Genomic DNA, 243314 nt, shown 5'->3' with positions numbered 1-243314 from the left:
TTGCTCTCTGATTTCCTCAGTCCCTGACCTCTAGACCCAGATTTAAGGGGCTTGTGTGATGAGGTCAGGGCTGCTCAGACAATCGCCCCTTGACTAACCCCAAATCAACTCCTAGTAATATTAATTATACCCTTGAAAGTCCTTTTGCCATATAGCATAGTTCTGGGAGTGATATTTCATGATATTCACTAGTTTCACTCAAAACCCATTCACAAAATGGGTGGAGGGTTTTAATAATATAATACAATATAATATATAATTATATATTATAATATTATATTAATATTATTTATTAATGCATATTATATTTTGTTAAGATTTTATATATATATGCAACAGGTTAAGTTGGTTAATAGTTTTCAAGTCTTTTATTTTCTTCTTGATTTTCTGTCTAGTTTTTCTATCAGTGATTGAGGATAAAATATTAAAAGTCTATATAGCTGAATTCTCCTTTCAATTCTATCAGTTTTTGCTTCCTCTATTTGGGAAGCTCTGCTATTAAGTACACATTTATTTAAACTTATTTCTTCCTGCTCTGTTGACATTTTTATCATTATAAAATATCCCTCTTTCTCTCTAACAATGTCTCATATTAGGTATATTTTATTTCATATGAATATAGCCACTCTAGCACCCTTATGGTTATGGTTTGTGTCCTTTTTTTTTTAAGATTTTATTTATTTTTTTATTTGACAGAGAGATAGAGAGAGAGCACAAGTAAGCAGAGTGGCAGGCAGAGGGAGAGGGAGAAGCAGGCTCTCCGCTGAGCAGGGAGCCGGACGTGGGGCTCGATCCCAGGACCCCAGGATCATGACTTGAGCCAAAGGCAGCCGCTTAACCGACAGCCACCCAGGTGCCCCTGTGTCTTTTTTTTTATTAACATATAATGTATTATTTGTTTCAGGGGTACAGGTCTGTGATTCATCAATCTTACACAATTCACAGTGCTCACCATAGCACATACCCTCCTCAATGTCCATCACACAGCCACCCTATCCCTCCCCGCCCCCCCACTCCATCAACCCTCAGTTTGTTTCCTGAGGTTAAGAGTCTCTTATGGTTTGTCTCCCTCTCTGGTTTCATCTTGTTTCATTTTTTCCCTCCCTCCCCCTATGATCTTCTGGCTTGTTTCTCAAATTCCTCATATCAGTGAGATCATATGATAATTGTCTTCCTCTGATTGACTTATTTCGCTTAGCATAATACCCTCTAGTTCCATCCACATCATTGCAAATGGCAAGATTTCATTTTTTGATGGCTGCATAATATTCCATTGTGTATATATACCACATCTTCTTTATCCATTCATCTGTTGATGGACATCTAGGCTCTTTCCATAGTTTGGCTATTGTGGACATTGCTGCTATAAACATTGGGGTGCACATACCCCTTCAGATCACTACATTTGTATCTTTGGGGTAAATACCCAGTAGTGCAATTGCTGGGTTGTAGGGTAGCTCTATTTTCAACTTTTTGAGGAATCTCCATACTGTTTTCCAGAGTGGCTGCACCAGCTTGCATTCCCACCAACAGTGTAGGAGGTTTCCCCTTTCTCCGCATCCCTGCCAACATCTGTTGTTTCCTGACTTGTTAATTTTAGCCATTCTGACCGGTGTGAGGTGGTATCTCATTGAGGTTTTGATTTGGATTTCCCTGATGCCGAGTGATGTTGAGCAATTTTTCACGTGTCTGTTGGCCATTTGGATGTCTTCTTTGCAGAAATGTCTGTTCACATCTTCTGCCCGTTTCTTGATTGGATTATTTGTTCTTTGGGTGTTGAATTTGATAAGTTCTTTATAGATTTTGGTTACCAGCCCTTTATCTGGTATGTCATTTGTCGATGCAAATAATAAAAATTTCTGAACGGTGCATTGTCCCCCTTCACTGATGACATGTGCAGACAAGTTTGCGGGTATGATTTCATGCTGTCAAATTAGCTGCCTGCAGGGAAATTCTCAGGGATACTGAATTATTACTCTGGCTGGTCTTTTCTATTTATTTGGGGGGAAAGTGTTTCTCTTAATCACCACTGGATGTCAGTAGAGTTGCGTGTGGCAGAAGCTCTGAACCGGGCCATTACTTAAAAAAATAAGATAAATAAAATAAAATCTTCCTTTGTAGCAAAGGGAAGAGAAAATAAATGACTATGGTCTAAGATTCTCTATTTAAAGCACTATACAGACTCTTTTGAAAAAATGAAGGATTTTATGAGATTAATCAGTTTCCAAATCCCAGAGGTAGATTGAGATTAAAATTGATTAGAGGATCAAGTTGGTGTAGGGGAGTTGGAGGGGAGATGAAAGAAAATAAAACTCAAGTTAACTGAGCATCTTCTATGTGCTAGATATAATGGTAAGCACTTCACACATGTGTTTTCAATACATCTTCGTATCTCAAGGTAGAGAGCAGTCTCATTGCACTCATGCTAGAGGCGCATTGCTACTTAGCGGTTATGTTGAACGTCTGATGCAAACTGACTTTGAGTGTTGCCTAAAGAGCTGCCCGCCTTTTCTGAGAAAGGAGTCAAAGCTAGGAGAGGCCCAGGAGGAGCTCCAGCACTAGACGTTTTACTGGTTAATCATGATGGAAGTGGTGGACACGGTGGAGTCAACCAACTGTGTGGAAGGAGAGTGGCCCCATGTAGTTGACAGCGCCACTGGGAGAGTTTCCACTGGGGTGTTCTCCAAGGAAGGAATCATTCTCTCTCTTTCTCTCTCTCTCTCTCTCTCACACACACACACACACACACACGTATCCCCTACATTCTTTTAGGCAGAGAAGGGTGTTTTTTATTCTGTGCTCAAATAGCACTTAGTGCCCTGTATGATGCTTCTGTACCTTTTTTTGTCATCGGTTTTCCCCAATCGGTTCCGAATTCCCTGAAGCCAAGGAGTGTATCTTATTCACCTTTGTAACCCTGGCATCCAGCATAGTGTCTGGTACCCCCAAATTCCCATAAATGTTGAATATCCATAATAAGCAAATAAATAAGAGAAATGGTGTACATGCGTGTGTGTAGGGAGGAAGGGCAGAAGAAAGGGAGAAGACAATGAGGAGAGAGTTTGAAGAAAGAGCTGAAAGCAAAAGGCAACATTCTACTCTCAGAATGAAAAAATAGAATGGGGAAACTGAGCATCAGATCTGACACAGTGGGTATGACCCCTGACATAGTGGGTCAGGGCAGGGAAAACATGAGAAAATCTTTCAAAGAAATGGAGCTTATATGAAATTAGGAGAAGTCTTGAAAGACCAGCGTGTGTGTGTGTGTGTGTGTGTGTGTGTGTTGAGGCTTAACATTTACACTGGAACAATTGTTCTTTCTTATTTTGAAATCAGAAAAAAATATGAACTGGCTATCTCTTAATAAATATTTTAGTTAGCCTTTGTTTGCTTGTTTTCTTTGAATAGTTGATGAGGGAGAAGGGAGTTCAAATTTAGGTTTATATCTATCATTGTTGACTTACTCTGTATTTAAAAGGAAAAGTAAAAAATGAGTTTCCAAAAATATGTAATGATGATTTTGTGATATTTATAATAAGAAATATATATTTAGTCTTCCTTCCAGTTCCTGGCACAAATCTGGAATTTCCTAAGTGATAGAGCAGTAAAGATGTATTTTTTTATGTTAATGAGTTGACTTTGGGAAAGCCCTCAGGGAACCTAAGGATAGGTAGGGGAACCTCCCCAAGCAGAGGAACCAACCTTATGATTAGAGGATTGGAACTTTCAGGCCACCCGCCCCCTGACATCTGGAAAGGAGGGGCTAAAAATTGAGTTTAATCACCAAAGGCTGATGATTTAATCAATTGTGCATATGTAACAGAGCTCCATAAACCGCCAAAAGGATAGGATTGGGATAGCTTCTTGGTAAACCAGGGAGATTCAGGGACTGTGGTGTTCCACACCCCTTCCCATTCCTTGACCTCTGTTTCTCTTCCATATGGCTATTCTGGAGTTGTATCCTTTTATAATAAACTGGTAATCTAGTAAATGAACTGTTTCTCTGAGTTCTGTGAGCCACTCTAGCAAATTAATTGAACCAAGGAGGGGGTCTTGAGAACTCCATCTGTAGCCACTGAGCCCTCTGATGCTATCCCCAGGTAGATAGATAGTGTCAGCATTGAGTTAACTGCTTGGTGCTGTCGAAAAACACACACGTCATAGTAATCCAATAAAGATTTTATTTTGGGGGCGCCTGGGTGGCTCAGTCGTTAAGCGTCTGCCTTCGGCTCAGGTCATGATCCCAGGGTCCTGGGATCGAGCCCCACATCGGGCTCCCCGCTCCGCGGGAGGCCTGCTTCTCCCTCTCCCACTCACCCTGCTTGTGTTCCCTCTCTCGCTGTGTCTCTCTCTGTCAAATAAATAAATAAAATCTTAAAAAAAAAAAAAGATTTTATTTTGAAGCCACTTACTTACACAGCTCCTGAGCCTTAACTGTGGGGGGCTTGTCTGCATGCTGTAATGAGGATAACCATGTGATGCAACATCAGTGTCTACCATAGAAGAGTCTGAACACCACCATTACTCAGTTAACTTCTGTTGACAATTAAGGAGGACAAGAAAGAGTTGTCTCTTTTACTTCACCATGACCCCTGAATACACAATTCTGTCTAGTTTCTTGGGAAATGTCTATTTGGCAGTCTAGGCAATGGTAATTTACACATTTACACTTTTCCTAATGGCAAATCAAGAGACCCCCATTGAACACATATATTCAATAACAAGAAAACAAAGATATATAATTTTTCCTACATCTTGTTTATTGAATAATTTAGATAGCACAAGCTGAATATTGCTACAATTTGTGTCAAAGAAAAACAGAATTTTATGAAATTTAATGAAACATGTTATGTTTTTGTGGTCTTTTAAATTACAGCATCCTTTTAAAGATATATATTTTCAATGTTCATTATAAAAAAGCCTACATTTCAGAGAATTCAAACTTTGCTTTCTTGAGTTTCTTTGGTTGGTTTTTATATATCATCAAAAAACCAAATTTCTGATGAATAATTTCCCCTAGGAAGTCAATAGTTCTTCATATCCAGGGTCAGAAAATGCTTTTGCGGGTATGCTGGATTTATGCTTGTAACTCTGAGGCAGGAAAAGCACACTCTAAAAGAAACAAAATATGTTAGTTTCTTCAGATGCTTGTTCTTCATATGTTAGTTCTTCAGACTTTACTCAGGTACAGGCTTGATGCCATTTCCTCCATCTTTGTGTATATATATACATTGTATACAAGATGAGCATAGTATGTCATTAAGTTCTTTAAATAAATGCTGCTCATCAGCTCAATATTCATTCTGCTTTCTGTAATACAATTTTGGATAAATCAAGGCTTTAATTCAGTGAAATGAAGCTATGAGTCTGTGGTGGTGTTAGAGTGCTGTCCCATGGAATTTGAAACAACTATTTTTTAAAAGTATCTTTTAGGTGAAAAAAGAATTTTAAGATCACAGGAAGGCAACACCAGAGCATTAAGGACATTTATCGAATCCAGTCATGTGTGCAAATGCCCTTGACCAAGTCAAGGCTGTTAGAGAGGCTGGGCTGTGGTAGAAAGTGTTCCTGTCTGGAAAAGACACAAACCAAGTTCTGGGGACCTGACTGAGCACAAACTCATACACAATGTTGGGTAAGCCATTAACTTCCAGGTTTCTGCATTTACAAAATAGAAAGATTGAACCAGTCGATTTCCAGGTTCAACCATCCCATTTGGTTAACCCTCAGCCGGTCAGCTACTCAATTGCCATCCGCTTTCCTCATCAGTCTTCCACCCCCATCAAGCTGTCTCCCATGTATATCTCGTGACCGACAACTGCCGACCTTTCTGCCACTCTTGCTGACATCGCTCAACACAGCCCAGAACTGGAGATACACCTGGCAGGATTCAGGGAGGCCGGACAGCACACTCACCCCAGTGAAGTCGGAGTAAGCCTGTTTCCACCAAACCACAGCAGCGAGCACGGCCACGCAGAACTCCAGCACCGTGCAAATCAGCATCACAGACAGAGTTCCCTGAAATTCAGGAAATGCTTACAAGGTTGGCGGTGCTTGAGTCAACCGACGCCTTCATGCCTTGTTCAGTGTTGACGGTAGAGGTGAAGACCGCCTCAACCATCAGAGGATGAAGGAAGAACATCCTCAGCAAGAGAACAATGCTCCTTCCTAGCCTAGCAATTGGCTTCATTTAATCCCTTTGCTTATTTATTCCCTTGAGAGGGGGGATGAGCAGAACTACATCAGCTACACATAACCCACTTTGTACATTGTTTCCTATCCCGCTGAGACATAGCGACATCTGATTACATTGTTCACTCAGTGAGTGACACAGTAATGCCCAGGACTGAGATGGGACAGCCTCCATTCTGGCCTCACCTCTGCCACTTAGTAGTTGTGTGAGCCTGAAGTCTCCACATTCATCAAATGTACAGTGAGATTTCCTTCTCAGAGATACCTGAGAATCAATGAGGTTTTGACCTCACTGGTGCAAGCCCTTTGTAAAAGGCTTTCTTAGCCTTTCTTGATGTCGGTAAGAGAAAGAAAATCAAAGCAATAAACATAGCATAAACAAAGCTGCCTCCATTACTAACAACCCACACCAACTCAAAAAAGATATTATGCCAAGAGACTAGGTTCTACCATTTCTGTCCCGAGTCATCCTTCATGCAGACCCAGCAACCTGATAGACCAGGAGAGACAATGTGATTGCACAAACCTCTAGTCTATTTATGTACAGTTCAAGAGGAAATACAACTTGTTTACATTAATTAGAAACTGTCCTAGCAAGCATGTGCAGTATAATCCCTTTGTTTATAAAGCAAAATTACCCCTCAGGAATTCATACTTTATCCGTTCCACAAATCCTTCCCAAACTTCTCTCCAGAATTTTTCCCAAGGTGGGGCTGCCTCCCCCATGTGTTGGTTTATGCCAATTACTATCAACCTCATTTGCATGTACCTTTTCTCATTATAATATCATGAAGCTGGAGAGAAGCGCCCGGGGCCAGGTCCACAAGGCGTGGCGTGCAAGTGCATGCTTGACCAGCTCTGTTAGCATCTGACCATTCTCCACCTGTGGCCTTGATGTAACTCACTTTTGTGGTTGTGGGACAACAGATACTCCGCAGCCTCTTTATTCTTATGTGCCCGTGTCTTTCCCAGTGTTTTCTAACCATACACATACCCTTTAATTCTCCAACTGAAGACATTATTTCTATTAGCCAAACTTCATTGCTTTCTTTTTTCCAATAATGACAATCATAATCAGTTCCCATTCTCCATCTTCCTACATCTCTTATTTCCCAATTTGATAAGTCCCACTGCTGGAAGTTTTCACAAACAACAATGATGCTGCCTTCTCCCCTGATCAATCCTGTTCATCACTGTGGTCCCCAGAAGTAGAAGAAGCCCTCACCTCCGAGGTCATATTTCCTACTTTCTGCTTCTCAGTGCTGGGCCCAGTGCCCACTCAGACTGAGTTAACACCGCATCACACATACTTTCCATGTTTATTGACCACTTGGGTCTTCCTGCTGTCTTTGTCTTTCTTAAGTTACCATTCCATGTGCCAAGATTTTTGGTTGGACAAACTCCTATTTTATACCTCTAACAACAGAATTACTTTGATTATTAAGAAACTCTATCAACAGTAAGTTTTCGTTTTTCATCATCAACTTGATTTGACATTTACTCTTCCATTCCATCTCACTGGTACGTAACTCCAGAACCTAGGCCCTTCATCTCAGTCAAGCAGTCCCCTGCTGTTCGCATAGCCCTGGCCTTCCCCCAGATGCCCAAACCAGAAAGAATTAGACAGATCTTCAAAATAAGGGATAACAAAAGTCAAGGATTTCAGAAACCTCATAAGATTGGAAAACCTGTCTAAAAATACTTACAGCCAGAGTGGTTTTGGCCATGAAACAGTCATCCTTAGCATATGGGTGCATATAATGGAAAAGTGAATACCCTTCAGGTACTTTGTCCTCTCTGTTCAAGTCACACTTCCAAAAGGCAAGATCCAAAGCAGCCAGGTTGACAGAGAGGAGAATAAAACCCACAAGAGCATATAGAGAGCTCAGAATATTTGCAGCCACACTGCTCTGAACCTGAAAGACAAAGGCTGAGTAAAAATCACTGTCAATGAGCAACACATACCTCTTATCCCTCTTTGCCAATGCACTGCAAAAAACTTATTTTCTTATCTGTGTCCCTCAGGGGATCTAGCATTGGTAGACTTAAACCAGGATGTCTCCCCAGTACTTAGCAACATCTCTGAACCTAGAAAGTAAATCTTGGCTAAGTGAATGAATATATGAAATGTTTCTCCCTAGGCAGGACTTCAGTAGGTGGCAGAGAATATTGCTCTTCTAAATTCTTTTTTTTTTTTTTAAGATTTTATTTATTTATTTGACAGAGAGAGACAGCGAGAGCAGGAACACAAGCAGGGGGAGCAGGAGAGGGAGAAGCGGGCTTCCCGCCGAGCAGGGAGCCCGATGTGGGACTCGATCCCAGGACCCTGGGATCATGACCTGAGCCGAAGGCAGACGCTTAACGACTGAGCCACCCAGGCGCCCCTTCTAAATTCTTTATTCGGGACTGAGAGCAGGGCTCCATGAGGCCGTGCCTGCAGAATCTCCAGAAGAGTACGACCAAAGGCAGTTATGGTTTCTCTCTCCCCCGACTCATTCAGAAACCCCTTGAGGAAGCCATCGGCCACACAGAAGGAGGCAGATGAAACAAGCTATTCCTCCTTGCACACGACCCTCTTAAATGCACACACACTCCCAAGATGAGTGTGGGAACATAGTCCTCAGGCTTAGGTGAGCACTGGAGTGGACAGGCTCTGGTGGGCACAGGCGGGGCTCCATATGAATGAATGTAGCCAGAGCTCTAGCCCCAGGCCCAGGGATGGTATAATATGCTAGCAGCAGCGTGAGGTAAAAGGTCAGACTGGATGTCAGGAAATTGAGGTCCCAGTGGTAGCTTTGCCTGAGACCCTCTCCATTTTCTGGAGTGCTCAGTTCTCTAATTTCACTTCCCTCTCTGGGTTTCATTTCTACATTTATAGGGTGAGTGAGGGGAATAAATAAAATAATCTCAGAAATGTGTTCCCTTCTACCCCAATTCACAGAAGGGGGAATTGATCTAGGATTATCCTGAAACTCTATTTATGGGTAAGTGTAGTTCAGGGCACACCCAATAGCCATAAATTAGAATATTACATAATCCCACCCAGGTTGCTCCTCCTTTAGGGGTTCAGCAGTTGGAGCTTTGGGGGCACGGTAGAGAATAGGCAGGGTGTTTTTCTCCTCCTAACCCCAGTTTCCTAAAATAATGACTAAAGTGTATGCTCCTGGGCCTCCTGATAGCCAGCAACAGTCATGATTTCCAGAGGATATATTTCTTAGAATGATTTAGTTTTGTTCTGGGACAGCATCTTCCCCAGCCCAAAAGGGCTGGTATAATGTGTGACCACAGTAGAATTCACTAAAGGGTAGATGACTCTGGTGAGCCTGAGCATATCCCAAACCCACACCCCATATATCCTTGAGTTTGCTGCCCTATTCACTCTGGTATTGTTCTTCTCTGGGGTAAGAACAACATAAGCTTCCCCCGCAAAATCTAGAAATATTATTCTTGTATTGTGCTACCCAATGTGGTTGTCACTAGCCCCATGGGCTACTCATATTTAATGCAAACTCAAGTAAAATTTAAAATTCAGTTTCTCAATTTCATTAGCCAAATTTCAAGTTATCAGTTGCAACATGTGACCACCAGCCCGGGCAGCATGACTAACTGATTCTCTATCGTCACAGGAAGTTCTACTCGACAGCACTGATCTAGAAGTTTAGAGGCTAGTTGAGGGTTCCAAATGATCAATCTCTAAATTCTGATAAAAAAAGAGATAGATTGACATTATCCTTGAGCACTCTCTCTAATTTCCTGCCGTCTTCAGGAAATATTTGTAAGCAGAACTTCCAAATTGCATTTCTGTGCTACTGTATTATATGGCATTCTCACCCATGACCCTCAACATCAAACTACTTGAGGGACCTAGGATTGAGTGAAGACTTAGTGAATATTTACAGATTAGAAATCTCCCTATAATGCAGCTTTCCTCTCCCTGCCACTCCCAATTCTGGTTTTCCTAGAAGAGTTAAATGCAGGTAAAGTTGTTTTCTTAACCAATACCAATGACTAATGACAACTTTTAGGACCTGAGAGTTCATATTCAAATCCAAGAAAAGTATTAATTTTTAGATCAGATAGATAAAAGAATGAGGGATAAGTGTGCACATAAATAACATTTGACTGGGTTTTCTCAAGCGTTTGGACAGATGGGCTTACACAGTGAATCCACAACAAATAGATCTCTTTATAACATTGTCACCTTCTTTGTTGTTGAAGATCTAAAATTGAAGGCCAGTTACCATTAAAAGGACATTATAAGGAGGCAGACGTTTTCTAGAATAGATTCCTGGGCACTGATCTAGGGCATAGTACAACACCCTGATGAAGAGTATGATTTAGGGTACATGGTTGGAGGAATGTGCACTGGGCAGGAATATCGATGAGCCAGGCTCAGTTCCTGACTCTGCCAAATATCTGCTCTGAAACTTAGTTTCCAACTCTGCAAGGTAGAGAGATTGACCTTGAAGAGTTATTCAGTTTCATTTCGATCCATGAGTTGGGGGTTTTGGTCCTCATACTCACCAAAGGTTTAGTTGACTTTTTCTCCATGATGATTGATAGAATTCCAGAAATGACAAACTACTCAGAAAGGAGAGACAATGGTGAGGTCAGTTTCTATGTATAGGTGAAGCTACAATGTTATTATCATGGTGTTTATGGAAAACTCCTATGGAAACAGTCCTGGGAAACCTTTGATCAACAATGTAAGACCCAATTAATTACATAGATATGACTCTTTTACCCACAGAGTATTCAGAAAAGCATGAACAAAGGCAGATATAAGTAGGAATCTATCCCAGTAAACAAAATGAGGGCCTTAAGAGCCAGGAAAGAAGGTGTTTTTTAAATGACAGAAGAAAGTTTTGGAGTTAGACATTATGTAGAGAAAAATATGAAAGCAATGGTATGGAACAAGAAAAGAGTGGGGGCAGTTAACAGATACGGGAGGACAGAGACATATATTTTAAGTTGGTGGTTCCCCGGCTTAGGGTGGAGTGGCGGCTGAGATCAGACAGAAGACAAGGCTGGATGCAGTGAATCATTAATGCTGTGTTCCGAAAGTCAAAGATACTACTTCACAATATTCATAACCTAATAGATTTGGGACAGTGAAGTAATAGAAAATCCTTTAACAATGGGGAAAAAAACTGGGACAAAACAGAGAGAAGAGAAAAGTTGTAGATCCTACAGCCCCAACATTAAATACTTCAGGTCTGCCTAAATAAAGCCTGGGTCTTCAAAATTGGACAAGGTGCCTCTACCAATGTGGGCTGTGCTTCATGACTTGCTCTCAAAGAGCAGAGTATGGAAAGAGGAAGAAAGAGGAACCTGCCGACTCTACCTCAGCCTCAGGGTCAAGGTTAACGTCATCAGTGACAAATCACATTGATAGCATATGCCCTTGTAGGACACCTCACCTCTCCCCCTTCCACATGAAAATCCATCACAATTAGTCTGAACATGAGAAAAAAATATCAGGTGAACCCAAATTTAGGAACATGTTAGAATTCAAAAACTCCTGGCCAGTGCTACTCAACATCCTCAAGGACAAGTCTGAGAAAGTATAGAGGAGCCGAAGGAGACACAATGATTAATGTAATGTAGTATCTTTGATGGGATCTTGGAATAGATAACAGGACAAACTTGTGAAATCCTCAAGGATTTCTTCCCACCTCTCCTCCCCAAATCTCCCCCGGACCCCCCGTCCTCCTAAGGATCTCTACTCACACACAAGGCTCCTATGAATGGGTAAGCAGCCTTCAACAGGGTGGAAAGCATCAGGGTAAATTGTGGAGAGGAAGGAACAGATACCAAAATAATTCCCAAACTCAACACCATCAGCCCACACAGGATCTGGATGGTCTGTTGGAAGAAGAAGGGAGATGGAGGATTAAAATCAGCATTTGGAAAGGCAAGGCATCTTTATCTCTCCCAGAGTGCTCGCACACTATCACTCTCTGCAGGACCCCAGCAAGGATGCAGACATTGAAAAGCTCTAGAGTGAGAACCCTGCAAAGATGTTTGGAGGAGATGCTGCTGTGCCAAACACAACTACCGTCTCAGGACACCTGGCAAGTGCTCAGCAAGTCTTCAGGCATCTCTGCCTCTCCGCCCTTGTCTGGCTCCCTGCTCCCTGAGAGACTGTTTCCCCCGGCTCTCTGATTCCATTGCTACTAACTCTCCTTCTACCTCTTATAGAACAGGGGACATCTGAAAGCCCTCACACTGCCTTAGCCCTGGTTGTGTGGACGTGCCTCCTTACATCCCACAGACACTGCTGGACACCACAGAGAGCCTGGCCCTCTGGCCAGCTCCTTGACCCCTCCAGTCCATGTCCCTATAGCTGAGGATCTTGGTTTCCAAGTGGCCAAGTTTTCCTCCTTGACAACCACCTCAGATATTTATGGCTCTGTTAACATTTACCAAGCCAAAGTTTTCCAAACATTATGTCCACGAGCCTCGTAGTAATCCACAGGATCGTATAATCCACAAGGCAATCACTCCCACTGGATTCTGCAAACTTAGATCATATAAGTGCAGAAACAATTCCAGGAGGCAGAGCTCTGTAGTTCCCTCCCAGTCCTAGATATATCCTTCCCTCCCTCCCCACTTCGCTCCACAGAGCTTCTTTAATAAATCATGCACAAGAGGAGAGAAGCCGGCAAAAGGCAAATATCTCTGTTCTCAAAAGGGAAGGAGAAAAAAGGGGAAGGAGGTTTATTTTTCTTATAATTTGTGGTGAGGGAAAAATTCCCTTCAAAAAAAAACATCAGTCCGATTATTAAGCATGCAGTTGGTGAACACAGAAAAAAAAGTACCTAAAATATGTAATTATTTGCCATTACTTTTGTAAAAAAAAAATAGATGTACAGCTTTTTGTACATCAATTATTCCTCAATAAGGTGGTTTTTTTAAAAAAAAAATGTTGAGAAGCGTGCTGTTGCAAAAATACAGAAACATCAACAAAAAGTCAATTCTCAGATTCAGAATAGGAGAAATACACTTTTCATATCATCTTATGTCTGGGGAAGGTTCATATGGCCCTCTAGGGGACTTCTATTGGTCTGCGCATCAACCTGGAGTTCCTCTGGCAAAACTTAAGAGCCTCCATACTCATGATGTAGTCCCAAGACTTCAGTTCCTTTCCTGCGCCCCCTCCCCATCCCAGTCCAGCAAGTTCTGAATTGGACTTACCCCAAGAACTTTGACATCTGCCTTTAGATGTTTCTCTAGGCTGTCTTGCCTCTGGTTGGTGGGTTTGGGTTCCTCTGTTTGGGGGAAGTTGATGCCATTTGGTGTCAGAACTATGATGGTCTGCTTGGCCATGGTTGTGATTTGATGGTGCCGCCAACCCTGGAAGAGAAAATAAACTCAGCTCTTAAAAAGTATAGAGCTCTTGAGTCTCCCCAAACTGGGAGCCAGTATTCTCCCATTAGTTCTGACTTAACCTATCCTTTCAGGAAGGAAACTGATAGCATGGAGCTGTGAAAACCACAAAAATTTGGTATCATGAATATTTTTTTGCACAGCATTTGGCACAGTTCATTCATTATAGATAAGAGACACATCACAGGGAAGCAGCAACACCAATCGTGAGAGGTCTCAATGTCCAGAGGCAAATGGTGACAAAAACTTGCAATATGTAGAAATCTCTTTCCTCTAGTTCTACCCACAACAATTGAATTGCCAAATAGTCAGTGAATTACACCCTCAAACTTCCCAGCCAGTCATGAGATGCAGTAAGGGTTCTCTTTGTCAAAGTTTTCCTCTTCAGGTTCTGCACATCTCACACTAACTCTGTTCATTTTTTAGTCCAATAATAATACTTACCAGGACTAACCTTAGGTATTTTTTATCGTATTTTACTGGACATTATCCTGTAATGCCTTTTTTTCTTTTTTTTAAAGTAAGCTCTACACCCAATATGGGACTTGAATTCACAACCCTGAGATCAAGAGTCACATGTTCTACTGACTGAGCCTGCCAGGCGACCCCATCCTATGGCGCATTTAATCTTACAACAACCATGTATGTTAGTTAGTTCTTTAGTTAGCAAAACCATGTCATATTTAGGGAAACTCAGAATTAAAAAGTTTATTATGAATGGAAATAATACTCACTTTGCATATACACATGGCAAAGAGTTAATGCTGAAGAAATACTTGCAGTTATAATGATTACTCAGGCATGTTCACACAAGTGGGGAGCTGTAGGACCGGGGCTGGACCCCAGCTCTCTCTGAGTCTGGAGCCTTTGCACAAGTCATCAGAGCATGCAACCTCTTCGTCTGCACCCCCCCCCCCCACCCCCAGCAGCAGCAGCCTGTGCCTGTGTTGATTCGGTTTGGAGAAGCAGCAGCGTGCAGAAGTATTAGGAACAGGACCTGGAGTCATGAAACCCAGGTTCAAGGCCTGGCCCTCTGCTTGCCTCAAGGACCAATACCTGCGATGTTAGTGGTATTAGCTTATTAGCTGTATTAGCTGTATTAGCGGCGAGCTCAGCTTGGATCTCTGTTCGGGGCACCATTCTCAGCCCAGGGACTGTCCAGTTTGCACAGGGCCCAAGAACATCTAAAGAAGTAAGAACTGTGCTCCCATTAATCACATGACCTCAGGTAAAGGACTCATCAAGAAGACACAGAAAACAGCAGAAGGAGTGAAACCAGATACTCCTTCTCTCTGCTCACTCTATTTCCAAAATACTCTGGTGCCTCTTAACTTCTTTCCATGAGCTTCCAACCAAATATCCCCTCTCAGGGAGGCACAGCAGGGGAGTGGGAAGGTGAAAACAATCTCTCAGCACTGCCTACCTGTGCCTGTGGATCAGCCTGTTGGTTCCAGCTGAGTGCTCACAAACTCCCAGGAGACTGTAACTCTGGGTTCTCACACAGTCCTGTAGAATTTTCTACTTGTCTTCATCTTTTGAAAGTCACCAGCCCTTCCTTAGTCCAGAGTTTACAGCCACACAGGATGTGATACTTACAGATTGTAGATTTGTGAAATGAGCTTGCACTTCCTTTTTGTCCAAACTCCTAGCATCTTCAGAAAAGTCACAAGTAGAACCACCTAATGGCTGGGAGAACGTGGGATTCTTGGATGTGCATTGCCACCCCAATACTTACTAGCTCTGTTATTAAACAAGTCTATGTTCTTCTTTTCAAATCTCTTCAGCAGGGAAACAATATCAACACTGGAGATTTGTTATAAAGTTTAGAGAAAATGTTTATAGAAGGCCTTTACTGCTTCTAAGGAGCATTCGATAATATGTAACTAATAATAGTAACATTGACTGTAATAGTGATATTGATAAATAATAATATCCAATAATATATAGCTAACCATAGTCTGACTATACTTCTTTCAAGGAGCATTCAATAATATGTAGCTAATAATAGTAATAATAGAATATAGAAAGAAATTTTTTTTGTTAATTATGTATATATTTTTTTCCAGTTCCCTGGGCTCTGGACAGGCTGAACCAGCCTCTCAGCACCCACTACCTAGATGCTGCTTGCTACAGAATTATCTTTCATCTCTGACCTCTCTCTAGCAATAGATCCCTGTTCCCTGGACAGGTTGGACACCTCTAGGAAGTGGTGAAACCAGATGGGGGTGTAGTTGGGGAAGGACCTGCACAAACTTCACAAACTCACACTTGGGACAGTTTTGTGAAAAAGATGGGTCCTGTGCACGCTCAAGCCCTCAGGTGGTTGTTTTTTGGAAGCCGACTTTGATACACCAGACAAGGGTACCAGCCCAGAGCCAGTCACAGAAGCTGAACAGCCCCATCCCACAAGCTTCTTCCTTCCCTTGGGAGAGTGCCAGAAAGAACCTGGGAACACAGCTGGACAATCACTGTCACCTCAGGGGGCCATGGGTTCTGCACTTAACTCCATACTTCAAAGAAAAGAATTAAGAAACATCATTAAGTTTGGCATAGTTCCCGGGACAGATGGCACAGATTACTAAATGCAATTTTTTTTTCTTAAATTCTAGAGATGAGTCTGAGAGAGGGAACAGACTCGCTCAGAAGCTGTGGGAGAGCTACAGAAGAATCTCTACCCTCTCGCTCCTGGGCTTCTGGTACCCCTTATCCTTTCCTAAGGTGCCTGCTGGCATTTTTCCATCATGCCCTGTGCCCTTTTCACCATCCCAGCAGCCAGTAAAATAGTGGGGTACAGCTCTCTCCTGGGCTTTGACAAAGAAGGAGCCCAACCCCATAAGGGACAACCACAACCTCTTTCCCTTCAGTGGAATGTGCTAATAACCAAATAAATCTAACTACCAAGCAAAGATTCCCTCTACAGTCTGTCTTCCTCTCCATACTATTATAACTTTAAATGATCTCAGAGGAGTCATAAGGATTGCCTGAGACAACGCTGGTAGGGTGCTTGGTACAGAACCATACAGACTAGTGGCCCCAAAGGGGTCTATCAACGGTCTTTCCTCAACACTCACCCCACCCAAACTCCCAATTCCAATCTCCCTCCTTGCTTCTCTTTCCCACTCTGCATCCTCCTCCTTCTTTTTCTTTTCTTTTGGGCTCCAGTAATATCTGAACAAGAGGCTCCTCTCTCTGTTCTCTCAACTTAGACCCAGCCCACCTTGACCATCTGTTGTTTCCAAAGTCTGAACTCTGCCAACCCAACCTGGAGGGAAAGGGAAAGGAATGACAGAGCAGTTAACACTTGTGGTTAATAATTTAAGACAGTGCTTGTCTGAAGAAGCACTAATGACATTTTGATTTGGATAATTTTTTGTTGCAGGGCAGGGGGTTCCTGTCCTGTGCACTGCAAGATATTTAACAGGATCTCTGGCCCCTACTCACTAGATGCCAGAAACACTGTCCACCCCAGATCTAATGTCACCAGATATTGCCAAATATCCCCTGATGGAGAGGGGACAAAATCTCATTGAGAACCATTGATCTAGAAGCAAAAAGTTTTTCTGTGACTTCCGTGTAAAGGCAAGCATGCAAGAAACAAATCATTATTGTTCTTTAACTCGTTAATTTCTTAGTTTTTATTTTTAATTGTAATAAAAAAACCACATAAAATTTATCACCTTAGCCATTTTTAAGTATACAGTTCAGTAGTGTTAAGTATGTTCACATTACTGTGCAACAGGTCTCTAGAACTTTTTCAGTTTTTTGTAAAGCTGAAGCTCTATACCCATTGAATGACAATTCCCCATTTCCTCCACCCTCAGCCCCTGGCAACCATCATTCTGGCTCTGTTTCTAGGAATGTGACTACTTTAGATGCCTCACAAACATAGAATCATATCTTGTTTGTCTTTTTCTGACTGGCATATTTCACATAGCATAATGTTCTCAAGTTTCATCCACAGTGTAGCTTGTGGTAGGATCTCCTTGTTGTTGAAGGTTGAATAATATTCCATTGTATGCATATACCACTTTTGGCTTATTCATTCATCTGCCAATGGGTATTTCGGTTGTTTCCTTGGCTGTTGTGAATAATGCTGCCATAAATGTGAGTGTGGAATCTTTTCGAGATAAGCTAATTCATAGCTCTCCTTTTCCTTAGGGTCAGTTTCTAAAGATTTATTTTGGTTTGGTTGGGCCATGCGTTCCTGTTTCTCTCTATGTCTTGGGATCTTTTGTTGAGATTTGGGCATTTGAATAAAAAAAAAAAGCCACCTCCTTCAGTCTTTCAAACTGGTTTCATAAAGGGGGAAGACCTTTGCCAATCAACATGGCTAGAGATTCTGGGGACCTTTCCAACCTTTTCTGGGGATGCGTCTGCTCTGGGCATGTGTGTGTAAACCTTCCAGTTAAAGAGGTCTGCCTGCTTCTTCTCTGAAGCCCACACTCTATCTTCCCCTGCATTCTTCTGAGGTACCACAGTCACTCTGGAGCTGTGACAAGCCACAGTGCTTGCTTTGTTCTTAGTGACTCCCAATCTCACATCCAAACTGTGCCAGTTTCCCTCAGCACTCCAAATCTGTGAGACAGAAACCGATCCCTCCAGTAGCCCCTCGAAAATCCAGAATGCTGGACACATGTTCTGTGCCTCCACTCTTCTTTCCCTCCTGAGGAAAAAGCTGGAGTTGGGAGTTTTCTCCCAATCATATCACACTGTGTCAGGGTGGGTAATGCACTTAGATGCATCTCTTCTTGGCTTTGTGCTTGCCTAGGATGCTGTGACTTCTTAACTGGTTTCCAGAGGGCTCACAAGGCAATTTGGTCCATATATTGTTAATATGGTGTCTCCATGGGAGAATGGGGGCTTGGGGCTTCCTATTCTGCCATCTTGCTGATGTCACTCAAGTTAATTTCTTGTTATAAGATCTTATTCTGTCTGCTGAGAGGTGGAAAGTCTTCCTTCTACCTGTGGCAGAACCTACAAAGCAGGTGTTTATATAGTGATGGAGAGTTGGATTGGGGAGTAATTTTGGTGTTCATTTATCAAAGCAGGTCATTGTTCCAAGGATCCACTTGGAAAGTAAGAAGGCCCAAACTCTTTGGACCCCAAACAACCATCTGGGTCTTCATTGTTTTAGCCAGGTCTCTCTGCATCTCAGCTTTTGTCACTGACCCCCTGCTCTCTCTCTTCTCAGGACCACAGGAATCTTCTTCAAGTCACCAAAGACATCTGTTATTCTCTTAATTACTTTGATTACTCCTTCCCTTCCATATCCCCTCTTGTTCCTAAACAGTAGGAGCTCTTCTCTTTCTGAAACATTTATCATAACTTCTTTAGTGGGATCTTATTCTTTGGACTTTTGGAAAACAAAGCTATAAACTAGTAGGCAAAATCTCCTTTTCCTTCGTCCATTTATATATTCCTGTACTTCCCCTACCATTTCCTCACCAACCGCCCCCCCCCCAATTAATAGGTTATCTTAAGGAAAAAGCTAAAAAAGTCCTAAAATGCTTGGACTGAGAAAAAAAAAACAAATATTATCTTGCAAGAATTTTAGTCTTGCTCACAGTCTGTGGATAAATTGCTGTTGGGCAACAGGAAGTCTGCAGCTGAACACATAGCCTGACCACCTCCTCCACCCTTCAAGAGCTTTGGAGAAGGAAGGACCAGAGCCCAGCACAAGCTAGTTCATGGCAGAGACTGAGATGCTTCTACATAAGTGAGGAGTTTCTTCCTATAATGGAGAAGAAGCCTGCAGTGGGCAGGAAGAAAGGGGAAAACTATCTTCCAACTGAGAATTAAGTGGACTGAAGTGTGTAGGATCTTTTTGATTTGAATAGACAGGCCCCTGACTCTGATCTCTGTGGGCATTAGGTTGTTTCTAAAGGGATAAAACCTTGTTTGTTATGGCTGAGGAACAGCCTCAGGTCAATTGCTTTCTATTTGTGTCCCATATATACAGACATCTATTGCATTTCTGTATACTAATAATGAAGTAGCAGAAAGAGAAATTAAGAAAACAGTCCCATTGTTTACAATTGCACCAAAAAATAATAAAACACCTAGGAATAAACTTAACTAAGGAGGTGAAAAACCTGTACTCTGAAAACTATAAAACACTAGTGAAAGAATTGAAAATGACACAGACTAATGGAAAGATATTCCATGCTCATGGGTTGAGAGAACAAATATTGTTAAAATGTCCATATGACCCAAAGCAATATACAGATTTAATGCAGTCCCTATCAAAATACCAACAACATGTTTCACAGAACTAGAACAAATAATTCTAAAATGTGTATGGAACCACAAAAGACCCTGAACAGCCAAAGCCATCTTGAAGAAGAAGAACAAAGCTGGAAATCACAATTCCAGATTTCAATATATATTATAAAGTATTAATCAAAATAGTATGGTATGGGCACAAAAACGGACACATTGATCAACAGAACAGGATACATAGCCCAGAGATAAATCTGTGCTTATATGGTCAATTAATCTTCAACAGAGGCAAGAATATGCAATGGGAAAAAGCTTCTTCAACAAATGGTGTTGAGAAAACTGGATAGCAACATGCAGAAGAATGAAACTGGACCACTTTCTTACACCATACACAAAACTAAACTCAAAATGGATTAAAGGCCTAATTGTGAGGCCTAAAGCCATAAAAATCCTAGAAGAGAGCATAAGCAGTAATTTCTCTGACATCAACTATAACAATATTTTTCTAGATAGGTCTCAAGAGGCAAGGGAAGCAAAAGCAAAAATAAACTATTGGAACCACATCAAAATAAAAACTCCTGCAAAGCAAAGGAAATCATCAACAAAACAAAAAGACAATCTACTGAATGGGAGAAGATATTTGCAAATGATATATCCAATAAAGGGTTAGTATCCAACATATATAAAGAACTTCTACAACTCAACAACAACAACAAAAATCCCAAATAATCCAATTAAAAACTGGGCAGAAGACATGAATATACATTTCTCTAAAGAAGAAATACAGATGCCCAAAAGAAGCATGAAAAGATGCTCAACATCACTAATCATCAGGGAAATGTAATTCAAAACCACAATGATCTATCACCTCACACCTACCAGAATGGCTAAAGTAAAAAACACAAGAAACAAGTGTTGGTGAATATGTGGAGAAAAGGGAACCCTCATGCACAGTTGGTGGGAATGCAAACTGGTGCAGTCACTGTGGAAAACAGGATAGAAGTTCCTCAAAATATTAAAAATAGAACTACCATATGACCCAGTAATTCCACTACTGGGTATTCACCAAAGAAAACAAAAACACTAATTTGAAAAGATACATGCACCCAAATGTTTTTTGCGGCATTATTCACAATAGCCAAAATATGGAAGCAGCCCAAGTGTCCATTGAAAGATGAATGGATAAAGAAGGTATGGTATAGGGGCGCCTGGGTGGCTCAGTTGGTTAAGCATCTGCCTTCAGCTCAGGTCATGATCCCAGGACCTTGGGATCGAGCCCCGCATCGGGCTCCCTGCTCTGCAGGAGGCCTGCTTCTCCCTCTCGCACTCCCCCTGCTTGTGTTCCCTCTCTCGCTGTGTCTCTCTCTGTCAAATAAATAAATAAAATCTTTTAAAAAAGAAGATATATATATATATATATATATATATAAGAATATTACTCAGCCATAAAAAAGGATGAGATATTTGTGTCCCACATTTATTATTGATATTTTGTTTTATGGCTTATATCTGAAAATGTCTAGAAATATCTCTCTTCAAATTATTAATGTGAGCCAAATGATAAAGAAATAATAGTTTTATGGTCATGCCAAGGTTTATGGCTCTCTGAATAAGTCAATATCTGCATTAACTTCCCAGTGTGGGGGAAACATTGCTTTACCTGAAATATACAGATGGTTTAAGCTGTGCTATGTCAAACTAATATAAGATCTAGGATAATTTTCTCATGAAATAATAAACATTGAAACATAATTAGGATCAATTTATTTAAGAGAGCTTGCTACAGTTATGTCTTCCCAAGAAAGATACAACATTTATAGCTTGATCTCAGAGTTTCTGTGGAACTACATACTGGATTATTATATTAACAAATTTGGGGATATAATTATGCTAGTAAGTTATATAGGAGAATGTTATTCTTAGGAGATAGGCCCCGGGTATTTGGGTACCAAGTATCATGATGTCAAGCAATTGTTTTCAAAAGATTCAGTACTATATCCATGTATGTGTGCATCTGTAAAGTGGTTCTGACCCCATTCCAACATGTGTGTGTGTGGGGGGTGGGGGGTTCCCACACCACCAAGCAATTATTGCACACCAGCAGGTGTCCTTCAATTCAATTCAATTCTGACACTATCTACTTGGATACAGCATCAGATTCCACAGGTTAAGGGCTCAGTCCCACAAAACCAATCCCCCCCACAACATATAACTTCAGATGCCAGTCACAATTCCAGATTGTTACTTGTGCTTCTGACCCACTACCTATAGATTTGGAAATTCGATCAACCCCCTTGGATTTGATTAATTAAACTCAGAAGCATTTTACAAGGTGACTCTTGATAATGTGGGAGTTGGGGCACTGACTCCTGCACAGCTGAAAATTGATGTATGTCTTTTGCCTCTGCAAAAACTTAACTAATAATTGCCTACTGTTGACCAGAAGCCTTACCAATAATGAAAATGGTGGATTAACACATACTTTGTATGTGTATTACATACCGTATTCTTACAATAAATAAATAGAGAAAAGAAAATGTTATTAAGAAAACCATAAGGAAGAGAAAATACATTTACAGTATGTATTGTAAAAAAAAATCCATGTATGGGGCACCTGGGTGGCTCAGTTTGTTGAGCATCCAACTCTTGGTTTTGGCTTAGGTCATGATCTCAGGATTGTGGGATTGAGCCCCACATGGGGCTCCATGCTCAGCATAGAGTCTGCTTGTCCCTCTCTCTCTCTGCCCCTGCCCCCTGCTTGCACTCTCTCTCTCTCTCAAATAAATAAATAAATAAAAGTTTAAACTCCATGTATAAGTGGACCCACACAGTTCAAGACTGCATTGCTCAAGGGGCAACTGTTCTTACTAGATTACTGATTTATGACAAAAGGACATGACTCAGGAACAGGCAGATGGAAAAAATGCATAGGGCAAGGTGAAGGGAAAGGGCACGGGGCTTCCATGCCCTCTCTGAGCATGCCACTTTTCCCAAACCTCCACATATTCACCAACCAGGAAGCTATCCTAACCCTTTCCTTTTTTAAAATTTTTATGGAGTCTTTATTACTCAGACATGATTGATTGGCCATTAGCGACTGATTCAACCTCCAGCCCCTCTCCTCTTCCTGGAGGTCAGGGGGGCAGACTAAAAGTTCCAACCTTCTAATCATGTGGTTGTTTCCTCTGGTGATCAGCTCCCTTCCTTAGGTAATTTCCAAGTCACCTCATTAATATAAACCCAGTCAGTGGAAAGTGGCTTGTTATAAATCACAAGACACCCATTTCACCTTTACTTCTATGAAGGGATTTTAGGAACTGAGGACAAGACAACAAACATTATAACAAAAGATGCTCCCATTGATCTTATCACTCAGGAAGTTCCAAGGGTTTTGGGAAATGCGAATCAGGAACTGTGAATGAAGACTGAATATATATGAGAAATATATTTTGGTTATCTGAGTGACCAAATACATATTTCTATAAATTACAGTCAGTGTGTTCCTGCATAGTCAATAATAAAAAATATTATCTATAGATGTAGACAAACAATGCCCATCTAATAACAGTGCCAGGGACAAATATGTTGTCCAACAGAGTGGGTTTATTGACTCGTTGCCACAAGTGATAACACCCACCATAAGAACTAGGAGACACCTAATCATAGGAAGAAATGGGATTATTTTAGGATTTGGGGAAAGGTGGAATTTAGGTAAACTTTAGATGTGGTGTTTTGATTGGCTTAAAGCAAAGCAGAGCTGTGTATAAAGGGGTTACCACCAAACCTGGGCTAGAAGTAGATTCAGAGTCCCATTTCCTTGGAAACCAAAAGTTAAGAAAAAAGTGTGTAGTGTTGAATCCCCAAAGCCCTTATGAAGCTCTGCACTGGTGATTTTTGGATTTCTTTGTTTTTTCCCTTTCCTTTTAAACTAGGAATGAAAAAAAATTTTTTTTATTTTTTAAATTAACATAGAATGTATTATTCCTTTCAGGGGTACAAGTCTGTGATTCATCAGTCTTACACAATTCACAGCCCTCACCATAGTACTTACCCTCCCCAATGTCCATCACCCAGACACCCTATCCCTCCCAACCCCCTCCACTCCAGCAACCCTCAGTTTGTTTCTTGAGATTAACAGTCTCTTATGGTTTGTCTCCCTCTCTGGTTTCATCTTGTTTCATTTTTCCCTCCCTTCCCCTATGATCCTCTGGCTTGTTACTCAAATTCCTCATATGATACTTGTCTTTCTCTGATTGACTTATTTCACTTAGCATAATACCCTCTAGTTCCATCCACATCATTGCAAATGGCAAGATTTCATTTTTTGATGGCTGCATAATATTCCATTGTATATATATACCACCTCTTCTTTATCCATTCATCTGTTGACGCACATCTAGTCTCTTTCCATAGTTTGGCTATTGTGGACGTTGCTGCTGTAAACATTGGGGTGCACATACCCCTTTGGGTCACTACATTTGTATCTTTGGGGTAAATACCCAGTAGTGCAATTGCTGGGTCATAGGGTAGCTCTGTTTTCAACCTTTTGAGGAACCTCGATACTGTTTTCCAGAGTGGCCGCCCCAGCTTGCATTCCCACCAACAGTGTAGGAGGGTTCCCCTTTCTCCACATCCTTACCAACATCTGTCATTCCCTGACTTGTTAATTTTAGCCATTCTGACTGGTGTGAGGTGATACCTCATTGAGGTTTTGATTTGTATGCCGAGTGATGTTGAGCACTTTTTCATGTGTCTGTTGGCCATCTGGATGTCTTCTTTGGAGAAATGTCTGTTCATGTCTGTTCAACTCGAGAAGAATGTGTATTCTGTTGCTTTGGGATGGAATGTTCTGAAGATATCCGTGAAGTCCATCTGGTCCAGTGGGTCATTTAAAGCCCTTATTTCCCTGTTGATATTTTGCTTAGATGATCTGTCCATTTCAGTGAGGGGGGTGTTAAAGTCCCCCACTATTATTGAATTATTGTTGATGTGTTTCTTTGATTTTGTATATAATTGGCGGCTCCCATGTTAGGGGCATAGATATTTACAATTGTTAGATCTTTTTGATGGATAGACCCTTTAAGTAGGATATGGTGTCCTTCCTCATCTCTTATTACAGTCTTTGGTTTAAAATCTAATTTGTCTGATATAAGGATTGCCAACCCAGCTTTCTTTTGATGTCCATTAGCATGGTAAATAGTTTGCCACCCTCTCACTTTAAACCTGGAGGTGTCTTTGGGTCTAAAATGAGTCTCTTGCAGACAGCATATCAATGGGCCTTGTTTTTTTATCCAATCTTATACCCTGTGTCTTTTGATTGGGGCATTTAACCCATTTACATTCAGGGTAACTATTGCAAGGTATGAATTTAGTGCCATTGTATTGCCTGTAATGTGACTGTTACTGTATATTGTCTCTGTTCCTTTCTGGTCTATGTTACTTTTAGGCTCTCTCTTTGCTTAGAGGACCCCTTTCAATATTTCTAGTAGGGCTGGTTTGGTGTTTGCAAATTCTTCTAGTTTTTGCGTGTCCTGGAAGCTTTTTATATCTCCTTCTATTTTCAATGACAGCCTAGCTGGATATAGTATTCTTGGCTGCATATCTTTCTCATTTTGTGCTCTGAATATATCCTGTCAGTCCTTTTTGGCCTGCCAGGTCTCTGTGGATAGGTCTGCTGCCAATCTAATGTTTTTACTGTTGTAGGTTACAGACCTCTTGTCCTGAGATGCTTTCAGGATTTTCTCTTTGTCTCTGAGATTTGTGAGGTTTACTATTAGATGTCAGGGTGTTGACCTATTTTTACTGATTTTGAGGGGGGTTCCCTGTGCCTCCTGGATTTTGATGCCTATTTCCTTCCCCAAATTAGGGAAGTTCTCTGCTATAATTTGCTCCAATATACCTTCTGCCCCCCTCTCTCTTTCTTCTTCTTCTGGGATCCCAATTATTCTAATGTTGTTTTGCTTTATGGTAACACTTATCTCTTAAATTCTGCCCTCATGATCCAGTAGTTGTTTATCTCTCTTTTTCTCAGCTTCTTTATTCTCCATCATTTGGTCTTCTATATCATTAATTCTCTCTTCTGCCTCATTTATCCTAGCAGTTAGAGCCTCCATTTTTTATTGCACCTCATTAATAGCCTTTTTGATTTTAACTTGGTTAGATTTTAGTTCTTTTATTTCTCCAGAAAGGGATTCTCTAGTATCTCCTATGCTTTTTTCAAGCCCAGCTAGTGTCTTTATAATCATCATTCTGAACTCTAGTTCTGACATCTTACTAATGTCTGTATTGATTAGGTCCCTGGCAATCGGTACTGCCCCTTGTGTTTTTTTTTTTGAGGTGAGTTTTTCTGTCTTTTCATTTTGTCCAGAGGAGAATAGATGAATGAGAGAACAAAATGCTAACAGGGTAACAACGACCCCAGAAAGATATACACTAAACAAATCAGAAGAGACCCAAAACTGGGGGGAAAAGAAAGGAAAAAAAAAAAGAATATGATCAGGCTGGTGAATAGAACAGAGCCACACTAGATTTTGGGTGTATTTTGGTCTGTTAGAAGAAATTTCCTCCCAAAATTTTAAAGAAAGAAAAACATATATATATACAAAAATAAGGGTAAATACAATGAAGGGATGGAATATAACTGTAAAGATGAAAATGTAAAAAGATTTAAAAAAAGGAATTGATAAAAAGTTGGTTGAAAAAAGAATGAAAAAATTTTTTAAAAAAGAATGTGATCAGGTGGGAGACTATGACAATGTCATACACTAGATTTAGGATACATTTTGGTCTGTTAGAAGAAACTGTATCCCAAAATTTTAAAGAAAGAAAAACTTACATATATATAAAAAATAAGGTTAAATACAATGAAGAGATAGCACATGACTGTAAAAATGAAAAATTAAAAAGGATTTTAAAAAAGGAATTGATACGATGTTGGTTGAAAAAGGAAAGAAGAAAAATTCAACAAAAAAAATAGAAAAAGAAAAAAATAAAATTTTTAAAAATTAACTTTGAAAGACTAAAGCATCATGGAAAAAACACCATGGATTCTATGTGCAGTATTCCCCTAGCGCTGGAGTTCTGCCGTTCTCATTGATAGGTAAACTTGGCCTTGGCTGGCTGTTCTCACTGATCTCCTGGGGAGGGGCCTGTTGCCGTGGTTCCCAAATGTCTTTGCCGGAGGCGCAATTGCCCCACCCTTGCCCGGTCAGGGCTAAGTAATCTGCTCGGGTTTGCTCTCGGGAGCTTTTGTTCCCTGCAAGCTTTCTGTACAGCTTTGGAGGACGGGAGTGAAAATGGCGGCCTCCCAATCTCCACCTCGGAGGATCCGAGAACTCGGGCCCCGCTCCTCAGCGAGCCCCCAGAGAAAAGCAGTCAGTCACTCCCGTCTCCCCGGTCTCTGGCCGCACCCGTGCTCACCCGGCCTGTGACCGAGCGTTTCTAACTCTGGCACCCGACCCCGTGTGGAGTCTCCAAACCCAGCAGATCCCTGCGGTGCGCTCCCGCGCCGCTCCTCCCAGGGGAGGAAGGGGAGTCTCCCCGGAGCTGCCGCTTGTTGGGTCCCTGCTGGAGGAGCAGTGGTCCGACTGTGCCGTGGATCACGGTTTATGGCAACCCCAAGCTGAGAGCCCGCGCCTCGGTTCCGTCTCTGCAGCTGGCTTCCCCGCTCCGATATCTGGGAGCTCTGCCGCACTCAGGCACCCCCGGTCTTTCTGTGACCCCGAGGGTCCTGAGACCACACTGTCCCGCGAGGGTTCCAGCCCCCGCTCAGCCACTGGAGCGACGTCCCTCAGCGGAGCTGACTTCTAAAAGTTCCGATTTTGTGCTCCGCGGTTCTATCACTTGCCAGTAGCAGCTGACGGAGGCCCCCTCCCCTGCCGTCTATCCTCCTGAATATCACCTCGGATTCACTTCTTCGCACATCCTACCTTCCAGAAAGTGGTCGCTTTTCTGTTCAGAGAGTTGCTGCTATTCTTTTCTTCGATCTCCTGTTGAGTTCGTAGGTGTTCAGAATGGTCTGATCCCTATCCAGCTGAATTCCTGGGACCAGATGAAATTTAGGTCTCCTACTCCTCCACCATCTTGTTCCTTCCCCCAGGAATGAAAATTTAAATGCTGGTGTAATTTTTTGTTCCTGCATAGACAGCCTGGAGAAAATGATTAATGCATAGACCAATTTATGTGTATGTTACATATAGGTAAACCTCTTCATATGTAATCTATCTGCATGAGGATGAGGAACACCTATTTTGGAAAATTAACTTTCAATAACCCAAGTTTCCAGAAAACAGAGCTGGAGACAGGGATTTAATGTTGATATTTTAGTTGGAGGAACATCAAAAGTGTGTAAGTCTTAATATAAAGCTTAATGGGAAACACAAAGGGAACACAGCTTGTTACTCCTCCTAGATCAAAAGTTAGAAAAGTGCCAGCACCCAGAGGCACACAGCCCTTGAGCTCCCTTCCAGCCATTTCCCCCCAAGGGTAACCACCCTATTGACTTCTAATACCAGTGATTCATTTGTCCTGGTTTTGGTGTCTCAATAAATAGAACCATACAGCATGTACTCTTTTGTGTTTGCGCTGTTAAAGAAGAAAACCACAGGGGCACGTGGGTGGCTCACTCGGTTAAGCATCTACCTTGGGCTCAGGTAATGATCTCAGGGTCCTGGGATTGAGCCCCATTTGGAGCCACACATCGGGCTCCATGCTTGGCAGGGAGTTTGCTTGTCCCTTTGCCCCTCCTCCCACTCATACTCTCTCTCCCTCTCAAATAAATAAATAAAATCTTAAAAAAAAAAAAAAAAAGGAAACCACAGGCCCCTAATGGAGTCACTTATGTTAAGGCCCCATGTCAGCAAACCAATACTTAACACCTAACTGCAGTTTCAACCCCCCTCCCCGCCCAGGAAAGGAACCTCTAACCAGTCAACATGGAATTTCCTGGTCAGCACTAGGAAATTTACTGATAGACCCCTTCCATCCCCCTTAGAAGGATGACCTTGTCTAAAACAATGCATTCTTTGCTAATAATTTCCTTTTTCTGCCCCCTCTTTGTCTTCAAAAGCCTTTCCTTTCCTGCAGCTTGATGGAGCTCCTTTCTATTTGCTGGAATGTGTGCTGTCCAACTCATGACTTGTTCAATAAAGCCAATTTGATCTTTTAAATTACTCAGTTGTGTTTTGCTGTTTAACAGCCTTCTCTTCTTATTATTGTGTCATATTGCTGCTGGGTAACACATAACCCCAAAACAGGAATTAAACTAAATGTGTATTATCTCTCTTGAGTTTGTGTGTTGGAGGGCTTTTAGTATGGTAAAGGGAAGCAAATTATAAGGGGAAAATGAAGTTTAGAGACGACGCCAGGTTTCTATTGTCACTTTTAACTGAAAATTCTGCACTGAATACGTTAGAACTGCCTTTTGAAGAGTAACTCTGGAAATAACTAGAATGTCAGCTTTGTGAGGTCACAGACAGCCTGGTTCGTTCATTGTTACATGCTTGGCAGATAGCAGATACTCAATAAATATTTGTTGAATAAATATATTGTAGAGATGGAGTTAATTTGCAACTGTACTGGAAAAGCTCTATCTTTATCCCTGGGGATGTCTGAATATCTGGATTTTGACTCCTGGTTGAGACAAGAACATTGGAATTTATGAGTGCTGTTTAGGATCCCAAATTGCCTTGGTGACCCTCTATATCAGTTTCTTTACTAATAGTTTGCAACTAACCTCACTGGCTTCATAAGCCTGACTTGACTACTTAATGAGACATTGAGAGATTTTTGCACAAATCTGGGCAGTTCAAGCCAAGGCTAGCATGGGTCATTCATTTGGTTGGGTCAATGAGGAGCCTGTACTGTGGAATGTCTCCAGTGCTTGCCTGTACTTTCTCTTGCTGCATCATACCTTTTGTCTTTAGAGAAAAGCCTTATGTGAGAATACTCTATGGAGTCTGATGAGTCCTTTCAAATATCCAAACTGGTTAAACAAGACTGATTTAGGCAATCTAATTAAGAATGAAGAAGAAATAATATTTGCAGACAAGAAATAATATTTGCAGACAATATTTGAATCGATTTTCTTTTTGGACCAGATGTCTTCCAGACAGAGAAATAAAAAATACTTGAAATATGAAACCTGCATTCACTAGGTCAACTACAACAATTCTTTTTCAGTTTTTAAATTTATTTAAGTGATTGCTACACCCTACGTGGGGCTTGAACTCACAATTCCAAGATCAAGAGTTGCATGCTCTTCCAACTGAGGCAGCCAGGTGCCCCTAAAACAAATTTCATATAAAACTTCTATAGTATCCAAGTGAAAGGTGAATATTTGGATTGTATACACATGATGGGTTTATATGCAAATTTGTATCATTTGTATCACAAGCTCATCCCTAGTTACAAAATAAATTTGATTAGAATGATATTGAGATAATTTAACCAAGTACTAAATAACTAAGTTTTGTAGTCCAGATATAATTTTCATTTGGTAAAGACAGTCTTTATCAACAAAAAAATAAGGACTCTGATCTTACACCCAGACCTTGCCAGGGCTTCCAAACTTAAGAAAAAAAATACACACACACACACACACACACACACACACACACACACACACACTGTATCCTTAAAATTTATGTATATGTATATATTACATATATATTATACACATACATATGTATGTATGTATATATGTAATATGCAACTTAAGTCATTTGGGGACCTTGGTATGGACACAGATTCTGTGGCTTCAGAGCTAGAGATAAAGTGGAAAAATTTTCATTGCTCTCTGTCATCTTTAATCAAATTTGGGAGGGAAGGAATACTGAGTAGAAAAAACAACTGAAGGAAAAAATCAGTTTCCAAAGGTAATCAGTATGGGCCAAGGCACTCTGGTGTGGTAACCAGGCAAACGAAAACAGCCTGGATGACAGCTGGGCTGCAAAGCACCATGAGGTGCCTGACCAAATACAAGATTGTGGCTAGTACAAGAAGAGACAACTATGTTTCTATTGCATGGTAAAATACTAACATGTAATGTCAGTGTTTTATAATATTCAACAATACTAATAAAAATAAATGCTAGAGACAAGTCTATAAAGCAAGAAAAGAAAATACTAATGAATATATTGTAAAGTTGAAATGAGAAATGTAAAATGTGAGAATTTATACTGAATGGAGCACTGGGTGTTATACGCAAACAATGAATCATGGAACACTACATCAAAAACTAATGATGTAATGTATGGTGATTAACATAACCTAATAAAAAGAATGTGAGAATTTATAAATAAAATGATTTTTAAAAACTCTACATTAAATTCAAAAATAACTTTAGGGCAAGAGACAAAAAGATGTGTAAGAAAAAAATAGCTAACTCACAAAACATAATTGCATCATAGAATAAATACAGATGATGGATTAGTATCACTAATATCAAAATACATATTCATAATAAATAAAAAGGAAATAGGCAAAGAACATGAACAAATAACTCATAGAAGAAGAATGACAAAAACCCAAGTTACAATTAACAAGGAACTCAACCGAAATGGCTTAAACCATAGAAATTATTTATTAAAAATCATAGTTAAAACAAACTTTAGGATACAGCTTCTCAATTATGGAATCAAAGACCCATCTTATTTCCATGTCTTGCTATTTTTCTTTATTGAATTTTATCTGAAATCAGAAGATACAGTGCCTCCAGCTTTGTTCTTCTTGCTCAGTATTGCTTTGACTATTTGGGATCTTTTCTGGTTCCAATTTTTATGTCTTTTCTATATCCATGAAAAATGCCATTGAAATTTTGATGGGATTTCACTGATTCTGTAGATCATTTTGAGCAGTATAGATATTTTGACAATATTAATTCTTTTTTTCTTTAAGATTTTTATTTATTTATTTGACAGAGAGAGAGACAGCGAGGGAGGGAACACAAGCAGGGGGCTGGGAGAGGGAGAAGCAGGCTTCCCCCTGAGTAGGGAGCCCAATGCGGGGCTCGATCCCAGGACCCTGGGATCATGACCTGAGCCAAAGGCAGACACTTAACAACTGAGCCACCCAGACGCCCTGACAATATTAATTCTTCCAATCCACAAACACAGGGTATCTTTCCATTTATTTGTGTCTTCTTCAATTTCTTTCATCAATATCTTATAGTTTTCAGTCTACAAATTTTTTTTTGAGAGAGAGTGTGTGTGTGTGTGTGTGTGTGTGTGTGTGAATAGTGAAGGGGAGGGACAGAGGGAGAGGGGGAGAGAGAGAATGCAACACAAGCCTCGATCTCTTGACCCTGAGATCATGACCTGAGCTGAAATCAAGAGATGGACGCTTAACCAACTGAACCACCCAGGCATATATCTTCAGTGTATAAATCTTTCAACACCTTGGTTAAATTTATTCCTAAGTATATTATTCTTTTCGATGCTATTGTAAATGTGATTGCTTTCTTAATTTCTTTTGCATTGTTATTGTTAGTATATAGAAATACAGCTGATTTTTGTATGTTGGCTTTTTATTCTGTAACTTCTATAAATTTGTTTATTAGTTCTAGAAATTTTTTGGTGAAGTATTTAGAGTTTTCTGTATATAAGATCATAGCATCTAAAAACAGACCATTTACTTCTTCTTTTCCATTTTATATGTCTTTTATTTCTATTTCTTGCCTAATTGCTCTGGCTAGGATTTCCAGTACTATGTTGAATAGAAAAGGCAAGAGTAGCATGCTTGTCTTGTTTCTGATCTGAAAAGGAAAATTTTGTGCTTTTCACTATTAGCTGTGGGCTTGTCATATATGGCCTTTATTATGCTGAGGTACATTTTTTCTAAACCTAATTTGTTTTTTTTTTAAGTTTACTTGTTTATTTCTTATTTATTTAAGTAATCTCTGTAACCAACGTGGGGCTCAAACTCACAACCCCCAGATCAAGAGTCACATGGTCTACTGACTGAGCCAGCCAGATGCCCCTCTTCTAAACCTAATTTGTTGACAAATCTTATCATGAAATAAATTTGAATTTTATCAAATTCTTTTTCTGCACCTGAACTAAAAAGCTTCTACACAGCAAAGGAAATAACAAAATGATAAGACAACCTATGAAATGGGAGAAATATCTGCAAACAATACATTTGATATATACATTGGATAATTAATTTCCAAAACATATAAGGAACTCAAACAACTCAATAGCAAAAATACCCCCAAACAGAAAACAAAACAAAACAACAACAACCCAAACCCAAATAACCTGATTAGAAAAGGGGCAAAGGACTTGAATAGACATTTTTCCAAAGAAGACATGCAAATGGCCAACAGGAATGAGAAAAATGCTCAATATCACTAATCATCAGAGATATGCACATCAAAACCACAATGCAATATCACTTACACGTGTTAGAATGGCTACTATCAAAAAGACAAAACAAATGTTGATGAGGATGTGAAGAAAAGGGAACCTCATGCACTGTTTTTGGGAATGTAAATAGGTACGCCACTATGGAAGAGTATGTTAGTTCCTCAAAAAATTAAAAATTAACTACTGTATGATCTAACAATCATGCTTTTGGGTATATATAGTAAAGAAAATGAAATCACAATCTCAAAGAGGTATCTATACTTCCATGTCCACTGCAACATTATTCACAATAACCAAGATATGGAAACAGGCTAAGTGTCTACCAGTGGATGAATAGATTAAGAAGTGTGTGTGTGTGTGTGTGTGTGTGTGTAATTTCAGACTTAGAAGGAAATCCAGCCATTCATGACAACAGGTTGAACCTGGAGGATGTTATGCTAAGTGAAGTAAGCCAGACACAGAAAGACAAAGGTTGTATGTCTCACTTATATGTAGAATTTAAAAAATTCAAACCCAGGGACACCTGGGTGGCTCAGATGGTTAAGCGTCTGCCTTCGGCTCGGGTCATGATCCCAGGGTCCTGGGATCAAGCCCCACGTCCGGCTCCTGGCTCAGTGGGGAGCCTGCTTCTCCCTCTGCCTCTCCCCTGCTCGTGCTCTCTCTCTCTCTCTTTCTGTATCTCTGTGTCTCGAATGAATAAATAAAATCTTTAAAAAAAAAATTCAAACCCATAAAAGCAGAGAGTAAAATGAGAGTTGTCAGAAGCTGGGGAGTGGGGGAAATGGGGAGATATTGGTCACAGGGTACAAAGTTTCAGTTAAGCAGGATGAGTTAAGTCCTGGCGATCTAATGTACAGCATTAGATACAATAAAATGTATACTTGAAATTTGCTAAGAGAGTTGATCTGAAGTGCTCTAGTCACAAAAAAAAGAAAAGATAACTTTGTGAGGTACTGGGTATGTGATAATCATTTCACAATATATATGTTTATCAAAACATCACATTTTACACCTTAAATATATATAATTATTATTTGTCCATTATACCTCAATAAAGCTGGAAAAAGTTTAAAAATTAAAAGTTAAAGGAGAAAGAAAATGTCCGTGAACATAAGGAATAGCACAGAGGGACCACGGGGTAAGGGAGGGAAAACTGAATGGGAAGAAATAAGAGAGGGAGACAAACCATGAGAGACTCTGGACTCCAGGAACCAAACTGAGGGTTACAGAGGGAAGGGGGGGTAAGGAGATGGGGTAACCAGGTGATGGGTATTAAGGAAGGCATGTGTGGTGATGAGCACTGGGTGATACACGCAACTAATGAATCGTTGAACGCTACATCAAAAACTTATGATTACTATATGTTGGCTAATTGAACATAATTTTTAAAAATGCAATGATAGTATTTCTATCATGAAAGTGTTACTTCCTCAGAAAGAACTTTCCTGGTTACTTTTTCTAATGTCCACCCACTCCCCAGCCATTGTTAGCCTGCTAACTTGCTTATCATCATAGCTTCTAACAACACATGAAAATATTTTGATTGATTATTTACATGTTCAACTATGTCCTGCCCTGTAAGTTTAACCTACATGAGAGGAAGCACATCACTCTCTGGATGCCTGCCCATCACAGGCACTTTATAAATATGTGTTTAATAAAACGACAATGAATGGATACATACACAAATACATATACATGCACATATGTATTCATGTATGTGTGTATTAAAACTTTCATGGCTCAGTCTGTGCCAGCCAGAGTAGTAGTTGCTCTACCTATATTATCACAAGTCTACAAGCCATGTGATATTATTACTATTTTACTGAAGAGAAATAGGAAGCACAGAGACATTTTGTGGTATGTCCATGGCAACTGGGAGAGATGGAATTTTCGAGATGAAAACCCAGGGTTGTCTGATTTACAAGCCCCCATTGTTTTACCACCACACTGTATTTCCTGATATCATCACTTAGTCTCTTTCCATCATATCACATCTGACTAGGAAGTAGGCAGTTCATGAACTTATTGTTTCTAATTTAATTTAATTTATTTTTCTCTGTAATAAAGCAAATGTATTTAATGAGCATTCAGGAAATACTATGTATTGCACCATCACATATATGGCACTGGATACATATTTGATTAAGATATAATCCTGCCCTATAGGAGAGAGAGAATGGATGGGGGAAGAGAGGGAGAAAAAAAGGGACAGAGAGAAGGTAGAGAAGAAGGGAGGAAGAGAAAGGTGAAGAGAGATAGAAAATATAAATTAAATCTGATCCATGAAGTGATTTTTACTGTATGTGTACTTACGTTCAAATAATGGTTTATGTGCATACAAGGACTGAATGTGCTTTTAGAAGGTATTTTTCTATGGGAGAAGAAAAACAGGGAAAGGAAGGAGAGGGGAAAGTTTTGCATCTCAATGTTCTGAAGGTAAAAACATCTTGCATTCCCAAAGGCAGGAGAAGAAAATCAAACAAGTAGGAGGAGTATTGGCCAGGGAAGAAGAAAAATGTAGTCTTTAAGGAGCCCTCATTTCAGCAATGTCTTTTTGACCTTCTTCTGCTGAATCTAATTTACCAACTTAATGTCCTTATACAAAGTTCTGAAGATGGATAAAAACTTTTTTTTCTTTTTTTTCTTTCTTTTTTTTTTTTTAAGATTTTATTTATTTATTTGACAGAGAGAGACACAGCGAGAGAGGGAACACAAGCAAGGGGAGTGGGAGAGGGAGCAGCAAGCTTCCCACGGAGCAGGGAGACTGATGCAGGGCTCAATCCCAGGACCCTGGGACCATGTCCTGGGCTGAAGGCAGATGCCCAACGACTGAGCCACCCAGGTGCCCCCCCCTTTTTTTAGAGAGAAAGAACACAAGCAGGGAGGGGCAGAGAGAGAAGGAAAGAGAGAATATCAAGCAGTCTCCATGTTTAGCATGGAGCCCCACATGGGACCCAATCTCATGGCATTGAGATCATGACCTGAACTGAAATCAAGAGTTGGACACTTAACCGACTAAACCACCCAGGCACCCCAATGGATAAAAACTTTCAAGAACCATTGGCTCATTAAATGCACGATTTATTTATTTAATTTCTGCTATTGTTGATAAAGAGCCAGTAAAATGAGTTGTCGAGTTCTTGGGGGAAAATGAGAACGTGATTTTGCAATAGATAGATAGATAGATAGATAGATAGATAGATAGATAGATAGAGATATAGAGATATATAGATAGATACAGATATAGATATAGATGATATAGATATAGATATATATCAGAGTTGGATTCTGGTACTTTCCCAAATGGGGTTCTTGCACAACTGTCAGGATGGATTTTCTGGAACATTTTGTTGTTGGTCTGTCGGTGGCACCAAACCTCCTGCAAATGGTGCAGAAGATGCAGTTTCTGCCATGTGAGGATTTGATGGCATAACCAAAACAACCTGTGAAGTCAATCAGAATGCCATAGGTGAGTCAACCAAAAAACCACAGGGCTTGCCCTTCCTGTCCACACAATGACATCACTATCAGAGTCTACTCTTTCTTCTCTGAATTCGATCTCCAGATCAACTTGGTGGGGTTTCTCCAGCATTCTGGAGCTCAGACTGGACCTTGGAAAAACATGCAGCGATAGCTGTTGGCTGTTGCTGTGACCCTGTAAGTGGACTGATCTTACATATGGATGATGGTGCAAAGCAAGCTGGAAACCAAGGTGTTATGGAAAATTGAGAGCTCTTCTTCCAAATCTGGTTCTTTATGCTGATGGCAACAACATACCCAAATCAGGATTTGCTGACCATGACTCAATCATTTCAAAAACCACAGCGATTCAGAAAGGCAGGAACCATCAGCAAACTAAGGAAAATGCTGGTCTTTCTTCCACAAACTCAGTGTGAATGGAGTGTGTATGTGTGTGTGTGTGTGTGGTGGGGAGGGGAAGATAGAAACAGGAAGAGATGAAACTTCAGCATTAATGCCTCAAAGATTTTGCTCTTCTGGATTCACACCAAGAGCAGCTTTTCCCAGCTCTGTAACTCCAGGAGCAGAAGGGAACACATGCTTAGACATTATGATAGGAAGGTTACTAAAGAATTTGCTCCCTTGTGCAGATGCTTTGGTCAATGAAAATAACATTCTTCACTTAATGAAATTACAAAGTCATTAGGAATTGTTGAAAACTCTAACTTCTAGGGTCTTACAACACAGAAGTCCACAAATAGGGTTAGTCCACTTCTCTTCTGTGGGGCAGGATATGTTGTGTAGCATGGAAGCCCCAAAAGAAAGGAAAGAGGCACAAAATGGTGGAGAAGAACAAGAGAAAAAATAATTTCATCAAACTTTTACTATTTTATGATTTGCCTTTGGAGAATAAAACTATGAGCAACTCTTGGTGTTTTAATTCAATTCTTGGAAGATATCCTTGTCATATTCTTCCTAGTGCCTCTTGGTCTCTTCTCTCTTCCCATTTACCAATCCTCTCTCTATATATGATGTTCTTTCAGGGGCCAGGAGGATCTGCTGCAGGTCTCAAGGTAAGAGATGGACAAGTATGCACACCTTGGTTAAAGAAGTTTGAAACACTGACTTTCTTCAGTAGCCCAGGGAAGGTGGCTATGACAGGATAATGGAGCAAAATCTGGCACTCTGTGGGGATCTCTCCATTTTGAAGTATTCTCTGATCTGGACTAAGAGAGGAGGGCCTTGGAGGGAGTAAGGATGGAGAAAATTAGTTTGTCTTTTTAATTGTAGTAGGCAAGATGCTAGGATGACACCCAGTGACCCATGCCCCTGTGTGATTCCCCCTGCTTGAGTATGGGTGGGACCTGTGTATATGATGGGATATCACTCCTGTGAGTAGGTTACTGAGCAGTTGACTTTCAGTTTATCAAAAAGGACATTACTCTGTAAACATTTTTCCAAAGAAGACATACAGATGGCCAATAGGGAAAGGTGCTTAACATCACTAATCATCAGGGAAATGCAAATCAAAACCACAGTGAGGTATCACCTCACAAACCTGTCAGAATGGCTAGTATCAAAAAGACAGGACGTAAGTGTTAGCGAGGATGTGGGGCCTGCTGCACAATTGGTGGGAATGTAGATTGGTGCAGTCACTACAGAAACAGTATGGAGGTTCCTCAAAAAATTAAAAAGAGAAATACCATATGATCCAGTAATTCCACTACTGAGTATTTACCCAAAGAAAATGAAAACACTAATTTGAAAAGATATATGTGCCCCTATGTTTATTGCAGCATTATTTGCAATAGCCAAGATATGGAAGTAACTGTAGTATCCATCGATAAACGAATGGATGATCAAGATGGATATATACTACTCAGCCATAAAAAAGAATGAGACCTGTCATTTGTGACAATATGGATGGACTTAGAGGGTATTATGCTAAGTGAAGTAAGGCAGAGACAGACAAATACCATATGATTTCCCTTACATGTGGAATCTAAAAAACAAAACAAACAAAACAGATTTTTAAATGCAGAGAACTAACTGGTGGTTGCCAGAGGGGAGGTGGGTGGGGGGATGGGCAAAATAGATGGAGGGGCTTAAGTGGTACAAACTTCCAGTTATAAAATAAACCAGTCGTGAAGATGAAAAGCACAGCATGGGGAATATATCCATTATACTGTAACAACTTTACATGGTGACAGGTGACATTTATTGTGGTGAGCACTGGGTACTGAATAGAACTGTCAAATAACTAAGATGTATACCTCAATTTAAAAAAGGATATTATTCTGGGTAGACTTGACCTAATCATATGAGATGTTTAAAAGAAAAATTAGAGCATCAGAGGTTTTCACTCTCTTGCTGGCCTCAAAAGTAGAAGTCAGTTGTCGTGAGTTGCACAGCTGAAAGGAAGTCAATTCTGCAACATGAGCATGGAAGAGGATCAGAGGCCTCAGCTGAGACTGAAGCCCCAGCCAGCTTCTTGATAACAACCTTGTCAGACCCTGAGCAGAGGAACCAGCTGAGGTGTGCCCAGACTCTTCACCCATGGAAACTGAGAAGTGATAAATGTGTGTTATTTAAACCTCTAAGTTTCTGGAATGTATTACACAGCCATAGAAAACTAATATGATGTCTTCGAGGCAAGCCCAATACTCACCCCCTCAGGATGGCAACAGGTTACTCTGCATCCAAAGGCAGAGAGGGACACAGCAATGCAGAACTCTAGCACACTTAACAGGATCACCATAACATCTATACCCTAGGAACAAATTTATAACCAGGAAATGTGAGAAATAGAGATGACAAAATGAAAACACTGACCATCTGATTACAAGGCTAAAAGAGAAGCACTGGCCTGCTGTCAATAAAACTGGCTCCTCATTGCAGCCATATACCCTTGGCCAGTCTTGGCCTGTTGAATGCCACTTATCCTCTCATTTTTTTCATTAATAAAATAATCACTTTTCCCCACCCTCTACCTTCCAGTGCTATTGTAGATACAGAATGTGAAAACTCTTTAAAGGGGGGTAAGGGATCGTAAAGATAACTTAGGTTTTTCAAACACCAAAAATTCCATATAGTTGACAAAATAGTATGATCTCCTCTCTTGGTAGTTGTAGGCAGAGTAATAATTGTGGGCAGAATATTAACAGACCAAAGAGGTCCACATCTTAACCTCTGGAACCTACAGATATGTCAAGTTACATAGCAAAGGAGAATTAAATTTGCAGATTAAATTAAGGCTGTTTATTAACTGACATTGAGATGAAAGGATTATTCTGGATTATCTGGGTGGGCCCAAAATAATTACAGAATCCTTCTAAGTGGAAGCGGGAGGCAGAAGAGTCAAAGTCCAAAAGAGATTTGAAGATGTTGCACTGCTTGCTTTGAAGGCAGAGGATGGGGCCACAAGCTCAGGACTGTGGGCAGCCTCCAGAAGCCGGCAAAGGCAAGGAAACGGATTCTGCCTTACAGCCTCCAGAAAGGAATGTAGCTCTGCCAACACTTTGATTTTAACCCGATGAGAACCATTTCAAACTTGTGAGATAATAAATTTATGTTGTCTCGAGTCACTAAGTTGGCAATAATTTTGTTATAGCAGCAATAAGAAACTAACATAACAATAAAAACCAAGTTAATCAGTCTTTAATCCATCTCCCCAGAGAACTGGCTTTAGGTTTTTTGTTTTTTTTTGTTTTTGGCTTTAGGTTTAATCTTTAACCAAAATATATGGTCAGATTTGAGAAACACTGGGCAGTACTCTTACTCCTAAAAACCTGAATTGGATGCCTGGGATTCTTTGGTCTAAATATTCTCTCTTTCTCTCTCCATGGATAGGGATAGGTACTATATAGGTACTATATATACTATAGTACCTATCCCTATCCTTGTGGAAGAGCTGATAGATTAAGAGCCCGGGACACGAGTGACACGGACTCAACTGGGCCTTGAGAACATTAGCATTCATCATTTTTTTAAATCTATTTACTCATCTCTTCAACATATTGTAGCCTCTATGTTTCAGGAACTGTTGTAGGCATAGAAGACAGAGCAGCAAATAGAACAATTTCCCAACCCTAAAGGATGTTACCATCTGGTGGGGTAGACCAGGAATTGACAAACTTCCTGTAAGAGGCCAGCTAGCACATATTTTAAGTTTTACAGGCCATAAGGACTCTGTCACAAATACTCAATTCTGCTATTAGAGCACCAAAGCAGCCATAGACAATATGTAAACAAATGGGTGTGGCTATGTTCCAATAAAACTTTATTTACAAAAAACAGTGGTCAGGCTAGATTTCCAACAAAAAGTAGCAAATATATATATAATATATGAGTTTGAGCCATATAAACCACTGTCTTTCTAGATCAAGCAGAGGTGATCACTGGCAGTCTCATACTGCTCTGCCTCCTGATTCCAGGTAGTATGTGCTGTCTTCTTTCCTGCAAAGAGCTCACCTTTTCTAACCTCTTCTTATAATCATATTCAAAAGTAAGCTCTTAGGCCTTCATCAGCCTCTAGCTGTTTTCCAATATTTCTATACTTTCCTCCAAGGAGCTCCTAAAGGTAGGGGCCTGGTCTCCTTCTTATGTCACCTAGAGTGCCAACGCTAGGACCAGGAGTAAAGTACAGGCTCACAGACCTGCGGACTGACCATGCAGTGCCCAGGCAGGAAGAGATCTGATATTTCAGATCCCAAGAAGCCCTTATGGATTTGCTCTGCTATAAGGACAGGCAGAAAAAATGTTCACACAATAGGAATTTGTGACGGCCTCTGGGAGAAGGTGATTGAGATCAAGATGGAACCGGCTACCTTATTTCGAAAGCCTCTTGTTAAAAAATCATTAGGAACTTCAAGATGGCAACAGCAGAGGTGTAGGGTTCTTCTAACTGGTAAGCCCCATGTGCCTGCAGAGGTCCCATGCCCAGGCAGCCAGCCCCATGAAACCGGTCCATTCCAGGTTTGGTCCTTAGCACTGTAACCTGACAGACTACAAATGGGCAGAACCGCAGAAACTGAAGGTAGGCTTCTTCAGGATAACAACATAGAACAATATTAAATATAAATATGAATGGGGCATTAGAGGCAGGAAAGCACAGAATCTCATCTTGCTTCTGCCAATTCCTAACTGCATGATCTTGGGGGAAAAATCTAAGTTCTCTGAAGAAACTCTCTTATTTTGGGTAAGTGGCAAGAAATAAACTTGCCTACTAAAAGCCCTGTTAGAAACCTCAAGGGGAGTATGAATTAGTTTAGCAGAGACAGTCAAGGGGTTATTTTGGCATGACTATACAGCACTCAGGACTTATCGAGGATTAGCCTGGAATGAAGAAGAGGCTTAATGAGTATGGAAGAATGCTCAATTTCCACATTTGGGTGAAGACAAGAGACAGTGAGACAGAGAACTAACTAAGCACGGAGAAAGGCCAGAAGGGAGCTCGCACAGAAGGGAAACAACAGAAAACTCAGCGGTGCTGAAAATGGCTAATAGACTTTTTTTTTTTTTTAGACTTTTTAGTAATAAAGATTCAGTTGCATTTTGGCCAGGGCTGCGCCTCAAGAGTGCTCCTCCCTGCACTTACCCAGAGGCCCACAGCTTCACAACCTACAATAGCTTGTGTAAGTGGCAATTTGGAGAATTAAAGCCATCAGGATAACATCTAAATGAGGGCAAGCGGTACAGAGAAGTAGTGAAATACAGAATGGAAATTGAGAATTTGCCAGGAGCTGGATGTTGAGGCCCAAAGTGCTTAATCTTGCAAGAACATCCAGAGATGTGGGGAGGGGTAATGGTGATTTTCCACTTGTTGGATAATGTTCAAGACAATTTTATTTTATTATTAGAGAACCAGGAAACTCCATCAGGGAGCCCTGGGGACACAGAGGGATTGACATCTGGGCTCCCTTTTTAGAGTGGATAACAGAATTGGTGTTTTGAAATTAAACAGAAAAAAAATATGCAATATGCTTAGTGCACTAACTAGGGAGAGTAGGTACTCTATAACCATGAGCTTCCTTTCCACTTTCCCTCATCACGTATGGAGGAACAAAGAGAAAGATGAGACGTGGGCCTGGCTCCTAAATAAAAGATTTCCCTCTTCTTCAATCATTTTGATTCATCCATCAGCTAGGGACTACTGAGTGTTACTTTTGCGAAAGCCAGAGCTCCTGTGACTTGCTTCCATCACAGTATCCCAGGAAAAGAGGAAGCACTCACCATTAAAATAGACTGGGACATCAAGCAGTTCTCTGTCTTCTCAAAAGTGCCGCAGTGAAAGAGATTGAATCGAAAACTATTCAAGTGGCCTGCAGTGAACAAAATCCCTAATGCAGCCAAGACAGAAATGGAGATGTTTAATCCTAGGCTACTTCTGATCTAGGAAGGAAAGTCAACTCAGCAATCCAGTGGTATCCTCAGGGGTGTCACCAACAAGCACTCCACACCCCTCGCTTCTTGTCCCCACAGTCCAGCTGCTCTGTCTTCGCTACCGTGCTGTCTCCTCACTTGTCTCTCCCCTCACAGCGCTTCCAGCTCATCTCCTGCCCAAACACAAACATGATCCTGTTGTTTCCAAGCTTGAATCCTTCAGACAACCCTCATGCACAGGAGATAAACTCTTTTTTTCCATGTTAGCTAGACAGTTCTGTCCGTGCCCATCACCTGCTGTGCTCTGCCTCGGGTGCCTGGCTGTGCATTATTTTCTAAATGTGGCTTCCATGCTTTTTGTGTATGACCTCCCTCTGCTCTGTATTCCTTTCCTGCATTTTCTTCCCTTGGAGGCTTATTATAAGAACTAAAATTCTCCAAGAAAGCATGAGAGGTTTAGTGTGGCTGTAGCATGAGGGGGATTTTAATGGTTATAGCTGGACCAGATGCTAGGGAGACACACTGAGGTCAGATTTGGAAAAGCCATAGAGATCACACTCCATAGTCTGATCTTTATCCTTTGAGCAAAGAAAACTCAAGTACGGTCTTTAGCGAGCAAAAACATATGTTGAGATCTGGGCTTTTGCCTTTTATTGGCTTTGTGAAAGATATCAGCATGAGAGTTGTGTTTTAAATTTGCTTTACCTTATTTAATAGCCTTATTGTGAATTTCTTCCATTGCAAGCCAAATGAAAATCCTTTCCATAAACAGAATACACATTTTAATCAATAAGTCAACAAATATTATGCCACACCAACACTTGGTGCCACTGTTATGGACTGGATCTCAAGCTGCAAGGTCTGTTTGGCCAGTCCCATTTGACATTCCTTTTCAGGAATTCTCTGTATTTTCATAAAGATTCTCTCAACAACTGCCTTCCCAAACTATTCATTGTCATATCAGTAATTTTATGATCAGCCAATTTTTTATTATAATTTCTGAAAGACCAATGCAACTATGTAAAACAATCTCTCTTGATTTTTAAAAAACAAACAAAACCCATCTTGTTCTCTGGCAGAATAAATACTTGGTTAGTCTTTCTTCTTTTGGGACAAAAATAAGCATACAGATTAAAAATAAAAAGGAAACATTACTCACCAGACCTTTTGTAGTTTTAGCCCCTGCTACAATTGACAAGGACCCTGAAACAATAAACTAGTAACAAGAGTGAAAAAATGCAGGTAAAAAAAACTTTAAACAAATATTTGAAGTCAAAACTTACTAAAACTTACCCCTAACGGTGATAAATTTGTTAAACCACCCAGTTATATTGGGAGAAACACAAAAGATTGTAAATAATTCTCCTCTTTTCCCAGAAACAACAGAGAAATTCTGCCAGATGGATTCACAGGAAAATTTTTCAAGCCTTTCAAAAAAATGTCTAACTGCAATGGTATTTAAACATTTGAGGGCCTTGAAATATAAAGAAAGCTTCTAAATTCCTGATATGAAGGAACCCTAATATGGTACCAAAATTTAATAAGATTTTAGAAAAGAAAAGAAACTAACAATTGTTTTTATTTAAAATGACTATTAAAAGTTATAAACAAAATAGTAGCAAAGAAAGTTTTTAAATTCCATATTAGATGCTGATTATTTAAAAAATTTTTTTAATAATATACTATTCCATTTGGCTCCATCATTGGGTAATTATTTTCCATTTAGCTAAAACAGCTGATATCAAGTTGATTGGACCCCCCTGCCTTAAACTGTTTGACTGTTTGAATGTCTGGGTTTGCTTTCCAATTTGAAATGTTCTACCAATTAAGCAAAGACTCATCTAGTGGGATTCCTACGATGGTTTGAGTGATAGCTCAATTGACAAACATAGCTCCCGCAGGTCCTGGAAATCTACGGAACATGTGTAGAGGACATAAATTATGAGAACTTGTCTCCAAAGCGGTCTTGAAAGGGAAATTAAAGGGGAAGCAGAAAATGCGGGCGGCCGATGTCTGCAAGACTGAAATCAGAACGACCCTGTTTGAGCCCTGATTCCTGTACCAAATAATAGCATGATCTTGGGCAAATCACTTAATTTCTCCAAGTCCCAGTTTCTTCATCCACAAAATGAGGGCCATGGTAAATCCTTTCTCAGAAGTCTGTGATGGTTGCCCAGATGGAACTGAACATACAAAGCATGTAGAAGAGTGCCCAGATTATGGTAAGTGTTAAGTGAAAGCCATTATTGACATCAGTGTCATCAGACGTGTAAAGCATGGTACAAATGCCCAGGAGTAACAGAGCACAGCTGCTCTTTAAATCTTCTGTAAACAGGCGAGGGGGAACAAAAAGCCAAATTCTGACTTGCCAATGCATGGCAAGGACACATAAAAATGTTTTTCTAAGACTCAAAACACAAACATAATTCTCCTCAATATAGTAATGCCAGTCAGGTTATGTGGAAGTATGTTTAAAGCACTGGAACACTTTATCTACTCATTTGAATCCATATGCAGATGTTGCATGGCTCACATCCATAAATTTTGAGGGAAGTGAAACTCAAACTTTGCAAAGGCACAATCAATTCTGGTACCATTCATGCTTCACTGAGGCTCCATCAAAGTCTCAAGTTTGGAAATGTGTGCTCTTTCATTAGTAGCACAAGATCAAAGAATGTTCTAGTAACACCCATTTTTTATGTACCGGGAAAGAATTCATTTTCTCAGGAAAGGATTATTAACCTATATTTATACTCAGTAGGCTAAGGGACCTACATTACTAGTTATCTAGCAAAAGAAAAACTGGCCAAAATAAGAAAAAAATGAATCCATCTCAGAGATAGATAGGGGAAAACAATCCATATTAAAAATAAAGATGAATCATTTAAAACATTAATTTAACTTTAGTAACAAATATATTCAAAGTTCTGGAAAGCAGTAAAAGGAAAAGTACAAAAGAGTAAATCATAAAATAAGTAAAGCAAAAACTTTCAAAATAAGATGACAGAAAAATATAACTAGTAATTCATAAGGAATACATAATGAAGGATGAAGGAGAATGAAACAGTTAAGATCAGGAAGTAAATAAGAGCATATAACCAAAAGTCAATGTTCCTTCTTCTGTCCTAGAATATTTCCAAAAGCAATACAGAGAAAGAAAATTAGAATGTCATTTTGAAACTGGGACACAACTAAAATTACCATAATTCAGATGAAGTAATTGTCAAAAACAATGAAGATTGCATGAGGATGAATTTTGGGGACATGCAGAAAAAGTATCAAAGAAGCAAGACACTATGCCACAGATTTCAGAGTACACTTATCAAAGGAAAGAGGCTCGCTGAGGTATAAAACACATGCTCTTGTTTATAATCCAGAGAATTAACACACCAGTTGACAGCTGCAGCTTCCCTGGACAAGTGTAGTTCTGAGATGTAAAAGGTGGGAATAACAGAGAAAACATATCAAAAAGCTGCTTTTGTAGGAAGCCATCTGTCTCTGAATAATTCTTACACTGGAGTCTGCAAAGAAGGAAGCAAGTATTCTTGCCATAAATCTCCAAGAAATCCTACAGATTAGAATCATCTGAGTATATCATCATAATCAAAGATCACCAAATGCACAAAACCCAAGAGATTTAGTTAGAGAAACACCAAGTGCTTCAGATATTATGATAATCAAATACAGAATATGTAATAAATATGGATGAAGTGTTCAAATAAAAACAGAATCACAAAAATGAGAAAGCACAGGTAAAGTGCTAAAGTGACAGGACAAATTTCAAATGTTAAGAAAACAATGTCAACATTAAAAAAATACTTGGTTAATGTGTTATACAGCAATGAACACTGAAAAGAGAATCTGTGAACTGGAAGATAAATCTGGAAAAATGACCTAGAAGCCACACTGACAAGGAAATGGACATAGGAGAAGAGATGTGAAAAGATTAGAAGTACAGAATTAAAAGTTTGAGATGTGTATAGAGTACTATAAAAAGAGAAGACAACAAATGGAGGATAGGTGAAATTGTTGCCTTTTTCATTCTTGATTTTAGTAATTCCTTCTTACAATTCTTCTTGTTCAGTCTAGCTAATGGTTTTCCAGTTTTGTTGATCTTTTCAAAGAATACCCCATTCCAAGTATTCATTATTGTTATGGCTATTTGTCATTGCTGCGTTGTTGTTGTTGTTGTTGTGAAGTGACTGCCATATCTCTTCTGTGAAAGTCTATATTCTTTGTAATCTGTGCACATTAGAATTTCTGTTTGATTAGTTTAATGGTCAGCTAATGATTTAACAGATATCTTTAAGGGCCCCCTCCCCCCCGATAAATCTCCTACCCTTTGTTTTAGGTCATGTATGTGTGCATGCTTTGGGCAACTTTAATACGCTGGTAGTTTATAACTTTGTGTTTCCTTTCTCTATAGCCTTTCCTTCTTGCTTGCACAAAGCCCCAGGATAAGCCATAGTTGAGGAATTAGGGACTCCTCAGGTCTTTCTTGGGCACACATACAACCTACACATGTATGGCTTTCTAGATTCCCAGGGATATATTAAGAATTTTTCAAGATCCTTGCAAAAATCTCATTCCTGTTTTTTTAACTATTTTTTAATCCAGCTTTTTCTTTACTCCAACTGTATCACTGCCTCAGGAAGCTGTGAATTAAACAATTTCTGATAATTGCTTTTGACAAACACCTTGGGGTTTGGGCTTCTGTCACTGAATGAGCCTTGAGTCATATCAAGTAAAGACCAGATCTATGAGTAGAGCTTTTCCAGATGTTTTCCAAACAGGTCAAACAGTGACAATTCTCTGGGGATGGGGCTTTTTAAGGATTTCCAATTTCATTCTAACCCCTTCACAGGCTGTTAGGAGGCCGGTTTCTGTAGCTGCCACGGTTCTAAGGCTTCTAGTTTTCAGGGCTACCACAGAGTTGGGAGAGGGTAATAGGAATAGGACAAGGTAAAACAACAATAGGGAGAATTGATGGAACCAAGAGTTTGTTCTTTGAAAAGATCAACAAAATTGACCAACTTTTAGCTAGATTATTTGTGATATGTTTTGGGCTGTTGACAACTACAGTGTCTTTTTGTCATTGTTGCTCCTGCGACAGATGAGAAACCTAGAAAACACCCCACTTTTCTTCTACTGATGCCAAATCTCCTTGTGGGTGAGCACCACCACCCATCTCTTGTTTCCTAATATTTTATCACCATTTCCCTACTGGGTCCCAACTGACAACAAGGGAGCATGACAAGGGTGGTCTGAGGGGCTGCGTCTCCTTCTTTGTCAAACTTATAAAATAGAAGAGAGGCCCAAAAGGAGGCAATAGAATAGAGGCCCAAAGGGAGGCCTGAACTTGGATGGTTGGTAGGGGATGATGAGAAAGTAGAAATCAGGACCCGGGCAGGGAAAAGGTCTGGACTAGGAATTGAGACATCTGGTTTCTAGTCCTGGTTCTCTTACTAACTAGTGTGACTCTGGGTAAGTTATTTCCCTTCTCTGGGTTTCACTGACCTCATCCGAGGAAAGGTGCATCAGGCACAGTTGCCTCAAGCTTTCTGATCTCAAAGATGCCAAGAATCTACAAAATCTCTTTCCTCAGTGGACTTCCTCACAGGTATCTTCAGTCTATGGCTTGGTGTCTCATGAATGCTGCCCCAAAACGGTTGGAGAACTAGGTCAGACCACAGTGTACCCCAGGGCCTGTGTAAGACTGAGGACCCCACCTTCACCTGACAGTATCTCCACCAAATTCTGCACGTGGCAGGCCTTTTCTGACTGCTGAATTATAAAAATGATGTCAGAGACAGAGAATAAAGACCACAGAAGAAGGAGCCTCAAGAGTACATGAAATACCTAGTGAAAAGCATAAAATATTGCTTTTGGTTTCCTAAGAGCCTAGGGATGTAGGGATCAAAAGTAACTGAAACCACCTCATCCAGCATCAGCCTCTAGGAGCCTGTCCTTACCCCCATCCTCTGCAGCAAAGAATGTTCTCCAACCCACCCCCCCAAACATACACTTAAAGGTGCACTAGACTCACCCCAACCCAGAATACCAGTTCGTGCTGTGAGAAGTAACCTGATCCTCTCATTCCACTCCCAGGAGTGGAACCAGTGGATGAGAAAACCATCAGCCCCAGAGCCTAGGAAGGCATGTCCCTACCTTTCTTCAGGCCTGCAATGTCTGCAGTGTGTCTCTGGGGACACTGCAATGTCTCCGGAGACTCTGGGCAAGTGCCTTCAGTCCAGATACACTTGCCCCCACTCCACACCTCACTCAGGTCAAATCTGCATGCCTCTCCTGCAGTTTTTCTGAACCCCAAAGGCAGTGCTGAGTATTTCTTAGATGCACAGCTGGTTCCTTTTTTATGTCGGAAGTCCTAACTGATTTAGTGTCCCTAATATGGGTGTGGGTGTCTGTTCTGAAAGTTGCTGAACAAGCAGTGACTGCCTCATACAGTCTTTTATAGGAAAATAATAGCATGTATATTACCGTATATATAGTATATAGTGTGTCATTACTGTGTATATCAGTGGAAATCAGTGGTTGAGTATTTACTGTGGGTCAGACTCTGCTCAAAGTTCTTTATATACACAAACTAATTTAATGGCATTTAAACCTCATTTAAAAGCTCCTCTTCACAACTTCACACATTTTCACCTGCTCTCCTCACCTCCCTAGAGAACTGCATATTACCATTCTATACAAAATTTAAATATATTATTTACATGAAAATCCAACATTAGAGATGAATGCCTGTAAAGTGGCAACAAGTCGATTGCATGGCAATAATTAATAAGATATTTTCTAGTTCATAGAGTCATCTGGTATCATAGAAAGAGCCTGTTACTTGACAAAGACAAAGCCAATTCCAACCATTTATTCATGGCCTTATTATTTCTCTGAACATAAGATTCCTCATTTGTAGTATGAAATCAATACTTTATATGGAGGAGAATGCAAGTGGTGTTCAGTTCTCATTTTGTAAACATTTTCTTAAAGAAAAATTACTTTGAGATCCCATAACGAAAGACCCCATCAAAAAGGAGAATTACAAACCAATATGCCTGATGAACATGGATGCAAAAATTCTCGCCAAAATACTAGCCAATAGAATCCACAGTACATTAAAAGGATTATTCACCACGACCAAGTGGGATTTTTTCCTGGGCTGCAAGGTTAGTTCAACATCTGCATATCAATCAATGTGATACAATACATTAATAAAAGAAAGAACAAGAACCATATGATACTCTTAATAGATGCAGAAAAGGCATTTGACAAAGTACAGCATTTTTTCTTGATTAAAACTCTTTACAGTGGAGGGATAGAGGGTACATACCTCAGTATCATAAAAGCTACCTATGAAAAACCCACAGTGAATATCATTCCCAATGGGGAAAAATTGAGAGCTTTCCCACTAGGTCAGGAACATGGCAGGGATGTCCACTATCACCACTGCTATTCAACATAGTACTAAAGTCCTAGCCTTGGCAATCAGACAACAAAAAGAAATCAAAGGCATCTGAATCGGCAAATAAGAAGTCAAACTCTAACTCTTTGCAGATGATATGATGCTTTATGTGGAAAACCCAAAAGACTCCACCCCAAAACTGCTAGAACTCATACAGGAATTCAGTAAGGTGACAGGATATAAAATCAATGCACAGAAATCAGTCGCATTTCTATACACCAACAACAAGACAGAAGAAAGAGAAATTAAGGAGTCGATCCCATTTACAATTGCACCCAAAACCATAAGATACCTAGGAATAAATCTAACCAAAGAGGGAAAGGATCTGTACTCAGAAAACTACAGAATACTCATGAAAGAAATTGAGGAAGACACAAAGAAATGGAAAAAATTTCCATGCTCATGGATTGGAAGAACAAATATTGTGAAAATGTCTGTGCTACCTAGAGCAATCTACACATTTAATGCAATCCCCATCAAAATACTATCAACTTTTTTCAAGGAAATGGAACAAATAATCCTAAAATTTGTATGGAACCAGAAAAGACCCCGCATAGCCAGAGGAATGTTGAAAAAGAAAAGCAAAGCTGGTGGCATCACGATTCCAGACTTCAAGCTCTATTACAAAGCTGTCATCATCAAGACAGTATGGTACTGGCACAAAAACAGACACATCAATTAATGGAACAGAATAGAGAGCCCAGAAATGGACCCTCAACTCTATTGTCAACTAATCTTCGACATAGCAAGAAAGAATGTCCAATGGAAAAAAGACAGTCTCTTCAAAAAATGGTGTTGGGAAAATTGGAGAGCCACACCAGAACAATGAAACTGGACCATTTCCTTACACCACACACGAAAATAGACTCAAAATGGATGAAAAACCTAAATGTGAGACAGGAATCCATCAAAATCCTTGAGGAGAACACAGGCAGCAACCTCGACCTCAGCCGTAACAACTTCTTCCTAGAAACATCATCAAAGGCAAGGGAAGCAAGGGCAAAATGAACTATTGGGACTTCATCAAGATAAAAAGCTTTTGCACAGCAAAGGGAACAGTCAACAAAACCAAAAGACAACCAACAGAATGGGAGAAGATATTTGCAAATGACATACCAGATAAAGGGCTGGTATCCAAAATCTATAAAGAACTTATCAAACTCAACACCCAAAGAACAAATAATCCAATCAAGAAATGGGCAGAAGATATGAACAGACATTTCTCCAAAGAAGACATACAAATGGCCAACAGACACATGAAAAAGTGCTCAACATCACTCGGCATCAGGGAAATCCAAATCAAAACCTCAGTGAGATACTACCTCACACCAGTCAGAATGGCTAAAATTAACAAGTCAGGAAATGACAGATGTTAGCAAGGATGCGGAGAAAGGGGAACACTCTTGCACTCTTGGTGGGAACGCAGACTGGTGCAGCCACTCTGGAAAACAGTATGGAGGTTCCTCAAAAAGTTGAAAATAGAGCTACCCTATGACCCAGCAATTGCACTACTGGGTATTTACCCCAAAGATACAAATGTAGTGATCCGAAGGGGCATGTGCACCCCAATGTTTATAGCAGCAATGTCCACAATAGCCAAACTATGGAAAGACCCTAGATGTCCATCGACAGATGAATGGATAAAGAAGATGTGGTATATATATACAATGGAATATTGTGCAGCCATCAAAAAATGCAATCTTGCCATCTGCAACGACATGGATGGAACTAGAGGGTATTATGCTAAGTGAAATAAGTCAACCAGAGAAAGACAATTATCATATGATCTCACTGATATGAGGAATTTGAGGAACAAGCCAGAGTATCATAGAGGAAAGGAGGGAAAAATGAACAAGATGAAACCAGAAAGGGAGACAAAAAATAAGAGACTCTTAATCTTAGGAAACAAACTGAGGGTTGCTGGAGTGGAGGGGGTTGGGAGGGATGGGGTGTCTGGGTGATGGACATTGGGGAGGGTATGTGCTATGGTGAGTGCTGTGAATTGTGTAAGACTGATGATTCACAGACCTGTACTCCTGAAACAAATAATACATTATATGTTAATAAAAAAAAAAAAAAGAAGATAGTAGGAAGGGAAAAATTAAGGGGGGGGGGAAATCGGAGGGGGAGACGAACCATGAGAACTATGTACTCCGAGAAACAAACTGAGGGTTTTAGAGGGGAGGGGGATGGGGGGATGGGTTAGCCTGGTGAGGGGTACTAAGGAGGGCACGTATTGCATGGAGCACTAGGTGTTATATGCAAGTGATGAATCATGGAACACTACATCAAAAACTAATGATGTACTGTATGGTGACTAACATAACATAATAAAATAAAATAAAAAAGAAAGAAAGAAAAATAAATAAAATAAAATATAAGAATTGTTTATTAAAATAAAGAGGAGGATTTTTGAAGGGAATTTATAGGACCACAGAAATTTTTGGCATTTCCCACATTAGTCCTCGCAAAAAGACAAGTGCATGGTCAGCAAGGGAACTCTTTTTTTTTTTTTTTAATTTTATTATGTTATGTTAATCACCATATATTACATCATTAGTTTTTGATGTTGTGTTCCATGATTCATTGTTTGCGTATAACACCCAGTGCTCCATGCAGTACGTGCCCTCCTTAATACCCATCGCCAGACTAACCCATCCCCCCACCACCCTCCCCTCTAGAACCTTCAGTTTGTTTCTCAGAGTCCATAGTCTCTCATGGTTCGTCTCCCCCTCTGATTCCCACCCCCTTCATTTTTCCCTTCCTACTATCTTTTTTTTTTTTTTTAACATATAATGTATTATTTGTTTCAGAGGTATAGGTCTGTGATTCCACAGTCTTACACAATTCACAGCACTCACCATAGCACATACCCTCCCCAATGTCTATCACCTAGCCACCCCATCCCTCCTACCCTCCACCACTCCAGCAACCCTCAGTTTGTTTCCTGAGATTAAGAATTCCTCATATCAGTGAGATCATATGATACATGTCTTTCTCTAATTGACTTATTTCACTTAGCATAATATCCTCTAGTTCCAGCCATGTCACTGCAAATGGCAAGATTTCATTCTTTTTGATGGCTGCATAATATTCCATTGTATATATATATATATATATATATATATATATATATATATATATACCACATCTTCTTTATCCATTCATCTGTCGATGGACATCTTGGCTCTTTCCATAGTTTGGCTATTGTGGACATTGCCAGCAAGGGAACTCTTTGGAGGTTTTTGGGGAAGGGGTTTTCAGAAGGCAAGTCTGGAATTTTACTTGTTGAGCTTCAGAAAACCATAAGCCAGCCCCAAGCTGCCACCAGAGCAGAGCATAAGCAAGGTCATACGTTAACTGGCACATGACACTTTGAGTTTGCAATGGCTTAGAGATTCTTGCCTAACTTGGCCCCAAAGAAGTCTGAAGATAGGACACTGACAAAGTGTTGCCTATGGCAGAGGAAACTAAAGAGTAGGGCAAGCTGCATTTGGATGCATGGAATTCATATGGACCAAGAGGATGCTATAGGAGGTAGCTGCATTAGCATTATTTAAAAAATAATAATTGAAATAACTTCACATGACAATTTTTTTCTGATTTTTTTTATTATGTTCAAGTTAGCCAACATACAGTACGTGGCAATTTTGAGGATCAAATTATCTTTAAAGGAAGAGAAAGGGCCACAGTACTAGTAATCTTGAGTTTAGACTCCAGACTCAGACAGAGCTAGGTTTGAGTCCCATTCCTTGTGTGAGCTGGGACCAATAAGCTCTCCGAGCTTCAGTTTATTCACCTGCAAAATGTAGATAATATGTCATATGATTATTGAGAGGATTATCTTAAATAATATACATAAACTGTTTAACACTGTTAATATAGAAATATTTCAACAGGAAGAAATATTCCCATTAATACTAAAGAATTCAGAGGAGAAAGACAATAACAACAAAATGTTCATTGGATTTAGCCTGAAGGAGGTCATTAGTCTTCCCTAACCCTGGTCTCAACTAATTTCCTTTCTCTAGAAGCAAGCAGTTAAATTTTTAGTTGTTTCATTTTGTGTTTACTTCCATATTTCTAAGTCAATGTATTTATTTATTTTTAAAAGATTTTATTTATTTGAGAGAGAGAGCAAGAGAGAGCACAGGCGGGATGGGGTAGGCAGAGGGAGAGAGAGAAGCAGACTCCCCGCTGAGCATGGAGCCCAACAGGAGGCTGGATCCCAGGACCCTGAGATCATGACCTGAGCCAAAGTCAGATGCTTAACAGACTGAGCCACCCAGGTGCCCCTAAGACAATGTATTTAATACTATTTTTAATTTTGGGCTTTTATAACTAACTCCCCATTATTGAAGACAACAGACTAACACCTACATCCTCCTCCCTTACTCTGGATACCCCTCCCCACACTAACACTTTCTTTTCCCTCATTCTCCCAAAAGAGTTTTATCATAATTTTTAGTTGGATCAATATATGGTGTTTTAGACATTAATAGCTAAATTACTATGCCTGTTATAATTGTATCTTCTTTCAACCATTTCTTTTCCTGGAGTCATATACCTAAAAGCAATTAATTCCCAAATACCCCACCATGAATGCAAATCTCTCAATGTCTGCAGACTCATAGGACAATACATCAGTTTCATTTATTTTTTTCTGGAGATATTCCTTCTGGAACCCTGTATTCTGTTGTTCCAGTTAGAAATGATTACCCTCTAGGCCTTCTGAGATCTTAATTCACTCTTCTTAGTGAATTTACTTAATTTACTAATTCACTAACCTCTTAGTTAGAAGCAGTGCTTCACCATGTCCACTGATACATCCAACTGGAGGCACTTCCAATTCTTGAGACTTACTGCCTTCTACCAATGAGGATCAGCCTTTTCCCAGTCTTCTAGCTCTATCAGTAAGATTTATACTTTCTGTGGGCTGCTAAGTTTTTTACTACTTATCCGTTTGCTTACTAACATTTGAAAAAATGTGACACCATTTTCTCTCATATTTTTTGGATTTGTAGATTTATAACTTTCTTCCTACCTCTTACTGTCATTTTTGTTAGGTTTCATGAGGCAACAGAATTAGATGTGTTTAATCCGCCAAGATTAGCCATCAGTTAAAAATTATATGTTTTCTTACCAGTCTATTATACCTCTGAAGATGGGAATGTATCTTATTTATTTTTCTGATTTCACTTAATGGTATCTGATACCACAGGGAGACATTTCTATTGAATGCTATTGGGTCAAAGGAGGGAGTGGCTGTAGGTGATGCATTAGGAGGGAGTTGAGATATATCATCAGAGGAAATTAAATTTCAACCTCAGCAAGAGACAAAGGAAAAGCCTCAGACATCTGGTATTAAAGATTAGAGCAGAGGAAAAATGTGAGGACAAATATATTAGAAACTGAGGGTCATGTAAAGTTGAGGTGATACATTTATGAACTGCTCTTCATTATGTTGAATCTAGGAAGGATATTGCTTTGCTTTCTCTTAATAAAAGATTTTTTTCTAGTGTTTGTATAATTCCAAATTAAAAGCACAAATGTAGCATATTTTTCTGTGTAGGCTTCCTCTATGATTATGAACAAAATGGTTCTGCAGATAGCAAATATGCAGGAAAGGAAAGTATTATTCTTAAGAAATCACTCTGAAAATGCCTAATATATAACCTCAGACACTTATTCCTATACATGACTAACACATAACTGTTAGAGACCCATATGGACAGAGTCTGTTTAGTGAGAGTAGCCCAACTAACCCACGCCGCATCAAAGCAATGCACACACATTACAGTCTTCTCTTCTCTTCTTCACTACTGTCAGCTCACTCAACTCTGCTCATTTACTGCTCTGCAATCATTTTGTAAATTAGGTTTTTACCTGAACTTCTTAGAGAATGTCTTTCAGACCAATCAAACCACTAAAATTGAATATAGGGGTGTGTGTGTGTGTGTGTGTGTGTGTGTGTGTGTGTGTTTTAAAAGGAAACAATAGCACTGCTTCTTATTTTTTCCAAAAGGTGAATTCTAAAGGCCTACAATTTCAGGGAAATCTAATCTCACTTTTTTTGAACAACGAGTTTCACAGCAAATAATAAACACCAACAATCTATGGCCAGTAATTCCCCCCAACACTTCCATTTTATCAAGAGTTATAAAGACCTATTTTTGGCATGCTGGATTTTATCTTGTGACCTTGGAGCAGGAAAAAATAAATTCCACAAAAAGCTAAATAAAAGATCTTAGCATTTCTCCAAATCCAACTTCAGTGGCTTGATAACAAGATTTCTCACGGTGTCATTTCCTCTAAATTCTGAACCCGGAATGATCAGTTATCTCAAGTTTCGTCTAGTATATTCATTAATCCAAACAAATGCTATTCTCCAGCAGCCATTCATTGTAACTCATTTTAATAAATAAAATAGTAGATGACTTAAAACTATATATAAACTTTTTTCTTCTTTAAGTCAAGGGGCCTGGGGCTGTGGGCTGAATGTGCCATCGCAGTAACAGAGAAGCTGACTCTGGGGGTATCAAGGGTCTATTCTGAGCAGGGTGCTGGACCAGATGCTTTCTACATATCTCCTTTAAGTCTCACAACAACTCTACAAGGAAGGTGTCATTAGCACCACGTCATAGCTGAGGCTCAGAGAAGTTGGGACACAAAGCTAGGATCACAAAGCACATAAGGGCTAAGTCCAGATTTGAAACTAGAGATATGGGTCTTTGAAGAGCCCCCACTCTTCATTGGTAAGGACCTCTGCCTCCATGCCAAGCTCACAGGGGGAGCCCCAAGAGTTCTTCAGAGCCCCAGAGAAGGAATCTATCTGCCCTCCTGGGCTCTGGTGTCTGTGATAAAGAGAGACAAAGGGTGTGAAAGTGTTTTGAAAACTGTTAAGCGCTACGCAAATGCAAGCTGACTGCAACTTGTTCCCCTGCCCGCCCCCCGCCAAGCACAAAAGCTCTCCCAGTGAATTATGAGGTTGGATTTCTGCGTTTAATACTTCTTTTTTTGAGACATAGCTGACATATCACATTCTATCGGTTTTCAGGTGTACATTCAGCAGAATGATTTGACATTTGTACATATTGCAAAATGATCACCACAATGTCTGGTTAACGTCTGTCACCACACATAGTTACAAACATTTTTTTTTCTTATGATGGGAACTTTTAAGATCCACTCTATATAGAAACATTTTGATAGGCCAATGAAACCTGATTCAATGAGATCTGAGCTCTTGCTATGAGTTTTAGGGAAAGGGTATGAAAACCGTATGAGCAGGAGCTAATAGGGAGCAGAGATGGTCAGTGGTAGCAAGGGAAAACCAGAACACAGAGCACCTGCTGGACTCTCTCCCAGAGCTTGTTGCTGTGAAGACTGAGGAGCAAAGGGGCCAAAGATGAGCAGCTACAGGACTTCCCAGTGAGATGGTCCAAATTTTCATTTCTCCTCAGCTGCCAAACTCAAAGTGACGCCAGTGAGGTTTTGTTTCTTCATCCTCCAAGACAGGAACCAAAAGAGACATTCTAATGACCAGCCGACCTGAGCCCCAGTGATTCCACATCTGGTTAGCTGCCACCATAGCCCTCGCTCTTCCTATCTGACTGTCTCCTTGTCAGTATGGACTGGCTAATCTGAACACCTCCTCCCCTGCCAGCAATGCCACCTTCCACGTGTATCTTGTGCCTGCTATTTCTGCAAACTGAGCACCTTGATCCATAAAGCCCAGGCCTTGACACACACTGCGGCCCACAGAACAGGCTCTTTGCTCTTCATCTGAGCTGTGTGCAGCACAGCAGCACACACAGGCAGGACTCCACGCTGCCAGGTCAGCGTCTTACCAGTCGCAGTGTGTCCTGTAACAAAGAGCGGATGGTGCCTGAGATAAGGAAGGTAAGGAAGCACAAGGGCATTTTTCTCTGGTCTTTACCCTGAGAACCTGGTGGGACTCCTAGAGGTAAAGGTCACAAAAGTGCACCCCCTTCCCCACTCGAGGTGAGCTGCAGCCTTTATCCTCTATTAGAAGGTGACTCTAGATATAAAAGCTACATAAAACATCAGGGAGAGCAATGGAGACACCAGCAGACCCAGAAAGCTGCTCAATCCAAAACTGGGGTTTATACTCACTGTCACCTCTTTTTTTCTCTCTGGAGGAGAGTGAAGGGAGTGAGCAGATACTGTGTCTTCTCACCCACCTGTACTTCTAGTTTCCACATTTATTATCCCTGTGAGCCAAAGCCAAGTTACATTTCATCGTTTCTCCCAGGATGGGGGCCCGCGTGGCACAGTGGAAAGATCCCAGGGCAGCAGACGTGAGCTCTAGACGTAATCTGGCCACTTATCAACTGTGCTTCTGGGAAAATCTCCTCCCGGCTCTTCTGCTGATCCACTCTATGGCATCGAGCATCTGTTCTCATCTGTCGGCTTCAGTGGAAATGACCAGGTTGGCTCAATCCCCTCCAAAGACATTCCCAGCCCCAGAGATCATGAGTTATTCCTAGGTCTCTCCTTGACATATTTCCATGATATGTGTTCCAGATGCCCAAGTCCTGGTATGCAGGAGCCTCGGGGTCAGGGTCAGGCTGTTTTCTGCATCAGAGGCCAGTGGCCTCCACTGAGATGGAAGGAAGCCAGGCGCTGGTGGTTCCACCTGCCAGTCATCCTGGAACCTTCCCCAACCCTCACCTCCTACGGCAAGGTCCAATTTCCACAAAATGGAAAATAGGACATGGCAATGTCTCTGGTGCCCCACCCACCACACAAATCATACAGAATAGGAGATCAGGTGAGATTTTCATCTCAGTCTCTCCCTCTACCTTAATCCATGCTCTCCTTCCCCTGGCAGGTGCTCAGACTTTCCAGAATATGAAGATGGAGAAAAGAGACTGGAGTACATAACAATTAGACCAAGTCCGAATGATTGCTTTCACCTTACCCACAGTATAGGGATGAGATGGGATGGAGGGCACAAAAAGCGCTCTTTGAAATGAAAGCATTATCGCTATACCTGTCAGCATCACTAACACCCATCTTGAGATTCAACTTTGTGCTAAGCTTTTTATCTGCAATCTCAATTAACCTTACAAATATCTTTCTATAGAATAGTATCTCCTTTGAGCAGATGAGAAAACAGAGGCTCAGATGAATTAATTTATCCACTAAGCCCTCAGGTAATATGGGATAGAAATAGGATCCAACCAGATCTAGTACACGCACCACAGCTGTAGGTCTGCCTTCCCAGAGAGCCTCCCAGAGCCTCCCCAAGACACTTGGGAATGCCGAGCACATTTCCTTGCTCACTGTCTCCCTCTTGTGGCTTCATTAAGTATGTCAACTCAATGTTAAGGAAAAGAGGCAGGTTACTGAGGAGAGTTGGGGAAACTGGTTGTAAATCCATTACCTTCATGATACAAGTCACTTTCTTTCTCGGGGTCACAGTTTTCTCCTATTTCAGTGTAGGGAGCTCTCCAAGTCCCTTCTAGCTCTGATTTCTGTATTTCTAAGCTGCATATTGGTTTCCCAGGTAGAGCCCACTCTAGCACCTTCACATTATAAGAAATGTGTGTGTGTGTGTGTGTGTGTGTGTGTGTGTGTTTTATTTAAGCGACTCCTCAGCGAGGGTCTCCATGACATTAGCACTGTTCTAGCACAAAAAAAGGAGCTGGTGTGTGCAGGGCTCTGAATTCACCCAGTTTATCACGCGTTCACAAGGGGGCAACCCAGGGCCATTCAGGGCACTGCCCAACCTCAGGGAACTTGGTCAAAACGGCTGGTAAGTGCAAGATCCAGCATTGGAACCTAGGTTTTCTGGCTCCAAGCTCAAGTTTACTCCTTCCACACATACCTGTACCAGACTGAATAAACTTAGTAATGAAGAGGCCGCAGACAGGAAGACGGCACAAAGGAACTACAAAGGTGTGGTGAAACAGCTCGCCAGCAGCGTGAAGGCAGGTTAACCATAGTTTAAAACAGGAGCATTTACGTGAATCCTGTCTTGGTGTCACCCAATGCGTTAAACATTCCCTGGAGGTGAGTCATGTACACTGTTCTGTCACATATGCAAAGTTGACTTAACAATCACTAAATTGCAGAATTGTTTAAGGGTTGATGCATGGCATAAGAAGGTGCTTGGCAAGTGGCGATAAAGACGAGTGTTTTTCTAAGCTTAGAGAAAAGCTACCCAAAGGAAACTGACTAGGAAGTCCCATGTGTAGGAAGAAAAAAAAAAAAAAAACAGAATTCAGGAGAAGAGAACTGGGTGTAGCGGCCCTCGGGTATAGTAATAGGCTAAGCCAATAGCAGAAGTTTTGTGAGGGGATATTCGGGGACAGAGGGTGATGAGGAGAGGCAGGAAGATGACAACAATCACCACCACAAGGCAGGTACTAGCAGAACTGTGTGTCTTTGTATTTCTGGACACCTTAAGATGGTGTGCTGTTTTCCACACGTGTTTGTAGTCAATAGGGAGCAGCTATGCCTGAGAGGCCGGTGTTTGAGGTTTCTCTTGCTCCTCCATCCTAATTCACCCCCCAAACCATGACACCCTTTTCCTTTTGATGGATAAAGAGTGAAACGTGCATCCTGGCTTACGCTCCTGAAACAACCAGCCCCAGGAAGGTCTATAATTTTAAGCCTGGATACTGTCCTCTACCAGATAAACTCTATAGGGCTTTCTTTATAAAAGGGCAGCTGGGCTGGATTCTGAGAACTGGACCAGTTTTCTTGAGGCCTAGCTGTATTTTTTTCCCCATGGTTTGAAAGTAATTTATTGAGTACATTCAATAGACATTTACTAACATTTTTCATATACTATTTTCATATAGAGAGACAGGGCTGCTGTCTGGGATTTCTACTCTGTCTTATCATTCAGTTTATTTCAGCACCAGCAACACACAATTTGTATCTTTTAATATATATTGTACTTTAATTTCTGATAATATGATCCTTCCTGCAGCATTTCTCTTTTTAAAATGCTTCTGGCTGGATAAACTCATTCCATATGAACTTCAAATCATTATCAAGTTCTACAAGAAACTTTTTTTCGGAAGTATATTACATTTGAAATAAATTTTGGAATAACTGACATCCAGAAATATGTTAATGTAGTCAAGGCTTGTTTTATGTTCCGTAATCAAAAATGTGTATCTTTCCTCATATAAGTCCTTCATGCTTCAGTGAATTCCTGATTATTTTACACTTTTACACTTTTGTTGCAGTATGGACAAAATATATTCACTTTTACTTTTAAATCTGGTTATTGAAGGTTTGAGAAGCTATAAATTTTCATTGGGCTTGAAATTTTTATAGGGGTAACAAATGTTTGTGTTATCTATTTCCCCCTTTATTGCAATGTGATTAGTGAATGTGACCTGGATTTTTTTTTAATTTAATGAGGTTTTCTTTGGGATGAGTTTATGGTGGATTGTCATCAATGTAACCAAGTGAGCTTAAAAAACATGTTTCTTTTATACTGGTTTATTCAAGCGTTTTATAACTCAAATAATGTTTTTTGCTTATATTTCTCAAAACCTGCATGTTAAAAACTCTCATGACTTGTGTTTTTGTTAGTTTCTCATATCTCTAGGCAAATCTTTTAAGTTATTTTTTATTTTTTTTTTATTATGTGATTTGGTCATAAGGACTTTTTGTTGCCTAATATTAACATGGCATCCTTTGACCTTTTATTTTGCACTTTCTGACCTATCTTTGCCTCTCCTTACCCTTGCAAACACTACTGTACTAGGAACCTCTGGAAACACTGTCGCCACACTGCTTAAATCTTCCTGTGGCTGCTTATTACCTTTAGGGCAGAGCTCCGTGCTTCCAGGAGGCATTCAAGGACCTTGCCTCCCTCCCAGTCGGGTCTCTCACTTCTCACCCTGTGATAGAATCATAACACGTTGCTTCTTGGTCCTGACCCTTGCCTACACCGATCTGCCCACCTGGAATCCATATGGCCACGAGCACCTGGCTCTTCTTTGAAAGCACCATCTACATGTCACCTGGAAAAGCCTGTTCTTCCCCTTGTTAAACTGGCTTCTCTCACCTGTGTGCTCCCACAGTGCTCTCCACACAGTGCTTAAGCGCCAGGACAATGTCTTATTCATCACGTGTTGCTGGCCCAGCAGAGCTGGCACGTGGCTGGCACCTCATAAATACTGGCTGGATAAGGTAATGACCCATAAAAGGCAGCTCCTATAGAACAGTAACCTAGGGTAGTTGTAGCGTGGTAGGGCAAACATGTAGGATCCTGCTCACTCAGATGGCCACTGGCACTGAGGACTCCCTCAACTAATACTTGCTGGATGAATGTTGAATGGATGGACAATGGCGTGACCACCTGTCAAATGCCAAATATGTAGCTTGTGTGAAGCAGGGAAGAGGAGCTTCAACAAACCTGTTTCCAGGCACGTCTTCACTCATGGAACAAAATGCCACCATATTAAGAGAATAGTGAAGGGACAGCGAAGATGATCTGAATTTGGAGCAAGAACAAAATAAGACAAGGTAGCAACCAGAGGCGGTGTACTTACTTGATATCAGTACTAGGCATGCTCTTAACATATTTCTTCTGCACAGTCAAGGGCAAATTAATAAATAACAAGTAAATGTCACAGCCTTTAATGGATTCCTCAGCTTAATATCAGTTTTTTACAGCCTAGAAAACCTTACCAGCTGAAGTCCCTGGAGGGGAAGCCAAAACTCCTGGTGGGAGGGGCGCCGGTTTTTTCCTTGGTTGTATTGGAGAAGAAAACCTTGACTGTTTCTCTCCAGCTCCTCTTCCCATGTCTTTCCTCAAGAACAGCTTGGTTTCCTCTCCTCATTTTCTATCCTTCATTTCTAGGGTCTGGAATAAAGGATTTAGATAATTTATCTACCTGAACTAAAATCTGAATTGGAGAGACGGTGGTTTTTGTGACAGTAAACAAATCATTTTTGTGTTTCTAAAAGCAAAGCAGAGGGACTACACTAGTTATCATATAAAAAAAGCTTCATAAACACCCTATAAGGCAGAATATTTAATTAAACTATTCTAGATCCAATGGAATACGGGTATCTCCCATGTTTCAAAAGTTTGCATTACGACACTTTGCTTTTATGAAAGACCTCCATTAGTACCTGTTTTCACTAACTAAAAGAAATTCAAAGAGGGTTTTTGCCTTTGCGGAGGGCTCTGTGGCTCTTAGCCTTGTGAGGTTTTTGTTTTAGTGGCTATAGGAGGACCTCTCAGCCCGTTTCCCTTGTGCCACACACACAAACGAGTGAAGGAAGCAAAAAATGATAGTCTGTATTCCTGACTGATCACACTCTAGACATTCGGATTTTATACCAAGGGTTCTTATTTTTAAACATTTGTTTTGGCCTGAAGCTTCAAAACAAGACTACTGAGAATCATTCGGATTGGACCATGCTGGGTCCCATGCCCATGCTGAACCCACCACTGCGGTGGGAGAGACCAAAGGCGCTGACTGACAGCCCGGAACCAGAGCACTCTGGAGAGAGCGGTGGTCAGTGCCCCAAACCGCAGGGGTCTCCAAGCACAAGTCATCGGCTCTTGGGAAGCCCAAAGTGGAAAATGGATCTGAGGAGACAGTATGCAGCCCCGTTTTCATTCTGCCGCATTTTCTGATCTCACCAGCTCTCACCCAGAGATGCTTCCCTCAGAGTCTGTATGGCGTTGGAGATCTTTTAGCAGCATTCCAACTTTCCTCAGCTCCACATTCACAAAACTGAGAAAACAAGCGCGAAGCCAGCCTTTTGAACAGCTATCCCATGAAGAGAACCCCATAGTTAACCTAGAGCTACGACGCTGTTCCCAGCACCAAAGTAATAGCTCAGAAGTACCGGAAGGAAGGAGGGTGGACGGACGGAAAGAAACCTCGACTTTCACCCTCAAGGATGCCACTCAATTCCAGTTTTTCAGAAATGATGATGGCTGAATTTAAAATAACTTAAAATCGAATTTGGGCACCTTTAAATGCTGTGTGCAGTGGGGTGGGGGGCGCCCTGCTTTCTCTTCCAGAGGGTGGACTTTGAGACACTGGTGCCCTATTAGAGTTCTCTAGAGAAACAGACCCAATAGGAGGGGGAAGAAGAGGAGGAGGACGGAAAGGGGGAGGGCAGGGAGAGGGGAGAGGGGGAGGACAGAGAGAGAAGAGAAGATGTATCACAGCAATTGGCTCACCTGGCTATGGAGGCAAGGAAGTCCCTCAGTCCTGCCTGCAAGCTGGAGAACAGGAAACCTGGTAGTGTAATTCCGTCTGAATCCAAAGGCCTGAGAATATTAATCAAGCAACAGATTTCGTCTCAAAAACCTGAAAATAGTTGAAAGACAAGTCTCATAAAAACATACCAAGTTTCCATTTCCCAGCAGGTACACACAACTGTGCTTTCCTTTCCTTCCTCACCCCACGCTCAGGCACCATTGAATGTTTTTGCAAACTCAGGAGGCCAAGACCCAAGTCCCAGACTCAAGCAGTGACTAGGAGGTGACATTCTACCATGACCTCCAGGGTGAGTGCTAATGGCAGAGTCGCAGCTGCCTTGGAAGATTTATTTTTATTTCCAAAGGCAGAAGCAAAGGAAACCCCCTTCCTCATGCCCTGGCAGAAAAGAGAAACTGCCCATCTGCATTTGTTTCTGCGGGAGCCACAGCAGGGAGGCTGCTGGGGGGGCAAGTCCTCTCCTGGAGCTGAGGGCCACTGACCCGGGCACTGCCATGAGTCCCTTTGCTAAGGGTCTGCGTGCAGAGCTCACTCAGGGTCAGGATGGCCTCAGAGAGGACACAGCACACACACCTAACCCTCCAGATCAGACGCCTGAGAACCTTCCCTCTAGAAGCCTCTCCACTTACTTCCTCAAAAAATATGATCTTGAGTGAGTTCCTTCACTCCTCAGTGTCCTCCTGTCTCTGTGCAATAGGAAGACTGAAACACAGGATACTAGGCCTCTGTACTCCCAGGGTGAGAAATAATGAGCCAATACTTAGAACAGTGCCGGACATCATCCCTTCCTCAGTACTCATGGGTTTCCTTCTCCTCCTCTTCCTTTCTTTCCCTGCTTTGCCTTGCTAGACAATAAAGCTAGTCCACCCGTCCACAGCCTGACTCCTTCACTTTCTCCAGAGAGCCCAACCTCCTCCTTCCCCACTTCCCACCACACGCTTATCCAGAGGCCCACCCAAGTGACTTTCTGATACAATTCCTGTTAGCCCAAACAAAAAAGAAAAGCAATGTGTGGTGGAAAATTTGCATTGAATTCTTTATATATTAGATAGGGCTAAATGTTCCACCTGCTTTCTGAAGTTGCATGTACACACATGCACAGTACCACCACATATGAGTGTGCAGGTGGAACACAAATCTAAGAGGCTCTTCACTTTTGCAACCATCATGGATTTATGTACTTTTTACAGCTTCCGAGTGAATAAGGAAAGGGTTAAGGTACAGACAGGGAGAGATAGGAGGCCCCTGGCTGGACTCTAACACTATTTCTGGCAGGCAGAGGCACTAAGACAGAGTGAACAAAAGATAAGGAAACAGACCACCTGGCCCCGGATGTTAGGGAGTACTTTTCTTTGGTGGCTACAGTGTAATCATAGAAAGTGACCAAACCTCAAAGAATTAAGTCACTAGGGTGCTATCAATAGTCCTTGCTCAAACCAAGATGGCCCAAGAATCTCAAGGCCACAAGCTTCCCAGTCAGTTCTCAGTAAAAGACCGCCACCAAAAGCCCTCAGTGGCAATGCATTCGGGACCCCCTCACTCAAGAGAGCTTTTTCTGTATCCTTGCTTAATAAAACTCTATCACTTTGATCACTCTCCTTTGTCCCCAAGATTCATTCTTCCATTCCGTGAGACAAGAACCCTATGATCCTGTAACCACCAGCACATGGCAGCAAAGTGTCCCGAGGAAGGGCAGAAGGCACTGTGAAGGCTAGAAACTAAGCTGTCCATCTGGATGTTAACAGGACTCACGCAGCCGGAGATTGTGCTCCGTCTTATCTGAGGCCCAAAGACAATAGATAACACAGTGTCCTGCCAAGGGCAGGGCAGTGGGAGAGATCTGCCCCAGGAAGAGGCCACTTTTATATTAGAATTTTTATCAATGAAAGATTTTTTCTCAGAGAGTATTTTATTATCAATATTGTTTAGAATGCTTGCATGTGGATGACAGAAGGCAGTTGGCAATTTTGTAATTATTTTAAAATTTTCTACAGACAATTCTTCCCCCTATTGCCTGCCCTTGGAGGGACTACGCCCCTCACCACCCCCACCCCAATGGAGTTGATAATTGCCCCCAATCTACAGAATGAAATGCCATTCACCCAAGCAGAAATTGCAAAAGAAATAGCCAAAAATAGTTTCTCAACCAGCCTATAAAAGAAATTTAAATACTGAGTTGGAACTCAGAGAATTTCATTAGCCACAGAATATCACTTGAAAACTTTACTGAGAATTTCATTGGAAGAAACTTGTTGAGGTTCTGTGGGGTTTTCCCCCCTCTTCCCACTGTAGGAGAAGGAAGGAGGACTTCTCCCTCATCTCTAGGCTCAGAAACAGATGCTGCAATGGGACCACATGGGGAACTTAATGTGGAAACTCACAACTTGGGGAAGATGGTAGACTTGAGTCTAACACACTCCGAGGAACCAAAAGAGGCTAAGGTTTGGGCTTTTGACTCTGATGGCCGGTGTATTATCTATCACTGCATACCAAATGACCACAACCTTACAGGTTTAGTACAACACACCTTTATTATCTCACAGTTTCTACAGGTCAGGGCTGGGCATGGCTTAACTGGGCTCTTCACTTCAGGGTCTCACAAGGCTGCAGTCAAGGTGTTGGCAGGGCTTTGGTCTCAGATGAGGCTTATCTGGGGAAGGATCCACTTTCAAGCTTCCATAGTGATGACAGAATCCAATTCCTTGCAGCTGTAGGACAAAAGGCTCCACTTTTTTTTTTTTTTTTTGGCTGGGTGTTGCCTGGAAGTCTTTGTAGGTTGTTGGTTAGAGTCTACTCTAAGTTCCTAACGGCTGCCCACAGTCCCTGGCCACGTGGAACTCCACAACATGGCTGCCTGCTTTCTCAAAGCTAGCAAGAAAGAGAAGGAGACACCGGTAAGACATTCTACAATCTCCTGCCATGTGATCATGCAATCACGTGCACATAGTCACGTACCTTCTGTCACCTTGCTATATTCTATTTATTCAAAGCAAGTCATAGGTCTCACTTCTACTCAAGGGGAAGCAATCACAAAGGGCATGAACACCAGGAGGCAGGAAGTATTAGAGCACCCTAGAGTCTGTCTGTCACAGCGAAGCAGGAGAGGGTTGTATTGGGATGGCCTGTCCTTCCACAAGTCAGCCATGTGAAAGAAAGCCAACCTGTGGTCTTAGACCTTGCTCCAAAAGGATACCAGGAGAAGCAAGGAGACCTTGAAGAGAATGAGGCTGGAGATTTTCGATGGACACCCAGGGGTGGGACGCAGGAGGAATCATGAGCCACTGGCTGAGTAAGTGCATTAGAGTACTGAGAGGGCCAAGCCAAGGAATCCCAGTGATGGAGCCCTGGTGCACTCAGCCCCTAGCAGGCTGACATCAAGGTGGGAAAGTACCAATTGATGTTCTCTGCCTCTCAGCACTCCTCATTCCTGCCCCTGACTGCAAGGAACAGAAATCCCTGTCAGCAAGCCAGGGAGGACTGTCAGAGAGAAAAAGAGAGTACTCTTTCCTCCTTCCCACAATAGACATCCTGTCTAGAGCAGACTGAAACTGAGAGAGAAGCTTTCACAATAAATGACAGAAATTTGATTCTTATGTAAAACAGTACATTTTAAATATTCAAGTGGCTAGAATTCTCTACTCCCTGAAAGGAACTTACTTGAGATTTTAAATAAGAAGCTGGGGACATCTAGTCCTACTGAGGATGTCTGTCTGGATAGGATAGTTGTGAGGAAAGAATGAGGTTGTTTTCTTTGAATTCTATGAGTCCTGCTTATTCAAGTACAAGTAACAAAGATTTTGAAAATCCAAAAAGAGAAAGTGCTATATTATTACTATTATTATTTTTTAAAGATTTTCTTTAGTTATGAGAGAGAGAGAGAGAGTGCGTGAGAGAGCACAAGCAGGGGGAGCTGCAGAGGGAGAGGGAGAAGCAGGCTCCCCGCTGAGCAGGGAGCTGGTTGTGGGGCTCAATCCCACGGCCCGGGATCATGACCTGAGCCAAAGGCAGACGCTTAATCAACTGAGTCACCCAGGTTCCCCAGTGCTATATTATTTTTGTGCTCTCCATGTTGCATACACTCATGCTTGAGAAGTTGAGCCATTAAATTCCTTAACACCATGGGATGCTTAGAGAAGAATTGGGATTTTTTTAAGTGCCCATCTTAGAAAAGTGTTCTATCCCCAAATTCTAATTAAAGAACCATGACTGTAAACTAGTTTTTATTTAGCTATTTTAACTAACTCCCTTTTTCTACTTAAATAAATGCATTAAAAAAATAAATGTCATCACTGTACATTTTTGTGCAGAATTATTTGTTACAATAAAAATAACCACAAGTAAATGTAATTTTATATGAAAGTCATTGCATATTAAATAAATAAGAAATATCTGTAGCAATAAATCTAGTTGACTATTTAATGGCAAGAATTAGTATGATTATAACTGGTTAAGTGGTGAAGGGATTTTGTCCGAGTACCACTTAACTTAAAATGAAGGCAACATTTCATATCAATAAGGTAGCTTTTTCAAAATTTAACCAATATTAAGAATCTCAAGTCACAAAAGGTTCATAAGATTTTATCTGATAAGATTTGACATGTGTCAGAGTAAAAAAAAAATCATCAGAGCTACCAAACATAGGGAAGGAAGGAAGGAAGGAAGGAAGGAAGGAAGGAAGGAAGGAAGGTAGGAAGGAAGGAGGAAGGAGGAAAGGAGGGAAGGGAGGAAGAGAGGGAGGGAGGGAGGAAAGCTGAGTTTATCTGTTTATACATGTGCCTGGTAAGGAAGCACCCGAAAGAGGAAATTCATTAAGAAATCACTGAGTGGAGAAAGTAAGGATTTTTCCACCTAGTAATAAGGACATTTCATGGTGGTTATGTAAACTGAAGACTGAAACCTAGCACTCTGGATGGGGAAAACGAGTTGCTTAGAACAAGTCCCGCTGTTCAAAGTTTATCATCGTTTATCAGCTTCAGTTGGTTGAATCAGTTGTTATGAGACACAATATTCAGTTTAATTTCCTTCCTAGAAATATTTGCCTTTCACACTTAAAATTATTTGCTAGCCAAAATTATAGGAAAAAACTGATGAAGAAATTTTGGTCTTCAAAATGCCATTAAAATTTGATATAATGGAGAGGTGTGTGTGTGCTAAGAGTTTAAAAATGAAATATAAAATTCTTCCAAATGCATTTTAATAATATCTGCAAATCAATGGTAAAATGGTTTCATATCCTTACGCTGCTACTATCTGGTTTAAGAAAATAGGAAGAAATCTTCTCAAGCCTTAAATGTGTCATTTCATAATTTTTCAAATATTTTCAGCTATATCTTCAAATGAGTTCATAACCAGCTTATGTGAACTATGCAAAGAAATCCAGCTCACCAAGATGAATACACACACCTCAACAGAAATTATCTTGCAAATTCAACACTAATTGTAGCAAGATAATTTGCTTCTTCATTATAGGGTCTCCCTATCTTTCTTACAAAATCATGATGACTTTATTCAGGAATGGTGTAGTGCATAACTGAAAAAAATGATATTTTCTAGCTTTTCTTATGGATGGAAATGGCAATGTGACATGGTTCTGGCCAATGAGACTTAAGAAGAATTTTGCTGGAGATTCTTGGGAATGTGTCAATTTCTACCTTCCTCTTTGTTGTCTTTCTTCTGCCTCCTGATGGCGGAGCCCCAACTTGCTACTACCATACAGCTCCTGTGAGGATGAAAGCCTAGGTAGTTATGGATAGCTGAGCAGAAAGATGGAAAGGAGGAGCTCAAATGTCAAAGAGGACAATGAACCATGCTCTGGGGAACCTCTCCTGGGTAGTCTGCATCCCCTGTTTCTGGAGAAAAGAAATCTCAGTCATCTCTGTTCCAGATCATAGATCTGAGATGCACTTCCATGTTTACTAACTTCAGGGTCAGCCTGGGCTGGGGAGGGTGAGAAATTGGGAAATTCCTGGACTTCACCCTTGAAGCAAGCTTAGTACCAAGAGTCATTTGCCGTCTAGAGCACTAGGACTCTGAAAAGGGCTGAGGATATTCCAGTCAATACACAGGAGCATGGATTTAGAATACATGTAGAAAAACTACACATAGAGCCCAGAGATCAATCTAGACATGAAATATATTTTTCTATAAAGGGGGTGGGAGAAGATGTTGGGCAAAGAACACAGATTTTTATGAATTCTAATATATGTGAGACTTTATGCTGGGCACATTATATAGACTTATATACATGACTTAATATATGACTAAATCCTCAGAGAAATTCTGAAAACCTCTTTATTATCATTTTATATATGAGAAGCTGGTTATTTTAACTGATTTTCCCACAAATTCCTTCTCAGACTCAGAAGAGGTATGAGAGAAGTCCACCAACATCCTTCTTTGACAATTTGTTCAAAGCAGGTCACAGACCCAGAGGAAGGCCTGGACCATGAGGGTTTTCCTCAGTGATGATGACGTTGGCCGTGGGGATGGAGATGATGACAAAGTGACGGGCAGTGGCCCTGATGCACACCTGACCCAGATGCCAAGAGACTTGGATTCTAGTCCTACTTCTTCTGCTGCCATGACGAGTGATCTGTGGTAGGCTCCTTCAGTAGTATCACCTCATCTGGAGAATAAAAGGACTGAACTAAAATTCTCTCCAAGTATTTTATGAGTTTCTTAAATACCCCTGGCTTAGATTTGCTCCTCTCTCAGGGGACAGCCTTGCGACCTTCAGGAAACTGAGAAAGCATGGAGCACATCATGCAGCCAGCTGTTGCTGCAGGCCACACTTCCCAGAGCCATCTGAATCCCTGCCCTTCTGAGCAGAGGCTGTTCTCTAAGCAGTCTTAAAAGGAATGCTAAAGGGGCAACAATGTCCCCTCAATACCCAGCACTTCCCAGCATGTGAGCTTGTACGCAGCCTTGATGGCTCTGCTTCTGCTTGTATCCTTCCCAAGGTGTGCCTGGACTTGCCTGAGCATGAAGTTATTTAGGAAGATATGAAGCCAGAGGCAGAGAAGAAAGAGGCACCCAAAGAAGTGACAGTTGGGCAGCAAGTCCCCATAGGTTGTTTTCAGTTTGCCAAGAGCCTGGGAAATGGGAAAATAAATAAATTCTCCCAAATCCAAAATGTACATCACTGTTATCACTAGTTACTGAGTACCTACTTTTTGTAAGCTCTTTGCATCCTTTCTCTTTAGTCCTCCCAACAGCTAATGGTGGAATCATTATTATCCATCCCTACTTAGTAGACAGAAAACTCAGGCTAAGATAAACTAGTTGACTTAACTACAGGAATGCGGGAAATGAATTCTAACCGGGATCATGCAAGTCACTAGTCTTCACAAGCTATTTATTCTTACGTGTTACTTGTGTTTTGTGTCAGTTTCCAATCCTTGAAATTTAGAAAAAGGAAGCAGAGGTACTTTTTATGGCATTGGCTGTAAGTACAGCAAAGCTCATATCTTGTGTAATCATAACTACTCCTCTGAGAAAGGGGCAGGAAGTCTTAGAGGCTGGAGAGCAGAGGAGGAAGGGCCAGTAGGAGGTTCTGCCTGAGGGCTCCCCGGCAGAGAGCTGGCCCACCAGCCACCACTTACAGGACTGGGCTACAAGAACAGGTGGGCACCTTGGTTTGAATCCTGAATTTGGGGGGGAGGGGGAGATGGCTGTCCTTGGAATAGCCAGCCAGGAATCAGATTTTTATTCTTTCTTCTGAGTAACTGCATGACTGGTGAGTTAATTCCCTGTTCTGATCATTAGTTTACCCACTTTCCAAACAAAAGAATTCGGTGAAACAATCCTTAGGTTTCCTTCAAGACTTGAGGTGATGATTTTCTACAATTCTCTGCATTTCTTCATATGTCACTCAGTCTTAAACAGAATATGCTCTCAGAAAATACTGTGTAATTAGACTGAATCCTGCATTAGGACCCTAAGGTTCCATTCTATTTCTGTCATAGAGAAAATTGCTGCATGCAGAGCAGTTGTCTTCTAAGCTATGATTTGTCTCCAAAGTGGGGGTTTTAGAACTGTCTGGAAAAGTTGTGGGCTACCCCAAGTTTGCCTCCACTTGATGAATGTGGAGGGACCAAGCAGTCCCTCTCACCTCAGACTGTGGAGTCTGGGGATGATGGCATCAGTCTGGAGACTTCCTGAGAACCATAAAGAATGCTGGCTCTATAGAATTCCCCCTAAAAAGTAGCCAATACATGTATCATAGCCTTAAACTTCATAAATCCACTTCTAAATGTTACTCTAAGGAAATAATTGAATAGGTGAGGCACCACAGAAGTGCAAAAATGTTCACTATAGCATTATTCATAATGGTAAAGAGAGAGAGAGAGAGAGAAACAACCTAAATAACCTTCACTGGTTAAGTGAACCTTGAAACATCTATTCATTTGGATACACTGGTTTTTTTATTGTGGTAATATATATATATATAACACAAGATTTAGCATTTTAACCATTTTTAAGTGTATTGTTCAGTGGTATTTAGTACATCCTTATTCTTGTGCACCATCCCCACAACTGAACTCCAGAACTTTTTCATCTTCCCAGACTGAAACTCCATGCCATTAAGCACTAACTCCACATTTCCCTCTCCTCCCACCCATGGTATCCATCATTCTACTTTCTGTCCTGATGAACTTGAGTACTCCGGCTGCCTCCCAGAAGTGCCATCGTACAATATCTGTCCTTCTGTGACTGGCTTATTTCACTCAGCATATTGTCTTCAAGTTTCATCCACATGATATCATGTGTCAGAATGTACCATTTGGCTTTTAAATTTAGGATTTTTATTGCTTACATTCATTAGTGTCAGAGATGTTCACAGAATAATGTTGAGTGCAAAAAGATTTCTAACTGGCGTGGATAGAATGATTCAGTTTATGTAGAACGATGAATGCATGTAAACACATATAAAGAAAGAGGAGGGAGAAAATGCGAGAATGAAAAGGATATGTATGAGGGGCGCCTGGGTGGCTCAGTTGGTTAAGTGACTGCCTTCGGCTCAGGTCATGATCCCAGGGTCCTGGGATCGAGTCCCACATCGGGCTCCCAGCTCAGCGGGGAGCCTGCTTCTCCCTCTGACCCTCTCCCCTCTCATGCTGTTTCTCTCTCGCTCGCTCTCTAATAAATAAATAAATAAAATCTTAAAAAAAAAAAAGAAAAGGATATGTATGAAACACCAGTTATTGTGTAGAAGTTGAGATTTAAGGAACTTCATTTTCTTCTTCAAAATGTATTTCCTGTTTCATTGTATTTGGATGTTATACACTCTTTTAAACAAAACAATTAAAAAATAATAAAAGAAAATAAATGTACATGGTATCCAGAGTATGGTAAGTATACCAACAAGGCTTCCAGGTCCTAGCCTCAGGACTAGAATCAAGTATATCTTGTAGTCCTTAGGTATGAGGACTGAAAAATATAGGAGGGAGTCCTATAGAAATCCTATAGGAAAGGATCCAGAACTAGAGACTTTTGTTTTTAAATCCTTTAGTTGGGATTTTATTTTTTTAGTTTTTTATTGTGGTAAGAACACTTAACATGAGATCTACTCTCTAACAGACTTTTAAATGTAAAATACCGTAGGTCTACCTATAAACCCAACGCTGTGGAGCAGATCTCTAGAACTTATCTTGCACAACTGAAATTTTATACACATTGTACAGCAACTCCCCATTTCTTCCTCCCTGAGAGCCTAGCAACCACCATTCTAGTCTTTGCCTCAGTGAGTCTATTTTAGATAGCTTATGTAAGTTCAGTCACTCAGTATCTGTCCTTCTGTGACCAGCTTGTTCACTTAGCACAGTGTCCTCATGGTCAGCCTTACAAAGGAAGAAATCCTGCAATTTGTGACAATGTGAATGAACCCCAAGAGACTGGGGATTAAGACTAGAAAGAGGAAGGGGTCTACTTAGCACATTTGGGCTAGTAAACCACAGGAATGCAGCAGAAACCAATTTACCAGAATATGGGAACAAATGTCCAAGGTCAGAAATGCAAAGCAGGAGGCATCACAATTCCGGACTTCAAGTTATATTACAAAGCTATAATGATCAAGACAGTATGATACTGGGCACAAAAAGAGACACACAGATCAATAGAACAGAATAGAAAACCCAGAAATGAACCCACAACTATATGGTCGACTAATCTTTGACAAAGCAGGGAAGAATATCCAATGGAAAAAAGACAGCTTCAACAAATGGTGTTGGGAAAACCGGACAGCCACATGCAGAAGAACGAAACTGGACCCCTTTCTTACATCATACACAAAAATAAATTCAAAATGGATGACAGACCTAAATATGAGACAGGAAACCGTTAAAATCCTAGAGGAGAACACAGGCAGTAACCTCTTTGACATTGGCCGCAACAACTTCTTACTAGATACGTCACCTGAGGCAAGGGAAACAAAAGCAAAAATAAACTATTGGGACTTCATCAAAATAAAAGGCTTCTGCACAGTAAAGGAAACCATCAACTAAACTAAAAGGAAACCTATGGAATGGGAGAAGATATTTGCAAATGACATATCAGATAAAGGGTTGGTATCCAAAATATGTAAAGAACTTATAAAACGCAACACCCAAAAAACAAACAATCCAGTTAAAAATGGGCAGAAGACATGAACAGATATTTTTCCAAAAAATACATACAGATGGCCAAGAGACACATGAAAAAATGCTCAACATCACTCATGATCAGGGAAATACAAATCAAAACTATGATGAGATATCGCCTCGCTCCAATCAGAATGGCTGGAGAGTGGTAGCCAATGGACTTCGGCTATGAGGGAGGGAGGATAGAGGGGCTGAGGATTATGTGTGGAGGATGGGCAGGCCCATACCTACGGGGATATAGAAGAGCCTAGGCATTACATTGCCTGTGTTCAAATCCTGCTCCGTTATATGCTAGATATACAATCTTATGAACACCATTTACCCTCTCTGAGCCTCATTTTCTTTTCTTTTTTTTTTTAATTTAAATTCTTTTTTTTTTTTAAGATTTTATTTATTTGACAGAGAGAGACACATCGAGAGAGGGAACACAAGCAGGGGGAGTGGGAGAGGGAGAAGCAGGCTTCCTGCCAAGCAGAGAGCCCGATGCAGGGCTCGATCCCAGGACCCTGGGACCATGATCTGAGCCGAAGGCAGATGCTTAAAGACTGAGCCACCCAGGCGCCCCTAATTTAAATTCTTCTTAATTAACATACTGTGTAATATTAGTTTCAGGGTACAATTTAGTGATTCAGCACTTCCATACAATACTGGGAGCTCATCACAAATGCCCTCCTTAATCCCCATCACCTATTAAACCCACCTCCCCCACCTCCCTTCTGGTAACCATCAGTTTGTTCTCTATAGTCAGGAGTCTGTTTCTTGATTTTGCTCTTTTCCCCCCGCCCATGTTCATTTGTTTTGTTTCTTCAATTCCACAGATGAGTGAAATCATATGGTATTTGTCTTTCTCTTACTGATTTATTTCGCTTGGCATAATACTCTCTAGCTCCATCCACATTGTTGTAAATGGCAAGATTTCATTCTTTTTGATGGCTGAGTAATATTCCATTGCATGCATGTATTTGTGTGTGTGTGTATGTGTATACACACCTTCTTTATCCATTTATCACTTGATGGACATTTGGGCTCTTTCCATAATTTGGCTATTGTAGATAATACTGCCATAAACATTGGGGTGCATGTATCCTTTTGAATTAGTATTTTTGTATCCTTTGGTTATATACTTAATGGTGCAATTGCTGCATCATAGGGTAGCCCTATTTTTTTAACTTTTTGAGGAACCTCCACACTGTTTTCCAGAGTGGCTGTGCCAGTTTGCATTCCCACTAACAATGTAAGAGGGTTCTTTCTCTGCATCCTCACCAACATCTGTTGTTTCCTGTTGTTAATTTAGCCATGCTTTTCTTTTTCAAGATTGCTTTGGCTATTTAGGGTCTTTTGTGGTTCCATATAAATTTTAAGATTGTTCTAGCTCTGTGAAAAATGCTGTTGGTATTTAGATAGGGATTGCATTCAATGTGTAAATTGCTTTGGGTAATATAGACATTTTAACATTTGTTCATCCAATCCATGAGCATGGGATGTGTTTCCATTTTTTTGTGTCATCTTCAATTTCTTTCATCAGTGTTTTATAGTTTTCAGAGTACAGATCTTTTACCTCTTTCGTTAGGTTTATTCCTATGTATCTTACAGTTTTTGGTGCAATTAAAAATGGGATCGATTCTTTGATTTCTCTTTCTGCTGCCTCATTATTGGTATATAGAAATGCAACAAATTTCTGTACATTGATTTTTTATCCTCAACTTTACTGAATTCATGTATCAATCCTAGCAATTTTTTGATGGAGTCTTTCAGGTTTTCTAAATAGAGTATCAGTCATATGCAAATAGTGAAAGTTAGATTTCTTCCTGGCTGATTTGGATTTGGATACCTTTTATTTCTTTTTGTTGTCTGACTGCTGTGGCAGGGACTTCTGTACTACGTTAAATAATAGTGGTGAGAGTGGACATCCCTGTCTTGTTCCTGACCACAGTGGAAAATATAAGCCTCATTTTCTTATCTGTAGAATTCAAGTAACAATAGCACCTATCTCTGAGAGTCGTTGTGTAGACTAAATGAGACTTTACACAAAGCTCTTATCAGAGTGCTAGACTCACAGTGGGTGCCGAGTAAATGTTAGCAATTATTATCATTTTATCAGGAACTACTGTTTGATTTTGAAACCCAGAATCTTTCCAAACCTGATACTTTTTCTACCACTCTGGTTTTAAAGATGTGCTAGAATGCTCACCCATGGCCTCTTTGCCCCAGTTCTACTGCAAAGGATTCAGTGTCAACCCTATTCCCCTCCTTATTCATGTTACCTCGACCATACTTCTGTTCAGGTTCCAAAATCCCCAAAAAAGAAAATTAACTCCTCAAACAAGGAGAACTGTATTTTTAATAACTTTTCAAAGGTATCTGATGCCCAGAGAGCATAAGAAATGACCAGGGCATGGATCTATGAGTGGAAATGGGGTGGAGTCACCAATCTTTTATTGAGTAATATGGAGCACCTGATAAAGATCACAGGGACACAACAAAGGGCACTCATCTAAATCACCTCATTCAAATCCTCACAAGAGTGCTTCCTGATAGCATTATTATTCCTATTTTATACATAATGAAACATGATAAATGAGGGGAAATAACCTGCCTGTGGCCAACTAATAAATATCTGAGCTGGAATTCCAATCAGTTTAGATATAACTAATATGTATTGAGAGTATATCATGTGCCCCTGTTCTATGTTGAACCCATTACATGCATCATCTCCGCTCCCTCACCATGAACCTATGAAGTGGCTAAAACAACGTGCTTATGGTGAGTTTAGTAATAACTGTTGTGTATGGAATATAAGCATAGGACTGGACTCTAAGACATATGCTCAAATGTGCAAATTGACGCTAAGGCATTGTACTTCCAGCTCAATGTCCTTTCCCATCTCCCTCACTAGTAATGAGATTGTAGATGCCAGTTCCAGTCTTTATATGTTATGCATTCCCTCCAAGAGAACCTGGACATTGAGGAGAAGGACTGGGGAACAGAACTGTGGCACCATCAGATTATCACAAGACTTTATCCAAACTACGGCCTTCAAGGGGGAGAATGTTGTGCTGAGAACAGATCTAGGGAGCATCCCAGTGGCTGGACTCTGCTGCTCATACCACAGAGGCTCAGCAACACTGCTGATTTGGGCTCTTGAGTCTACATTGGAACTGTCAATGTTAGGAAAGAAGGGAAGATGAGGAGAATTAATGTGGTATTGAGAAAACTATCACAAGCTTCTGAGCCAGATCGATTTGGTTCAGACCGTGACACAAATACAAGATAATAATAATTATATTTGCTACCATGTATTAAATACTCTCACTGTGCCAGGCTAAGTACTTTGTGTATTTCATATAATGAAAATCACTTGAACTTATCAGTCCTGAGTTTCTAATGCATAAAGTGGAGTTAATAACACCTATGTTGTTACAGAGATTAGAGCTACTATGGCCTAGTGCCTGGAATTTAGCAGGAGTTAAATAAATGTTCATATTAACAATCATAGACAAGGGGGTCATTCCATGTGGGACAGGACCTACACAAGAAAGAGATGTGGACTAGGATTAATCAACATCTGAGGGAAAGAAAACAAGACTATGATGGAAGACTGAGCAGTATAGGTGCAGCATAAAAGTACAGTATTGGGACATGTGGCGTGGGAATGTGGGTGAAGCAGAGGTACACGGGTACGAGAGGGAGGCTGGAAGCAGGGCTTGTTGGAAGGACAGTAAGGTGGATAACCTCAAGGCTGCAAGCCAAGTTCTATCTGAATTGTTTACCTCTCAAATGTGGGACTCCTCGAAATGTTTCATTTTCTCCCAGTGATATGCTTTCTGTCCATAATGGATGGACTGTACCAAGCATGCTGGTCTTCCAATGCTTCTGCTGCTCCCCACATTCAGTTTTGTTCCTAAAGGACAGGTCACCCCTTGGACAATGGAGAAAAATCTTAAATGGTTTCACATCTTCAGGTTGAACCTCAGGTCCTAACTGAGTTCACTGCCTCTTCCAGCATCATCAGCATCATGCTATCACAGCCCAAGACCAAGGGAGCCTTTGACTCCTTTACTCCAAATGGCATTATCATCCTCAAAAGAGAAAAACCTAAACACAGCTACCAAAAAGAAGATAACCTGCAGAACAGTCTGCAGGAAGAAGCTACAGTCCTTGGAGTAAGTAGATGTCATTGTAAGGGGAACACTGGGGAAAATGTGGTGAATGTCTTCAGACTACAGATCTACAGTGGATCTGGGAGAGTCTTTCATTTTTTTTCTGTCTGACTCCAGGCTAATTGGGACATGAAATGGGGCTTTATGGGAAGACTCTATCCAACTCAGGCCTCTCTGTAAACTAAAACCACTAGGTGTCTACTTGAAAGCTGTACAAGAAAGTCTCTTGCAATTTGTCTTTAACATAATAGATTCTGGATTTAACCACATGATTTTACTCAATAGGATTAAATTAGTCTGTTTTGAGCTCATTTCTTAACCATCTTGAGATGAGACAGTCTGGACTAACCTCACTGTACATTTTTTCCCTGTTCGCCTAACTATAACCATGTGTCCCCGGTCATCAACCTTCATATCCAGGACTTTAATTCCCACCTGACTCTGAATAACCTCTTTTAAGACCTGACTCCTATTCATTTCCAACTTTGGAAACCTGCCTAGTTGGGGTCTCTGGAATTCAGGATCAGTTAACTGCATAATCCTCTTCATTCCCCAATTTGTTTCTCAAAGGCCTCCTCATCTATTGTACAAACAGAAACCTAGCTCCCAAGGGCACTGTTTCCACTGCGACCCTCACTTCTGGGCCTGGAAGTGAAGGCAGTCTCTTTGCTTCTCAAGAACACTTCAAGATCAATCTTCTCCTCTCAATCTCTAAAAGCTCCTACTTCAGAATCTCATGTCATCCAAATAACTAATTCACTCCCACTTTTTTTTAAAAGATTTTATTTATTTATTTGACAGAGAGAGAGAGAGCGTGAGCAGGGAGGAGGAGGACAGGGAGAAGCAGGCTCCCCCCTGAGCAGGCAGCCCCAATGTGGGGTTCAATCCCAGGACTCTGGGATCATGACCTGAACTGAAGGCAGACACGTAACCAACTGAATCACCCAGGCGCCCCTCACTCCCACTTTAAAAAAGAAAAACAAACCATAATAACCCTTTTTATGTAAAATCCTAATTAAGTCTTCTACCCCTAAAAAAGATATTTTTAAAAAGTTATCTATATTTTGAGCAAGGGAAAGAATAATTATCTCCAGCAATTTAAACAGTCATGAACTTCAAAACTTTCTATTAGGTAATTCTAGTATTAGGAATAATGGAGAATTGATAGGAGAATTAAAATTTCAGAAGACTGAGTTTAGTTTAAAAACGTAAAAATAATCAGTGTTTTAGAAAATAACATTAAATGATGTACTGGCAAATTTGAAAAGTGATCATCCTTAGAAAAATCGTTTGATGAACATGTTGCTTGAAAATAAAACCAATTAATGCTTGTCTTCCTGCTATCATTTACGAGTACTCACTCCTCAATTTACTTCTTCCAAACAACAGTTTCCTTGCAGGCTTACCCTGTTCCCTACAATCTAGCCTACATGTGGCCTAGAATCACAAACACGTTTTACTGTGTTTATTCATTCACACATTCAGCTGCCATTTTTGAGCACCTTCAATGGCCCCGCCAGTATTTTACACACTTAGGATAATAGGTGAAATATACAGTTAAAAGAAAAAAGAAACAGAGCCCCATTCTCAAAGTCCTCTTGCTATACAGGAGGACTCCAGGTCATTGCCACTTTTTTTACTCTCCTGGGTAATTTGCCTTTTCTTTTCGAGATATTGTCCTCAATCACTGTCACTCCTTCCAGGAGAGGTCCTATCATAAGCCTTGACTGTTTCAATCTTCATGTTTATGATCCCTCCAGTATCACGTCCTCTCTGTTCCTTGACCTCTTCTCCACAGGTATCTTGCCCATCCTTCCTTAGACAAACATTCTGTGAGTCATATCCTGGGCCTTATCAATACTAAAAGCAATAAAGCCACCATTACTTACATTTCAAGCATCCCATACTCCACCAACTCTGATCTTTCCAGGTCACTCCCTCTGACTCTATGTTGACTCTCTTTAACCTCACTGAGACTTATTGATAATATTCCTATTTCACAGAGCCTTTCTCACCTAGCCAAGATCCCATAGTTCACTCTCTCTTGTTAACACCCTCAACAGCCTTGTGCTCCTCAACTTAAGGCATAATCTTCAGGAAAAACTGCAACATTGGTTTAATTCTAGCTTTGCCCATTTGCTTATTCTACACCTGAACCCATGCAACTAACCTTGGCTGAAAACACACACAAGGACTCCACTTTTGATTATGACCATAACCTCAAAAGGACTGTAAAAGCTGTCTAAAAAGAACATGATCTTTCCTTCATCCATTCACTTTCCTACTACCCCAGAAAACTATTTCATACATTCTATCCCCTGAAACCTCTGAGGTTTCTTCCTTCTCCACTGATTACCTTGCTTCCTAAAATACTATAAAAATTGAGGCAATCTGGGGAGAATGTCCACAAGCTGCTACACATCTGAAATTATTCATATCTGTGCCATATATTCTCTCTCCTCTCCCCATTACCAATAGGACGTCCATCTTCTAACTGATGATAACCCTCCCTTTGTACAGTAGATCCCATCCCTTATCACTTGTTCCAGTAATTCTTCCTATTCTCTCTGCAAATCTTTTTATCATTTCCATGAGCACAGAATCTTACTGTAATTTCTCCCATCTTGAGAACAAAAAAGCAGAAACAAATAATTATAACTTCACACCCCCTTCAGCTACTGCCCGCTGGTCACTTGCCTTCCCAGCAACACTCCTCTAAGGGGTAGAAAGTCAGTGTTTCCAGTTCCTCTGGAATGATATTCTCTCTTGAATCACACCCAATGTCATTTGTCCCCATTGCTCCACATTAGTAACCTAATTTCTAAGTCTTAGTTATTAATGTTCTTGAACTAGTAGAAGTGTTTAATGCAGCTGACTACTCTCTCCTACTTGAAACATTTTAATCACTTGGCTTCTTGGACACCACATTCTTCTGGTTTTCCTCTTTCCCTCTTTGCTGCTCCTTTTATACTCCTTTACTGTTTCTATTTATTTCTCAGATCCTACATTTGGAGTATTTGATAGCTTAGTCCTTGATTCCATTTTGTTTCTGTATCTGTTGCAATGGTGATCCCATCCAGTAATATAGTTTTAAATATTATCTTCACTTAGGACTTGGGGGAAAAAGACTATATCCCTTACCTGGCTCTCTCCTCTAAGCTTAAGACTCATATGTCTAACAACCTATATACATTTCCACTTGGGTATCTACTAGACATCTCTCCCCTAACCTGTCCCAGACTGAAATCCTCATCTTTGTCCCCAAACCCACCCCTCATACAACATTCCCCAGCTCAGATCAATGTCAATTCCATCATTTCAGATGCTCAAGCCAAAACCCTTGGAGGCAACCTTCATTCCTATGTTTTATAATCCACAAACTCTCAGCAAATCCTACAGGTTTAATCTTCATCATGCATCTAGAATCCAACTACATCTTACTATCTCCACTGTTAACATCTTCTTTCAAGTCAACATCATCTCACATGTGAATTACTGCAACGCCCTCCTTATTGATCTCCCTGCTCTGTTTCCTTATAATCTATTCTCAACACAGCAGGTAGAATGATCCTTTAAAAATATAAATTGGATCATGTAATCTCTTCGTTCAAAATTATCCACTTCACTTCCCTTTTTACTCAGAATGAAAGGCAATGAAAGGTAAAATAGCCAACAAAGCCCTACATGGTTTGCACCCTGCCCCCAGTACTTCTCAGACCTCATTTCCTACTACTTTGCTCTTAACCCATTCTATACTTTCCAAGGAACATATCTGTAAAGCACATAATACATGGCCAGTGGCAGTGATTTTCATGTTTCATTTCCCTGGTGCTGGCCCACAATAGATATTTAATACATATTAATTATATGAATGGTTGAATTCTCTTGACTTCAGGTTATTTCTCCTATGTTTGTATCATCTTTCAATTGCATGTGCATTAAACAGTGGGTTAGAGTGTGGGTTCTAGATCAAAGTAATGGGTAAATCCTAGTTCTTTTACTCGGCCATTTGTGTGGCCTTATACAAACTATTTTTATTCTGGTGCCTCATTTTTCTCATCCATAAAAAAGATGAGATGAATAATCAGAGTATAGAAAGTGTTCAACAAATACAGATTATTATTATTATCACTGGTGTCATGAAAATAGTAATTATTATTAAAATCCAATGATGAATAAGATGGATTATGCACTAGAGACTTTCTGCTCTATTTTATTTCAAACGAAATTGAGTCCTTTATTCACTCTTCTTTGATAAGTTTTCTTTCTACACCCATCTAACCGAACTAGTGTCCAGAAAAATTTTCTCCATTTGCTTTTCCTAGAACAACAACAACAAATTATCAACTATCTTTTTCAAAATAAAGTTAAAATGTACATAGGATCACTTCCTGACTTGCTAGTTTAATAATCCTATCAGAAGAGAAGAGGTTAGTTATACATGACTTTCTTTCTCTTAGAGAATGCCTACTGGCTCCTTGTAACACCTTTTTTTCCTTTTTATTAAATTGTGTGTGTGTGAGAGAGAGATTGAGCACACATGAGCGGAGCAGGGGGAACAGAAAGAAAGGGAGAGAGAGAATCTTAAGCAGGCTTAACTGACTGAGCCACCCAGGTGCCCCCTTTTCTCCTTTTTAACATGGCCAATTATAGCATATTTTATACTCTTTATAAACACAACTTAGATTCAAACAATCACTTTCATCTGTTCAAAGTGTGTTCCTAGAATTTTCCTTCTTGTCTCTTGTAGATTATCCAGATCCTGTGTTGCCTGTTGATTTCAAGTTTGGGTGCCATTTTGGTTTCTGCTCCCCACTCTTCCCACTTCAAGCCAACAATTTCCACCATTTTGATGTCTGGGTACCCATTTGTAGGAGCTCTATGTGTGAGTAGAGTGGGGTCTCCAAGAGAGGATATGCTTTCTAAATGCTAAGTAGGTGCTAAGTCACTCCATGACTCCCAAGAGGTAGGGATAGAGGAGAAGGCAGCCAAGGCCTCTGACTTTCCCTCTGTCATTGTCCCATGTCACGTTTCTCTAATTCAGGAAGAGCAGCAGAGGGGCTTAATCCCTCCTCCTGTGTCAGCATCCCAGGGAGTGGCTGGTTGGGGCAGGAGGCAAGAGGCTAATACAGTGGGCATACCAGTACATTATTTCTTACCTGGCCTCACAGCCTATCTCTGGAAAAATGTAAAATTTTTCACATTCTTCTTTGGGCCTTTGATGAGGTCATTGGATTTCCTCCAGTTTAAGAATCATCCACCTGCCAGGTAGAGAGTGAAAAGATCATTTTTAAAACAGAATGAGCACCACTGGTAGATGCCACGGGTTGCAGAGAATTAAACTGGTAATAAAATTCATGGGAGGCAAGGACACCTGTTATGTGTTCAGAAGTAATCCTGAGAATTTGGAAAACGTTTTTGCTGGCTTCCATCTAATTACTCATGGAGAAAGGCCCAGTCAATCCTTTTCTTTGGAGATAGCCAGGGCCTAGTCATGCCTCCCACAAAGGGCCACTTATTTTCCACGTAGTATCTTGTACAAAGGGAAAAAAAAAAAAAGCACACATTCTGGGCAGATGAATTCTATGAAGGCACCACCACTGTATGGATATAGCCTTTGTGTAAACACAAACTATGCAGCCCTTCTCTTGCCCCCAGAGCATAATTTGCCCATATATCTCTATCTGATCAGTAGTTGTGGCTCCCACATTCCCTTATGAAAGGTATAAATAGGTCATGCTGGACCCTCTTTGTCTGTGACTACCAATTCCTAAGAGCCACAAGCTTAACCAATGTTTCAGCTTTTCAGAATATTCTCCTCCACCAGCTGGATCCTTACCACCACTGGGCTCAAATACTGACTTCTGGGGCTTCAGTCTGAAAGACTCTTCACATCTATCCTTGTACTTCCCACCTTCCTCAGCTCCCAGTCTAACTCAGGCCCCCTACACCAATACTTGAAGCCCACATGCTTCTGTACCTTGTGCCATCAGAGCCCCTTTCCTGAGTGTTTCTGTTGGTTGCTCCCACCTTCCTATACCTTCAGGTCATTGGTCTTTCTCAACCTCCTCTCTTCCCACCTTGTAATTCAGCACTACTCTCCTCCCTCTGTGTACACCTTCTCTCCAGGCCACCTCAGCTCACAGTGATTTTTGCTAACATAAACCCAGATCCTATGTGCATCTGCCTATTTTTCAAAGTCAATGTAAGCATCCTGAGAGTGGAAATCAGGACTTTATCAATATGGACCCACACCATTCCTACAGTGTTATGTCCCTAAAAGTTTTACATTACTTATTGATTAATAGTAACATGGTGGCCTCATTTCCACAAGACAACTAAACTGATTATTTCTCTCTTTTCTGAGCAGTTTGCCATTACTGGATCCCTCTCAATTATTTCTGGGAAAAAGTCAACTAAGCCCTTTGTAAGTATGAGAACTATCAAATCTCAGCTCATTGGAATAAAGGGAACTTGAGGATTAATTACTCTAGTTTAAAGTTTCCATTCACAACTTACGAAAATAGGACTCTGAGCAGGGAGAGAACCCAAGTTCTCACTGCTGGTCCACTGGTGAACTGGGTGTAAACACCAAATTCCCTGCCTTCTAGACCAGTGCTCTTCCCCTACATAATGTAGGCCCAGATCATATTCTAAGCTTGGAGATTTACCTCAGTTGCTTAAACAGTAGAAATTTTTAAATATACCATGAGTCTATAGTTTATTATCTTGGCCCTGAATAGGGTAGATGACCATCCCAGCTAGACCCTAGAGATCCTTTTTCTGGAAAAACCGGTCTCATAATGAGTCAATTTCCCTAAATGGCAAGGTCAGAGGCACAGGTGTGTGGGCTTAGATCCTGTGGTTAGCTCCTCCACCCCCTCAGAAACAAGGAATTATCAGACTGTAGCCACTTTCCTGACAAAAGTCAGGAATGTGTGGGTGGGGTCTTTGATGTTCTCCATAGCAACCTTTCCCTTTTTTCCCCTGCCTCACACTCACAAAGATAACTTAGGGAAAAGCCACATCCTCACTCAGGAAGATCCAGGGTGTAGTTAGCTATGGATGAAGGCACCTAAGATGGTGTATGAGGCTGGTATATGTTCCTGATACTTAAAGCTAGAATCTAAACCCCAGAATGAGTGGACAGAATTTTGAAATGTTCACCCCATTGGATGGAGTCAGAGTTCTGGACTTGGAACCAGGAAACCTATACTCTTGTCCCAGCTCTGTCACTGACCCATCTGTGTGCTCAAAAAAGTTCCTTCCTTCTCTGGGCTTCAGTTTTCTCATTTATAAAATGTGGAAGATGAATATGTGAATCTCACAGGTGGCTTCCCAAGTGTCCTGAACACCCTAAAAGGGAAAACAATACTTGGGATGACCCGGTATGATATGGGCTCCGCATATAGGACGCAAGACAATATGTGGGCTCCATTGCCCATGTGGCAGCTCTGGGCAAACACACTGCCCATTCCGTGTGCTCTTCCTTTGGTAACTCAGCACTTGAAGCCACATAGCTACCAGGTTCAGGGAGTAGGGGGCAGAGCAACCATCCTCCCAACCCACAGTATCCTACAATGATGTTCAAATAGAAAAGAGCATATGCTGGGAACCTGGCACAGAATCTAGCACATCAGTGTCTTTGCAGAGGAACCAGATTCTGTGAGAACCCTTTACCCTGAAATGTAGAATATGACCCAGGAGAGAGTGTGGTGCATGTGGTTCTCAGGCTTCATCCACCTATAGGTAGGTATTCCAGCTTCTCCAGTTTTCTCTTTTATGGAAAGAAAAGCCATAGATTGGTCTAGGAGGGACCAAAGGACATATTCTAGAAGATCTTAAAGCAACAGAATGATTCTAAGGCTGTTGAGGAAGTCAAGGAATATACTGGTAGTGGTTTGAGCAGTGTCACCTCTGTCTGCAGAGAGCCAAGGGGCCAGAACCCCTATCCTGAAGGAGGAATTATTCATGCATTCTTGCACTCAACAAACATTTGCTAACTATACCAGGTGATAAACAGACAGTGAAGAGGGATACACAGAACACAGTCTGTGCCTCCAGGAGTACGCAGCTTAGAGGGGAAACAGATTCAGGGAAGCATCACTGTAGTGCAGTGGATGGAGAGGTAACTGTATCACATGCTGCTTCTGCCGTGAGATCCCAGTGCAGAATTTCTTTTTCAGGCCATGAGCAGCCTGACCTCAAGTGCAATGAGTTCTCTCGCTGCTGGAGCAGGCCTCTTCCTCCTTGCTGACGGCCTGGCATCCCTGGAGACTGCCTCTTGACGGTGTGACTCAGAAAGGGAATATCTATCCACACTGCCTTATTTGATGTACTATTATTCGATATATGAATTCAAGGACTGTCTCCTGGCTAGTGTCAGTCTAACAGTAAGTAGCCTCAGACTCAATATCCTATCATGTGAAATCTCAGCTTCTCTCCTTTGCATAATTTCTGCTTTTTCAGCAGTCTGTATCTTGTTGATCTGAACGCCTGGAAGTAGACAGAAAAAAAAATGTGGTTGAAAGAGTCCTGTCAGCAGACTGCAAAATATAAGGGGTGCATTGTGCCAAGTCAAAATAGGAAATCAAGAAGGGCTGTGGGTTCAAGATATGTCTCTTCTGGCCAGAGAAATAAGCAAAAATAAACTACTAAGACTACACCCAAAATAAAAAAGCTTCTGCACAGCAAAGGAAAACATTAACAAAAAGAAAAGGCAACCTACTAAATGGGAGAAGATATTTGCAAATGACATATCCTATAAGGGGTTAATATCCAAAATATATAAAAACTTACACAACTTGCCCCACATCGGGCTCCCTGCTCAGCGGGAAGCCTGCTTCTCCCTCTCCCACTCCCCCTGATTGTGTTCCCTCTCTCGCTGTGTCTCTATCAAATAAATAAATAAAATCTTTAAAAAAAAAAAAAAAAAAAAAACTTACACAACTCAACACTGGAAAAACAAATAATCCAATTTAAAAAATGGGCAGAAGACATGAATAGATATTTTCCCAAAGAAGAAATACAGATGGCCGACAGACACATGAAAAGATGTTCAACATCACTAATCACCAGGGAAATGCAATTCAAAACCACAATGAGATACCAACTCATACGTGTCAGAATGGCTAGTATCAAAAAGACAAGAAACAAGTGTTGGTCAGGATGTGGAGAAAAGGGAACAACATGAACTGTTGGTGGAAATGTGGATTGGTGCAGCCACTCTGAAAAACAGTATGAAGGTTCCTCAAAAAATTAAAAATAGAAATACCATACAATCCAGTAATTCCACTACTGGGTATTGACTCAAAGAAAACAAAAATGCTAGTTTGAAAAGATATATGGACCCTTGTGTTTACTGCAGCATTATTTACAATAGCCAAGATATGGAAGCAACCTAAGAGTCCATCCATAGACGAATGGATAAAGAAGAGGTGGTCAGCAGTCTTTCCTACATAAAAAAATATTCCATTCTCAATAGGTTTAGCTCTCAGGGTGCCCCCTTTGTTGAGCAGGCATTTTTTTCCCCTTGACGCAGGCAGAAATATCCCTCTTTATTTGAATTTTATTTGATTTGGGATTAATGTAGCCACATTAAATTAGCTATAGAACTTGGACTTTAAGCCCAAAGACATAATTATTATACTTTGGCCCAGCAGGGCTGGCACAGGGAGAAGGGGATGGGAGATGGCCCACCAATGGATTCCACTCCTTGCAGAAATGCCAACATCTCTGGGCAGCATTTTCTTGCCAAAATTCTTCCCAAGCTGGATGGTCATCACCTGTTGATGGTAAAAATCCTGGCTTAGTCAATCCTCTATATATAGGCTCATAGTTTTAAAACCATAAACTTCGGCCTTTTAAGGAGAAAAATTTCTTCCTTTGTGACTCCTCTAGCAGGAGCCAGGGAGACGAATGTAGTATCTCTTATTCCCTTGGATCTGTCTCACGAATCCCAGAAAATGTGTGCAAGTTTCTGCCCATGGGGCCCAGAGGTTGTCAAATGTAACCCCTTTGATCCTGGAGCTTGAGGAAGTGGAAAGGCACACAAATGCATCTGGTTAGAAATCAGTGCAAGGAAGTCCAGGAGACAGCATAACCCTGGTGCAGGGCAGACATCAGGCAAAGCCATGAGGGTGAGGGAGACATCCTCCCTGCCCAGACTTTGAGGGTTTAACTCAATGAAAACTACTCTCAATATATCAAACTGTCTCCTACTCTCAGACAACCAGAGAACTTCCTGCAAAATCAGAGAAGTTGCACCAAGACTGACCCCAAACACCCACTCTTTATTAACACAAACATAACCTGAGCAAAGTAATGCATCAAAACATTTGAAATGTATATCCGAGGTTGGAAGAAGAAAGGAAGGGAGGGTGGAAAGAAGGAAAAAAATCAAGGAAGAAAAGTATCTTATATCCCAGGAGCTAGGAAGGATCCTGCAGCCAGGTAACCAAACAAGAGCTGGGACCAGAAAACAGGTCTGGATGGGAACACAGGTGTTATAAGCTGGGATAATGGTATTTTAATGCCCATGACAAATCTGAAGTTCTTCAGGCCCACACTGAATGACCTGCCAAAACGTTAGAAGCAGAGACTGAATATTTACCCTATTTAGAAAATAGGACAAGGAAAACTCTGCCCAACATCCCACGAAGCTTTAAAAACTCTGCCATAAAGTTTTCTAGGATGAATTCATCTCACCAAGCCATGGGCAGGAATGGACAGTATCCAAATCCAAGATTACATATAAAATAAAGGAACCTCAAATACAGGATTAACTTAAAAACTTTCTGGGTCGTGGAACTCCTGAGGTTCCAGCAAAATCAAACCTATAACTTCCACTAGGGAGGCATCCATAAACCCAACCGATGGGTCTCCTATATATTAAAAAATTCCCCCCATCCACCTATATACTGACATCATCTAAGAGTAAAATGTTCTTAAAAACATAAGAAAAAACGGGGAACGCCCGAAATGTAACAAATATGAAAGTTAGTTGCTCAAGAATTAGAGGTTATATACTAATTTGGAAGACTATAATGGAAATATATTTTAAATGATTAAAGGCATAAAAAAGGAATTAAAACCAAAATGAAAGAACATGACAGTAAGAAAAAAGAACAAGTAGATTTGAAAAAAAACTAAACAGTATGATTAGAAATGCAAATTATACTATTTGAAATTAAAAATTTAGCATATCAGTTAAACAGTAGATTCAACATATCCAAAGAAATAAATAGTGAGGGGAGAGGGAAAAGATGGCAGAGGAGTAGGGGACCCTATTCCAACTGGTCCCCAGAATTGAGCTGGATATCTACCAGACCACTCTGAACACCCCTGAAATCAGCCTGAGATGTAAGAAGACAGATCTGGATCTCTACAAATAGAATATTGCAGGCGATTGTTTTCGAGGTTCGAAGCGGGGAGACGTGATTCCATGGGCAGATATCCGAGGATAAACGACAGTGGGAGGGAGCCTGGCCATGGGGATCCTGCACCGCCAGTGAGCGATAGCCTCCCGCGCTGGGGACCGGGCACAGACTCGAAGACTGGTAGCAGCGGGGAAAGGACATTAGGGCAGCCCCCCGATGGAAACCGGAGCAGCAGGGCCCTGCATGTGAACTGGGGGCGACTGGTGGTTTTAAAAGCACAAAGGGCAGAGACATGCCCCGACCTGGAGGGGAGGACTGGGAGCCCTCCTGAGGGGCGCACAACCCAGGACGCTGCAGTTTATAGAAGCACAGACAGAAATGGAGGTAGTGTGGCCTGGAGAGCTCACTGAAGAACAGACTGCGGTCTCTCTGCTCTGAGGCAGAAGGTTGGAAACAGTCTCTTCTGCTCTGACTCTCAGAAGAGACGCGGAAAGCCACCAGGGAAAGCCGCCGGAGAACAAAAGCCCCCCAAAACCAGTTTTCACTGAGCCCATTCCCCGCCACAGGGGGCAGGGCAACTCTGCCCAAACAGGTTGCCTGAGTAACAGCACAGCAGGCCTCTCCCCCAGAAGACAGGCTGGGGAAACAAGAGGCCAGCAACCTTAAGGTCCTTAGAAAACAGGTGCGTCTTGCTTTGGTTGTGGAAGATAATTTGGACTCTATACATTCCCTCAACCACCCCTTAGGGCACGACATTACAATTTAAAAATCCTTGCCTTTCCTCTAAAAGCCATAATTTAAAAAAAAAAAAAATTATTTAAAGGGACAGACTAATGATTCAATTATGGTCTTATTAGTAAATGGTAACATGATTAGCAGATCAAAGAATGAAATTTGTTTGAAACTAATATTGATGCAATCATATATTTTGGTAAAGTTGGAAAGTCTACTACTGTACAACATGTGGGGGAATGCATTCTAAATATGGGTCAAAGAAAGCCTCCAAAATCAGACTTTAATATCTACTAATACACTTTCTCTTTTCTAGAGTGAATTTCCTTGCCAAGGTCATATCCAACATGCCAAAAAGCTCTTCAAGGTCATGGATAGAAGTAACGCCTCAGAAGAAAAAGGAGAAATGCAGTGCTCCTGGCAACATGTGATTAGACTTTCCTGAAATTTCAGCTACTTTACACATTGAAAGAAACTTTCAGAAAACAGCCTTTGTTTTGCACTTGCTCAATGTTAGTAATTTCATTGCTCTTGAAAATAATGTCTCAAAAGCCCAGGTGGGTAAACTGAACAGAAAGCAATTCATCTACCCATGAATAAGAAAAGAAAATGTGCACTCTTGTGCTAGTGTGAAGTGGCTAAGTCTCGTGGCTATGCAGGTCCCGCTCCTGTAGTATTTTCACACTTATATTGCTTAAACATTGGGTATTAGGGATTGCAAAAACTTTTAAATTAAAAGTACTTTAAACATACATGGCTCCATTTCTGCCAATTGAATGAAGTGAATTTCTGTCAACTGAATGTGGCTCAATATTCTGTCTCATTTAATGACTTTATTCTTAAATATCTGGCTTCAAAGATTATATTTATCATAATGCTCTTCCCCACCTAAGTTCTAGACCAAATAAGAAATTAGCCATATGGAAAGAATATCTACTTTATTACTGTATTGGAATAAACAACATGACCTACCCAATAAAAAGGGTCCCAATATTGTCCCCTGGGTCTAGGCCTTGAGTCCTTATCCCAAGGGAAGGATGCAGCAGAAATGCATACTTGTGTTTTCCAAATGACGTGTGCAAAAATGGTCATAGAGGTAATACACATAATTGCCTCCAAAAGGAAACTATCCAAATGACTATAAACAATAAAAGAGAGAAATAAAAATTGTGGTATATTCATGCAATGGAGTACTAAACAGTAATGTGAGTGGGCAGACTATAATTACATGCAGCCATATAGATAAATCCCACAAACATAATGTTCAGGGGAGAAAAGGTCATGTATAAAAGAGTACATACTGTATGATTCTATGTGTATAAGGTTTAAACACAAGCTAAACTAGTAGATAGTGTTAGAAGCAGGATAGCGGTTACCCTTGGGGGGTAGGTAGTTACTGGAAGGGAACCCAGAGGGTCTATGGGCTTGCAGTAACATTCTTTTCCTTGATCTGGATGCTGGTGTCGTACATATATGACTTGTGTTCACTTGCTTCTATGTTATAATTGAATAAAAATGTTTTTGAAAAAGTTACTTTTGACCCCCTTGGTCTATCTAGTTATTAAGCCATCCCTCACTTCTCTATAGTCAATTTCCTTTGAATCATCTTCCAAAAACCTTGAAGTCATCTTTGGCTCTTCTATATTTTTCACACACCATTATCCAGTCTATCATTAAAACAAAAAAATACTGAGTCTGATTACTTCTCACCATCTCACGAGTACTCTGGCTCATTGTCTGCCATTGGCATTATTGCAATGGCCGACCAGCTGGGCACCCATGCCACTCGGTTTGTTCTCCGTATAGCAGACAGCAGATTTTTTTCCCCATCTAAAATCAGACCATGTTATTCCTCTGCTCAAACTCATTCCATTCCATTCCAAATAAAAGCTAGTCCCTAAATGTCCTTACAGGATCTTAACTCTTGTATCTGCTCTGACCTTCTGACTACTCCCCCTTGCTCCCTCTACTCCAGTCCGTCACATGGGCCTTTTGCTGTCACTTGACACATTTCTTTAGAAATTTTACCCTGGCAGTCTCTCCATCTTCTATTGCTTTTATTTCTTACTTCTTTCAAGTCTTTCTTCAAATCTCTTAATTGCAGTAAAATTTCCCCCACCGACCTACATAAAATTATGGGCCTCTCTCCCAGTCACTTGCTTATTTTTTCCCAAAGCACTTACTACCATCAGACATACTATGTATTTTCTTTGTTTGTTAATTGTATGTCTACCCCCACTAGTCTGTAAGCTAGGACACTCACTTACTACTCTCCACTGAGGTTTTCAGCTCCTGTTTATGTGTTTTCAAACGTGTGTGTGTGTGTGTGTGTGTCTGTGTATATTAGTATCTTACACTGGGGGTGGAGGGCCTTGGAGATTCCTCCTCATTCTGTAAGCCAAGCAATGTAATAAAATACTTAATCCAGGACCTATTTCTTATTTGTTTCTCTGTTAATAGGAAGGCTCTTCAGAATATCTGAAGAATTATATTTAGAATTATCTGGAATAATACTTCAAGTAATACTATCTGGAATATATTCAGAATTATCTGGAATAATATTCCAAACTGATAGTAGGTACAGTAAGGACAATGCATATTTCATTTGCAACATCCCTACACTCCCCCAGCCTGGTTGTCTTTCATAAATGGTATGTCCATCCACTCAATTTCTAAAGTCAGAAATTTGGGAGTCATTTTTGACTCCGCCTTTTTTATTTTATTTTATTTATTTGACACAGAGAGAGAGAGAGAGGAATCACAAGTAGGCAGAGTGGCAGGGAGCAGCAGAGGGAGAAGCAGGGTCCCCGCTGAGCAAGGAGCCCAATGTGGGACTCGATCCCAGGACCCTGGGATCATGACCTGAGCTGAAGGCAGATGCTTAACGACTGAGCCACCCAGGCGCCCCTTGACTCCGCCTTTTGCCTCACTACCATATTCCCTTTGGGAACCCAATTAGGCAACAACCACTAGCAAGAAAGGTGAATAAATTCATGGCAAGAAAAGGAGTGAACAGTTTCAGCCAAGTCCAAGCAGACACTGCAAATATTGAACATACATACTAGAATTCTGTGTTCTCTCAATGTTTTAGAAAAAAATTGCAGGTTCCCCAAAAGGCAACTCAAAATTAGTGGCTGAGCCGCACATACTCAAATCCTTATCACAAACTCTCCATCCTTCCTCCCATCTTAACAAACAGGGGGTGAAAGATTCTCCCTGTTGGCCTGATATAAGCAGAAAGCAAGAAACAGGGCATTCAACTGGCAAAACCCAGGGCCCTGAGTCATACAAGCACAAGGAAATGAATTCTGTCAATAACCTGACTGTGCTTGGAAGTGGGTTTTCCCCACTTGAGCCTCTAAATGAAAATAAGGCTATCTGACACATTGATTTTAGCCATCCCTGTGAGACCCTGAACAGAGGGACCCAAATAGGCCATGCTTCAACTCCTGATGGATGAAAATCATAAGATAATAAATATATGTTGTTTTGAGCCACTAAATTAGTGATAATTAATGGCAAACAAACAAACAAAAACTAATACATACTAGATTGTTGCATGGAAAATGAAAGGGGGTAGGCCACACTCAGTTTTGGCTTCAACCCTTACCAGCAGTAACGTTGGACCTCAGTTTCCTCTTCTTTAAAATGGATGTGACAATATATGCAGAAGGAGGAGTTTAGTGAGGGAGTAAATACCTCATTTTATTTAAAGCAGCATTGGCACATGCTAAGTGTTACCTGTCAAATGCTAAGTGTGGTCTTCCGCAGGTGGAAAGCAAGAGGGAATGCCATTTCCACCCAAAGTATATCACCCAGCTTGTAGCTGTCCCACAGAGATCCTGTCATTTCACCTCTCCATGGAATAGCCTAGTTCCTGCCTTCTGGTCTGAGTCTGTGGACTGATATTAGAGGACCCATCTTTAAGAAGCTTGGAAGTCAGAAGCAGGGGCAAAGGGCTGAGGCTGACAACTATAACCTAGTTGAAATAATAAAATGAGATGCATTTTTGAAATAACCAAGACAGATGAAATTTTAAGTGTCTCCTGCTTAATATCACTTATTCTTTCCTAAAAATCAGGTATTCTGCATGAAGACAGTTCTTTCTCACCATTTTGTTTTTTTAACTCAATCATAAAGTAAATTTATTTACAAGAATCTACCACCATGAGAAAACATTTATGAAAATCTTAAACAGTACACAGCTCTGAAGCTCCACTTAGGTGTAACAAACATGGCTATGAGGCTAAGCACTCTAGTCTTTTCCATAAAGTGAGTAAGATGTAACTCTGACAGAGTATATTGATCCTTGAAGCAGCAATCCTCAGATTTCAGTATGGCCCTGTATATTTTTAAGGCTAGAATGACCAATAGAGTTTTTAAGAATATATTGAGTGACAGAGGGCAATTTCATCAAGTGATTGGAACAAATGTGCACAGGTAAAAAAAACATTTCACATAGGTAGAATATTTATGCCATTACCAACCCGTCTGGTTCCCTGTTTCATTAAGACCACTCGAGTCTCTGGAGGAGGATGAGGTGGCTTTCTCAGCTTGTTAGTGGTTTAGGTTCTACTAAAGCTTGCGGTAGAACTACCTATCCTCAGGTAAATGCTTCTGTCTAGAAGAGGATTCCAGTTCTGTCAGCAGAGGGAACTTGACATTAAAAATCTAGGTCAAGAATCTATAGGATGAGTCTCATTAGAAAACTGAATTGTACAGAGACTTAGGTAAAAACGATTTCAAAGAATTCGTGAGCTTTGAGGTCAGTAACATTTTTTCAGGGATGTAGTATGTGAAAAGAACCACCAACACTACATAGATAGTGAACAAAGAGCAGAAAAAAGTCTTTTGACTAAAGTGGGAAGGACAGTAGAAAAATATTTACAATAAAGAAAGGGTTCAGAATAAAATACTATTTACAGGATGTTAAAAAATTAATCTTCAGCCATAATGAGGCCTCTTCGAGCTCCTAAAACCTTTGCTTTCTTCTCCTTTCGTCTTTGCTCATGTTGTTTCGTTGTTCCTCCCTCGTCTGGAGAGGAGGTTGTTTGTAAGTTTTCCTGTGGAAGCTAACTCTGTTTACATGCTCCTTCAGAGAATTATTTTCTTTAGATTGACCCCATGGTTTCAGCTTGCCTTTGTGTGGCTCATGGTTGAGGGGACGAGACAGACTTGCTTTGAGATCGAACACTGGCTTCTTGTTGGAGACTGAATTCTGTGCTGCCTGAGTTGTCCATTTTAATGGGGTAACAACAGAAGCAGAATTTCCATCTGTGGTCTTTAACTTGTATGTCCTGAGCACAGCCTGGCCTTTTGGGGTACTCCCAGGTATGGTCACATGTGGAGACTTTCTGGCTGGAGTCTTGATCAGTGAACGCTTATGCTCATTATCTTTGGCTTGGTGGAGCCCTTCCCACACAAGGCGCTCCGGCCTGCAGCGGCCAGGGGCCGGGCCTGCGAGCGGCGCTGGCTGGTGGGAGTACAAGCCGCGGGGAGCCTTCCCCAGAGAGGAACTGGAGTCACCACCGCTCCCTTGGTGACCGGCTGCTTCTTCAGTTCATTAAATGAATTGTGTTCTTCAAAATGTTTCTTTTTTCTCTCAATATATTGATCAATGGACTCCATTTCCTTAAAACGAGCCTCATGAAGCTTCTTAAAGTTTGGAGTAGTGCTTTTATTTCTTTTGCTTTTTCCAGGTTTGGAAAACCCATCTGTGTAGAGAGGCTTCTTTCTTTCTGAAGGTACCTTTGAATCTTCATTACCATTTATTCTTCTTTTTCCTGAGGAAACGGCATTCTCCTCTCCTTGGCTTTCATCTGGTGGTGAAGGAACTTCTGCAACTGTTCTGAGATCCTGGTTTTCCTGCTTCTCTTGATTCTGCAATTCAGCGTGATCACTTGTTTTTATCTCTGAATCATGCTGCTGGGAGTCAGGGTTCCTGTGGGCCGTCCTGCACCTTCGCCTGGTTTTGGTGCCATGGCCAATCGGCTCCCTCTCAGCTTGTTCCTGGCTGCCGCCCTGCATCTCAGCCTGGTCACAAGACGATGCAGAAGTTTGACTTCCATCCCGATTATCATTTTCTTTTTTTACCTCGTGTTTAAGGCGGGCTTTCAAGGCTTTTAACAACTTGTCTGCCCTCAGGTTAGCCCGGAGGCCCAGATTCTTGGCCAAGTTCTGCAGGTCGCTGTACTTGAAGGAGTCCAGCTCCTCAAGGGAGGGTGCGGCCATGGCGAGCTGCATCCAGGCGACCACGCAGAGGACGCGTACCCCAGCCTCGGCAGCGCAGTTCAAAACTCTGGCGCCTCTTTCCCACCATTTTAAAGGAAAAAACCGTATGCTATTAGTCAACCCAAACTCCCATCCAATGTCCCAAAATGTAAGTAAAAGGCAGTAAAATATCTAGTAATAATAAATATTAAATAGTAATATTTAATAGTAAATTAACATGTCAGGTTATAAAAATGCTTAAAGTACTATAATTCTTTGATCGCCAAATAATCACAATGGTTGGTAACAAATTGATGCTGCTTTTTGCAGTGCATGGCTGCAGTCTGGGTCAGTACCATGCTGGGGGCACCACCCCTTTACTGACACAGCATGCATTTCAAAACTTCTCCACATGATTCTGATGATCTATCAATTCTGCTTACAATTTAAATACAGACTTGTCCCACACTTTGTTTTGTTTAAAATGCTGCCTTGCACTTTGGGTACATAAATTAAAATTCACTTGAATAAATGTTGGTAGAAAAATGTTGTATGGAGAAATAAGTACCCTCTCTGAAGTCTGGATGTGAAAACAAAGAGTCATTCTATCAGAAAAAAAAATTAACGAGAACACAGTCTGCAATTATTTCTCTACATCAATGGTTCTCAACCTGAAATGATTTTGCTCCCCACCCCCAAGGCACATTTGGCAATGTGTGGAGACAATGAACAAAACAACTCCTTACAGCAAAGAATTAGCAGACCCCAAATGCCAGCAGGGCTGAGGCTGGAAATACTCAAGATAACATTTGTACATATAATTTTTTTGGATTTATGAAACCATTTACCTTTGTGGTTTGATAGTTAAAATTATAACAAATACAGGACTATAAAGGATTAAATGTGGGAAGCAAAATTCCAAAAGGCACTTTCTGTTCTTTTCATTGTACTTGCTTAGTTTAAATCAGGAAGGCTTTGAGCAGCATTAGCTTTACCTGTCTTTCTGAAAGCTAAAATATTCTCTATTAAAGTGGCAACTACATCTGGTCCTATACCTCCTTAAATATGGATTTTGACACTACAAGGGAATAGGATTAAACAGCAAGTGAGACAATTCATCAACAAGTGGGAAACTCCTTTCGAAAGAGGGTGGAAGAAACACAAATTTTAGAGACAGGTGGAGTTTGCTTCCTTTCCCAATCCCTTAGTATGTTACCGTGGGCAACATAGTCTTTCTGTACCTCAGTTTTGGCACTATAGAATTGTTAACAGGATAAAGGTTAATAGATACCAAAACAAAACACTGTCTACGGTACCTAGAACATAATGGATATTTCATAAGTTTCAGTTCCCTTATATCTCATGAACATAGGTACTGGGATTTGTTTTCATGTACATCATCTATTTATTTTGTCTTTACCACCTGCTTCTAATCAAATTGACAAGAAAGGAGGTCTTATGAAAAACCAGATTGATCCTTTACCAGGATCCAGGGCCTGGATATGCTCTAGAATTCTAAGACTCTATGACTCAATGACTGTGATTCTGTGGTTCCAGGAGTGAGGAGAGCTATCACTAAGGCTCATTGGTAAGGACTCCATGTGAAACTGATGGAAGACCATGATTTTAGCGGCAATGTTCAATCACTCACTCTTCTAACAGAGTTCTACCATTGAATCATGGAGTCATCATCCGAGGTCAAAAGGTCAACCCAAGTCATCACTATACAACCAAATGATACAGTACTGACTGCATTTCCGTATGAACCTCATACCTCTCTGTTGGATTTCCTGAAGGGAGAACCAAAAGTCTTAGGGGTAAGTCCTCTCCCATCCGTGGGTTTTCCTGGAAGGGAGAAAAGAAGATATTTTTCCAGGTGTGTCTGCATGGGTGTTTTTTCTGGAAGGGATTTGATTCCCCTTCTTTTCTCTTACCTTTTGTCTATAGTGTTTCCTTCTTGATTAATCATAAAAACCTCTACGTCACTTGCTTGTACAAATAATTTGATCTTCAGTAGAAGAGCCAATATGTAGCCAATAATACCATTTCCCTAGATTTTGATTAACAGGAGAAATAAAAGTTCTGCTTAGAAATGCACACAGTGTGCCTTAGAAATGTCTTATTTATAAGCATGTCTTAGAAATGCTTCTGGGGGCTTATTTAACTCTGAGAAATAGAGTGTTTGTTTGTTTGTTTATGTATTTATTTAGAAAGCATCTTTCTTTTTTTATTTAAATTCAATTAGCCAACATACAGTACATCATTAGTTTCAGATGTAGAGTTCAGTTAATCATCAGTTGCACATAACACCCAGTGCTCATCACATCACCTGCCCTCCTTAATGCCCGTCACCCAGTTACCCCACCCCCCCACCCACCTCCCCTCCAGCAACCCTCAGTTTATTTCCTATTGTTAAGAGTCTCTCATGGTTTGTCTCCCTCTCTGATTTCTTCCCATTCAGTTTTCCCTCCCTTCCCCTATGATCCTCTGCGCTGTTTCTTAAATTCCACATATGAGTGAAACCATATGATAACTGTCTTTCTCTGGTTGACGTATTTCACTTAGCATAATCCCCTCCAGTTCCATCCACGTCAATGTAAATGGTAAGATTTCATCCTTTTTGATGGCTGAGTAATATTCTATTATAGATATAGACCACATCTTCTTTACCCATTCATTTGTTGATGGACATCTAGGCTCTTTCCACAGTTTGGCTATAACTTCCTAACACTGAGGAAATCCTGGGGCTATTTCTTTTTTTTTTTTTTTTTGAAAGGTATTTTTTTTTTTTTTTAAAGATTTTGTTTATTTATTTGAGAGACAGAGAATGAGAGAGAGAGCACATGAGAGGGGGGAGGGTCAGAGGGAGAAGCAGACTCCCTGCCGAGCAGGGGGCCCGATGCGGGACTCGATCCAGGGACTCCAGGATCATGACCTGAGCCGAAGGCAGTCGCTTAACCAACTGAGCCACCCAGGCACCCCTGGGGCTATTTCATGAGGAGTTTGTACTGCTCTCTGAATCCTAGCAGAGAGGATGCCTGAAACTGGTGTAATTTTTCCAAATATTTTATTGAGGAGGTGACTTCAGGGTGTGGTGGCACCTCCCTTGGAGCTAAAAGCCATTCATGGAGAGGTTAAACTTCCCTTTTGTGCTGTTATAGGCATTGGGACTTCTTTGAAAATTATATTTAAAGCTCCATAGTGAGCCACAAGGTAGACAAAATATTTTTCAATCATAAATGTACCTAAAGGAGGGCTGTACACACAGTTTTCATCCCTGGTACAAGAGGAAAATCATCACTTGTGGTGCAATGCTGTAGAGTTGTGGCCTGGGGAAAAACCCAGAATGCTTGAGGAGAAGCTCTGTCCTGAGAAGAGCTGCTAACCCCAAGACCACCATGGTGCAGACTCCTAACAGGCTGATAAACCCACTGGATTACTCTCACCTCTAGGCAGGCCCTTGCCTGAAGAGCAGATGAGACATAGAACTCACCCCAGCTTCTCCACTCTAGATCAGCAAACTTCAAACTTTTAGAGAAATAGGCTGAGCTGTAACTCCAAAAGCATATATTGGATGTGGAAAATGTGTGTGCTGGGGGGTGGGGATAAAAGTAGGATGCTGGAGCTAGAAAAGGAAAAAAAGGTAAGGGTGAATAGTTTGCAGTCTCTGTCCTCAAGAAGCTTGCAAGTTTACAGTTAAATCTGTCTGGTGCAAGGTAAATTGGTAATACAGGGGATGTAATAGGTAGTGCAGGATGAGAGTGAGGAATGTGAACTTGCAGGACCCATGTAAGTGTGATGAGGAAAGAGACAGTGGACTTTCTGCAAATCTAAAGGCAGTTGGCACACAGAAGAGGAAGGCATTCACGTGGAGGGAGGTGTGACATAAGCATAGCGGGATGCCCCAGGGATCTGGAAGAGTCCAAAGAGGCTGGGGCACTTGTGATCTCATGGACCCATTTCTTTCCTCACAGGCTATCCAGATCCTGCTGGCACTGATCATTGTGGGCGTCGGAACTATATTTGCATTTAATTACATCAATTTCTCCCAGAAATTTCCCCTCGTTTTCCTCACAGGATATCCGTTCTGGGGAGCACTTATTGTGAGTACTGTCAGTTAGGAGCTTTTGACAAATTACAGTCAACTGGTTTGAACTGCCTCAGGTTCTGGAATAATGAATCCCATGAATATGGTCCCCAAGGAGACCAGATAACCAGTCCCTTCTGTGGCAACAGGAGTGACTCCATTTGGTCATTGTATTACCATCATTGCAGTAACAATGCTCTTAGGTGTACAGTGTTTAAAAGTTTCCAAAGCCCTGTGTGTAGAATAAGTCATTTGCTCCTTACTACCAATGGGAGATCAGATGGGCAAATATCCTACCTTCTCCTTTGCAAATACAGAAATGGAGTTTGAGAGTAGATAATTTTTTAGTGTAGTTGACACACAATGTTACATTAGTTTCAGGTGTACAATATAGTGATTTGACAAGTTTATACATTATGCTAGTTCACCACAATTGTACCTACCATCTGTCGCCATACATCTCTACTACAGTATCACTGACTGTATGCCTTATGCTATGCCATTTATTCCCATGACTTACTTATTCCATAACTGGAAGCCTGTTTGTCCCTCTCCCCTTCACCCATTTTCTCCATCCCCTACCCCCTCCCCTCCGGCAACTCTTAGTTTGTTCTCTGTATTTATAGGTCTGAATCTGCTTTTTGTTTGGTCATTCATTCTTTTTAGATTCCACATATGTGTGAAATCACATGGTATCTGTCTTTTTCAGTTTGACTTATATTAGCATAATACCTTCTAGTTCCATCCATGTTGTCTCAAATGGCACAATCTCATCCTTTTTATACCTGTGTAATATTCCACTGTATATACCACATCTTCCTTATCTATTTGTCTATCAATGGACACTTAGGTTGCTTCCATATCTTGGTTATTGTAAATAATACTGCAATAAGCATAGGGGTGCATGTATCTTTTTGAATTAGTGGGTTTTTTTGTTTTCTTTGGATAAATAATCAGTAGTGGAATTACTAGTTCATATGGCATTTCTATTTTTAATTTTTTGAAGAACCTCCATACTATTTTCCACAGTGGTTATACTAATTTACATTCCCATCAACATTGCGTGAGAGTTCCTTTTTCTCCACATCATCATCAACACTTATTATTTCTTGTCTTTTTGATTTTAGTCATTTTAACAGGTGTAAGGTGATATCTCAATTATGGTTTTGATTTGCATTGATTAATAACATTGAGCATCTTTTCATGTGTCTACTGGCCATGTGTATGTCTTCTTTGGGAAAAATGTCTATTCAGGTCGTTTGCCCAGTTTTTAATCAGATTGTTTGCTTTTTTTGGTGTTGAGTTGTGTAAGTTCTTTATATATTTTGGATAGTAACCCCTTATTGGATATATCATTTGCAAAAATCTTCTCCTATCCAGTAGGTTATCTTTTAAAATTTTATTGATTGTTTCCTTCACTGTACAAAAGCTTTTATTCTGAGTTAGTCCCAATAATTTTATTTTTGCTTTTGTGACACCCCTGCCTTAGGAGACATGTCCAGAAAAATGTTTCTATGGCCAGTGTCAGAGGAATTACTGCCTATGTTCCCTTCTAGGATTTTTATAGTTTCAGGTTTAGGTGTTTAATCCATTTTGAGTTTATTTTTGTGTATGGTGTTAGAGAAAGTGGTCCAGTTTCATGTAGCTGTTTAGTTTTCCCAGCATCATTCATTGAAGAAACTGTCTTTTCCCTATTGTTTATTCTTACCTCCTTTGTCACAGATTAATTGAACATATAATCATGGGTTTCTTTCTGGGCTCTATATTCTGTTCTATTAATCTATGTAACTATTTTTGTGCCAGTACCATACTGTTTTGATTACTGCAAGTTTGTAGTATATCTTGAAATCTAGAACTGTGATACCTCCAGTTTGTTTTTCTTTCTCAAGATTGCTTTGGCTTTTCAGGGTCTTTTGTGGTTCCATACAAATTTAGTACTTTTGTATTATTTGTTCTAGTTCTGTGAAAAATGCTGTTGGTATTTTGATGGGGATTACATTGAGCCAAGACATGGGAGCAACCTAAGGGTCCATAGATAGGTAGGTAGACTCTTTACGTTCCAGATAAAGAAGTGGCTGAGATAACTATAATAGATTCAAGCCCCCACATCAACCTTTAGAGAGTTCTGCCATGAGAAAGTCTCCTTCCATTAGCTAGAGCAGACACAGCTCACCCATCCCTTCCCTCCACCAGGCCCAGAGCCCAGAATTATCTTTCTATTTAGAGCCCAGCAAAACATCTGGGTGGTATGTTTGGGACCTTAAGGAGGGGCCTGCCTCTTCCAGCTGACCCTGGCAAGAGGGGTGTTATTCAGTGCTAAGTATGCCCAACACAATATTTCATCTTACATCAGTGCCTACTCTTCCTCCTTGATGCTCAGATGGAAAGACTATTTGGTCAAGGAGATTCACAGACATATCTACTACAATAATCTCCAAAGGAAATTATAATATATAATATTGCAATATAATTTACTTTGGAGATTATATTACAAGGGAGTCAAACACATCTCCTGTTAACTTTTATTTCTTTTCTTCTTAACAGTATGTTATTACAGGATACCTCACAGGAATCAATGACAAGGAAAAATGTCTGGTAAGTTACTTTTGTGACTTCTATGTAATTTATGACTTTCTACTTGTTTTACATCATCTTTGTATGTAAAGCCTTTAGTAAAAAAGGATCTCCCAAGAAAATCTTTAGACATCAAATTTGCAGTTCAGGGCATTCCTATTTGCCAATGTCACCCCTCTACTAGTTCCCATTTCCCTGGTCAAGTAATCTGAGAGTTACTTGTTGGAATCCATTCTACATTCCTCTAACTCAGTGGTTCTTAACTGGGAATAATTTTGCCTCCTCCCCCAAAAATATCTGACAGTATCTGAAGACATTTTTAGTTGTCACAACTGGGTTGCAGGGTACTATTGTTACCTACAGGTAGAAGTCAGGAATGTGTCTAAACATCCTAAAATGCACAGAAAAGTCTACCATAACAAAAAATAAATGATCTAGCCCCAAATGTCTGTAGTGCAAAGTTTGAGAAACCCTACTCTAACCAAAACCAATCCCAGGATCACTGCAATCTCCCTGCCCCTCACCCCTGCCAACAGAAGCTTTTCTTTGGTACCTGCTCAAAGTCTGAAGGAAAGAGTCTGATATTGATGCCAGATCATTCTGGGATGGAATCAAGGCTATCACTCATTGCTGTGTCAACTTGAAGGGAAAAGTACTTACTTCAAAGGGTTATTCTGAGAATTTAGTAAGATATTATGTATAGGGGCACCTGGGTGGCTCAGTTGGTTGGCTCAGGTCATGATCTCAGGGTCCTGATCAAACCCCACATTGGGCTCCCTACTCAGCGGGGAGTCTCCTTGTCCCTCTCCCTCTACCTCTCACCCCTGCTTGTGCTCTCTCTTGCTCTGTTCTCTCTCTCAAATAAATAAATAAAATCTTTAAAAAAAAGGTATTATGTATAAAAGATACTTAAAAGTTTGTACTCCCTTCTAACAACTCATTTTTTTTTTAAGGCTCTGGAGATAAAAGGGTTCTCTTAAAGCCATTTTAACTGTATTTTTATGGTCCTTTGCCATTTTCCTCTAGGGATAGCTATAGACCATAGGAAAGCTCTGAGGGGATGAAAGCCACCGTCTCTCTCTACCTGTAGAAATAAATACAGACAATGCAGATAAAGCCTAAATGCTGTTCTTCTCTCCATATCAATTCCCTTCAGAGCTGAGGAATAAACTAAGGATAGGCAGACCGACCCCTGACTTACTGAGATCTACACAGACAAAGGCAGGCAAGACACCACGGAGGCAGGACACTGAATTGGGCATCGGGAGATCTGGCTTTCCATCCCAGCTCTTACACCAACTGCAGGATTACTCACAATCATTTAGTCCCTGAACCTTATTCAGCTGTAATGTGGGGATAACAACCGATCTGCCTACATCACAAAACCATAATGAGGGTCAGATAAGACAAAGGCTGGGGGCGCCTGGGTGGCTCAGTCGGTTAAGCGTCTGTCTTAGGCTCAGTTCATGATCCTAGGGTCCTGGGATCGAGCCCTACATCGGGCTCCTTGCTCAGCCAGAAGCCTGCTTCGCCCTCTCCCACTCCCCCTAGCTTGTGTTCCCTCTCTCACTGTCTCTCTCTGTCAAATAAATAAATAAAATCTTAAAAAAAAAAAAAAAAAGACAAAGGCTGGGCATATTCTTTGTAAACCATGATGCCCAATACATATGGGGGATTGCTTACTTAGAAATCTTAGTCCATTAAATGTCCTATGGGAGCCAGAACAGAGCCCAGAAAGAGCAAAGGACTGAGGATAGAGATAGAATATCTGTATGTGCCTGTGCATTTTCTACCAAAATGCCTGTCTGTAGTAAAGACCTGTGCTTGGGGTAAGCATTTGTCATAGGTATACTTCCAAGTCCTGCCACACTAAGCCACAGCTGCTCCCGGATAGGACGGGCTGTGTAGATGCACCACTGCTTTACGCATCACAACAGGCATACACAAGCAAGATACAGTAGCATCTACTGAATTGAGATATGAGGCTTTTCTTTGTTTTTCATCTAAAAAAGCAATAGCAGTGCTGGGAGTAGGTATGAATAAGACAGTTCCCCCTTCCTGGCGTTTTCCTTTCCTTTAAAGAGTGAGTGAAGGGAATTTGGTGGGGCAATCTGGACTTTTTATAACTTCCATGTTGAGACACTGAAGCCAAGAATGGAAATCATTAAACCCCAGTCTAAATTTGTTGCCATCAGTAAATATTTTAGTGATTTGGTTGGTTACTGTTTGAATCCCTGGGGGAATGAATGTAAGCCACACAAAGGCAGGACCTCATCTACCGTGTCGATCTTTGTGTCTCATGGGCCTAATGCAGTGTTTGGACACATAGTTGGGGCACACTAAACACTTGTTAAAATAAATGAATAATTGGATACTGCCCTAAAATGATGTTATTCTCATTTTTGGAGGTAAAAACTGAGATTTCCAAGAGATTAAGTTACCTTGTACAAGGTCCTAGTTCAATAGGACTCAAAATCAGGTCTAATTACAAGGCGAAGTATCTCCTAACACACCATTTTGCTTGTAGATTACGAAAGACCATGCATTAGGAGAAAATGAAAGTTTTCTCTAGCATTAACCATAGAGCACTCCTTCTTCTCTACCTGTTCCCTTTCTTGGCTTCCTGGCTCATTCTAAATCTTAGTCTTTTGACTTCAATGAATCGGTATTTAACTTATCATGCCTTTCAGACATACTGACCTGATGGAGCAATTCATCCCCGCGGGCTATCTGGAAAGACAAAGGCACTAAGAATGTCTTACAGGGTATTTTTGGTTCGGTTTGGTTTTTATTTATTTTAATATTATTTTAAAAACTATTTTTCAGGGACAAGGTGTCACGGCCATGAACGTGGTCAGTTCCTTGGTGGCGGTGGCCGGGATTACTCTAACCATTATCAGCTACAGAGACCAGCACAAGTACTGCCAGATGCCTTCCCTCGAAGGAATATGTGTTATAGGGAGAATTCTTTTCAATGTAAGTGGTCCTACTCTGTGTGGTGAATCTGTACAATCTTACTTGAACTATGTTAATGATGCATCAATTCATCAATGGAAGTTGAGTTAGCATTTGAGCTGACTGTTGAGAAGTATATTGTGATTCAGGATCTGAATCCTGGTTTTGTAAGTTCTCTGAGCCCCAGTTTTCTGTGTGTGGAAAATGAAGATGATAAGAATACAACCTGCATTGGGTTGTCATGAGGATTACTTTTTTTTTTTTTTTTTTTAATTTCTTTATTTGAGAGAGAGAGAATGAGAGAGAAAGCACATGAGAGGGGGGAGGGTCAGAGGGAGAAGCAGGCTCCCTGCCGAGCAGGGAGCCCGATGCGGGACTCGATCCAGGGACTCCAGGATCATGACCTGAGCCGAAGGCAGTCGCTTAACCAACTGAGCCACCCAGGCACCCGTCATGAGGATTACTTAAATTAGAACACTGCCTGGCACAGTGTGAACGGTCAATAGGTTTGGCTATTACTATTAGTACTGACATGGATTGGATTAAATTTTACCTTTAAAGAATTAGTGAGGAACAAAATGACCTAAATCGGGGCACCTGGGTGGCTCAGTCGGTTAAACGGCTGCCTTTGGCTCAGGTCATGATCTCCATGTACTGGGATGGAGCCTGGCATTGCATCAGTCTCTCTGCTCAGTGGGGAGTCGGCTTCTCCCTCTCCCTCTGCCCCTCCCCCAGCCTGTGCGGTTTCTCTTGCCATCTCTCTCTCAAATAAATAAATGAATAAAATCTTTAAAAAAATAAAGTTTACCCAATTAATACTAAAAAAAATATAGTGGGAGCAGATGTTTGAGCCACTTAATAAAGTATTTTAACAATTTTAGAACATAAGGCATTTATACACAAATGTAGCAATTTTATTCATTACAGCAGATGAGATATATCGTTGCCAGGAAATACAACTGTAGGTGTAATTTTCAGTATTTATCTAATAAGCATTCAATGACATCATTTTTATGCATGTCAATGACTACAAAAAGCCTTGCCCTTTACTTCCCCAAGTAAATCCTGGGCTTTCATTTTATTTCTGTCAGCCACATCTTGAAGGCTCGGTCCTAGAATGTTAATGAGATTTGACCTGTTTGGATGGAAGTGAAAAAGAATCATGGGAAATTGTCTCCCCCAATAAAGAAGTAAAGAGAAAAGAGCTATCAGTTCCTGGATATGAGATTTTATTTAATCCTCACAATCACCCATAAAAGCGAGCCTAAGAACACTCTCATATGTTCTGAGATAAACTCCAGAATTAGACTCAAAAAAAGTTACTAATGAAAGCCAGAAAACTGTATGAGGAATACAACCCTGTCCTAATTGGGCCGAGACATACAACATTATAATCCATTACTCTTTTTTCTAGTGGATTGGAGATCATTACTGTACATTATGTTAGTATGTATCAGGAAGAAACTGTATGCTGAAAGATTTTTGACTGTGCATGGATGGCAACTGCAGGATTAGTTTCTATATACAGAATCAGGGAGAATCCGTTCCAAGATCTCACATGTCTGACTCCACAATTCCTTGGTGTAATTTAAATGTCACAAATAAGTTTTAAAAAAAAAAAAAGCCACAGTCGTTAAGCGTCTGCCTTCGGCTCAGGTCATGATCCCAGGGTCCTGGGATCAAGCCCCACATCGGGCTCCCTGCTCGGCGGGAAGCCTGCTTCTCCCTCTCCCACTCCCCCTAGCTTGTGTTCTCTCTCTCGCTGTGTCTCTCTCTGTCAAATAAATAAATAAAATCTTAAAAAAAAAAAAAAAAAAAAGCCAGAACAGTGGGCTCTAGACATCTCATGAATGGACCCCTGTCTCAAAGATAATCCACTGTCTGCACTATGGCCAGAGCCATCGTTTAAAAGTGCAAATCTGAGCACATTACGCAATGGCTTCTTGTGGAACACAGAATTAAGACCCAAATCTTAAAAGGCTTACAAGACTCTATAACACCTACCTTGCCTACCTTTCCAACATTGTTCCAGGTCTTTATCCTTCTTACTCCACACATCCGGGACTTCCTCAAATTCCTTAATGTGTTAAATACCCGCTGCCCCAGGACCATAAGACCAGCTTTCTCTTGCTTCCAATGTTTCCCAGCCTGGTGCCTACCCTTTTCCACCTCCCCAATTAAAACTCCTCCTCGTTCTTGAACCTCAGTTTAAACTTCACTTCATTGAGGAGTCCTTCCTGATTGCACCTCTACCCCTCTCAGTGCTGGCCTGTTTGGATCTCCCATTACAGTAGTACATAGCTCCTAATACTTTTTCATGGCACTTGTTCTAACTTAGTTAAGTAAATAATTGTCTAATTATGTCTAGTGCCACTGTTTGCCTCCCTTATTACGATATAAGTTCCACAATGACCAGGAGCAGGTCTGTCTTGTCCAACAGCAAATTTACGGTAGACGCTTCATACATTTCAGTTTTACCAACAAATAGGGGAATACCCAAGCTTCTGAATGTGTTGCAGGGAAACCAAGGTTCAGACAGACTGTTACTTGGCCAGGTTAAGTGTGGCCTGACCACAACCAGCTCTTCCAGTCTCCCCAGCCCAAGCTTTCTGGACACCATGCTATTTCTTACTCTGCTTTTTTGATCTATTACCTTAAAGCAGTATGCAAAACAGCAATCTGTGGGCTATATCCAGCCTGCAGATATGTTCTATTTGGTTCACACAAGTGAATGAATAGCTGGAAAATTTCACAAAAATATGCATATCCAGGAGCGCGTGGGTGGCTCAGTCATTAAGCGACTGCCTTCGGCTCAGGTCATGATCCTGGGAGTCCTGGGAGAGAGCCCTGCATCAGGCTCCCTGCTCAGTGGGAAGCCTGCTTCTCCCTCTCCCACTTTCCCTGCTTGTGTTCCCTCTCTTGCTGTCTCTCTCTCTGTCAAATAAATATAAATAAAATCTTTTTAAACAATATGCATATCCAGCTTCCTTGGGAAAAAAAAAAAAACATCATGGGGCGCATGTCCCCACGTGGCAACTATTGTTCAGAACTGATTAATGGACACATTCTAGGAATACCCTTATTCTCTACTGTCTCCCTCCTAACTGTTCCACTCATTTGGGATGGTTGCCTAGCTCCTATAGGCATTGGAGTTTGTTTTCTCTGCTTATCAAAAAGACGTAAGATGAAAATTGTTCAATCACTGATGGCTATGGAAGCATCTAAAATGTGGATTTTCCCCTAGGTGGTCATACAGCGTAAGTAGTTCTTGGCTTATATCTTTAATATGATACAGCTTTCATTCCAAATGCCATATATTTATCCTCATTATCTGCAGGGAATTTTGTCAGTCTTACTGATCATCAGCATAGTAGAGCTCAGCATCGCTGTGACTATCGCCTCCTTCAGAAGCAAGTGCTGGACAAACTCTGATGAGGTGCGTTCAGTGTTGTTTTAAGAACGGGTTCCCACTGGGACACTGCAGGATGACCTCTGGTCTATTAGTTGCCCGAGCAGTATTCTCAGATGCTGAACTAAAACTTCTAAGGTGAAGAGGGTCAAGGAGAGATAAGCTTAACATTGATGGCTCACTCCACACTTTGAGAAAACTATGCTTCTTTTTCCTGCCCTCTACGGTATCCAGTAGACTCTGTTCAGACATAGCTCCTTATCTCCCTGACAAAATATATGAAGAGAAGCGAGACGTAGAGTTAATGGGAACCCATATTACTATGTCATGGGGAGCTTATACCTGGGCCATAAGGGTGTATGAGACAATCCCCTCACCAGAGGGGAAGCAGAGAAGAAAAATATTTAACAGCGATACTCATCAAAACTATCAAGACTCCCTTATTTTACCTATGAAAGAACTAAAGCACAAAGAGTACCCTCTCCAGTGTCATAGAACATCATGGTTCTGACTAAAATAATGAGGCTCCAGAACCTGCTCTCTAAATTCCAAAAAACAGTTCCACGCCCTGTGTTATGTGGAGTTTTTTCTTTTTTACATCAATTTTATAGAAGCATAATTTACTAACAGTAAAATGCACCCATTTTAAGTGTACCTAATTCAAGTTTAGACAAATTGTAAACACCTGTTTAGCTACCATCATAATCAAGATAGAGTGAATTCCTGGGGCGCCTGGACGGCTCAGTTGGTTAAGCGTCTGCCTTCGGCTCCGGTCATGATCCTGGGGTCCTGGGATATAGCCCAGCATCGGGCTCTCTGCTCAGCGGGGAACCTGCTTCTCCCTCTCCCTCTGCTGTTCCCCTTGCTTGTGCTCTCTCTCTCTCTCCTCAAATAAATAAATAAAATCTTAAATATATATATATAGTGAATTCCTATCATCCCAAAAGATTCTCTGGAACCTCTTCACAGTCACTATCTCTGTCTTGATAGTTTTTACTTTTTCAAACTTCATATACATGGATCATAAATAGTACTTTTGTGTCTAGGCTTCTTCCACCAAGCAACATATTCATGAGCTTCATCCATGATGTTGCATGTATCAATACTATGCTCTTTTTATGTGAGGGTTTATGTGAGGGTTTATGTGAGGGTACGTCACAATTTGACTATCCATGTACTTCCTGATGGGCATTTGGTTGCCATGAACATTTGAGTTTATGTCTTTGTGTAGACATATGGTTTCATTTCTCTTAGAGCATCGTATCTAGGATTTGGTTGCTAGGTCAGATGGCAAGTGGATGTTTAACTTTGTAAGAAAATGTCAAACAGTTCTCCAAAGTGGTATATCATTTTGCATTCTTATCAGCAATATGTGAGAGGTATATAACATTGATGGTTCACTCCACCCTTTGAGATAACTATGCTTCTTTTTCCTGTCCTTTCTGCTATCCAGTCATCTCTGTTCAGACATAGCTCCTTATCTCCCTGCCAGGTTGCCCTATATAATCACCAACACTTGGAATTGCCAGTTGTATTAGTAATTTTGCTCTTCTAGGGGGCACATAGAATTTCATTGTAGTTTTAATTTACATTTCCCTGATGACAAATGAGTTTTTTGTGTGTTTATTGTCCATTTGTATATCTTTTTTTTTTTCTTTTTGGAGATGTGTCTGTTCAAATTGTTAGCCAACTTTTATTGCATTATCTTATTGAGTTATAAAAACTTAAATGATTCTTAATACAAGTCCCTTTCTGAGATATGTGTATTGCTACTATTTTTCCCAGCTTTGGCTTGCCTTTTCATTTTCTTAATAGTTTCTTTCAAATAACAAACTTGTTGAAGTCCAACTTATGATACATTTTCTTTTATAGTTAGTCCTTTTCGTGTTCTAACAAAGCTTTGCCTATACCAAGATTGTAAAGATTTTCTTCTCTATTTTCTTGTAGAAGTCTTATAGTTTTAGCTTTTGTGTTTAGGTCTGTAACAGATTTCAAGTTAACTTTTACATATTATATAGCTGTGAGGTAAGAAGTTCATACACCCCCCCACCATGGAGATATTCAGCTATGCCGATGCTATTTGTTGAAGATGCACTGTTTTCCCCCATTACCGTAGCACCTTGGTTGAAAATCAATTGACCTCTTATTTATAGGTTTCTTTTGGACACTATTTTGTCCCATTGATCTGTATGTCTATCCTTCCACATATTCCACACTGTCTTAATTTCTGCAGCTTCAGTATAGGAACCTTTATTTATTGTGGTAAAATATACATAACATACGATTTATCATTTTAGCCATTTGTTAAGTATACAATCCAGTGGCATTAAATATATTCAGAATGATGTGTAACCATCACCATTATCTATGCCCAAAACTTTTTTATCACCCCAATACAAACTCTGTACCATAAACATAACTCCTCTTTCCTTCTCCTTCCAGTCCCTGGTAACTTCTAGTCTATTTTATGTCTCTATGCCTACTTTCCATTATCTACTGATTATTCTAGATAATTCATAAAAGTGAAATCATATAATACTTGTCCTTCTGTATCTGCTTTACTTGACTAAACATAATGTTTTCCAGGTTCATTCATATTCATCTATAAAAATTTCATTCCTTTTATAGATGAACAGTAGTCCATTTTTGTGTATATTCTACATTTTGTCTAGCCATTCATCTGTTGATGGACACAGCTTTTTTGCACCATTTGGCTATTGCGAATAATGCTGCTAGGCACACTGGTATACAAATATCTGTTCTAGTCAATTCTTTTTGGATATATATATATATATCTAAGAGTGTGATTCCTTGGGTCATATGGTAATTCTGTATTTAACCTTTTGAGAAACTGTAAAAATGTTTTGACAATGGCTGCATCATTTTACATTTAAAATCCATCAGCAGTGCACAAGGGTTCCAATTTCTCCACATCCTCGCCAACATTTGTTATTTCCTTTCTTTTCATTATAATAACCATCCTAATGGGTATGCAGTTTTAGATATCTCATCGTGATTTTGATTTGAATTTCCTAGAATTAGTGATGTTGAGTAGCTGTTCATGCACCTCTTGACTGTATATCTTCTTTGGAGAAATAGCTATATAGTCCTTTGCCCATTTTTAATTGGGTTGTTTTTGTTGTGGTGGTTGTTGTTAAACTGTAGGAGTTCTTTATACATTCTAGATATTACCCCTTAGTATATATATGATTTGCAAATATTTTCTGTCATTTTGTAGGTGGTCTTTTCCTGTTCTGGCAGTATTTTTCGATGCATGACAGTTCTTAATTTTGATGAGGTTCAGTTACTACTTGTTTCTTTTGTTGTCTGTGCTTTTAGTGTCATATCCAGGAAATCACTGCCAAATCCAATGTCATGAAGAATTCCCTCAATATTTTCTATGAGTTTTATAGCTTTGGCTACTTTTAGCATAAGATCTTTGATCCATTTTGAGTTCAATTTCATATATGGTGTAAGGCAAGGCTCCAAATTCAGTTTTTTGCATGTGGATATCCAGTTTTCCAGCACTATTTGTTGAAACTATCATTTCCCCCACTGAATGGTCTTGGCACTCTTGTCAAAAATCAACCTATGATGGGTCATCTGGGTGGCTCAGTCAGTTGAGCAGCTGCCTTCAGCTTGGGACATGATCCCAGGGTCCTGGGATCGAGCCCCATGTTGGGCTCCCTGTTCCTCGGAGAGCCTGCTTCTCCCTCTCCCTCTGTCTGCTGCTCTGCCTACTTGTGCTCTCTATCTCTCTGTCAAATAAATAAATAAAATCTTAAAAAAAAAATCAATCTATGAGGGTGCTTAGGTGGCGCAGCTGGTTGAGCATCTGACTGGTTTCAGTCAGGTCATGATCTTGGGGTCGGGGGACTGAGCTCTGCGTCAGGCTCCATGCTCAGGGCAGAGTCTGCTTGGGATTTTCTCTCCCTCTCCCTCTGCCCCTTCCCATGCACTCTCTCAAATAAACAAATTTTTAAAAAAACCCATCTACCATACATGTGAGGGTTTATTTCTTGACTCTGTATGCGACTCCATTAGTCTGTAGGTCTGCCTTTATACCAGTACCACACTGTCTTAATTACTGTGGTTTTGTATTAAGTTTCAAAGTTGGGAAGTGTGATTTTTTTCAACATTATTCTTTTTCAAGATGTTTTTTGACCATTTGGGTCCCCTGGAATTCCATATGAATTTGAGAAATGATTTTGCCCTTTTTGAGAAAAAGGCTGTTGGAGTTTTGATAGGAATTGCATTTAAGCTGCAGATGGCTTTGGGTGATATTGGCATCTTAACAATGTCAACTGTTCCTATGATGAACACGGGATGCCTTTCCATTTATTTAGACCTACTTTAATTAATTTCAGCAATATTTTGCAGCTTTTAGCACAGAACTCTTCCATCTCCTTGATTATATTTATTCCTCAGTATTTAATTATTTTAGGTGGTACTGTAAATAGAATTGCTTTCTGAATCTTCTTTTCAGAATGCGTATGGCTGGCATACAGCAACACAACTGACTGCTGTGTGTTGGTCTCATATGTTGTACTTTGCTGAATTTGTTTATTAGTTCTAATAACTTTCTTTGGTTTCCTTGTCATGTTCCCTATATAGGATTATGGCATCTGCTTCACTATTCATTTCCAATTTGGATGACTTTTACTTTTTTTTCTTGTTTAACAGTCCTGTCTAGAGCTTCCGCTACAATGTTGTGTAGCAGTGGTGAAAGCGGTATTCTTATCTGATTCTTGATCTCAGGGGGAAACATTTCATGCATGGTGGGTTTCTACATTCTCCCATAAATACCATTGTTTTTAAATATCAAGAAAACAAAATAAACCAAAAAACCCAAAAAACAAAAATAGTTGGAAGTTGAATAATTTTCTCTAGAAGTGGTTTCAGCTAGTATGGGTTGAAATAATGGCATCTAGCCTCTGTGCCTACACATCAGTGATCAGAAGCAGCAATCTGCAATAAGAATACAGAAACCTGATATTTGAGGTGCCCCTGGGTGGCTCAGTCGTTAAGCGTCTGCCTTCGGCTCAGGTCATGATCCCAGGGTACTAGGATCGAGCCCCGCATCGGGCTCCCTGCTCTGCAAGAAGCCTGCTTCTCCTCTCCCACTCTCCCTGCTTGTGTTCTCTCTCTCGCTGTGTCTCTCTGTGTCAAATAAATAAATAAATGATCTTAAAAAAAAAAAAAAAGAAAGAAACCTGATACTTGGAAGACATGATTCTAATTGCCCACCCTGGCTCCAGCAACATGGGTTGCCATCTCCCATGTCAGGGGCTCGGAGTGGGAGATAAATAGTCACTACCATGCTGATGGCTTAAATTGACTGACATAACCTATGAATTTACCAGCCAACCTTTCCTCTGGAAGCTGCAAGTGTTCACATAGACTCCAGAGTTGCAAAGTAGTTATTTCAGAGTATTTCTGCCAGTACAATTGTTGTCTAGCTGAACAGACAGATTCCAGGAGCTTCCTATTCTGCTTTCTTCTCTGATGTTCCCCTAGAATAATTCTTAAAATCAGATAGTGTAAATCTTCTAACTTTTTTGTTTTCAAAATCATTTCTGGCTGTCCTACATCCTATACATTTTCATATAAGTTTTAGAATTAGTTTATCAATTCCTAAAAAATGTTACTGGGATTTTGATTGGAGTTTCACTAAACTTATAAATGATTTAGGAAAAATTTACTTATTAGTAATATTTAGTCTGCTTGCCCATGTCATAGAATACGTCTACATTTTCTTACATCTCCTTTCATTTGTCTCAGCAATATTTTGTAGTTTTCAGTATATAAGTCTTTTGCATATTTTGTTAAATTTATCCCTAAGTATTTCATGTTTTTTCTTGCTATCATACATATATTTTAAAACTTTATTTTCCTAACATCCATTCCTACATATAGAAATGTAATTTATTTTTATATACCGGTATACTAAGACTTTAATAAACTTATTAATTCTAGTAGCTTTTGTATAGATTTCCTAGAATTTTCTAAGTAGATAATGGTTATACCAGTAAATGAAAACATTTTTATCTGCAAATTTTATTCTTTATTTTTCTTGACTTATTGTACTGTGTAGAGCCTCCAGGAATTTTTTTTTTTTTTAAATGCTGAGTATACCCAATCTTTTCTTGTTCCAAACCACAGATTGAAAAGTTTTACATTTTACCCTTAAATATGATGTTACCTATAGGTTTTCATAGACTAAACTTATCCTCATTTATAGAGAACATTTTATCATGAATGAGTATCAACTTTTATAATTTTTCATCTCAAGCTTGCATTTTTTATTATATTATCTGAGCCCAGGTATTTGACGTATTGTTCTTTTCTTGATACAACCACAGAAGAGTATGAAACTTTTTAGGAGCAATATTAAAACAAATTACTCACACTGAATAACTATTCAATTTAATTCCACAAAAAGGGCTTTTTAATGGCATAGCAATGTGCAAAGTACAACAGAGAATGCTAAGGTACTATGCAATATGCACCCTGATCTCAAGAAGAAGAAAGGGAAAGGGAACTCTTAATATTTACAGGTCAACTTCTCTGTGCCAATCACCATGCCCAAAGCATTATTTTATATAGTCTTCAGTCACAGCCACCCTGGAGTAAGGTGTAACCACTAATAAGTGGTTATTATAAAGAAGCATGTATTAGAAATTAGAATAGATTAGATGGAGAGAAAAGCACAGGACCTGGAATTCCACTGCAGTATATACTCCTAGCTTCACAAGTTAGTAGCTCTGTGACACTGGCTGGAACCTCAGTTCTCTCAAATAACCTCATAGGAATACAATAACTATTACTTGAGATGACTTTGGAACCTTGTCTAGCACCTGGTAATCACTGATGAATACACTTAAAATCCTGAATAAAGTTAAAGAAATTATAATTCATGGTTCCAAATCTTTTAACAAATGAAAAAATTACTATTCAAATGAAACAAAAGTTTGAGGGTGAGTAAAAATGCAGAAATGTCCCCTAAAGTGCTATTAATCCTCACATAAATAGCCTTCCAATGGCGATAAAATATAGATGTGAAAACAAATTAGGTGGGGAATGACAATGTGTAGTATAAGAGAACATGAAGACTCATTTTAGGCCAGCCATCAATCAAATAGGTAAACATAATTAGGTCATTTAATCACTCAGAGTTCCAATCACTTCATCAAATAGAACAAGTAGTCTATTCTGACTCTGTGGATGACCTTAGAAAGGTCTGTGTCCACAGGCTGACAAGACTCAGTAGATTGGTCTGTAATGACAACCCCTCCCCCCCAAAAAAAAGAAAGAAAGAAAGAAAGAAAGAAAAATTGTGAAGAATGGGAAGCATTGGCTAAAGGTGGTATCAGCTGCTGTCATTTAGTTGTTTAAAAAACTTTTTAAGCTCAAGCTCAAATTTCCTGGCCTAGTGTCTTGGTACATTCATGCTGCTATAACAAAAATACCATGGACTGGGTGGCTTGAATAACAAAAATTTCTCAGAGTTCTGGAGGCTGGAAGTCCAAGGGCAGAGTGCTAGTCGATTCAGAGCCTGGTGGGTGCCCACTTCTTGGTTCATAGATGCTATCTTCTCATTGTGCCTTCACAAGGAGGGAAGGGAAAAGGCATTGTCTGGGTTTCTTTTTATAAAAGTACTAATTCCATTCATAAGGGCTTCACCCTCATGATCTAATCACCTCCCAAAGGCCCCACCTCCAAATACCATCACGGTGGGGATTGAGTTCAACTTATGAATTTAGGGGGAACACATTCAATCTGTAGTATTCCATCCCTTCCCGCTCTCCAAATTCATGTCCTTTTCATATGAAAAATATATTATTTCCATGCCAATAGCTCCAAAAGTTTTATCTTGTTTCAGCATTAACTTTAAAGTCAAGTCCAAAGTCTTATCTAAATATCACCTAAATCAGATAGGGGTAAGACTCAACATATGATCCATCCTGAGGCAAATTCCCCTCTGCTTGTGAACCTATGAAACCAAACATGTTATGATACCAAAATTCCAAAATACAATGGTGCATTCTTCCAAAAAGGAGAAATAGGGAAAAAGAAAAATAAAGTTCAAGTCCCAATTAAGTCTAACACCTAACAGGGCAAAACAAACCTTAAGGCTCACGAATAATCCTCTTTGGCTCAGTGCTCTGACTTCCAAGCTCACTGTGGGGGTGACATCACCCCTATGGCTCAGCAGGAAGGCCCCACGGTAACTCATCACCTGAGTTCTGCCCCTGCAGCAGCTCTCTTCCTGGGTCCTCTGGCTCTCCTGGGCTGGAGTCCCATGTCTGTGGCTCTTCTGGGTTGGGGTCCCAAGCCCATGTCTCTGTCAGGCAGCACTATCTTTTGAAATCTCAGTGGAGGTGGTCATGATCCCATGGCTCAGCTGGTCGCAGCCCATGCAGCAGCTCTCTGCAGTGGCCTACCTCTGAGACACTGAGAGGGGGCATTCTGGCTCAGCTTGAAACCAGAGAGGTGGTCTTATCCTTTGAAACCATTCTTCTCCCAGGGCCTTTTACTCTGGGCCCATGATAGGAGTGGCATCCCTGACGCTCTCTGAATCACCTCTGGTGTCATTCTTCCATTGTTTTGGAGAATAGGTTCTGGCTATTGTTGAGATGGCTGACCTATACCAATTTCTTCATCAAACAAGTCACTTGGTCATGCTCCTAGTGTTCTCATTTTTTGCAATATGGTTAGACTGGGAATCTTCCAAGCCATTAAGTCCTGCTTCATTTTTGCTTAACAATTCCATTTTTAAATAATTTCTCTCTTCTCACATTTTACTACTAGCTGTCTGAAGGAGCCAAGGCTCACTTTCAACACTTTTTAGAAATAGCTTCAGCTAAATTTTATTATTTATTTCATAAAATACTTATTATTAATTATTAATATTATTTACTACATGAAATTTCATCATTTCATTCACTATTGCAAGTTCTACCTTCCATAAAACACTAGAACACAAATACAATTTGGCCAAGTTCTTTGCCACTTTATAGCCACAATCACTTTTCTTCTAGTTTCCAATAACATATCCTCATTTCTGTCTGAGACCTCATCAGAATGACCTTTATCTTTCATATTTCCACCAACATTTCATTCAGGATTACTTAGGTATTCTCTAAGAAGACTGAGGCTTTATCTATGGCTCTCCTTTTTTCTTCCTGGGCCCTCGCCACAACTGCCCTCAACAGTCCATTCACAGCAATATAAGCTTTATCTAGTATGCACCTCCAGTCTTCTCCAGTCTCCAAACATTACCCAGTTCCAAATCTGCTTCTACATTTTTAGATATTTGTTACAGCAGCACTCCCACTTCTTGGTATCTATTTATGTCTTAGTCCATTTGGGCTGCTATACCAAAGACAGAGTGGCTTAAACAACAAATATTTATTACTCATAGTTCTGAAAGCTGGGAAGTCCAAGATCAAGGTCCTGGCATATTCAGAGTCCTGGTTCATAGCTGGTAATTTCACTGTGTCCTTGAATGGAGTAAGGGGCAAGGGAGCTCTTTGGGGTCCTTTTATAAGGGCACTAATTCCATTTACAAGGGCCCCACAGCCCCATAATCTAATCTCCCTCCCAAAGAGTCTACCTCTAAATACCATCACATTGGAGATTAGGTTTCAACATATAAATCTGGAGGGACACAAAGATTCAATTTATAGCACCTAGCATAATATCTAACAATATCTAACTGCTTACCATCTGCCATCACACAATGCTGCATCATAACCTGGTGTTTTGGTATCCACTGTTTCTTTCTACCTGGATTTCAACTCTTATCTTACTTCATCTGATCTTTTTGCCTAAGGAATTCCTACTCATCCATCAAGACATGGATCAAATAGCACTCCTCAATGAAGCATTTCCTGGCACTCAAAATTAGGTCATCTTTTACATTCCCATAAAGCACTTAGTATCTATTTCTATAATAGCATTTGCTAAATTGTATTGCTATCTATTTATATCTTGGTATACTTACCATTGTGAACACCTTATAGATGAGACCTACATCAAATTATTTTTTATCTCCAGTATCTAGTTCATCTAGTAGGTGAACAGTAAACCATTATAAAACTGAATATATGGGGACACCTGGGTGGCACATTAAGTTAGACTTAGTGTTGGACTCTTAGACTTAATGTTGGACTCTTGGTTTCAGCTCAGGCCTGATCTCAGGGTCATGAGACTGGGGAGCCCCACATTGGGCTCCACACGGAATCTGCTTGAGTTTCTCTCTCCCTCTTCCTCTGCCCCTCCCTACTGCTCTTTCTCTTACTGAAATAAATAAATCTTTTTTAAAAAGCCAAAAAAACTGAATATATGAATACCAAGTGGATCATTTTAAATTTCTGAGACGCCTTATAATATTAAGTATGGAAAGAATATTTCAGACAATCTTAATCAAATGCCCCTTTTCAATATTTGAGATAATAGTGGGTGATGACTTGTCCAAAATAAAACCAATGAGTTGATGGCAAAGGCAGTGCTAGTAATGGTATCTGTTTTCTGACTCCTTGTGAAGGCAGAGATGAAAAATCATTTGGGAATACAAGAAGAAAAGAACATCAAAAGTTGGCTGTTACATTAATGTTTTCCCTACCCCTTGGTTTTATAGATTGTATTTTTCTTGCCTTCGGATGTTACTCAAGATAGTGAACTATCTGCCCCTGAAGAAAATGCTGCAATACAATTTGAGCTTCAAGAACAGTCTTCCACTGATGATTCAACAACAAACAAGCAACCTGTTTTCATTGGAGGCTATACTTTCTTCAAGTTAAGAATCTCCAGAAATCCTGTAGCCTTTCAACATTCAAGGAGGAGAGGCAGCAATATTTACTATACATCTTCTGCATCTGTGCTAGATGAACATAAAAATATCCCTCCACCTTCACAACATCATGAAAAACAAACTAAGCTGAAATCTTTGTCTCCCACATCAGAGAAAAAGCCCACAGAAAATACTCCATACATTGAACAACTGAAAGACGAAGACCTAAAATCTGCCATTGCACAACCCCCAAGAAAGCAAACCCAAATGGTGCAGTCCCTAGCTCCACCACTCCAAGTTTTTCCATCCTATTCTGTAAAAAAACTCCAAATGTTACCACCCAAAGACTTGCTGTCCCAAGCTCTGCCAGTACAAGCCCCAACACCCTATGTCACACAGCCTCGTGGCCGGACATCGGAAGACATGCCATACCAAGACATATCATCCCAAGACACACAATCCCTAGACATTTCATCTCAAAATGTACCATACCAAGATATGTCATACCAGAACACACCATCTAAAAACATGGCATCCCAAGACATGATATCCCCATATCCACCATCCCAAGGCATAACTAACCAAGATCTGCTTTCCCAAGTACCAGCTCTGCCAGCACAAGTCGTGCTATTTGAAGCTCCAACATTCCATGCTGCACAGTCCTCTAATATAAAACGCCTAGATCAGCAGTCCCTTCAACATCAAAACCAGCAATTTATGCAAGTAGCATATCAAGACATGCAATCAGAAGTCAAGTTATTGACCCAAGAATGGAAATCTAAGGAGGAATTCCACAGCAGGAAATCCTCAAAGTGGCAATTCCTAGACTGGCAAAACAAAAATCATCCATCTCTAAAGTCACATAATTTAGAGCAGCAAAACAAAGCCTTGCAATATCCAAAACAGAAATCCCCAGACCTGCAAATTCAAGGCCAGCAATCTCCAAAAAGGAAATCCCTAGACGAGCACATCAAGGACTGGCTATCCCCAAAGAGGCACTCCATAGATAAGCAAATCCAAGTTAAGCAAGACAGACAGCAATACCCAGATCAGCAAGCTGAAGGCCAGCTAGCTCAATGGGAACAACCCAAAAGGGAACAAATCCCATATGTACAAGGTGAAGATCAACAGGACAAAGAGAAGCAATCCCCAAAGAAACAACACAAAGATAGACAAGATAGAGCTCTACAGGTTTATAAGGGACAATCCCTCATGAAACACACCCAGCAAGCTGAAGACCTGCAGGTCCAAGAGCACCTACATCAAGATGGGCAATTCCAAATCCAAGAATATCAAGGCTGGCAATTTTCAGGCCAACAATCCCAAGACTGGAGAGTTCAAAGCTGGAGAAGCAAAGATTGGAAAGTGCAGGAAATGCAAGTAGATATGCCACATTCCCTAAAGTGGGACTCTCAAATCCTGCAAACCCAAGATCTATTAGAGAAAGAATCCCTAAAGCAGACAGCTCTACAACAGGAAGCCCAAACTGTGCATGCCATAACTCGACATCAACAATTACAAAGCATTCCATTTCAAGACAGTCAGTATCAAGATAAGAACCAACAAGACCTTAAATCCACAGATATCCAAAAAGAAGATATGCAAATAGACACCATGCAAACAAGAGACAACAAACCAAAAAACATGAAACTTGAGAGCCAAGACCTATACAACCTGCAGTCAGAAGACAAAAAGCCAGATTTTAATTGTTCCTCCCGCCAAAGCTCAATACAAGACACACATTTCACTTCTACGTCTGATATAAATTCAGAACAAGATGTGCAGAAAAACATTTCAATTTGCTCAACTTCATACCAAGAAGATACTACTTTAACTTCTACCTCATGTTACCCAAAAGACCAACGGCAATCTGAAGACTCTGACTAACGCAAAATCTACCCAAATGCCACACTGCTCCTAATTATGGAACCAAAATAAGGAAAAACAATATAGTCTCCTCCAACCTATGTTCTCAAGTATAGTTGCTACCTTATTCACTCAGCAGAAAACAAAGGTCATGCATAACACTCAAAGGATTTGTCCTTAATTAAAATAAAATGGCAACAAATATTAATGCTATATCAGAACTTTCTGGGTTTGAAGGAGTAATTCACATTTAAACTCTGTTACCAGTGTGAGTGTTTCAATCTATGATCACCAATTCATTTTACAGCTGAATACATTTTTTACTGAAGCATAGTTGACATACAATATTAGTTGCAGGTATACAACGTAGTGATCTGACAATTATATACATTATGAAATGCTCACCACAGTTAAGTGTAGTTACCGTCTGTCACCATACAAAGTTATTACAATATTATTGACTATATTCCCAATGCTGTACTTTTCGTCCCCATGATTTATTTTAAAACTAGAAGTTTGTACCTCTTAATCCCCTTCACCTATTTCACCCACCCCCCCAAACCACCAGTTTGTTCTCTATTTATGAGTCAATTTTTGTTTTACAGTTTAATATTTAATGGACCTACTTTTCTATGGTGCTAAAATTCCTTGCCTCCTCCTCTATGTATTATAGGGGCTCAGTAAGTCAACCAGGAAGAAGTCTATGTAGGCTCTCAAAGGGCTCAAGAACCAAGAGTCAGTGAGAAATAAAAATCAATCCCACTGCTTTGCTGTTTCCAATCACCCAAGTTACTCCTCCATCCACAAATCTATGTTGAGGATATATACTCTAAGTTTGTTCTGTTATTAATGAGATATAATGTGGCAATGGGTAGACCGTAGTGTATAGGGAGAGAATAAAACATACCTAGGGACGGGAAAGTAGGAGGCAGGGAATGGCAGAGATGCAGATGTAACAAAGTATGACAAACTGTGATATATTGAAGTTCTACTCACTTCCGTAAGCCTGGACTCACTTCTAATTTATCAAACCTTATGACCTCAATGGTCAAAGGAAATTGACCTTTGGTAGTCAGTTTTGTGGTCAAAAGCCATCAGTCACCCTGCATCCTCCAAGGCTAATAACATTTTTTCAATCCTCTTTCTCCTCAATTTCTTAAATACATTTGGAGTTGTTAACCATCCCTTCTCTCTGCAATTTTCATCACTCTTGTTGGATTCTGCATTTTTCTTCCCATTTCAAAAAGTCTAAAATAAGTGTTTGCAGGGATCTCTCTTCATCTTCCTCCTTTTTTGAAATCACATACACGCTTATAGTTCTCTCATGTCCTCATGAATAACCCCAGACCGTGTCATACCTATTTCTTCAGCAGAATTCCACACAAAGGCTTGCTTTGAGTGGGCGTTCAGTCATTTTTAAAGACATAAATTCTCCACCTAGAGGTGAGTGAACTTATGTGTGGTAGAATAATGAGGCATGGAGCTGGAGAGACTGGCAATTTGCTCCTTGTTGCCTTTGCCTCTGTAGTAAGGATGAGCCGCCTGAACTTCCCAAGGTGACTCAACCTTGGTAGGGTCCTTACCTGACCTGGCCTCCAGTTCCTACTTGGTTGCCACTTTGTATTCAACTCACTATGAATAATACTAATAATTGCCCCTTTTGCTTCAGCTAGATTAGCACATATTTATGTGGTGCTTATATGATATGTTTAACTTTCAGTCCACAAATGCAGTTGTTCAGGAAATAGATATTTGCAACTCTTAATCATATTCTTTGAGAACCCAACCCATGCAGTCAGTTCTGCCCATTTTTCTCCATAACCATCCAACAAACCAACACACACACACACACACACACACACACACACACACACACATGGATGCACCCGTGCACAGGGTCTTGTCTTAAAACAGTGTAAGTCATTGGAGAGGGGATTCCTGTCATTAGTGGCTAGTCCACACCACTTACCCCTGAGAAACATTATCTCAGTTCCTATTAGACCCTAAGTGTCCTGTGAATTTGATGCTTCTGCACCACACTTGACATACAGGATTTTTTTCCAAAATTGCAAAAATACAGTGCTTAGGAGCTGGACTTACAATGTGACAATGTAAGAAAGTTAAAAACCATCCTCTCTGAAGTTTTTCCATTCCACTGAGAATGCTAAGGAGCAAGTCAGAAGCCCCTAATGTCCCCTGGACCCACAGGCAACTTTCCAATCTGCAAGAATTCCACTTTTCTCTGCTTTTCAAAGGCAGTCCCCCTCCCCTTACCTCCTCTTTTTGAGATACCTTGTTCTGTCCCATCAATATAATTTGGGTCTAGAGCTTACAAAATCAAATGTGTTTAGGAGCCAATAAAGGAATGTAAATGTGTGAAGTAGCCGTTTATAAAACAAAGTGGAAATGGCTATAGGGAGCCGGAGAATTTATGATTTACTTAAAGACAACCTATTTTTTTTCTTAAACTATCTTACTCTTAACTTAGGTTAAGTTTGTTTTGGTAAAACTGGGAAGAGTTGATTTTTCAAGATGCTACCTTATACCTACAGTTCCCAAGATCCTGTGGGAAAAAACGAGCTGACTGCTCACAAGTACACCTTCATTTGCTAGATTAAATCCCCCACTTAAGGATTATAGTAGATGAGAGGGATCAGAGTAGGTGAGAAGGTGACTACCAATGGAATGTTGGTGAGGTGATGCTTACCACGCTTCCAGGCTTGGCCCCTTAAATCCCCTGCATTTTTCTCATAATCTCTGTTCCCTCTATACTGGCCAGGACCCAGAAGATGCTGAGATGTGTGGAGAATTGTGCCTGACCCATTAATAACTGCATAGATTAAATCCATTGCTGAACATTCAGTTGGATTGTGACCTAAGAGAGAAAACTTTTATGGTACTAGGCCAACGAAAGCATGGAATTTTTTGTCACAGAAGTTAGCCTACTCTGAGTAATAGAGCCACTAAGGCAAAAAACCTTGTTCAAAATGGTAAGAACCTTACCTTTATCCCCTTATATTAGCTACTGTTGTGTAACAAATTACCACAAATGTAGCTTCTTAAAACAGCACCAATTTATTCTCAGTTTCTGTACATCAGAAGTCCTAAATAGCTTGGTTAGATTATTTGCTCAGAGCCTCACTTAGCTAAAATCAGAGTACTGGCCAGGTCAGTGCTTCTGTGGCTTGGGATCCTCTTCCAAGATCATTCATTGTTGGAAGAACCCAGTTCCTTGCAGTTGAAGTTAGAGGAACCTGTTTCCTTGCTGGGGCTGCTCTCTGCTCCCAGAGCCACCTCCATTTCTTCTCATGTGGCCGCCTCCATCTCCCAACCCAATGATGATTTGTCCTTCTCAAACTTCTCCTGCTTCTAGTTCTAAGGGGTCCCATGATTACACTGGGCCCACTCAAATAATCCAGGATGATCTCCCTACTTAGAAGTAAACTTAGTAAAGCTCAAGGTAACCTATTCATGGGTGTGATATCTTATCATATTCATGGTCCTGGGAATTAGGGCATGAAATTTTCTTGGGTGCCATAATTCCTCCTATCTCATCCCTGATGTGTAAAAAAGGAAGAAGAAAAAGGATTCAATATATTTTTATGTATTATTTTTCCTTTTGATATATTAACTTGCTTTGTCACACATGCAACCAAAGTAGTCATTTTCTGGGGTTCCAATAATCACAGTTACATATTCACATGGTTTTAAAAATAAACTAGTCATACAAAATTATCTTGAGTAACAAGTAGCTCCATTGGAACTCTAAATACCTCTAACTTAGGCACCAGACAAATATCATTTTCTATGAATACCTTCATGTGATGTAAGTTGAGAAGCACTGATCTTCTTATTGCGGAAGATCAAAATTTAACTCTTTCCTCTCTCCAACCATGATGACACACATAAATGTTCCCCATCCCCACCCTCTCTACAAAGCCCATAATTTGGGCAGAGACTTGTGTTATTTACCTCTGACCATATATGCCATCAGAACTGAGCCACTTAAATTATTCTTTCTCCTGCACAGTGTTTTCTCTCCCCCTCTGGAATGGTGTTCTTTTCTTTCTTGGTTGCCTGCTTTCTTGATTTTTCTCTTTCTTTTTTACTTCCTTTTCAACCCCAAACCTCTCCCAGTTTTCTAGATCTCCTAACACACTGATTCATGTTACAAATAATATCAATTTTATCATTTTGAAGGAGTTTCTACTGGAGAAACCCAGCCTACTCACCCTCCATTGCTGGTACATAGCTGTCATCCCCAAATCTCTTTCCCATCATCCCTTCCTGGTATTTTTTCCCACAGCTTCTCCTTTACTTCATATCTCCTTTATTTCTCTCTCTTGCTATCCTCCCTTGTTATGAAAAACAAAGCAAAGCAAAACAAAAACAAAACAAAATACTTCTGCAGATTTTTCCCCTTTTGCCATACAGGGGTATAACACATTTATTGATTTTTAAAAATTTTTTGAATGTAGTTGATACACAATGTTACATTAGTTTCAGGCAAACAACATAGTGATTCAACTTCTCTATACATTATGCTATGCTCACCACAAGGGTAGTTACCATCAGCTATCATACAACACTATTAAAATATCATTGACTATATTCCCTATGCTGTGGCTTATATTCCCATGACTTATTCATTCCATAATGTAAGCCTATATCTATCACTCTCCTTCACCCATTTCCCAATCCTCCACCCCCTTTCTTCTGGCAACCATCACTTTGTTCTCTGTATTTATAGGTCTGATTCTGCTTTGTGTTTATTCATTTGTTTTGTTTTTTAGATTCTATATATGAGTGAAATCATATGGTATTTTTCTTTCTCACTCTTATTTCACTTAGCATAATACCCTCTAGGTCCATCCATGTTGTTGCAAATGGCAAGATTGCATCTCATTTTTTACAGCTTTATAATATTCCTGTGTGTGTGTGTGTGTATACACATACATACCATATTTTCTTTATCTATTCATCTATCTATGGACCTTTAGGTTGCTCCCATATCTTGGCTCAATGCAATCTCCATCAAAATACCAAAAACATTTTTCACAGAAATAGAACAAATAACCCTAAAATGTGTATGGAACCACAAAAGACCCTGAATAGCCAAAGCAATCCTGAGAAAGAAGAACAAAGCTGGAGGTATCACAGTTCCAGATTTCAAGATATACTACAAAGCTGCAGTAATCAAGACAGTATGGTACCAACACAAAAATAGACACATAGATCAACAGAACAGAATAGAGAGCCCAGAAAGAAATCCACACTTATATGGTCAATTATTCTATGACAAAGGATGTAAGAATATACAAATGGGGAAAATACAGTCTCTTCAATAAATGATGCTGGGAAAACTGGATAGCTACATGTAAAAAAACGAAACTAGACCACTTTCTCTAACACCATACAGAAAAATAAACTCAAAATGGATTAAACACCTAAATGTTTGAGACCTGAAGCCATAAAAATTCTAGAAGAGAACACAGGCAGTAATTTCTTTGACATTGGCCATAGAAACATTTTTCTAGATATGTCTCCTAAGGCACGGGAAACAAAAACAAAAATAGACTATTGGGACTACCTCTAAATAAAAAGCTTTTGCACAGCAAAGGAAACCTTCAACAAGGCAAAAGGCAACTGGCTGGATGGGAGAAGATATTTGCAAATGATATATCCTATAAGGTGTTAATATCTGAAATATATAAAGAATTTATACAAGTCAACACCAAAAAAGCCCCAAACAATCTGATTAAAAAATGGGCCAAGTGGGGTGCCTGGGTGGCTCAGTCGTTAAGCGTCTGCCTTTGGCTCAGGTCATGATCCCAGGGTCCTGGGATCAAGCCCCGCATCAGGCTCCCTGCTCTGCGAGAAGCCTGCTTCTCCCTCTCCTGCTCCCCCTGCTTGTGTTCCCTCTCTGGCTGTCTCTCTCTCTGTCAAATAAATAAAAATAAAATCTTTAAAAAAAAAAATGGGCCAAGGACCTCAAATAGACATTTCCCCAAGAAGACATACATATGGCCAACAGACACATGAGAAGATGCTCAACATCACTAATCACCAGGAAAATGAAAATCAAAACCACAATTAGATATCACCTTACACCTGTCAGAATGGGTAAAATAAAAAAGATGAGAAACAACAAGTTTTGGCAAGGATGTGGAGAAAAAGGAACCCTTTGCACTATTGGTGGGAATGTAAATTGGTGCAGTCCCTGTGGAAAACACTATGGATGTCCCTCAAAACAAATAAAAATAGAACTACCATATGATCCAATAATTCAACTGCTGGTTATTTACCCAAAGAAAAGAAAAACACTAATTTGAAAAGATAGATGCACCCCTATGTTTACTGAAGCATTATTCACAATAGCCAAAATATGGAAGCACACTTATTGATTTTAATGTTCCTAACAACTGTTTTCTGGATAATTTTCTAACATAAAAATAAAAAATGAACACACATATATACTTTATTTTGTTTCATACTTCAGTGTTTTTACTTTTCAAGCTCTATAAGGTTTTTTTTTTTTAACTTTACATTTTGAGGTATTTTTAGACTTACTCAAAATTCTTTGAAGCTGCAAAGATAAGTGTCTGATTTATCCTTCACCTAACATCCCCCAATGGCTACATCTTATATAGTTGTAACACAATATCAAAACGAGGAAACTGACACTGATACATTTACAGTTAATTGAACTACAAACCTTATTTGGTTTTTGACATTTTTTGTCCTACATTTGTGTGTGTATGTGCTTGTGTGTTTAGTTGTGTTCAGTTCTATTCAATTTTATCCTGGGTATATATTTCTGTAACTATCACAACAATCAAGATACAGAACTGTTTCACATCCACAAAACAACTCCTTCCTGATACCTCCTTGTATTAACACCTCACCACCAAACCTATCTCTGTCTCCTGGCAACCACTATTCTCCCTTTCCATTGCTTTGTAATTTCAAGAATGTTCCATAAGTAAAATCATACTATACTTAAGCTCTTGAGATTTTTTTTTCACTAAGCATAATTCTACTGAGGCCCATTCATGTTGTTGTGTATATCAACTGTCCATTTTTTTAAATTGCTGAGTAGTATTCCATTGTTGGTTGTACCAGATTTTGTTTAAGCATTCATCTACTGAAGGACATTAGATGGTTGCTTCATGTATTTTTCCATTATGAATAAAGCTGTTAGAGGGCGCCTGGGTGGCTCAGTTGGTTAAGCGACTGCCTTCGGCTCAGGTCATGATCCTGGAGTCCCTGAATCGAGTCCCGCATCGGGCTCCCTGCTCAGCAGGGAGTCTGCTTCTCCCTCTGACCCTAACCCCTCTCATGTGCTCTCTCTCATTCTCTCTCTCTCAAATAAATAAATAAAATCTTAAAAAAAAAAAAAAAAGCTGTTAGAAACATTCACATACAGGTTTTTGTGTAAATGTAAAATATCATTCCTCTGGGATAAATGTCTAAGAGTGCAACTGCTAAGTTATAAAAGCCTGCCAGCCTATTTTCCAAAGGGACTTTACCATTTTTACATTCCCATCAGCAATGTATGAGAGATCCCATTTCTCTACATCCATACTAGCATTTGGTATTATCACTTTTTTATTTCAACTGCTTTAATAAGTTTGTAGAGATATATAATTGCAGCTTTGATTTACATTTCCCTTAATGACTAATGAGTTTGAACATCCTTTTATGTTTCCAGTAGCCTTTTGAGAAAAAGCACATAGAAGATAAAATTTGGAAATTGTGTATGTCTGAAAGCCTGGGTGGCTCAGTTGGTTAAGCGACTGCCTTCGGCTCAGGTCATGATCCTGGAGTCCCGGGATCGAGTCCCGCATCGGGCTCCCTGCTCGGCAGGGAGTCTGCTTCTCCCTCTGACCCTCCTCCCTCTCATGCTCTCTGTCTCTCATTCTCTCTCTCTCAAATAAATAAATAAAAATCTTAAAAAAAAAAAAAATGAAAATATGTTAATTCATATATCTTCAAAAGTTTGATGGTTTGTCTTGGCTATAAAATTCTAGATTAGAACTTTTTCTTCTGAATGTTTAAGGCTTCACTGTCTTCTCAATTCTAGTATTGATGTTGAAAAGTCCAAAGCCATTCTGGTTTCTAGTCCTTTATGTGTGACTCAATTTTTTCCTCTTGGAATCTTAAAGGATGTTTTGTTTGTACCAACTGCTCTAAAATTTATTCATGTGGGTCTATTTTCATCAATTCCTCTGAGTATTTAAATATAAATTTTTAAATTATTTTCTCCCCCTCTGTTCTTTCTCTTTTTCTGTAACTGCTGTTGAATCTCCTGAATTAGCCATTTTATAATCATTATTATTACTATTATATTTTCTCTTCTATTTTCTATTACCTTGCTCTTTTTTTCTACACTCTGGTTAATTTTCTCTATTTAACATCCCAACACTTCTACTGAGATTTTCTTTTTGGCTATCATTTTCATTTTCAGGAGATCTACTTGTTCTCTGTTTCCATTTTATAGTGTTCTCATTTCATGGATGCAATATTTCTTCCTACACTTCTGAGTGTATTAGTGGATTTTTGGTCAAGTTTTTTTCTCTTATATAGTCCCTGATTTTTTTTATTTCTGTTTCTATATTTCATGTTTCCTCACATTTCTAATAATTTTTGGTTGTCCACATGATAGAGGGAGATATGAGAAAATTTTATTGGAAGGTTGGAGCATACAGTGTTTGCCATCTGTAAGCTTCTCTGTTAGATAAACTTACTATGTCATTGATTTAAGAAACCCTACATTTCAGTATCCTTCATATCTTTCTAATTAAGGGCTTTAATTTATTTTTAGGTTCTGATATATTGTATGTTTTTACCTATGTGATGTTCTGGGAGATGATTTTATTTCCCCTTTAGTCCACGGTTAAAATAATAGCCTTCCCTCATATCTAATTACCCCTTCTGAAATATACCTGGGAGGGACACTGGGTTTTATCATCATTCATGGAATAAGATTTATAATTTATTTTTTTTATTTTTTTAAAGATTTTATCTATTTATTTGACAGAGAGAGACAGCAAGAGAAGGAACACAAACAGGGGGAGCCTGAGAGGGAGAAGCAGGCTTCCCGCCGAGCAGGGAGCCCGATGCAGGGCTCGATCCCAGAACTCTGGGATCGTGACCTGAGCCGAAGGCAGACACTTAATGACTGAGCCACCCAGGTGCCCCAAGATATTTATAATTTGAAGAACAAGAGAAATCTAGAGGATCTGCAAGCCCCTAAACAGATGACATCCGGGCACACTAGTTGACTGCTACTGTCTAATATGACTATGGATCGATTAAAGGGGGGAGATTATGCAACACAGAGAAAGATAAGAAATTTAAAAACAGAATTAAGCTTCAACTGCAGGAAGAGAAGAGAAAGATAAAGTGCACAGAGGGCCTTTCTTGGAACTTTCTAGCAAGGAAATTAGGGAAGCTGTGAAAAGGAGAGGCCTGATCCCATTAACTATGAATCTGAGAACATGAATCACTTGGATCATTGTAACTTCCCTGGAATAACCAGCAATAAGAGGCTTGAAGTAAAGCTTGATTTGGGAACATTGAGGAATACAGGGATATTATACATTATTCCATAAACCACTTTAGAGCTAGATTAATTCCCATGAAAAGAGTAGATTTTGGCAGATTGGAAGATAAAAAGAAATCTAAAGATATGGGAAAAAGGAAAAGTAGTGCACAAATTTATCTTACCCATGTATCAATGGGCCTAGATGCTTTATTAGCAGGAGGGCTATGGAGTTCCACAGCCACCCTGAAATGTAGAAATGAGGTAAAATAACTTCTGAACCAACTCAGTGTGACATTTCCAAAGTTCCCATAGCTAAGTTTACAAAAATACATTGAACATTTAGCTGATAAAGAACCAACCAAAATGAACTTTGGAAACAATGCAAAAATAAAACGAAGCATTTAGCCACTATGATTAAAATAGTAATAATAATAAAAAATGTTAATTGCTATTATTTTTGTAATTACAATTTATTTAGCATCCACTACATACCAAATACTTAATAATTCACTCACAATAAGGTAAACTTATACTTTATACCTATAAGGTAACAATTTTTATTCTCATTTTTAGATAAAAGATATAATATTTTAATAAGTTGGTAAGTTAATATGAATATATAAATTAATGTATCACTTAGTCAAGACCACATACCTAGTACATAAAAGGGTTTGGAATTAATTCTAAGCTTCGATGCTCCGAGGATTGAGTCTTTCAGAACTGCATCTCCAGAATTAGCTTGCATGAATTGAAGCATAATAAAAACTTCAAGTACTCTTTCTACCATTTGTCTGATGGCTATTAAAACATTGTTCTAGTCATCATGCTTAGGGAAAAAGAGAAAGAGAAAGAGGAACTGGAAAAGGTTCAGAGGAAAGCTAAAACATGAGTAAATAAGGATGAAATGGTATTATAAAGTATATTGGAATAGAGTTTGCTTAACTCAGAGAACACTAACCCAATAGCAAAGGATTTTCATAAGGGAAGATCACCATTAGGATTCTACGTTCATGAAAAACTGAATGCTGGAAGGTAAGGTTGGTCCTTTAATATGTTCTAACTGGCAAGTGGCTAGAGGCTGTCTCATCAGGATTTTTTAATTTAGGAAGACCTGCTCTTATTAGGAAACACCAGAGAATGACAAGGTAGAGTGTGTAAATGAATACAAGTTCTTCTCCTCCCTTCATCCATGTCCTTGCAATATGACAGTATAGATCTTCCCGTGAAGGTATGGAGTGTTTCCTTATCCTCAAATATGGGTTGTCTCTGCAATTTGCGTAGGTCAATGAGAGATTAGCATACATGATTCAGCAGAAGTTTAAAAAACATTCGTGAGTTAGAGAAGAACCAAGAGCCTACCAACTGCCAGATATGTGACTGAGGTTATGCTAAATCATCTAGCTTTGGCCACTCCACCAACTGACCACAGATGCAGAGAAAACCTGGCACACAAGAGCTGGGCTTGACCAGACCGGTAGAACCACCCACATGACCCACAGAATTCTGAGCAAAATCAAATGCTGGTTGTTTGAAGCCACTAAGTTTTGAGGTGGTTTGTTCACAGCTAAAGTTAATAAAATCAGGTGGCAAAAACAAAAGTGATAGGCTAAACAGACACTATGTCTACTTTAAGAAGTGGATTATTAATTAATTCTGAGGGCCTGAGAGCTTTTGTCCCCTACCTCCTGAAGACAGAGAACTAGAATAAGTATTCGCAATACTCATTTATTTCCGAACTAAAATGTCTTCACAGATCATCTAGCCCAGCCTGATCAATGTACATATATGGAATCTGAAACCAAGAGAGGGGATGTGACTTGCCCAAGGTCACAGTGAGTTCCTGACTGAACTAGGACTACTGGGCAGGTCCTCTGACCTCCAGTCCTGGGTATTTTACTCACTAACCTTGAGATCTCGACCAATCCTGAGATTCCATGACTCTGTGACTCTATGGTTCTATAATTCCAAGACAAAGCACAACAATGCCAGTGCTCCAGGCAGCCTTGGTACAGAAGAAGAACATGGTCTAGACTTAAGTACCATCAAGAACATTTTTTCATTTCAAAATACCAACTGCACCATCATGGATTCAAACGCTGCACACAATCCTGTGTTTCTGGTATTTCCCCCAGATATCACTGTTCCTGACTTGCAGTCAGCAGACCTTACAGCCACAACCTATGATACAAGCGGCCCTTTTCCAAAATTACTTGCTACAAAAATGAAAATCTTAGGGGTAAGTCAGATTTGCCCCAATGTATACTCTACTGAGGGTGTGTTACGGACGGTTTGTGCTCCCCACAGTTCATAGTTGAAACCATAATTCCAGTGTAATGGTGTTTGGAGGTGGGGCTTTTTGGGAGTAATTACTTCATGATGGTAAAGCCCTCATGAATGGGATTAGTGCCCTTATAAGAAGAGGTCAGAGAGGTAGCTAGCTCTCTTTCCACCATGTGAAGTTACAAAAGAGAAGTGGGCGGTCTGCAACCCAGAAGGGGTCTACACCAGAACCCAACCATGCTGGCACCCTGATCTCAAACTTTCAGCCTACAGAATCATGAGAAATAAATTCCTGTTTTTTATAAGCCACCCAGTCTATGAACCATGGGCTTAATCAACCACCCCCAGCAGGATGTTACAGATTCTATAACTTTGCAATAGAAGCTGAACTAAGATAGGGGGTGGGGGAGAAGAAGAGGCAAAGAAATGTCTGGTGGCACAATGTTTCAAGGTAGGAGCTAATTCCAACTTTTATTTCCATCCATTTCAGGAAGTATATGTCACATTTCTAAACCAATTATGTAAAAGGTTCTATGGAGAGGAAGATATAAAATGAATAAGCCAAAATCCCTGGGCTCTTGAAGATTGCAGTTAAAGTAAAAATCTCCAAACTCACTACCTAGCAGTTTTTTCATAGTTAAGTTCAGAGAAAAGAAAGAGAAAATCAGGTAGACGTCAATAGATCAGATTTTATATCCTGGGTTACTGAGTTCGACAGTTTTACATTTTCCCAATCAAGACTCAGAATTCAGTTTCACAATATTAAATGGTATTTTTATATGTGGGGCTTTTGCAGAAAATCCCCTTAATACTGTAAATGTTCATCTCTCCACCCACTTATCCATTTCATGACTATTAATTATTTTTTATTTACCAATCTCCTTTCAGAAAATGTGATTCAGTATGTTTAAGGCTGTGATAGTGTCTATATCTTATAAAATATTTGTCATTTCAACCCCAAGCCTTCCAGAGTGGAAAATAGAAAGAAATTGACTTTTTTTCCCCAGGAAAAAAAAACAAAGTAGAGAAAAATGGCCCACTGACATGCAGAAAAGGGCCGTCAGTCTAAACTGCTTTAGCATCTATTCAAATACAATGGTACTGAAACTTCTGCCAAAGCGTTCAAATTACTTTAACAAATATGGATTGAACTATGTGCAAAAAACTATGCTAGACACTATGGGGGTTACAGAAATAAATACAACCTAGTTTCTCTCATTGAGGAGAGAATACACAATTTAGAAAGAAAAAAATAACAATATTAAATACCATGTTTCACAGTAGCATCTAATAAGAGCCATAAATGGTTGGGGGTGAGAGGCAGGGGAACCCAGAGAGGGAACAGTTACTTCTATCTAAAAGCAATGGGACAACGTTATGGCAATTTTGGCATTTAGTCTGAACACTAAAGAAGTGATGGAATTTTAATAAGTAGATATGAAAGGGGAGGAGGAGAGCAGAATATTCTAGATAGAGAAAGCACCATGAACAAAGAACTCATGGTAGCATAGTTTGGGAATGACGAAAGAGCTGGGAGGAAGCACATTAGACTCGAAATATTTAAGGGGATTAAAAGACAAACAAAAAAAAAGAAATAAGAAAAATCAGGATGGATAAATACACTGCAGTACGTCCATACAAGGGAATGTTATTCAGTGCTCAAAATAAATAAGCCATCATGCCATGAAGATACATGAAGGAAACTAAAATATGCATTTCTAAATGAAAGAAGCCAGCCCGTAAAGACAACAAACTATATCATTCCAACTATATGACATTCTGGAAAAGCCAAAAAATGGAGACAAAAAGATCAGTGGTTGCCAAGGGATGGAGCAGAGAGGGAGGGATGAATAGGTGGAGGACAGAGGATATTTAGAGCAGGAAAACTATTCTGCACAATACTATAATCGTGGATACATGTCATTACACATTTGTCAAAACCCACAGAATGTACAACAGCAACAGCGAAGCCTAATGTAAACTATGGATTCTGGCTGACAATGATGTGTCAGTGTCGGTTCAATTGTAACAAATATACCACATTGATATGGGATATTGGTAGTGGGGGAAGCAATAGGGGAGGGAAACAGGAAATAGATGGGAACTTTGTACTTTTCACTCAATTTTGCTGTGAACCTAAAACTGTTTTTAAAAAATAAAGCCTAGGCACGCCTGAGTGGCTCAGTTGGTTAAGCCCCGGCCTTCAGCTCAGGTCATGATCCCAGCGTCCTGGGATCCAGCCCCACATCGTGCTCCCTGCTTAGTGGGGAGCCTGCTTCTCCCTCTCCCTCTGCAGCTCCCCCTGCTTGTGCTCTCTCTGTCAAATAAATAAATAAAATCTTTAAAAAAATAAAAAATAAAAATAAAGCCTATTAATTTAAATAAAATGGTAAGTATGTACCATAAATTTTGTTATAGATATTTTACCAACATTTTTTTAAAATGTGAAAAATAATATTTTGGGGAGAAAAGGAAACAACCAGGAAGGTAATTTGGAGACCTAATTGCCAAGAATCTTATACCCATCCCTACTTAGACTTTACAATATTGACAAGTAGTTTCCAATCTGTGAAATCAACAAATCACCTAAGGAACTTTATAAAATGTGTATACCAAGTCCCCAGGCCTTGTTCCAGAACTACCGAATATCAATTTTGAGGGAGTGGGGGCGGGGGTTGAAATCTGTATTTTGTAAACACTTCTCTGAATTTGATGACCACCAGATTTGGGAGCTTTGTTTCAAACAAATTGAGAAGAGTAACCAGATTGGTTCTGTTTTGCGATCTTACTTCAGCACTGACACAACACTAGAATAGAGAAAAAGGAAGCTGGTGCAGAAAAGCCAGTTAGAAAACAATTTTAATAGTTTAGATGAATGGATAGTGGCTATTGAGTTGAACTTACTCAAATGGACTTGGACTTGAGGAAAAGGATATCCTTCACAATTCACCTACTTAAAGGTCATAGTTGCTATGGGAGTGAAAGAAAGGACTCAGAGAAGGTAGATGGAGAGTAAGAGGGCAGAGAACAAACACTCACACATGGTACACCTTCCATTCTTTACGTCATTCTCACCAATCTTCCCTAGCAATCGTCAAACCACTGCTTTACTTTTTTTTCATTATTTGTTCTATTTTTAATTTTTTGAGGAATCTCCATACTGTTTTCCATAGTGATACATCCCTACCAACAGTGCACCACATCCTCACCAGCATCTGCTATCTTGTCTTTTTGATGTTAGCCATTTTAACAGATGTGAGGTCCTATCACTTTGTGGTTTTGATTTTCATTTCCCCGCTGCTTGGAGAGTTTGACATGGTCTAACCTGGAGATTCTATTCAGTAAGTATAGGATATAGGATATAGGGCCTGAGAGTCTGCATCTCTAATTCTCAGGTGATCCTAATGTTGCCAATCCATGGGCTACATTTTCCAGAGCACTGATTTAGATCATTTTACCTGTTACCAAATATCAGATAAAGGGATCAAGAAAACACCTGGGAGCATCATAAGGGGTTTCTACTATCCTTCCCCTATTTATAAAAGAAGGTAATCACCAAATCCTTTTAACCAAAAGAAGATCATGTATATTTTTGGAAAGGAAACCTACCATTTTGCTTTTTCCTTACCATGACTTTTTACTCTATTTATAGGCTATGCAGATCCTGTTTGGAGTGATGAACTTTTCTTTTGGAGTTGTTTTCCTTTTCACCCTTGAAAATCCATACCCACGGTTCCCCTTTATATTTGTTTCAGGATATCCATTCTGGAGCTCAGTTTTGGTGAGTATAGTCAATTGAGTTCAATTTGAAGCCATGACAACAGGGATACTAGGGAATTCTTAATTACAAAATGAGCTGCATTCAGTTGTAGGATATGCTTTGTAAAGATAAAATAAAAATCAACTTTATTGAAATCATTTCCCCATTAATTCATCAGAGTTGCTGACGTTCCATCTTTGGGTCCTGAAGTTCCTTTGGGAATATGTCCTTGGGTCTTGATGTCATTTGTCCATTCATTCATTCAAAATGAGTTGCTATCTATTATAAGCCAGATACATAGTGGAAGGCAATGAGGATCGAAAGGTTAATAATATATGGACCCTCACTATGAAAGACAGTATGAAGTTTCCTCAAAAAATTAAAAATAAAATGACCATATATGATCTAGCAATTCCACTTCTGGGAATATATCCAAAGGAAATGAAAACCCTATGTCACAGATACATCTGCAGCTCCACGTCCATAGCATTAGTCACAGAAGTCAAGACATGTAAACAACCTAAGTGTCCATCAACAGATGAATGGATGATAAAGAAGTGTGTATATATATATATACAGGCCATAAAAAAACAAGGAAATCCTGCCACTTGCAACAACATGGTTAGACCTTAAGGGCATTATGTTAAGTGAAATAAGTCAGACAGGGAAAGACAAATACTGCATGATCTCACTGATATTTAGAACTTAAAAAAATTCATAGATAAAGAGCTCAGATTTAAGGTTACCAGGGGCAGAGAGTGAGGAGAGAGGGGATGGAGGGTGGTGGTCAAAAGGTACAAGCTTCCAGTAATAAGATAAATAAGTACTAGGGATACAACGTATAACAGGATGATTTCAATTAACACTGTTGTATGATATACATGAAATTTTTTAAGAGAGTCTCATCACAAAGAAAAATATTATTTTTCTCCTCTTTTTCTTTTTCCTTTTTTTTGGTGGGGGGTTGTATCTATATGAAATAATTGACGTGAAGTAAAATTATTATAATCATTTCACAATATATATAAGTCAAATCATTATGCATATGCCCTAAACTTATACAGTACTGTATGTTAATTACATCTCAATAAAACTGGGGAAAAAATAAACAAAAATAATAATACATGAGCCCTTCCTTCAAAGGGCTCTCAGTTTAGCAAGAAAGAAAACATGTAAAGAGGTCATTTCAAGGTAATGTGATAAATGATATCACAGTGCTTGTGTAAGGAGAGATGAAAGATCAGTTTACTCCTTAGAAAAGTAAAGAAACAGGGAAAGCTTCTTAGATGTACCTTTGAGCTACACAGAGGCATTTATATAATTACATTCAATAAACATTATTTTAGCACCTAGTTTAGTGCCAGAGAATGGATGGTGTGTGGGAATTCAGGAAAAAGGCAGTTCTTGGTCTCAAGGTCTCTCAAATAGAGAGTCAGATCATCACCATATGGTGTGATGAGTGGTGACAGACATAGGAACTGCCTCTATAGGAAAGGTACCTACAAAAAGGAGGGGAAGATGCCCAGAGACACTCCAGCTTGGCTGAGTTTTAAAGGATGGGTGGTTAATCAGGATGATAGCACCTAGAGAGGAAGGGTGGAAGGAATGGTAGAGAGTGGGGAATGGTTGGGCATAAGGGCTAGGGATATCTTGCTGCATGCCAAGGGAGAACCATGAACAAAAGGCTCAAGGTATGGGAGAACACTTTCTATCCTGTAAGAGTGAGGGTGAAGAGATAAGGCTGAAGAAATACAAGGCAGTGGGACTGGAAACTTAAAAACGCATGTGCTGTAGTCCGATCTGGAGTTTCTACCAGATGATGCTACCACATATGACTCACCTCCATGAAAATTCTTGGGATTTTTTTTCAGAATTCCCAGCATATTAGCTGGCAGAACATGCTGGATTGCAAATGGGTATGAAGGATGTGTCTGATAAGAATGACAGAATCTGATTTTATTGGTTGTGAACTGATTTGACACCAGTGTGGCATGATATCAAAGCTCAGTCCACAATAGCTATAAAAGGAAGGTAGATGAGAAAACTAAAGCCCAGTGAAGCTAAAAGAAAAAAAAAAACAACTCATGTTCAAATAGATAGTTAAGGCTAAAGCTAATTTCTAGTTCAGTATTTTGTCCACTACTCATATGTGGACAATCTTATCAGGCATCTCACCCTGCCCACTGCTCTGAGGATCGTGTGAATTAGGAAGGAAGACATGTGAACGAAACACATAGAAGTCTATTCTCTGAGAACTCTTTAGCATCAGTTAAGCAAGCCCATCACTAAAATATTTATTCTTTTTAATAGTTCATTAATTCTGGAGCCTTCCTAGTTGCATTGGAAAGAAAAACCACAGAAACTCTGGTGAGTTACATTTTCCCCGTCACTAAAAATTTATAACTTTGAAATAATGATTTTAACCTTGAAAGTGAATTTGGAAAATCATTAACCCACTATAATTCCACAAACTGTCAAGTACTGATACCAACCAATGTCACTGGTCTTTTGTCCATAGAATCATAAAACAGTAGTGCCAAAAGAGTTTTCTAGGTCATCCAGTTTCTTATTTTATATATGAAAACACTGAGGCATAGAATAAAAGCCAAGTTCCTAAACAAAATGGTAAAATGGGTCTCAGCATTCCAGTAACTCATTCATTCATTCTTTCTGTCATGCCAGACACTTTGAAAGGCACTAGTTTGACTCACATGATAGGCACACTGTGAAGACAACCTAATTAAAAAATAAATAAATAAAATAACATAAAACCTTATAAACAGAAGTTCAAAATAAGTAATACAGTGTTAATGAATGCAAAAGTCTAACTTACAGATAAATTTAAGTATAATATTTTTACTTTTCTCAAAGAATCAAAAATGTGAGATATTAATTAACAAGCCAATAAATTATTTCCAACACAGGACTTCTCCTGTAGGTTTGAAGTTTTAGGAAGGAATAAAAATTGCAAAGAAATACAATGTTTAGTTAAAAAGAGCCATAAAACAAAAATGCAAGTAGGTCATGATTTTTACCAGAGCATCAAAGTGCAGGGCAATGTGGCTATGCCTAAGTACCCCTTTTGTCCAGTGTGCACCTGTCCCCCCAACTAAATGGGAGTTAACTTATTAGGTACAGACTGTGGGGGATAGAAGGGTTATTAAAAGTTCACTGGATTCCCTCATTCTCTGGCTGAGTGCCTGAAGCGCAAAGGGATGAAGTGTCTCATATATGATCATACAGCTGCTTTGTGGCATTGCAATGCTGTGACTAAAACTCTCCCTCCAGTCTCCCCCACCACTGCTTTTTGTCTGTAGACTCAGTGTTATGGTCTTCATCTCTTTCAGGTGAAGTTAAGCCGAATAATGAATTCTCTTAGTGCCCTGGCAGCAATAGCTGGAATCATTCTCCTCACATTGGGCCTCATTCTAGATCAACACTTCTTTTGTGGCTATGCTGAAACAATTAGTCAGTGTCAGGCCATTGCTACCCTATTCATTGTAAGTATACTGCATTTTTATGGCTAGGAGTAATGGGTGTAATCATAAAGATTGATTAGCATCTAATCAGCAAAATCCAAATAATGTGTGGACACATGTATTTTCTTTTATTTACAAACATTTATAGAAATCATAATATCTGATAGTTTACACCAGGCATTGTGGAATAGAAAATAAACACATTATAACCCCCAACTTGAGGAATTCACAGATGAGTAGAGAAGATAAAGCATATATACCAATGAGTATAATATAAAAGGTAGAGTGATATAGGAAGAAAAATGCAGGTATAGCAGTACGGTAGTGATTCACAGTCCCAGATATATATTAGAATCTTAAGTGGAATATTTTTATGGTTTTGGTTTTGGCTTTAATATTCAGACTGGACTTCTGATAAAACATGGTATATATTGAAAACAGGCATTTATTTCTGCTCTTTCCAAAATACCACTATTATTAGTTTAAGGGAATGGAAAAGATGTAAATCTACATGGAAAGAAAAATTAGTCAACAAGACCCATCAAAATTTGTCAAGAAAGCTGGAAAGTAATCAGTCACCTAAGGAAAAGGGAGTCTTCATAGAAGTAAAATATCACAGTTGCAAGAGTAGATATCTTTCCTCATCTTTTTCCTGTACTTAGAAGGAAAACATCTTGTCTTTCACCATTAAGTATGATGTCGGCTGAGGGTTTTTTAGATGGATTTGATCAAGTTGAAAAAGTTTCTTCTCTTCCTAGTTTGCTGAACATATTTACCATGTGTGTTGAATTTAGTGAAATGCTTTTTCTGTATCAACTGAGATGATCATGTGGTTTTTGTCCTTTATTCTATTATTATGGTGCATTGCAGTGATTGACTTTTTTATCTTTTTTTTTATTATGTTATGTTAATCACCATACAGTACATCATTAGTTTTTCTTAATTTTATTATGTTATGTTAATCACCATACATCATTAGTTTTTGATGTAATGTTCCATGATTCATTGTTTGCATATAACACCCAGTGCTCCATGCAATACGTGCCCTCCTTAATACCCATCACTTTTTTATCTTAAATAAAAATAAATTTATCCTGGGATAATCCCATTCAGTCATGCTGTATAATTCTTTTTAAATGTTGTTGGATTCAATTTTCTGGTACTTTGTTAAAGATTTTTACATCTTTATTTATAAGGGATCTTGGCCTATACTCATCTTTTCTTGTGATGTCTTTGGTTTTTGTGTCTGGTTAATATTGGCATTATAGAATGAGTTGGAAAATACTGCTTCCGTTTATACTTTCTGGTAAATTTTGAAAAAAATTATGTTGAATTTTCCATAAACATCTGGAAGACTTCACTGGTAAAGTCTCCTAGGTCTGGGCTTTTTTTTTTTTGTGAGAAGTTTTCTTAAATTACCTGTTATCAGTTTATTTAGATTTCCTATTCCTTCTTGGATCAGTTTCAGGGGTTTGTCCCTTATTGTCAGCATGAGTGAATGAAGGAACATGACAATACTGATTTTCAAAAAAGGCTGTCTTGGTAGTGCTGTGTTAGTAGAGTTGTCTACCAATAATCTAGAACCTTGAATTAGCACACAGGAGATAAAATAGCCAAGAGTATAAGCCCATCACCATCAATGGCATCAGTCATTTTGAGGGAGGGTAGTTTTGTTCCAGTCACCTTGAGTGGAAGCAGTCTAGTCCCTAATTCTGAGGAGCTTGGGCCACCTGTGTATTAGCTGTCCTATCTTTTAGACCATTTGCTTTTGTAAAGTTTCTAGAGGATTATAGCTTAACGTCTATAATAAGTGCGGTAGTGGTGGTGGTGGTGGTGGTGATTTTAGTAAGATCTTATCCAACAAGGCTCAAGTGTACTCTTTCCCTGATGATATTTCCAAAATAACCAGTCACCTGCCTAAGGTCACAAAGAATGATTAATTAGATGGCTGGCAAGGAAAAGTAGTCCACATCTGTTAGTGGAAAAAACTGACAAATTTATTATATAATCAGAGTTATCAGAATGAAAGTCAAATCATTCACTGAGATATAATACAGAATTAATTTCTGAGAATTTAGTCAATGATTACCAGGAAGTAAGAAGAAAATAGGGATAGTGAAGGCCTTGGAAAATCCACCCCTGCCTGCTGACTCAAGAAATCAGCAGCCTCCGACAGGTGGAATATGTGAAGAAGAGTCTCTCCTACAGCCAATTTCCTACATATAGATAAGACTAGAGAAGGTTCTTAAAAGATTTTAATGAGTAATCCAAGATAATTGGTCCTAGAAAGGATATTGGTCAAAGAGACATGTTACTTATTAGTCCTGGTGGCTGGCTAACAAGACATAACTCTTTTCCTAGGATTTATTCTTATAGATACACAAAAATATAGATAAAAGGCAGATAGACAGACAGGATGGTTAGTGGCAAAGCTTTGGCAGACCATCTTTTTCTTCACCCCCACCCCACCAAGGGAAAAGAAAACAAGAACAGATGTGAAGGGATAATGAAAAAGTCGTGGGAAACCCTCCCCCGACTTTTTTTGACTCCCAGGACAAATAAAATAAACCCTACCCAATAAAAAGTGCTAGATCACCTCATCAACATAGATGTGCAAACCCTGGACAGGGTTGCTCTCAGACAGCCAGTGGAATAGCCACTAAGTGAGTCAAAGGACCAGAACCGTAATAGTGAGGGGTCTGACAAGACCTCTCTGGGGCCTCTGTGACTGTCTAGCACCTTCAAAGACCACCGGGAAAATCAATGACGGTTAAAAGCTGAATTTATTAAATTTGCTAATCAAGGGAGAGCATGGGTCTCAGACACAATAGGGGGAAACAGAAAAGGGCATTTATAGGATTTCATCAGCTGGAGGAGTCATAAGGTAATTTTAGGGGAGAGTAACAGTAGTCTGGAAAGGAACTGGTTAGATTTGCAAACTAGACGAGTTGCAGAGACAGCCAATGGTCTAACTTTTGGAAAACATGAATTCACATGGAATTACGATTAAAACATCTCTCTGTGGCCCTATTTTGAACATAAAGCTCTGAGACATCTTATGTTAAAATCTTGAACTTAGATATTTGGTCTTGCATATCATGCTTTGATACTTTATCAATTTGCTGAGTCAAAGTACAGTTATTTTTCAAATCATGGTTTTGTTTCATTATCAATTCTCAGTAATCTTAACTAAAACAAAAACTAAAAACTATGAAAATTACCAAAAAGAAAAAGTAGAAGGAACTGGACTGATATCTAACTTCTCAAAAGCAACAATAAAAGCCAAAAGACTGAACAATATCTTCAGTATTCTGAAAAAAATAACTGCCAACCAATAACCTATCACTCACTACCCATTACTGTGATACAGATACGTACATACATACATACATACACAATGGAATATTACTCAACCATAAAAAAGAATGAAATCTTGTCATTTGCAATGACGTGGCTGAAGCTAGAGTGTACTATGCTAAGTGAAATAAGTCAAAGAAAGACAAATACCATATGATTTCACTCATATGTGGAGTGTAAGAAACAAAACAGATGAACAAAGGGGGGTAAATAAAGAGAGAGTCAATCTAGGAAAGGGGGGTAAATAAAGAGAGAGTCAATCTAGGAAAGAGACTCCTAACTATAGAGAAAAAACTGATGGTTGCTGGAAGGAGGTGGGCAGGGGATGAGCTAGGTGTGTGATGGGCATTAAGGAGGGCACTTGTGATGAGCACTGGGTGTTATATGTAAGTGACGAATCACTGAATTCTACTACTGAAACCAATATTACACTATATGTTAACTAACTAGAATTTAAATAAAAACTTGAAACAGAAAAAGGAGAAGAAAAACATCTTACAAGAATGAAGTGAAATGAAGAACTTTTAGAGATACAAAAATTGAGCTTGCCTCCTGCAGACCAGAATTAAAGGAATAAAGAATGAACTCCAAATAGAAAGAAAACGATAGCACAATGAGATGCAAGAAGGAATGAAGAACAAAGAATGTGATAAACGTGTGGACAAATACAACTGAATACTGCTTGTGTAATGCAGTAATAATAATATATATTGAGATTAAAAATAAAGTATTTAAAATACCAGTCAGCATTAACATATAAGTAGAGAAGGGAGCAAATGGTGTTTTTGTTAGTTGTGTTTGCTAAGGACCTGAGTTTTCTCTGAGAAGAGCATGAAGGTTTGAAGAACTTTTAGACTTTGATATGTTTTAACACCTAATGGTATCATCAAAAGTAAAAAACTAGAACTAATAGATATATTTAGTCTATTATATCCAACAACAAAGAATACACAATTTTGTAACACATACCAACAAAAGATGACTATATATTGGTAAATATGACAATTCCAGATTAATACCAAAGGTTGAAGTCCTAGTGTATGACCTATGCAATAAAACCATAAGCAATGATAAAAATAATTTTAACCTGTGTGGTTGGATATTAAGCAGTAGGTTTCAAAGTAATTATTGGATCACGAAAGAAATCATAATATGAATCCAAAGATGTTCTGAAATGAAAGCTCAAAAACTTGAGGGCGAAGGTAAAGCAATACTTTTAAGGCAATTCATAGCTTGGAAATGTAGACACTATAAAATATGAAACTTTGAAAAATAATGGCCCAAATATTAATCTCAGGGATTAAAGGAGAGAAAATTAGTCCAAAGAAAGAAGAAGAAAGGAATTAATATATAATGACAAGAGAAGAAATTAGTAAAAACAAAACAAAACAAAAATCATGCACACATCAGAAAGGATCAAAACAGCCAATGATTGGTTTACTGAAAATACTAGTAAAGTATACAAATCCTTTTTTTCTGGTTATGACAGAGTAATTTATATCAGAGCATCTCTCTAGTGAAAACCACTTTTATTAAGAGCTTATTAAAATAACAAAAAACTTCCAAATGTTTGAATATACATGAAAGAAACCATGGCAGCCAGGATTTAAAGTACAAGGATCCTGTGAGATTTGTACACGTTGAATGAACTAAACCCAAAATTCTCCATCACTTTTCTCCACAAGTTATTTGCTGACACCTAAGATGTGTAGGATGCAAAGCTCAGGAGCCAAGTTGATAAGAAGCTAAGAGGCTAAAAGGCCAAGAAGAGATTTCGGCAGTCATGCAGTACTGCAGACACACACACATTGTTCAGAGTCCACCAAGAGGAGTAGTGGAGTCTGGTAAACACCCCAAAATTTCACTTCTGAAGAAAGACTACACCCTAGAATTAAGGACAAAGGAAACAGACCAGCCTCACAAAACTGAAATTCGTCCTTGAATTATTTTGATCATGGTAACCTTCTCCTAATCTGTCTGATGGAAGAAAATTAATTCATCCCTAGAGGAAGATAACATAATTTAGAATTTCTACCATTTTTTGCATACTACATTTGTTATTAAGTGTAAAACAAAACAAAGCAAATTAGTCATACCAGAAGATAGGACTGAACATCTAAAAAATAAAAACAAAATAATCAGGGCATCTGGGTAGCTCAGTTGGTTAAGTGTCTGACTCTTGATTTTGGCTCAAGTCATGATCTCAGGATCCTGGGATCGAGGCCCAGGTCAGGCTCTGTGCTCAGTGGGGAGTCTGCTTTAGGATTCTCTCTCTCCCTCTCTCTCAGCCCTTTCCCCCACTCTCTCTCTCTCACTCTCTAAGATAAATAAATAAATCTTTAAAAAAAAATAATCAATGATTGAAACCACCTCAGTGGTGACACAGATGGTAGGGTCATCAGATACAAACTTGACAATAAACATGGCTGTTATATCCAAGAGAGAAGAGAATGAGTTGGAGAATATTATGGGACACTGAAACCCATTAGAAAGAAGTCATTGGAATTTATAGAACCGCAACTAAGCACTCAGTAGATGGGGCGAACAGCATTATTAGACACTTCAGAAGGGCAAAGGAAGAGAATCAGTATAAAATATGAAGACTAATGCCCGAAGAGAAGAAAGTGATATAAAATATTAGAAAGAACAAACATAAGGGACATATGGAGCAGAACAGAAAAAAAGGTGCCCTATATACAACTGAAGAACCACAAGAGAGAAAATGAAAATGCAGCACAGAACAATGCTCACAGAGAGAATGGCTGATGATTTTGTAAAGGAATCAAAGACAAGACATGAACCACAAACAGGAAAATACAAGGAAAAGTACATAAAGCACATGATACTTAAATTTCTGAGGGAAAATAATGTATAAAGAGCAAAACCTAAAAAGAAGCTGGGGGTGGGGACAGAGGTGAATACATTACATTCAAAGGAACAAAGGTAAACTTCCAACTGACTTTTCATTTGGAGGCCTGGCAGAGGCCAGAAAACACTGGAATGACATTTTAAACTGCCGAAATAAAATACTGCTAATCCAGAATTCAGTGTTCAGTGAAAATGTTCTTTAAAAGTTAAGTTGAAGTAAAGATATCAGACTAACAAACCTGAAAACAATTGGTATTGGCAAATTAGTCCTGAACACAGTAATTACTAGTAAGAATACTGGATAGGTAATCAAAAACCTCCCAAAAGAGGAAAGTCCAGACCAGATGGCTTCACTGGTGAATTCTACTAGAAATTTAAAGAAGAATTAACACCAATCCTTAAGCTCTTCAAAAAAATAGAAAAGAAGGATCCAAATTCATTTTACAAGCCCAGGATTACCCACACCAAAACCAGACAACTACGCTACAAGAAAAGAAATTTCAAGCCAATATCCCTGATGAACATATATGCAAAAATCCTCAATACATTGTTAGCAAACTGAATTCAATAGTATATTAAAAGTCTCCTACACTATTATCAAGTGGTATTTATTCCAGAGATGCAAGGATGGTTCAACATACACAAATCAATAAATGTGATATACCACATTAACACAATGAAGGATGAAAATCATATGACCATCTCAATCGATGCAGAAAAAGAATCTAACAAAATTCAACATGAAAAAATTTAAATTCTCAACACACTGAGATAAAGGAGCATACCTCAACATAATAAAGGCCATATATGACAAGCCCACAGCTAACATGATACTAAACAGTGAAAAACCAAAACTTTTCCTCTAAAATCAGGAACAAGACAAAGATGCCTAGTCTCGTAATTTCTATTCAACAAAGTACAAGAAGTCCTGGCCAGAGCAACTGGGGGAAGAAAGAAAGAAAAATAGAAGGGAAGGGAAGAGAAGAGAACAAAGAAAAAGCATCCAAATCAGAAAGGCAGAAGTAAAAATATCTGTTTGCAGAGGACATATACCTAGAAAACCCTAAAGACTCCACCAAAAAACTATTAGAATAAAATAAATTCAATAAGATTGCAGGATACAAAAACCAACATACAAAAATCAGTTTCAGTTGCATTTCTATACACTAATAAAGAGCTATGAGAAAGAAATTATGAAAACAATCACATCAAAAAAGGTAATGTATTTAGGAATAAATTTAATCAAGGAGGTGAAAGATCTGTACACTGAAAACTTTAAGACATTGACGAAAGAAATTGAAGACACAAATAAATGGGAAGATATCCCCTGTTCATGGATTGGAAGAATTAATATTGTTAAAATGTCCATACTACCCAAAGCAGTATACAGATTTAATGCAATCCCCATCAAAACGCCAATGGCATTTTTCTTAGAAATAGAGAATAGTCCTAAAATTTTATGGAACCACAAAAGACCCCAAATAGCAACAGCAATCTTGAGAAAGAAAGAAAAACAAAGCTGAAGCCATCACATTTCCTGATTTCAAACTATACTACAAAGCTATAGCTATCAACACAGCATCGTATGAGTATACAAATAGACACACAGGTCGGTGGAATGAATAGAGAGCCCAGAAATAAGCCCATGCATATATGGTCAATTAATTTACAACAAAGGAGCCAAGAATGTATGACAGGGAAAGGACAGTCTCTTCAATAAATGGTATTAGGAAAATTAAACAGCCACACACAAAGAAATGAAAGTAGACTACTATCTTACACCATACACAAAAATCAATTCAAAATAGATTAAGGACTTGAATGTAAGACCTAAAACCATAAAACTCCTAGAAGAAAACACAGGTAGTAAACTACTTGATATCCATCCTGGCAATGATTTTTTGGATTTGACACCCAAAGCAAAAGCAACAAAAGCAAAATAAACAAGTGGGGCTACATCAAACTAAAAAGCTTCTGCACAACAAAGGAAACCACCAATAAAATGAAAATGCAGCCTATGGGATAGGAAAAAAATTTACAAATCACATATCTAATAAGCAAAATATATAAAGAATTTGTACAACTCAATAGCAAAAAAATAAAAATAAAAATAAAAAATGGGCAGAGGATCTAAAGAGACATTTTTCTAAAGAAGACATAACAGATGGCTAACAGGTACATGAAAAGATGTTCAGTATCATGAGCTGTCAGGAAAATGCAAATCACAACCACAGTGAAATATCACTTCACATCTGTTAGAAGGTTATTATCAAAAAGACAAGAAATAACAAGTGTTGGTGAGGTTGTGGAAGAAATGGAACCCTTGTGCACTAGTGGTGGGAATGCAAGTGCAACCACTATGGAAAACAACATGGAGGGTCCTCAGAAGTTAAAACTACTATACAATCCAGCAATTCTACTTCTGAGTATTTATCAGAAAGAAAACACTAACTCAAAAAGATATGAACATCTTCATATTCATTGCAGCATCATTTACAATAGCCAAAACATGGAAACAAGCTAAGCATCCACCAACGGATGTATATGTGGTACATTTACAATGGAATATTATTCAGTGCCAAGAAAGAAGGAAATCCTACCATTTGCAACAACGTGAAAGGACTTTGAAGATATTATGCTAAATGAGATCTCTGTCTGACTAGATGGAGGAAAACAAATACTGTACAATATCACTTACATGTGGAATCTTAAAAAAGCCACATTCATAAAAACAGAGTGGAACGGTGGTTACCAGGGGCTGTGGGGCAGAGAATTTGGACTGATGTTTGCCAAAGAGTACAAACTTCCAATTAGAAGATGAAAAAGTTCTGGAGATCTAATGCACAGCATTGTGCTTATTGTTAGCAATACTGTATTATATACTTCAATGTTGCAAAGAGATTAGATCTTAAACTGTTCCCATTACAAAAAGTGAAATGATAATTATGTGACATGAGAGAGGTGTTATCTAATGCCACAATGGTAATCATATTGCAACATATAAATGCTTCAAATCAACACACTGCACGCCTTGTGCACACAATGCACACACACAATGTTATATGTCAATTATATCTCAAGTTAAAAAAAAAAAGGCAAGGCACAGAATGGGAGATAATCTCCTCAATGCATATATCTGACTAAAGACCCATATCCAGAATGTATTAAGCACACCTGAATATTAATAATAAAAAGACCAAAAAAAAATGAGTAGGACTTGAACAAGTACTTCACAGTAAAAGATCTGCCAACAGCCAGTAAGCATGTAAAAACGTGCTCAACATTATTAGTTACCAGAGGAATGCAAATTCAAAATCACAATGTTTGTATGCACAGCAGAATGACTTTAATGAAAAGGACTGGCAAAAGAAAATGTTGGCAGGAAGGTAAAGCACATGGAATTCTTATACATTTTTGGTGGGAATGTAAAATGGCTCAGCCACATTGGAAAACTATTTGGTAGTTTTTATCAAAATTAACAAGGCCTATTTTATGTCTTAGCAATATATACAAGAATGTTCACAGAAAACCTATTCATAACAGTTAAAAACTAGAAACAATCCAAATGTCTATCAACAACAGAGTGGCTAGAGAAACTGGTTATTCAAACAACAGAATACTACTTAGCAACAAGAAAGAAAACAGACTACTGATACATACAACAGCATGGATGAATCTCAGTCCATTATACTGAAAAAACAAATTCAGATACAAAAATGAACAGGCAAAGTTATTAAATGGTGTTAGTAATCAGAACAGTGGTTGCCTCTGGCTGGGGTAGGGGGATTGACTGGGAAGGGACACAAGCAAACTTACTGGGGTGATACATGTTGATCTGGAAATCAAAAAAGGGTAAAATACATATATACTTAAATATAAAATCTGGCATGGTAAAAGAAGTGGAAAATGTTTTTAAAGCAGATAACAGCAGTTTCAATGCTTTTACATACAAAGAATGAATATAACTAACAAAAAGTCAAGAACACAATTTAAAAAATGGACAAGATTATGAAGAAGGAATTTACAAAAATGCAAATGTGGTGGCCAAATATACTCAGAGTGATGTTCGAATTCACTAGTAGTCAGGGAAATGCCAATTAAATTAATAGTGGACTAAGATACATTTATTAGATTGGCAAAAATAAAAGTTATAAAAATTATCACAGGTTGGGAAATGGTGGAAAGGATGTTCCTATGTATTGGTGGCAGAAATCTGAAATGTTACTACCATTTCAGAAAGGAAGGAGGCATTTATTTATATGAAAGATATCCAGGTAGCTATCTCCATAGCAATTAAACACCTACATATAAGGGCATGTGTACAAGAATGCTTATTGCAGCATTATTCAGAGCATTAAGAATGAACAAACATGGGGCGCCTGGGTGGCTCAGTCATTAAGCGTCTGCCTTCGGCTCAGGTCATGATCCCAGGGTCCTGGGATCGAGCCCCGCATGGGGCTCCTTCTCGGCGGAAAGCTGCTTCTCCCTCTCCCACTCTCCCTGCTTGTGTTCCTGCTCTCACTATCTCTCTCTCTGTCAAATAAATAAATAAAATCTAAAAAAAAAAAAAAAAAAAAAGAATGAATAAACACAACAGAAGAGGAGGAGAAGTCAATAAATTATTTCCTGTCACTAAAGAATAAATGAATTATGGCAACTCTACCATGAGATTTTATCATGTGGCCATTAAAAACCATGTGACTCTAAAATAAACAATATTTTAACCTATACTCAAAACATGTAGAAAGATACGGTTGCAGAACAGAATGTTAACCATATGATCTTCACAAACTTTCACCGGCAAAACACTTGTATGTCCAGCCTCTGGGTTCCTAACAAGGTGTGTATCCTATTCATGCTCTCTGTTGCCAAGCTACAAAGCATTTGAAAATGGTCTCTAGCAGTGATAAAAAGAACAGAAGACGGTACTGTTCGCCTATGCTTCTTTTCTGTGTGTGTTTTTCTACACGTTCCTCTTTTGTCTGTGCCTTTAGGGTTTTTACCCTCTTTTTCTTTCCTTTTCTATTTCTGCTTCTATTTTTTTTCCCTATTTCTTAACCTTTCTTTCTCCTTCAACAGACCACTTTTTCACATTATTTCTTTGTATTGTATATATTTATGAAATGGAACATTTCTGCATATGATATAGAATGTGGATTGTTTTGTATGACTTTCTCTAAGAAAATAATGTGCTGTCCTGTGCTGAAACAGCTGTATGCTCTCGTGATCCTCCACTATTTTACTTCCTAAGCATCCGATACACTTGAGACATGTGGGAGAGATTTTCTTAAATGGGCATTGCTACCTCACTGTCATCAGAAAAACCATTATTGTGCTAATACCGTGATTCTTTTTTTCTTCTTCTTCTGTTACAGGGAATTTTGATTATGTTGATGGCCTTCAGCATTATTGAATTATTCATCTCTCTGTCTTTCTCAGTTATGAGGAGACCCTTTTATTGTTGTGACTAATGGTGCTGAATATCACCGTGGGAATAAAGACGTGTTATAATATCATCAAGAAGTGAATTATGTTTGTGAGAAAAAGCCAGAAGGAACATAGAATCTTAAGACTGGCAACTGTCGGAAGCAAAGGGAAGTGACTTAAGAGAGTGGGGTCTGGGAACGCTTTTGGCTGATAAAACACATCCTGCCTCTTTGCAATGCCATCTCTTCCTCTCCCCAAATCACATGGTCATCTTGGTGCCACTCCTCTGTTAGTCATGCATGCACTGAACCGAAGGACAGCAATGTAGTGTTGCCACTGTACAAACAGAGAAATGAACCAAAGCCCACGGTGTGGAGTGACCAGGTCTATCATATCTCCTGCTGACTTCTCTAAGACATTCTACCTAGTGGCTCCATGGTTGTGTGGAAAAATGAGTTGGTTGGAAGGATGGCTTGGCCCACAGATTTTGCATTGATACTGCAAGATCATCAATGTGAGCCACTCGTAACAACTAGAATAGTAACAAGGAGGATATATGTTGGTTGAAAGCCACTATAACGTTCCAGGAACCACGCTAAGTGTTTTTTGTGTATTACTCATTTAACCTCACAAAAAGTCTAAGAGGCGAATTTTATTATTATACACGGTTCGTGGACAAGGAAGCTGAAGGCTAGAGAAGGTGAGCAGAGTGCCCCAGGTGACAAAGCATGGTATCAACAGGCAGTCTGGCTCCAGAGCCCAGGGTCTTAATCCCTACACCAACATACCAACGTCTCTTAGACTCTTGGTCTCAGAACCCCTCTACACGCTGAAAAAATTATTGAAGACTCATTACACATCAATAAAAGTAACCTTTTATTAACATAACTGTTATTTTCCAAAATTAAAAAAAATGAGTATGAAGAGTGGCACTGATACACAGTTTTACAAATCTCCTTTTTTAGCTTACTTAACATTCTTTTATTTTATTTTTAGCTATTTTTAGTTATAGTTTATTTACAAAGGCACACACTTAATGTATACGTACTCTCCTGACGCCAACACCATAACCGAGGTACTAAGCATATCCATCAGCTCCAAAATTTTCTTGTGCTCTTTTGTGGGGTTTTGTTTCTTTGTTTTTTGATGAGACCATTTAACATGAGATCTATCTTCTTAACATATTTTAGTGTACAATTCTGTATTAGTAACTAAGTACTCTGTTGTACAGTAGATCTCTAGAACTTACTCATTTTGCATAACAAAAACTTTGAAAAACAAAGGCCAATTTAACTTTACTGCACATTCAAATCACCAGAGGAACTTTAATAACCTGCGCCGCCCCCACCGCCCCCAAATGCACCAGATACCACCCAATAGCAATTAAATCAGAATGTGGTGAGAGCCCGGCATCAATAGTTTTTAAAGATCTCTAGGTGATTCCAATGCAGAGCTTCTCTCGAGCTAATAGAAGGCAATTGGATTCTGGTAACTGCTTTTGCATTCAGTCTGATGTGATATCTCATGTTCTGTAGCCTGTGGAGATGACAGATGTAAACTTGTGTAAAGGGAAACTAAAGTCTTGGTATTATTATGAGAGCTGTCTTGAGATCACAGACCCCCTGAAAGAGCCTCAAGGACTCCGGGAGATTCCCAGGCCTCACAGGGAGATGGCTGCCTTACATTATATTTCCTTCCGCTGACTGAACACCTGCTAAGTATTAGGGATCTTCCTTCTGTCATCCCAGCTGTCATGACAGCCCTCTGAGGTAGGTACATCTAGCCTGTGTCCACAGACATGAAAACTGTAGCTCAAAGTGGTTGATTTTTCTGAGACCACAAAAGGGAGTAGGATTTAGAACCAGGATTTGAGTCAAGATGCCCAACTCCAAATCTCATTATCCTTTGCTTCTTTTGGCATAGAAAACATTTAGCATATGCAAAGAGATAAACTATCAGGTTTTCATTTCTGCCATAAGCTGGAAGGAGAAAGGCCTATGGGTACATATGTGAGGGCAGGAGGCAGGGGAGTGAGATTCTAATGAAAAATATTTATTTAAAAAATTTATTTCCAGTGGAATCATGTTCTGATGAAAAATATCTGGTGCCTGAGTGAGGCTGAGAGGTATGGGTATGTGAGATATATTTAAGGGTAAGAATCCCCATCACCTAACAATAAGGGCTTTTAAGTCAGACCTAGGTCTAAATGTCAGTTTTACAATTTAAAACTTAGTGACTTGAACAAGTTATTTAACCTTTGTGAGCTTTAAACTCCTAGACTAAAATGCAATAATATTACCTACCTAATGGGTTTACCATGAGCCTTAAATGAAATGTGAACTAATTTAATCAGTGCCTTGAACTTAAAAATCACATGGTAAATGGTAGGTTTTCTTTTGAATTTATAATTGAGGGTTTTTTTTTTTTGCTTTCCAAGCATCACTTTTTATCACATATGTGGCTTGGGGGCCAGTTTCCATCATTTCCTGATTGTTAGTCCCCACAATTACAAAATGGAATCAATACTATAGGTGTTATATGGACAGTGCTTGGCATATAAGTAGGTGTTCAACTCATTTTATTTGCCTGTTAAAAATATAAAGTAGTCCCTCAGAACAGAAGGAAGACCTCGTAAACTACAAAGCTCTCCTGATACTGGATAGCATTGTGATAATCATCTGGATGGGAGAACTAAAGCAGAATCACAATCTCTCACAGCAATCAGAAACACCAGCCCCACTTTCAAGGGACATACAGATAAATGGCTGAGTAAGGCAAGGACACAAGTAATTATGATGTAGAATGTAGTTTCCACAGGAGAGGCAAAATGTTCCAAGGACAAAAAAAAAAAAAAAAAAATAGAGTTAGGAGGTAGGGGGAATAAAAGGAAGGCAAATATGAACTAAATTAAAGTTTAGTTAATAAAATTCTGTGTAGACTTTAAGAAAGAGATCATCGTCTGGAAGCAAGAGGGCCACTAGGTAATGACAAGAGGGGGAGAGATTTTAAATGTGTACATATTTGACCTGATATCCTCAAACACTACAGAGAAAAAAAAATTATGAAACACAGGAAGTGCTACTGACAGATCCAGACTGTAGTTGGGATATCAACACACAGCACTGCAGTCAATCAAGCCAAACCAGCAAAGACAAAGTGAAAGTTTGTTTGTTTATATAAATTCAAATGCAAGTTTATTCAGGAGGAATCACGCAAGAGCTGCCTAACTGATCTCACTGGCCACAAAAAAAACAGAGTAACAAACACTCTAAGACAGACTTGGAAAAACAGGGCCTACATAGAGAAAAGGATACGAAAATTCAGGTTGTGTGAGAAAAGGATATGAAAACTCAGTCCAAGCCTCACTGATGCCAGGCATTTGCCAAATTTCCACGCCAACTAACATGAAGGCAGATTCCAGTGACCACCCATCATCCTGGACTCCAATCTCTGGCCTCACAATCACCCACAGCTCAGATCTGCTGTAATTATCATCCCTGTTGCCAACATTCAAGCACTCCAGCAGATCATCAGACCTACATCCAGATGCTTAAATAGACAGCAGATCTTATGTTTCTGCTCCTCTTCTCTCTATAAGATTTATGAGAGGTGACTGTATGCCTTTTACTTGTGTATACTTGATGACAGCAAGTTCTCTATTCACATGGTAGCCTGTTCCACTAATGAACTGCTTCAATGGTGGGAAGACGGCACTTGTTTTGATGTCACCCCAAAATCAGGCACTCCAGAACTACTCCTACCCATCGGCTCTAACCCTCTGATCCAAACCGTCATCATAGAGAGAGGCAGAGGGAGAAACAGAGAACAGAGGAAGGAGGTGGGGAGAGAGAGAGAGGTGAGAAGAGAGAGCGATAGAGGGAGAGATGGAGGGAAGATAGGAATTAACCTCAAATTTGGCAGGAGAGCTGCCATATTTTTAGATTAGGCAAACAACTACCTAATTATAGCCCTGGGTCTCTCATAAAATAAAGCAAGGGACAAGGAAATTAAAAGCAATGAGAAATCCAACATATGGACATAAAAGTTGTATATGGTGGGGGCAGGGGAAACAATATCTTTGGGCAAAACTTTCTTTGATTTTTTCCCAAATATTTACACTTCCCTGGCTACCGGCTTCCTCCATTCTCTCACTTGATCTAGCAGTGGTATAGCTCCAGGCCAGACTGAAAAGAGAGGGGACACAAGGGAATGAGACAGATGGAAAAAAAAGAGGGGGTTTGTCGGTAAAAGGGCTACTTCAGTTTGTATCCCAAAACATGGAACTCTTGCCTCAAGCTTCTGAGGATGTATTCTACAGCACCAACGTACACTTTTAGGCCATTTCTAGTAAATCCCACACAAGACATACATGGTCCCACTAGAACCCTAAGTGTGGGTAAATGTGGACAATATTTGGAGAGGGATACCTACAACACTCCCAAACGACCGGGCTTAATGATTCTTCAATCTCTCCACTTGGATACCTTCTTCCTACCTACTCACTCCTAAAAGTGAAGTAAAAAGGTAAAAGTCCTAACAGCCCATCTTTAGAGAATTTCTAGAGCCCTTCTTGCCCTTGGGGATCCACCATCCACACCTGCTTACAGGGTGGGGGCTGCAAAGTTCTTCTAATTAAGGTAGCGTAAAGTACGCTAGGCAGTCCCCTGGGGTCCTTTTCAAGAAGTGAAACCTCCTGGTAAGGCAGAAACTTTTTTGTATATCCTTTGGCTCTGGTAAGTGTGCATTAAACCGAAGTGATTGGGGCAAAGGCCAAGGTAGCAGAAGCCACTGATTTCCTGTCACCTGGTATCTATGAGAGGCCCCAGACCTGCCTTATGTCACTCACCCCTGTGTATGTGAGACACCAGCAGTGGAAGTGAACTCAGCAGCAAGCATCCGAATCAGCCACGCGCCCGAAGGCTTCGGACACTCAGGTAAGGAGCCAGTTTGCTTTTTTTAAGCGACTAAAAGGGAGTGACGGGTAAACCATTGGATGGTTTTGGAGACTAGATTCTCGGCTTTCCCTCAAGGGTTCCCTGGTCAGGTCTTCTGGTATTGTCACAATGTGAGGAGGGGTACCAGGGCTTGCTGCCCACCCACTCCCTTAACCACTCCCTCTCTCAAGAGAGAGCCTGGCCAATGAACTAGGAGCCATTCTACAAAAGCAGCAGATTGCAGCATGTAGACAATAGCGTTGTTACCAAGCTCCTGGGCTCAAACCGGAGCTCCACCACCTGCAGATCTACAGGCAAGTTACCAAACCTCTACGTTCCTCGGTTTGCTCACCTATAAGATGGCAGCCAATGTATTACCCACTGCTTTATCTAAGATTAAATGAGCTAAAATCCTAAAGCTCTTAGAACCACCTGGTTCTACAGAAGAAAATAATCAGCCATGGCTATCATGAAAATATTTCGACTTCTCTCGTTCTGAATGTTTTTTTCTCCAAAGATATCCTGCTAGATGTGAATACCCTGAGATGTTGTTAAACATCACAAGCTAACATTTTCTGGAGGGGACTTGGGGACATCAAACTGAGCACAAAATTCCTGCCTCAAATCTATCACAGAAGCCTACAGTGAGACTGCGCACTGTAGACGAGGAAGGTTTAAGGAAGGGCCACAAAGATGAGTTTTAGCCACGTCATAATTGTTTCCTAAAACCAATATATAATGTGATTACCTTTCCCGTTTCCAACAAAATGGCTTGATCTCACTGATCATCAAGCGAGGTGAAACGATCACCTTTTGGTCCAACATCCTGAGCATTTATGTGTAAATCTTCCCTGAGGAAAAAGTTCAGTTTAACATTTATTGAGCTCATAGTACACGGAGAAAACAGGTTCTCTATGTAACCCTAGCAGGACATCCCTTAAGAAATGTACACCCCATTAGAAAAGTTACAGTATTAGCTCATGAGAAAGAAAACAGTTGGTGACAAGGAAGGAATGCAGAGAGCTGGGGGCTTTGAAGAAGCCATGCGAGATAGTCTCAGGTGATGTGAGTGTCTAATGGGGAGTCTGGCCCTGAAGGGGGCGGGAGGGGAGCATTTCAATGTGGACAGGGTTCCAAGAAGAAAGCAGGATATGTGTCCAGATCAGTGGCTCCGGTGGGGAGCGGTGGGGTGCAGCTTCAGAAGGGCTGTAGACCTGCACCTTGAAGGCCATGGGGGGGCCAGGTACAGGTTTTTCCCAGAGGCAATAACAAACCAGACAAAGAGTTAAGCTCAGGATGGGCAGGCCTTCAAGTGGTGATTTGGGGCCTGATCTAGCGGCTCTACAGAGGATGGATTAGACAAGAGAAAGACCAAAGGCAGAAGAGTAGGACTTTTGTGCTAACCCAGGAGGGGAAATGAGAATCAAACTCATGGGGTGACACTGGGAGTAGAAAATGGTCCACACGCCAAGTAAGACACCTTACAGAGGAAGAAGCGGCATGACTGACCGAACATGGAGATGAAGGAGCTGGAGAGAAACATGGCTCCCGCTCTTTAAGCCTGGGGGACAGGGGGACAGAAATAAAGCAGTCTGAGTGGTCCTGCCTGAGGAAAGACCACAGACTCTGCAGCACAGGCCTCGGACACAGCAGCCTCAGCTGAGTGGCTCTGGCAGCATCCGGCAGGCAGCGAAGCTCGCGGAGCGAGTGGGTGGTGAGGCGGTGGAGGCGACGAGCTCGGAAGAAGCTGGCGCTAAGACAGGACACTAGGCAGTGGCTGGGGACATTGCCAGATTGAAGGAAGGGGGCTGGGAATGGGGACACTGCAGCACATTTTAATCACCAAAAGGTCCAGTAGTAACGGTTCTTGTTTGAGCGTTTAGTACATTATAAATTGCAAATCACCTCATGTTCCCGAACAGTACTCTGAATAGTGAGGCGAGAGCAGTGGCAAGCAGCAGAGCCGGGACTAGCACTTTCCGTGGTACAGCCGCACAAATAAGACTGAAGGTACAAGAACCACTTTCTCTGAAGGACTGACGTCCTGGTGCACGGAGATGGCTGAGGAGCACAGGCAGAGGGAAAGGAAGTCAGAACATCCTTCCTCAGAGATAATACGCGCATGAGGCCAGAAAGGATAAAAATGCAGAACTATTTTGAGTGGCAAAGGAGGAAGTTGAGGTGACAAAATCTAGGCAGCTTTGAACTTCTCATTACATGATGTAATTACTGGACCTAAAAGTCATTATTTGAACCAAAACCCATAAAGGCTGTGAGATTTTCTGCAGCGGATGTACACAGAAACAGTGGTGCCTTTTAAAAACCAAAAAAAGATTTGCAGAAGTCACTGTAATAAAATATGGGGCAGTGTCTGATCGACTGAGCCCTGATGGTAATACAGTTTAGTGAAAACGAAATCCTACTGTGATCACATTCGACCAATGTGCCCAGTAACCCTTGCTAATATACCAACTAGGCTTGGAGCACAACTGTGTGTTGGGCACTGTTTAAGTCATTGTGAAAAATTAAAAAACAATGACAGGGCAAAGCTGCAGGAATCTATGATATCCTTAGGAGTATGTGCTCTAATTTTATATATTCCCATACAACAAAAATTTCATTACCTAGTCTATAATGCTCTGGCATAAAAATATGTATATATTTTAGAGAGATTATTCCCATAAAAAATGAAGTAGCATATTGAAACGGGTATGTTTATGTTTATAAACTACTATTTTACATAATACGTGTTGAAGGCTTCATAGAAATAGAGTTGCCATAGTGAGACATCAATTTTAATAGCGAAATAAAATATTTCTCCCCAACAGTCACCACTGCCCCTAGCCACTGCAGACGTGGCCCCAGTAGGACGTGGCTTATACAGGAGGTTTATCTCCCCAATAATACAGACATAGCCTCAGGCAGTTGAAAAATAAGGAGAAATTAAAACAACACTAGTCCAGTTGTCTTGTTCTGTCCAGAGAACTGATGACCTTTGCTCTTTAAATTGTCCTCACTAAGAAGAGCCCTCTGGAGAGGAGTGTGGGGACTCCAGCTCATTCCCTTCCTACCAATGGGAAAATTAACCTCTCTGGGCTTGCACTTCCACATCTGCAAAAAAGACAAAATGCCTACTTAGTAAGGCAGGCGGCTTGGCACTAGATGCATGACATCCCAGGCATGCAGAGGGTGCTCAGTAAACAACTGAACTACGTGGTCTGGCCACGAGGCAGCAGTAAGAGCGCCAGCCTCAGAGCTGCGGTGACTGCCTTCTGGTTTGACTGTCACCGAATGCAAGGTCTGTAACGAGCCACAGCCCATCCCTGGGCTGCAGCTTCCTCATTTGTCAAACGAACAGAATGGTTTCTGAGGTTTTAACCAGCTCCAAAAATTCTGCCTGGTGATAAGAATCAGTCTGTAAACTCCTTCGTGGGCTATATTAATACATTCCTTTTCGTCAGTGATCTTGTTGGTTGGTTTGTGGTGCAAAGCACCAAAACCTCCAAGACCACATGACACCTGATAATTGAGAGGTGAAGCAAAATCAAGTGCAAAGCACCCAGTTGAAGCCTCCTCTCTTCCCTTCAGCCCGTGGTCCTGAAAAATATTGTTTTCGATTGCTTTCTAGTCACCCAAATAGCACATCCATCTGAAGAGGGGAGAGGTTCATAAGTGAAAGCCTGAACCCCTGTTCTGCACGGGGGCCAAAGCAGCCAGATACCTTGTTAGATAGGTCCAAGCCCTCACTTTCAATCTCTAGTAGTCATGTAACTGGAACAAGTGACCTAACGATTTCGTGCCCCATCACCTTTTCTACACAATAGAAGCAACAATTCATCCCTTGTCCACTCTGTGAGGCTTAAGTGAACTTCAGATTGTGAAATCTCTTTGTCACTATAAAGTGGGTGCAAACACGAGGCCTGGGCGACTCCCAAGCACCTGTCCCACAGCACACCAACAGGCACCCAGCTCGGTGTGACTTCAACAGGATAAGCAAGCTGGGCAGACAGTCTTGGTCTCCAAGGCCCCTTACATGACTTACAGTTGACAAAGACGAGACCAAAGATGTGTCCCTAAAGAGAGATGTCCAGGGCCCAGGAAAGACCCAACAGAATTCATGTAAGTAATTGACATAAACAAATGCCAAAAGGAAGTACAGATGAAGACAGTTGAACAGTCTTACAACATGAGAACTGGGAAGGGTCTTGGTAATAATCACTAACTTCAGAAATGAATAAATCATGAAATCTAAGAACAGACAGCACTTCCTACTTTCTCCCCATGTATGAGGCACTTTCATATGCAAACTTACTTATTTCTCACAATGTATCTGTGACAGGGGTACTGGTCTCATTTTTCCAATGGGAAAGACAGGAACTAATGCTCCTAAAGGTAATAATACTAAGAACTAGAATAGCAACAAAAACAGGTAATAATTATGCAGACACGAGTGCTTTACATACATTTATTTCCTCAGCAATGTTAAGAAACTACTCAATCCACATAATTTAGATACTGAACAAGAGGGTCAAGGTCTCTGCTTTGATGGAATTTATATTCTAGTGGGGAGAAAATGCCAATAAACAAGCAAGCAAATAATCAAGGTAATTCCCCATAGTGGTAAGTACCATGAAGCAAAAAACTGGGGTGCTGTGGATGAGGATCACTGTGGACTGAGGACTCGGGCAAGGCTTTTTCTGAGGAGCTGACATTTGAGCTACACCTGAATGAAAAGACACCAGCCACACACACAGTCCATCAGTCCATTTAAGTCTTACAGAAACCCTATATTATAAGACAAGAATGATAATTCCCATTTTGCAGTTGAAAAACTTGAGGCCCAGAGAATTTAAAGAACTTGCCTGTAGTTTTGCCGCAACAGAATAATCACAATTTGAACCTAGGCAACCTGTCTCAGGAGGCCAAGTCTTACATACAACCATAGAGAGCCTCCTTAAAGTGGTTTATTCAAGGTTGCAGAGCTGGTGGTAGAGGAAGACTAGAATCAGCTCCTATTGACTCTAATGAGTGCTCACCATACTCCTTCACGATGCCTCTGGCCCATCACAACAGACAAAAGCAGGTAAGCAAAAGGATGAGGATAAGGCAATGACAAAATACATTTTCCAATATGAGAGTGTAGAAAAGCATCCAGGAATGAGAGACACACGGGCCATGCAGACAGACGAACATGGATTTCTCTACAATGATAAAGCATGCCCCAAACATGGTTGTCAAGAATCCTGGCAGGGAGGTCAGTTCGCTTTTGTGCTACGTGTCCCTGGTGTCTGAGCAGTTGGCTGGCAGTCATCAAGGATCAGGTAATGCAGTTTGTTGAGCCAAGTCGGCAGTTTGTGAAGGACTCAATTCGAGTGGTTAAAAGATGCACTAAACCTGATAGAAAAGAATGCCAGAAGATTGCCATGGCAACAGCAATAGGATTTGCTATAATGGGATTCATTGGCTTTTTTGTGAAATTAATCCTTATCCTTATTAATAACATCATTGTGGGCAGCTGAATACCTTTTTAGAAGAGTTTTTCATCTTGGGGATTGGTATGAATAAGTGAGGATTTGAGAAGCTCATGGAGTAAAAATTTGCCTATATGTTTTGTGTTTTTCTTTCATTTTTTTGTCTTCCAAGGTGTTTTGTGTTTGTAAATTAAAACAATTTCAAAAAAAAAAAAAGAATCCTGGCAGGGATCCCTGGGCTCATGGGTCCTTGCCTGAGATGCCCCCTTCAGATCCTGTCTTCAAACACAGCAGTAGGCTTTGCCTCAGACTCAAAGCCACTGGGAAGAGGCCATGTCTACCCTCAACAACATTCATGGAAGGAATACGGAGAAAAGTATTCAGATGCACGAGACAAGATAAAAGACTGCTGAAAATCCTATTCTCTCTCTCTCTCTGCCCATTTTATTATTTGTTTTATTTTTAGGAGTTCTGAGGGTGAAATGACGACACCCAGAAATTCAAGGAGTGGAACTTTCCAAGCCGATCCTATGAAAGGTCCTACTGCCATGCATCCTGTTCAAAAAATAATTCCCAAAAGGATGCCTTCAGTGGTGGGCCCTACACAAAACTTCTTCATGAGGGAACCTAAGACATTAGGGGTAAGTCAGCTGCACTCCATTCTGTATCCTAGAGACTCTCTGGCCTACAGAAGCAGATGCTGTAGGCTAGGTACAGAATGCAATCCAACTAGAAGGTATTTGACCCAACCCGAGATGTTGTTTACATCTGACACAATGTGCCAAATCAGGGACGTGCAGAGAAATTACCACAGTGATCTTTCCCCTTTTGATTTCGTGGTTTGCATATTTAGGGGTCTCCCATCCAAGTTTGTCACCAGCATCCCAGACATCTGCCTTGGAAATGCCCCAGGTGGTGGGGAAAATGGATCTGAACAAGACAAAGGTCTTGGCACCTCCACCACTTCTTTTAGGCATTTTATGCAACCCCAAGTCAGGAGCCAGGGCTTCTAGCCTTACCTTTGTTTTCTGACTTGATGATGACTTCAGTGCATCATCAGTGCCCCCATTCTCTCTCCAGGCCATCCAGATTATGAATGGGCTCTTCCACATTGCCCTAGGCGGCCTCCTGATGATTCACACGGATGTCTATGCACCTATATGTATAACTGTGTGGTACCCTCTCTGGGGAGGCATTATGGTGAGTAAGAGCTAACAACCATTTGGGAAGTGATGCAGACAAAAAGGCTGAAGAAAGTATATGGCTGGGAAATAGGTTATGAGGTTAAAATAATTTACCGGAAAGAGAAGTTGACTAAATTGAGCATGAATCCCATTGAAAGTCAGTGGTCATGCTTCACGTGAATTCAGAGGGAAGGAAGATTGTCCAAAGTGGGACCTCTCCAAAGTCAATGTGGAGAGGGGGGAGAAGGGCACTAAACATTTGGACCATACAGCATGGTGTTTCAGAAAGCAGGAAGGCAGGGGAGCATCCCATTTCCTCCCACCTGGTCCTTTCTCCTACAGTTCTGTGCAGCTTTGTCGCAGGTGGTAAAATCAGTCCCATCCCAAATGAATCTCCTCTGGCTTATCAGCAGAGCAGCAATCCTTATGGTTCTTTCATGTACATGTTTTCCAAGCTTGTAACCTTGTCTGGGTGTGGTATGGGGCAGCCATGTTTATGCCATCATGATACTTCCATAGTTGCCACTATAAAGATGTATCCAGGATTGAAAATTTCAGAACAAAGAGAGATGGATTAAAACAAGAGTTTCCCCCATTTTATGTCCTGAACAGTAGACAAGGAAGATAAGAAATAATCGCCGTCACTTCCTGCAATGGCCAACATTTTAGTGGAGCGCCTACGGCCTTCAGGCCAAGTATTTCCTTCCACACTGATTCACTCTTCATTGGCATCAGTCCTTTAAACCACTGTGAACTCCAAAGAGAAATCCACAAATTCAAAAAAGAAAAACTAAAACTAAAACTTTCAAATTCACAGTTGTTAGTATTCACTGACCTGAAAACATGAGTTCTGCCTCTGGTCTTACTATATTCCTAGTCACAGCTCCCCAGTTAGTTGAATAAAAGGCATAGACTGAATATAGCTGAGCACGAATAAAGGAGAAATGTGACTGCTGAAAAATGAATGAATACTGTAAAAATGGCTGGACAGTTTTGTGAAAGGGGTTGGAAATGTGGATAGCTTTTTTACAACCAGGTCTCAATGTAAAAAGTGACCTCCCTCTCTGCCTCTCTCCCTCTCTGCCTCTTCTCCCATGTCCCCCACGCCTTCCCCAACCACCACCTCTTTTTTCACAGTATATCATTTCTGGATCACTCCTGGCAGCAGCGGACAAAAACCCCAGGAAGAGTTTGGCAAGTAATCGTATGTCCTTCTTTCCCCACATCAGAGAAATATCTACTTTCTCAGTTGAAAACAAAAACCTTTAAAAACCTTTGGGATGACAGTAGCACTGAGTTATCTCTCAATCCCCAAAAGCAAAATATTCTCTAGAAAGCTGCTGTGATGTTATTCATAATAAACTTGGAAATGAGACCTACCTGAATTATGTCTGTGGAAACAGAATTATAGGCTGACCCATGAACAGCAACATGCTATGGTCTAATGAATGTTAAATGTTGTGTGAGAGTAACAGATCTCTTTGAGAGCTGTGTCATTTCTCTTAGACCACCATTTAGGAAACTCTAATCAATACTGTGATTCACTTAAACCTCGTTAAATGTGAGCAAGTCAGTTTACCTCTATGTACCTCTATAAAATGGTGCTACCATATTGTCATGAGGATGAATGGCCTAATATACATGAAAGTGCTTCAGAGGCTTCAAGGACCTACAGGGGGACTTACTCTATAACCCCTGTAACACATGTACACCCAGGGTCATGAGCTTATCAGCAAGTTCCTCCCCCAAGTTTTTTATACTTACTAATAAGTTATTACTAATTTGTGTCACTTCCAAAGTCAGTGAGGGATTGAGTGAATGGAAATGGCTCTTCTCTAGAGTGGTCTGACAAACTCAGTTTTGGGCGGGGGGGGAGGAACAAGTTGTTTTATTCTCCAGATATAGCCAGTCCTACTGACTTGCCATCTGTAGGTCTTATTGCCAGGGATGAGCTATGTATGTCTTAAAATGATTATTTTAAGATAATCCTATACTATTAGGTACTTGTCATATATATTTTCCTGTTTCGACCTTTTATCATTCCTGCAAGTAGAATGCTCCCTCTGACACCCTTTACCTACGCTACCTAGAGATGTCAGCCCTAATGACATTTTGAAAGATGGCAGGCTCAGGCTGATTGCAACCTGTGTCAACAGGGAGTAGGTGGTGGTGTTCCTGCCACTGTTGTTTCCACTTGTTGGTATAGACCCAGAGGGTTCTATCTGCTCCTTCCCTCCCTAAACCCACAGAACCATCTCACTTCATTGTGATGGAAGAAGCTCCTTCCCCCCTCTTCCCTCTACCTTCCTATGCAGACGTAATCTGAATACTATTTATATTCACTCACTCAACCAATATTTACTGAATGCCTAGCAGGGTGATAGCAGTGGCAGTGAAAGCAAGTGCAGGGGTACAAAATAGAAGAATTTAGGATGACGCCTAGAATTTTCTCTTGATAAACTGGATATGAAGCAGTAAAATGAGATGGGGAAGACCAAGGAAGGAATGCAAGTTAGAGATGAAGGTTGTCATTTTACAGTGACAAGGACACTAAAACCACTGAGAGAAGTATAGTTTAATATGATGTAGGTGTAGTGCCCTTGTGAGTCAGAGGAATGGCATCTGGAATTCCTTCCTAGCTTAGATTCTTCAAATGAAATCAAACCCCATTAACAAATCTTCATGTCTCCATTTCAGGTCAAAGGGAAAATGATAATGAACTCATTGAGCCTCTTTGCTGCTATTTCTGGAATAATTTTTTTGATCATGGACATATTTAATATTACCATTTCCCATTTTTTTAAAATGGATAATTTGAATCTTATTAACGTTTCCATGCCATATATTAACATACACAACTGTGAACCAGCCAACCCTGCTGAGAAAAACTCTCTGTCTATACAATATTGTGACAGCATACGATCTGTTTTCTTGGTAAGTGTGAAATCAGGTTTCTTTTCAGGGAAGAAATTTAGTGTTTTTATTATGAGTGTCAACTCTGGATCAAGATATCTGCTACTTACTGCCTATACAGCTTTTGGGCAAGAATTTTAACCACATTCTGCCTCAGTTTCTCCAGCTGTAAAATGGGGAAATTAACAGTACTTATCTCGTAGGGCTGTTTTGAGTGATTAAGTTAACATATGCAAAATGCTTAGAACTGGAACACAGAAAATGCTACGTGTTTGCTTTAAAATTAATTATTATTATTATTACTGGTTAATAATTATTGGTATGATTAAGATGGACACTGAAGAAGTACCTACGTTATTATGAACATCTTTTGCCTCAATGAATTTTCCAGGTAGAATTTGAAGGGGGAAAATGTATCTTCCAAGTATAGATAGGTTTCCTTCATTGTGATACCATACCACCTAAAGCTGGATACAACTTAATTTGGGATTCAGTGGTTAATTTTTCCTACATAGGACTGATTCTTCAACTAATTTCCGTTGCCTTATTTTCTATCAGCAACATGCATTAACCATCTGTGGGGTGCCAGTTGTTGTGCTAAGTGTTAGGGTTTTAAAGATAATAGTAGTTCTTACAGTTGATCATTACCTAAAGAACTGAACTTCTAATCTTAATTTTAGCCAACAGTCACTGACTGAGCAGCAGCCATATTCTTTAAGCTATTATTTATTTTTGCCCTTGTTTTTTCTGTCGTTCTTCAGGGCATTTTTGCTGTGATGGGGATCTTTACCTTCTTCCAGAAACTTGTGACGGCTGGCATTGTTGAGAATGAATGGAAACAACTGTGCTCCAAACCTAAATCTGTAAGTAGTAGCCACCCTGTCCACTCACCCCCTCTGGGAAATCATACCTACAAAAAAATCATTTACAGCAAATGTAATCTAATCTATCTTTGAGACTAAGAGCTTCATGAAAAATGGTCTTGGCAGATTTCTGGAAAGCAGAAAATACCTAATGAGGCAAAAGTGTCTTGAAATTTGAAATAAGCCTAAAGTTTAGACAGAGGATACAGCCCTCTGATATGTGCACTTACTGACCCTGAGTTCCGCTTCACTCCACGTGCCCATCTCGATTTCATGATTCCACACTGAGCGTGTAAAAGTGGGGTGGCTGCAGGTTGAAGGCTGATAAAAGCACTAGTTCATCCACTTAATTTCTCAGTATTCCCTCCCCCCCGCCCCGCACCTGCACCTTTTCATCAAATCCCTCTTCCAAAACAGTAGGTTCAGAGAGGCTCCACAATTGGGAGATAGGAATATCCCAGTGACAGATTGATTATCAACTGCTTCGAACTACAGAATGTTAGCTTAAAATTTAGAAATCATCACAGTTCCTTCATTTTACAGATGAGAAAAACAGGATTCGAGGGAAAACAAACTTCCCAAAGTTATATCCAATAAAGGCAAATCAAAACTAGAATCTAAATTCCTCAATTACTGCAGTGTTCTTTCCCAAATACTGTGTGATCATTCCAGGCAATGTAGCAAATATCTGCTAACCTTGAAGATGAGCTTTGATAAGTGACTTGATCCCTTGGGAAATCAGTCCTGGTATTTGGAGGCATATAGGAAATAACATAAACAGCATAAAAACCAGGAGGTATTTGATAAATATTCATAGAGTTTGTTGACAAATGTGCCAATATAAAAGGTCAAGAAACGTTTGTTTAATTTTGTGTCCTAGGATGTAGTTGTCCTGTTAGCTGCTGAAGAAAAAAAAGAACAGCCAATTGAAACAACTGATGAAATGGTTGAGCTGACTGAAATATCTTCCCAACCAAAGAATGAAGAAGAGATTGAAATTATTCCAGTCCAAGAAGAAGAAGAAGAAATGGAAATAAACTTCCCAGAACCTCCCCAGGATCAGGAACCTTCACCAATAGAAAATGACAGCATTCCTTAAATTTTTTTTTTTCTTTCTGTTTCCTTTTCTTAGGCATTAGAAACTAGTGTTCATAGCTTCCAAGAGACATATCCACCCCCATTTCCTGAGGCCTTCTGCAAGTATCCTCCATCTGTCTCTCTGGCCTTTGCATGGAGTGACCACAGCTCACTCATGCTCACACTCTCTCTCTCTCTCTCATGCAGAGAACACAGCCATTGCAGGCAAAACATGTCAGCATGTTTCCTGTCCAGGGCAGCTTACTTACATTACAACAAGGTGGACTAGGTGCTGCGCCGCATGATTTCTCACTAGCCTTTTCCTTGGATAAGGCTTTGTAGTAGTGGTCAAAGTGGCAATTCCATCTCTGCCCCTAATGAGAAAGATAAACGTGGGCTCCAGGCCATCCCAAAACTATCTTTAATTCCTTCCACATCTACATATTTTGTGGAGTCTCTTTTGCACCACTGTCTTAAGGAAAGTAAAAAATAGTAATAATGAGGTGCAATAAGGAACTATTCCATCTTTCTATGGGGCTGACACTGTGGTACATTCTTAGAGCGTCCACACCCCATCACAGAAGCTCTAAGTGGCCAATACCAACCCTTTCTTTGTACAAACAGCACAGCTTATAAATGGACATGTCTGTATCTGTCTTAACTTTTCTTAACTCCTGCTCTAGGCTCTTGGTTGCACTCTCTACCTACTTTTAGCCTTTAGGCAAGAGAAGAATCAAAGAAAATGCCATAATGAGTACCCAAATCTTAAATGATAATCAACAGTTGTATTTGTAATTTCCAGTTCACAAAGTAGTCTATCAAATAATTACATTTGATCTTCCATAATCAAGAAAAAAAACCCTATCCATGTCCATCATACAAATGATTCAAAGAGGCTAAGTAATTTATAAAGAAGTAAAGGTAATTTGTCAGTGGTCACAGCTAGTAATTTTGAGAGCCTTTTTTCATACCCAGATCTTCTTACTCAAATCCTATAATGTCTGAAATAACCAAACTGCCTGCATAAACTACTTGAGCAAAGTCAACAGGTTTTAATAAGCACCTGCTCTCTGACCAGCATGAAATAGGTGTTGAGAGAGACACAAAAGAGTCAGGAATCAAGTTTTACTCCTTGGGGATAAAAAGACTTAAACATTCACAACATTTGGAAAACTACTTACATCATTAATATATACTTAGCTGTTAGATTACATAATGTAGACACTAAGTACTATGGACATTCTCAAAAAAGAAGATCATGCTTGAAAATAATATAATTAGTTATGATGCCAAATCTCAGGCAAAAGCTACCTTACTTCTCAATTCCTGTTTATATTAAGACATACTAGTACCCTACATAGAAAGAATGTTACTATAATCTATCAATTACATTTGAGCATTTTCTATATGTTAAGTGCTGCCAGATTCTGGCAGGTATACAAAGAGATTTCTACTCCTTGTGATATTTCTACTTTTTTAGGGACCACCAACAGAAGATATTTTCTGTGATTAGAAAAAAAAGAGATAAGACATTTCTCTATGTAAAGTCCTCAAAATTAGCTTTAAATGAATAAAACTATATTTGTATTCTTGTCTGAAACCGATGATTCAAATATGGTGTTTGCCCAGTCTTCTGTGTTCTTGTGATGTCAACCCATGAGGGAAGCTCCCATAGCCTTAAATTCATATTCACATAAGCTCAATCTGAGTTTGAACTGTGTGATGTCAGGACTTCAACTATTTATGCCAGCGTATTCTGACACACAGATTCCCAAGGAATATTTTCATGGAAAATTTAATAATTGAATAACAGATTTCTCCCACTTAGCACTCCAGAATGTGGCTAAAATATAGAACAGGCAATCTTGCCCTGAACTAGAGGAAAGGGACAAAAGCAGTGGCAGACCAGAGGAAAACAATTAATGAGAAAACCTTCAAAGAAGACAAGATCTCACCTCTATCTTATTTTCTCCACTTCTGAAATATATATGAGGATCTCTCTCCGAATCCACTGTCTTTAATATATATTTTTTTCAAGTATGTTTTTTATTCAAGTACATACTTTATTATATATATTTTTATATATATTTTATATATTTTTATTCAAGTATAATTAGCATACTGTATTATATTAGTTATTTTATTCATTTTTATGATCTCAAATAATTAGTTTTTACTGACCTCATGTAACTTCTTATGAGACAGCACTAATGTCTATTGTTGAAGAAGAATGAAAGTAATTGCTATGATTTCTCCCCAATTATCCCTTTGGCAATTTGTTCCTAATGGGGTGACTAACCACCCCAGTCTATCTGGGACTGAAGGACTTCCTGAAATGCAGAACTTTCAGTGCTAAAACCCAAATAGTGAGAGGCAAACCAGGATGGTTGGTCACCCCAGTTCACAGTAATACATAATTGTACCTAGTTGCAATCACTATATAATCTGCTTTTTATACTTAACATTATATCATACATATTTTTCCTTATTGATATATAATTTTCATAAGTTATTTTTCATGGTAACTTAGTACTTCATTGAGTCAATATAGAATAATTCAATATTCCTCTATAGTCGGGTACTAAGGGCCTTTTTTTTTTTTTTTTGGAAATGTTTGGAGCTACAGAAAACATGAGCAAGATACACATTTCCTCTTCTCATTATTCAAAATGTGGCTTTACACTTCAAGCATTGTCACAATCTGTCAATAGAAGTAATGAAATCAAGCCAGGAAATTAATTTAACACTTGACAAGAGAATAGTCAAAGATTTAATACATCAAAATGGTAGCTTCAGACTGATTTAGCATGAGTTCACTGATAGATTTTATATGTTTTAAATTCTTGGTGCAAAACCTAAAACATTGATGCGGAAGGTTGAAATTGGAAATTTCCTAAGTCTAAAATTATTTTTTTTAAATTTTTATTTATTTAAGTAATCTCTACACCCAACATGAGGCTCAAACTCACAACCCTGAGATCAAGAGTTGTGTGCTTTTCTGACCAAGACAGCCAGGCAGCCCAAGTCTACAGTTCTTAAAGGGGTTTCCTTTAATTCAAAACTTGGTTGTGTGTTCTGAACTAAAGAGGACCACGCAATATAAAATGAATATGGTAGGATCATATGGTGGCAAAATCAAAGCTAACTTAAGATTTTCCTCTGGAGTCATGTTTGCCCTTTACTCACCTCTTCTCTTGGTGACTTACTGTAAGAAAATTACTCTTACCTATTATGTATTCTGCTGCAAGAAAGAACAAAAATCTTAAAGTAAGACACAAACCAATCATTGGGAAATCATTCATTCATTCATCCAAAAATATCTGTTGATCTCAGCCTACTGGTGAGCAAAAATGAGCAGAGATCTCTCCTCTTAGAGCTTATTATCTGGTTAGAGAAAGAGACATTAGCAAAATATCCACAGGGCACCTACTATGGGTAAGACATACTGTTAAGTACAGAGGGGTATACCTAAAGATAAGAGAAGCTCCCAGCCCTCAAAAATTTTAGAGGTGATTAAAAGATGTACATATTAAAAGATAAGCAAACTCTCAACCAAGTTAGTACAGAAGATATGTACCTCAACATAATAAAGGCCATATATGACAAACCCACAACCACAATCACACTCAACAATGAAAAAATGAAAGCTTTTCCTCTAGGATCAAGAATAAGGATGCCCAGTCTAACCACTTTTATTCAACATAGTATTGGAAGTCCTGGCCATAGAAATTAGGCAAGAAAAAGAAATAAAGTCACCCAAGCTGGAAAGAAAGAAGTAAAACTGTCACTATTTAAAGATGACATGATACTAAATATAGAAAACCCTAAAAACTCCACCAAAAACTCTAGAGCTAATAAATGAAATAAGTAAAGTCACAGGATACAAACTTAACATACAGAAATCAGTTGCATTTCTGATAGCAATAATGAGCTATCAGAAAGAGAAATTAAGAAAATTAAGAAAACAATCCCATTTACAATTGCATAAAAAAGAATAAAATACCTGGGAATAAATTTAACCAAGGAAATAAAAGACTTGTACTTTGAAAACTGTAAGACACTGATGAAAGAAATTGAAGTGACACAAATAAATGAAAAGATATGCTGTGCTCGTGAACTGGAAGAATATTGTTAAATGTCCATACCACCCAAAGTAATCTACAGATTCAATGCAATCCCCGTCAAAATACCAAAACCATTTTTCACAGAACTAGAACAAAGAATCCTAAAATTTGTATGGAACCACAGAAAAACCCGAAATAGCCAAAGCAATGTTCAGAAAGAAAAACAAAACTGGAGGTTATCACACTCCTTGATTTCAAACATTACTACAAAGCTATAGTAATCAAAACAGTGTAATACTGGCACAAAAACAGACACATAACATCAATGGAATGAAATAGAAAGCCCAGAAATAAACCCACACTTAAATAGTCAATTAATCTATGATAAAAGGTGCAAGAATATACAATGGGGAAAAGACAGTTTCTTCAATAAATGGAATTGGGTAAACTGGACAGCTAACATGCAAAAGAATGAAACTGGACCACTATCTTACACCATATACAAAAATAAATTCAAAATGGATTAAAGACTTAAATGTAAGAACTGAAATCATAAAATTACTAGAAGAAAACACAGGCAGTAAGCTCTTTGACATCAATTTTAGCAGTATTTTTTTTGTACCAGTACCCTCAGGCGAACACAATAAAAGCTAAAATACACAAATGGGATTATATCAAACTAAAAAGCTTTTGCACAGCAAAGGAAACCAACAACAAAACAGAAAGGCAAACTACTGAATGGGAGAAGATATTTGCAAATCATATATCCAATAAGAGATTGATATCCAAAATATATAAAGAACTTACACAATTTCATGTTTTAAAAAACCCAATTAAAAGATGGGCAGAGGACCTGAATAGACATTTTTCCAAAGAAGACACACAGGTGGACAACTGGCACACGAAAAGATGCTCAACATCACTAATTATCAGGGAAATGCAAACGGAAACTACAGGAGATATCCCTTCACACAGGTCAGATTGGCTATTATCAAAAAGACAAAAAAATAACAAGTGTTGGTGGAGATGGAGAAAAGGGAATCCTCATACACTGTTGGTGGGAATGTAAATTGGTACAGTAACTATGGAAAACAGTATAGGGGTTCCTCAAAAACTAAAAATAGAACTACAGGGGCACCTAGGTGGCTCAGTCAGTTAAGCATCCGCCTCTTGATCTCAGCTCAGGTTTTGATTCAGGGCTGTGAGTTCAAGCCCCACACTGGGCTCCAGGCTGGGCATGGAGCCTAGTTAAAATAAAATAAAATAAAAAATAGAACTACAATACAATCCAGCAATTCCACTTCTGAGTATCCAAAGAAAATAAAAACACCAATTCAAAGAGATATATGCAACTCTTATGTTCACTGAAGCATTATTTGTAATAGCCAAGATATGGAAGCAACCTAAGTATCCACTGATAGATGGAGAAAGATGTGAAGTGTGTGTGTGTGTGTGTGTGTGTGTGTGTGTGTGTGTGGTGGTGGAATATTACTCAGCCATAAAAAATAATGAAATCTTGCCATTTAAGATGACATGGATGGACGTGGAGGGTATTATGCTACATGAAATAAGTCAGATAAAGACAAATACCAAATGGTTTCACTTACATGTGAAATCTAAAAGACAAAATGAATGAATAAACAAAACATAAAGACTCACAGATACAGGAAATAAGCTGTTGGTTACCAGAGAGGGGAGGTGTTGGGGGAGGGAGGAGCAAAATCAGTGAAGAGGGTTAAGAGGTACAAGCTTTCAGGTATAAAATAAGTAAGTCATGGGGATGTAATGCATAGCACAGGAAATGGAATATAGTCAATAGTATTGTAATAACTTTATATGGTGACTAATGGTCACTAATTTGAGGTCATTTCAATACGCATAAAAATACTGAACCATTATACATACACCTGAAACTAATAGGATATTGTATATCAATTTTACTTAAGTAAGAACATACAATAAAAATTTATTTTATGGGAAAAATAAAAGGAAACCAGTAGAGGTTCAGGAAAAATTCAATGGGAAAAAAATAATCTTTTCAATAAATTATGGTGGAAAAACTGATAGACACATGAAAATGAAATTGGACACTTACCTCACACTACACACAAAATTAGCTCAAAATGGAGCAGAGGCCTAAACGTAAGAGTTTAAACTAGAAAACTCTTAGAAGAAAACAGAAGTGGAAACTTCACGACATTGGATTAGGCAATGGTTTCTTAGGAATGACATCAGAAGCACAAGCAAACAAAGAAAAAATAAATTGGACATCAGAGAAATTAAAAACTTTTGTGCTTCAAACAGCACAATAAAGAAAGTGAAAATACAACCCACCAAAGGGGAGAAAATATTTGTAAATCATATATCTGAGAAGAGTCTAGTATCTAAAATGTATAAAGAAAGCTTATAGCTCAACAATTAAAAAGACAAATACCCAATTTAAAAAGTGACAAAGGATTTGAATACATATTTCTCCAAGGAAAACATACAAATTACCAATAAGCACATGAAAAGATGCCAGCATCATTCGTCACTAGGGCAATGCAAATCGAAACCACAATGAGAAACTACATCACCCCCACAGGGATGGCTATAATCAAAAAGAAAGTAACAAGAGTTGGTGAATATTTGAAGAAATTGGAACCCTCATATAATACTGCTAGTGGTAATATAAAATGGTGTAACTCCTTGAAAAATATATTTGGCAGTTCTTCACAAAGCTAAATGTAAAGTTACTAAAATACCCAGTAGTCCACTGATAGATATATTCTCAAGAGAACCGAAAACATATGATCACACAGAAACCTGCACACAAATGTTCTTGTATACAAAAAGCAGAAACAGCCCAAATGTCTATTAACTGATGAATAAAGAAAATGTGGTATATCCATATAATAAAACATTATTTAGCCATCAAAAGGAACGATATTCTGGTACATGTCACAATTTGGATGAACCTTGGAAACACCTCATTAAGTACAGGAAACCAGAAATAAGAAGACACAAATTTATGATTCTATTTATACAAAATGCCTGTCATAGGCAAATCGATAGAAACAGAGCCAAGGTCAGTGGTTGCCGAGGCTGGGAGCAGAGGAAAAGGGACAGTGACTGTTAATTAATTCAGGTTTCCTTTGGAGGTGATGAAAATATTCTGGAATTTACAGTGGTGATGGCTACAAAACTTTGTGAATATATTTAAAAACGCTTAAAATGGGTGGGTTTTATGGTGTGTGAATGTACTCCAATAAAAATAATTTTAAAAGAGATAGATGGCCGGGAAGGACTAAATAACAGTAAAATGCCTAGTGCATAGTGCAAAATAGTTGCTCAAAAGTGTTAAGGAGGGGCGCCTGGGTGGCTTAGTTGGTTAAACATCTGCCTTCAGCTCAGGTCATGATCCCAGGGTCCTGGGATCGAACCCCGCATCAGGCTCCCCGCTCTGCGGGAAGCCTGCTTCTCCCTCTCCCACTCCCCCTACTTGTGTTCCCTCTCTCGCTGTGTCTCTCTGTCAAATAAATAAATAAAATCTTTTAAAAAAAAAGTGTTAAGGAAATGAGTGAGCTCTATGAGGGCTTGCTTAGAGCATCACAAGAAAACCTCATGGAATAGGAGGGATTTGAGTTGAATTGAGAATAGGTAGAATCTATAGTAAGAGAATAAGGAAAAGATATTCCAGGTAGGTGGGGCAATACCTATACAGGATGAAAATGGAAACATTCTAGTTGTGTTCAGGGGCAATAACAGAATCACCTAGATGGGTTTTGGTTAAATTAGTAGGTAATTAGACCCAAGGCAATAGAGAAAGGCTGGAACCACAGTATGCAGAATCTCCAATGCCCACCGCATCTGGACCTGGATTCTTAAGCATTAGGGAATCACTGGAGGTGTTTGAGTCGGGAAGCAAGAAATTACAAAAGTGAGACAACAGGAATAAATAACAAAGTAGACCTGAATTAGAAACTAGAAAAAAAAAAGGGGGAGTGTACATAAAGATATTCTGGAATAGACAGAACTTAATGGATATGAAGGACTTTATTAGCTATAAAAGGGAAGAAATCAAAGATCTCTCTCAGCTTTGAGTTTGGATGACAGGGGTAGGAAGGGCATGAGATGGGGATGATGCTAATGGAGAGAGATGGGAAACTGAGAAACTGTAGGCACAAGAATTGGATCATGAGCTCAGACTAGACTGGTTCTAGAATTTCACACTATAGATTAAAGATTCATTCTGATATGCAAACACCTGCAAGTCCAAGTTGGAAAATCAGATGGGAGAACAGGACTGAAAATGGAATTGCAGGAAGGATTCATCTAAAACTGATAGATTTAATGAATGGGAGTTCCTGGGGGAGGGTGACACTTTGTAAGGAATGCCCACACTTAGCTGTTGCCAGAGAAAGTAAAATCAGTAAAGATGAAATTGAGGATGTCAAGGAAAGTAGGAGAGGGACTTAAGAGAGTGTCCTGTTTTGGAAGCTGAGGAAGGACATGTGTCTCAAAGGGCAAGGAGGCAGCAGAGCGGTGTTGCTGAGAAGTCCTAAAGCACGAGGACTGAGCAGAGGCCACTGGGTTCAGGAATCAGGTCACTGGCAGCATTAGGAGAAACAATCGCAGAAGGGTATTCAGGAAAGACTCACTGCGATTCACTGAAAAGTGAATGTGGCAGGAAAACATTTAAACCACTTAAACCGTAAGAGCATCTGCTTTGGGATGTTTAGTCATTAAGGCAAGGAGAGAGATAATTCAGGGGTTTGGGAGAGAAGCAGGGAGGGAATTACCCAGAATGCTGGGCAGCCTAAAACCTGCAAGCACAGACAAGTATGAGGCTACATTCATTTAACAAATTCAAGTATGTATTGAGCACCTACCATGTGCTTGGTACTGTTCTAAGTGATGAGAATGTAAGCAGTGAACAACACGGACAAAAATTCCTGCACTCGTGGGGTTCACGTCATGCAGATGTATTAACGTGCGTTTACCAGGGAGTGGTGAAGAGGATGTAGCCCCGTGTGGACACTTGCACTCGCTTAGCAGCTGGGGTTCAGTTGTATCACTTCTAACTTAAGTTCTGACAACTTACAATTATGGGTGGCTTTCACGGTGTCCCTGATCTTCAAACCAGTGTGTTCTCAGCTTTGATAGGAACAACCAACATGCAGCACGGTTGAAACAAATCCATGGGCTGCAGCATCAGTAACAAGAGCAATAATAGTCTTTGGGGCTAACCAGATGAGATGAAGGAAGAGAGAAGTCGCTGGCCCTAAAACGCCTAGACGCTCTCATCATGTAAATAACTCTGGCACCATTTTTCAACAGCTCCTGCAGTAAAAGAGCTGCTGAGAGATCCAGCCACCTCTCTGTGCTTTCATCTTCGTAGGAAATGAAACTTGTTAAGTTATGCTTTTACGTTTGCAGGAAACAGCTGCAGTGAATCTAGGTTTATGGCAGGAACAATCCAAGTCACAAGACAGTAGAAAACTTTATTAAAACTTATTACATGAAGCAGACACATGCATTTTTTTTCTTTTAATTGAAGTTGAAATTTTAAAAACTCTCATGTGAGTCTAAGGTGCTTTGGTTTGAGGACCACTGGTCTAAATTCCTTCTGTGGAATCCAAATAATTAAGACAAAATTTATGTAACTTCTTATCACTTTAAGCAGTTCCTAAAATACACTTTTGCACCATAAAGACATTATTCCAAGAATTTTGAAGAAATGATGGGGAAAAAAGACAACATAAAATTTAATGGTCTTTTCTGACCAATTTTCACCTTGTTATCTAGATACTTCCACTTCATTGTAATTCTCTGCCTGGCTCTCGTCTGCCACAATCTGATGTTCCTTTGTTTATTTGTTCATTTCTCCTTCCAAGAACACAAGGCCTGAGAGCTGGGACCTGACTGTAGTGTTTATCACTGACCCTCCAGCACGTAAGAGTGTGTGCTGCAGAGAAGGTCCTCAGACAGCATCTGTTAAATAATCACGGCGGAAAAGCAGTTCCGGTTACTTGGATTCACATTAATCAAGAGACATACTCTTTTCTCTATATAACATTTATAATGGATTTCTTTTTTTAAAAAAAAGATTTTAGTTATTTGGGAGAGAGAGAGCATGAGCAGGGGGAAGGGGAGAGGCAGAGGGAGAAGCAGGCTCCCCGATGAGCAGGGAGCCCGATATGGGGCTCGATCCCAGGACCCCGGGATCATGACCTGAGCCAAAGGCAGATGCTTAACCAACTGAGCCACCCAGGCGCCCCTATAATGGGTTTCAAGTATGTATGTTTATCTCTCCATATCCTTATTTTAATGGTTACATAATAGTCCATCACTAGAAATGCCAAAATTATTTTACTATCTTGTTGGTAAGCATTACAGATGACACTAGTTGTACACAGTACCTAGCTGTCTATATATCTAGATATCTGTTTTCTCATTTAACTACTAAAATATGTTCAGTTTTATTCTTCTTTTATCCATTTATTAAAGAAATTTATATTAGAAGTCAGTGAAATATTGAATCAAAGGGATTTCAATATTTTTTCATGTGTGACAATTTGTTCTATATAGTTTATAGATAAGATGTACTGTCCCCCTAAAAGATAGATGTGAAATAATTTTAATAAATTACCACTCTCTCTCTTTCACACCCTCTTCCTCATTAATTCATCAAGCAGAGAACTGTATGTCATCGTGATAATTTCTTATTGCTAGTGAAATGAAACAGCATTCTAATATATTAATTGATTTTTCTTTTTTGTTTTATTTGCCTGCTAAAATGTTTTCCCTTTGTTTATGCTTTCAGTAAATTAATAATATCAAATATTTAAAACATAGTGGAAATGCAAGACATAACGAACCACAAGACCCAAACAGTGTGGAATAAAACTATGTTCATTTTTTTCTCTCTACCTCTCTTTTTCTTTCCTTCTTATTTCTTTTGTTTTTCTTGGGGTTTTTGTTTTGTTTTGTTTTGTTTTTTTGGAGAGGGTACTTTTAAAGAAGGTGGATGCTTTAATTTGTGAATAAATGAAATAAAAGAGATAATGAAGAGATAATTTAATAAAGAGAGTAGAGTTGGTGACAGAAAAGATACAATGAGTTAAAGAAGATAGGAGTAGAATGTTATCAGAGAAAAAACGGGAAGGCAATATTTAACAGCATTCTATAGCATTATCTAAGAAAGAGGAAGATACTTAATAGGGGGGATAAGCCTGCTGAGCCAAGCTACTGTCCATCATAGAAGAAATGAGAATTGCTCTTTTTGGATATTCAGCAGAGAACAAGGTGCTGCAAGAGATTTTACAGGCAATCAAAGATGACGATAGAAGCAAAAAGTGTCTTAAACAAGAGGAGGTGTAAAACCAAGGACTAGATGAAACATCCAGAAGCAAGTGAGCTCATCTTGCTATGTCTAGATGCAAAGCAGTTCAGGTAATGATTCCGTCAGGTAATGAATCACTGAAGTCCATAATGAATCAGTCAGGTGATGAATCACTGAGGTCTACATTTCAACCGGCAGGGCAGGAATGAGAACAAAGAGCAAAGGGACAGCAATGGCAAGAAAGAGCGATGCTCTGCTGGAACAAAGACTGCTCTCTATAAGGCATCTCAATTTAGAACTTTGCCTGCACATGAAAGGACTGAAATGAGGAAATGGATTTAAATCAATACAAGAAATATATTGGTTTAAATAAGGGGAAGAGAAACTGCTTTTTGTTAAATATACACCATGTAACAGGCATTAGGGTAGAAGCATTATAACCAGTAAATTATGTATTCCTCACCTCCACCCAGTTGCAGTGGGTGTGACTCCATTTTACACATGAAGAAATGGAGTTTAAAGGAATGTCACTTCTCAAAGTCACAGGGCTAGTAAGAGGGGCGCTGGGATTCACAAATCAGTCTAACGACAAACTCCTCATCCTTTCTCCTACTGTCTCTCTTAAGGCTAAAAAGGAAAATCTCTGTCTTCCTCTAAAGATGCACCATCTTCTATCAATTCTATAATTCATTTTTTTCACATTATAATATCTTTGAAATCTCACAGTGTTACAGGCTAAGTGACACCACTTTACTTTCTTAGTGTTTTATAAAATAACAGTGCATCCTACCAACAATGATGTGACAGAGTCAATGGAATTAGATATATAACTGGCTCTTGATAGAAGTTCTGGCAGATATATTTTTAAAAATAAAAAAGCAGTTTAGATTTGGATATTCACTCTTAGATGGATGGCAGGTGTCTGGAACAGAAAATTTCTAAGAGGTGTCTTCTTTGTTTGGCTATGTTCTTTACACTTAAATGATGGCTCTTATCTCTCAAATATTCTACCTTCCAATAATTGGCAGAAATCATTTTCTACAGAAGCTCTTTTGCTTTGCTTGTCTGAAGAACATGAACATTCTGTGATAGACTACACCCACAAAAAGAATCTTTTATTAATAATGCAAAAGCTCAGGTGTGCTTGGGGGGTATCCTGTAAAATCAGAGAAGGATCATGGAGGAGAAAGCTCAGGGCCCTCGCCCCATAATCAAGAGATCGGGCCCACACTGCACCTCCTTCATCTCCTACGCCAGAAAGCAAATACTCATGGCGGGGGGGGGGGGGGGGCAGAGAGTGAACAGGATGTTCATCTGGGGATGGAGCCAGGAGCTGGCCAGTCTTGTGTTCCCCCCACATCCATACCCCTATTTCCTAACCTGGGGAGAGGGTGGGCTGCATTTCTCCCACTCAAAAACTCAGGGGAGAATATGAAAGGTGACCACCAAACATGGCCACTCATCCGTTTTAACTGATTCTTTTGGGGGAGAGTCAATGAGAGAGAATTTAGAGGCCACTAACAGATCCTGGTATTGGCCAAAGTGACATTCTCAGGCCAATGCTTTTAAATCAAAGACTGCTTCTCAGCCCCAGAGATCCCACAGAGCGCTTACCTCAGAGGAAATCCTGCTCGAAGGCAGGGTCAAGGATGAGTTGGTGAAATCCTTCCCCACCAAGCACTGTAAATTCTTCTCTTATGAACCCACTGGATTGCAGAGTAACCTCATATTTCATTGATTTTCATTCACTGACTCTCTCATTAGGATATCAGCTTTTCCATTCCCCTCAGCATCCCCAGTTCCTGCTCAGTCAATCCTTTTTGAATAATTACATTAGACTTATTCTTTAAGAACCTAGTGAAATCACCTCTGACATAACTTCTATCAGCAGCATTAACTTCTCAAGGCACTCAGATTAGAACAAAAATAAGTATGTCTTTATCTTCTATGCAACTTTCCTTTCCTCCAAATACCCCCCAAATATCAGTTCCAAGTACTTCAGCTTTTATTCTCTTGGCTCAAACTTTCTGAGAGGGGAGAGGTAGTTCAAATCACTACTGTAGTTAATCCTATTGTCTATAACTTCTGAGCCAACACATGAGTCCCACCTATGTATTCCTATGGATTCCACGCGCAGGCCAGGCTGTCCTCCTCCCCCGTCCCTGCGTTTCTGGGGTCCTGCACTTGCCCTTGTTCCCACAGCCACTTTAACCCCCACCCTGATGGTTCTTTCCCCACTTCTCTAAGCAAATAAGTAAAGTCTCTGAGTCTTTCCTATGTATCAAACACTATACAGAGTGTTTTGCATACGTATTCATTTCCCCATCGCAACAAGCCTTTGGCATAGACACTGACTGCTATTTCCCCTTTTCAGTGATGAGCTGACTGAAGCGCAGAGAGGCTAACTTGCCCAAGGTCACAACTGGCAAGAGGGAAAATAGGAATCTGAACCCAGGGTATCTGCATTAGATCCCACCTTAGGCTAGGCCTTCCTTTTTTTCTTTTTTAAGGTTTTATTTATTTGAGAGTGTGAGCATGAGCAGAGGGAGGAGCAGAGGGAGAGGGAGAATCCTTTTCTCTTTTCAAACACTATCTTTAACCTTTACATTTATAACCTCACATCCACGTAGGTTTATTTTGTTGTTTGTTTCTACTTTTTATCTTGAAATCATTTTAGATTCACAAACAGGTTGTTAAAATAGTATGAAATCTCCTGGGTACCCATCTCCCAGCCTCCCCCCATGCTCACCCCTTCCATAATCATAGTATAATTACTAAAACCAGGGAACTGACATTTGTATACTATTAACTAATAAACCTTAGAACTTATTTCACCAGTTTTTACGTACAATATTTTTATGTGTATATAGTTTATTTATCATGTGTACAGATTCATGTAATGACCACCACAGTCAAAATTCAGAACGGTTCTACCACCCCAAAAACACTCCCTTGAGAATACAGAACTCTTCATAATCACAAACCAACTCCCCCATGTTATCCCTTCACAGGCATACCCTCATCGCTAACCCTGGCAACCATCTGTTCACCATCACATATATTTTGTTATTTTAAGAATATACTATAGATAGAATCATATAGTATGTAACCTTCTGAGATTGGCTTTTTTCATTCAACATAATACCCCTGAGATCCATCAGTTGTTGTATGCATCAAAAGTCTATTACTCTTTATTACTAAATAGTATTCATTGAATGAAAACTATTTACTTTGCTTACCTGCTTCTATAGCTTTTTCTAGCTTCCTATGCTTCCTCTACTATAATCATCCAGTGATTCTCAAAATATGGTGGTTATCTTCAACTGGGAATGATGATTAAAAATTCTGAACCCCATGTCAGATCCATTCAATCTGAGTATCTGTGGGTAAGGACTAGGGCTACAATATCCATAATTCAAACACAGCAGTGCAGTGTAATAATGGTTACTTTTTAGCTGCATTAAGCTAGAAACCAATGTGGCCACTATTTAAATTAGAAATGGTGATGGTTAACTAGCATTCTAATTATGAAACCCATTCTCCAGAGGCAATTAGTTGTAGTGATTGACGTTAGACACTTTGCTAATTAGAGCAATAAATGTCATAATTTTTTTTTGAAAATGGGTGGCTTCTGACATAGTACTGGTGTTGAGGGAGCAGAAGGCAAGCTGGGGACAAAGCACAAGCTGACATCCTGCAACCCCCTACCCCAACTCCTGGGTGGGATATGTGTGACATTCCTCCAGGAAACTTCCAACTATCTTAATATTAATGCTTTGCTAGAGGGAAAAACCACCTTAGCTTGATAATAGTCAGGCCTCCAGTAACCTGAAGGGTCTTCTTTAGCATATGAAAGTCCTTTTGGACACCTCCCTTTTTCCTTACCTCCCCCAACTCCCAAGTATATAATCAGCCATTCCTCATAATGCCAGGGCAGCAGCTTTTTGTCCCCGTGCTTTAATAAAATCACCTTTTTGCACAAAGAGGTCTCAGGAATTCTTTCTCACCAACATCCCAAAACTGTCAGTGGCATGTTAGAAATGGGTTTCCACTGGTGAAATGGAAGGTACTAATATTTCAGAAACATCCCCCACCCTTACATGAACAGGATATAAGTATTTGACTATGTCTGTAACCTTTACCCTTACCTATGCATTGAACCAGAGGGCTCTGATGAGAGAATCCTATCTTAGGATGCTTGGGCGTGCCAGCTCAGCTGAAGCTTTCATGCAGAACAGGAGAAAGAGGAGCCCCTAAAAGACACAGCCCCTAAAGTGTGAAAGTACTTTCTGTCCTGTTCACTCATCAGAACATAAGGCAGTATCTGGTACTGAACTGGCCCTCAGTAAACATCTAGTGAATTTTAAAACATGTTCTGTTCTTCTGCACTTTCCTAGTGTTGACTAGTGTCACTAAACCAATTAATCCATACCTAGTAGAATTCAAGGCCTTTAGCAGACAAATACTTTCTTTAGGATCAAGATATTTGACCCAGAGACATGGTGCAAGCACTGTTCTAAGATTCCCAGGTGTTCATCAATTTCTAGGACCACACAATGTCAGGGGAGAAGCACAAGGCCATGTTTTCTTGCCTCCCAAGGTTCCAAGCTAACTAATTTCCTGATATTCCAGAAAAAAAATTAAAAGTGAAATGAAAAAACAAAAATTAACCACGAAGGACATCTGGTGGTGAAATCTCGTCACCATTATGTCAAATTACTTCTCCGTACTGCACTTGTCACTTGAGGCCACAACTCAGGCTCAGAAACCACACAAACACAGTTTCTAAGCCTTGTGAAAAGGCACAACCCTGGAAGCCCCATGTATCCATTCAAGAATGCACTCTGCATCCTGGTTGGCTCCTAAGTACCTAAGACTCAGTCAGACCCAAGCTCCCTGCTGGGGAATAATCTGAATATTTCGATGTCAAGAGAAATGCAAGATGTTTTACAATGAAAAGATGAAAGGGCAAAAGCAAACGCCAGAAAGTTAGAAAAACAGAATGATTACAAACAGTGATGGCAGGTAATCTAATTTAACAACAACTAGCAAAGAAATGGTGGATGATTTTGATATTAACATATCTGCAAAAAGCCATGACCAATCACCTTCTGAATTTTATATCCCATCAAAAGAAGGTCCAGGGACGCCTGGGTGGCACAGTGGGCTGAGCGTCTGACCCTTGGTTTCGACTCAGGTCTGATCTCAGGGTCATGAGATCGAGCCTGCGTCAGGCTCCGTGCTCAGCACACAGTTTGAGTTTCTCTCTCCCTCTTCCTCTGCCCCTCCCTCCTGTGCTGTCTCTCTCTCACTGAAATAAAGAAATCTTTAAAAATAAAAAGCTCCACAAGTCAAAAGTTAACCTTTCCAGAATCCATTTTTTTTTAAAGATTTTATTTATTTATTTGAGAGAGAGAGTGAGAGAGAGAGCACATGAGGAGGGAGGGTTAAAGGGAGAAGCAGACTCCCTGCCGACCGAGCAGGAAGCCCGATGTGGGACTCAATCATGGGACTCCAGGATCATGACCTGAGCCGAAAACAGTTGCTTAACCAACCGAGCCACCCAGGTGCCCCAGAATCCATTTTTTTAATCAAAAGAAAAAAAGTTACTCTATAACTTTACAGGATAAATTGTTGGAACTGACTACTGATAGGTTGAAAGTGTGTTTTGAAAATATGGCATCACTTACCTTATTAGGAATAAGATGTTAAATATCCTGCATTTGCTGAAAATATTCTAAAATCTCTCCTTTTCCTGTCAACATACCACTGTGTGATTGATTTCTCTACTCTTGAGTATTATTAAAACAAAACATAGAAACAATGTAAAAATACATTATCCTCTGCAAGTAGCACTGCCCTCAACCCAATTTAGATTAACCAAATAATAAGCAGGAAACAAACTAATTTAAATGTGGAACTTTAAACTTTTCACTAAAAGTTTACACAGTGTTCATTCCAAGCATGAGTAATGCTTGGAAAATCATGAGTACCCATGATTTCCCTTGTAACTTTTCATTTAGCTACAATTTTGAAAAGACAAAAAGTTATGTGCAATATAATATTGATTGCTATGAATGAATGCTTTCAATATTGTGACTGTTTTCTATTTTCCCTGTTATGTATGCTTAAACTATATTTATTATAATTTTCTGCCTACTGAGCCTAACAAAAGAACTGGGGTTGAATAGTTTTTATTTTTTCCTAGTAAATCATTTTGTTTTCATATTTTCCAAAATTGTTAGTTCCCAATGGATTGAAAAGAAAATTTTTTTAACAGTCTTTCTTCTCAGCTAGTTTGTGAAACTGTGAGCTGGAGGTCTGTGTCCTTGGTCAGTGGTCCTGTTACTCCACCCCACCCTTGGAACCAGGGTGGATCTTCACACCCGCACAAAATCAAGCTCGGACCACGCCTCTCTGGATCTTGTCTAAAATTTGGACTGTTAATTTATTTCTTAGGAATCCAGCTTCACAATTTCCCCAGACTTGAAATTTCCTAAAATAATGACTTACTTATTAGAAAAGCTAACTAGAGAAGTGTTTTCATTGTACTTAAATTATAACAGATCTCTGGGTATACAATAGAGTTCTATACACACATAAAAATGTCAGGCTAAAAGAACAAATCATTTGCTCCATAATATTTTTGCCATAGAAGTTCACTCAGTTACCTATGTGCAAAGTTTAGAAGATTGGGATGTATGCAATTTAACAAACTGACCAGCAATTTCTCTTAATACAGGACAATGTGTCTTTATATAGAGACAAACAGGAGAAAACAGTAAACAGCTAACCACTCCACAGTACAAAGAAGCCCCCTTAGCAGCTAGCCTGCATTGCTCAGGTGCTGTATAAGAAAGACACTGTACTTGTGAATATGCATGGCATTCTCTCACTAGGGCCATACCACTCCTCTGGCTGTTTCCGGTTTTTGAGAAATCAAGTAGGCACAGATTAATGTACTTCTAAAATGATAATCCAGTGACAACATAAAGTCAGTGAAATAGGCTATTAACTAGCAATAGTGATTTGACAAGAAAAATTAAATGCAATACTGTCCACTTTTTAGAGAAATGGAGTAGGGGTGTACTTTTAGTTGACCAAGAAATTAATATAATTGATATAAATGACATGAGAATACTTGAAATCATGCTGAAAATCTGTAGAAAAACAGCAAGTATATTATCTTGTTGGTAAAAGAGAAGTAATTCTTTAAGAAAGGTTTGTTAGCCTTTAATTTGAGAATGAATATTAACAAAATATAACTCAGCAATTCACGCATCAGCATCTTAATTTTGTTCTATGAAACAAAGGGATGTGATCAAGAAAACAGCAGACAAAAGAAATTTAGATTATGACCTGGCTACCCTGGGTAGTACCTGTAAGGTAGGGCACCTATTGAAAGAATTCCACCCAAATGTTTTGAAAGGAAAATATTTGCATGGTTAAGGGGCTGATGCTCAGTTTTCTACAGAAATTACTATAGACGAGAGCAGTCCAATTTTGCTATGAAAGTCAGGTATTACAACATATGTAAAAGTGGTATTTGCGGGCCTTGATTTTCAGCATTTACTAGCTGTATGATCCTGGGCAAGTTACTTAACCTCTTTATGATTCAGTTTTATAAAGTTAATCTATGAAAGATGCTTAGAATGAGGCATGTCAAAGTATAAGCTTTTAAAAACTGTTAGCTACATTATCATAATAATAGCAACTACTATCAAATATCCCTTCTTTAGTTGGGTTTTCATTATCTACTGATATAATTTCCACACTTTCTCTGGAAATCCTTTCAGTTGTAGGTCAAAGAACTGCAATCCCACAGGATACCACCATAGGCAGTTGTTGGATAAGATCACGAAGTAGAAACCACATGTTCTAGAATACTTATACTTCCTGGTAGGCCTTATTTCAGAGCTCTGAACTCTGAAGAATGAGTTCCATATTGACTTAAGAAAGAAGCTTTCTCTTCCCTTATAAAAACGAAGTAAGCAGTTTATTTCAAAAATTAATGTTTAACTAATAACATGTCACCTTTCTTTAATGTTAAACTCAGTTTTACAAATATGTTTCTAAGCCAGTCACACAAAAGAGGTTATGAAATGATGCTATATCTCCTGCCCTCTTGGAATTTAGAGATTGTTTGAAGAAATAAGAATCAAAATAATACATGAAAGAATCACATCACCAACAGCACCAACCACACACTCAGGAGATCAGGAAGGAGAGAGAACAATGCAGAAGTCTTATGAAGTAAGATTTATTGCATGGATGTGGGTCTGGAAGGCTGCAGGAGAAAGGAGGGCACTCTAGGTTTAAAAAACACCATTTATTTTCACCTTTCTTCTTCTGCTGTCTGGATAACATGAATCATGGTAATCATGAGATACTTGCCAGCCAGTTACCATGACTCTTTCTAAAACAATGCTGATTTCTTGTTCCTTTATTCACCTTCAGCCTTTGAGCAATGTTATTGTCTGAAACTGTCACTTTCCTAGCTCACAGCATTAATAAGTCTTCAGTACCTATTTTTCCATTTTAGAAAAATACATACAAATGTAAAACCACCAGAGAAAGAAAATTTTCAATAGTATATACAGGAAAAAAAAAAACATGAAAAGAGAAATCTGTATTCACTCTACCAATTCGTTCAACATATACTGAATGGATCTTATGGTCGAGACACTGTACAATACACACGGCTAGGGATGGGACATTGGCCCCTGCCCAAGGATCTCTGCCCTTAAGGCATTCAGTTGCATCTGTGAGACAGGCCTGAAGATAAATAACTGAAATGTAATAAGACACTTCCCCAAAATGGAATAGCATGCCACTATTAAGAATTACAATACTTAGGTGTTTGGTGACATGAAAAACCGTTTATAAAACATGAAGCTACGAAAGCAGGTTATAAAACTTATAAACAAAATGATCCTAATTTGGTGATTTTACAAAATCATAAATGTCTCTCTGTAAAATGTATATTTACAAACAAAAGATTGAAAATTCTAAATGAAAATATTACCATTGATTATGTGTGGGTGGTGGGAGTATGGATGCTTTTTTCTTTCTCTTCCTTTTTATTATCTACATTTTCCTATTTTGTTCATCTAACTTAAAAGATGTTGAAATGCAGTATGATGTTGCACTAATGAGTATCAGAAAGTACAAAGGGGCTGGAGGAAATGAGCACCTAAGTGTTTGGGTGGGTCAGAAAAGGCTTCCCAGAGCAAACAGGATGAAACTGAAAGCACAGCAAGCATAATACAAAGTTTACAACTGGGACTATGTATCCACTTGGGGTGGGTTTTTACAAGGATAAGACTTTGGAATTAAATAAAGATAGGAGACAGGTTGGATTGACACAAGGAAGTAAAAAGTACCTATTATACCCAGATAAACATTTCCAACTAGCACAGAACTTGGAGAAAGAAAGCAGACAGGTGCCAAAGAAACAGAGTAAGTCTACTGACTTATTTATCTATTTCTTCACCCAAATCAATGGGCATAAACAGCAGGGCTGGTCTGTCTGTGTGGGCTCTCTGCAGCATCCCATTCTCTAGGTTGGAGGGATGAAGCCAATCTTGACTCTTAAATTGGGCCAAATAGATAAATGAGGGAAAAGAAATCATGAGATGGATGAAATAGGAAATGAAACAAGGGGAAAATAAAAAACAGGACAGAAATAAAAAAAAAAAAAGAATGTCAGTTGCTATAACACAGGTAAAAGATACTTCAAGAAAAAAAATTAAAAATTCAGGGGCACCTGGGTGGCTCAGTCGGTTAAGTGTCTACCTTCAGCTCAGGTCATGATCCCAGAGTTCGGGGATAGAGCCCCACATCAGGTTCCCCACTCAGCGGGGAGCCTGCTTCTCCCTCTCCCTCTGCCGCTCCCCCTGCTTGTGCTCTCTCGCTGTCAAATAAATAAAACCTTAAAACAAAATCAAAATTCATGCTAAGAGAGATGACACATAGGAGGTTCAAATGTATGCCATTCCATGAATATTAATCAACAAGGGGAAGCAATGACCCAATGCGAGCAATCTGATGATAATGTGGCTACCACAGGACTACAAAGCACAGCAGAAACACTGTAGCACTGCTTTTGTAATATATTTTAATTAAGGTGCTTTGTTATGGGGGAAAAAAACAAAAATAAGTGGGGAATATCACTGATTTTCACTAAGTCGGTATTTTTATTCATGTATGTACTTGGGTAACACAGTAGAAATGATTTGGTATTATGCTCTCCTGTATGCTACCTCTTCTCAAAGATAGCAGGCATCTTCACCCTATAATGTTAGAAGTGAAATTCATATGGAAGGGAGGAAGAAAAAAACTAGAATAAAGTAAATTATTACAATTTTTATTTGTGACAGTCCTGTCCTTTTCATCTCATCAGACCTATTTTTTGATGTGTTTCTTGGGTTTACAAATAATTACAGTTGCTCTAATTTTTAGATGAAAAGACAAATGATAGTAAGTATTTTACCAATGGTCAAGAAAAAAATTCCACAATAGGTGCAATCAATGAAAACAGTCTATTCATTGGTTTCCCTTTTCTTTTTTAAGATTTTATTTATTTATTTGACAGAGAGAGACACAGCAAGAGAGGGAACACAAGCGGGGGGAGTGGGAGAGGCAGAAGCAGGCTTCCCACGGAGCAGGGAGCCCAATGCGGGGCTCGATCCCAGGACCCTGGGACCATGACCTGAGCCGAAGGCAGACGCCCAATGACTGAGCCACCCAGGCGCCCCGGTTTCTCTTTTCTTCCATCATTTTCAGGATTATCCTCATTTCAACTACATAATTACTTAGTTATTCCTGCAAGCATTTTTCCTTCCCCTTGTACCAAACTATGTAACCAGTACAGCTGTTTACACATTAAGTCATTTTGGTATAAAGTCAAAGGATGGAGACTGGCTCAGCTCTTCAATTCTTTTTATAAAACCAGAACTTGATCTGTAAAAATGCATCTGAGACTAGCATAATCATTATAAACTATTAATAATCTGGATTCCATATGGAACTCACAGGATAGGGCTTAGTCCAGAAAGTAAATAGCAGATATTAAATTTTAAAATGTTGATAAATAGGGTGCCTGGGTGTCTCAGTCGTTAAGCATCTGCCTTCGGCTCAGGTCATGATCCCAGGGTCCTGGGATGGAGTCCCACATCGGGCTCCCTGCTTGGCAGGAAGCCTGCTTCTCCCTCTCCCACTCCCCCTGCTTGTGTTCCTGCTCTCGCTCTCTCTCTCTCTGTCAAATAAATAAATAAAACTTAAAAAAAAAAATGTTGATAAATAAATGAGAAGCCTTAGTTTTTGTATTAAATTTCTCGATGAAACAAACAAAACTGACAAAAACAGGAAAGGAAGGAGGTAATGAGATCATATACATGCAGAAATTATTTAATTGCTTTAATACTTTTAAAAAAATTCAAGAAAAATCTTGTTCTGGTTAATTTCTGTACCCTGAGCTCTCATCTCCCATCTCCCTGGTGTTGAAATTAACCTTTTGAGTCCAATCTCCATTATAAACTTTTCATACGCCTACATCCACTTCTGAAAGCTAGCCTTTGGGCTCTGATAACAGAAGGATAGCTATCTTTTATCAAGCTCTTGCCATAGGCTGGGCAGATTTAACAGCTTAATAAGAATTAGGATTATCCTATCTTCATACCAGCCACTGAGTTTTTTTTCTAATTTATTTAAATTCAATTTAGTTAACATATACTTACTAGTTTCAGGGGTAGAATTTAGTGATTCTTCAGTTGCATATAACACCCAGTGCTCATTACTTCAAGTGCCCTCCTTAATGCCCATCACCCAATTACCCCATCCCCCATGCACCTTCCCTCCAGCAAACCTTAGTTTGTTTCCTATTGTTAAGAGTTTCTCATGCTTTGTCTCCCTCTCAGTTTTTACCTTATTTTTATTACCCTTCCCCTAAGATCCTCTGTTTTGTTCCTTAAATTCCACATATGAGTGAAATCATATTGTATTTGTCTCTGACTGACTTATTTTGCTTAGCATAATACCTTCTATTTCCATCCACATCATTGCAAAAGGCCAAGATTTCATTCTTTTTGATGCCTAAGTAATATTCCATTATATACATATACCACTTCTTTATCCATTCATCTCTCAATGGACATCTTGGCTCTTTCCATATTTTAGCTCTTGTGGACATTGCTGCTATATACATTGGTGTACACGTGACCCTTTAAATCACTATGTTGCTGATTTGGATGCCTTTTATTTCTTTTTGTTGTGTGATTGCTGAGGCTACAACTTCCAGTACTATGTTGAACAACAGTGGTGAGAGTGAACATCTGTGTCATGTTCCTGACCTTAGGGGGAAAGCTCTCAGTTTTTCCCTGTTGAAAATTATATTTGCTATGGGTCTTTCGTATATGGCTTTTATGATATTGAGGTATGTTCCCTCTATCCCTACACAGCAGAGAGTTTTTATCCAAAGGAATGCTGTATTTTGTCAAAGCTTTTTCTGCACCAGTTGAGAGGATCATATGATTCTTGTCCTTTCTTTAATGTGGTGTATCACACTGATTGATTTGCAGATGTTGAGCCACCCCTGAAGCCCAGGAATAAATACCACTTGGTCGTGGTGAATAATCCTTTTAACGTACAATTGGATGCTATTAGCTAGTATCTTGGTGAGAATTTTTGCATCCATGTTCATCAGGGATATTGGTCTGTAATTCTTTTTAGTGGGATCAAGATAATGCTGGCCTCATAGAACAAGTTTGGAAGTTTTCCTTCCATTTCTGTTTTTTGGAACAGTTTCAGAAGAATAGGTATTATTTCTTCTTTAAATGTTTGATAGAATTCCCCTGGGAAGCCCTCCGGCCCTGGACTCTTGTTTGGTGGGAGATTTTTGATTACTGCTTCAATTTCTTTGCTGGTTGTGGGTCTGTTCAGCTTTTCTATTTCTTCATGTTTCAGGTTTGGTAGTTTATAAGTTTCTAGGAATTTATCCATTTCTTTCAGATTGCCTAATTTGTTGGCATACAATTGCTCATAATATTCTCTTAATTGTTCAGGGGCTCCTGGGTGGCTCAGTCGTTAAGCGTCTGCCTTCAGCTCAGGTCATGATCCCAGGGTCCTGGGATCAAGCCCCGTGTCGGGCTCCCTGCTCCGCGAGAAGCCTGTTCTCCCTCTCCCACTCCCCCTGCTTGTGTTCCCTCTCTCGCTGTGTCTCTCTCTGTCAAAAAAAATAAAATAAAAAAATAAAATCTTTAAAAAAATTTTTTCTCTTAATTGTATTTCTTCTGTGTTGGTTTTGCTCTCTCCTCTTTCTTTCATGATTTTATTTGGGTCATTTCTCTTTTCTTTTTGATAAGTCTGGCTAGGGATTTATCAATTTTATTAATTCTTTCAAAGAACCATCTCCTAGTTTCATTGATCTGTTCTGTTTTTTTTATTTCTGTATCATTGATTTCTGCTCTAATCTTTATTTCTCTTCTCCTGTTGGATTTAGGCTTTACTTGTTGTTCTTTTTCCAGCTCCTTTAGGTGTAAGATGAGGTTGTGTGTTTGAGACTTTTCCTGCTTCTTGAAGAAGGCCTGTATTGCTACATACTTCCCTCGTTGGATTGCCTTTGCTGCATCCCAAAGGTTCTGAACTGTCGTGTTTTCATTTTCATTTACTTCCATGTATTTTTTAATTCTTCTTTAATTTCCTGGTTGACCGATTCATTCTTTAGTAAGATGTTCTTTAACTTCCATGCATTTGTGGCCCTTCCAAATATTTTCTTGTGATTGACTTCAAGTTTTATAGCATTGTGGTCTGAAACTATGCATGGTATAATCTCAATCTTTTTGTACCAGTTGAGACCTGTTTGTGACCCAGTACGTGATCTACTCAGGAGAATGTTCCATGTGCACCCGAGAAGAATGTGTATTCTTGTATTCTGCTGTTTTAGAAATGCTCTGAATATATCTGTTAAGTCCATCTGATCCAGTGTGTCATTCAAAGTCCTTGTTCCCTTGTTGATGTGCTTAGATGATCTGTCCACTGCTGTGAGTGGGGTGTTAAAGTTCCCTGCTGTTATTGTATTATTATCAACAGTGTTTCTTTAATTTTGTTATTGTTTTAAAAATTTGGCTGCTCCCAAGTTAGAGGCATAAATGTTTACAATTGTTAGATCTTCTTGTTGGACCCTTTTATTATGATATAGTGTCCTTCCTCATCTCTTATTATAGTCTGGTTTAAAATCTAGTTTGTTTGGTACAAGGTTGGCTACTCCAGCTTTGTTTTGCTGTCCATTAGCATGATAAGTGGTTCTCCACACCCTCACTTTCAATCTGGAGGTGTCTTTGAATCTAAAATGAGTCTCTTGTAAGCAGCATATCAATGCATCTTGTTTTTTTATCCATTCTGATACCCTATGTCTTTTGATTGGAGTCCGTTTACATTCAGGGTAATTATTGAAAGATATGAATTTAGTGCCATTGTATTACCTGTAAAGTCGCTGTTCCTGTAGATTGTCTCTGTTCCTTTCTGGTCTTTATTACTTTGCGCTCTCTCTCTCTGTTCAAGAATCCCCTTTAATATTTCTTGCAGGGCTGTTTTAGTTTTTGTTTGTCCTGAAAACTCTCTCTCTCCTTCTATTCTGAATGACGGCCTTGCTGGATTAAGTATTCTTGGCTGCATATTTTTCTCATTTAGCATGTTGAATATATCATGCCTGGCCTTTCTGGACTGCCAGGTCTCTGTGGACAGGTCTGCGGCCAGCCTTATGTGTCTACCCTTATAGGTTAAGGACCTCTTGTCCAAGGCGCTTTCAGGATTTTCTCTTTATCTTTGAAATTTGCAAGCTTCACTATAATAATTCGAGATTTTTTTGTTGATTTTGAGGGGGGGGGGGTTCTCTGTGCCTCCTGGACTTAAATGCCTGCTTCCTTCCGCAGATTAGGGAAGTTCTCAGCTATAATTTGTTCAAACAAACCTTCTGCCCCCCTCTCCTGCTCCTTATCTTCTGGGACCCCTGTTATACGTATATTATTTTGCTTAATGGAATTGCTAAGTTCTCTAAGTTTCCTTTTGTGATCTAACAGTTTTCTTTCTCTCTTCTTTTCACCTTCCTTATTTTCCATCATTTTATCTTCTATATCACTGATTCTCCCTTCTGTTTCATTCATCCTCGTTTTTATGGCTTTCACTTAGTACTGCTTCTTGGTAATAGCATTTTTAATTTTGGCCTGACTAGATTTTAGTTCTTTTATCTCTACAGTAAGGGATTCTCTATTGTCTTCTATGCCTTTTTCAAGCCCAGCTAGTATCTTAATAATCATTTTAAATTCTAGTCCAGACATCTTACTTTTATCTGTATTGATTAAATCCCTGGAAGTGAGTACTACCATCTGTTCTTTCTCTTGGGGTGAATTTCTCTGTCTTGTCATTCTGTCTAGAAAAGAAAGGAAAGAAGAAAAAAAAAAAAACCAATAAAAACAGCAACAACAACAAAAACTTCAGGAAGTGTTTCTGGTGTATGCCGTGTACACCCTGCTATTGCGTTTTGGCTGCTCTTTCCACTGGTCTGTCCCCTACAGAGTTCCTCCTTGCTTGCAGCGGGGAGTGTCTGGACCTTGAACTGGTGTGATAAGCCTGGAAAAGAAAAAAGAAAAGGGAAGAAGGAAAAAAAAAAAAAAAAAGCCTGATCCAAGAGAAAAGAAAAACAAAAATGCAAACAAACAAACAAAAAACCATAAGCCTATTTCCAAAGAATAAGAAAGAAAGAAGAAAGAGTAAGGAAAGAAGAGAAAAAAAAAATAAGAAGCCTGACCCAAGAAATAAGGAAACAAACAAACGAACAAAAAATTATAAGCCTGATACCAAAACAAAAGAGAAGGAGAAAAGAAAAAAGGAAACAATATATATAAAAATAAAAGATAAAAAATAAAAAATGAGAAAAAAAAAAATAAAAAATGTAAAAATGTAAAAAAATTAAGGGAAAAAAAAAAAGAAGCAGCAGCAAGCCTGGTCCTATTTCCAGCAGATTCTGACGTTTTGGAGCGTTCTTTAATCAGTAGATTTGGTACATGCGGCGGCCTGCACTGGTCTTCTGAGGGAGAGGCCTGCCGGGCTGGCTCACAAGCTGACTTGCCCTTGTAAAGATGCCCCTGCCAGGTGAAGGGGAGCAGGGTTTAGTGTAGGGGACTCCAGCCTCCACTGGAGATGCTGTGTTTCTCTCTGAAGTCCGACTGTGCTGTGGGCGCAGGGGGTAGGGGAAGAGGAAGAATATGGTGTCACCCAGCTGTCTCGTCCCAGGGAGCAGAACTACTGGCCACCGCTGTTCAGGAGGCCCTCTCAGAAAAGCGACCAATCTCCTGTGGCCCCGGCTTTCATCAGTTCCTTGCCCTTAACCCGTCTGTTCCTGGGCCATCAGCACACCTGGCACCACGAATCTCCTGTATTTTATCTCTGGCTGGTGGCTGGGATTCAAAACTCCAAGTTTTAAAAGGCCTGGCAAGGTGCAGGCCCAGTCCCCGGCCTGGAGGAGAGCCTGGCGGCGTGCCCAGCGCTGTCCTGTCCCAGAAGAGCAGCGGCACAGAGGCAGACGCTGAGAAGCAGCAGCCCGCTTGTCTGTAATCTGCCCGAGTCTCTGCTCTCTGCTCAGTTCTGCCACTGAAAAGCAGCTGCTCTGCCTGCACACAGGGGTTTAAGCCTATTGTGGCTCATGGTGAAAATTTAAGAGGTTTTCTGCCCCCTGCACACACCTCTGACCCTGCTGTTGAGCACTGTTCAACGGCTCGCACTGGCCTTTTGTCCTTGGAGAGGCAAAATACGCTCTTCCAAATGTAGTCCAGGAAGGGGGGCGATCTTTCCCAGTGTGACTCAGGGGATCTCCTCACTGCGGCTTATTGTGCAGTCCCTACCCACTGTGCTCTCTCCCACTCTCTCCCTCTCCCTGACTCTGCTCCACAAAAAGTGTTCCCTCCCCTTCACGGCCATGAGGCTTTCCTCTCCAATTCACAGCTCCGAACCTCACATCTACCACATTCTCTCCCTCCAACTGTATAGATTGTTTCCTTAGTCCTCAGATCATCTTCCTAGTTGTTCAAAATAGTTGGATGTTGATCTAGCTGTGATCAAAGGACGAGGAAAGTTCAGGGTAACCCTACTACTCCACCATCTTAACTCTGCCTCCACACCAGCTACTTTGAATGACATCCTTAGTCTCATTTTATAGCTGAGACAGAGGGACTAACATGGATTTAGTTAAGAAAGTTGATCAAGGCCCCAGGGTTATTAAAGTAGCAGACTAGGGATTAAGGAGACCAGATTGGTAGGGTTTGAACACTAAATGGCCACTGAAACCACATGCACAGGTTATAAAACCTCATGTTCTCAAATGTTATTAGAGAGCTACAGAGAGTCACTCCAAGAATCACAGCTATGGAACTGTTTATTTTGTTTATTTTTTTTTTTTAAAGATTTATTTATTTATTTATTTGAGAGAGAGAGAATGAGAGAGCAAGCACATGAGGGGGGGAGGGTCAGAGGGAGAAGCAGACTCCCTGCCGAGCAGGGAGCCCGATGCGGGACTCGATCCAGGGACTCCAGGATCATGACCTGAGCCGAAGGCAGTCGCTTAACCAACTGAGCCACCCAGGCGCCCTATTTTGTTTGTTTAAAATGAACTTTGGTGAATTAAAATTTGTTTCCACTCTGAAAAAAGTAATCTCTTAATCAGAGGTTTCCAAAATGTGTTTCCCACCTTTCCACTGAGTTTTCAACCTTTTTCAGTTGTATCTAGCACCCAAGCAGCTTAGAGTTAAGGGCTGAGTACAGGTTCTGATGCACTTCTCTCATTGTAAAATGGGGAGGATATTAGTACCTGCCTCGCTGGAGGTTTTAAAGACTAAGAGAGATAATATATTTCACCAACTAAGCAATAATTACCCAACACACGCAGTTATAATAGGTACAATTCTAAGAACTTTACATGGAATAACTCCTTCATACTCAAAGTAACCCTATAAGGAAGGTACTCTTAGGATCCTCATTTTACAGACAAGAAGGTAAGGCCAAGAGGGTTTAACAAACTTGCCAAAGACACAGAGCTGGTATCAGAGCCAGGATTCTAACCCTGAGTTCATGCTCCAAACCATGACACTGTACAGCCCCTATTATGCCCACAATGAGGGCTTACAGAAATGTTAGCTCTCTAGACCGCTCACTTGAGGCTCATGGAGGAGAGACCTTACTAACTTAATCACTGAATCATTAAGGAGTGAGTCTGGTTTGTAGAGTCTTCTCCAGAGCATCAGAAGACAGCAGTTTTGTTGCTGGGCAGTTGTAGGTGCAGAGCCGACCCACCAAGCCTGGCCTGCAACACCAGCTCTGTAAGCGTCCCGAGTGAGCAGTGTGGTTGGAGTGGGGAACTCCAAGGCCAAGAGCTCAATTCTCTAGTCCTGGCTCTGCCACACGTTTTCTATGTGACCTTGATCACAGCATTTAACTTGTGTCACTTCAATTTCTCTTCTGTAAACCAAGGGTAAAGGACAGAATGATTGGAAAGGCTCTGAAATGCCAGGATTCTAGGACATAGTCTGAATAAGTGCCCCTGTTAAAATTCCAGTGTTGCAATGTGCCAGTGGACTACTCATACTTCCTGCGGTGATGAAGACATTCAGAACTCCTTCTTTCTTAGTATTTATGGTGTACAAAAAAATGGTTTGGGGAGGATGTCTCAAAAAAGGAATCTAAGGACACTGAAGACAAACATTTTTAAGTGTCATAATTTTTTTTCAAGGATAAATACTGACTGCTGTCCGTATCTAGTTGTGCTAGTTGATTTCCAACAAAATTCCCCTTGGCCACAAAGGACCTGAGATACTCTGTGCTTCCAAAGGACAAAAATGAATAGGGAATCTCAAGAGTATTCTTCCTAAAGAACACGACAATTTAATTGGCCATATATGAATTATCTATTTGGAAAAGTAGTGACAAATAATTTTAAATCATGGACTGCCTTTCTTGCTGTCCAATTGTATTCTTGGCGCCATTAATTAGTTTTCTATTTACTCCTGTAACAAATTACCACAAATTGAGCAGCTTAAAACAATACAAATTCATTATCTGATAGTTCTGTAGGCCACCGGTTTCACTGAGCTAAGGTCACAGTGTTGGCAGAGATGCATTCTTTTCCAGGGGCTCTAGGAAGAAGTTTATTTTCCTGGCTTTTTTCTGGCTTCTAGAGGCCACCTAGTCCTTGGCTCCCAGGCCCTTCCTCCATCTTCAAAGCTAGCAGCACAGCATCTCTCTGACCCTGCTTCCACCACCACATCTCTTTAACTCTCTTCTACCTCCTTCTTCTAATTTTAAGGACCCTTGTGATTACACTAGGGCCACCCAAATAACCCAGGAAATCTCCCTGTTTTAAGGTCAGCTGACTGTCAACCTTAATTCCATTTGCAACTTTAAATCCCCTTTGTCATGTAACCCAACACACTCATGGCTTCCTCGATTAGAATGTGGACATTTCTGGGGAAGGGAAGGCGCATTATTCTGCCTACCACCATCTCTTCCCTCCCTCTGTTGTCCTTCAGATGCCATGAACTCAAGGAAGGTTAATACATACAAATACTTTACAAAATCAAATAGGAATTGGAAAATAAAATTACTCCTATCTTCCCCTCCTTCACTTCCTTTGAACTATAGGGTGTATAGATTCCAAAGTCAAATGAGGATCATGTTTACATTGGTTGTCATTGCCCATTATTTGCTCACTTGCTCTATAGTATTTACATAGAAATTTGACGTTTGACAAGATTTTCTTTAACTTTTTTTTTTGTGGGGTAAAGTGATCAGTTTGTTATCTTTTGTAGTACTTAGGACATAATGATGTCATCCCAGCCAACAACCCAGCCCCGAATGTATGAAACCATACTCAGTCCTTATCCACCAAACAACGTCAAGGCTCCCAGGTCTCAACAAACCATGGGTTTCATACACCTGGGAAACCAAGCTCAGGGTGGTCAGCCTCCCCTCTTCGGGTCTCCAAGAATCATCACCAACAGTCAGCAAGATCAGGGAAACCCACAAGTGGTAATCCCAGCTACAGGAACAGCAACCATAAACTTCACAGAAGAAGCAAAGATATTAGGGGTAAGTCTACTTACTATGAGAATTTTAATTTTGCATTCGCAAGGTTATACTGTACTTATAAGTTATAGGTGGAGAGAAGTTTATGATCTCATGACCTACATTCAATCATTAAAAAGTTCTGAATGTTACTCTGGAAACTGTGTCCCTTTAAGGCAGAAATAATTCATCTGCATATAGACTTTACCCTGAGTTCACTTTATTTTAGATTCAAGAAAGACCCTAACAGGTGACAAAGGACTCTTCCTAGCAGGATGATTCAGTAACACTGACATTATGGGAACACCACTACTTCTAGCTTGATCTCACTTCTGCAAAGGACACTTTGGGCACCCTCAATCCCGTCTCAGTAGTGCAAGCCTGGTATTTGTATATAGGTGAATTCTCATTAAAATGAACATTGACAGCTGCCTTAAAAACAGAAACAACTATAAGTGGGCAGTCTGGGGAAACTGGGTGTGGAAGAATTCCTGGCCAGTCCATCTGCTGTGCCTTTCACCCAGGGCCTGTGCAGACGTTATGACTTAACTGCCATGTTACTTCTACAAAGGGCGCTTTAAACACTCATAATCTTGTTTATGTAAGCATTGTAAGACATGCCCTACTTGTAGATGAAGACCCACCTGCAGAGACAGAACTGTCAGTTTTTGCTGTGCTTTCCAGGTTCCTCATTCATGCCACTAACCATTCCACAACACAGTACTGTCTCTCCCTGTGTGCAGTTCTCACTTCTCTGCTAGAGCATTCAGTAAGTTATACTGAGTGCCCACTATGTACCAGAAACTCGTGCAGACATCTTACTACCGAGTTCAAGTTTCACCACTTTAGAAAAGTAAAAATAAGCATTGCCCCCGCTAGCAGGCAGATCGAGGCTGTGGGGGTGGCCCCTCAGATCCTCCTCCTGGCAGAGAAAGGATATTCCCTGCTCCCACTGAGCAAAGGGACAAACTGGCATCCCACAAAGCCGACCCCACACAGGTGCTGGGAAGACTACAGAGAACAAAACAGGCACAAGCTCTGCCCTCACGTAGACTAGGATCACAGAGCTCAGACTACACACATGTTAGAAGGTGATACATGATTTGGACAGAATAAAGAAGTGTAAAACGGCTAATAATTAGTACCAGGCAGTGAAGGGTATGGGTAGCCATTTCAAGTTGATCAGAGTAGGCTTTCCTTAGAAGATGACGTTTGAGCAAAGACATGAGGGGAGGAGCAAGCCACACAGTCATCTGGGCAAGAGCTTCCAGGTAAAGTTGGAAAGGTCTCTAGAGGAAAACGTGTGCTGTGTTTGAAGAACAGGGAGGAGGCCAGTAAAGTAGAACAGTATGATGGAGGGAGGTTGTCGCCTCAAGGAGGGCAGAGGAGGGGTGGGGGCCAGACCCTGTGAGGCCTGGAGGACAGAGGCTCTGTTTTGTACTCTGAGTGGAGTGGGGAAACCCTGGAGCATTCTGCCTGGGAACAAAGAGGTACTCAAGAAAAGCACTTTAAAGTGACGGATGCTATTTTGTTTTTAAAAGCCCCAGCTGGCAGAAGCTACTTCTTCTCCCTGAAGATTGTACACTTATGCTATTAGTAGCTCCCAGTCATAACAATGCAGGGGCCTCAGGGAGTAGGATGGGGAGCATCTGCCCCAGTTGACTCAGAACTCAAAGTGGTTCTGTGGCTGAAACTCCAGAGTGAGTTAAATGACTAAATTACTGTCTGGCCCGTAGGCAAGCTTGGTGAGTAAATGGTAGAGCCATCGTTATACCGGGAGAAAAGTAAGCCAGTATTAATCCAATATCTAACTGCCATCAAGATGATGGCAAGGATGAGAATAAGAAGTTTGTGGCCAGATGACTGAATTGCCGCTCTAAGGAAGAGCTTGTAAAAACCAATTATAATGCCTAATGCAGGAGTCCTTCAACTGAGATCCATGACTGGCTTTAGCCCATGACACCTCTGAAGTCATGTGCAAAAGTGTGGTGTGTGTATGTATGGATGTGTAAGACCAGATTTTCAAGGAGAAGATTCATAGTTTTTATTACTCTCAAAGAAATTAATTGAGTACTCAAAGAAAATATTAATCTCTTAGCATTATTTAGGAAGCTGTGATTTTTTCCAATTCTGTTTTGGCTTAATAACTTAACTGTATTTAATAGCAAGTTATTGAAGAAATAAACACAGCAATCTTTGTATTTGCAGTCTTCTTGGGTAGATAAGATGTAAGTTGAGGAAGAAACAAATGGTAAATCTACGGTTAGCTTCTGGCCCAAAGTACAAGCACTTACTTCTCACAAATCTGTTTATTCAGGATGAAAGAAGGTGTTCTAAGAGGTACAAAGATGTATCCTCTGTCTTTGAGAATATGCCTTGGTCAATAAGAAAATGTTTGCATACCTGCAATTTAAAAAAATAACAATATAAATGAGTACAAAACCAAGTAATAAGATGTATAATTTACAGATAAAACAGAAATTTAGGAAGAAAAAAGCTTAAATTGACTAATATAATCAAGATAACTTCACAGAAGAGCTGGAGCTGAGCCTGAGGGGAGGCCATATTCAAAAGCTAAAAGACATGGGTGCTGGAATCAATTTGCTGTATTAACTTTCCAGATCTGCCGCTCAGTAATTGTTTGGACATTGCTATGGTCTGAATGACCTCCCAAAACTCCTATGTTGAAATCCTAACCCTAACAATGATAGTATTAGGACGTGGGCCTTTAGGAGGTACTTATTAGTTCATGAAGGTGGAGCCCCCATGAATGGGCTTATGAAAGAGGTTCCTCAGAGATCCTGAGCCTTTTCCACTACGTGAGGACACAATGAGGAGGCACCGTTAGGAACCAGGGAGAGGGCCCTCACTAGAAGCAACCTTCATGAACTTGAACATCCCAGCCTCCAGAACTGTGAGCAATACATTTCTGTTGTTTATAAGCTACCCGGAGGGTAGCACAGTATTTTCTTTAGCAGCCCGAGAAGACTAAAACAGACACCTCTGCATCTCCATCCAGTCGCTGGGAAGATTACATGAAACGATAAAAGTGAAGTGTTTAGAATATTATCAAATATATAGTTAATGCCCCAAAAATTCATTGGTACTTCCTTCATGGATACTTTCCCCATAACTGGGATCTGCCATGCAGAGAATAGGTCCATCTGAAACAGCCATCGAAGTCACAGTTAAAGCATTTTTTTCAGAGTCTTTTAGAGGCTCTCAGGGGATACCAATGCATGCTTAACAAGGAGCAGCTTCTAAAGAACTCTCCTTGGGCCACCCTTACAAGCCAGCCCAGATACCTCAAACAAGGCCTACGCTGCGGGCCTGGCTCCAGCATATGCCAGAATCTTCCTGGCCCACCTCTGCTGTAGAGTAGGCATGCCTAAAGGACACTCGTGCCTCTTGACGGAGGAGACGATAAATACGCAGGAGCAGCAATGTCAGTAATGTCTCCTTAGTGCCTGTAAATGAAGAAGCAACTTTAACACGCCTGTTTTCTTTTTTCAGGCAATCCAGATCATGATTGGATTGATGCACATTGGCTTCGGAATTATTTTAGGTCTCATGAACGTCATTTATAGACAAGTTTGGGGATTTGCCTCCTTTGCTTTTATTAGTGGATATCCATTCTGGGGTGGCATCTCTGTGAGTAGACTGCTAGAACACCTCTCCTTCTCAGTTTATCAAGGACGGCTACCCCCAGCCTATGCACAACTCATTTTCTGATAAGCCCCGCATCAGATCAGCTGGAAAATTGATAAATAACAGCTCTGGTTGGTTATAAACAAGGGAGAGCTTCTGTCCTCCATTTTAACCTGCAGTTTAAACTCATACCCTCAAGTTTACTCTGATCAAGTAACCAATAAGCCAAAATTTTAGTTCCCGATTACATTTTAGATGGAAATGTATGCACTGGGTGGAGAGGCAAAAGGAGGTGATGGGGAGCATGATTAAAAATATGCAAGTGATAATGACAAGAGACTGAGCTGTGAGCTCAGAGATCATCAGAACAGGTAAGCTCACAAAAACATAAGCTCCTTACATGCGAGAAACTAAGGAGAGAAACAAATGGAGAAGTCAAACAGAAACAATCTCTGAAAGTTACTCCAGAAAAATGGAGAAGCATGAGAGGAATTTTTGAGAGGGAAACTAGATGAACATAAATAGACCAATCTTTCCTGCAAAGAGAGAAGCTCGCAGAATTGAAGAACCCATCTTTCATAAATAAATGTGTCTGTTTCTACAGTTCATTACTACTGGTACTCTCTCTGTACTGGCGTCCAAGAAACTTTCTCCTTGTCTGGTAAGTCAGAATGTTTCCACTTTTTAAACTCTTTTGAAGATTCATTAGTTGGTTTGGAGAGGAAAATTGAGAAAGCGGATTCAGCAAATGCAAAGGGGAACACTTTTTCCCAAAAATATTTCTATTGACTGCCTTCACGACATGCGTGCCCCAGCATGGTCCACACGATTTGCCACTCATAAATGGAAGAGCCCCACCTTCTGACTCTTCAATCACAAAAGTGAGAAGTGGTACAGATAAAGTTGTTTAGCTTTATCCTAAAAGCTGCCTGGCTCAGTGGGTCACACTGCATTAGGGGAAGTCCAAAGCAGAAGATAGGAGCCAGGAAATACCCACCTGCCATTTCACTATCAAAGGCTCTATTATTCATTTGCCATTTCTCAGTTCTGCCTTGCCTTGTATTTTTATTTTTTATTTGCACATATCTATTTTTACTCAGATTTGACTTTTGTTTTACAGTGTGTTAAATCATCACTAAAAGCACCAACTGGGTACACAAAAAGTTTATAAAAATAATCACTGAGACAGGTCTTTCAATTCTCTTGGTCACAGCTCTCCACCTTTTACAATTTCCTGGTCTACTTTTGAAACAGGAGAAAATGATTTGCCAAGAAATTGTGACAACTAAAGCAGAGGTGGTTTCAAGATGATATTTAATCCAGCACAAGAGGAAAGAATGGAAAAATGGGAACACAGAATCTTGCTGCTCATGTTCTCTTAGACACCAGAGACTAGAGACTAGAACAGACACTGAACTAGACACTAAACACTAGACTAGAAACTAAAGACTAGGCTAAACTAAACTGAACTAAACTAATTAGCCTAATCCCAATTAACCACTTCTGTTGTAATCAAAAAACGAAGTAGAACACCCTTTCTCTGCATCATTTATGGATCCTTCCCTCTAACTGAGGTTGTTTGTCCCAGCACAGAATCTGTCAAAATCTTCTTGTAGAAACAGGAAAGTTTTCTACTCTACCCATACACCTCTACCCACAAAAGCCTAATGAGTTCCTCATTCTAAATCTGGGGTTTTTTAGCTAGTCCCTAGAAAGACTTCAGGGTTTTTGTCAATTTCTAAATTTATTAGCAAAGATGCTTTTGCACACATGCTTTTCCACCTACAAAATTGGATGCTATGTAGTATTACCTCATACAGTAGTTGTAAGAGTTTCATGAGATACTGTATTTAAATAATTTAATACAGCGCCTGTCACAGAAAAATGCTCATTAATGGTTTATTTATTGTTTTATTACTTTAAAAAGGTAATATAATTGTTATTGTGTGTGAGGCTTTTAGGCAAACCTAATAGATGAGCTTCTGCTTTGCGTTACTTACATTTTTCTACAGACTTCAGAAGTACACTACATTTGGGCTGCATGCAGAATAGTTTCCATGAAAACTCAGAAAGTCAGAGAAAAAAAAGTCATTTCAGCTTCAAAAATTTTTTCAAGATTTCAGAGATTAAGAACCATTACATTTAGCTGATTCTTACTTCATTTAATTTTTTTTCTCCTATATATGATTTATTTTTCCTGTCATCTCCATTAGATCAAAAGCAGCTTAGGAATGAACATTGTCAGTGCTTTCTTTGCCCTCATTGGAGTGATTCTGCTGCTGATAGACGTAAGCATCAATGGCCTATCCAACCAAGACTACTGGGCAGTTGTAAGTACCCCATGATCTACCACATGCTCCTCTCCACTCCCACACAGCGGGTCTATTTTTTTAATCTCTTATGACTGTACAGTAGCCCTAGTGGAAAATCCCTTTTTCTATTCCAGCCCTACTCCTGGTCATATGATCTCTAGGACTGCAAAAAAGTAGGAGAGCTACCTCTACAGATGGACTGGGGCAGAAAGGGTATCCTTTATTGGTCTCACTGTTAATCACGTGAATAATGGGGAAAACACTTAAAGATACCAAGATAGAATTTTCCAAAGATTTTAAATTCTATGTAAATAAGATAGTCAAGTTATTGAGTAGTTTTATTTTAGAGTAAGAATGGGATGAGGGGAAACTGGCCGCAACAAGGACATATCACTTTTATTAGAGAAACTCAAAGAATGAAACAACTTCAAAATGAAACACATGCCTCTGAATGTTCTCAAAATAGAATCATCCATTCATTATCATATTAGGCAAAGCATGGACTCTGACAATTACCCCAAGAGCAGAGAAAGTGTACGGAAGTTCTTATAAGAAGGCAAGAATATGAGGGAACTTTTTGGTATGAGGGAACTTTTTGGTAAGAGTGGTAGAGAGAAGCAAGAACACAAAATTTATCCTCTATAATAGCAAACCAAAAAACAAAAATTACTCAAAAACTACCTTTTAAATTGGCATCCAAGTAAAAAACCAAATGATTCTGCTGTGTCTCGAGGTGGTAGAGGAAAGTACAGCTCCTGATCCTGTCTTTTATTCCCCAGAAACAAAACTAAGAAAAGCAGGACACCAAAAAATACAGACAAGTCTCACTAATGCTCTCCAATCTGGAGCTAAGAAGACTTAGGTGGAGAGCAGTCAATTCTAAGAAAGCATAAAGCAGGGGTACCTGGGTGGCTCAGTCAGTTAAGCATCTGACTTCAGCTCAGGTCATGATCTCAGGATCCTAGGATCGAGCGTCACATCCAGCTCACCACTCAGCAGGAAGTCTGCTTATCCCTCTCCCTCTCCCCTCCCCCTGCTTGTGCACTCACTCTCTCTCTAATAAATAAAATCTTTAAAAATAAAAAGAATGTATAAAGCAAATCCTGAATGGTAAAAGCCCTTGTGTAGCTCCTCAGGACCTCAAGAAAAGTATGAAATGTCACCGAATTAACATATTCCAGTGCACCTTGATAACGTGGAGGAATGAACAGAAATCCACAGGAACAGAATATACCTCTGACCTTGGAGCAGGTCTGAGTACAGACATTTCTCAAAAGAAAGAGAAAGCAAAGTCTACATTCACTAGCAAGAATTATGCTCAGTGCCAACTAAGCCATTTCTTTCACTGCTACAGCTGCATGGTTAGCATTCCGTAAAATGAACATAAAACAGTATCTGGCCCTGAAATTGAAGCTGGAAACAAGGAAGACAAAGTGGATGTAGTTAAGTAGAAATATAATCAAGGAAAACTCACCTATACCATATCCGAACAAACATAAAGCCTATATACAGTTGTTCACTTTAAGAACAAGAAAATTGAAAAAATAAAAATGGTAGGGAAACTATCCAAATACATTAGAGTGATTAAAGGCAGAAATGAAAGGAAAAAAGACTAAAGATTTCTGTGGGTTAGTGGGTCAGCAGGAACACTCAGATGTCTATTATTTATTTTGAGTAAACAGTAAAAGTCAACTGATTGGAATAAAAGACGTATCAGATGATAAAATGGCACAAACACATGTGCCTTCCCTCTTCCTCACAAGATGTGCCCTGGTTTGATGGGGATATGAGTCACATAAATCAGGAATACACTGAGTTTCCTCATTCTCATGGTTAGATTCCTTACTAATCTGGAAAGCCACATCCTCAAATTTTAGCTCAAATTCCTGTTCTATGAAACAGTGACCCTAGTCTATGATTACCACGTGACCCAGACACAGCACTTGGGTTTCAGGAATTTGTATTCAATTCAATCCTAGGTATACGTTTTTCAATTTAACACAGAGACAGCAAAAGGAATTTCCAAGTAGCAGGTCAAGCCATGTTATACCATAGCATGTCAGTGGTACAGATTAAAAAAAAATATGGAAGAAACATTACCCAATTATCTATAGAAGATTCCTCATGAGCATTTTATACTATTGAAAATCATTAATAAGAAAATAAGATGACAGAAGGAAAAAAGAACATTGCAGCACTATAGAAACCAACTGAGTACCCCAAACCACTATGATAGATCTAGTAAAGAAATCATATCTTTACTACATAGATCTAGCAAGAAATAGAATGGACTCAGATAAAAATGGTAGAGAGAAAAACTGTAATCACAGTCTTCACAGAAGAAAATGACAAATATATTAAATAATTAGAGAGATGATAAACATGGAAGACAGGCAAGTTTCATCCAACATAATAAGTGGTGTCCCTGCGTTAGAGAATCCAACAAATGGTACAGAAAAAAAAGTATCCAGTAATACTGAAAAAAAGATCCTGAAATAAGAGAATAACTGAATTTGTACATTGAAAGGGAATAACCTATACCGGGAGAAAGAGATGTAAAATAATTGAGATAGATGGCATAGATACAGATTTAGACCCCTGTTAAGATAGAAGGTACAACAAAGGATTTTTTAAGGTTTCAGGCAGAAAAACCCAATTACCTGTGAGCTGGAAAGAAATCAGTGTGGCTCAGTCTCCACCACAGCAATGTTCAATGAGGGAAGACAATGAAGCAATGTCATAAAATTCTGATGAACAGAAATTGTGACTCAAGAATAACACATCCAATAAAATTCTTGTACAAGTATAAAAGCAAAAAGAAGATACTCTCAGTAAACAACAACACACTGGTGCTTTAAAAAAAAAAAAAAGGAATATTCTACCATAAAGGAGATAAATTAAGATCAGAAAGGCAGGGAGAAGCTGTGTAAAGAGATGAGTAAAGAGCACTAAACCATTTAAATATTCATCTAAGACTGTAAGACTGAACAACTGAAGAAATTACAGTTACAGAAGTGAATATAAAGCTTTTAATGTTCACCCCCCCCCAAAAAAAGTGAAAAAATGACATAACCACCAAAAACTGGGAGGTGAAGAGAGGGAACATGAGAGAGATATCAAATGAGAGTGCCACTTGGCTCATTTTTCATAGCAGTCATCTCATACTGCCTAAAATAGAAACTTGTTGGTTTAAAATTACTTCAGCTTCTTCATGGATTCCCTAAACTTTCAATTTTTGCAGACTTAATTTACTTATTTCTACTCTTTTAAAAATCAAGTAATACTTTTACTTCAAAACAGTAAGTACAAAACCATTCCATTCTTCAAGAACAATGTTTCTTTCTCTTGTTCTCTCATCCCCTCTCTCGTTCTGCTTCCTCTCTTGCTGTCTCTCCATGCATCCATTTCTCTATCTGCCTTTTGGCCTCTACATACAGATCTAGAATAATAGGCATAAAATTTCAATTTTGCTTATTTCTAGGCAGTGACATTAGGAATAATCGACTGTTTTCTATATAGCTTGATTTCTTTTAATAAGTAGGTTACATTTTTATAAAAACAAGAAAGCCATTAAAAGAAAAAAATATATACTTCCTTTCTGATGTTTCTAAATAGTCTGCTGGAGAAAAGGAAAATCTTCTGGCATTTTAAATTCAAAATTAATTCACATTCCCAGGAAATAAGCATTTGATGATAATAGAGAAACAACCATGGAGTAAGTTGAGTAAGAGCAATGGCACATTTGATGAGTCAGTAACTTTTTGAAGCTTGTGTGAAGACTTCTTGATTAGTCAAAATTTTGGTATGTTTTTTCCTGATTTCAGCTTTCTGGGAAAGGAATTGCAGCCATGCTGATTATCTTCTCTCTCTTGGAGTTCTGCACAAATTGTACTACAGCCTATTTTGCCCAACAAGCAATCACCAAAACCAACAGGGTGAGCTGGGCCTCTTCTCTGTAAAATATTCTGCGTATGTGCTGGAGAAATACAGACAAGTGTCAGCTAAACCCCACTGTGGGTTAACAAGAGTGCACTTTGTCCTTGAGTCATGGGGCAGGGAGGAGGGTGGGGCACAGGACCGAATAGGACTGTAGTAATAATACTGCTTGTTTTATTCATTCCAGCCTGTCCTGGTTATTCCCAATGTGTATACAGCCAGCCCCATGGCACCAGGGTTTTCCTCAGCTCCTCCCAGAAACGATGGCTACCTCACTTACGCCACTTAAAACAAAAAGGAGAGGCACCTGGGTGGCACAATCGGTTGAGCATCCGACTTGAGGTTTCCGCTCGGGTTGTGATCGTGGAATGGAGCCTCGCGTCAGGCTTCGCACTGAGCACGGAGTCAGCTTCAGATTCTCTCTCCCTCTCCTCTGCTCCTCCTACTCATGTGCACACACACTCCCCCCTCACCCTAAAATAAATAAAAAGTCTTTAAAAAGAATTTGGCTAAAAACAAAAAGGAGCACCATGCAATCTCATGAGGTTAAACTGCTCTGCGGGAACTTCTTAAGAAGCTGGCCTCTACTGTCCATGATGATTGCTCATCTTTCAAGACTGTGTTTGAGATTTTTCTTAGTTTATCACTAATGATAACTGCATGTATTTCCTTGCCACTGTTTCTTCCTACATACCATTACCACGCTGGCGAGGCGGATGGCCAGAAGACTGAAAATGGCTCACAGTATTTTGTACATTAATTTCATCAAACCCTGCCTCCTGGATAGCTACAAAGCTTTGCTATTTACAGAGTATTTTCATGTACATTAAACTCATTTGCAATGGGGCAAGAACAGGCCAAGGATGGTACACTGAGGGAGTTCTATTTGGGTTATGGCTGTTTTGTTTCTGAAACGGGGAAAACATGGGCATGTTTAAAAGCCAATGGGAACAATCCAGATAAGACAGAAAGCTATTGAATATACTAGAGAAAAGGGATGATTGCAGTGTATCAAGAAATCAAAAGTGTATATGGAAGGCATGGCCTAAGTCATGAGGAAGGGTGGTTTATCCACATAACAGAAAGAAAGGAAGATGTCATTGTTGCAGATATCAGTAGGTTTGCAGGGATGGTACAGAGCACGTAGGAGGCTCCATTACGATGGCTCGTGTCGTCCCTATCAAAGCAGAAGTGAGGTCATGCCCAACGTGGGGACCATGTGTAGAATCAGAATATTAAACAGAAAGGGTAGTGTTGGAAAAGTCATGGAAATAGAGAATAAACTAATAAGAGAAACAGAAGAGGACTGCCGGGCTGTACCGAGGGCACATTTGAAGGAGTGGTCACAAATTTACAGCACAAACAAACTGACTGCTTCAGCAAGACTTGGCGGCTCAGTGTGAATCCAGATAAAGTGCCTATTTGGTTTCATCCAGGATTAGGGTTTTGCAAGAGGGAATGATAAAATAGCAAAGTGGCAAAAAAGCGTGGGATAGCACCAAAAGTATGGCTGCAACGATGGACTATGAATCTAAACTGGATTAAGGGGAGAAGAAAAGAAAAAAGGACAGATCAATTGATCAAAAATTGCTATCTGCCTTTCTCCAGCAGAGCGGTTAAAGATCAAATAAGACAACATTATGTGAAAACGGTTTGGAAACAGCAAAGTAATGCCTATTTTTGAAGCTTGAGAATTATTTTTAAAAGCCAAATGGGACAAAACATATAAGGAAAGAGTAGGTAGAGAAATCAAAATCAAGGAGGAGGCAGATGAGAAGAATGCAATTTCTGTATCTGGGAAAGCAGATGTATTACGTCAGGTGACTGTTACATAGTTCCAAATTTCCTGGTCTGCGTGGGTCCCAACTATTCAGCAATCTGGGTGATCAGGAATGCTGTGTCCTTTACCATGAAGCTTGGCAGCTAAGTGAAAGTAAAGACATATACTCCATGGTCTGAGGGTCTAGGAACTAAATAGTGTCCCCAGAATGGTTGTAGGATTGGCATACCGTAAATCTATATAAACGACTTAAAAAGTAAGGCTTGCTTTATGGAAGAGAAGCATTTCTAGCAAAGATTGATTTTTGAAATAAATTTCCATCAAACATATTCCATTTCCATCTTACTTTAGTAGTAGTAATAATGATAATAGCAAATATTTAGCCCACTCTATGTGCTAGGCACATCCCCAAACACTTACATAAGTTAATACACTTAATGCTCACAACACCCCTGTGAAACAAGTACTGTAATCAGCATCATTTCCAGATGAGAAAACTATAGCAGAAAGATTAAAAACTTGCCATTAAGACATGCAGTTAGCAAAGACTGAAGCATGAATTCGAACCCAGGCAGTCTGGCTCCTAAGTTCAGGCAGTGCTCCTAACCATTATTCCCACTCTTCTTATTCTGGGATAGAATCAGAGATTAGTAGCTCCAAAACAAGCAAACAAACAAACATGTTTCTCTATAGTAAACCTGTAGTACATGTGGAAGGAACCACCTAACTCTCTGATGGGAGGGAAGGGTTTTAGTGATATAATACTACTACTTTCAGGACTTGCCTCCTGAAAGTTACCGTGTCACTTTTTTTTTTTTTTTTTTGATGTTTGGTATGTTAGGTGTATTTTTTTTTTATTATGTTATGTTAATCCCCATACATTACATCATTAGTTTTTGATGTAGTGTTCCATGATTCATTATTTGCATATAACACCCAGTGCTCCATGCAGAACGTGCCCTCCTCAATACCCATCACCAGGCTAACCCATCCTCCCACGCCCCTCCCCTCTAGAACCCTCAGTTTGTTTTTCAGAGTCCATTGTCTCTCATGGTTCGTCTCCCCCTCCGATTTCTCCCCCTTCATTCTTCCCCTCCTGCTACATTCTTCTTCTTCTTTTTTTCTTTCTTAACATATATTGCATTATTTGTTTCAGAGGTACAGATCTCTGATTCAACAGTCTTACACAATTCACAGCGCTCACCATAGCACTTACCCTCCGCAATGTCTATCACCCAGCCACCCCATCCCTCCCACCCCCCACCACTCCAGCAACCCTCAGTTTGTTTCCTGAGATTAAGAATTCCTCATATCAGTGAGATCATATGATACATGTCTTTCTCTGATTGACTTATTTCACTCAGCATAATACCTCCGAAGGGGTATGTGCACCCCGATGTTTATAGCAGCAATGTCCACAAAAGCCAAACTGTGGAAAGAGCCAAGATGTCCATCGATAGATGAATGGATAAAGAAGATGTGGTGTATATATATACAATGGAATATTATGCAGCCATCAAAAACTATTATACCCTGTTACTTTTAATCCCACCTGAGAGTCCCTTAACTCAATATCTAGAGTGTCAATGGATTTGCCCCCCCAACTCCTCTTTTTGCTGGAGAGTCAAAAGATGCTAATAGATTTGGGTTTCAACCATCTAAAATTTGTATTTTAAGTTGAGGCTGTAAAGTGTAAAAAACAAGACTGCCTACTTCTACAATTTTAACTATGCTGTAAGCATAAAATTCTTATATAGTGGATTCATTTTAAACAATGCAATCATGTTTTTATGCAACTGGGGAAGGTATTCATTTACTAATCAAAATTAACTGAGTGCCTACTCTGTACAGGGCACTGTTCTGCGTGCTTGAGAAAAACAAAGATGCTGTTCCTTGGATACTTATGTCATCTAAGTGTTAGACTTCCTGTGAAAAATAAAATCAGTTTAATTTTAAGTTCAAAATCTTCTAAGCTTTCTAAAAATATACCTGCAACCCAAGACCTGAGAAAGTGACTGGAGTAGAAATATCATATCCCAGCACAGAAGTCATATGCCTATTACTAATACCAAATTACTAAAATACTAAATTACCTAAAATACTAATACTAAATTATTAAAGGACTTACGGATTTTCATTCTGGATTATCTAAAAACTTACTCATTTATTTATTCATTTGCCCAGAAAAATATATTACATTACTACTTTGTGACCAAACACTGTGCTAAGCTATTACATAAAATTAAGGTTTTACATACTTTTTATTTGGGGTAATATAAAACAGGATAGAGCAGGCTTTATCTTAATACCAGTATATACGTGCTTTTTTCACGTAAAAGTAATAAATGCTGGGTTTGAGTACCAAGACTTCGTTCAAGAAATATAACTGAAGCTATACAAGGAAAACCCAAGTGCATCCTATATTTAGTGTCTTCCCTCCTCAGAAAAACACAGGTTATTATTAGATTTCTAGAGCTCCAGGGCGTCAACCAATTCTAAATTCTAAGACTTAGGTCAAGATTTCATGAAATGCATGGATTCAGAGTTATCTTTCCAGAATCTACAAATACATCATAGATACATACATATCACTGATTCATGCCAGGCCTACACAACATTTCTGAAAGGCTTGTCCAGAGTCTATTTTGCATTTGTTAAATCCCCTTAAAAATCAATCAGTCACAACTGTCCCCTTATCCCATGGAGCAGATGCTGGCCAAACCCATCCTAAATTTGGGTGACTGGGAGGGAGGTGCCAAGGGTCCCCAGGCATCTATTTGTAGGAGAGATTTGAATCAGGAGAAAAGATCTTGCAGGAAGCTTTGAGTTCAAGTATCTAAAGATCAAGCTGAAAGTGCAGGACATGAAGTCCAGTTCCCAGCCTGGGTCAAACCAGGTTTGATCCCCATGGAGAAAGGGGGGTTCTCATTTGCACATGGAGTATGACGAGGCTCCTGCTCTGTGAGGAAGACTGAAGAAAATGCAAGACTTCGCTCTAAAAACGGAAACCCCTTGCCCGGCGATGACCATTGACAGCGGGCTCCCTGCTCAGCGGGGTGTCTGCTTCTCCCTCTCCCTCTGCCCCTCCCCACAAGCAGATACTTATTATTTACAAGTAATAAACGCTGGAGTTGAGTACAAAGACTTCACTCAAGAAACATAAATATTTCTCTCTCTCTCAAATAAATAAAATCTTTTAAAAAACAATAAATAATAAAAAAATAAAAATGAATATCCCTTTACTCGCTTCTACTGCCTGGCTCACTGGTACTCAGTGGGCTGCACCAATCTCTTTCTCCACTCGTGGTGCCTATCCGGTTTAAACCTCACTCACAATTTGACTTTGTTTTCACAGTTCCTGCCACTCACCTAAGAACTTAGCAACACTTATAATCTGGTACAGACTTTTTGGCCAAATATCACTTCATATAGTCATATAATGCTGGCTGCAATGTCCAGTTCTATTGGTCTCAGCCTATTGATAGTGATGCTATCGACCTGAATGCCTAAGGCCCAGCCAGAACTGGAGCTGAGAACCATCCCTAGATCTTGTGATTTCACCAACAGTATTCTTTACACAATTCTGCGATGGTCATACAGCACAGCTCTTCCTGAAGGAGGCCTGAGAAAGCAAAGGGGTACAGATTCTGGAGCCAGATTGCTGGAGTTAGAACCGCAACTTGCACATATATAAGCTGTGTAACTATGAACAAGACCCCTAACCTCCCCAAGCCTCAGTATTTTCACCAGTTAAAATAGTAACAATGGTGCAGTTTAAGTAGGATAAGCCAATGTGTTAAAGCAGCTAAACAAGAAGGCCATTAGACCAGAGTGGCTCTAATGCGTTGATAGCCTACATAAGCAAACCGAAACCAAAGCCAGAATCAATGCACTCCAACCCGAGAAAATTAAACTTAAGAACAACTAACTACAGCTAACTAAGCTCTCTCAAATAAGGCAGCTGTCTAAACTACAGCCGATCAAATAATTTCCTTGCTTTGCTTCCACATCTTCTAGATAAAAACCTTTCCCCTAGCTCCTGCTGATGAGGTGTTCCCAACCATTTTCAATTTGGTGTTACCCAATTCGAGTCAATGTTTGCTCAAACTCTTCAAATTTTTGATGTATCTGAGTTTATCTTTAAACACATGTAAAGCACATAACATATTGCCTGGACACAGTAAATGCAAAAAAAAGGGGGGGCAAAATAATTTTTAAACTATTAATTAGCATTTCCTTAAAGTAATGTAATAATGCTAACTATATGAAAATGAGTATCTACTACATACATGTGTGTGTTCAAGTATGTGTATCCATATACATATATATTTTATATAAATATACACATATTGCACACCTACAATAAACTCAATTGCTAAGTTTCCCCAGTGTTATACAGATTTATTTCCATTTTTCTTACTAGAATAACGTGTTTACACAGAGGAAGTATCTGTTTTGTCCTGTGCATAAGTAAAATGCAATTCCTCACAGCAATTTGGACAAAATATTTTATGCGGGCTTATAGCCGATGGAATCCTTATAATGATCCCCCAACGATGGTCTTAACAACATTGATTATAATGTCTTTGTTATCCTCATAATGTCTTTGTTGTTCTGAGAACCAATTCAAGGGAAATTAACAACATAACCTGCATGGAAAAATATTTTAAATGACAAAAAGTAAAAGTAAAAAAAAAAAAAAAAAGTAAGTCATATTGGATGTCATACCATGACTGACTGCCTCTCCATTGTTGAAGGAAGCAGTTTTGAGAACCAAGTGACAAAAATTAGAATGAAATTAATTCTAAATTTCTAAACCCAGTTTATAGGGATAGAGAAAAGCAAAACTGGTTGATTGATCTGTAATATTATCAAAGGAATTAAGAAGTGCCAAGGAACTTTGCCTATCCCACAGTTTGACTTATCATCTATTCCTGTCTATGTTCATACTGAATATATATGAATATGTATTTGTATTCACTGAACAAATACAAATACATATTTGGTCCCCATCCAAGAAAATCATCAAATCCAAGCTAATTTCCAAAGACTGTTGGGTAAACCTTAGATGAAAGGAAAAGATAGCTCTCTTCTCTCAAAATCAATCAGTCAGGGTAGCAAGTTACAATAGGGAGTCATCGCATCAGAACTGACTCTCATTTCTACTAATTCCATAATCTTGACATTGAAAACACATTCAAGTGAGTTCTTCTACAGCACACAGAATGCTTAGTATTGTCAGATTACTCTCTGCTCACAGACAGGTAAAGCAGAAAAGAACAATCCTAATGTCAGAAACTAAACTGTTTTATTACTTACAACTAAAACTCATATCCTCCGTGATACAATGACCAAAACAAAATGTAAAGGCATTAGAACGTCCTGGACATATTTTTTTTCTTTTAATTGAGGGGGCTGCACAGTCACAATGTATAAGGAAGCTAGCTATGAGGCTAATAATAAAGTTATTGAGTTTATAACTGATTTTCGAACTATAAATGATCATAAAAAATCTCGGTGGCTTTAAGATATAATTGTAATTTGGCTTTGGCAAAAAAATAAAAAATAAAAAAGGTGTTAGTATCATTTAGGCAATTTCGTTATAAAAGAAAAATCAGTCTCTATTCCCTAATGTTTTACTATTATTTATGTTTTACTAAATATTTACATCACAAGCTTGAATTTTAATTTTCCCAAAACACCAATCAAAATTTTCCTGGAACAAACGAGACTTCATTAACATTCAGTAGCTGCAGGAATGTCTGCTCTCCAGGTACTTTACTGCCTCAGTAAGTCGTGAGAGTTCCGTAACAGCGGTACCCGTACTTGTCAGTTAAATTAAGATCACAGTTTTTGCTTGAGGTTCACCCCCCGACTTCCTCATCTACCACATCGGACCCTTCTGTATCTTCCAGCTGCTACCTCTACTTCTTTACACATCTTTTCACACACACTGTTTTAACGACTCTTTAGAAAACTGATACCAGGTATAAACTGAAACGTAAACTCACCTCAGCAGGTGGATGAAAAAGTCATTCTGGTGTCTTGCCAAATAGTCTCTTCATTAATTTCCTTCTTCGGCTTCTAACGCTTTAAGAAAAAAACAAAAAGGTGGAGGGTAGTCACTGACTCAACTGCCTTTTTCAATATTTACACCTCCTAAAATGCATTTGCGCTACAATTTTCCTCTGAGGACAGAGAAGGTGAGGGGCTGACTTTTCATCAGTGATCCTAGTCGCTCTGCAGTGAATGCACCAGAAGGGCCAACATCAGAAATAGATGTTTGGAGAAGCCATTTCTTCAGACACCGAGCCGTAGTTCCCGCGAGTCTGACCACGTGGTCCGCAAAACCCTAGTGAGTCTGCGCACACGGCCTTCTCCGCCCCCGCCCCGTACCAGGAGTGGGTGCGCAGGCGCACGAGGACAGCGCCTTCGCTGCTGCCGTTGGAGGCCCGCGTGGCCTGAGGAGCCTGAGGGCCTGCTGGGTCCTGGGCTCCTTGCTGCTTCAGTGATGCTTGCCCGGCAGCGTCTGGGAAGCTGGCCCTGAGGGCGCCGCCCGCTGACATCTGCCTCTTGATCTGGGCCTGGGCACTGGCGGTAGGACCCGGGCCGGGTGCTGGAGGAGCGCTCCTGGGCAAGGGGACCGGCCCACGCCGGGACTCCGCCCCCTTAGCCTGGGCCTGGACCCAAGAGGGCGAAACTCGATCCTTAGGACCTTGAACAAGTAAAATGAAGGGTAATGATGTCGCTTTGTTTACAGTATTTCTTAAGTGTTAAAAGCTGAAAAGGGGGCGCGGAGATAGAATTCGGTGCCCCCCACCTTCCCTCTCCTGCCCGGTCCATCCTTGTGCAGACCCTGGTCCTCAGCCACCCCCTGTGCGCCCAGCCCAGTCCGCTCCATCAAGTGTGAGCCCCTTGGTCGCAGCCCAGGACTGGCCCGGGACATGGAGAAATGAATTCCTCGGCTTCCGGGAGCTCACACTGCCTTGGGAGCCAGTCCTGATCATCCAGAGTTAGACAACACTGTGATGTAGGGGAGCAGGGAGAGGAGTACTAACAGGCTGGGGCAGGGAAGGCTTCCCAAAGAAGGTTGCTGTTGGAGCCATTAGGGCAGAAACCCAGGGAGGGGCTGGATGAGGCCGAGAAAGTGGGCAGGGCTCATGAAGGGCTTAAGGCCCTGCCAAAGAGTTTGAACTTTATTCTGAAGACAGGAGTCGCATCTCTGCCAAAGATGGAGAAGTGGCTTCTAGACATAAGCTCTCTGTGACTGTTCCAGAATTCCTGTCTTTAAGGCAAGTGTAGGGGATGAGGACAGGGTTGGGAATAAGGGCTAGGGGCTTGTTCTGCAGCTGCTTTTTGGATTAGTGATAAGATCACCAGAAAATAAAAACAAATTATTAATTTTTATTTTTTATTTATCTTTTTTTTTTTTTACAAAAATGAGATACTTAACTGGGTTATAGAGTATTGTAGAATGTTTTTCTAAAAAATTCTAACCATCATTTATTCCAGAAACAATATTGTAGAATTTCTTATTTTCTTCCATCAATTAAGCTAAAGAATTTTAAACACATGTGCAACCTATTTTTTCTTGGTACTTCACCTGGGATGGTTTTGGTGGGGGCCTGATGGACACTATAGTGATGCTAAATATTCTCCCCAAGTCACTCATGGTGTTTCCACTATCAACTGTGAGAATTTTTATACATATAAAAAAGGGCTAATTATTTTTTATTATTTTCCTTTTTTCTCAAACGTGAATAGCAATCTAGATATAACTTCCTCATTACTTTATATATGAATTCTGTAATTCTGTGTCTTTTATTTAAGCATAACAGAATGATTAATCTTAATCTTGGGTGCCTTTAGGCCTGTACCCTTTCTTTGGCATTTCTCAAAGGTGCTGTTTAATATATGAAACTTATTATTTATACTTAAGTTATTAACATATTGTTTTCTCTACTGTCAATAGCTCTTGTATTCTTACCTAGCTTTTTTCTGTCTCTGTACTTTATAGAATTAAGAGATAATCAATTTTAGAAACCAAAAATCAATTTTAGAAACCAAAGATGCATTAAAATAATCAAATCATGAGATTTTAAGGGTATAGGGAATGAGCAGTCATTTACTCAAACCCTCCTTTCGAAAGGACCAAGATTCAGGGTTTAATATCATCCATTAGATGATCACCTGGCTAAGTGGCATGATTCATGTTACTGACCTAAGTAAGACCTGTTAGAAGATGTAGAACAACGTAATGTCATATCCACAAAGGATATAGTTATTAGCCAAGTTTTCTGAACACCAGAAATGCAGGAATAACGGGGAGGGGGCGGATAACAACAAAAGAACCCCTAGGAGAAGACTTTAGGATTGTGGAAGCAACTTTGGTAAGTTGTCTGATGGCAGAAAAAGTTCTTTCACATAAAGAAGAACTAGATAGCAAGTATGTGACAGAAAAAAAAAATCATGAGCCCATGATGAATTTAAGTACAAGAACTTGGTTTTGAAATGCAAACATGGCATTATGAATTGCATTGAACTGATTATGAATTGCAAATAAGTTGTTAAAAGCTTTACTGAAAATTCTCTAACACTGTTCCCTAAGTGTTCATACTTTATCATCCAGAGCCACTGTTTACTACTCAGAGAAAATAACTGTAATATGCCTATGCTTTTAGCCGTAGAGAGAGGGTTTTCACTTATGGAGGCCATTATTCAGAACAGGTAGATGCAAGCTGATGCCTTTACAAAATTAGGCACAGAAAGAAGAAAGCAATTGCTTCAGAGTTTGGGGAGGTGGTTGTAAAACAGTAGGGAAACGATCAAACTTAAGTATTTTCTTTTGAGCAAAGTGTGTATATGTGTTTTGTATTGTTTTGTAGAAGTTTGCTAATAAAAATATCACCAAAGATTAGAAGCATAATCATCTAGAGGAAATGCTGGTAGTATGGCTCCATGTATGTGTTCAAAAATCTCTACAGCAGATAGTCTTGTTTTAGGGGTAAGTAAGACTTCACTTTGACTAAATTCAGGAATATTTCGATTTACTAAGGATTATTCTTGAATCTGGAGAGGGGCATATTTGGTTAAGTCAAAAATGGGTTTAAAAAAATTTTTTTGAGTATAGTTGACACACAATGTTACATCAGTTTCAGGTATACAACATAGCGATTCGACATCTTTATACATTATGCTGTGCTCATCACAAACGTAGCTACCATCTGTCACCATACAATGCTATAACAAGATCATTGACTGTATTCCTTTTGCTGTACCTTTTATTTCTATGACTTATTCATTCCATAACTGGAATTTCCCTGTATCTCCCACTCCCCTTCACCCAAAAAATGTTTTTTTTTAATACTGATTGTCTTCTACAAATTTTAATTGATCTCATGTCTCTTCATACACAAATATGTGCTCAGATAGAAGCATACTGACTAAACCAACATACATAGGGTAGTAGATAAATCCCAGAAAGTAATAAAAGAAAAAGAAGTATTTTTTTTAAACTGGGAGAGGGATCTCTTGCTGATCTCTTTCAATTACTGTATTGATGTCTGTGCAATTTAATGATTATTAATTTGTCTCTTCAATTATAAACAGAGAGCTTAGCTATCTCTTAATAAACACCAAGGAATTATGAAGAGCATGCTCTTTCACATCTGAAAGAAAAGGAACTTTTCCACCGGATGTGAACTTTTCCTTTGAACTTGGCCGCTGTGTAGATTGTCTCCCACCTGACTGTTCAGCAGAGGTTCTTAATCTCTTTGGAGTCACAGACCCCTTCAGACATAGGAAGAAAGCTCTGGATCTTCTCCCCAGCTTCATGTATATATTGTAATCCTTTGCACTCATATTTTTGTGTGTGGAGAAGAGGCCTATGACCTCCTGAAATGCCATTCATTGGCTCGAGATTAAGAACGATTTTTAAATAAGAAAACCCATCTTGTTCTTCTCCACACACTAGCAGCCTTGCTTTCTTATAGAGTTCTTTTCAAGCTTTGTTTACTTGGATATTTCATAGTATTATATAGGACAACTGCCAATTATAAAGGGAGACACTATTTTTCAAGCTCACTTAAGAGTTGGAAAAGTCATGTGGGATTAATGTCCTTCATTCTGATGTGCTTATTCAAGAGATATTTACTGGGTTCCCACTTTTAGAGGCTGGTGACAACAGTGAGATAACTAAAGTCCAGGCTCTCAAGGATTTTGCTATCTAGTAGAGGATTTTCTCCCAATCAAATCCAAAGAATCTCTGAAGATAATGCCGTTCTTCCAAATTCGATGCAGAGGAAATCTAAAATTCTAAATCTATAAAAATGCATAAGATTGTTACTGAAAAAGTCGTCTTTCTATAATAAAAGAGAATTCTCTAAAATGTATCTTTAATATTAGCTGATTGCATTTATGTGTTTTTAGACTACTTTACAAAGAGCTGGAACTATTAAAGTTAAAGCATTAAATAGCTTCCTATTAAAGTTTATATTAAGTAAAAATAGTGTATCCTCTGAAATTTTTACTTTTATTATTTTTTTTTATTAAGTAGGCTCCACACCCAACATGGGGCTTGAACTCATGACCCTGAGATCAAGCATCACATGCCCTACCGACTGAGCCAGCCAGGTGCCCCAATCCTCTGAAATTTTTAAACAGTAATTAAAAATGTGATTCCATATATGAAATATTAGTCCACATATAAATTGAGAAATAAATTTACTGGCACATATTTACTTGGATTATAATTATCTTCTTACAAATTAAAGTTGGGTAATAATTCACCCCTCCACCAACTCATCCCCTATCCAGTGGGAAGACCTTGTACAAGCAAGTCTACATTGGATATTCTTTGTATCTCTGTGTTGAACTCTACCTCACACCAGCATGCTTGTGATAAAGATACATACCAAATGTACCTTGAAGGCAAAGGTAAACCTTCAAAAAGATGCAAAAAGTAGTTAACCTTAATAATTACTAATATACAAGAATATATTGGATACATGGTTTCCTGCATCCATATAGATTAGTAACCATATTTCCCCCCAAATACCTTCAGTATTCTCCTTTCATGCCATTACTTGATAGGTAGGGAAGATAGCCAGTATTAAGAGTCAGATTGTCAACTATTTTATGGGAGAATTGACTAGAATTATTATTGAACAGTCTGATGCTCCACGAATGGTTGACTCCTATTTGGTAAACCTCAGTACTTCCTGGTTAGGGCTTTCCTTTGGGGCTAACCAGTCCAGAAAATACATGGTAAGTGCATTGCTATTTAACTTTTATCTTTCATAAAAGTATTGAATATTTCTTATAGTTAACACTTACTGGAATAATGTTATAAATTACATGGTTTTGGTACTAATATCATTTTCTTCTCACAGGCTCTCCAGATTATGATTGGCATATTTCATGTTTTCATGTGGTATTTCCTATTGATTTTGTATATGGGACAAATTAGAGGAGTCTTTGGGACGTATGAACCTGTAACTTACAAAACAGGATGTGCTTTATGGGGAATTATTGTGAGTAGAATATATTTATATGATTTAATCATTCAGTAAATACTATTCATGCCACTAGTGGAAGATAGGGAACAGTTAAGTAAATCCCATGTTGGTAATATTCAAAATCAAATTCTTTTTTTCAACACATGTTTTTTTAGTACCTTTAACTTACCAGTGCTGTTACAAGAAATGTGGATACAGGAGGGAATACACAATGACAACCGTAGGTTGGATTGTCTTTAGATATGTGAAAGACAAAGAATCTTAACCATAATATCCATTAGCATGGTTAATTTTCATATTTAGGATCCTTACCTTCTTCACACAATGCGCCTACTCACACATTTTCTAAATTTGTCATTACCTGCATTCTTTGGTTTCTAGAGCCATAAGTTAGTAGGAAAATTTGAAAAGTATGGCATCCTCAAAGCTGAGTGAACAAATAGGGAAAGATAAACTATATTAAATTCTGTTATTTTGCCAAATAAGGCTGAGAATTGACCATTGGAGTTAGCAATAAATTTGACAAGTAGTTTCAGTGGAATGGTGAAGCAAAACCTGACTGGAGTTGGTTTAAGAAATAATGGGAGGAGAAGACTATAGAGACAGCAAATAAAACTCCTTTAAGGACTCTGGTGTAATATGGCATTGAGAAATGAAGTAGTAGTGGGAAGAAGTTTGGATCAAGACAAGGTTTGCTTATTTGTTTCAGTAAGTTGGAAGTATCATGTCTTTTACTGAGGGGACTGAGCCAGAAGAGGGAAAATCAATATGAAATAAATGGAGGGAAGGAGGGATTATTAGAATCCTGTACTGGGGTAAGCAAGAGGTGATGAATTTTAATACACAAATACTTAGGTTCATGGACAGTTCATCTCTAGCAGTGGATCTCAATTAGAGGTGGTTTTGCCCCTCAGAGGACATTTGGTGATGTCTGGAGACATTTTTGGTTTTCACAGCTGGGGTAGGCATCTAGTAGGCTGAAGCTAATATCCTACAAAGTATAGGTTAGCCCTCATAAGAAAGAATTATCCATATTTAATGTAAATAGTGCAAAGGTGGGTAACAGGATGGAAAGGTGGAGAAACAAAGAGAAAGGACAAATTTTGATAGGTAGGTAGATGGGATATTGGGAGCTTGTGGAACTTTTCTTCTGATGGCTTCAAATACCTCAGTGAATTAAGAAGCCAGATCATGAGCTGAGAAGGAGAATGGGATAATGAATTGGTTGTTTGAAGAGAGGATATGAAATAGTCACCTAGAAAAAGAGAGTGTATGCATTGTGGAAAAGTAGTTAGACTTTCACTAAGATTAAGAGCTCACTTAAGCTTTAGGAACAGAATGTGTGTAGTGAGATATGGGTCAAGATGGTTGTGTGTCTTTCTCAAGTCCTGTTTGGCTGCATGGGTTCAGGCATTCAGTGAGAAGGAGAACTGCATTTAATCAGGATTTGGGTTTAACCATGCATCTGTGATCAAACAAGAACAGTGCAAAGGAGTTGAAAGTGTATATAAGTGAGTGTAATAGTTAACCATGAAATTTAAGCTGGTGAAGTAGGGAATATAACAGAGAGGTGAGGGGCTTGATTATAGATCCAGACGGGTTCAAAGAATTGTTAAAGTTGTGATACTACAGGACATGATGTAGAAAGATAGAAGCTGGTGGTCATAGTGGGATACTTGGAAATGAGATTTGAAAGATGTCATCCTTATTGGCAGAAAGAAGCACAAGAGAATGAATATGGGAGTGAGTGACTGAGCTAGGATGGGGTCAGAGGATTAGAGAAGAGAAATTCAAAGAAACATAAGACCCAGGTATTAGAAGGATCATAATCACACCAAGGTTTAAGAGGTGTTAGAGAGAGAGTGAGACAGAAATTAAAATCACCAAGACTAGAGTGACCAAGTCATCAGTTGATGACTTCAACCAGGCTGGATAGTGGTGATAGAATCTGATGACATTTGATTCGAAGCTGGAGGAGAGGGAAGGTATAAGGGCTAGAAGAGAAAATGGCCACCACTTGAGAGGGCTACAGAGAAAGCAGTGGCCCCTAGGAGATCCTCTGCCTTTATACATTGGCTCACAATTGTCAGAGCATTGCTTTAGAAAACAATAGTGAATTTGCAGACAAAATCCAGATAATGATTCATGTCCCTCAGTGTTTAATTGTACATGTTATAAAAATAGCATGTGTAGGGCGCCTGGGTGGCTCAGTTGGTTAAGCAACTGCCTTCGGCTCAGGTCATGATCCTGGAGTCCCGGGATCGAGTCCCGCATCGGGCTCCCTGCTCGGCAGGGAGTCTGCTTCTCCCTCTGACCCTCCTCCCTCTCATGCTCTCTGTCTCTCATTCTCTCTCTCTCAAATAAATAAATAAAATCTTTAGAAAAAAAAAAATAGCATGTGTAGCTCCTAGAATAAATTATCTAAAATTTCAGTTAAATTTAATCCAATGCAAAACTGTCATAAACTTTGAAAGGCATTTTGTGAAGCACATGGTTTGGTGATCTAGCTACAGTGCACTCCAGTTTATAATTCAACTTTATGTTCTTCCTTTCACTGTGTACCTCCTTAGAAATCTCAGCTTTTATTACAGAATGAAGTGCTGTGTGTGTAAATTTAAGTTATCCTGGAGGAGTTAGTAAGCTTTAAGGTTTGGCCTTCCTATAAATGGTATAGCATGAATGCTGTTTTTCCACAGATTATCATTTGACTTAGATCTTTGTAAAATCCACTAAAACAGATAAGACAAAAGGAATGTTCCAAGGGAAGTATGCAGCTCACCTTCAAACAATATGGCATAACTTTACACTTCTGGGAAATAGACAAAGTAACCTGGTGTGAAATAATGGAAACTCTTTTTAAAAAAGGCAAAAACATGAATTACAGTTATTACTTTAATAATGGCCACAGTCTCAAGAGATATATTTTGTACAAACACAGTTTGGAATAGACTCATGAACCACTTTTTTCACATTTGGATATGTATACAATAATTGCAATCAGTGGCTTCATTTTATTAGGAAGGATAGCATTTGAAATGATAATCAAATGAGTTCAAAAAGCATGCACAGATATAAGCAAACTTGGCCCCTGATTCAGGACTCTTTAAGTCATCTTTGGTATACACCACAACCTGAATTCTGCCCACTGTCCCCTATGTTTCTGTGATTAGGGACCCAGCTATTAGCTTTCAGTTCATGACTATATGATGGAAACTTGTCCTGACCCCTTCTACTGAAACTTCTTTATATTTTGTTACTCTTGGTATTCTAAAAATAACTGACCTGGAAGAGGGAGTTGTTAAAAATACATCTTAAGTTTATGAGCATTATCAATGAGTATTTATAAATATGTTTTTATATCCAGTTTATCATTGCAGGAGTCTCCATACTAAGAGTAGTAAGGCATCCAACTCAAGGCATGGTAAGTGGAGATGCTTCGGGTATCCTAGAAATCACTTGTCACAAAGCTAAGTAGGTTTTAGTGAGTACCTAAGCAATGAAGGAATCTACCCTACTTTTAAAATAATTAAGTGAAAATCTAGGAGCACATAACTTAATGTAGACAAACTTTCTATATTAATTAGAATCATTATGTAAAAGTTCTAAATTTAAATATAGGGGTTTTTTTGTTTGGTATTCTACCTTATTTTAACATTGTATGAACTTTACTAGTGAAAAAATTTAATAGGACCTAATAATGCCTTTATATATAGATAAAATATTACTGTAAAACTTCATTTTCCTAACTACCTAGTTTGGGAACAGGATTATATCTTATAATAAGATAGAGGATCTGTCCAGAAGATCCATCTATGGTATAGATAAGATATTGGAAAGAAAAAAATCTTAAGACTCTTAGAGCTAAGAAATCAATGAGTCTGATCTCACAATTGTACAGATAAAAACATATCCAAAGATATTGATGGATTTCCCTAGAGAATGAAAATCCTGGATTAAAAATCATTGAATCTTATTTGGCTTGTTTCTACAAGCAGTCATTTTCCATCTTTTTTTGTTTCTTTTTCCATTTTACAGTGGATCTCCTTTTGTTCAAATCCCATCTTAACAATCTTTCTTCCATATGACTCAGAAGATTGTAAAATACATTTTTTAGCCCAAATGGAAGATTGATGCTTACTGATGTGATATTTCACTGGTCCCTCCAGATTAACTGGGTTTCACGTAAACCAGGAAAATATTTGATTCTAATGGCAAGCATTCCAGCACCTCTAAAGCTTCAGAAACTAGATCAGAGTTTTGACGAAATGATTTTTTTTTTCAGCAATACAAACTGTTTAACCTAAGTGTTTATTCAGAATATAACAAGCTTACCATGTATCTTCTTTTCAGATTACATTTGCTTTGATCATGAACATCTTCTGCATAATTGTTGCAGTTATTGCATCAATTCTAACAACAATTGAGTTGTCTTCTTTTAATTCCGTGTCATATAGGAATTATGGACAAGCAGTAAGTGACCATTCAAACAATTCTCTTCCAAGGTTTTAAAGCCTTTGGAGGTAAAATAAGACTTTTATTAATCTTCAAGAAATTCTTTGCTTTAAGTAGTAAGCTCTTGATTGAAAGTTTCAATTCAGAAGTAATTCTAACATGATTTTTTGGTAAATATTAATAGAATGTTTGAATTCCTGACATGCCCAATTAAAATAGAGCAAGTAGATAACGTGAAGGCTTCAGTGATAAATGTATATGCATTAGGCATGGGGTCACTGATGATTCTCTTAATGAAATAAATGTATAATCCTAGACCCTAAAACCATTCCCAAAATCAACAAAAGAATTCTGTTACTGATGCATATATTTGGAATTGTAGACACCTGGTAATTTCTGGTTTAACACAGAGCTTTTCATACACAGCCTATTTTTTTTTAAGATTTATTTATTTATTTTAGAAAGAGAGAGAGCGCAAGTGGTGGGAGAGGCAGAGGGAGAGAGAATGTCCTCAAGCAGACTCCCCATTGATCATGGAGCCCAATGTGGGGCTCCATCCCAAGACCCTAAGATCATGACCTGAACCAAAAGCAAGAGTTGGATGCTCAACCAACTGAGCCACCCAGGCGCCCCCATACATAGCTTATTTTTGTGTCTCACATGAATTTTGTTTTATGTGTTCAAATGCTACATATGTGTGAACCTGTCTTGTTTCCATTTAATTAAATATCCAATCACATACTTTGTACCAGAGAAGTAACTGTATTTCTTCTTAAGATAGTAACATTCTCCAGTAAATGTGAATATCTTTACTGATATCACAACTGATTTATTTCAATTGTGTTGGCTTTAAATTCAGAATTACAGAATATTAGTGCTGCAAAGGACATTCAAATGAGAATACATTAGAGTAGAGCTCCTCTTTATTGTTGAACAACAAAACAAAAAATAGCAACTTGAAAGTTTAAATTCAAAAATAATTCTAATGAGAAGACTCATTGTAGATGAGGCATAATCTTCCTGCTCCCCCTACCTCAACTTTCTTCTCTCTATACCTGCACTATATTGTAAAGGGGCCATCAGTCGAAGGAATCCAAGCATGAAGAACAAAAGCCTAGAGGACAATGAAAGGATGAGAGAAGATGCAATAGTACCCCAAAAGGGATTGTGTGTAATGAATGATGGATTGATTTAAATAAGTATGCATCAGATTTTCCCTATACATTGTAAGAAAATTCTCCATTTTCCCTGGAAATTCATTCTGGGAATCTTCAGTTCTAATTTTGGTGGCAGAGATAAAGAAGAAGAATTAGGTTATTAAGTGGAGGATTGTTCCAAATTATATTGAACTGACCACTCTTATTCATAAGCTTATAATCATCAGTTTAAGATAATAATGGCGTAATTTCCAGGACTCTCCTTTTGCAAACAGTATTACAAACCACTGTAGACTGTATTTATCTGAACTCAGTATTAACGGTCAATTTCACAGTCTCCCAAATGCACAAGTTTCAGTTTTGTTTGTGGTGATTAATTACATGAATGAACTTATATATTAGACCTACAGCTCTAACCCACAATCTTCTCTTAGAGGGATTATAGAATCCTGTTCTACATTTACTAAGGCAGCCAACATTTTACAAGATTTTCCAAATGCCAGCTTTTCTAATATAAGCAAGCTGCTTGGCTAAACCCATAAACTCATCAAGTTATCAGTGTTCCCAGGTAGGTTCAGCTATCCCAAAAAGTGCATGCCTCTGAAACATACTTCTCTTATAGCAAAATGGTTGATATTCTAAATCCAGAACCAGACTGACTTTGTTCAAACACTGTCTTCAGGACTCACTGTATGTGACCCTGTGGACAAGTTTCTCAACTTCCCTATTCCTGAGTTTCTTTATGTGTCAGTAGAGAAAGTGCCAACACGTACCTGTGAAACTGTTTGTCTCCCAGACTCCAGGCCTGTTCTTCTAATGGCCAGCTTGATGTTTCCACTTCGATATGCTTCTGTTGTCACCATCTCAAATTCAACAGATATAAAATGGAAAAAGTTTGCCTCCTCAAAAGTACTGTGCTGCAAGACTCCCTTATTTCAGCCTCTAAAGCTGAAAACCTTGATGTAATCCTTCACCCTTCTCTCCACTATCTTCCCAATTACCAATTATTGCTTGCTTATTATTCACTTTAATTTTTATTAACTAGGACTCTCTTAGTTGTAAGTGACAGGAAATACAACCCAAATTGACTTAAGCAAGAAATGGGCACTTACTGACTTGCGCTGGACTCAAAGGCTTAAACCGCCTGTCGAGAACTCAGTCACTCTCTCCGTTGTTTGCCTCTTTGAACTTCTCTGGCAGATACCTTGCTATTTTCAGGGGCAGAATTTGAGAATAACACTAACAAATACAAGTTAAGGAATGTGGACAAAATGACTTTTTACAATCTTGGCAACAAAGAGGTCACCAGTACTTCTCAGCTAAAATGCTACAATTATGTTTCTGCCAACAAAATTAAATCAGAATTCTGATAAGGTAACTTGATATTTCACACCCCCTATAGCCTTTTCTTTATCCTCCTGGTACTATCATATACTCCCTATACCTGAGTTAAACTCGCTTTATCATTTTCTTACAACATGTTCATTCTTGCATTCATTTTTTTCTTCACATTATCAAACCACAGGTCATGTGATATGTATTTTAACTTTATTATTGTTTCTATTTTATGTCTCCATTTCTTAATTATTTTGTCACACTTTTAATTTATGCTATTACATTTTTTTCTGGAGCAAGATAAGTTACAAAAAAACTAGTAAATGAAAATTTAAAGCTGCTTAGAATGTTGCTTCCCTCCATTTTTCTCAGTCTTACTCTTATTTACAATGTCTTACCTCTTTATGAAGCCTTCCTGGATATGAATGGCTTAGGGCAAACCTCCTGTCCCCTAAAATTCCTGAGCAAGTTTTTATCCATTCTGACATATTTAACCTTATTATATGTTACCTTATATTATCTTTCTGTCTTTTCTACTTGAATATAAACCTTGAGAAAGCAGGAATTTTTTGTCATTTCATTCTTACTGTCTACTCCCTACCACCTAATAGTTTCTCACGTAAAAGATATTAAATAAACCCGGGGCACCTGGGTGGCTCAGTTGGTTAAGCAACTGCCTTCGGCTCAGGTCATGATCCTGGAGTCCCGGGATCGAGTCCCGCATCGGGCTCCCTGCTCGGCAGGGAGTCTGCTTCTCCCTCTGACCCTCCTCCCTCTCATGCTCTCTGTCTCTCATTCTCTATCAAATAAATAAATAAAATCTTTAAAAAAAAAAAGATATTAAATAAACCCAAAAACGGAAAAGGTGGAAGAGAAAGTATTGAAGGAGAGAGATTGTAATGTTATTCTTTCCAGGTCTGAATATCATTCTTGTCTTTCTATAGCCAGCACAAAAACTACATTTATTTTCAGGATTAGGACCAATATCATTCATCCTGATATGTAGTTGAAAATATCTTTCTGATCACAACAGAAGGGATCTGCTTTATTATCCCATCAAAATCATAATCACTGTATACTTCCAAGTGAGATGTTGTTTGAGGATTTACTCATCCTTCCACATCATGTTACAGCAATTTCTATGTGAGATTTTTATCACTGCACATACAAATTTCAGTAAGTCTGTAATTAGTAATAATTGTTTTAATACATGAGAATTGCTTGATAAAATCCCTTAGTAGCTATCTTATCACTGGAGATAGAGTCAAATCTTATTGACCGAAGAGCTTGGATAGATGCCGGGAATGGCCAGCAATCCCTGTACCAATGGATGAACGATGACTCCAAACTTCGCTGTGAAAGAGAGGAGAAGGCAAGGGGGTCAGTGCTCAGAGATGAAGACCCTTTGCCCTTCTATTCTCCCACTTTTATTGGTCCTTCAGGATAATCATAAATCTTAATCACTGTTTCTTAAGCATGTGATGTGTGACAAGGGGTCTTACTGCAACTAGGAGGATCTGTTTATGGGAATGATATGATCTGCTAATCTGCATGTTCTACAAGTTCTGCTAAACATAGCCTAGGGGACAGTGCATACACCTCTTAGATCACAGGGCAGCTGTTTGGGCTAAGAAGGCTTCGGGGAAGGCAACTCCCCACGGCATTCCTGTGGCAGAGTGGTCACGCAGGCCTCAGCATTCCAAAGGCCTATGCCCTTCTCCGAAACCTTCGCTCACCCCCAGTGGCCTCTGTGTTACATTTTAGCAAGCCAGGTATTATGGATGATTTCATGCTCTACATTAACCCCAACAGATAGAGACTCTGTCATGAAGAGAATAATGAGAATGAAGAGTTGTAAGAAGTGAGACAAGAATGCTGAGTGAAGACCACCAGTGGAAGCTGAAGATAATGAGCTGGGGGAATTAAGGGTAGGAAAAGTGGAGTGGAAGGCAAAGTAGTAGAGATGACTAGGGAAGTCGAATGGTGAAAGCAGCTTATTTATTTTTCCTATTTTCCTTGACTCTCATAGTAGGAGCTCCTTCTGTGAACATATTTATATTATACTTATTAAAGATAATAATGCAAGATTTCTCCCTATTTTCTGGTTTCAGAAACTTGGAAGGGAAGTTTCACGGATTTTACTGATGTCTTACCCCTTGGAATTTTCTATTGCATTAACATACTCAATCTTTGGCTGTATTGGTTTGGTAAGTGTTTATCTACTCTGGCAAATCAAGAGATGCTGATTTCTAGCACATACAATCTATAAGAAGATAATACAGTATGTTAGAACTCATGAAAATGGAATATGTCACAATATTTCCTTTAAAATTTTCCCTTATTTTTATTGGTTATAAAGTTATGAAAGTAATACACGAAACTATAAAGTAAAATTATAGAGTAAAAAGTTATTGTCCTCTTACTGTAGTCCTCATCATACCCACCCATCCAAATCTAAACAAAAAGACACAAACACACAGACACACTATACACAGTTTTCTTGTTTACTAATTGTGTGATCATATTCATATTGTTTGTCACGTGATTTTTCTCAACTATCATAAACATCTTTTCATTATAAAACAAAACAATACCTTTTAGTAGCATCATACTTTTCCTTAGTATTTATTTTGACATTTTTTCTTGCTGCGTCTTTAGTTTTTTCCAGTTTTTTTTTATTATAAACAATGATCTTTACGTGTACGACTAAGTATTTCTGTAGGTATTTGATTCCTAGAAGTGTAATGACAAGTTTGATAACATCCCTAAATGCTGTAATAATACACAGTACTACAAAAGTTTATGAGAATGATTATTTTATACAAGCTTTAAAAAAAACTAGATATCAGGGTACCTGGGTAGCTCAGTTGGTTAAGCGTCCAACTCTTGATTTCTGATCAGGTCATGATCTCAGGGTCATGAGATCAAAGCCTGCGTAGGGCTCTGCACTGGGTGTGGAGCCTGCTTAAGATTCTCTCTCTCTCTTTCTCTGCCCCGCTCCACCCCACTCTTGCATGCTGTGCTCTCTCTTTCTCTTTCAAGAAAAAAAGAAAAAAGAAACTAGATATCTACATTCATTCATTCATTCACAAATATTTATGGAGGGCCTACTATTTACTAGGCATTATAATAGGCACTAAGGATGCAATGATTAACAAGACAACATCCCTACCATCAGGAAGTTTCCTTTTCAGTGGAGAAGAAAGACAATTAACAAATAAATATATATCTGTATCTACATAAATATAGATATATAGTTAAGTATGTATAAATTATAAACAATGATCTTTACATGTAAAACTAGTAAGTATTTGGATTGGATTAAAGCCCACCCTAATGAGTTATTATTACTTCATTACTGTTTTAAGGACTCTATCTCCAAATACAGTCACATTCTGAGGCACTGGGAGTTAGGACTTTAACATATGAACTTTAAGGGGACACAGTGCAGCCCTTAACATGGTGTTTAAGCAAAATCTCTGACCAGTCATTGGCTGACTACTTATGCTGACCAGGGGAGAGCCCCATTAAACCAGTCTTAAAAATAAAAACATGAATTTAAAAAAATGAAAAACATAAGTAGATATATCAAAGGCCACACACTGCAAGGGACACAGACTCCACAAAATTAGTACAGGCAAGTCACAAAAGGCAGTAATAACAACCATTCTGGGGGGAAGATAAGGGAATCAGAATCCAGAGTCGCTACACTATATTGTCTAAAATATTCATTTTTCAACAACAACAATAAAAATATGACATGCAAAGAATAGGAAATGGTGACATATACACCTGAAAAAAAGCAGTCAGTAGCTACAGTTTTTTGGGGGAAGAGAATGACAAATGTTGGGCTTCACAAACAGAGACTTTAAAGAACTAAAGAAAAAATGTTAAAAAATGAACATGTTAATTAACATTAAAAATGATGATAATGATTCATCAAATAAGAGTATGAATGTCTATTGCCTTGATTGTGGTGATGGTATCATGGTATCTACATATATTTAAATTTGTCTAATTGCACCCATTAAATACGTACAGTTCTTTGGATATCAGTTATACCTCAATAAAGCTATTAATTTTTTTATAAATAATAATATAAATAAAAGAGATGCTAATTATTAAAAAGAACTAAATGGAAATTCTTTAGTAGAAATACAGTTGCCGAAATGAAAAACTCACCAGAGGGGCTGAATAGCAGACTTGTGCTGACAGAAGACAAAATTAGCAAACATGATAGAATGATATAGATCATCCAATCTGAAGAACAACAGGAAACGGAAGAAAAATTAATAGTGCCTCAGAGATCTTTGGGACACCATCCAGTACACCAACGTATGTATAAGAATCCCAGAAAATGAGGGAACAGGAAATATACTTGAAGAAATAGTGGCCAAAATTTTCCCAAATTTTATGAAAAATATTATTCTGCATATGTAAGAAGCTCAATAATCTCCAATTAGAATAATCACAAAGAGATTCACTCCTAGACACCTGAGAACCAAACTGAACTAAAAAAGAGAGAGAAAATCTTAAAAGTAGCAAGAGAAAAATGATTTCCTGTACAATAGAACCACAGTGAGATTAACAGCTGACTTCTCATCAGAAACAATAGAGGCCCGAAGGCAATGAGATGGCACATCAGAGTGTTGGAGGAAAACAGTCAAGCATGAATTCTGTATCCTTTAACTAACATTCAAACACAGAAGGCAAATAAAGACACACACAGGTGAGCAGACGGAGAATGCGTGGCTGGGAGAACTGCCTTACAAGAAACACTAAAGGAAGTTCTTTAAAAAGAAGTGATATCAGATGGAACTCAAAAACACATGAAGAAATACAGAGCATCAGTAAAGGTAATTATTGCAGATGACTATAAAAAACAATATAAATATACCTTTTGTGCTTCTCTTAACTGATTGAAAAGACAGTTGCATAAATTGCACTGGGCCCACCCAGATAATCCAAAATAATTTTATTTTAAAGTCATGTTATTATCAACCTTAATTCCATCTGTCACAACTACTCAGCTTTACCTTATAGCATGAAAGCAGCCATAGACAATATATAAATGAACGGATATGGTTTTGTTCCAGTTAAACTTTCCAAAACAGGTAGTGAAACGGATTGGGTCCATATTCCAGAGTTTGCCAGCCCCTATTCTATAGATATATATTGTCTCCTTTTTCCTCTGAAATTTTAAGAGATAAGATTATAAAATTAAAAACACTGTATTGTTGAGTATATAACATGTAGGTGTAATATATATGACAATAATAGCATAAAGGAAGGTGGAAGTAATAGAGCTACATGAGAACGAAGTTTCTATGTTTTACTGGAATTAAAGTAGCATGCACCTGAAGCAGTTTGTGATAAATTAAGATGCACATTCTAATTCCTAGACTAATGACACTAAGAACACTCAAAAAATATAGTAAGATAACAAAGAAATTAAGATAATATACAGAAAGTATTAATAGGCAAAGGAGGAACATTAAAAAACACAAGACCTATAGGAAACTAATAGCAAGGTATTAGGCATAAATCCAACCATTTCAATAATAACATTAAAATAAAACTAGACTGAGATATTCATTTCCTGACAGAATGATTAAGTTTCAAAATACAATTCTAAGTGATGATAATGCCGATGGATAAAAGAAACCTCTCACTCCTACTTGGAATATAAATTATTACAACTTTGAAAACTTTTGGGGCATTATTATGGAAAGTTGCAAATACCCTATCAGTAATTTTATTTATTTTTTATTTTTTTAAAGATTTTATTTATTTGCTAGAGAGAAAGTACAAGCAGAAGGAGTGGCAGGCAGAGGGAGAAGCAGGCTCCCCGCTGAGCAAGGAGCCCGATGCGGAACTCGATCCCAGGACCGTGGGATCATGACCCAAGCTGAAGGCAGACGCTTAACCAACTGAGCCACCCAGGCGTCCCAGTAATTTTAGTTTTTAGTATATACCCAACAGAAATATGTGTGCATATGTACTAAGATACACTTCCATGAAAATACCAATATATTCATAATAGTCCCAAAGTGGAAACACTGCAAATGGGTGAATATATTGAAGTATATTACTCTAATAAAATTCTACATAGTAATTAAAATGAACTATACCTATACTTAACAACATGGATGACTCTACCATATATAATGTTAAATATAGAAAGGCAGACCCAAAGAATGCCTACTTTATGACTCCATTCAGATGAAGTTTGAAACCAGGCAAAACTAAAGCTGAACTATAATGTTTACAGAGAGATGCAAGCTAGTAAAACTGGAAAGAAAAGAAAAGATTAATTACCTAAAGGTCAAAATCACAAGTTACTTTTGGAAGGAAGAAATGGGTAATGGGAAATATCATGATAAGGTAACCTTTGGGGTGCTGGCATCTGTTCATAGTCAAGAAGAATTTTTTGTTGTTAAAGTTTGGAAGTATGCCAAAAAGTCCCAAGTGTCTGGGGCACCTGGGTGGCTCAGTTGGTTAAACATCCAACTGTTGATTTCGGGTTGGGTCTTGATCTCAGGGTTGTGAGTTCAAGCCCCACGTTGGGCACCACACTGGATGTGGAGCCTACTTTAAAAAAAAAAAAGTTACAAATGTCTAGTAGGAATTAAGAAAGTGGGTTGAAGTATAGTTGGGACACCAAGAGGACACATGGTACTTTAACATTTTATTCTATAAACATCAGCACTTTTTATTTTTTAAAAAACTAAGTATTTGTTACATGTATGATCTTAGGAAGCATGATATGACTTATAAGAGGTTAATTTTTTTTTTCAGAGTCATCATCATAATGAAGATACTCTCACAGCTGTTACAGAGGAAGCTGAGAGCACTTTTTAAAAAACCTTAGAAATGTGAGATTTTTCCTGGTGCTCATACCTGATGTGGGCATGATATCTGTATAACAAGGCTGCTACAAAGCCCACAGATTTTGTGCAAAAGAAAATACAAACAAGTTGGATTTTTCTTCTTGGTATTCAAAAATTTCTCTGCACATATTTTTGTAGGCTCCAAGTAGAAAGTTTTTCCCTATTTAAATATATTATTACAGGAAAAATTTATTTTCTAGGTACTCTGAACCTGTCAACTCTGTCTAACTCTGAAGCTGTCAACTCTCCCTAATAGAGCTTTTGTAAGAGACCATAAAGAAAGATTTGTGATTGTCTCTAGAGTACAGGCAATAAAGACTTGGAGCACTATACTATGTAATTCTCAGGAAAACTTTAAATAATTTATGCCCCTACAAGAGTACATTTCAGTATGAGTTCTTCTACCTGAACTAGCTTCTACCTGAACAAAGTGTGAATCAAAAGTCATCCAACTCATAATCCCTTCATTGTTTTTCTTTGACTGCTCCTGTCCTCATTAAAGTTCCTTTCTGCCCTGAAAGTCTCTACTGTCTTTCTTCCCTTTCATTTTCCTGGCTTCTTATTTCTTATCATTGCTTGGATCATCTGTTCAAGCTGCTTTTCCGTAGTAAGAAGTTCCCAAAAATCTGTTCTGAATTCAGATTCCCCCTCTCTTCTAATAGGGAACAGAACTTCAGAGAGCCTTGCTCAGCAGTATTAATCATGCCACTGAGTTCATGTAGCTCTCTTTTATTTTTTTTTTTTATTTTTTTTTAGGCTGACTCAAAAGGCTTTTATTTTTAACTATTTCCTATATTATAAAATGAGATACATATCCTGCCAATGTAAAGGTCCTCATTGCCTTTTATTTTATTTTATTTTATTATGTTATATTAATCACCATACATCATTAGTTTTTTTTTCATACTTCTGTTAATATATGTATCACACTGCATAGTCTTGATTTGTTACCTCTTTGTTTCTTCCCCTAAAACAAAAACTCTTTGTGGTGAGGTCCCTTAATCTTTGATACTCCTGAGTTTAATATAGTCATTGGCACACAGAAGACTCAGTATGTGTTGAACTGATAGACGTAAGCTAAGCACTGAAATTCTTAGACCCATGAAATCTTTTTATAATATTAGGTAACAACTGATGAAACCTCTTGAAAGACAAGGTAGAAAATAAACAGCAGCACATTTAAAATTTAAATTATAAACTAATTTTTAAAATTATTATATATTACAATATAATATAATTTAAATTTCAAGAGGTTTCATCAGTTGTGTGATACAGTGTGATACATATATTAACAGAAGTATGAAAAAAATTGAAGTAGCACAGAGGAGATAATCCTTTTGTTGGAAAATAAGAGGGAGAGGGAATAAAGCTTTATGATGGATACAGCCTCTCAGCAGGGGATTAATCCTAGTTTACAAAGCAGACTGGAAGGTGGGAAGACATTTCAAATGAAATTAGCTCATGCAAAAATCAAAATGTGAAAAAGATCATAGTATATTTCAGTAGCTAAAATAAATATATATCATTAAAACACAATGACAGGAAGGAATAGGTCAAGTGAAAATTGGAGAGGTAAGAAGCCAGGTGCTAATTCAAATCTTCAAAGATTGTTGGACTGATGACTGTATTGTACTGAACCATATCTTGCAGATAGTGGGAAGCCCTTAAGTTTTTAAGTAGGGAATGACAGACTTGGATTTATTTTGAGGAAAAAATATTAATTAGGTGGAAATGCATTAGAAAGGATAAATTTGATAAGAACAGCTGGAGTGTGAGAGAGAATAATAGATAACTATTGCAATGAGTCAGACAAGCAATGAAAAAGAGGGTAAATTTTAGCTATGATGACTGATTAGACATAAGTTATAAAGGAAAAAAAAAGAATCCCCAGTTCCTGGATTGAGTGATACCTACAGTGATACAAAATGTAGAAGACACAGCAGGATTGAATGATAAGTTCTGTTTTGGATAAATTGAATTTGAGATAATTATGAGACATTAAAGTAGAGATATCTATTAGGCAGTTGAAAATACTTACCTGGGGGTTGAATAAAAGTTAGCTATATATTGATTGATTTTGGTGGTAGTTAAAAATATGGAAATAAGTTTCCATTTTCAACAATTAAGGACTAGGTTCTTAGAAAGAACACAACAAAAGCAAGCCAAAATTTTAAAACACCATCTGTTGGAGGGTATCTGAGATCTAGGATTTAAGGAAGCTAAGATTTAAGGAGCCAAGATTCCAGAGTTGAAGACAAGATAAATCCAGGCTTTTGACATAGCTTTTCTCCCAGATGCATTTTCTGAATCACAAACAGCAGATGAGAGATTAAGAAGCTGAGAAGAGCTTCCAGTATTCTTTTGGGTTGTAAAGACAATTAATTGGAGCTCAGGCTCACTGAAGTGTGAGAAGCTCATAAACACCCAGAATTTTCTGTTTTGTTCTCTACAAGGGCTACATCCTAACGGTAAAGGTGAGCAAAAATGGGCCTTCCCTCTCATAGACTGATGCTACGACCCGAATCAGCTTGGTTACAGATTGTACTAAAGTGAGCTTCTCCAAATCTGATATTCTACCAAAGTAAAAATTTCAAGAGAACGATAGCATTATCCTGAGCATCAAGTTATCACTACAGTTTTTCATACACAATGTCTGGGATTTAATCAAAACAAGAGTTTAAAGGAAAAAAAAATTAAATGGAATCCAAGAGAAGCCACAGGCCCACAGTAGATCCAAATAACAGAATTATAAAATCTTAAATGACAAGATTTTAGCAGAGAAATGAAAATTATAAAGATGAATCAAATGGAAATGAGAAATCACATAACAAATTAAGAGCTAAATATATGAATGTAACAGCTAGCTATGAGACATAACTGATGAGGAAATCAGTGAGCTTAAAGAAAAAGTAGAAGGAAAATCATACTCAAGCATTGAGAAAAATGATAGAAAATGCAATGTGGGAGGTGAAAAGAATAAGATACATATGGCTTTGATGAAAAGTTCTAACACCACATATTTGAGATTTCAGGAGAGTAGAGATAAAAACAAATAAGTGGTATTCAAAGAGATTATATCCTGGGAATTTTCCCAAGTTGATTAAAAAATGACAAATCATAGATTCAAGAAGGGTTATAATCCTAAACTAAGCAAATACATCTAAGGACACATCATAGTAAAACTGCATAAAACCAGCCAGAGAGAGAACAGTCTTAAAAGTAGATAAGGAGAAAAGACATTTTACCTTCAAGCAACAGTGATAAAAGAATGGCAGCTGATTTGTTAACAAAAACAGTAAATGCCAAAATTCATTAGTATTGAATTAAAAAGTTCAGTAAGTGTTCTGAAGACAAAAGGAAAAGAATCCCACATAGAAACTTGAAGGAAAAAAATGAAATAGGATAAATATCTGAGTAAAGATAAATGAATATGCCCATATAAACAATAACTTCTAGGCATATTAAAACATTTAAAAGAGAACTGAAATAGCACAAAACAGGTGATAAATGGAGTTAAAGTGTTCTAGGATCCTTGCCTTAAAGAACTGATTTATAACAGCCCTTAATAAGTTGAGGGAGGGTGCATGCTGTAATCTCTAAGGTAATCACTATAAGAATAATTAAAGACTGTATAACAGCCTAATAGTTTATAACTTAAATAATATGAGAAGTCCAAAAGAAAGCAAGAAAGGAAAGAAAAGAAATAGAACAGAGGTAGACAAACTAGTATTAGGGTAAATATTAAAGCAAGAAAAATTCTTGAGATGAAGAGGAAATTTCATCAACATCGTCAATCCACCAGGAAGATATAATTCTAGATTTGTAAGTAAATAATGACATATCATTAAAATACATAAAGCAAAGGTGGAAAGAACTAAAATGATGAATAGACCATCCATTATACTGGGAAAATTTTAGCAACTTTTCTTAATAATTGATGGAAAAAGCAGACAAAAATATCAGGGTATAGGTTGAATAAAACATAACACTACCCACCCAAATGAATGGCAAAAAAAAAAAAAAAAAAATTAAAAGAATGATAATATCAACTCTTTTGGATCATGTAGAGAACCTGTAACTTAAATGCCCAGCATATAAAATATATAA

General features: G+C 39.3%; 8 protein-coding genes and 2 pseudogenes across 8 annotated transcripts; 7 read left to right on the top strand and 3 right to left on the bottom strand.

Moving 5' to 3' along the window:
• Positions 1-4752: 4752 nt before the first annotated feature.
• Positions 4753-15179, bottom strand: LOC118547254 (membrane-spanning 4-domains subfamily A member 6A-like). The gene is made up of 7 exons (XM_036110618.2): positions 15005-15179; positions 13390-13548; positions 11923-12057; positions 10717-10773; positions 7899-8108; positions 5917-6018; positions 4753-5112 (listed from the first exon to the last, which is right to left on the bottom strand). Exons 2-7 carry the CDS (start codon positions 13519-13521, stop codon positions 5017-5019), a joined length of 732 nt encoding a protein of 243 aa, XP_035966511.1. The 5' UTR covers positions 13522-13548; positions 15005-15179; the 3' UTR covers positions 4753-5016.
• Positions 15180-36247: 21068 nt separating this feature from the next.
• On the bottom strand, positions 36248-62330 carry LOC118547284 (membrane-spanning 4-domains subfamily A member 4A-like). The gene is made up of 5 exons (XM_036110659.2): positions 62217-62330; positions 44167-44223; positions 42858-43016; positions 39295-39396; positions 36248-36610 (listed from the first exon to the last, which is right to left on the bottom strand). Exons 1-5 carry the CDS (start codon positions 62328-62330, stop codon positions 36491-36493), a joined length of 552 nt encoding a protein of 183 aa, XP_035966552.1. The 3' UTR covers positions 36248-36490.
• A 9914-nt stretch (positions 62331-72244) lies between these two features.
• On the top strand, positions 72245-93057 carry MS4A7 (membrane spanning 4-domains A7). Its single transcript, XM_036110620.2, is given in 6 exon segments — positions 72245-72343; positions 79362-79521; positions 84269-84403; positions 85889-85945; positions 87705-87911; positions 91945-93057. Coding segments are annotated over 5 exon segments (675 nt in total). The 5' UTR covers positions 72245-72343; positions 79362-79374; the 3' UTR covers positions 92074-93057.
• A 3454-nt stretch (positions 93058-96511) lies between these two features.
• On the bottom strand, positions 96512-97859 carry LOC118547255 (nucleolar and spindle-associated protein 1 pseudogene; annotated as a pseudogene).
• A 1658-nt stretch (positions 97860-99517) lies between these two features.
• On the top strand, positions 99518-123545 carry MS4A14 (membrane spanning 4-domains A14). The gene is made up of 6 exons (XM_036110623.2): positions 99518-99655; positions 101813-101941; positions 104470-104520; positions 107326-107475; positions 110792-110890; positions 121506-123545. The coding sequence occupies exons 1-6, from the start codon at positions 99518-99520 to the stop codon at positions 123543-123545; spliced, it is 2607 nt and encodes an 868-aa protein (XP_035966516.1).
• Positions 123546-135154: 11609 nt separating this feature from the next.
• On the top strand, positions 135155-154286 carry MS4A5 (membrane spanning 4-domains A5). Its single transcript, XM_036110621.2, has 5 exons — positions 135155-135307; positions 139004-139132; positions 141422-141478; positions 142459-142611; positions 154191-154286. Exons 1-5 carry the CDS (start codon positions 135155-135157, stop codon positions 154284-154286), a joined length of 588 nt encoding a protein of 195 aa, XP_035966514.1.
• Positions 154287-158997: 4711 nt separating this feature from the next.
• Positions 158998-172284, top strand: MS4A1 (membrane spanning 4-domains A1). The gene is made up of 7 exons (XM_036110619.2): positions 158998-159176; positions 165114-165288; positions 165728-165847; positions 166969-167025; positions 168529-168765; positions 169506-169607; positions 170488-172284. Exons 2-7 carry the CDS (start codon positions 165130-165132, stop codon positions 170704-170706), a joined length of 894 nt encoding a protein of 297 aa, XP_035966512.1. The 5' UTR covers positions 158998-159176; positions 165114-165129; the 3' UTR covers positions 170707-172284.
• Positions 161852-164866, top strand: LOC118547260 (protein transport protein Sec61 subunit gamma pseudogene; annotated as a pseudogene).
• Positions 172285-201938: 29654 nt separating the features above from the next.
• On the top strand, positions 201939-212366 carry MS4A12 (membrane spanning 4-domains A12). The gene is made up of 6 exons (XM_036110660.2): positions 201939-202205; positions 205695-205832; positions 206434-206490; positions 208043-208159; positions 211966-212076; positions 212265-212366. The coding sequence occupies exons 1-6, from the start codon at positions 201939-201941 to the stop codon at positions 212364-212366; spliced, it is 792 nt and encodes a 263-aa protein (XP_035966553.1).
• A 10441-nt stretch (positions 212367-222807) lies between these two features.
• MS4A13 (membrane spanning 4-domains A13) lies at positions 222808-239178 on the top strand. Its single transcript, XM_036110553.2, has 6 exons — positions 222808-222861; positions 225248-225388; positions 228738-228794; positions 229724-229843; positions 234429-234524; positions 239116-239178. The coding sequence occupies exons 1-6, from the start codon at positions 222808-222810 to the stop codon at positions 239176-239178; spliced, it is 531 nt and encodes a 176-aa protein (XP_035966446.2).
• Positions 239179-243314: the final 4136 nt, after the last annotated feature.

This window comes from Halichoerus grypus, chromosome 11 (assembly GCF_964656455.1).
Source record: "Halichoerus grypus chromosome 11, mHalGry1.hap1.1, whole genome shotgun sequence".
NCBI lineage: Eukaryota > Metazoa > Chordata > Mammalia > Carnivora > Phocidae > Halichoerus > Halichoerus grypus.
This window is presented reverse-complemented; position numbering and strand designations above follow the sequence as displayed.

Excerpts from the sequence above, each read along its gene's own strand:
- LOC118547254 (XM_036110618.2), bottom strand. The coding sequence starts at position 13,521 with ATGGCCAAGCAGACCATCATAGTTCTGACACCAAATGGCATCAACTTC. Across the intron at positions 10,774-11,922 it reads CATTCATAGGAGCCTTGTGT|TTTGTCATTTCTGGAATTCT; the intron begins GTGAGTAGAGAT and ends CTTTCTGAGTAG. Across the intron at positions 8,109-10,716 it reads AAAAGTCAACTAAACCTTTG|GTTCAGAGCAGTGTGGCTGC; the intron begins GTGAGTATGAGG and ends TTTGTCTTTCAG.
- LOC118547284 (XM_036110659.2), bottom strand. The coding sequence starts at position 62,330 with ATGCCTCCTGGAAGCACGGAGCTCTGCCCTAAAGGTAATAAGCAGCCA. Across the intron at positions 43,017-44,166 it reads CTAAAACTACAAAAGGTCTG|ATCAGAAGTAGCCTAGGATT; the intron begins GTGAGTAATGTT and ends TTTCCTTCCTAG. Across the intron at positions 36,611-39,294 it reads CCTGTTGCCATCCTGAGGGG|GTTGTTTTGGTTATGCCATC; the intron begins GTGAGTATTGGG and ends TTGACTTCACAG.
- MS4A14 (XM_036110623.2), top strand. The coding sequence starts at position 99,518 with ATGGAGTCATCATCCGAGGTCAAAAGGTCAACCCAAGTCATCACTATA. Across the intron at positions 99,656-101,812 it reads GAGAACCAAAAGTCTTAGGG|GCTATCCAGATCCTGCTGGC; the intron begins GTAAGTCCTCTC and ends CTTTCCTCACAG. Across the intron at positions 107,476-110,791 it reads TAGGGAGAATTCTTTTCAAT|GGAATTTTGTCAGTCTTACT; the intron begins GTAAGTGGTCCT and ends CATTATCTGCAG.
- MS4A5 (XM_036110621.2), top strand. The coding sequence starts at position 135,155 with ATGGATTCAAACGCTGCACACAATCCTGTGTTTCTGGTATTTCCCCCA. Across the intron at positions 135,308-139,003 it reads CAAAAATGAAAATCTTAGGG|GCTATGCAGATCCTGTTTGG; the intron begins GTAAGTCAGATT and ends CTCTATTTATAG. Across the intron at positions 141,479-142,458 it reads GAAAAACCACAGAAACTCTG|GTGAAGTTAAGCCGAATAAT; the intron begins GTGAGTTACATT and ends CATCTCTTTCAG.
- MS4A1 (XM_036110619.2), top strand. The coding sequence starts at position 165,130 with ATGACGACACCCAGAAATTCAAGGAGTGGAACTTTCCAAGCCGATCCT. Across the intron at positions 165,848-166,968 it reads CTCTCTGGGGAGGCATTATG|TATATCATTTCTGGATCACT; the intron begins GTGAGTAAGAGC and ends CTTTTTTCACAG. Across the intron at positions 168,766-169,505 it reads GCATACGATCTGTTTTCTTG|GGCATTTTTGCTGTGATGGG; the intron begins GTAAGTGTGAAA and ends GTCGTTCTTCAG.
- MS4A12 (XM_036110660.2), top strand. The coding sequence starts at position 201,939 with ATGATGTCATCCCAGCCAACAACCCAGCCCCGAATGTATGAAACCATA. Across the intron at positions 205,833-206,433 it reads CATTCTGGGGTGGCATCTCT|TTCATTACTACTGGTACTCT; the intron begins GTGAGTAGACTG and ends CTGTTTCTACAG. Across the intron at positions 208,160-211,965 it reads ACCAAGACTACTGGGCAGTT|CTTTCTGGGAAAGGAATTGC; the intron begins GTAAGTACCCCA and ends TCCTGATTTCAG.
- MS4A13 (XM_036110553.2), top strand. The coding sequence starts at position 222,808 with ATGGCTCCATGTATGTGTTCAAAAATCTCTACAGCAGATAGTCTTGTT. Across the intron at positions 229,844-234,428 it reads ATAGGAATTATGGACAAGCA|AAACTTGGAAGGGAAGTTTC; the intron begins GTAAGTGACCAT and ends TTCTGGTTTCAG. Across the intron at positions 234,525-239,115 it reads TCTTTGGCTGTATTGGTTTG|AGTCATCATCATAATGAAGA; the intron begins GTAAGTGTTTAT and ends TTTTTTTTTCAG.